Raw genomic sequence first — 286,955 nt, forward strand, 5'->3', positions numbered from 1 at the left:
GCATGGCTGTTTTTTTGTTGGTTTTGACAGAGGGGGTCGGTGTTGTAGTCAGAGTTAAAATTAGAGGAGTTGCTTTTCTGTGTGACTTGGAGACATGTCATCTTCTAGAAGCGATGGGGAGTCTGTCAGTCACAGCCATGGTGTGTTTTAATCATCTCTGTCCCACTTGGAGATGCGCTGACGGTTAGAGTGAGGGTTCCCTCCCCTGGACAATACCAGTATGCTAGAATCTCATACACTCTGATGTCAGGCGTAGCAACCAGTTAAGAAATATGAGATGTTTCTTCCTCGAGTTAATCCTACAAATTCAATGGGGGAATCAAGCGACGTCTGGTGAATTTGAAGACATATCACAAGTGCGTTTGAAGGTTTTTGTGATCTTTCAAACAATGTGACAGCTTGAAGGAGATTGGCAACAAAATAGCAGGAGTTTGTCACTATAATAAGAGAGTGAGGCTGATAGAATAATCAAAACCCACGACATCTTAGAAGCTTAATGAGCGAGGGCTCCCCCCAAGCGAGCAATAATAACAGTGTTTTGTAATTCTATAGCCCTTTTAATAATACTCCAAGGGATTTTAAGTAGACATTTCTTTGTAAAGCAAAGTAGGTTAGGCTGCAAATTATATTTTCCATAATGTGATGTAGAAAGTGAGTCTTTACAGTACAACGCGATGAGAGGGAGCGTGCGTCCAAAAAGTGAGAAAACAGAGCCTCGGTGTCAGGCTGTGGATTCTGTTAACACTCGGCCACTACACTCCATCCATCCAGCACACCCTCCTTTAACCCTAGCCGCTGTCTGTGCATGCTCCTTGCAGATCTCTCCAGAGATATGGCCTCTCATTTCTGAGAGCATCCTCTGACAGTCTTAATGGACAAGTAGTCTCTCTACAAGACCAGGAGAGCTCTTGCTGCAAAGACCACTCTGGGCATGTCTGGGATAAGTACTGTTTTCTCCTCCACTGTCTCAGACCAGCCAAGGCTGCGTTTATGGGCAGAAATTAAACAGAGCCGCCGGACGGCAGCGATCAACGGAGAGGGAAAGGAGTGGAGATTCTTTTGTGATGCTTTACTCATCTGTGGACAAATAAGTAACTGAAAGAAAAACTAGAAATAACATGACTGTAATTATTAGGCAGAATTATTTAGTGAGATAAATGTAGAAGTTCTGAAATGTAACTCTTAATATCTCCTGTAATTGCAACTGGAGCAAGCATTTTTTGCTCACTCAAGTGGCATTCACCACCAAATTGAGCTTTAAACAGAAGTACTTAGAAAAATATTCCTTTAAGCCCCTAAGCAATTAGTCCAACTGCCCGCCTTTGTCCACCTACCCATTGTGTTCTTTGTAGAAACCATTCTCTTATACCTCCATTTACTTCATCCTTTGAGACGCCATTGGAAATCCAGGGCTCCGAGTTGAACCCACAGTTGGTTTAAGTGTAATGAAATGTATGTCATGTCTCCGGCTCTCTCCCTCTGGCTTCCCCTCACCCCTGGCCCCCTGAAAGCACTGCCTTTGACAGGAAGGCCTCTGTGGCTTCTTCTGCAGTGATCTTTAGCCCCTTCAGGTCCCATTGACTATTTCAGGACATCCCTGCGATTTGAGGGTGGACTCAACCGTTCCCGCACGCTTCAGAGCGTAGACTAGGAAGAAAATAGACAGAGAGATGGATTTGAAGCCTCGTACGACTAAAACAGGCCTCTGGGAAATCCTACCCTGATGCCTGGTCATACTGAAAAAAGAAACCGTGATCGTCTTGATAATATTTTACTGTAGTCTTATTGAAAAACACCAAGTAGACAATGCTTATTATGCATGCTGTGCATATGTGCTCTTTTACTCTGCAGTTTGCCGATTTCCTGTTATGTCTCGTCCGCCCTATATTGCTCACATAATAGAAACTATGGCAACAGAAGTCAGGTGCGGTTTCTGCAAAGGACTCAAGCTGAGCCATTCCAGATGATGCACATTTAAATTTGAACATATATTGACTCCTGTTCCTGGTATCTGTTTATTCATCGTACGTTCAATCTTTATGCAGATGATGGCGCACAAGTCATGCATGGACCACTTAGCTTGCATCCATGTGTGTGTGTGCTTATGAGGCAATGTATGCGGTTCACCTGAAGCCTTTCTGATGTACGACTGTGTGTATGTGGGTGTGTGTGTGTTTGTTCCCATGTGTACATCTGTGCGTGGATGTGTGTCCGTGCATGGATATCTCAGCTTGGAGAGAGTGTGCATGTCCACTATATTAGACAGAGCGTGTGAGGGGTGCCTCAGCATGTGCGTACTGCTGTCTGTTCAGAGCTCTCGGCGCCAGCAGGGTGCGCCATTCCAATTTACCCATCAGCCAGGGATGTGGGGGGTAGAGGCGCGGGGCACCGCTGTCGGAGATTTCACATTCGAGGGACGAGATTACCAGTCAGAGGACCCCTGTGTGGAGGTGATGAGGGAGGGAGACTGTAGGGGCGAAGTGCGGGGGAGTTGGGACTGGAGAGAGCAGGGGGAGGGCGGCACATCTCAACGCCACCCTGGAATCCGTGGGTTCTCCGTTTTCTGGGGAGCGTAGCTGCCAAGCTGCACATCTGTTTGACACCAGGCACTGTGGTACGGCAGAGCGGGGCTGTCTGTCCTGATTCACATCTCTTCAGTCTCTGGCTTTGTGGAGGATCTGGACAACGGCTAAAGCTGTCTTGTTAGAGATTTGTTTTAAAAAAGTGTCGTGCTGGATTTAGATTTAAAGAGCTGGAAAAGCAAAAAGCAGAATTCCTATTTTTTAAACCATGATTTTCTTTCGTAAACTTTTTTTTTTCTAGAAAATAACTGTGCATCTGAACTCATTGCATATAATCATGGAAATGTAAAACTCACTCACTCACTCAGCCTGTGTTTGAGTGTTGGCCAAGTCCGCTCCGGCTGCTCCAGAGGCCCTGAAGCCTGTTGGGGAGACGGGACATTCCAAACAGTATAACTCATTCTTTACACCCTTTCTGCTGCCATTAGTTAATTATATGCAGGTGTTTTCCTTCCTCGTTTTTTTCTGCTGTAGATCTAATAAAAATGTAACCATAAGTATATAAAGCCAGATAGAGACAGAAAAAGGAAGGGGAAACGGTGTGGAGGAAGTGGCTGAATGTGCTGTGTGAAGCAAATTATTGCCCCCATGTAGATTCATCAGTTCTCCCTGCTGGATTAAGGAAGGGCCTTTCTAATGAAGTTCGCCCCGTCAAAATGAAGGGACTAATTCTGATTTAGCTGAGGTAATGAACTTCCCCTCTCCTAGTGAGAGCAGCACCATGGGGCGAGGAGAGAGGGGTGGTTGTGTAGTGAAGGGGGGGCGGGGGCAAAGGAGAGTGGCAACGAGAGGGAGAGGGAGAGAGGTAAGACAGAGACGAGACAGGAGAGAGACATGAGGCGAGGATGGAGAGAAAGGGAATCTAGGTGGAGAGTGAGAAAAAAATTATGCAAAACGCCTGTCTCGTATTTGCTGAGATGTATTAAATTTCCAGTGCGGGTGCCTGTGTTATATAAAATTATGCTAATGTCTCATGGCCCGCTGCGAATGGCGGCTTGCTGGTCCTGAGCATGCGTGGCTGGCCGCTACACGGAGCGCGCTCAGTGGGACTCAGCTTTTCTATTAAGGAAAACCTCTAGACACCTGATGATGAATTCTCTCTCACCAAATGTTCCCCCTTTTTTGTGTCGAAAATATGAGCGCTTTTCTAAATGACTTTGGAGAGCCCGGCGTGGCACTCGGCGGCCTGCGTCGAGCAGGGGGGAAGGGGGTACGGGAGGGGGGGGTCCCTCTGCAGCAGGCTAAGGGAGTCAATTAAGGCAAGCACTGATAATTATAAGCCGGCAGAACGCAGGGGCTGGCTAATTGTACAGTGTTCCATGCCGTGAGCTCAGCCGAGGGGCCTCTCGGCAACGCTCTCTTTCCCAGCTCCTTTGTGTGGACCGCGGACCCCATAGAGCCACATACCTCAGCCTGACAATACCACAGCAAGGCCAGCGAAGAAGCCGGGCATGTGCCCGTAATTAACTTTTTACATTCAGGCCACTCACTCTTTTGAGACGTGAAAAAGATTCCAGAGATTCACACCTCATTTCGTCTCTCCTTTCACTCACAGAAAGTTCTTTTTTCTTCCTGTGTTATCGTTTCCTTGCTTGTTTGTTATCTTTTAACTCACTTTCACAGCATCTTTCATTAAACACAAGAGTCTTAGAAAGTCAGGGCGTAGCCACTTGACCTTTATTTCCTTCTTTGAAGAAAAAAAACACAGCAGTTTAGAATAGACATGTAAAGAGTAAATTAGAGCATTTCAGTGCAGAATGGTGTTTGTGTGACTGGCGCTCCCATGCAATCCATCTCAGCAGCCTGCACTGTTTGTCCCCACCGGACCTCCATACCTGCCTGCAGCTGCAGCGCCTACACATCATTCGTTAACAAGTATTCGGCTCTTGCCTTTGTTGTTGTGGTTTTCTCCACTCTCTTTTTTCCCTCTGCCTCTGTGACCTACACACTGTTCATTTGACCGAGTTTTAGCCACAGAGTGCTTCGGCTGTTAGGATAGCAGGTAATGCTCAGACAGAATATCCTTCAAAGAATTCTGTAGCACTAAATCCTGCCTAAATACCAGCTTTATCAGGTGTCACCAGCAAGTCTCCCACTTCCCTGGGTGGGATTGCTGGATGAGATATAACATTTAATATAGCATTAAATCAGGAATCATGCTCAAATCATACAGTCTTGGGTAGTTTATCATATCAGGCCTTTCTGGTACGCATCTGTTTCTCACTCATAGGTGGTTTGAGTCACTTTTCTACTTTTCTACTTTGATGAAACTTATGATTGTAGGATTGAAAAAAATCAAACTTATTTGTGAATCTTCATAAATCAGATGTAAGGGACAACAGGGATGTGAAAGGACATTTATAGAAAGTAAATTCTCTTTGAAATCGCAGCACTGTTTGCTGCTGCTGGGCCAAAAATGACAGACAATGTTCAATTTAAGCAGTGCTCCAAAAACCATGAAGCACAGCATGTCTTTTAAAAAAACAATAAAGATACGTTTTGTTTTTCTTTTGTATCGGTTAAACATTTAGCCTGAGGTTTCTGAATTAAAACTGATCATAACAACACTTTGTGTGTCTCCTCACGTCTCTAATATCAATTCTCCAGCAGTCACTTTAAAAAGATTCTTTATTTGCTGCTCCAGAATAAAAAAAAAACCTGAGTAATGCTAAACACATGCACATGGGCTTTTGGCAAATAACTCAAGTGGAAAAGTCTGCTCAGTGTGTTTGTTTTACGGAGAAGAAGTGTCCTTATGCTTTTGTGCCCCATGTTTTGTGAACTCCAAAAGGTGTTCTAGTCGACTAAACCTTTTGTAACATTCATTCAAGCGTTACGCATGTTTATCTCGACACAAAAACCTGTCAGTTGGTGTTTCTCTACCTCTGGCCCAGTAGCCAGGGGAGCTGTGAGGCGGTTAATGTAGGCGCTGAGTGGCTGATCCTAGCATGAGCCTAGCCCTGCTCTGATTAGCACCTCCAACGAGCTGCCATGCATCAGAGGTGACACTCTCCCAGAGACATGTTCCCCCAGAATCCTTTGCTCTTGCTGTGCGAGGGCGTCACCACTACTGACATGTCGCAGCCAACAATCTTGCCTCAAACCCTCTTAGTCTCTCCGGAGGTTGGAAAACAGCATCAGGCATGCACAGAAACCCAGGACCCTGACATGGGGGCTTTGGTACCTCTCTTAGCTTTTCTTTCACTTCTCACTTTGCTGTTTCAGGCACAGAGTGTGTCTCTCACATGCCCACTTCCCTACAGGCAAACTGGAGAAAGCTTCTCTTTTCATGCTGTGGTAGTTTTCCAATCTCTTTGATTTTATTAGCCAGCACTCGACCACATTTCCATCAATGTTCGTGTAATACATTAACTCTTTGATAGAATGGGGTGAAATTTCCGAGGTGCCGTGATTAAATCTTGTTCTTCAATTTTTTACATTTTTCACTTCGTTCTCTCTGTCCTTCTCAAACTGGGGAGGCAGGAAATAGATATTAGTAATGTTCCCCCCAGGCGCCAGTTCTCCAATCAGCTTTGGTCCAGGGGGAGTCCATCCCTTTGCGCTCCCACCTACCACCTTCCCACCCCCCATCAGCAGCATTCTCCAGGCCTTAATGGGCCTCGTAGTACTTCAGAAATGAGTTTGTTCCTTATAAGCAGTGCTTCTACCTCAAGAGAGCACACCACACAGAGGTGGAGTCAATTTGTATTCACCCATAATTCCCTGGGCCTTAATCACTCTGATTTTCCCCCCATTATCTGTTAATGGATAGTTCCCGCGGAGAGAAGAGAGAAGTAAACCCACCTACTGTTTACAGGCCTGAAGCTGTCTACTCTGCTACCATCCACAATCCCGCAGTGGGTTGTATATACAGCAGTGAGTCCGCTGAAAAACCAAATCTGCTCACTTTATTAGCATACAACTCCAACATCAGGCTGGATGTAAGGAAACAGATGCTCGATGGAAGGCAAACTCTTGCTAAAGGGTGAAATTTCTCATAAACAATATAACTTGAAGCAGGTTTTCAGGTTTTATTGCTTTGTTTAGCAGTTTAGAAGCTGCATCAACCTGCTAGTTTGACCGGACAAGCCATGATGACTCTCAGCGTTACCTGGTGCATTTCCAAAATAACACATTCCTCCTCGCTAAATATTCTCAATTTGTACTCCGGCTTGTTTACTCGTTACTTTCAGCATAAGAAGTGCTTTGATTGATGTCCTTAATAACATTTGTTTGTAGTGTGCTGCTTAGGCGACACAAGCAGCATGAGTCCCTTAAAGAGTGAGCTTCAGAGAACCATTCACTTTGCCCCCGGAGAGGAGTGTAAATCTAAGTATCAGATTTTTCTCTTCCAAAGCCAAATGCTAAAAGTGATCCTGAATTCCCCTCCAATTCAAACAGCTCCTCAGCAGAATTGTTTAAGTGGAGTAAGGGGCAGTGGTGGGGGGTGATGGAATAAGCTTAGGGAGAGTTTTTAATTAAGAAATGCCCTGTGTTATACTTAACTACACACTATTATCAGAAAGCCAGGCTGCCTTTAGTTACTTCAGTTTCAGTCTTTGCTCACCGTCAGTGCGTTTACACTCTAAGCAAACTTAAGACGTCTCAATCAAATTGGCTGACACCTTTAGCGCTGCTTTAAATATGTAGAATTCAGTGTGCTGCAGCTTTGTCGTGGTTACGTAAAGAGTTCACAAACCTAAGCAAACCAGACCTGTAAGCCCCAGTGTCCCAAACAACCTTCAACAGCACATGAACTCCAGCCCGGATAAAAAAGTAAACAGCAAGGAGAAATAAAGACCATTCTTTTTGAGAGTAGTTTTTTCCTCTCCCTCTCCTGTCCTCCACATGGGAGAGATATTAGGCGTTTGTGTTTTAAGGAGCTGTGAAATACATAAACCATGAGCCACAGGAACGCAAGGCCCTGTGGATATGCAGATGGGCTTACTTTGCTGGTGTCAGGGATGCTTAGAGGGGAGCAGGCACAGGAGCAGTTCTCATCTAAAGGATTTTCTTAGGAGTGCAGAGGGACAGGGTGGTGGCAGCGGAGAACACTCAGGAGACTCAGGAGACTCAGAAACTCTGAGTCGTAGGAGGGAAAGAGGGAGAGACACAGAGAGCTGAGGAGACAGGGAGAGGGAGAGAGGGCTGACAGTCCCCTGTGGCCCTGTAACTATATCCAGAGTCTGTTCAGTGCATAGAGAGGGGGTGGGGGCTCACACAGGGACGCGCTGATTGGGCAGCCCTGGAGAAGGGCTGGGGGAATGACAGGAAGTGACCTCAGCCCAATGAGGCAGCTATAGGGGCGAGCAAGCTGACTTCCTCCCTTGGCTCTCACTAAGAAACAGGCTGCCAGCCTGATTCAACCCCTGTTACACCGCTGAGCACAAACCCAACCCTCCACAGGCTGCATTACAGCCCCAGTACATAGCACCATTAACCCATGATGGACTCTTAGTCAAACCTTTAATGCTCTATTACCACTGTTGTGATTTCTTTCTGTACTTATTAAGTTATATCTACACCATTTCTGGGGTTCTATGAAGTCAAATCAAGTCTTAGTTTACTACCCAGCAGTGTTTAAACACATATACACAGTAAAAATGAACAATGTACACAGACAACAATATGTTAAAATTAGTGCTGAGCAAGTTAACGCGTTATTTTCGCGTTAACCCGTCAATCTATTAACGCCGTTGAATATTTTATTGCACATTGGTGCATGTTGCTCACATGCTTTTATTTTGTAAATGTCTGTTGCTGACCACAGTGGAACCGGAAGTGAAATTGGCGGAAAAACACGATGAGTAATCAAAACAAGCATGGAGAAGAGGGGAAACACCACAAGACTTAAAGGAGCTCGCCGCTTAGTGTATCAGTCCGCGCGCACGGCGTGCCAGATATAAACAAACGTAGGTAGTCTGCCAGGACGAAGAGACACGATGAGAACTAGAGCCTCATTTAGCGGTGTTTTTGTGTGAAAGTAACGCGCTCTAAATAAAACGTGAATACAGACCGATATCAGAGTTTTTTGGTGGGAGTCCGTTTATTTGTGTTTTTAATCAAGTAAAAATTGGCCCCATCTGAGTGCAGAGGAAACCAGCAGAGGAGCAGGGAGGGGGTGTTTGGTGTGAGCGTCCTGGGCTTCTGCTGCACAAAAACACTGCTGTAGGGGTAATTTCTGCCCTAAACCTTGTGATAGGACCCAACTTGTTCCATCCCGGAGTATCACTTTAATGCCCTGACAGTGGCAATAAGCTTTAATTTTGTATTTACATTTTGTAAATATATGTGATTCAACTATTACTGTATAACAAGTACTGATTTAGTGTTTGCATGACAGATGTTATGGCACTTTCACAATGCGATTAATTATGATTAATCAGGAAAATCATGCGATTAATTACAATTAAAAGTTTTAATCGTTGCACAGCCCTAATTAAAATGATAGAGTACTGTATGGTCTAACCCTCTAGATATGTAACAGTTGTCCTCAAAAGAAAATTTGTCTTGGATGCGACTGAATGATTCACCCCTGGTCTAGTAAACGATACAACACGACACAATGTGATACAATTCAATGCTATATGAAAGGGTACAGTACAATACGGTATGATAACATAAGATACGGTACTGTACCGTCCCATATGGTACGATAGGATACGATATAGTACATTATGAAATGTATAACATGACGCCATATTAAATGATACGATACAAAAGTAAAAGAAATATTACGAGAAGATACATTACGATACTCTACGAGAAAATAAGATTCCAGAAAATACGAGCTGTTACGATACAAGCTGATATGATGTAATACAGTAAGATATGACAGAGTATAGATAATGCTATCATGATATACTTGAAATGAAAAATGTCACGGTATTCTTCTATATATTTAATTGTCCTCATTGAAACAATTATAAACACATATGATATATTTATTAAGCAGCTGACACAATAGAACAATTCACTCCTATTCTAGCAAAGTCTGAGAAAAGCTTTGTAAGCCCTTTTTGGGAATGTAAGAAATTTTAGCCCTATAGTAAAATGGCTCTAAGTCTTTGTTACGTTTTTGTCTTTTAAATCACTTGCAGGCTGATGACAGACCACCACGTTGTAATTTTTAACTCACTAGGTTTTGTAACCTTAAAAAATAGCAGAATACACTTCCCATATTCTCATATTTGTAGCATGGTGTATGAAAATCTCATTGCTATTTGTTCCCTTGATGCACCTGCTCACAGATACAAACACGCACATACACGCACACAAGGTCAGTCAGGCAGGTGCATAGCTATCTGCATAATGAAGCAGACCAGGTCTCCAAAGGGACAGCGTTGTGCACTGGGGTCAAACGAGGGCTGCCCATATGGCAGAAGAACAGATCTGTGAACCCTGCAGCAAGCTTGACCTCAGTGTACACTCTCACACACATAAGTAAACCGAGCGACGGTGATCAAAGAGGGCAGTGATCTTCTTGCATGGCTGCGTGGATGCGCCTGTGCCACCTCCACCCTCCTGTCTCTCTGCTGCTACACTGAGACGCACATGCAGTCTGCAGAATAACTCATCTTTCAAATGCATTATTGCAGAAGCCCCCAACAGCTCATTCCCCTCTTTTAGCTTTCATGAACTGCTTTACCTTTTAACGAGACAGCCATGAGGACAGAACGTTGTGCTGATGTTTTTGCTCTGTGCTGTAGACACCTCTATATGTGATATACTATCCCATATGTTTATGTTATTGAGGAAAGATTGTAAAAGAACATGTGGTAATGTGTTACAGTAAAGTTCTACATGTACACACTCCTACTGTTTCTTTTGGCAGTGCATGAGATGTTTCCATTCCTTGCTCCTCCTGGAAATTTCAGGGGTCATTGGGTTGTCAGAACCAGTCAGATCAGTTTCGTGCAAAAACTTAAAATACTTCATTTTCTATCAACACTTAGCAGTTTGAAAATAAACATTTAACCAAAATATTTGATGGACGAACCTTTTCCATCACATTCATATCTTTGTTAACTTCATATTTAGAAAATAGCTCCTGTCATTTCAGAGGCGCTTCTAGTAAATGTCTTGTTCACCATGGGTTACTATTGTTTTGTATGGCGCTATCTACAGCAGACATTTTTTGATTTTCCTAAAAGATCTTTAATAAATCCTCTGCTGTGAGCCCAGAAGACTGAGGTTAGCTGCATTGTCTATCTGTGCCTTCACTACCTGGTATCTCTGTGCTGGGCACTGGGCTGTAGAGACCTAGGGATAAACTCTAAGATGAGTCCCCAGTGTATCCACCACATCCCCCTTTGCAGTCGCTGGCCCAGTGTCAGGGTTGGCAGGAGTTTGATAGAGCACTAGTCCAGCCCCATGGCAGAGCATACAGGCCTTTTATTGACGCACAGGAGATGGGCAGTTCTCTGAAAGTCTGAGTCAGCAGATAGTGAGCATGCAGGTTCTCAGTCTGAGGGACATTTATTTCAGCTATTAGTGCCTTAAATGAGGTGGCCTAATGGACATTCAGGGGATTCTAATGCCAAACATATAAACCATGAGTCTGTCGTGCCTTGTACTATGGCGACTGGTAACAGAGTTGTTTTGTTATTCTCAATAAACCAGTGGTTGCAAATAATTTGATACTTTCACATGAAAGATCTAAAACTGGATTTCAGATTTTTCCTTTGTCCTTGCAGTAATAACTAGAAAAGCACTCAGAGAGCGTATTGTGATTGTCGTGCATCACTTTAGTCCTACTTTAATGTTATACTCCCTTTCAGCAGACTGTCTGCAAGTTTGTAAAATACTTTGTTTCCTGACAGTGTTGAAAATTTTGAAGATCCAGTACATGTTTCATATCTGGATATTTTTATCCAGAATATTGCCAGAATCTGGATTGTACTTTTACATTTGTCAGAAATTAGCGTGACCTTATCTTGCGTTGTTTTGCAAACCAATCCGACCATTTATGGTGGAGTTATACACACATATGTTGAAAATGTCCCTATCTCACAATGATAAAGAATCCTTAAAAAAATCCTGCATCCAGATGGTGATCCAGATCACCTCAAAAATTTTATCACTTCTTCCTTATCCCATTTTGAAGATTTCCTGAACATTTCATCAAGATCTGTTTGTTAGTTTTTAAGTTATGTTGTTCACATACGGAAGAACTCTCCCAAAAACATAACCTCCTTGGCGGAGTTAAGAAAGAAAATAACCTTCTGCCCTTCCTGAGTGTGACTATTCTGCTTTCTCTGAAACATTCTGACTCAGCTCCAGGAGAATGACTGTTTCCGTCATTAAGACATCCTTCAAATCATTTTTAATTTGCAGACGCCAAAAAGAAGTTATTTTGCATGTAAGCTAATCAAAAAGATGAAGCCCACCATGTTCAAAGTGCAAGGCTTCGTCTGAGCGATTAGGAACCCGGCTGGTCATCTAATTTATGCCTGATGAGAGCAGATCACACGTTATATTATTTCCTGTCTGAGTCATGGAAATCACCAGCAGGAGTCTTTGCCACAAATTTGTTAAATTTGAACCTCATTTGAAAAAAAAGAAAATAAATTTTAAAAAAGGCAGGATGAGACATTCATGCTCAGTTTACTCTTCTTCTCATGTTTTTTTTTGTCTGTCTTTTTATGCTTTTTCTTCACAGAAGAAGGACTGAACCATGAATGCAAACTCTGTAGTCAGTCGTTCGACTCACCAGCGAAGCTTCAATGCCACCTCATCGAGCACAGCTTCGAGGGCATGGGAGGAACCTTCAAATGTCCGGTCTGCTTTACAGGTGTGTATTCTCTGCATGTGTTTGTGTATCATGGATTCACAACCAATCAGATGGTTAGAAATATAATTAATATGGTCAGGCTGGGTTTTTTTTTTATTCTAACTTTCAGAGACATTTACATTCTCAATATGCAAAGCTTTGCATTTCCTCGCTCCTTTTTTTCTAATCTGAAAAGCCAAATGGGTTCTAAATTAGTTGGGAAAGGTCAAGCAAGCAGGTCAGCTAAAGCTGAGAGCAGTTTGCTGCATGTGGCTTTTTTATTTAGTCAAATTGCCTCCAAATCAAGGCCAGAGAAGTGTCACGAGGTGAGAAGGGGGGAAAAGGAAAGAGAGCAGGGGGGAAGACGGTGTGAGCTGAGGGGAGATGGGGGATGGAGGAGTGGGGAAAAAGAAGAGGAGATGTGCTAATTGTGGATGGCAGTGGTGCTGATAGCTGTAATGATCTCATCTGTCTCTGTGCGTGGAGGTGGAAGGACCGGACTCCTCCTGAGAGGATAGCGCCCTCCTTCAGTGTCAACAGGGTTAACTATCTCTATAATGAAATCTGCAAAGTCGTTAACTTCAGCTCTTCACTCTTTCTCCCTTCTCAGCTCTTTACTCTTCCTCACACTTTTTGGGTCCTTAGCTCATTTCCTTCTTTTGTGCTTTCTGGACCCCCCTCATCCACCCATCACCAAAATACTAAATTTTCTCTCCTCCAGTTATAGCATCTATTAGTATCATTAGCTCTCATTTCCCATTATGCGTAAATTTCCCTTCTCACATATTTTACATCTTCATCCACCTCAGTGTCTTATCCTCCCCTCTCTCCCTCTCCTCTTCCCTACCTCTACTTCTCACTGCTGTTGTGGCCTTATCTCTCTTTTAGCAGAAGCCTATTGATATATCCCCACCTCGAATCCCCCCTCCGCACCTCACAGGGGTCTGAGCATTTAATATACAGAGCATGCCTCCTTCATCTGAGCCTTCATTTTCCACCGCCGGCTTTGACAGACAGGTCCCCCCTCTCCCTCCGCGTCCATATCGATCACGGCGCATGAGAGAGAGGGATGCTGGGAGGGGAGAGGAAGATGAGGAGGGGGGAGGAGGGAGAGACAGAGTGCACCCTCAGGACAGTGGTCTCAGAGCAGACAGACAGATGGGCGAAGGCCTATAGTTGCGGTGGGGAAGTCAGGCCGTGTGGAGAGTATGGATGGACTGAAAGGCCTCCCTCTGTTGGGGATGCAGGGGACAGGCAGACTGAAGGAAGAGGAGGAACTTTAGCTGACAGCTGTCCTTGAATATATTTCTTCAAGTTTAGTCTGGCAAAAAGTAGAGGAAAGAGGCTGCTTTGACACATCACACAGAGTATGTATTGTTAGTCTGCTAAGTTTTCTTTATATGCACAATTTTACAAACATTAATTCTACGACATATGTATAGATTTGAAGTAGCTAGGGAAAAACTGCAGTGATACAAACGCTCAAACATGTACACAACCAGCTTCTAAGACAGTAAGCATGTCGAAAGAAATTTGTTTCATATCCACATATAGAAAGAACATACAATATTAAATGCTTCAAAAATCCACTTTTTTAAGATAGACCAATATGTTTTTTTCAGCGCTGATACCAGTATTTGGAGCTGATATTCATTGGCAGTAAAAGTGAAAATATTAGCATCAAAATGTTGAATAATACAAACCTAAGCACTTAATTTCATTCAAATACCTTGAAGCATATGTTTGTTAAACTGCTTCCAGGCTCAGCAGCATGCCTTATAAAGTTAAATGAAAACTTAAAAGAAAATAAATAGCACCCTAAAGTTTTCTAAAATGAGTAAAATTTTCCAAAAGTGGCTCTGCATTTGTGGACAATGCTACAGACAGAGTGGTTACTAGACAGAGAAGCATGCCTGCATCAGGGCCAGAATAACCCAGTGCCAGATTAAAAAAAAAACAAAACAATGTCAATATGCCTCAAAACGTTAAACATGGGTGCCAGCGATCGGCGCCGGCTGTAATCATCTGTCCCTTCTTTTTTGTTGCAATCACTACAACTTTAAAATGATTCTCTTTTAATTTTCTTGTTGATACAACACTTGTCAAAAATAACTTTATAGAGTTGATATAGAGTTATTCATTTTATTTGCGCCGTCTAACAACATCTTTATCATAGGGTCAGCTCGATGCGGCCAATTAGTGGTAAATAAAGTTTTAATTCATAGAGCTGTGGTAAAATTATGTCAGAAAATTTTATTAATTTAACAATTTAGCAGTCATGGCTAGGGATGGATACCTTTTATATATGAAACGATGTGGTACCAATTCCTGGTGCTTGGCAATTGGTACTGGTACTCAACGGTACCAGTTTTTGGTACTTTTTTGTGTTTATGTGGTGAAATTTTTCAATTTGTTTAATAATAAAATCTGATTTCTTTTCAATTTAGCAGATTTATTCTTAGATATATAACCTTGCAATGCTGTGTTCATGTCCAGCATGGAAAATCACCTACTCTTTCACTCCCTCACAGTCACAAGGGTGCATTTAGGTACCTAAACATGGTACCTTTTAATTTTAAGTGTTGCCTGGTACTTTAGGCAGAATTCGGTAGATACCTATAAAAGTACCTAATTCGGTACCCGTCCCTAGTCATGGCAGTTTCCCATACATTTATACTGTATGGATCATTATGCATCATCTTGTGAAATGCAATATGTTCCTGAGCCTTCCTGAGCACGAGTGAAAAGGCTTGTATTGTATTTTGTATTGTCCAGATCAGTGCTTGAGTACACGTCCTATTTCAGGGAGTAGAGTGGACTCTTTAGAGCTTAGTTTCCACAAGTTACATAGTTTCTCTGTATCTTTGCCTCTGTAAATAAAATAAACTGATAAGCACAATTCATAGACCTCTTGATTTGAAATATAACAATTGTGAATGTTAAAGTGAATCTTCTAACAGACCAGTTGCCAGTAATAGTATCAGCTGGTTTACTGATTTCACTTGACAAACAATGTTACTCTTTGTTTAGAAGATCATCCCCATTCGATGCCCATTTTTTAGTTTAATCCAACCCTCATCCAACTAAAACTCAGTGGGAGGCAGAGAGTGATTGTCATTCTTTAACACACCTGATTATCCTCAATCCACCCCCGAAGGAAACAGAAAGAGGACAAATCACACCGCAAAACAGACCGCAGGAAAGTATGGGGAAAAGTAAGTTGTGTAGACGGTAGATAAGGGGAGACAAAATAGAGGAGAAAAGGAGACAAAACTTGGAGGAAGCTGAGAAGGTTGCAACTGGCAAGTTTGGATGTGAGATGAAAGCGGGGAAGAGAATGAGGAAAGGAGAAGTGTGTAGGGGAGGGGAGGGTAAATGGAGAGAGGTCCATAAGCCCCTGGATGATGAGAGAGAGGCTGACTCTCCCAGGACAGATTTGACAGGTTTCAGAAGTTGGGGAGCCTGCAGCTAGAAGTGTCTGCCTGCACCCTTAGGAGCTGTAGTGAGGGCTGGTGTGGAAATTGTGATTGGGAATATGTGCTTAAGACAAACAAAACAGAAGAAAGTGTTCCTGATGAAAGTTGTGCGTGCCTGTGTGTGTGTATGTGTGTATACACTTTTTTTTACTTATGTCACAGCATGAAGTGCAAACTTGAAAAACTACAGGATGCTCTGCTTTCAAACTCAAAACTGTGTGACAAAAACTGTAGTTTAATTGGCTTTTTGTTTAGTTGCTGCCCACGTTCTGTTGGTGCATGATGTTACAATTATGACACCCTTCTTTGAGAAAAAAAAAAAAACGACAAAGGCTTTGCTTTAACTCAAAATTAGTAGTTATCAACTTTACACAGCTGACTTGTTTGTGTAGCCTCAGAACTCTTGGATCAGCCTCTGCATTGTGAACTCTTGGATTAAGCAGAAACGAACACATGTAGGCTAGACGAATAAATAAATGAAAAGGAGAAAGGGGGGAAAAGGATAAACTTTTTTTTTCTCTCTGCACAAACAGCTTAGTATTGGTGCAGTGCAGCCTGCAGAGAGCACCACCCTGCCAAAATAAAGATGAGCTGGGGCCTGTAGTAAAGGAGACGTCTGCCATGGGCGGCCCCTGAGATCTAATCAGAGGGCTTAATATCCCCCACAGCGAGGAGACCTTGGCCCCTCAGCCCCCTCAGCCCTGACACCCCTGACGCCCAACCCGGCTCAGCGCTCTGTTCAGCTCTGCTCTGCGCCGGCTCCACAGCCAACAAACTCCACAAAGTTCTCCCTCTCTATTTCTCTCCCTCCCTTATTCTCTCTCTCATTCTCAGCAGGGAGAGACACAATGGCCAGCCACTGATCCTGTTTGGATGTGGTTTTGGATTATTTCTTCCCTGGTTCTCTCTGTCCTCATTTTAACCCTCTAGGAAGACATGCCTCTGTCCCTTCTCTGAATGGGCATCGCGACGGCATATTTTATATGTGACTCAAGCTGCCAAATACCAATACAACCCCCCTCGTCGCCTGCCTCAGCTTGTCCCTTTATGACATGTTGCATGCTAATTCGGAGAATTGTTGTGTTGACAAAGAAAGAGTCCTAACTTTTACCATTCGTCAGATTGTTTCTGGACTTAATATGAGAAAACTGCCCTGTCTTTTTTTTCTATTGTCATAAATAGAGCCCAACCGATTATGCCTGTCACAGATTAATCAACATCGGCCAAAATGTGGCTGATTATAAAAGTTTTTCTGATTCTGTCGTTCCTGCTTCTGAGTGTTGGGCTGCACGCTGCCCGAGCGCCCCGCCCCTCCATCCACCATAAGATGTAATGTAATGTAAGATGTTTAAACGTCGCAAAAGTGCGTTTTTGTGAGATAAACAGAGATAAATGCTACTGTTAATTCACACGTCCACCATTATCTAATGTAAGACTATAGAATAACATTTTAATGTCGTGTAAGTTGCTCTTTGTGTGTTTATAGTTTGATGTTTTTTTCACTTCCTGTGTTTAAAGTTTGACTTATTTATCTATTATTGTGTTTACAGCTTGTTTTTATTTATCATTGGTAAACACTACAGTTCTTATGTTGACAGTTTTATCATTTAAGTTCCTTGTTTTGATTTAACAGTGTCCTGTCTCTGTCTTAAATCATATGGGTATTAAAATGATTTGTGATCATATACAGTATATATCCTGTGTATATCAATGAATTTATTATATATATCAGCCGATATACTGGATATCGGCTTTTTTTGCCCCCCAGTATCAGTATCGGCATCGGCCCCAAAAATCCCATATCGGTCGGGCTCTAGTCATAAATATAACACAAGTCCTTTAAAATGTGGACATCAAACTCCAAAAATTAGCTAAAAAGTGATGAAGCTTTATGTTAATCAGGGCTGTAAATAAATGCATCACTTATTGAATGTGTATCATACTAGAACTGGACCTGATGTCCATGTACATGCAGCGAGAAACAGCTAACTTGACATCTCAGTTGTGGCTGCCCCTATTGTACAGTATTTGAAGGCCCCCCAAGTCTCGAATCCATTTTTATTTTTGCTGTATTGACTTTTTCCTCCTCTAGCCAAAGACATAATGAAGGCTTCCTGCAGCTGCTGTGACCTGCTTCTGTACAGTATATGCAGACAGAACACAGCTAAAGAAAAAAGGCCATTGTTTATCTGCACATTTCTTCTGTCCGAGCATGTGCTCCCCACAAAGAAAATTGTCATCTTTTCTGGAGCATAACAGAGGCACAAATGTGCATGATCGCCCAGGCCCTGACCTTGAGCGTAAATGTTTTGTAACAGACTGTAAAATGCAGTCATTTATCTGCAGCCATGTTTGTCTTCATATTGTCGTGGCCATTAGTCTCAGAAATGGGCCATGGAGTTGCTGTTTGTTCATTAGAGGAGGTTTGTTCATTTCTGGTTAACACGCTGCCATGTTCCACAGACAGCTGTCACCCAGGCATTAGCAGTCTGAGAGCATCGCCACACTGTGTCTGCTTTGAATCCAAACTTTTATTTCCCAGGTCAGGAGTGTGACATTCAATGAAGCCGAGTGTGTCTCAAGTGAACGCAGCTCAATAATTAATAACCGCTCTCCCAGGTGAGCTCAAATTGGGACGTGGTAATGTTGCAGAGCCCCGCCACGGGGCAGCAGCGACCCCAAAGCCATCTTCAACAGACACCTCACCTTTTGTGGCTGTGCTTTTTTTCCCCCCTCTCTCCTTCTCTCCTCGTGGCCCCACGGTGCATGCATTAGAAGAAAAGTTATTTTGAGCTGTAAGAAATTCAAATGAAGCCCCCACATGCTAACTTTTCCAGAGCATCCAGACCTTTGAGATTAGACAGCCATCCTTAAAGCACAAGGGTCTGGGATAACAAACGGCATGTTTGAAGTGCTCCTTGGAGAACGCAGCTGACACACACACTTACACACATCCAAGCAACACACACACACACACACACATACTCAAGACTCACAAACCTGCATCCCCCTTAGCTTCTCCAGTATGGACTATGGCTTAATTAAAGCACAAATGTACAGTATATGTTGTAAGTGGCAGTGAGTTGTGTGTGTTTATATGATGGTGAATGTAGCCTGAGTCTGCATGAATAAGTAGTGCAACACCATGAATATTTATATTGTCAATATAATTAGCTATGTAGACTAATGGAGGCCATGTTTTGCACTTGAAGCCATGCCAATTTTGTTGTGGTTGTTTATTTTCCGGCTTGTTGTCCCCACAGTAGTGCTAAATAAAGAGCATCATTATTCCCAAAACATTATGCATTCGCTAGCTCCGGTGCCATGAATATGACCACTCTAGTTTCACAGTTAACATCTAAATTGTTCCCTTTTTTCGTTTCAATTATATTTCTCATCACAATGTTTTTTGCTATTGTTGACTGTGCATTCATTTGTTTGTAATTAAGTCATTTTCCTTGCCATTTGACATAGTCTGTCTTTAATTTTTATTCAGGCAGACACAATTACGATGCTGCCTTTGTTCCCTTAATGCAGACAACAGGGCCCTACTCTAATTTACCACAGTCAACAATGTGAAGCAAAGCATGGCAGCAGCTCACTGTGGAGATTCTTCAAACTGAATATGCTCTTTACTTAGAAAGTCTTTAAATTTGCACTAATTCCTTAAATCTCTTCTCTGTCCTTGTGTCCCCTCTTTGTGAGCAGTGTTCGTCCAGGCCAATAAGCTCCAGCAGCACATCTTCTCCGCCCACGGCCAGGAGGATAAGATCTACGACTGCTCGCAGTGCCCGCAGAAGTTCTTCTTCCAGACAGAGTTACAGGTGAGCCTCAGGCCGGTAGGAAGCGAAAAGTGGCCACCAGCAGAAAGAGCGTCCGCTAATCACACATGACAGCTTAACAAACACTAAACACCGCTCGCCGCTCTCCGGCTGTCCCCTCGATCCCGGCTGGGACGAGAGACTCAGAAGGAATTATTTCAGTCCGTTTCCAAAACTCATTTGTGATGTGCAGATATGATTTGATTTGCTTATTAGACCAGCGGAGCACTAAAATATCTGGAATTAGAGGATTAGTGGAATGCTCGTTTTTGAAGAGGTAATTACATACAGTGCAGAGGCAAAACACGGTTGAGTCAATATGCCTGCATCTCCCCTCCTAATCACAGAGGAGGCCTCATGGCTAAATATGAGCTTTGTCCTCTGGGAGACCATATCTGCCCTTCAACAAAGTTAGTAGTTGGACTTATGAACTCGCAATGCTAGAGAGATAATCCATTTTCTAGCAATCTTTTCCCCTGCTCCTTGGAGAACCTGAAAAAATGAAACAGACCTTATTATATTATTTCACTGTGGTGGTGTTTTCAAGCAGCTCTGTTTTGTTTGGGGGATTCTCCACCATACACATGGCACACTTCTCATATCCAGATCTTTTTTCTATTTCCTTTTGAAACTGAATCATTAAAATATGAGTTGCCTATATCCAGTGTGTTCACACCCATCACTGAAGCTTGTGTTAATTTGCCTTAAAGCGCAAAGGAAAGCCAAAAGCTTCTGCTTATATCCTTCAAGTACATCTATCTGAAACTTGGATTAGCAGCTCTGTGTATTAGCAAGTAGCCAGAGGAAGTATCCAGGGCTTGGCCGCCCATTGATCGGCTCCGATTTTCATATTGAGATTCAGGTTGTAAACACAGAGGCGTGTGTCTGCCAGGAGGAAGGTGAATGTGATCATTATCTGCTGGTCATTTGAGCTGCGCAGCCATGAATAAAACAAGTCCTGATCCACTAACATGCATTTCCACCACGGAGAAGGTTATTAAACAAGCCTCGTGCTCCACCTAACTACCTGCGTGGAGTCTTTTCATTCACATCAAGGCCCCCTGTTTATCACTTTTTCATCTCTCAGCAGTACCTCTGTTTTCTATATAGGAACAAATTTGAAGATGTCTGTAAACAATCTCAAATAACCGGGGGATGTTTTCCTACTTTTTTGTTTGACATTTTTGGGAATGAAGTGATCTCCACCTCCTGGAGGTTTCGTTTCATGCATGATTATATTGTTTTACCCTCTGTGTGAAGGGAACATGAAAGACCTGTGGTACTTTGTTGTGAAACAGAGGGTTATGAAAGAGGAGCAGAGGTGAGCTCATGGGATTAGACGATCGTTACTCTCACCCTGTGCCATGCTCCAAACCATGTGAGTGCATGCTGGCACACATATGGAGAACATATAGATGCATGCTAGCAGACTTTATTTAGACGACTGCTGTCAGAGTTTATTTACACTCTGATCAGCACAAATGTTTCTAAAGTATCAGGTTTTCTTTGAAGTATTGATACTGAGTGCCTTCCTCGCTGTCTCTAGTTAAAGTCCTCAACAAACAGTGCAGGTTGGAGTCTTGTTTTCACTTGTGTTTTTGTTTGCGGTTGCCATTTCCCATGCATCACACTTCAAAATGTCTCACTGACACGGGGCAGTGGTTTGTCAGTCTGTCTGAAGTGGAGCTGTCTTCCAGCAGTGAGAGAAGTGGAGGCGCTCTCCCTGTCTCACTGGCAGCTTCTTGAGTTTGGAGTTTCTCCCTCTTTCTCCCTGACACTCTGGCCCACTCGCAGGCTGCCTGGGCTCCTCATCTCTCACAGTAGTCAGAGGGGTCAAAGGGCCAGTGCAAGCTGGGAGAAGGGAGCGTCAGAGAGGGAGAGCTGCCACGGCAGGTAAAGGGAAGCAGGAACGATATTTTATTAATTTGCTGCTGAGATCCTGAAACAGACCAAAGGCTGTGACAGGCATCCAGTGCACCGCTCCACATCCTCCCCCACCGCCTCCCCCCGTGAACTCTACCCTGCGAGGGGCTAGCCAATTTTCGCCAGCCTGTCGAGGTGGATGATGGGAGAGCATCCGTCTAATCAGCCCTCTCAGGACCCCCCGCCCAGCCGCCCCCCTCAGACCGACCAGATTGACTGACTCCTGGGCCTGTGTGCCCCAGAATCCAGATTCCTAAGGAGAATAATCTCTCTCACTCCCTCTGTTTTTCTTCTTTCTCTTTATTTCACTCACAAAAAAATAAACAGTGAGTTGCATAGACCACCATCCCCCTCCAAACTTTCCAGGGGACTCCCCTTCACTATCTCACACACTCACACAGCCCCCACCCTGCACATCTCTCTCCCTCACCCCATTAAAATATGGAGCAACGTGTAGATATTTCATGAGGTGCTGATGGGGAGGGCAAGTAGGCTGGCTGTTCAGCTTCCCACTGACCCTCAGATGCTGCCCACCCCTTAAGCAACAAGGACACGTGGCTCCTCATCTTCACTCCACCCTCTACCTCAAATAAGAGCCACTGTCTTTGTATAGCAGCCGTCCCTTTATAAAGAATCTCTTCGGGTCTAGCAGAGGCCACAAACTTGATAATAAACGTCCTCCTCCCTTTGCGTTAGCTTCAGATACAGTAGCTTTTCACATCAGGGAAAGAACTGAGCGACTGACAATGCTGCGAGGCTGGATTAATTAGCCAGATTCATTAACTGATGGATGTGCAGCATTAGCCGCAGCTTAAATCTGACATTTCTCTGAGTGCACTTTCATTTGTGAAGAAACGGACAAGTTCAGCTCTTCCAGCGACGTTCAGGACTGCAATCTGAGCCGCCTCTCCCAAGGTTCCCAGTTCCTCCAAAGACGAGACAGTAAGACAGAGTTACACAACAGAGAAGATGACATTTCCGTGCTTTAGATTCTTTGTTCTTTTTGAGCTTGACTACCGTTCTTCCCCCCTTCATCATCACATTTTCATCAGTGGCATGAGATTGTAAGCCACGTGTTAAGTTAGGGAGAAGAGGAAGGACCCGGGTGCGGTACGACTTCTCCCTCTCCTCAGACGCCCGCAGGACACATACCTTAATTGGAGTGTCTTTTAAAAGGATTCCTTCAAAGACAATCTGAGGCTCCCTGGCCTTAATGAGTGCTGAAAGTGACATGAGAGCACATCTGCATCATGTTCTACTTCCACACACAAATGAGATTCTCCTCTCCCCATGTGATAGCCATTATTGCCAAGCTGTGACCAATTCTGCTGTTTTAATTAAGCATATTTATAGGCTTCACGGTCACCAGGTGTAAACAGCAATGCGTGTCACATCGCCTGGCCAAGACGGAAAATAGGAGGGGAAGTGAGAGATGGACAGTAGAGAGGAAGGGGAAAAACTTTATTTCATGATATTAAAGTGAAAATATTTTGTTGATTCTGTGAATGATAGCTCTTAAAAACAAGGTTTAAGGCCTTTCTTCTTCAGCTCTTTACATAAAGCCTCAGAAATGTCGCCTCTCAGTCTGAAGCACAGACTCACAGAGACTTTTTATCCCCCAGAAGTTTAACTTTCTATTTTTTTTTCATGAATTTTAAAACATGCCCCCAAACCGCCCTAACTGCCCCGCGTCCCAAAAGTGTCGCACAAAAGCAAAGCTTCATGTGTTTATCCCTAAGCGGCTCTCAAACACCCCATTTTCCTTGAATATCTTGATCTGCCAAGTGTGACAGCTCGTCATGCTTTTGAAAGTTGTATATGTTGTTTTTTTTTTCCCTTTTATTTGACAACTTGTTTTCTTCTTCATCACCCCAGGTGCTCAGAATTCTGTCACCATTTCAAAAAGTTGCACTACAAAATAAAAGAACAAGGAATTAGGAAAAAAAACGCAGCTGCTTGTGAGGCGCCATCATTAATATTTAAGCTTTTTTATAATTATGTACAACACTGTACACACACACTGTAAACGGGGACATAAACACCTTTAGATGAGTAGAGATGTAACACAATAGTGGTGTTCTAGTTTTGTAGGTGGATCAGAATTAGACAGCATGACAGACCTAATGATCCTGGGAGGATTTTCTCTTTCTCAGAGCATGTGTGTGTGCGTGTGTGTGTGTGTATACATCTGTGTGCGTGCTGTATGTATTTGTCTTTGTGTCTGTCTCTCACAGGGTCTGATATGTGCATGCAAACACATTGTCTGGAGGGAGACATGACAAAAACTCCCAGAAGCCTTTGAGCTGTTCTTTTTTTTCTTTTTCCTGTGTTGCACCACTGGGGAAAGTTAAATCCAAACAAAGAGGAGACGCTCGGTGCACTGTGCTAGAATCCATCACCGGATCTCTCCCTCAAACACCCCGCCTTTACTTTTCTTCGTCGACTCTTTCGACAACTTTGATAAACACCAGTTTAAAATCTGCTTCTCAGGAAATTCACTACAGGTTTAATTTGCTGCCTGTGGTGATTTGATTTTCAAGTACGCTATCATGTTGTTGATGTTAACAAAATGCAGCAGAGGCCAAAATAAACAGCATTAGAATGATTATTCCCCCTTGAATTTCTTTTTTCACACTTCGCAACACAAAAGTAAATTAACTCTTCGCTTCTTAAAAGGGATTTTGAACGGCATTGGTCAATTAAAAGCTCATTTTCTTGTTTCTCTTCTTTTTTTTTCTGGGGGAAAGAAGAAAAGAAGAGAGAGCACATCAGCTCTTTGCCTCCAAGTGTTAAAAAAAAAAAATGCGGGAGAAAATTTAGTCCTCAAAAATCTCCACGTTTGTGAAGTGGCATATCAAGCAGCACAGGAAAGAGAGGAGGAGGAGGAGGGAGAGGAGAGGAAGGGGAGGGTGCTGTGTAGCATCCCTAGTCAAAGTCTGTCCCCGACTGAAGTGGTTAAATGTGAGAGTAATTGTGTTTTGTTTCTGGGACTGACATGTGGAACCCCATGGACCCCATCTCCCTCCCAGTGACAGGCAGAGATCCTCCCCCCTCGCTCTGTCTAATTAGAGGATGTAGCCCAGGGCTCATGTCCCAGGAAGACCCATCCCCCTCCCAAGATGGCTCCCCTAAGAAAGCCCTTAATTGGGTTCTTTAGTCATAGTCTTCATTTTGGCTGGAAAGGCATCTGTGTGTTGCTATCACCTCAGAATACAGTTTGTATCGCTCTCTTGTGTTGTGTTTTTTTTTTCTTCCTCCCTCTCGCTGGCCCTCTCTCTTTCTCTCCCTCTACCCGTCTCCCACTCTCTCCTCACTTAATGAGGCCCCATAATAACACAGCAGTTGTGCAGTTGTTTTGCTACCTCAGTCAAACAGCGGGATCACTGCATAGTGTGTTTCTAGTACCATTCACTTGTCTACTTAGACAGGGTAATGAGTATCATTTGGAGCTACAAAGCACCGGCCCACAAAAAGGGTGGTCCGTCATCTCTGGTTACACCTCAGAAACATTTGCTGGGGGTAGTTAGACATCTAATCAAAGCATTTCAAGCCCTATGGATTGATTATGTATTTTTACTAGCGTTCAGTGAGGAAATGACCGCACACAAAATGACACATGGAAGATATTGAAATCCATCGCCGTCGTCCACTCCACCCTGGCCTGGTGGTGTAAGCGTATGACCACGACTCCCAGGGCACCTCGCTTCAAACAAGATGGTCTGTTACCAAGGAGACCAGGCCCGGTTGTGGCACAACAGTGTTTGGGGTCAACCCTCCCCACGGCCCGATAAGTGATGACTGTGGAGAATGCCAACTGCTGTATTATTTATTTATTTGATTGTGTTCTTCATTGGCTAAACTAGCCAGCAGTAAGCCTGGCCCGAGGTCAGAGCAGGGAAGGATTACTCCCTCAGTGGACCGGTCAGCAGCAGGGAATGCACAAAGGGAGGACTGAGTCAATACTGGACCGAGTTCAACACACCATTAGACATCAAGGCACAATGCAGCACTCTTGTCTTTCTGCAGTGCAGTTTGAAATGAAAAGAAAACACCTTCAGTGGTAGGGCTTTCTCAAAATTACCCCACTAATTGGGTCATTGGTTGAGGCCCAGTGTTCATCCTTCAATCCTAACACAAACATTAAATTACCGTAAATAACCAAGTGTGCTCATTTCTCAAAGTAACCCGGCAGTATTTCCTAGCCTGGAAGAAAGACCGCAGGTTCTTTGTTTTAGTATCATTTGATGACGTTCTCTTGTGCGTTAATTAAATTCCTGAGTGATGACTACGGGTGTGCGTAGGTCTCAGTGGTTTTGCACGCACTCCCTGTGCTCCAGATGCAGCTATACACACTTACTGTATGTGAGCCATGCAGGGTAGAAGAGGAACTCGACACACACTTGTAAGACTTTTAATCAGAGCTCAGGCAGAGATGTTTACAGTTTTGGCTGCTGCTTCAAAAAATTTTTTATTATAGATCAACTAAATAATCAAAAGTAGCCACAGGGTCTTAAAGATGTGACTGTAATTAAACCATTTCCTTAATGAGTAATCTTTGGTGTAAGTAAAAGTATCTTGATTCACAAAAGAAACGTGTGACTTTACTCAAAGTCTAGTTTGACAATGAGCGCAAAACTCAGAATATGTACAGTGTGGTTGATATTTCCATGCACTTAAGTTAGTTTTAGTTCATTAGGAAGACTATTTAGTAGTGCTGTCAGGCAATTAAAAAAATAAATCTAATTAATTACAGGATTTGTAATTAATTAATCTAATTAATCGCATTTTAATCTCATATCTACTTAAGGTCCCAAAATAAAGAATTTGAATTCCAGGACATTAAAATTTCATTTAAAGATATTAAAAAACATTTAAAAATAAGGTGGGAATATATACAACACATTTTAGGTACCCTGATGCATAAGGAACACATGAAAAAAGTTTTATGGTTCTATCTTTACAAAATCTACACAGTCCTGCACCTAAGATAAGCTGATTTGATTTTTACGATGTTTTTTGCTTCTGTTCACATTTTTACTTAATGTGGACTCAATTTTCACTGCAATATGAACTTCTATACTTCTATGAGGTCAGGAGAACCAAAGCTAAAGGCTAAAAACTGTGAGTAACTATGTACAAAACACTTAATTCAAGTCTTGGATCAAAGGAGAGTGAAGTATTTTCAGTTTTACATGCTCTGAACACAAACTGTTGCTCATTGGTGCAGAGCAGCCCCAAGCTGAAACATGACACCAGGAAGATGGAAGCAAATTTTCAAAGAATTCTTTAGATTTAAATACAAGATATTTATTGATCATTCAGGGCTTGTTTAATGCAGTAAAGAGTGTAGAATTATCTGTTTTTTACAGAATTGAGCTAGAGCAAACGGTTGATTTTCTGTAGATTTTCAAAAAGGATGTGTGAATAAACGAGATGTGGACGGCAGTCCCCTTAAAAGCGCTCTCTCTTCCACCCGGTTTAAAGCATGTTGCTGACGTCATGTGTGATACATTCAGGGACCGTCGGAAAATTGAAAATCTGACGAGAACACCACTTTTTCCAAGTAGGACATTTGGTTTGTAAATGCTAGACATTTGAAACTAAGTGCGTCTTTGAACGCCTCACAGGTCTGGGATACAGATTAATCTGCGTTCATTTCTATAACACGTTTATTTGCGGTGTAATTAATTAATCTAATTAACGCGTTAAAATGACAGCCGTACTATTTAGTTATGGAAGTCTTACAGATTGCAAACTAAAAATGAAAAGTTAGAAATAAGTGTGCAGTAATCTGGTAGTTTTCACAGCTGCACAGTTTGCTTTCTTTTTTCAATTTTCTCTAAACCGTAAAAGTTGTGGCCGTTTTTTGGCTCGTCTTTTTCAGATTTAGTCACTGTTCTTCCATTCAATATGATTTAGTGTTAACAGCTCTTTAACTTTTAACAGCTGAATCATGAGACGGCTTCTCTTCAGCTCACTGCTCGGCTCTGCTCTCGTTTTGAATGCACACCTCTTTGTTTGTTTGAGAAGCCTTGAAAAGGCAGTGGCTTTTAAAAGTCGTTATTGCTCTCTCAGCTCTCTAACCACTCGATAAAGCCCGGGTTTAATGTAACACGCCGCATAACACCAGGTAGAGGAGCAGACACGATGTATTTAACATGTGCTCCGCAGGTATTAACATTATGCTAATCAAACGTTGTTAGCGTCGTGATTAAGCTTTACATGCTCGCTCTGTGATGTCGGACAATGAGAGGATTGTCTTTAATACAGCCGGATCAGATGAAAGAGAGAAGAAAGAGTGTGTGTCTGCTGGTCCACTGGCCTTCCTCTGCAGAGCTGATGTAAGAGATGCACCTCTGTTGCCTCACTGGAGACCGGCTACTATCGATGGAGACCAGAGCAATGGGGAACGACATAAAGAATGATTAGTTAATAAATCAACTCCCCAGCCTACTTGCACTTTCCAGCTCTCTGCTCTTCCCCAATTGCTCCCCATTTTTTCTCACCCCTCTCCCTCTGCCTCTCTCTGCTGCAGCGTTAAATTCCTAAGACATGTTGCACCTGTTTGCATGGGTACACAAGACCCCCGCCGGATGTTCCCCCTCCTCTTCCACCACCCCTGAGGGCGTTGCAGTGGGGTGATGTAATCAGATGAAAGCTATGGTTTAACGGTGGCACAGAGAGAAAAAGGAGAGGAGGAAGAGGCTCGCTCCGAGCCAGTGCAGCCAGTCTTCATAAGGGAGAAGCGGGTGCGCATTATTGATCAGAGCAAAATTTAATTTAGTGGGGAATTGACTGCTATGGTTTACCTGAACACTGCTGCTAACTGGGCCCTGCAGCAGGCCTGTGTGGCCAGCAGGTGGTTGAAAGGATCGAGGAGGAGATTAAGGGTTGGAAAGAAGGGAAGGAAATGGATGATAAGGGGAATGGCAGAGTTTCAGGGGGAATAGGAGGCATGAAAGGAGAGTGAGCAAAGGATGAGAGCTAAAAGGCTTAATGGAGGGCATCTAATCCTAAATTGCAGCGATTCTGGTGTCACACCATTAGTGACATCCTTGTTTCCATGGACATTTTGGGTCATTTTCTTGTGTAAGTCGTGAATTACGTTTAAAATCTAATTTGACATCAGTGGTTGGAAACCGTAGGTGTTAACTTTTAAAGTGTTTGTGCAGAGGTACTTTAAAAACTCGACAAGGATGAAGATTGGAAAGTGAATTTTCAGCCCCCCTCCTTTTTTTTTTCTCCCGTACTCACACACAGAACAGTTTGCAGCTTCTCTGCGGAGTTAAGTATCCACAGAGATAAAGGTATCAGTTTCATTTTCTTTTAAGGTTTTTTTTCCCTCCACTTTTCCTCTATTTTCCCTTTAGTCTGCATGGCTGCCACAGCCACTGAAGTCGTTTAACACCGTCCTTGAGAAAGCCCTCAGTGAGAAAACTCCTGGCATGTTTAAGGAAAAGGTAGAATGCAGTGTGTGTCAGACAGAGCTGGGACATGCAGTGGGGGGAGCCGTTCCCCAGAGGGGTTATTTTCCCCTCTAATAGCTGTTACGAGCCCTACATTATATCCAAGGAGCTACGTTCCTTTGGGGTCCACACACTCTCATGCACACACACACACACACGTATTCACACACCTAGACGCACAAAGGCATGCACACTCAGTTGAGCACAAATTTTCTCTCTCTGTTTCCCTCTCTTTTTCACACACACACACACACACACACACGCACTCAGTCCTAGCCGCTTTGCTCTCCTCGTGTCAATATCCTGCCATTTGAAGTCACGTACTGCAGGGGCTTCTGGGAGTCGCCGAGGAGCCAGGCTGACGGGTAATGGGCCGCATTCATTAATAAGGTTGCCGTGCTCCTGTCCCTCCTCAGCAACGCCAAGGATGTCTTCACCGGGGGGTAGGGGGGGGTTGGCGGAGTGTGAGGAGGAGGGGAGAGGAGGTAAGGTGGGGGGAGAGAGAGCGTCCCGTAGGGAGTCTCCTCCCAGACTCACTTAAAGGAGCTTTATTTCAGCTAGAGAGGAGAGAGGGAAGCAGAGGAGCTGTCCGGGGCCACCTCTTTTAAAGAAGAGGGAGAGTGTGGGGCCCAGGCAAGCCGAGCTAACCCTTACAGGGGTCACACTGCTGCTCCCCGTCAAACAGCATATTACCCCACCTGTCGGGAAGTAATCGCCCCAGCTGAAAGGAAAGCTGTCGAGGTGTTTAAATGCTTTATATGGAGGCAGCTGAAAGGGTAAAGAGGGAAGGAATGAATGCGAGGGGGGCTAATAGTCGTATCCCGTGCTAGCCTGAGGGATTCTTCACCGCCAGGACTGAAGGTGACTGCTTCGGTAAACCTTCTCACTGAGGTTGCACTAATCATTTTCACTCCTCGGTGTTATATTTTAAAAGCTAGTTAAGCCGTATAAACGCCATTTCACATACTTGAGCACTTATTCTGCGCCCGTGTGTGCAGTGAGGTGTGTGTGTATTTGTGCATGCATGCGTGCCGATGTCTCTGTGACAGGTGTGTCTAGTCCATGCCAGTTTAGAGAGTCCAAGGCCGTGTTTTAAACAGAGCGCAGCAAGTGGGGCATGTAGTTTGCATTAAAGGGATTAGCAGTCACTTCAAAAGATGACCTGGATTCAGCCCACCAGGGACACCAGTTACACACCCCCTGGTCCACGCTCCCTTTAAAGAACCTGGCACAGCTGCCCCACTACAACCACTCTCAGTGGTCTGTGTGTGTGTGTGTCTGCATAAATTGGGGGGATACAGGCGAATAGAGATACTGTCGGCTTGTTATCCTGTCAAAATAAAAGGTGCATTATAACATGTCTGCAGCCGTGCGGAGGATCAAATCACCTCATAACTTTTTTTTTTCTTTTTACCGGCACTGCACATTCAATACATGTAACCTCTGTGTACACACAGCTCTCAGGATGATATTCCATCAGGTGTGTCGCTACCTTGTTATGGATTTGTTTCCATGGACACAGGCTTTTGATCAGGAGGCTGGATTTCTTAGGATTGGGAATCTTATCTGTCAGTGGTCTTGTGCCTTTGTGTTAGACCAGGACTTAACTATGCTTAATCCCAAAGCCAACCACTATTGATCCACACACAGATTTGACTTCTGCACAAGTTAATTGGACCTAGATAACAGGGAAAACTAATAATCACAGCGTTCAAATGTCAAGATAATCAAAAGATGGTTCTTGCTGATCATTACGTTCCAAACGGTTTTTAAAGCTGTATAACGTCGGAGTCCTCAGTGCGTCAGATGAAGGCTGTTTCATTGTTCTTTTTCAACAAAAGCGAAGCGAAATGAAAGATGTTCTTGTTGTATGTGATCATAACGTCTCGCCTGTTTTTCTTTTTGTGTCCTTGCAGAACCACACGTTGACTCAGCACAGCAGCTAACATGGCAAAGATCACGACGCGGAGAATAATGTCTGACCACCAATTACCGTCAGCCCAGTTTCCCACTGACTGCCTTGCACTGAACTTTCGATTCAGTTACACCACAAGGAACCACACCACAGCGAGAAAAAAGAAAAACCAAGGCTAAGAAAACAAAAGAAAGAGGGGGGGGGAGAACAAAAAAGAACCCTCTCACTTCTTTACCAACAATTATTTCAAAAAGAAAAAAGCCAACTTGTTTGTACATAGAATTCTTCATGTGTTGCTTAACCACAGCTATATTGCAATCTTATACAGTATTTGCCAATGTACAGTTGAAAATGTTTGTCCAAAAAAAAAGAGAAGGGTGTTTAAAAAAAAAAGATCAATGACATTGTCAATCAGACCAGATGGGACTCAAGCAGTTGTGTGAAGGAGAAACAGGGTGCCACCGAGAGCGACGGAGGCTGTAGGAACCCGTCAGGAGGACTCTTAATCAGCACCCCCTCCTACCGCGCAGTATGTCACTCTGTGTCCTGACATGGTCAATCATTACAGGACAGCAAAGCTCGATTCACCAGCATCGTGTCCGTGTGTCCGTCCTAACATGGCTGCCAGAGGACCAGCTGAGAACGGCGGTGCGGCTGATCTGCGCTGGAGTTCAGACGAGAGGCGCAGAGGGGAGGAAAAAAAAAAAGAAGAGGAAAAACAACAGAGAGAACAGAAAAACAGGACAGGATGCTGATATATGCAAACGCAGTGACACAGATTTGGAAAAGGCTAGTTCCTCTGGTTGGCTCATGAACAGAGGCGTGGAGCTCCCATGTGGCTCTCAGAGCATGGGGAAAATTCTCCGGCCCACTGACTCAACCTGTACATTACTGTTGTTAATGTTTACTGCTTGTCAAAGCCTGGAGATTACTGGAATTTTTTATGTTCTGTTATCTCTATGTATTGTTTTTTCACACGGTGGGAGAGTAAATCCAGTTGGATTTGGGCTCATGAGGACTGGGTAATTTCAGTCTTTCTTGGGATTGAAATCACAGTTTAAAATGAAAAAAAAAAACCTGCATCCCTGGCTCTCCTGGAGAGTGCCCAAAGTTCCTCCTCTTGTTTCTTTGCAGTGTCCCATTGCTCTCCGCTTAAGCTGGAAGCCATTGTGGCATCATACAAAACTTTGAAAATCCATTCTGTTCTGTAAATGTTTTGCATTCATTGAACCTGAGATGCACTTTTGTATAAAATCTTTAATGTTTTGACATTTTGATTGAGAATTGTTCGTATACAGTTTACAGGAAACCACCATCTCCTGCAGCAAAAGGACAGTTATCTCTGATGTTATTAAAATGTATTGTACAAATATGGAGCTCTGTTTTTAGCAGAACTCATTTTTTTGTGTTGCACATGTGATGGAAATATTAAAAAACTGTATGAGGAATTGGCTCCACTGTCCTTTCTTTATTTTTCTAGCACTGCATGTGTGTGTGTTGTACAATTAACCCATCAGACAGGACCTATGACAGCATAAACACGATCATCATCAAAGGCTTACACTGCTTTTTTTTCCTCCTATTGTATCAAATTGCATCCTATTTTCTCACTCCCTCGTGACTCTCGCTAACAAACATCTGAGCATCTTAAGGGAGGTCTGTGTTATTAATGACTCCATTACCCATCACCCTGTGCGGTCCCATTCCACACACCCATGCGCGAGGTCTATTTAGGGAGCCTCCAGCTCTCCAGGAGACGGAGGGAAAGATTCTTCTGCCTTTGCGGAGAGGGACGAAACCCGTGAAACAACATCTGTCTGTCCCGGTGAAAGATTCATCAATCCTGACACACGAGCAGCAAAACATTTGTCTAAGTTTTCAGTTTTATTTTGAAAGGGTTCAGCGCTTCAGTTTATAGTAAGGGAACTACTGACAAATGAATGAAGATGCACAGATGATAGTAAAGAAATGCCACATTCACTGCCATACAGTGTTTGAACACAAGGGAGATCATTCATAGAAACAATCTCCTTCCTTTAAATGCAGTTTGATGCATAACAATGTCCCTCTAGATGATAAACTGAATGTTTTCAATCAAAGCACAGGATCAAACACACATCTACAGGCTTTCATTTCACTTCCATAACAGGGATTATGTCAGGAATGGACAGGCCTTTAACAGTGACAAATTTCCAAAACGGGGACATAACCCCTAGTCCAAATCCAAGATGGTACAGCCCAACATTAACTGTCATACTGAATGCAAGCTGGGCATCCATTAAACAACTTTGCTAGCATCTCCCCGTGCCAGGCACTTTTAATAAGCTTCAAGGGCATTTGAACGGGTCCAGAACTTTGCGTTGCCAGAGATGGACTGGCCCACATCATCCATTACATTAAATTGGGTGGCGGCCTCCAGCTCATATTTATGATTTAATTAAATTCACTTGTGAGGCGTATCAGAAGCACTGCGGCCTCTCTTTTAACGCCAGCCTAAGCAGCACAACACACATTCACACACACATGCTGCTACACACGAGTGCATACACAAGCACTGCGTTTCTGACACTCGCCCAAGTGTGAGACTTTGTGGGCGCATTGGCAGGGGCATTCTCAGGGGCTCATTTAAAGCGTTATAATTACTCAGCCCCCAAGTATTCTTCCATCAGAAAGCAGCAGAATGGATGGCTTGTTCAGAGATAACTTAGCCTAGCTGATCCTCTGCGGTGTCATCGCATGAACATAACCTCAATGCGAGTGGTGCTCATTCTGCTAAGAGCCCAGCCAGTGCTTTGTGAAACAGGGCGGCCGAGCCAGATGTTTGGGAGTTGCTGAAACGCCATTGTTCTTGTCCAGGATGTGTGTGAACTGGCATTTTGTTTTTTTCATTTGACAAACTAATACCCACAGTCCTCCAGAGGGAAAGTGGCAGCCTGTGTTAAGACTTTATTAAAGAATTATGAGATCCTCCTGAACCTGTGCAGTATGTTGCACAAAATGTGCCATTTTCTCCGGTAAGAACAACCCAGCACAAATGTAAGTATGCATTCAGAGCCCAGTCCCTCGTGCTCCAGTGTCCTTGCTATAACTCTTCTTTGGTGCAAAAATTTAGTTTGGTGGAAACTCCACATTGTTAGGTTGCGCATTCCTCCTCCTGAAGGGGACCTCAGAGACCTCTTATGGCATTCAATATGTGCGCCCAAGCGTGAGATCCAGATCCATTTGGCCGGCAGATCCACTGGGACTGTCTGGGGTAACCCAATCTCTCACACGGGCACTCCACATCCAGAGAGCCATCTTTTCACTTCACAACTGTGTCAGCAAAATGGATGCCTCAGCATCAGTGTGTGGCCCTAACACACTGTTTATGATTGAACACAAAGGCCTTTTCATGTGTATCCAGTGTTTTCTTTTATATACCTTTTACGTGTCTAAGAAAAAATCCCATTGGAGTGGTGAAAATAAAACTTTTGTGAAAGCTTGTTTAAATTTCTCTCCTGAGATAATATCTACTTCAGAGACATTTATCCATCCATGACAGCAAAGATAGTTGACTGGTAATTATCTTGACAGCAAAACCAACTCCATCCTACACTTTTGACTACAAAGTAACAGAATTGAAACCAACAATATAAAAAGAAAGAAGAAGATTTGTAGCGTTCATTTACAGGGCCTACTTAAGAGTTTTAACCCTACTTGGACTTTATCATATAACGCTGCTGTCTGACAGTCACATACTCAAGACTGGACTATTTTTTGATACTTCTCTAGAAGAAACCTTATTAAAAGCCATTTAATTTGCAGTTTAAACGTGACAATGTATGGAACAATGACAGGAGATTTTTTCTTCTTTTTTTGACACTTTCCAAAGGTAGGTTAAAAAAAACATAATCTTTTATTGTTTTATCTATGTTTAAAACTTTATGTGCTGCTATAGGATTGCATGGGATTTGACATAATCGTATCATAATGTCTAGTCAGGTCATATTTTATTGGAATTTGTGGTTGGATCATACTGCACTGTATCATATAAGACAGTACTGTAATGTTTTGTGATGTAGTAAATTCATACTGTATCAGTTTAAACTGTACATTATTGTCACATTTTGCCCTGTCTTATCCTTTTGTATCATATCATAATGTAAAATTTTATTTTGTCACATTTCATAACATATTGTATTGTATCTCATTATAGCATATCGTGGCATATTGTATCATAAGGTATCTTAAACTACTGTACAATATCATACTGTTCTGTTTCTCATCATAACATATCATAATATATCATAACATGTCCTAACGTATCATAACATATCATAATATATTGTTACATATCATAAAAATTTTGTAACATGTAACATATTGTAACATATTGTTACATATAATAACAAATCGTAACAGTAACATGTCGTAACATATTGCTACATACTGTAACGTATCATGACATATAGCATATCATGACATACCACAAGGTATCATAATAAATAATTATGTACTGTTACATATCATAAAATATCATAAAACATCATAAAATATCGTAACATATCGTGACATATCGTAACATGTCGTAACATGTCGTAACATATCGTTACAAATTGTAACATATTGTTACATATAATAACAAATTGTTACATATTGTAACATGTTGTAATATATTGTTACATACAGTAACGCATCATAACATATAACATATTGTAACATACCATAATGTATCGTAAAATATTGTTACTTATCGTAATGTATCATAACATATCCTTGATGATGATGATGATGATGATGATGATGATGATGATGATGATGACAGCTTTGTTTGTCATTGCACATTTTTCAGAGCAACAAAATTACATTTCAGTTACATCTCGTCTAACAACATACAGTGGCAGACAGGGGGGGAGAACAAGAGTGGAAGAACTGGGGGGCAGCAGGATGTGCAGCGCCCTCACTCAGATGAGAAAAGGAAATACAAGGGCCGAAGAAAGGAGAAAAAAGAGCCAATTCCTGACTATGCTCTCTAAGACAAGGGCATAGTTTGAGATTAGGAAAAAAACACATTTGTATCGTAACATATCATGACGTATTATGATATATCGTAACATATCGTAACACATTGTAACTAATCATTTTGTTTCATCTGGTACTGCATTGCATGGTATCAGATTGTGTCCTTTCATATTCTATTTTATCACAACCTTGTGTTGTTCCATAACATATTCATTGCAGTGTAAAGTAATTATTTTATACATGTATTAGTTAATTCAATTTTATAATTAGCAACTGGTTGGCTCCTTCAATAGTAAATATTGAACAAGTTTTAAACCACTACTTTTCAGAGACAATAATACCAGATACTTCTGGTATATATTGCACACAGTGGGCAAAAAAAGCTGGATACACTCAGGCGAGTCACTGGTCTATCACCAAGCTCACACACACTCACACACACTCATACACACAGAGACAAACAAACACACACGCCTCTGCAGCCCCTCCTAATGATCCCCCCTGTCTCCTGAACTGGGAGAGCTGAAGGTGAGTCTCCCCCTCCAGTCATCTCTCCCTCTGCCTCACCAAGACAAACACTTGAAATAGACACCAGGTTCTTTTTTTTCTGTCTTTCTTTTTTTCCTGCATGGGACAGGGGAGGATTTTCAAAAATGTATTAAACAGCAAGCAATAAAAAATAGACCAGGTGGGGTCAAATTCCCAGCAAAGTCTCCAGGCTCCACACAGGCAGTGTGGCCGGTGATGTGATGATGATATGAGGACAAGGAAAGGAGTCTAACAAGAGGAGAGAAGAGGGGAAGAAAGTATCAATAATGCAACGTACAGCATATACAGCTGACAGTAAAAATGGAAAACACACCGCCTGAGAGAGAGGAATACACGTCCAAATTCTGGGCTGTGTGGCTTGTAAGTAAGTGTCAGAGCAAGAGTGAAATGTTTAAAAAATGATGCATTCAGTGTCAGCTTTTGGGGGTGTGTGCATGTGTGTGCGAGAGACCATTACATTACATTACACTTAGCTTTGCACTATGCAATAAGGTTAGACACAGCTCAAAAACTGCAGAAAAATCATGAAAGTTTGCAGAAAAATCAATCTATTTCTGCTCAATTACGTGCATCCGAAGGCTCTTTCCTTGTTTCCTAATGAGCTAAAAATCTCTGCATGTAATTCTGAGGCGGATGTGAAATAATCTTTGCACACTGACATCTGCTGTGTGTTTATTTAATGAACATGTTGCAGACAAACATTGGAATGTGTTTCAAAAAATGTGGAGAATGAGGCCAAAGTGGAGCACAAAAAAGAAAAACGCTTTCTTTTTATTCTATTTTATTTTTGTTGACTTTTGTTGAATTTATTTTGAGGTTTTTCGAAATGTCAGTTAAAGAGATTTTGTCAGTTTATTATTTCCTCTTTGGTGATGAACCAAAAAATGCTCTATAATGGAGCCTCTCGGGAGAACAAGGCCCACATTCTCCCTGAGTTTTCTGCTTTCTCCTTTCTTCTTTTTCTAAATTCTATCCCTCTCTTTTTTTAATTTTAAGCCCTATCTCTCCTCCAGCTCCCCCACCCCCTTTTTGCATCTCTTGTATTGTAAACAGCTCACAAAAGCATGACAAGGTCTCCGTTCATGTTCCCCCTGCCTCCCTCTCTGTTCTCCCAGCTATTTGTTATTGTCTCCCCGCTATCTATCGTGTGTGTTTGTCTCTATCACGCCTTCTTTATTCTGTTTTTCCTCTGCGTCAGAAAAGCAAAAGTTAATTAAATATGGAACGAGATGGAGCAGCATCTCTTTAAACCATCATGTCATTAAAATGGCATCCCTGGGAGATCAGCTTAAAAGGAGTCGGAGAACAATGTCTTCTCCGTCAGATATTTATGGGTCTGGTTATGTAAACATGCTCCCTTTATTCTCTATGTATATTTCATGTAATTATCACTTTTTGTAGCGCTTCTCCCCTGAGACCACAAGAGGCAAGAAGTTACTGGGGGAATGTCATTAGAAGAGACTATTGTTACAGTGCTACTGCGACACTGCGCCAGGAAAGAGGCATCATACCCGATCTGGTGAACTCTTTTATCTATATTTGACTTCATCATCTAAAAATCATCAATGTCTTGATACAGTGTGTGTCTGCAGCTGAGACTGAATACCACGGCTTGCTCCCTGCAGTTGGCCATCTTTATTAAAGCCAAAGCAGACAAAGTATTTACCCCCTCGCTGCCATGACGTGACTTTGAAACCAGGAAATTCAAAGTTTTAAAATGCCCCTCCGAAGCCCATCCATGTATCAAATCTTTATCGAAGCTAAAGATCCACATTGTGCTGGCTTTCCTCTGCAGCAGAGGCCAGTGACGGATGCATGAAGGCCTGGGTGCCAGCTGATGAAAGCTTCTAATTAAGAGGGCTGGAGAGCCAGAGGGGGGCCTTATGAAACAGGGGCACCTGGGTTTCACCAGAGGGGGCTGGGTATCCATCGCAACTCATCTGTGTTGCACTATACAGTCCGCTCCGGTGCTGTGCCATGTAGCACTCTTTCAATCAGGCATAACATGGAACCAAACAAAGCTCTCCTCCCATGTGCCCTCTTGCTGCTTGTTCGCTGCCATGGGGGGAGATGTTACTGCATGACGTGATGAAACTGTAGGTGTCATGGTGCATTCAAGTGCTCTGATATAAATGCATGTAACAGGGTAATGTGCATTTAATTTTAAAAATTGCTGGGTTTTTTTTGTTTTGTTTTTTTTGTTGTTGTTGTTGTAAATCCACAAAAAGAATCAGGTAAAAGTTAAAAATCTAACTCAATAAACCACATCCACATGTCTATTATTTTCCCTGACATTACACTAGTGTTCTGATGTTAAAATATTCTTATTATCTAAACCCACAGTGTTCTCATATTCAAGCTGTACAAGTTTGATTCAAAACTACTATCAAAAGCTCTGTAATCAAACACTGACTGAAAGAATGAGTAGTAAAATTAAAAACATGATGAGGCCATTTTTCAAGTTAAAACAAAAAGTGATGACTTATGTGCAACTGACAAGCTAACGTCAACATTCACTACTTTCAAGCTAACCCTAACCCTAACTACTACAAGATACTAGAAGAAAGGAGAAAATTGAATCAACAAGAAATTAGCCACCTATAAGCGCTCTTTTGGGTCTCAATACTCTTAGCTAGACAGTAGCAATGTTAAGGTTAGCTGTTACAAGCTAATGCTAATGCTTTCTCTGAAATGTGGATTTATAACTGTTTTTTCTCTTGTTATAATTGTTCTTTCAGCAGCAAAGCGTGAAATTTATAACAATTTCTTAGAGCCCTTCGCTAAAACTGTTGATAGACCCCCGCATCATGACTTTGTTACAGCGTCTGAGCTACTCTAACCTCTGCGTGGTGTCAGAGGAAAATGGTTACTGTGAAAGTATGCTACAAGTGTTGTAACAGGCACAGTCGGCATCCCAAAAAATATCACATCCCACTAAACATCGCTAAGGGGAAAAAATAAACCACTTGCCACACTGCAAGAGAGCTTCTGTGTGTCCTTTTGTACAACAAATAAACTTAAAAATCTGAATCTTGAGTTTTATTTACCTGACCGGAGCACAGCTGCAGAGTGGAACACTGTGGCTGAGCTTTGTCGCCTGTGGGATCCAAACTCCAAACGTGTAGTCCACTCAGCACTTCAGAAACTTCAGAGTTGGATTAAGAGTTGTGAACCATTTGCTATGTTTTGCTAAGGGGGTAGGTTTTGATGCTAATTCTTGAGAGGCAGTTCTGTGCAAGACATCATCAATTAAAAAATAAAAATAAAAATTGTTGCTTGAAATTAATCAAAAAACAAAATGCTAGTGTATTAAATGTTGACAAAACTATGTTAAGTTCAAATCATTCTATCCATAGCAAATGTGATCGTCTCTTATGCAGTGTTCTTATTTGAGCTTGTTGGCATTACTGTCTGAGTTTAAAATCTATGCTGGCAGCAATGCAGGCTGAGAGAAGTATGCTTTCTATGTATCAATTTCTACACATTTTCTTTAATTCTCTGTTCAACTCTCCTATAGCCCAGTCAGCTGCTATTTATTAGGCTAACTTTTGAACAAATCCATTCCCTTTGTTCGATATTTCTGTGTACATTTATTTTTAACCCCAACTTTTTTCTAAAGTTTGTTGAAACATGTATTTACTCAAACTGGCCCAGAAAATATAGATTTTTGAAGGGACTCCTGCAAGCTTAAAGTTATGCTAACCAAGCTAACAGAAGAGTTGTGTAACAGCTTGAGTGGGCTGTAGAATTAACATAAAGACTGTTTCACTGTGTGTTTACCCTGATAAACCATGTTGAACTTTAAAGAGGTCCCAGTGTCATGGTGTCAAAAAAAGAAGAAGCAAAATTTCACAGTGTGAGCAGATCCAGTCAAATACACAAAGTGTTAAAAATGTTCACACATCCTCCAGACCTGGACTCCCTCATGTGTAACTTAATGTCTTCTCTGTCTCAGTCTTCTTTGATGTAGGGTCAAAATGTCTTGAAGTAATCTAACTAGCCCTGACTTTAGGGACAATATGAGGTCTGCCATGAGTTCTGTCATTACTGCTTTACTCACCACAGACAGATCCAGCTCCCGACCACAACTGAACCTGCCATATTGCTATCCAACCTGACCCCACAGACGCAGTAAACCTAAGTGAACCACAGTTTCCAAAGTCGACAGCAATAACCACTGCAGAATTGCTTTTAATCAACGTCTGAAATGAGGGTGACTTGAAGCGTCGCCCCATGCTGATTAAATGTAATTGTTTAATTGCCAAGTGCTGGGAACCCATCCTAAGAGGATTCCAATGGAATTATTTAATCTCTAGTCAGGAAGTACACTGCAGGAAAAAAAAAAAGCAGAAGGAGGGAAAAACGGAAGAACGGAAAAGGCAAAAACTAAAGCAGAAATAGTCTGGGTTATTTTCTTTTGGAGTGTGTCCCTCATGAAATATTAACAGTGGTTTACATGCAGCTAGCTGAGAAAGAGAGCAGCCTACGCAGGGAGAAAACATACACTAAGTGATGCTACAACTTCAAAAGAGGTCACAATTTTGACCTGAATGTGCAGACTAAAGTGGTTTGGCCCTGTTTGGCAGTTCACTTTCATATTCTACCTTAATCTTATTTTTAAAAGAAGAAAAAAGAAGAAAAAGAAGAAAAATCAGTAGGATACTGCTCAGTCTAGCAAAAATGTCACTCTCCTTTCTTTTTTGCTGACTGGTTTCATTACACATCTGTGTTCTGTTTTGTGTGAGGTTTCACCTTGTTTAAAAACAAGAAATTTCACCATTAAGTCATCCTATCAAAGTGCTAAAATGGAGCCAATAAGACTTAAACTATTTAGATACTCTCATGGGGAAGTTATAAAGGCTTTCTCCTCCGTCTGATCACTGACTGGGTCTCTGCTAATGGAGCTCTATAAACTTTGAGGGCACAGGTGGCGTCCATTCAGGGTCACAGCTTTTAGATACATTGCTCAGGGTCAGAGTCACTGAAACCTCTCGTTAACACACTAATTGGGATTTTAAGGAAACTTGCTTTTTTCTATGAACACATGATTAAAAAATCAAAACTGATTTTTTCTTCTTAGTGCTGCCCCTCCTCGACCAATCTGAGCCACAGTGATCAGTCAGTTAGCCAATCAGTTTGGCATACGTGCCATTAATCCATCAACAAAGCAGTAGCAGTAGCTCTCCTGTTTTAACTGCATACAGTGCATGCGCTCCTCACGGTGATACAGCTCGCGTTGTCGCATTTAGATACACAGGGAGTAAACGCAGGCCTGCCATCCTGCTGATAAATGCAGTTCTGTTGCCCCATGGGAAATGTGTCTGCATCCCTCTGGTCAGGCCTGTTTTCCTGTCCTCCCCCACCAACAACAACACACCACGGGCAGAGAGAAAGAGGGAAGAGGGGGGGAGCACAGGCCTGTTCCCTGCAGCTGTGCCCTTATTCCAGCACCTGACCAGGAGCCCAGATGTGCACACAGGCAACAGCAACAATTTGAGCAATGTAGGTCCCCTGTGAGACCCAGGCACCTGCAAATGTAGCCCCTTCTATGTAACATGACAATGTAATTACAGGTTTAATAAGTCTTCATCTGGAAGGAACTCATTTAATCTATCAAATCAAACATTACCAGACTGAGAACAATACTAATATGTCATTGCACTCTCAGCATTTCATCCGCAGATCAAACAAAAGTCACTCAGCACTTGGCAATGACCCACTTAGATGTCAAATTGACATTTTAAATGCAACAAAGAACTTAGCACATTTATTTTTATACTGTGCGTTAGGTTCCTCACCCATTAACAGCATTATGTTTCTTTCTTTCTTTCTTTTTTTTTAGTTTCCTCCACTTAAACAAACACATAAATGAATTATTTATCTTTCATTCATACCTTAACTTTCTTGCAAACCAAGAGAAACAGACTAAATCCCTTAAAATACTTCTGCACTGCTACCATAACAGCCCTTAAAACATGCAATAAGTCACCAAACATATAGTATGTACGCACACACTGTAACTATTTAAGTTTTGTGGTTACAAAATATATTTTTCGACAAAACTCTGACTCACTGTGACGATGTAATATCTCCATTTAATCTCATTTGTTCAGCTTACTTTTCTCTGTTACAGTCCGAGTTCTGGTGCAAAAATATGTCATGTGTTAAACACAATCAATGCAAACACAATCCATAATATAAAAAACACTTCACGGAAACCAGGGCCAATCTCACAAATTGACTCCAGTTAAGGATGAAACGAAGTTCAGTGCCACACACACAGGAAGCTGTGAAGGTTAATGGTGACATCTAGTGGTGCATTTCTTTACATACACTCACCGATCACAGAAAAACAAATGTTTCAGTATCGTTTCAAAACAGGTTACTTTCCAAATGAGCACTAAAATAAGCAAAATTGTATATAATATTATAACAGTCAGATGAAAAAAGTTTTTTTTTACTTTAAAGAAATAATAAACAGTCAGTACTCATCTGTTGTATAAATGGGTGCTCTTAAAAAAACAGATTGTTTTACTAACGTTATAAGCAATGGGACTTGTTTTTTTATCAATTTACTTCAAAAAATGTCAAAAATTGTAAACTTTGTTACAGCAAATGCTGAAATTGATCTGTTTACAATTTAACTTGCAAGCTAAAAAACATGCAGACGTGTACATCACTTATTAGCTGCTTTTGATCTAAGCACTACCCATAGAAGACAAATAAAAGTGATAAAGCATCAGTTTTTGCAGTTCACATGACAACACCCACATAATTGGACAATTTTTCATTGAGTTAAATACTTCGTTTTACAGTAATAATACAGATACATACAGTCCACAATCAGCATATCTTATTAAATGTTATGTTGTATGCACAGTATTTATAGACAGGTTGGAAGAAATAGTTCAGTCTGATTTTTTTTCTGTTTTGTCTCAGACTAGTTAAACAAAAAAGCATAACTAAACTTTTATCAAGTGTGCAAAAAAAAATCACTAAAATCTATAATATACAACTTAGTTAAGATATTCTGATTCCTTCCGTTATACACATGAAAACAAGATTTACAAAGATGAAATCATGCTGTGCAGTAATAACCTTATTTATCCAAATACTGAGCTGCTGAACAAAACACTACTTTCTGTAGCTTCAATGAAAAACTCTTGTGCAATGTTTGTCTTTAAAATCTAAAACTGTGAATTTCATGCCCGAGATTTTGAGTCCCATCCATAGTTGTGGTCTACATCTGTTGTCCTCACTGACCAGCACGAAGCACACATGATGCAGGAGTTGTTCGCTTCCTCCGACACAGGATCTTTCTGAAGGCTCTGCGAAAGCTGCTGTGGCAAAGCGGGTACAAGAATGGGTTAATGGCAGAGTTGAGCCACAGGAGCCAGAAGGTGACCTCGTACCAGTGATGCTGGATGCACCGCCCTCTGCAGGCAGCACGGATGATCATCAGTAGGGTGTATGGTGCCCAGCAGATGGCAAACACACACACTATGACAGCCAGGGACTTAGCAATTTTCTTATCCCTGGACAGACGGCTGGGCTGGGCCGCCCTGCTGGTCGAGGGATCGAGCTTACCCGAGCTGGGAAAGGAGGTCTGAGAGTGGATGGAGCCTCTTACAGCCAGTTTCATCCCAAAGCCCATGTTGTGGGACAGAGGGACACCTTCCCCCTGGGCAGAGGCTGCTTCGCTCAGTTGAAGTTGGAGCTTGGCCTCCCTGCTGTGGAGCCTCCTCCTGCGTATGCTGAGGTAAATGCTGAGGTTGAAGAATGCCACAGAGATGAAAGGAGAAAAAAACTCCAGCATGGAGGCACTCAGCAGGAAGTACCAAGAGTAATAGAACTCGGCAAAGCACTCATCCTTTGGCACGCGGCTCCTGCCCACCACTAGCTCCCAGAATATGATGGCTGGGCCATACAGGACAAAGGCCAGCACCCAGACAGCAATCATCTTGATTATGGCTCGATGAGTCATGCTCTGCCTGGCACGGTAACTCACCTGCAGTAAATGTAGGCATAAGTCAGAAAATATACTTAGACCAACACTGCTAGTGAAGGGTCAAGCAATTTTATGCACAATTACTACATGCAACCATTACTGAAGATATATCTAGAGGGCAAAAAGGCTTTTCCTCCTTAAGTACGCTATGTTTAGCTTTATAAAAGGTAGACAGAGTTCATTTAATTGCACTGGGTATTGAGATTTCTTTTTATTTCTTTCCTTAAGTAAAAGTGCAATCACATTTTATATAGTTGTTAAACACTGAGCAGTCGGACATATTGTTCTCTTACATTTTTATATAGAATTAAAAGATTGCAGCTATTAATGTGCAGGAAGAACAACCTATGCAAGTTTTATTATTTCTCCTAAACACAGATGTTTGGTTTGTGATGCATTTAACTGCATTCAGTATTTTATAAAAGAGTTGGTTTGAATGAAAATCATCATGTGCCATGTATTATACACACTTTGTTGTATGTTGGTATGTTTTAGATTTTAAATATTCATTGGTGAAATAACTCAGGTGTCAGCTGGAATGTAAAATGAACATAAAGAAGAAGAAGAAACCAATAAAGATATTTGGTTTTTATGCAACATCAGTTTCTTAAAGTTGCTGTTTTGATGAAGATGGAGCACAGCCTTCAGTTAGAGAACAATACGGTGGCTAGTAGGTCTAGTCCAAAAAGCCACAACTAGAATGCAAAAGCCACAACTCAACAGAAGTTAAGAAGACAGTTATTGTAAAAGACACAGAAAAGCTGTGAAAGTAGGTGAATGACTGCTTTCTGTTTTTGCCATTATGATAATATAGCCCGGGCTGCACGGTGGCGCAACGGTAAGCGCTGTGGCCTCACAGCAAAAAGGTCACCAGTTTGATTCCCAGCTTGGCCTGTGGGCCTTTCTGTGTGGAGTTTGCATGTTCTCCCCCCTCCCACAGTCTAAAAACATGATCATCAGGTTAATTTAACACTCTAAATTGCCCATAGGTTTAAATGTGTACGTGAAAAGTTGTGTCTGTCTGTGTCAGCCCCTGTACTGGCGACCAGTCCCCCGCCTCTCGCCCAACGACAGCTGGGATAGGCTCCAGCCACCCGCAACCCTGAACAGGATAAGCAGTTCGGACCTTGAATGAATGAATAAATATAGCTATAATGCCAACTTTATGACATCACTGATTCATAAAGCTAAAAATAAGATGACTACTGGTAAATGAAGAAATATAAATACTATGAAGGTTATCACAAGGTGACACCCATACAAAGCTATATTCATCATAGAAGTTGAAAAAGAAAATAATTTACTTACTTTCACAAGTTTTCTGTGGCTGTACTTCCACTGTGTTGTGGCATTTGAAAATTGACTGACACCTACTGGCCACCATAGAACATAGATTCAAACAAACCCTTTTACACAGTTGTTCAGTGAAAGCCTTCAAACCCAGGGACAACAATTAGCCCATTACTGTGTTAAAAATTTTTTTTGCAAAAGATAGATAGATAGATAGATAGATAGATAGATAGATAGATAGATAGATAGATAGATAGATAGATAGATAGATAGATAGATAGATAGATAGATAAAAAGTGCTTCTACTCAAGGGAATGTTATCTCTCGACAAACTCATGACTCAGTTTACCTTGATATTCAGAGATAACATACTGAGTTAAATACCCTCTCAATCACTGACCAGTTAGCATATGGTTAATGTGCTAACTTGTCATCTTAAAACCAATGTGACACCATCTCCTCTTTTAAAGCATAAACTTTGTCCTGTTGCTGTCAACACTGCTTTGTGTTTGAATGTTCAGAGGGAAATGCTTTTAGTAAAAAGCTTTGTGGCTGCTGGTGGCCTGTTTGGCTCTGATTGATCTCTCCAGGTTGGAAGGACGATGGTACAGAGGAGGATCTCAATGATCAAAGCTGGCTAATTAAAGACGAGGCCCTCTCTCTCTCTCTCTGGTGTTATTTGTATTCAGCGCTCTGATGTTAAGTGTTTGCTCGTGAAAGGAAACAGAACACTCTCTTTGTCTACCATGCCAAACCTCATCCCACCTTTGAGTTAATACACAAGAGCGTAGAATACAGTCAGCAGGCTAATACACAGAAAAGCCCCAACAAAAGGCTCAATGGGGCGAACGGTTGAAGACGCTTGGAGATGCAAACTGCTTTATCAAGCCAAGACAGGCAGAAAATAGTATATCGACTTTGCCAAAACTGTGCAATTGTATTTCAGAGTAGTAAAGCAGTGTAGCTGACATGTGGACTTACATGAAATTATCTGTGTCTGCTGAAGTGTAAAATTAAGTATTGTGTGTTGTTCATCTCAAAACTGAAATCTGAACAGTCTTGTGTTGATTTCTGCATGTTTTCTGAAGCCTAGTCTGTCCCAAAGTCAAAAATGTGACTTCTTTCTATCCTCATCATGGGGTAGGGCTATAATTAGGGGTGGCACTGGGCCTGAACGGGTCAGGAAGGATTAACCTCTGCAGATGGGCACTTTTGGGAGGATGAGGAGACACTGCCCCTAACAATGACCAAGGAGACTCACCAGTCAGAAATTAACCACATATCACTAGCTATGGACACTGGAATGACTGGAGAAATGGGTATTTAGCTTCAACCTTTTTTAACATCCAACACTCATTTTCCTCTTATGTCAAGCCAAAGTCCAGAGCCCAAATGGCAGAAATTAAAATCAATTACAATGTTGTATTCCAAAGTTAAATCTAAAAATGTCTGGAGTACTAATTGTGCCAAGAAAAATGCTTCTGTCCTTATTGGTCAGCAACTAAAAGGGGGATGTAAACAGAATCAATCAGCATTGATATTCCCCACTTTTTGGGCCACACCACTGTGCTATAATGGTTAATACTATGATGAGTGAGGGAGAAGTTCAAATGTTGGCAAACATATCTTTACACTGCATCCCACACATTCAAGTATGTGGGATTGTCAGAAGGCTTAGCTTGCAACTCGTCAGATGTCCTCTCTATTTTTGGTTTAAAAAAGGCTACTTGCAACTTTAGCTTATGAGTCAACATGAAAAATGACATTATTTTTAGTACAGTCACTTGATTGTCTTGACATCTTAGCTCATTATCCCCATGCGAGTAGGAGACAAAATGGTCTGAGTTAAAATAAGGGGAAATTAATATCAACAAGTTTTGAATCAAGTAAACTATTTTGTCCATCCATAACAAATTTAAGATTCTTGCACAAATACATGAGACATGTTTGCACAGTACTGTAACAACAGTTATTATTCACTAAGATTGTGTGTGCATAACAGATGTGAAGTGCAGAATGATCCACTCACAGCTCTGGTGACTGACAGGAAGCGGTCATAGCTGATGAGAACAATATTGAAGACAGACGCAGAACAAAGCAGGTAGTCCATGACCAGCCATAATTTGCACAGTCCTCTGCCCAGTGTCCACCTTCCTGTGAGGATGTATGGAATGTAGACAGGGATGCAAAAAGCACCTGGGAAAACAGTTTGGGGAAAGAAAGAAGACTTTTAGGTGTATACAGGACAGCAAAACAATTTCAGAGTCCTGTTTTTGCTTATATTTACTAAAGATAGATGCAACAGTCATTCATAGCACTACATTACATGATGTTGTTGCACACATCCAATCATGTAAGGGTGGATTGTACACAGATATAAATTTAAAGGGAAAGCTTGTTGACCCTTATACTTTTAATAGTAATATCAAAATATCCTGTAAGCAATTAATGAAGCCTCAGTGATGATGAAATGGCTTTTTGAACTTAAAGGAAAGAACAAAGTGTGACAACTGAGATGTGAAAAAACAGTGTATGGTGGAATAACTAGTAGCCTCTTGGAAATTGAAAGGCAGAGAAAAAAGTCTTCTGCATTAAGCACTAAAACAGCTGAAGCCATAAATACAAACATTTACTATGGTTTTTATTTTTAACTCTGTATTCTGTCATTGGACTACACTAGAAAGGCTCAGGCTGGACTTACCTACAAGAAAATCTGATATTGCCAGATTCAGGAAGTAATAATTGCACTGTTTTCTCAAACTCTTATCCACTTTAAAGGCCAGAATAACCAGCGCGTTTCCCAGAACAATCACTACAACCAAAGTCACCATCATCACCATCAAAACGACAAACATAGGTCCTGAGGAGACGAAGCTGTGCTGGACTCTGGATGAGGGATTGTCGAAATAGTACCGGCTGAAGTTGGAGTCACTTTCTTTCCCCGACATTGTGCTAATGTGAGAGGGACGATACTGCAGTTAAATCCTCAAAATAACCCGGAACTTGAGGCAACGCAGCAGCAACAGGTAACCAACCGAGCAGACAGCATCCAGCACCCCATACATGCTCTGAACGCGGCGCTTTCCTGCTGAAAGAGAGAACAATGTCACGGGGAGTCCAGGAGAGAGCGCACGACGATCTCCAAAAAACGCAGGCTGCATGGGCACTGGACTAGTGAGGCATTGACAGAAATTAAAAGCCTCACTGTGCAGGGTAACTCCTGCAAAAGACTAGCTTTGTTACACGTCGTAAGTCCCAGATACTATATGAATTATAGTCTGTCAGTGACGAGGCTCTCACGACTAGTTCCATGCACAGATAAGTTCTAAGGTCTTTACTTGGATGTCCATACAACAATTTGGAAAAGTCCACTGTGAAGCAAGATGGTTATATATTTTAATTATATGGATCATTACTTGGATTAGTAGGTCTACGGAGTCAAAACAGGGACAATAATAGGCTACCACGCGCAAAATAACGTCTCACGAGCGGTGTACATGATTTCACACGTGCGGTATTTGACTACCACGCGCTATTTTGACTCCATATAGGTCAACCTGGTTGTGGTGGTCTGCATTAGCAGCTGACGTCAGTTCTTCGAAACCACTTGGGGTCTAAAATCAAACCCTCATGTAGAGGCTTATACACCGCCCCTTAGCAGAAAAGACAAAGAAATATGCACCTGCACGCTACAAGGCGACATAAACTACGCATCATGCATGCTAGGCATGCCCTCAGGTCGCCTAGAATACATGTTATGGACAGAGACTTTGTTGACAGGGCATGCTCGAGGCACTGCACAAGCAAGTGTTTAATTAAAATAACCTTGAAGCTATAAACTCTATCACTTTTTAAACGTTCAATTTGACTTCTCCCACGCTTTTTGAAAAAGCATATCATCATTTCCGATGTCTTGTTTTAAAAGTTTTAATCAATACTTAAGGTATTTTTTTTTATCAATATATAGTCATGATCATGTTTCGAAAAGATAATTTTTCTCCCACCATCACCTGCCAGGTCTGATATGTCATGCTTTGCCATTTAAAAAAATCTTGAACTTTTCATGCAAGTTAGGAAATGGAGGGATGGTTTTAATAGGTCTTATTGTTTAAATCAACATCGCAGACTAGAATGATGAAACTTACCCTAAACCCATCCAAACCCATTGGCCACCTTCTTGCCTCTCAAAGGTACATTTTTCATTTTCTGTAGTAGCCAAGGTTGTTAGATGATCAGTACAGCATATTTAAACAAGACTTCTTTTATCAGTGCTAGTATTATTATCCATGGACCAACTAGAGATCTGAGGAGCGAGTATGTGGTTGGAGTTGAGAGAGAATATCCAAGAATGGATAGTAGATAGCTTTTCCCATCCGACAGATTTCTTTTTTGTTTTTGATTATCTACACGCCTTGCAATAACCTTTTCACACCAAGAAGATGATGAAAGTTTACTTTTTCTTAACCTCTGTATTAAAGATGCTATGAGGAGGATCTGTTTTGATTGGACTGCCTTGCCACCTTCTCATGTGCACTGTTGTGAAGATGTGACTTTCAACAATATGTGTGCTTGTTTTGGAAAGAATGTTCTTTGTTCAAGACAACTTTTTACCAAATACAGCATGTTGATGTGAGGTATTTTTCAGTACAGTTACATAGCACTGTTGTTTGAAATTTGACAACAAACAAATGTAAGTTTGTACTGTTGGTATGCCAGTAGCTGGCTATATGTAGCAGTCCGGTGCTGCAATGCAACTGTAGGCTAACGTGACAACAAACAAACTTTGTTGGTTTGTACTTAAGTTAAGTAGCCGTCCATATGTAGCACAACTGGCAGCCTGGTGTTGTGAGACATGTCCTGGTTATGTCCTGCCAGTCATCTACCAACCAGAGCTGACGTAATCTCATTCTTCATTTTATTGACAGACTCAAGTTTGAACAGACCACCAACTGAATTGGTGGTAAATGTGTTCTTCTCAAGGCAAAAACTTTCATTGTACTGAACTTGCTTATATAAAAATCTATTTTTAAAAAAAGAAGCTGTTTAATTCATCATATGGTGAACTTCCTATTGACATGTTGGGAGCATTACGTGTCTAGTTAGCACAACACTCTTTCATAGTTGTTTTGTTTCTATCAGAGTTATTCCTTAACCTCTTGTGCTATGATTGGCTAGTGTATGTACTTTAAATACACATTAAAGTGTCCTGTTTGTATCCTATATAGAAGTACATCCTTGTTATCGATACAATGTTTCAAAACTTTACCAAACATGAGCACTTTCATGATTTTTGTTCCCCTGTGGAAAAAGTAGTAATTCATATTTATTAGCTGTTCTATTCTTGTTCGTTTCACGTTAGCCTTTGTGCTCATGATTCCCTTATTAAATCTTTACATTGTGCCGGGCCTTATGTCAACTAGTCTGCTGCAGTTATCTTAGCTTAGCAGTTAGTTAACGTTTCCCAAGAAAACTCAGATTCAAGTTTTACTGAAGAACTGACTTCATAAAGAAATGTACATTACTCTCTCTCAGGAGATTCATATTCAGTACATTCAAAATGGCATAAATCACCTTATTTACCAAGATAATAAAATAGCGCAAGCTTGATACTTACGTATATGGAAACTGCATTGATATGCTAGCAGTTAGCGTACATCAATATAACTTCAGCCTCAGAATAGAATATTAACTTTTATCACAGAAACCTATCACATCAACTCTTTGTAAAAAAAAAAAATACTTAGAATTTCAAAATATCAAAAGCTAACGGTTAATTGAAAGGCTGAATGGCTGACTTCATAACTACAGAAAGCTTCCAAACAACTTAAACCATTGCTATAACCACTTTGAGACACTAGATGGCCTACTTGAATTATAATATATTACAACACAGTACATCAACGTCACATTGTGTGCAGTTTTTACCTGTTTCTGTTTAATTATGCCCAGAAATATCCAGACTCAGGGACCAATTACATTTTATTCACTTACAGTATAAACTCAATTAAATGTTGTTGACACAGAAAACCTGTAAAGCTACTTTTTGTACCAAGAACATTCACAACAGGGATTGATAAGGGAATCGATAAAGAATCAGATCAATAAGCAGAATCGATAAGGGCATCGGTATTGACAAAATCTTATCAATTTCCATCCCTAATGTTGACTCAATGTAAGTCAAACAAAATCCGAAGCACATTTCGTTTTTTATAGTGTTATCAAGTTAGGTTCATTTACCAGTTTACACAACTAACACTAAACGTCGATTACAATCAATTCTTGTGTTGTTTTGGGGAAAGCTGATAGTTGTATGTGTATAACATCTTTCTGGACACACAACAGAGTAAGCTGGAAGCCTCATTTGCATTCTGTTACTTCCCTGTCATCCCCACAGCTGTGGTCCTACGAAAATGAGAAACACTACAGAACAGCAGAAGTGACTGAAGAAGCCTGACTTGAATTACTACAAATTTACCCTCAAATGGAACCACCACCTTCTCACTTTGCAGTAGGGAAGTGCTGAAGGGCTCTTTTTTATGATGCTCATTGTTTTGTTGTGCATGAAGGAAGTGTTAATAAAAGCTTCTGGATGTAGAATCTGACCAATGGTTGATCATACTTGTGTCATATGGAGCTTCCCATTAGTGAAGACCACCAATGTCTCCCTTAATTTGACCAATGGGAGGTTGAGCAAAGGACCGTCTCAACCTCAGATCCAATTTCTACATGTTGATTACAGTTTATATATATATAGCTATCACAGACCATATATATATATATATATATATATATATATATATATATATATATATATCCATATAAACATGGATGGCACACCTGGTATTCTAAGTGAGGCTGAACTTTCTAAAGCCACTGATTTGTCTCCAGTAAAGGTAAACATCTGCTTAGGGTAAGAAGAAGAAGTTTGGAAACTTAGCACCAGTTTAACTCAGCTGAACTTAATGTTTGCTCCTGACATTTGTTTTTACTTACATCAGATTAATATCATATCATAACCAATTATCACATAACTGTCATATATAATGTGAAGCTCAATGCTGGTATTAAATCATTGATTTAAAGTTCATTCCCTTTAAGTGTTCTCGAAAACAAAGAGTGGAACAATAAGATACTTGGAGCAGCATCTCCACAGGTGTATGTTGTTAAATCTCATTATGCATTGCATGTGTAAAATATGTTAAACTGCTGCATACATATTGAACATTATGCAAGGAAAGTGTGTCAGGGAAGCAATCAATTTGGCAGGTGCAAGTGCAACGAGTCATCTGGAAATGGAGGGCCCTCAGAAACAAAGCAGAGCCACCGAGGGTACAAACAAACTCTAGTGTTGCCGATTACACCGAGCCCTGCTGTGGCTCTCCATTACTCCAGCATTCAAGTGTTTGTGTTTTTGTGCTGGGCTGGAGTACTGGTAATATCATACTGTAACAGCGTGCCTATCCATAGTAATCATTGCTAAAATTAAAATGAGATTAAGCATGGTGCACTCATTAATTATGTATAAATAGTGCCATATATTTGAACAAATTGAAAGGCAATCTCAGTGTAAATCTCTTCGGTTGTGAAGGGAAAAATAAAAAAATCTATTTAAAAGTAGGAGACATACTCATCAGAGAGACCAATCAACATGATGAGCATGTTTTTGGACTGTGAAGTGAGGACGATGAGAGGGAACTTACACATGCACAAGGAGAACTTGAAGACTCCTGCCCAGCCTGGGATTTGGACCATGAACCTTCTTGTTGTGAGACAACAATGCTTACCACTGCACAGTAATGCCGCCTGAATGCAAAACACAAGAAAAATATTTTTTTAACTTCAGAAAGCATTCAAAATGGGACTTGATGTGTGTTTTCAACAATAACCCATTGAGGAAACTACGAAAGACATGTGTGATCCATAGACTGTAAAAAAAAATGGACGTCCACTTGTTCGGCTCGAAGTGAGGTCTCCACAAAAACTGCTCCCCCTGGTGGCTAGCTGCAGTATAGGTTAAAAAATCTGGCTTTCCAGCCATTCCAGATGGGCTGTGGTCAAACTGAAAAAAATTAATGCACCTCGTCGAAATGTTTCTAACATCTGATTGTTGTGGTGATTTGAAGATTTCATTTGGCTGTCTTGTATTCAAGTCCTCTTTTCCCTGAAAAGTTTTGTTTTCATTGGTTATACGAAGTTAAAAACGAGGTTTTGCGTAACGTTTAACGATGATTGACAGCTGCAGTTCTTGTGCATCTTTTTCAGGGATTGTAAAATATGTCAGGGGGTAGAGTCAAGAAGTGATTAGACTCTCAAAAGAAAAAAATATATATATGATTTTTGTCACCCAGCTCCACTCAGATTCTCCCAGAATCCCCCATTGTCTCTAATGTGCAGACTCAGGCTGCACAACTGCTCAATGGCTGTGCCTGTGACTGAGGTATTTTGGCTTCAAAACTGTACAATGATAAATGGCAAAACCACGCTGTCCACTCTATATACAGTCTATGGTGTGACTGTATTTTTAAAAGATCTTAAAGGAATAGTCACAGATTTTTTCAAAAAAAAAAAAAAAAAAACTAAAACTAAACTCAACCATTAGGATTCAGGGCTGCAGCTGCATGCTGCTGACAAATGGTCATTTGATCATAGCAACATTTTTAGAGATAGTGTCAGTCTCCACATCACATCACATGGGAGCGGTAGTACTTAACATAATAAATGCTGATCGCTAATGAGAAAGCTGAACTCACATTTGGATGGTTTCACAGACTCTCAGTCTGTTTGGCAGGGCTGCCTTTGAGATGAAGGGTGCTGGCATTTACCTCCTGCTCCACATCCACACAGGCTCAATGAAATGCTGTGGGTGTGCCTCGTCATCACACAATTTTGACTTGTTCCATTTTTTTTAACTCCTTTCGAAAACTATAATCTGACTAATCTGTGCATCCCTGTTTCCCACCCTTTATGTCTCTTTTCATTGAGTATTTCATGATACTAAAAACCTAAATACACGTATTATCAGTGATCAAAGAGAACTCTAAATTACCCCTATGCACCATATTCAGGCTTTGAGAATATAAGAAAAAGTAATTGACACATTTTTAGCTAATGTAGTGAAACCTGGCAAAATCTCTAAAAACACAGATTATGCAAATTGGTATGTTCCCATAATTAACTACATGCTTTAATTTGCTTTTGAATACTCTACAGCTGTTGTTATATGAATATGAATCAAAACTGTGATATTTCCCTTTATTTTCCAGCCAAAGATGAGAAGACCAATAAAAAGTGATTTGTCCAGGAGAGTAGCATGACATCTCCTGATGTACTGTACATGTATCAAATCTGAGCAACTATCAGTGACGGCATTTTCCCAAACTGACTTTAACAGGATTCCTACAGCTCAAGGCAAGTTCAATTTAAGACTTTTTAAGACTTTTTAATGACGTTGGAAATCAAATTTAAAAACAAGTCCACAACGAACCACAATTGAAACAAACAAAACTAACAAACAAAAACACCACATGAATTACCTGGGTTAGAGGCAATTTTAACCCAATGTTTATTTTACATAAAACATCACTTTTGACCTTTTTTTAACCCAATTTTTACAACTTTATGCCTTTTTTGCCCCCATCCACTGTCACAACCATTTTTGGAATTTTTACAGTTTTTTAAAATTTAATTTCAAAATTAATTCTCAATTTTGCTGCCATATTCAATTTTCCTAGGCCACTTTTGGATTTTTTTTGCCAATTTTTCCTAATTTTTTTCTCTCTCCAGGCACTCTAAGTAGAACCAAGACACGTGTCTGCTTTAAAAGTTCCTGGTGCAACCACATCACCGTTTTCTTAGTTCCGCTGTTGTGATTACACGATGTTGCCACGAGAGTAATTCAGGAAATTATTTAGTAAAATAGATAAATGTTACTTAATTTTTTTTTTTTTACTTCAAACTAACATAAATGTAACCAATGTGTTCAAATTTTTAAGACTTTTGAAATTTGGATTTAAGACTTTTTAATGCCAATTCAGGCCTTATTTTTAGAATTATGAATTCAATGCCTTTTAAGACTTTTCAAGGATCCGCAGGAACCCTGTTTAAGGAACTTTTTCCTGCCAGCCTCCTACTAAAAATTTCTGCATGATGTGAGGGGTTAGCTGATGGGAGATGCAGCAGGAAATAGTCTTAAAAAATTCACTGTGAACAAAAAAATATATTGTATCACACAAAGGAGAAACATGTGTCAGAATGAATAAAGCACAAGGCTGAAGAAAGACAATCATTTCTCAAGACAAGAACTGCAAAGACGTCTGCACCTCTGTCTCTGGATGAGGTATGAGCCCAAATCCAAATGTGAATTTTAGAACGTGTTGTATAATGTGTTGGATACACGTATGTTTTGTTGTGAAATACACTTTTCCAGCAATTAAAAAAAGACAGTTGTGTGCTTAATTGATGCAGCATGGGCTTGTAGCTCCTGTCATATTTCTCTTCTCCTTCTCACTGGATTCTTTCACATAGGCTGCATACAGTATATCAAACAAAGTTAAGAATCTGCTGTTTTATGGGGAAGTATTTTCTTTACTTAATTAAAAAAAGAAGTAGTTAGTAACTTAATTTAGATAATACTATTGAAGTAATAAACCAGATAATGTGGACTTCATCTCTCGACACCCAGGCAAAGGGCTGCACACTGAGGTGTAGCAGTCAACTGTCCTGCAGAAAGCATTAAAAGTTTCTCCTCTTTCTTAGCTATTCATATTTTTTTTTGTTTAATCTTTATTTTTCAAATAAGCAAAGCAATTTAGTGCATTTTAAATGTTGCTGCTGTTCCTTTCTCAAGTCCTTCTTAAAATGCCACAAGAACATGTCTGACAAACAGCATGTTGCTCATCTCTTTGTGTAATAATCCTACACTGGTCTAAGACTGACACCAGGAGGAGAATACTTACCAGACTGGATGGTCAGCCAAAACATGCATTCAAACTTTTTCGGAGGGCAATTTTCTAATATAATTCCTGACAGAATTTTATTTTACAAGAACACCTGCAACATCATGGGAAAACATTGAAACCATAAATGTCTGACACTGGAAAAAGCTTTGAAGTGGTAATTGTATGCCTCAGGTAAGAAGAGAAATGTTCGACATTCACTGCACCCAAACCTGAATATTTGAAATTCTAAGTTTCCAAAGGGATTAATTTTATGTTTCAGACTCATAATGTATTTTAAAAAGAATTTATCAAACCTGTTTCCTTTGTCTCCGATCACTTAACTTAGCAGTCAAAGAAGCTTCTCCTATTCAGACTGCTCTGTGTAAAGGGACTACATGCTGTACTTCTCTCTACCTTTCACTTCCTCACTGGCTGTCTGTCTCTGTCCCTGCCAGTCCCTAAAATGTCTCAGCTGGGGATTCTATCTTGTGGTTCCTTTTGAAGCAGTGGCCTCTCTTTGCCTCCATTATCTTGTAATTTGTGAGGGATTACGCTCTGGAGCACACACAGTCCACCCTGTTGCTTAAGAAGTGTGACAGCTTACAATAATTGCCATGCTAATTAGCAGGAACTAGCCCAGTGCGCTTCTCTCCCTCACCAGACATGATTTGATGAATATGCTTTGATTAACGTCTCTGTTTCTATAACTTCCATGTCACTTTAATTAAATACATCCTGATGATAACGGGTGACTGATATGTGTTTATCAGTGAAACATAGTGGCTTTTGTTATTAAAGGAAAAAGAAAAACTATGCTTTTAATTCAGTCCCTAAAAGGCTTTCTTAAGGTGTTAAACTAGCGCTATGTGCAGTCATGTCTAGTTAAAGGATAGATCCATTAAAAATCTCTTTATAGTGGTAAAATAAACCATCCTTACAAAAAAAACCCCACCTTTAAGCCATGATAAATTTCTAAACAGACAGAAGCTTAGCCTTCAAGCTGTATGTAGTGCATGACAGTAATTATGAGCAACAGCCAGATAAGAACACTGACTGAAAGGAAGCTGTGAAGTGGCTTTTTCTTTCCTCAGCATGGAGCCACCCACACTGTGTAAACAGGTGAGCGGGCACATTTTCTCTCTAATGGTGTGCATCATTTTGGCAAAACAGTCATGATGGTATCAAATGAAAAAGATGCCTGGGACTGGCATAACAATGACAAACATTGTTTTTTAGCCAATGTTTACTTACTGAGTACCTGTCAATTTTTCATTTTTGTAGAGGTGTTTGTTATCATTTGGGATATCTTCCATTTTTTCCAGGACCTGTGCCCTTTGGTTTGTTTGTGAAAATGTATCCAGCAGTTATTTTTTGGATGCTTTCTGCTCAGACCAATCATATAATATGATGTTCTTTTCAGATAAGACAGAAAGCTTGAGCACTTATTGATTCTTCACAGGAGAAAATCACTTAAAAAAATTGAAAGATGGTTAAACATTTAAATCCATAGAAATAGACAAGTGATAAAGGTTGAAAAAATGTTCAGGGGGTGATAAAAGCTAATGATAGATAACAATAATACACACAAATGTTTCCTATAAATACACAATTTCCTTTGTGAGTAGCTGGCACAGGTCGAAAACTGTAAAAGCATTATAAAAAATACACTGAGTGAGGCATTATAGTTTAGTCTGAACAGTCTGATAATTATGGCATATTTTACTGTTTGTAGTGAAAGCAATATTAAAATTGAAAAAGCAAAATTTGCATAAATATGTTTATCCTGAAGTGAATATGACCTAATAAATAAATGAAGTAAATAACTGAAATGAAGTGATGTTGCATAAAATAGTTACACTGACCACTAAGATTACATAGTTTTATTTATTTATTTATATATATATATATATATATATATATATATATATATATATATATATATATATATATATATATATATATATATATATATATATATATATATATATATATATATATATATATATATATATATATATATATATATATTTTTTTTTTTTTTTTAATTTATTTATTTATTTATTTATTTTTTTATTTTTTTTGTGCCAAAGGTGACAAGTAGCTTATGTTTAAACTCCTTTCCAACGGATGTCTGCTTTACATCAAGACTTCATATGACCCTCTCAGCCAGACATACACACCACAGGGGGTGAAATTTGTTAAAATAGATCCTTCAGTGTCACACTAAGAGCTGACCTTTATTAGGTCAGGAATGTCTGCAGCCACAGACCTTTAAATCAAAAGTTGAGCACAATTAAGAGGAGAGGGTTTAGCGTTTGCCTGTGATTCTTCCTTGCAACGGTCTTCTTGGCAGGAACAGGGGAAACAATTGCTGTTTGTCTGGACATCACAGGGTGGATGAAATACTTCCATCTAGTGCACAATAGAAGGAGTGGACTCTGGTGAGTAATTAGATGACAACCAACAGCATTAGCAACTAAAACACAAATTTTTAACACTATGGTCACGTCTTCATCTGCTGTTTTTAAGCCAACCCCCTTCTTATATTTAGTTTGCCTATCCCATGTGGTCGAAAGTCGTTCAGGTAGGGTGAAATGAGGGAGAGCAGAGTGAGGCGTGATCACCACCTACTGGGGGAATGTTTTGCTCACGTAATCAAAAAGCAGGAATGGCTCATAAGAGATTGGTACTTAAAGTAAATGCAGGGGTCTTCAACGTTTTTCAGACCAACGACCTACTAACTGAAAGAGATACGGAGTGGGGACATTCTTATACACACACACACACACACACACACACACATATATATATATATATATATATATATATATATATATATATATATATATATATATATATATATATATATATATGTGTGTGTGTGTGTGTGTGTGTGTGTGTGTGTGTGTGTGTGTGTGTGTGTGTGTGTGTGTGTGTGTGTGTGTGTCTGTGTTTTACAGGTCCCAGGAATAGGACCTCAATTAACAAAACGAATCCTGCGAAACAGGTAAAACTCAGGTAGGAGGAAGACACAGGACGCTCCAATGGTTGTCAAGATGAGTACGAGCTATATCCTCGTCACTTACATCACTCCCCTGGCCTCTGCTCCTTCTAATTCACATGTGAAAAACAGATGTAACATCCTGTTTAAGTGGTTTTTTATCAACTTGAATCCCTGTTGTGTGTATGAGTTAATTAAATGTATGATTATATATATATATATATATATATATATATATATATATATATATATATATATATATACACACACACACACACACTATACTATACTACAATACTGTTGTTGCACAATAATGAATGATTTTTCATGTTATTAACTATGTTTATGCTTTTCATGTAATTTAATGACCAGAGAAATAATTGAACCCCCATGACTTTTGCTACAATAGAGAAAATGTGAGAACTGGCTAATGAACGTGTAGTTTTAGCATTGAGCTTCAAACCCTGTCAGATTTTTTCAGAGGTAGTCTTAAATATTAACTCAGGTGCTTACACCAGTGACCACTTTTCAGTCAGACCATTTGTTTTCAGATGTGGTCACCGTTTGGTTAAGTTAATACCATGTACTACTGCAGTAAAGATCCAGATGCTAGATTTCATCTTTACTTTGGTAAGCTGAGTATTGGTTTCAGTGGAGGGCTTTCGGTGGTCATGCCAGATCAATCGCTCACTCTTCAGTGACATCTTTCGGCTGTGGCTGACATTGCCCAAGGTCACAGCCCCAGTTTTCACTCTAACCAGAACTTTGTCAAACGACAAATAAGTGAGGATATTCCCATTCAGTGTGATGCACTATAATCAGGTTCTTGAATGGACACAGAGATGCCTGTGAGCAGCTGGCATGCCAAAGTGTTACTTCATGTTCAACGCTATTCATGGACCATGTGAGACAGGCTGTTTTGGCTGATCCTTTGACGATCAGGCAAAATTCATCACATGGCACAAGCAAAAGGAAAAGATAAAGAAAATCTTATCAAGAAATCATTAGAAATTCCTGTTTGTGGAATCAGTTGCAGACACTTGTAATGTCAATGTCACAGTTTCGTCATTGTAAAATCTAACAAGAAATACATTTATTTAAAAAAAAAAAAAATCTTAATCTTTTTCTGATTTCTGATTTTGATTTATATATATATATATATATATATATATATATATATATATATATATATATATATATATATATATATATATATATATATGTGTGTGTGTGTGTGTGTGTGTGTGTGTGTGTGTGTATATATATATATATATATATATATATATATATATATATATATATATATATATATATATATATATATATATATATATGTATGTAATATTTATCAGATTTAAGGGCTTGTTTTTTGCTTTGAGGCTGGCTGTGGTCTGGACAGCATCACATGACCCTGTAAAGGTTGACCCATCACAAAAAAAACGACAACAAAACAATATAATAAATAAATAAAACAAAATAAAATAAAATAGATGGAAAATTCTAAATTTTGGAAACTGAGATGTTTATTAACAATTTCATCAAAAAAAGGGAAACTATTAATCACAATTAATCACATTGATGAAACAGAGGTTTTTGAAACTGGTCAATCAACTGGCTGAACTGGTCCAGTGTTTTCCCTCGTAGATTTCGACTGGCCTTGTTCCTCCTTCAGGGAAGAAATTAGTAAGCTCTCAGTAAAATCATGATATCAGAAAATCTATGCAGGAATATTTTAAATGTTTCCTTATGTACCTCTTTGCTTTCCTCCAGAGCCTGCATGATAACTGCAACCACCAAGTTCAACAGCACAAACTGGGCTATGATCACAAAGGTGATGAAGTAGGGCGGGGCGGCCCAGCTCAGGTAGTTTGCACAGCCATCTGGAGGACACTTTCTGAGTGTATCCTAAAGACAACAAAGAGCAAAGTTGAGGGGCTGAAAAAACTTCACAGCTAAGTGAGCACAAACTCCAGGTGGGAACAGAAGTTCACAACCAGAAGAAGCTAGTTTTCAAAAGTAGAACAGAAAGTTTGCAGTGATCCAAATTAGCCTCAGCTTAACTTGGGCGGTTAGACTGAAGCCCTGTTTGTGCTACACCTGGATGCAACTTTTCTGCCTAAGAAGCAGAAAGCAGTTTCCCAAGTATGACTGGTCAGCATATCAAAGGAAATAAAAACAGACAAATAGCTCTTTTCAGATCTGTACCAGCCAAAAGCAAGTGTTAACTTGCTCACAGCTTGACTCAACCCTACCGGAAGGTGACCTATTTTGTGTCACAGACAAAAAAAAAAAAAGCTGCTGCTTCATGCTGTAAATTACATCCACATACAGAATGTTGAAAATCTTTCCCCTGGAAGTCTTCATGTTTGGTTTGAGAAAAAAATATTAGTTTGAAGCTCGTGTATGGTTATGACCGTGTGCATACTTTTAGAATCCCACTCCAGTTATCCCCGGTGCACACTTTGTAGAGCGTGAGCAGGGCAGTTCCAAAGTGCTTGAAGTTGGAATACCGATGTAAACCCTGGCACGGGTCCATCTGGGTGCACTCTGAAACAAAGAAATGAGCACTGATTTCTTTGAATTATAGACTTGTTGATACAGAATATATACTTGTGAGTATGAAGGGCTAAAGTAGAAAGATCTAAAATAAACATAGTACATAAGTTGTGCTGCTAGTTAAGCAACTTCAGCTAGATGTTTATCAAAATGCTTCCCTGGTACTGACCTAGCCTGCCAAACAGCTCCACCCCCAGCGCAGCATAGATAAAAAAGAAAAACACAAGGAGGAAGCAAATGTTTCCGACCTGGAATACAAAAGCATGTTAGATAAATAAAAATAAAAAACACTAAAAAGTCTCAAACAGCAACCAGGGCTTGCTAGCAGGGCTAATGACCCTCTAGCATGCCGAAATCAGAGCCTTATCACTATTATTTCTCTTTTTGTCCACATAAACTGCTGTGAGGTGGTCAGTGAAGCCAAGAACAAAGATAACAAGATATTAAGATGAAAAACAAAATGCTCATGATAACTTCACTGTACGTTAATAATGAAAGACACACACACAAAAAAACATCCCACTGTGTCTGTGTTTACCTGTGAAAGTGTCTTCATGATGGTTTTTAGCAGGACTCTAATGTTCTTGGCTTTCAGCACTAAAGAGACACAGTAGTAATTGTGAAAAACATGGAAACAAATACGTGGAAAAAGTTGCTCGCCAGCATTTCATTTTTTAAAGAGCTGTTAATGTAAACACTAGCAGTTGCAAACAAACCCTGACATGACACTTGTCTCTCAAAGATAGCTTTATATATATATATATATATATATATATATATATATATATATATATATATATATATATATATATATATATATATATTTGTAAACCTTTTTATATTACTTTATTTTTCCAATCAGTCAAAACTCATTATTCATCAAATTAAATTGTCTCAAATAATAATAGTAATGAAAACAGCATAAACAATCAAAACAAAACAAAAAAAAAAACCACAAAAAAAAAACAAAACAAAAAAAAACAACAAAAAACACTGAGGAGGAATTATACATATACATACATAAACGCATTTGATAGATCGGCTTAATTACTGTATACATCTGTTTTAGTCTTAGTCCTTTAGTAGATCATTGTTTTTGTTAATTGGTTATTTCTTTATTAAAGAAAAAGAGAAACCACAAAAAGTCTATTTATTTTAAACTGAAGTTCGTTAGCAAGGACACTCCACTAGCAGTTGCAAACAAACCCTGACATGACATTTGTTGCTCAAAGATAGCTTTATAGTGTGTGTACCTTGTGCCAGACTGAGCACTCGAAACATCCTCAAGATGCTCGGATTAAGAGAAAGCAGGTGTGTAATATTCATCTTGTTGTAGATGACGCTCAGTAAGGAAGCCAAGAGGATGCCAACGTCCAGCAGGTTCAACCTGAACTCACACACACACACACACACACACACACACACACACACACACACACACACACACACACACACACACACACACACACAGGTCCATTTCAAAAACTTACAAGATGCACTAGCTAAGCAAACATTTTACTTGTCCGAGTGTTTTACCTGGATTTCAGAAACCTCTGTGCACCGAAAGCCACAAGTTTAAGCAGGATTTCGACAGAGAAGACGACAATGAACACATAGCTGGAATACTCAATCAGTTGTTTGACGAACTGAAAGAACAGAGACAGCCAAATTTACAAAAAATAATCCACCGTAAAACTCACAGAAAAATGTTACAAATGCCCGATCAAGTTGTAAATGTGTGAACATGGTACCTGAGGCTGATTATAATGTTCGACACCCATCACCATCACATTGAGGAAAAGGACAATGCTCACTAACATGTCCAGGTAGCTGCTGGTGCACAGAGTGTGAATCGCTCGACGCAGTGGGCCGTAATTTGCAAAATAGGGAATCTGCTCAGGCTCTGGAACATCACACAAACACACACACAGGTAGTCAGAGCAACTATGCATCAATGCTGATCAAAGAAGAGCCCACTCAGTGGAAATAAGTCTTATTCAGTAAAGTAGAAGGTTGTTGTCTTTACGGTGAGCATTACCCCATCTTTCATGTTACTACAATTTTGTAGTTCGCTTAAGCCTGGCTCACACTACAGGATTTTAAAAATCTTTAAAGATTCTGAAATCGGGCTGTATCTCACACAGATCATCTTCTCTTAAATCTTAAGCACGCACTAACTACAAGATTTGAAAATACTGACCAGCACACACTAAAGGATTTCACCAAGATTATTTGACCAGAGAGAGTGATGCACCACATGTGCTCAGTTGTTTGATCTGAGGTTTTTAGCGCGCTGGTGGGACAGGAGGAGAGAGAAGCGGAGCTTTCTGCAGCGGTGCCTTTCATCCATTACGTGCACGCAGAGGGACAGAAGTGAAACTGTTGCTGTATCAGCCAATAATGGCATGATCCCACACCCATCACTGATAAAATGACAGTTTGCTACTGAAAACAGCGTTATTGTACAGTGTGTGCCGATAGTTAAATCAGCGTTTTAGACCCAACCCGTTTTTAGAACCGGGCTTTTCTATCCCTGCGGTTTAGAAGTTATTAGGATCGTTTGATTTTTCAATCAGAGGCACAGCTCAGGTCATTCGGCCGCCGGGCACCCTGTAGCTGCTCAAAAAAAAAAAAACAACAGTCTGTGTCTTAGCGAATGTGGCTGCGTCCACGGATTGGCTTCATTTCACGGTTTCAGGAACAGACGGGTGACATCACGGGTGCTTCGTCCATGTTTTATACAGTCTATGGTCACAGTCTGGCGAATGTCCATGGATAATGCAATGATGAGCATAGTGTGACAGTTGTGTGTTTAAATTGCTCTCTGGGTGCTCTCTGTCCTCTTGCTGACCTCTTCTGTCCACTCACTGCTGTTTCACAAACCTGGGTGTCATTTACCATCCATATAAGTGCTGATATTTAGTTTAAAAATGTGTTTTTTTGCTGGTTAACTCATCCCCATCAGTTGACAAACCATTGCACTCCACAGTGCTTCTACACCCAAGTTGCGTGCACATCTGGCGTTGTTGATAAACAAATAATCCCTCTATAAGCAAAACAGTAAAAACCTCTAACTGGAGAAGCTACCCTGCTAATTCGGTTCCAAACCACGTATCACACAATTACTTCCCTTGATATTTTAATACAAAGCTTATTTCAAATAACTTTCTCTGATCTTTAAAAGCCCACATAATCATCTCACAGTTCTTTTACCTCCATGCTGTGGAAGCACTTCTCCTCTCTCCCGTAGTGCTAGTTCATCTGCCCTGTTTTGCTCCTGCTGACACTGATGGAAGGTGTCGACCATCACGCCAATGAACATGTCCAGAAGAAAGAAGCTCATGACCATGAAGGGGATGAAAAAGAAAAGCATCCATTCGTTGTGGTTCCTCACAGGCTGAGAAGGTAGGAAACAAAGGTATTCAGTTTAGACTTTAGAGGAAGAAATAGGTGACACATTTCTTACACTGTGGTCATACGAGAGAAACACAACTTGAGAACTTTGCGCCTCTCTTTGAGGAATGACAGAATCATCTCTGTGATTTTATGTCATAAGTAATTTGTTTGACATTGATTTTCAGACAGGTGGAGGAAATGTTAACCTCAGCCTTCCTCATATCGTTGCTGGGGGAACATTTACAGGAAACACACTAAGGGCGCTTACTTGAATTTGATTTTGACGTAACCGAATTCTGTAGAAGAATAGGTGTAGAAAAACAAGAGATGTGTACATGAAACAAAGGTGGGTTCGTATTAAACTGTTTATTAGTTTCAGTCCCATTTACCACTGTTTTTCTTTTCACATTTTTCTATATTCACTCAAAAACAGCTCGGTTTGACATGTAAGGTTGTATTTTCCGACAGTTCCAATCAGAAAATAGTTGCTTTTTATTTTATACCTCAAGAAACCATTAATCTTTCCTCATTTGTGTTATTACTCAGTGTAACCGCAAAATCAATCCTTTTTTTCCTCTTATGGACAACAAGACTACCTGTATGTCTACTCCAACAGCATCCAACCCATCGTACATGATGTTCACCCAGCCGTCTTTGGAGTACATCACAAACAAGGACATCAGAGCCTGAATTAAAAACAAGGGGAAAGGTCTGTGAAAAGAAGGGCTGGTTGTTGTCTTTTTGAGTTCCAAACAACATAAAATTATACCATCTATCAGCATTATATTTCTTTGTTTCAGTTGTACTTCTAAAGAAGAGTTGACTAATACATCCGTTTTTGTATTTTTTTTCCATCTGTACCTGAGGAAAGCTGTCAAAGTTGAATATCTTTCCTGTCCAACCATAGTTGGCAGCCAGACATTCAGTCTTGGTGGTGATGTTTCTGATGTCACGACCCAGGCAGTGGTGGAACTTCCCTTTAAACAACTGAAGTGTGTTTGACAGATAAACAGAGAAACAGAGGGTGAGTGTGTGTGTGTGGAAGCTATTCCACCTACCATCTTAGAATTATTCTACTTTTCTTGGCAAAACAATTCATTCTTAACAGATGTGCTAAAAAATTAATGTCACAATTGGCCAAGGTCATAAAGAGAGTCACAAGACCACGTGAGAGGGTTTTTTGTTACCTGTACTCCCAGAATGCCAAAGAAGAACAAAAAAGTACAGCAAATAATAAGGATGTTTCCAATGGGTTTGACGGATGCGATGAGAGCTTCCACAGCCAGCTTCAGTCTGGGGGCTCGCTTGATCACCCTGAGACACACACACATACACACACACACACACCAATGTTTTTACGGCACGTGTACGTACAGACACAAACAAATTGTGGGAAATCCATCCATTATTGCACACACAGTGATAAATGATGTACCTCAGTGGACGAAATGTGCGAAACAGACGCAGAACCTTGAGGACCTTCGGCATGTTGCTTTTGCCCTTACTGATCAGAGAGACTGCGATTTGGACCGCGGACATAATCACCAACAAACCATCTATGATGTTCCACAAAGACCGGCAGTAGCTGTTCTTCCCAAAGACCAGACCCAGAGCAACAACCTGGTGTTCAAAGCAACAACATATCAATCTCTGTACAATGTTTCCATTCACTCTCAGCTGAAAGTTTGAGCACAAAGGGCTGAGAAATTATGTTCTCCACAATAACTAAGCCTTCTGCAGATATCAAACTGATGTTCACCTTTAGAAGCATCTCCACCAGGAAAAGAGCAGAGATCACGTAGTTGGAAATATTAAGGATGAACCGCTCCTTAATGGCAAGATGGAATTGAAGTTTAAACTGCATGCCTTATCTATCTCATATTACTGTTATTATAACTATGATCAATATGTTTGTGTCTCACTGTGCTTTGAGGATCTATCCCCGGCCTCTCCACAGCAATGGTCACACAGCTCAGGAAGATTAAGAACAAGACCCCAAAGTCGAACATGAAGTGAGTGATCATGCGTTGGCACATGATACGAAACCTAAACACAAACAAACACTACAATTAGAGCTTTCATCATTCACACAATCAAGGTGCATAAAGAATTAATAAAAATATCATTTTTCATTAAAACCATGTTTGAATTCACCTTTCAAAAGCTGAAATGAAACTGTAGTAGTGTTTCATGAATGTTTTTGCATATTTGTTGCAATGAGAAATGAGACTTAAACCGTTTATCTTTTCAAATTACACCAATCATTAGGCTTGTTTCATTAACACACACTCAAAAATAACAACAACACACTACTTTAACCATGCTTTGAACCTTTTCTTGTAACATGGTCCAATTTGAATATATTCAAAATGAAGCTGTGGTAGATGGATCTTTGAAAATTTGTACAGGCATCAATCAATAACCAATTATATTTACATATCTAAGCACATGGTAATTCATAACTAAAATCCTTCATAACTTAACTAAAATCTAGTTTGAAGCTAGTTCCTCTGCAATCTTGCTCGATCATTAAGGAGATCTCAGGCTGGGATGCAACAACGTGAACATCTCTTACTAAAAGACACCTGCAGCTCTGTCCAATCAAAATCAACCAACTGAGTGAAAGTGAGTTGTTCTGTAGCGTTTAAAACGTACCTGTTCTGAGGCGAAAACACATAGAAAGACCACTCTTCACGGTCTTTGCACCATCGAAAAAAATTCTGGATGAGGTTCAAAGATTCCTTTAAGGGGAAAGAAAGAGCCACAAAAGCCCTGTGTTATTCTGATGCATGAAAAAATGACTCCAAAGGCATTAACACTGATTTTATTTGTGGTAAAGTAGCAACAAGCTTCCCAGGATTGGCATAAACTGATGTTTAAGAACTTTTTGTTGCAAAGAATTTTGTAAACTCTGGTTTAATATTAATTTTGTGCACCAATATTAATATGTGCACCATAATCAGAACTTATAGGTTTCACTTCTACCAATCTTACCTCACTCTCACTAGTGTCTGGCAGCGTAAGGTGTTGGACAGGAGTGGGGTCAGGGACAGAGGATTTGCTGGACTCTGGGTCCTGAAACCACAGGTAACATGAAGTGCAGGAAAGCAGAAATAGCTGAACCTGAACAGGACCTGAAGACACTTACATGTTGGCTGCCGTCAATCTGCCGGGGGTCATTCTTAGAGGGCATGGGATCTGCACTGGAAATTTCCTGAAAGCTCTCATACACCATGCCCACAAGAACATAAAGAAGAACCCTTGTTCCCAACACAACAAGTAGGAAAAAGTAGATCATGGCCCATGGTGAAACAGTGGACATGGCATTGTAAAGCACCAGATTCCAGTCCTCCAGAGTTAGAACCTAGAGTTTAAGATTTCATGATACATCAATCAAGGCACAACTTGTATGGTGTCAGGATACAAAGCCTTTTTATGGAGAGAGCACAAGTTAGCAGGTGGAAATGTACCTGAAACACGGTGACCATGGACCAGTGCAGGGTGTCAAAGTTTTTGCGGTCAGTGATGATGTCTCCATTTTCTGTCATGAAGTTGAATTTCCCACCAAACAGAAGCATACCAAATATACTGTAGAGAAACAAGAACATAATGTCAGCGTTCTTGAAATACAAGCATCTTTTGAGTAACTATCATTGTTGTAGTAGAATATTATTTAGCAGTTCTTGATGTATCAAGAAATAATCAAGTGGTTAGGAGGAGTTTGCGTGATTAACCCTTTACATGCCTGAAAATGAAGATGAAAAACAGCAGTAGCAGGAAGAAAGAAGCCGCCTTTTTGATCGTTTTTTTCAGCACCAGCAGCTGTCTCCTCAGGTAGGGCATGAAGTGTAGAAGCCTCATAAATCGCAGCAAACGCAGTGACCGCAGAGCTGATGCTTTGTTTCCAGTTTTACTAAAGAGCTCCCACAAACTGAGAAAAACAAAAGACAGAAAAAGGTAAGCTATTAAATCAAACTGACTTGAACATCACATCTTTGCCTCTGATGAAAACAAAAGAAAAAGATGAGCCTCATGGAAATTCTTTAAACAATATAGAAGAGCACCATAATAATATAGACACAGTCAAGTCACATGACTGTTCGCAGCTCAGAGGAATCGCTCCTCACCTGGTCATGACGAGGACAAAGTCAAAGATGTTGTTTTTGTCCTTGAAGTACTCGCAGCCGAAAGCCAAAAGTTTTAAGACCATCTCCAGGAAGAATACACCGACCACAAAGGTATTACTGATCCCTATTATGTGTGTCAATGTTTGGGGCTGCAGAAATATAATTATAACACAGAATTTATTTTGAAGGACTGAAGGACTGTCAACAGCCAGGCAAAGCTTTACAGCTTGACTCTTACCACTCATCTCAAGCAGACACTTTTCTCCTCACCTGCTCATGGTGCTCTATAACCGAGGTGATAATATACAGGACCAGAACTGATGAGATGAACCAGTCAAACAGTTTGTTTTTCACAATTCTTGTGAGGAATCTCTTGGTGGGTTTCCAGACCGAACCCTTAAAGAAAGGGGTCATTGATGTGAGCCTGGTTAGTGTTGCAATAGTGCAGCTTGAGACTGTATCACAAAATGTTTCACATTAGTCTCACCATAACACTGCGCCTATCATGACTGCCTCTGGGGTGCACTCTTCTCCTGCACAGACGCCTGTTAAGAGAGAAGGACACAGGTAAATGACCAGGAGTAGACCACAGGGGCGTCATTTTGACTTTCATGTTTGCACACACTATGCACTGACAATGAACTTCTGCATGTTTTATTACTCTAGAAAACATTTTGAAGTTGATAACCTCCTGATATTTTGTTTTTAAACCTAAAGGGACTGTGAGGATTATCTGTTTGTGTTGTGTGTTTGTTCCGGACATGAATGGAGACTTGGGGGGTATTCCACGAAGCTGGCTTAGCTCAAAGCCTGGCTTATTTCGGTTAGCCTCGCTAACTTTAGCGAGAGTTTGGCTCCACAAACGAGGATTAGGGCTAGTGTGGCTTGGTAACCATGGTAAATTAGCCAGCGGGACAAGCCTGGTCCCAGTCAGGCTAACGGTCAGGCTTACCTTAGCTGAAGGTCTTCTCAGAGAAGGTCTGACGGACTTTTGAAAGACGCCTTGTGAACTGCATGAGTCACATTAATTTAGTCTACAACTGTAATGAATGATGTTCTTGTTCGGAAACATAAATTGAGACCTTTTGGTAACTTTTCTGACACCTCCTGCTTAAAACCCAAAAAAGTCAGAAGTATCGTGAGGTCCTGCTTCCACGGTCCGTATTCATACTGAAAATCAAGATCAAGCGAGCTTTTGCCCTTCTGCTCCACAGGAGGTTTCCGTCCTCCCTGAGCTCGCCTCAGGACACCTGCGTGATCCTTTGACAGGTGAACCGCCCCAGTTATACTAGACTGGAATAACCGTGAATCAAGAGATGTCAGATACTAGACTCTCTGTCCCTAATGCAGAGGAAACAGTGGCTGAGTGGTTAGAGAGAAGGACACAGATGCACAGGGATCTATGTTTTACTTTTGGCGTGGGTTCGAACCCACCAGTGGTAACTATTTAAAATTATCTGATTTTCTTTCTTCTGTCACCCTCAAAGTACAGTCAACATATAACAGAATAAAGGCACAAGTTGTCTGATGATATACAAGGTGACAACAGCCACAATTTTCCATAGAAATACCTTTCTTTACCGGCGGTCCATTCTGATCATGATGATAATGTAAAGGTGATTCCAAATGGTAAGATAACTTAGTGTCTTCCTCCTTATTTAAATATAGAGCAATGTATCACTATCATCTCTAACAAAAAATGACATCTTATTCATACATGTTTTTTTCTACTGTTTTAGTCAGTGTTTGAGGAAACATCACCACATGAAGTTTATATATTTGAACGGCTTTAATTTAATTAAGATCAATCTTCTCTGAGCCACAGCAGTGTGAGGAGCTTTAGTGTGAGAAGAAAACAAGGTCATCAAACTCAGCAGAAACAGTCAGCGTTGATTTGACACATAGGCATGATATTGTTGAACCAGCAGCATCTCTGGCTTTATTAACTACCACCGTGATACTATGTGATTTTCACCTTGTAGACATCATAAACTTTGTGACTCATGCAGTTGTCCCCACAGTCTCTTTAAAGATAAAACTTTGTTTGACATTTCATAAAGGATAAGTACTCATGAATGTGAGAACCTTAAACTAGAGGCATGTCAAAAGGGTAATTAAAAACAAATCGTTTTGGCTAAAATGTTATTTTGACATCAATTTCCATCATGTGAAATGCAATCTTAAGCAAGACATCTTTAAGTTCACACATAGGGGTTAATATCAGTCACTTTGAGGCTCACAGGCTTTTAATCCTTGTCTTAGTATAAATAATAAATTTGACCAAGAGAATATGTATGTCAAACCTTAGGAATAATAAAAATTAGGTCAAGTATAATTTCAATACAAAAATTAACTTGTTTAAGGTAAAAATTAGAATGGTTCACATTTACAGAAACTGACCTGTTCATTCTGAAGAACATGTCCGTCGACAAGGACTTCAACTTGTCAAAAAGCTCTGGGATGGTTATGATGCCAGACGGTGGGTCTCGTCTTCTCTTCTCCATGTTCTCCGTAAACTTGGTGGAGACGACCACCCCACACACGTTCATCATCACTAAAGAGCCCATCTGGTAAGGGAGATATAGAGCTACAGTTTAGTGTCATGGTTTTAACCGGAAAAAAAAAAAAAAAAACTATGAATCACTTCAAAAGAAACATAAGATTCCTAGCTAGTTATCCAGTCTGCCTTAGATGAGCTTTAATTTATTTTACCAGAGATTAACAAAGATGTAGTTAAATACTAAGGCTCTGATCCAAAAGCACTGACATGTGACTGCTTACAATTGTGACGACTATAAAGAAAATGCAGTCCCAGTAGGAGTGAGCATCCATCACATAGTACATAATCTCCGACCATCCCTCCATTGTGACAACCTGGGGGCAGAAACAGAGTGTAATAATGTAAATATAACTCCAGTTAAACTCCAACCCTTTCCTTCAAACTGAGCTTCTTTTTTTGAGCTCGTCAAATCTACTCTCACCTGAAATATGGCTACCCATGAGAAGCCAATGTTGTCAAAGCTGATAGATCCCTTATAAGGATTGTTGATCCCGACACGGCAGTCATTGTAATACTGGTTCCAGTTGACACAGCCATCCACAGCAGGTACAGCAGCTGGTGGGTGGGTAGCATCCAATGTGCAAGGCTCTCCGTCCACTCTGTAGGGTGGGATGTGACTGCAGCTCTGCATCCCATCCTTGTTCTCCGGGGAACAGATGAATGAGGACTTTTCACCAAAGTTTGGAATGTAGTACGGGCTCAGGGACACATTGTACTTTCTAAAAAAAAAAAAGAGGATTAAAAAAAAGGATAAATGCTTCAACCCAATTATATAAAAGTTGGTCATGTAAGTTATCCATGACTGTGATTTTTACCGTCAAACCAGAAATGCTAACAAGCAGTAAAGCCATTCTTACACACTCCTGAATTATAAAATACAAACATTGCAAACATTGCAAGGGCAGAACAAGATTTTTCCTCACCCAGAAATGTTCCCTCCCAGAAAGCAGCGGTTGCGCAGCTGACCCGCCCACAGCTGAACTCCCACAACTGAGAAGATGTAATTGATCAGCATGCTGAGGAAGAATACTCTTACAAGCATTGGCAGGGTGTCTATAAGTGCTGCTACCAGGGCTTGCAAACCTATGAAAAAAATAAAAACAAGACAAAGTGTACTCACACATTTTGTTCCAGAGGCTGAATGTAAATAGATAAATAAAACATTACAAGACAAAGACGCTTTGGTGTGCTGAGTAGTCTTGAAAATTACTTACTTTGTATTCTGCAAATCAGGCGCAGCGGCCGGAGAGCCCTGAAGACTGGCCAGCGGAGGCCACAGATGGCCAAGATGTTGTCTATTGTCCTGAGGGAACATTTGCATGTGATCTAATATACATCTTCAATCACAAACATCTCATTGTAAAATGTAGACGTTGTAGACACTGCCATTTATACACGTATAAGAGAGTGGCTGTAGAATACTAACACTCCACTGTTGATGAAGATATCAAACTTGTTCCAGCTGTTCTCAAGATAGTCAACGAAACCAAGCGCCAGTATCCTGATGACCATTTCCAGGATGAAGAAAACAAAGGTAAAACCATCCAAAATCTAGACATACAAATTAGGAATTAATAATCCATATGTTATGACAATCTGACTTCTCTACAACTTCAGTAAATAACCAGCTATATCTCTATTTACTGTTAGTGACACAGAGGGGTTGAGGTTATGCTAACCTCCAGGATCATGCTGGGCTCTTCATTGGGCTTGTACATGCCAAGCGTGATGCAAGAAAGCAGGACCATCAGTATGGACACGATATCCAACCAGGTGGAGAAACTAGTTAAGTTCAAACTGACAGAGACACATCCCTTCTTAAAACTCTGAGAAAATACAAGATGGAATATTACATGCAAGAGGCACCTGTTTTTCTGAATTTCAGGCTTAAAGGCCTGAAGCCTCCTCTTCACAAATTATCATCTGAAGGACAGTGACATCAACACAATGAATATAAAATATATGGAATCAGTTCAAGACACAGTTGGACTTCCAGGAGAATGGCAAAAAGGATATTGACTGTGGGTCACTTGTAAACAACAACTACGAAGTTTTGTGGTTAACTCAACAACAGGAGCCGTGGATCGGTTGGGCTGTTGCTCGTCTTGGGTTTCAATGTTGAGAGCCACCTCCTGCTGCTGCTTTTCCATCTTTCCCTTAGAATTAGCCATGATGGCACTTAAAACATAGATACAAGTCAGGTTCAGATAGGTATGATAATAGGTAAAAGTGAGAGGTAAATTCTAATAGGAGACAAAACATTAAAATATTAAATATGAGTGTTTGGCTGCACTACTCAGTTCGACTGAGAAAAATATCTCAAAATAAAAAGTTAGACAAACATTCCTTGCTGTGCTTTCAAATAAATGATCAAATAACAATACATTAAAAAATATTACTGGCTTCATTAAAGAAGATTTTTAAATGAAAAGCACTAACCAGAGGAAAACTGCTGTAGATAGTTTTCAACTTTGTTTGCCAGTGAAGTTGTCTCGTATGGTTCACAGAGGAAGTACCAACCTGAAGCTGTAACACAAAGTTTAAGTTTCAATGAATTGCTAAAAACAAACATCAGTTTCTCTGGACAACTGGATTTGGAAACATGAATACCACTGTGAAACCAGATGTTTATTTTTGGATGCTGTATTTTCAAAACATAATCAAACAATACTTCCTAGCTCCACCAGGATTTCCAAGGCGACAATATGGACAGTTCACAGTATTACTTGTCCCAGGCCATCATGGTGACATTAATTCGACTGACTTTAACTTGGTCAGGACTAGGTTTTAAGGGAGCTCTGGCTTCAACTTACACCCCTTTGGTTACCTTGAAAATTCATAAATTTTACCTTGAGCTTGTAAATTGTTTCAACTGTTGCAAGTGTACCAAATCAAATTTCTTTCATTAATTCATATTTCAGCGACTTTCCTGCCTTATTCATTCAAAGTATCAACAGCTCCTGCTTCTAGGGTGTCCACTGATATAATCAGTGTCATGTTTATTTGAACGACACCACTTAAAACACAGCCAAGAAGAGAAAGTTGGGGAAAAAAACACGCCAATGCAATTCGGATAAGATTTTTGGAAGAAATATGCTGTTATTATTTATTGTTTTAAAGATTTTATAGACCTCCCCTCTCATCTTGATGCCAGAGTATAAAAATAGTCTTTATTCAAGCACCATAGCATTGTCAAATTCCTGGATGATATTACGCCAAGAGTCACAAGCTGCGTTTCCATTACGCCTTTCTGCAAAATAAAAGTGATTTTTCTGAAGTTATTACAACTAGAATTGCGCAAAACTTGAGTAAAAAGAATATGTAACGTCTGTCCAGACGCTGTACTCATGATGATGCTTATTTAAGTGCATTAGTGTTTTTATTCCCTGGTCAAATTGTTGGCCGTGATCACGCCAACTCAAAACAGGCAGGAACCTAACACTGAATAAATATCATCATCTCCAGCCTGCTCTCCCATTCACACACACCTCCGCCCCTCCCTCCTGCTGCACTCTGACACCTGTTGTTGTGCCATCAAGTGACTGTCTGCGCGCGCAGGCTGCTAAATATTGACCATTTTGCATGCCAAATAGTGATCCAGGCCCCTATTTTGCCACTAATGCTTACTGTACTTTAAAGTGGTCTCATTTTGTTCGACTGAGTAAAATTAGATAGATTGTTGACCAATCGGTGCTTTCCACTCTGGCGCATTTTTATGTGGGAAAAATGCCAGAATTTACCATATTTGCTCACCTAACGTGTCACATTGTTCTTTTATCTGTTAACATGGGCATACTAGCACGTCTATTTGCGTGTTACGTTGGTTTCTTTCAGAGGGAACAGCTGCAGACCGGAGAAACTAAGCGATACAACTTTTACGCGCGCTGCCAGGGTCGTTTAATCAGATTCTTGCAGACAATCACTTTATGGCACAACACCCGCTCACAGCCTTCCTAATCCCTCCACTACTGACGGTCAAAACACAAACATCTGCATCTACACTGAACACATGTCTAAGCTACGCTATCATTGTATGAACGCCAGACTCCAGTTTTGTGGTAGTGGACGCGCACGAGGAGGCGCGTTGTTATGACAACATTACACTGCTCTTTTGCGATAAACTTCAAAATCGAAACTCCTGAAAAAAACATCTCATAAGAGCGTAAAACTTTTTTAAATCGAAATCGGGAAGATTTTTCGAAATTTGGGTGTTTCCATGTTATTTTTTATTGCAGTATTTAGGTTTTGTGCAATTCTAGGTGTAATAGAAACGCATGGGGAGGAAGAGTCCTTCTCGATAGGCTTTACTATGCTCTGTGCGTTTTTCAGCATTTGCTTAGCAAATCTTATAGTCATGTTTGACCGTGCACTTGTCTCTCTTTCAGTGTTTACAGTCATGCAACTCCAAATCCACGCATCCCGGTAACTACCCAAACCTTGACGTCAGCGCAAACTATTACCTAGGCTACTTCTCTGATGCTAGAAACATCTCTAAAACTCCAAATGTCCCATAAATTGCTTCTCTTTTAGTAGTGACGGCCATATCTTTAATACCAGACATCCTTCGAGAGGCTGCTTACACTTCTGATTACAAAGCAGCGCACCGTTTTGTGGAATGCCACTCCAACAAATACTTCAACCAATGAAACGGCGTTTTGAAATTATTCTAAAGCAATATTTTGTGTCATGGAAATGCCCTGAAAACTGTTAATAACACTGAAATAGCCTATATGAAAAAGATCAATGGAGAATGGGATGAGGGCGTCAATAATCATTCGATACTATTTGTTAATTTTCAGTCACTGTCTGTTGTTAATATTTTTTATAACTATGATTGTATTGCTCAGCTAAACTGTGTTTTTTCACTACAGTCGAGTAAGAGAAAAAGAAATTAAATCACAGAGAACGCGTATTCAATAGGGTTTGTTTTGATTCGATTTCTCTATGCTGTATTAGCATACAACAGAGCAGAAACAGTGTACGACACTAAATATTGAAAATAGCTTCATAAAATTAAATAGATAGAAATAAAAATAATCAAAAAAGATCTTTAAATGAAAAGCACTTACCAGAAGAAAACTGCAGAAGCTGGTTTTCAATTTCGTTTGTCTGAAATGTTGTCTTGTGGGGGAAGAACAAACCCGAAGCTGTTAAAAAGAGTTTCTTTAAAACAAGTCTCTCAAGAAAATTTGTTTTAGAAATATGACAACAGATAAGATAAGTTAAAGCTACATGTTTATTTTTGAATCCCAACCTTAATAAGTTGACCGTCAAATATCGCGCTTATTTTCAAACTTAGATAGCCTAACTGTTTATTGGCTGTTAAACTGATTTTACAGTTTTACCACAAGGTGGCGATGGCAGCTCATTACTGAGGCTAATTCACGTTTCAATCAATTTTGAAAACTTAATAAAACAATAGTTCATTTATTAGGGTTTACATTTTATCCAAGATAAAACCTCAATAAATAAAATGAATAAAAACTGCATACATATGAGGGGGCGCTGTTGAGGTGTCAATGGAGTAAGACGTGCGTCAACGAGCTCCTGCCTTACCTATGTAAAAATACAACTTTATCGCGCAATTAATACAAGCTGGGTGCAAATAACTCATTCTTCAACATTATAAATACGCTGCAGCAGGTTTGTGACGGTGTGTGTCATGGCATCAACCGCTAAGCTTCGTAAATTTAAGTACGACGGACACTCGAGCTCAAGGCCTAGCGACGCTGCGACGTTAGCAACTACTAGCCGCGGCGATAAACCATCCTCCCCACGGCCAGAGTCAACAATGGATGTCGTGGACCTGAAAGCGGATATTTTATCCTCACTGAGAGCGGACATTTCGACTGTCATCAGGACGGAGCTAAAGGAAGCGCTTGCTGGAGACTTCGATTTAATCAGAAATGAGTTGAAAGAGGTGAAAGCAGAAATTGTAAATAATACAACGGCTATCCGTTCTGAAGTGGATAAAATGAAAGCCACCATCGCCGACATGGAGACAGGCCTGTCAACTTGTGCAGACGACATAACTACGTTGCAGACGGAAGTCGCCAAACTTAAAACTGAGGTGGCTCAGGTGAGGATGAAGAATGAGGATTTGGAGGGCAGACAGCGGAGAAATAACATTCGTATCGTGGGTGTGAAGGAGGGACCAGGCTCGTGTTCCACCACCTCCGTTTCCAAACTGCTGAGGGAAGCTCTCAACTTGGACAAGGATATCCTGGTAGACCGCTCGCACAGAGGTATGGGACAGAATAAACATGGAAAACCTCGGGTTATCATCGCGAGGCTGCATTATTATCAAGACTGTCTCAATGTACTACGCTGCGCCCGCGAACGAGCCCCGCTCCGATACCAAGGAGAGCGAATCTCCGTTTTTCCCGACTACACCGAAAGTGTTGTTAAAGCCCGGGCTGCGTTCAACAACGTCAGGAACATCCTCCGAGGACGTCGAGATGTCCGCTATGGTATCCTATTCCCAGCTCGACTCCGTATCTCATATAAGGGAGATGACAAGGAATTCCTTAACCCAGATGAGGCAATGACCTACGTGAAACATACCATCACAACTGAGGACGAAAACACAGACTAGCATGATGTACGACTTAAGACCCAGATGACTGACATTTACACCTGTCCCCTCCTTCTGTGTAAAAGGAAGATTCATGGACACCGAAAGTGGACCCAGAAGGTCTAATTTGCATATCCTTTCTGCTATTTTGTCATTCTATTCTTGTACACCTCTGGGTTAGTTATATAAGTATTTTTGTGAGTAAACAGGTCATCTGTAATCCTGCGCGGTTATGCATGTTTGCACCATAACACTGAAATGACTCTTTTAGCTAACGTTAGATTACTTTAAATGCTATACAGTAATGATAATTTTTGCCACTTAGCCTTTTCTTGAAATATGCACAGCTATTTTTAGTTAATTCAACTTATCAACCTCTGTTTATGATTCGGTCTTTGGAAGTGAATGTCTGAGTGACATATGTCGATGGTAGCCATGTCTCTGTCACCTTATGTTTTGTTCACCCATTTGCACTTTTAAACTATTGCACTGACATAGTTGGATGTTCTCTTAACTCATTGCGTGACTTTTAATCTTTAAATTGATCTTGAGGTAAGGTGTGGCAGGAGCTGGTTTGTTTGTTTGTTTGTTAATAACTGCTCCCTACTGCCACTACCTATGTGTGGTTTTTTCTGCAAGGGGTGTTATTGTCTCCATGTTCTTTTCAGGGGACTAGGGTTGGGAACTTACTGGACAAAAGTGATTTACTCGTTCTGTCGGTCGTCTCACTTGCTTCAGCTCATAGTGTCAGCAAATTTGGGATGTGTATATCTTATAGTGTCTATAATGATGATCAATGGCGGGTGTAAGTGATTTAAGAAAGGCTTTAGGTTGTCAAGTTAACTTTGTAAGCTGGAACGTAAAATCTCTAAATCATCCTGTTAAGCGTAAGAGAATAATTATGCATCTTGGCCATCTCAAGACTGATATTGCATATTTGCAGGAGACCCATCTCCGTACTATTGACCAATCTAGACTGAGAGGTGGATGGATTGGGCAAGCATATCATTCTAATTTTAGCTCCAAGGCAAGAGGGACGGCGATTCTAATTAGTAAAAATATACCTTTTGTGATGTCTAGCGTAGATTCTGACTCCATGGGACGATATGTCATTGTGGTTGGTCGGTTGTATGGACTTCCGGTTGTGCTAGCAAATATTTATGCCCCAAATTGGGATGATGCAATGTTCTTTAAGAATTTTTTTTCCAGACTTCCCAATATGGACACACATCATCTTATTTTAGGGGGAGATGCAAACTGCGTGCTTTCCTCATACCTAGACCGTAGCTCCCTAAGGGCAATATCAGAGTCTAAATCAGCACAAGCCATCCAGCTCTTTTTGGAAACATATGGTATGGCAGATGTTTGGCGTTTCCGTAACCCTACAACTAGGGCTTATTCCTTTTTTTCCCCAGTCCATAAGACATTCTCTAGAATAGACTATTTTTTTATTGACAAAAAACTTCTCCCTTTAGTGACCAATTGTGAATATGAGTCTATTGTCATTTCCGACCATGCCCCCCTGACCATGAGAGTTCATTTTCCTGATGCAGATATAGATTATCGTCAATGGAGGCTTAACCCATCACTTCTTTTAGATGAAGCCTTTGTAAACTTTTTTAAATCAGAAATTGATTTTTTTCTTGCTAATAATCAGACTCCTGGTATGTCAGCCTCAACTATATGGGAAGCAATGAAGGCATACTTAAGAGGGCAGGCTATTTCATATTGTGCAGCACAAAGAAAAGCAAATAGCGAACGCCTCAAACAGTTGACAGATGAAATTTTGAAATTAGATACACTGTACAGTATTTCACCAATAGATGATTTACTTAAGCAACGTCTGATACTGAAAATGGAATTCGATCTTCTTTCTACACGCCAAGCAGTAAATCTAATTTTAAAGTCCAAACATAACTCATACGAATACGGGGAGAAAGCAAGTAAAATTTTAGCACATCAATTACGCCAGAAAACTGCCAGTCAATACATATCTGAAATAGAGGACGAACAAGGCCAAACTCATACTGACCCTTCACAGATAAACTCATGCTTTTATAACTTCTATTCTAGCCTTTATACTTCAGAGCCACCAACAGACCATTCAGTATTAGATAAGTTTTTCCACAATCTTGATATTCCGAGGGTACGCCCTGAATTGGCAGCAGAACTAGATGGGGATATTACTATTGAAGAGGTTGTAGAGGCCATTAGGAGCATGCAAAGTGGTAAATCCCCAGGGCCTGATGGCTACCCGTCTGAATTTTTCAAAACATTTTCACACAGCTTAGCTCCTCTCCTTCTCTCAGTTTTTGAGGAATCCCTCTCTTCCAATTGTCTTCCTGCAACTATGCGAGAAGCAATAATTTCACTCATTCTGAAAAAAGACAAAAACCCACGGCAGTGCAGCTCCTACCGTCCAATTTCTCTTCTGAACTCAGATGTAAAGATTCTTGCTAAACTCTTGGCCCGGCGTCTTGAGGTCCTACTTCCTTCAATTATATCAAGTGATCAGACAGGCTTTATGCAGAATCGATACTCTTTTTTCAATATTAGATGCCTCTTAAACATTCTTTATGATCCCACTCCATCTGACATACCAGAGGTTTTACTTTCACTTGATGCAGAGAAGGCTTTCGATAGGGTGGAGTGGGATTATCTATTTTATACCCTTAGAAAATTTGGTTTTGGCTCAAAATTCACATCCTGGATTAAAACCCTTTATTTTTCTCCGGTAGCGGCAGTTCGTACTAACAATAATATTTCCTCCCACTTTCATTTGCAAAGAGGTACAAGACAGGGATGTCCGATGTCTCCGCTCCTTTTTACCATAGCAATTGAACCGCTGGCGCAAGCTATACGTCAGGATTTTATTATCAAAGGGATCATAAAGAGGGGTCAAGAATGTAAAGTGTCACTCTATGCAGATGATCTGCTATTATATTTATCAGACCCTCTGATGAGCCTTCCTCGGCTCTTGGATATTTTGGAGAAATTTGGTGAAATATCTGGTTATAGGATAAATCTTCAAAAAAGTGAATTGATACCAATAAATGGAGCAGCCAGGAATATATCATATAATTCAACCCCTTTTAAAATCAATACAACAAAGTTCAAGTATCTGGGAGTCTGGATAACGCACAACCACAAAGATCTTTATAAAGCTAACTTTCTGCCCCTGATAGAACACTTGAAACAGGACATTAAACGTTGGGATCAACTGCCCCTCTCATTAATGGGGAGGATTAACGCAGTTAAGATGAATATATTGCCTAAGTTCCTTTATCTATTTCAGAGTCTCCCTGTATTCCTTACCAAACATTTCTTTACCTCCATGGATGGTCTTTTATCAGATTTCATATGGAATAAAAAAAAGTCTCGAATACAGAAATCTATACTGCAAAGGCCACGTTCTCAAGGTGGCCTCGCACTCCCCAATTTTCTTTACTATTATTGGGCATCAAATATTAGGGTTCTAGTGTATTGGATGAAAGATCTGAATATTTCTGATGCACCCAGATGGCTAACCTTGGAGACTACATCCTGTAGACACACCTCCCTGCCAGCTCTATTGTGCTCTGAACTCCCTTTGGTCAAACCGCTTTCTTATTTCACTAATAACCCCATTGTGGCACAGTCAGTAAGAATCTGGAACCAGTTTCGTAAATCATTTGCTCTGTATAATCTTTTTATCCTTGCCCCGATAGTCAAAAATCACATGTTTGCCCCATCTTTGTCAGGGGCCTTTAACATCTGGCTTAGTAATGGAATTTCATCTCTCCAGGATCTCTTTATAGACCGTACTTTTGCATCTTTTGAGCAATTAAGAAGTAAATTTGGTATCCCTCAATCTCATTTCTTCAGATATTTACAATTGCGGAGCTTTGTTGCCTTATACATTGATGGTTTTCCCCAATATTCTTCAGCACCCTTGTTAGATTCAATTTTTACACTAAGAACAGACTTAAAACAGGTGATTGGTAAAGTTTATGACCTTCTCAATCATCATAATTCAGCAAATCTGATTGAACTTAAGAACAAGTGGGAAGGGGAACTGAACGAGCAGATCTCAGAAGAAACTTGGTCAAAAATTATACAAAGAATTTACACATCCTCCATCTGCCAAAGACATGTTGCTGTTCAATTTAAAATTGTCCATAGACTCCATTGGTCAAAGGTCAGATTGTCTAAAATCAGGCCAGACCTAGACCCGACATGTGACAGGTGTAAAGAAGCCCCAGCAGGTTTACTCCACATGTTTTGGGCCTGCCCAAGACTTCGTCCATTTTGGAAGTCCATCTTTGATACTCTTTCCAAAATACTAGGAGTGCCAGTAGATCCATCCCCTCTCTCTGCCTTATTTGGTGTCATGCCACAGGGTGTGCATCTAAATAACTCTAAAAATAATATGCTAGCCTTCTGTACTTTGATGGCCAGGCGCCTTATACTGTTCCAGTGGAAAGACCCTCTTCCTCCTAAATATTCTCACTGGATTAAAGAGATTATGAAATACGTCAAGCTTGAGAAGATAAGACACTCTCTTAAAGGGTCTGTTTCACGATTTTATGAAACCTGGAAGCCTTTCTTGATATTTGTTGAGAAGTTAGGAGCAGAGAGCATAATCCCATAATATATTATACATCTTTCTGTGTTAGCCGGTGCTAGTGTAGGATGACTGATTACTATAGTACAATACTTGTCCAGTGGGTGGGTTGATGGGTGGGCTTTTTCTTTTTCTTTTTTTTTTTTTTTTTTTTTTTTTTTTTCTCTCTTTTTGATAGTTGGTATATATGGTTTTCTATATACTTTTTTTTCCTGTTTGTTTTGTAAATTGTAAAACTTTCAATAAATAGACCTTGATTAAAAAAAAAACTGCATACATATGAATTTTTCACAACTTTTTAGACAAAATGACTTCTCCCTTTTTTTAAAAATAACAAAATTACATTGTAAAAGGAAAAGGAAAAGGAGTTTTTATGGACCATTTTACTGAATTAGTTTAAATTCAGAGTTGAAATCTTTGTGAAATTTATGTCTTATTTGAGGGTTTTTTTTTAACCATACTTACATTGCATAGAATAAAAACATTCAACTTTCACATTGTGTTTTCTATTTTTCCCCAAATATCTTTCATCTCCTTAAGTTTGTCTCAACCAAAATAAAGAATTTCATTAGAATAAATAGAATTACATTTTCTGAATGGCATCAGTCACTCCCATCCTTAAACAGCCAGACTTGGACCCAAAAGACCCCAACAACTTCCTGCCCACCTTCAACCTTCTTTTCCACAGTAAAATCCTAGAAAGACCAGTTGCTGCCCAACTCCGCAAGCACTTTTCCAACCGTAAACTCTACGAACCATTCCAATCTGGTTTCAGACCCCACCACACCACTGAAACCACCTTCATCAAAATCACTAACAACCTCCTCATTGCTGCAGACTCTTTCCACATTAGCATCCTAATCCTCCTAGCCCCTTTTGCAGTGTTTGACAGTCTCCCACACCATCCTTCTCAACTGCTTTTGAACACCTTGGTGTCTCCTAGATCTTTCCTGGTTTCAGTCAAACCACAACAGACAACCCTTTGTTACCATCAGTGACTCCTGCTCCTCCCCAGCCCCAGTTAAGGTGTTCCACAAGGCTCTGTCCTTGACCCTCTTTTTTTATCATCTACACGCCCCCCTTAGTGTGACTCTCCACCAACATGGTCTCAGCTTTCATTCTTACGCTGGTAACACCAACTCTACTTCTATTTTTTTTCCATTAAATTGATCCAAAATTGTGTTGATATGAATTTTAAGGGTTATTATTTCAGTAAATAAATTCATCACATATTTTCTGTGTATCTGGGATGCATTTATTGGCAGTCCACCCAAACCACTGAGGATTTGAAGAAAAATGTCATTTTTTTACACATTTTCTGTAAAAAAAAAAAAAAAATGAAGGGAACATACAAACAATGGCCATATTTTTTCTGTATCTTCTGTCTGTGTTATGGACAGAGCAGACCCTTCAATAATTGGAGCTTGGAGTCCAAGCAAAAAGAAAAAACACAAACAAAAAGTTTGGCAGACCACCAGGTTAAACCCATTTTTGAGCCTGTGGCTCCCTGACTATGAGTGAACCTGTGTGCAGTTCAAGAGAGCAGCTGAGTAGCTGAGTGTGTTTCTGACTGAAAGATAACATCTTTGGCCTCGGTGTATCCATCAATGTGTGTTCAAAGACAATTGCATAGTAAAAATTGAAGTATTTGGGAATAGTTATTTGAAAATATAAAAAATGACTAATCAACCAAAAACGTCACAGACCCCCTGCAGTATCTCCACAGACTCCCTGTTGAAGACCACTAAATCAAGATCTTGTGACTCTTGCTGTTATTAGAGGGAGCTATACCAGCTCTTGCTTTAAATGAAGCCTCCTCAGCATTATTTTCTTTACTGCCATTTGCATTTTTTATTTTTGCACAGAATGAAGTAATAAAACAAAACTATAAGCCAACATTTTGTAGTTTAACATTCAGCTGCTAACTCTAAAAGTTTACAACCAAAAATTATTGTGGTACTATTACTATTGTACTACTGCAGAGTGATTCAACACTGAGTTTACGTGAAAGGTAAGAGGATGTGATTCTTGAAACACACTTTGAACTATTCCTATTAATATTCCCATAACCTCAATATTAGGAAACACTGTGTCTTCATCAAATTTTCTAAATGTTTACTGCATGATAAAAGTTTTTAATGACAGAAAGTGTTGTTAAGATGTCTATCAGTGCCCATGCATGCATATTCCATATGTCATACTATTATTATGGCTGTTGTGTTTTTGAAAAAAAGTAGAATTCAACTCTGGATGTGGAGAATATGAGACTCTGGCTAACACAAGCTACTAAGCATGTACCGGACATGAAAAAAGTCTCCAAAGTTCATGTAAATACAATGGTTCAAATAAAGAGATTTATTTTGAGGCAATGTTCTCACCTGGTTTGGCCTCTTTCTCTTTGGTGGTTTATTTTCTGAGGAAATTGGAATAAGACAGAGTTATGCCTTGAATTTGATTCAGCCTGTAGACATTATATGAGCCATACTACACACAATAATGAAGACAAAATCATGTACATTAACCTACCATTACTATCAGGACGAAGAGGAAGAAGAAGAAGGTTGAACAGGCACAGGAAATAGGCCAGAGGTGTTCAGCTGTAGGTCCTCAAGTTGAGGGAAAGTCTCTTTGATGAGTTCATCAGTTTGCAGCAGGTCGAGGAAGGCTTGGCATCTCTTCTCTCCTTTAAACATGATCTTATCCACCAGAGTTGGGTATATAACTACAAGTAATGAACGTTACAAGCAGAGTTGGGTATATACTGTAACTACAAGTAACGAACGTTACAAGTAGTTAAATTACTTTTGATAGGAACGAGTAGTGTAACGGCACTACTCCTCCTAGATTAGTAGTTAAAATAGAGTTACAAATGAAACGCTACGATCGTTACTTTTACATTGACTGCAAATAGAGCAACCAAAATATCACTATTTAAGCGACGTTCCTTTTATTACCACCAGTAGATTGAACGGTGGCCATTTGAGCAACTACTCGCTATCTCTTCCGGGTCAGGGCTGATGGAACTGTCAGTAAAATTGGTTGCCTTATATAAATCTGTGCCCCACTGCCATCACTGCACTCCCTCCCACTGTAAATGCCCCGTACTGCGCATGCGTAGTACTCTCTGGAGAGCTGACTCCTTTCTTTGAGGTAAACAAAGTCTTCCTCAGTTTAGAGGTCACTACAGCCACACAGCGCTGTCTGGAGTGACATAGACTGCAGCAGAGCACTAACTTGGAGCGGACCATGATGGAATATTGGTGAAATACACGAGTTTTTGGACGATCAATGCAGTTTTAGGAGCTGCGCTGTCTATGCCCCGATGGATCCCATTAGACGGATGTCCACTGCACGATTTTGGATCTAAATATCTCCCGAAGCACTGCTTGGATCAGGAAAGCCTTCTGGGTGAGTATTTTGTTCTACTTCATTCTATAAACAATGTAAAAGCTGTATAAACCGAAATTACCCTTTAACAGGGGCATTTACAGTGGGAGGGAGTGCAGTGTTGTCAGTGGGGCACAGATTTAAAAAAGGCAACCAATTTTACTGTGACAGTTCATATGCACATTATTTTGATTTTGTACAGCAGGAGAAGAGCGTGACCGTGAAATGCAAGTTCTGCCCAGGAAATAAGAGGCTGAATACTGCATGGAACACAACCGCGAATCTCTTGAAGCATATAAAGATGTGTCAGGGGGATAAAGTAGTGTAACGAGTGGTGTAACTTCTTCCATAGTAGTGTTACTATTTCCATGGAGTAATCAAGTAGTGTAAGGCACTACTTTTTTCAATAGTAACGAGGGGTAACTTACCTTTGTGAGTGGACCCCAACTCTGCCCTCCACATCTTCTTTGTCAATGCTTTTGAGGTTTTTGTTCTCACTTTTAGTAATCAGTTTCTTTGCATAAACCTTGTTGAGGATCAGTCTGTATTCTGCACATAGAGCATCCTGGATTTCGACTTTATTAGGCCTCAATACATCTTCAGCTTTGACATGGGGTGGTAATGTCTGGCTATGGGGTAGGGTGTTAAGCAGACGAAACCCTGACTGAGAGAAACCCACATTTTGTATAAAAAAAAATAAAAATAATAAAAAAAAAACTCTCGTCGTCTCCCAAAAGCATGTGGCTTGTCCGCAGGAATCAGGCCTTGAGCTCGAGCCTGTCTGTTCAGACAGCTTTTCAAACTGCCGGCTGGTCACGTGACGACCACCAACGGCTGTCAGCTGATTGGCACTATCAAATTTCGGCTGCGTAATGTTGTGTCTCAACTCTGGCTCAAACAGTTGAAAGTCGGCGAAAGTCGAAAAAGTAGAAGTAAAAAGGTTTCACCTGTAAGTCTGCTTGCTCTTCTAGCTAAATACAGTACGACACATTAACATTTACTCTTTTTGTGCTTTTAAAGAGCTGTGGAGCTTCCTTCACGGTTTTATATCAGTCGACCGCACTGATACTACCAGCTAGCTTGACTGAAAATAATGTAAACAATCATCTTCTAACCGGAGACTCAGTTTGTCTGAAGTCTCATTTGGTTCTGTTCATCATCAACATTCCCTTCTGGTTTTCTCGTAAGTAAATAACGGTAAAGTTTCTTTGTTATGGGCAACAGGAGGCAAAGTAAAGATGGATACAGACTCCCCTGAAGACCAGCTGCTACAGTATGCTAAAGAGGGCAATCCCCAAATTCAGGGGCTCCTCCAGTCCAGAGTCGACCAAAACATTTGTCTCAACATCAACTGTAAATGTAAGTGATGACCTGATGTTAACTGGATGAGTTGACTTCAGGTTGAGTGATATGCTATTTGTTTTTCCTGTAGCTAAATCCAAAGCCAGCTCAGGATGGACTGCCCTCCACCTGGCGAGTTATTTTGGACACAGAGATGCTGTAGAAGAGCTACTTAAGGTGAGACCTGCAGATTATATTAGTATATGTGGAGTTTTTGTCAGCAGCTAGTGAGTTTGACTGTCTTGAGTGCTGTCTGTAGGCTGGTGCTGATGCAAATTTACAGAACAATATGGGCGACACACCTCTGCACAAAGCAGCCTACACTGGAAGAAAGGTAAATAACACTGTTTTCAATGTGACATTTGATATTTACTCTCCTCAGCAACTTCATGTTATTGAAAGGCACTGTCAGGGACATTGCAAAAAGATGTAATGTGATGACAAGTGAAGTATTTTTCTGACCCTGTAGGAAATTGTCCTTTTGCTGCTACGGTATGATGCCCATTCCAACATTATCAATGGAACAGCCCAGATCCCTAAAGATGTCACAGAGGATGATGAAATCATTACAATGCTGGAGGGTAAAATGAATGAAATGATGAGCGCTGGCTTCTTGCATCAGCTGCTGGCTTCACTTTATTATGGGTTAGTATTATTTTGTTCTTGGTTTGTGCAGCTGCAGAAAGGAGGGAGATGAGGCGACGAGAGGAGAAGCTTCTGGAAGCAGCCAGAGAGGGAGATATCTCCACTCTGTCTAAGCTGGTTAGAGTCTGACCTTTGAAAAACCTTGGAGTGATGCAAAAATATTAATGACATCAAAATAATGTTAAGGCTCAGTATTTTGGGGATTTAATCTCTGGGAAGAGGCATCAAGTTACAACTAAAGCTGCCCTATATTACCTGTCCTACTGCATGCAATGTCCTAGCAGGGCTTAAAAATGTCCAGAATATAAAAGCATTAGCATTTAATCTGCTTGTTTTTCATATATTTCGTGTCATAAAGTTAGTTAAGATATAATAATTCTGACGGAGATATTAATGCCTGTTTGCTCAATACTTCAAAACAGAATGAGAGTAATGTAACAGAAAAAAAGCATCAAATATATTCTGCAAGAGGTACAAAAGCACCAAAGTATATGCTTGATCATTGAGTGTATGAGAGTTTAACACTGAAAAACAAAGCCTAAAATATGATAGTAGTAGTAGAACATAAGAAATAGTAATTTGAGTACAAGTGAATTGATTGTAGTATTGGCAGTAAAATATTTGGGGTGAAGACCTGAGATAGTTTATTTTGCATTTTGATGTGTATATCAGTTTTTCTATAGTTTGTGTCTGTTTATAACTTTTTTTTTTTTTCAATTGCTCAGCTGAGTGGAGAAGAAGCTCCAGATATTCATTGCAGAGACTCAGTGGGGAATACGCCTTTACACTGTGCAGCCTACAGAGGGCAGAAGCAGTGCATCTTAAAGCTGCTTAAATCTGGAGCCAGCCTCAGTATGAAAAACAACAATGGTATATCACTGAGGGTTACCGTTTTTTTTTTATGATGGTTAGTTTAGTTACAAAAATCAGGGACTCAAAGATTTTTTTTAAGTGTTGCTCTTACTTACACCTGCTTTGAGTGTGATAGATTCATGATTTTTATTTTGTCTGACTTTGTTGCAGAGCAGACAGCATTAGACCTGATTCGCTCGGAGGAACTACGGTTGATTCTGGTTTCCTATCAAGTAAAGGTAAGGTTGAAAGAAAGAGCAGATGTTATTTATTCATTTCAAAGGTATTAAAGCGGCTGTAAGAAGTTTCCAAGTGACCTTGCAAAAGTCTCCCTTCTAGATATACGCCTGCTCATAATCCACACTTTAAAATGAGATCATCTGTGCCATTATTACAGGTTACAGGTTATTTTGAAATACTACTTCTTAGCTTCCCAATGGGATCAAGCAGTACCGCACTGATTTACAGCACGTCTATGTCTCCATGACAACACCACGCCGGCTGATGAAGTTTTTTTAGTGAGAAGAGCAATCTCTGTTTTTCCTTGCTGAAATCAATTTCTGTGATTAATTTTGTAGTGATGGTGGACAAAGGAGTCTAACTGTCAGACAGAAAAAGAACAGAAGAGTAAAAGAACGCTAAACAGGAGAGAGATAGAGCACAAGCTAAAGGCTAAAACAGGGGCTAAACTGTTTGTGATAATGTTCATTCCAACCCATATGCAGCAGTTATACTGCAGTGCTCTGTGCAAACTTGGGAGTTTATCCAGAAAATGAAGAGTGAGGTTATGATAGCTCTGCTTGGTAGATGACTGGCAGGACATAGCTAGCCAGGATTCACTAGCATTACACATTACAGACATGTCTTAGCCCTGGGCTGCCAGCAGCGCTACATATATCTGGCTTCTACAACATTTGCTTGTTGCCACTTTTCAAACCATAGCGCTGCGTAACCATAGATACTTAACCTCACTGCGTTGTATCCGGTAAAAAGTTGTCCTGAACAAAGTAAATTTGCTGTGATCCAACCTTCATTTAATTTAAAAAAAAAAAAAAAAAAACATCTTGCTAAAAGTGACATCTTCACAACAGTGTGTGTGAGACTCTGGGCCAGAAGGTGCAGAGACAGTCCAATTAACAGATCCTACTCATAGTATCTTTTAGTTTTTTTTGTAGCTGCAGAGTGAACAAATGATGAACTGGATTCCAGCTGGTTGAATTGAAATCTTATGCACATAGTGATTTCAGCTTATTTTCTTTTATTAACCGTCATAAGCTGGTATGTTGAGCTCCTTAATCACAGATTGATATTCTGTCACTGGCCTCAAATGCACACAACTGGTATTTCTGTGCATTTTCTTTTTACACATCTCCTGCATGTTCACTTTAAGTCTGGCGTCTGTGGAGTAAAAGCCTTGCAAGTCAGCAGCCCTTACTGTTTGTACAATGTCTGCACATCCTGGCACAGCTTCACTGCAGTGCTTTGCATAGTCAGGGTGAAAAAACTAAACCACTTAGTGTTTAGACAATAATTGAATTAAAAAATGATTTACCATATGAAATTATGAAGAGAAGAGGACAAATGTATAAAGAAAAGTTGACTCTGTTTAATAGGATCTGTTTTTTTAACTAGTCTGATCATTTTTTCTTCCAACAAAGGATGAACACAATGCTGTGCAGAAGATGGAAGGCGCTCTGTGGAAGGTACCACGATGATGAAGTGAATCTCTTCCTACATCTATGACACACATGCATTGATTTCATTTAAAGTTATTCACATTTTCCTGTATAGACTGTGCCCTTTATTCAACTGAAATTGTATTGATATATAGAAAAGAAACTATTAGAGACTCCTGTGTTTTAGATTCAGATATTACAGTGTAATGTGTGCATTTATGGGTTTTATTTTGTATTTAAGCAAGAACATTTCATATAGTGTGCTTTCTTCCCCATCTTGGCTTATACATTTATAGGATTAACGTACTGTTTTGTCACTTTCTGTTAACATCATGTGTCTGACAGAGTTCACGCTTTCTGGGATGGCGATCACACTGGGTGGTTATCGAGGATGGAACCCTCTCCTGGTACCCTAGACAGTGAGATAACTTTTTATGTAGGCTGTTTTCCATCATTTTTAAAATAATCTATATCTTGTTTGCATGATATTTCCTCCTTATATAAGTGCTGTTACAGAAGGAGACAAGCAAAGAAGTTCATCCACTTTTAAAAACTGCTTTGTACAATTTAACAGTTACAATGCGAGTGTTTTTTTCTTTGTGGTTTCTCTCTCTGTGTATTTCTCCAGAGCTGATGCACTGGCTGGTGTTAGAAAACAGGGCTGCAAATCTCTGGCACAGTCCTACTGCATGGTAGGTAGTGGACACTAAATGCTCATTGTATTCAATTAAACCTTGACAAATAAACCATGGTGTTCAGTCACTGCTGTTGATGTTTAGGTTGCTATCCTTTTGTACTTTTAACATGGTGGCATCTTTGACATTTCAAGCAGTGAGCAAGTAATTTAATTCTGTCATTCCAGGTCAAGCCATGGGATCACTGCTTCTTCATGCTCAGGTGCTTTGATGACACTCTACATTATTTTAAAGTTTCCTCGAAGACCGATTCAATGGCAACAAGAAAAGTGAGATGAGATTCACCTTTTTTGCCCTCGCTGTACCCCTGCCTACCTGAACAACCTGTCTTAAGAGTGTTCAGCACTGTAAATGTCACTGGTGGTGATATCTGTCTTCTCAGAGATGGTTGGATGCTTTTGAGGCACATTCATCCTACAGCACTGGCCACAGCACCCATGAAACTATTATCGATGACTCAGAGAGTGATGGTGGCAGCTCAGTGAGGAACCTGTCACAAGCTCTTCAGGTGAAATTAAACTCAAGCATCTTTTAATAAGGTCTATTATTAGCTGACAGAAAGTTTGGAGTGCTATCCATTGAAGAAGTCTCCGGTTTGTTAGTGCCTCTCTTGTCCTGTGCTCTTGCAGGCAGCCAGCACTTTCCAGCAGAAACTGGAGAGTGAAGTGTCCATATTTCTGTCGATGATGAAGAACGAGGAAGCCAGTGGTAAGAGTCTTGAAGTTAGATGCATATTCATAAAGTCAGCCTGGTGTCCATTTTTATGTGCACTTTTTTATAGTTGTGGTAAAAGTATTATGACATAAATTGTCGGACCATAGACAAGAAAAAAGATCGGATTATTTCAGCAATTGTTTGATAAGGTTCTCAACATGTGCAATGTGTAAAAAAATGTTGCATGGAGGCGTGGATTCAATATATATTTTTACAAGCAAAACTGACTCAAAAAGGTGTAACCTTCACATTTTAAGCTAATAATTTCCATGGGGGACACACAGAATTGACAGATTTTTCTCTCACTAGTTTTGGTTCTCCTTTTCATTGCAGGTGCACTCAACTAATTGCCTTTCATACCTATTTTTAGACTTTGTGGATAAGAATTCTTTGAATGACTTTTTGCATTTGATTGTCCAATTTATAATTTATGAAGCACAGAATTAGCCAGGAGAATAATCCCTGTTTTTGAATAAGCAGGGATTTTCAGACGTCTGCGCTGACTGTGTTTTGTTTGTCTTTAAAAAGAATTGGCTGCACCTCTTCTGCTAAAAGCCAAAGAGACCAGTGAGCTCTCCAGAGATACCTATGCTGCACTCCATCAGTGCCTTGAACTGCTCACAAAGCAAGAGGAGGTGAGGAAACATCTTCATCCGTATAATCAGGCCTGAGTTGGCAAGGTTTTAGTAAACCAATCAAAATCGCCTTTATAACACAGGAGACACAGAAACATGTCTGAACTGTAAAACTACAAAAGTCTATTCCTTCATGTTGATGTTTATCCCAAAACAGAAAATATTTTTAAGGAGAATTCATTATTTTTTTTTATGATGTTCTGTTTCGCTACTGACCTTTTTTACCGACTGCAACCCACTAAACATGTACCCATCTAAATCTCATTGACTCTCATAGTCTTGGCCATGTGCTGTGCTCCTATTGGCCCAAAAATTACATGGAATAATTTCAAAAATCTTAAGCTCCTCCCCGTTACGTTAGCTCTTTCATACAATTTCAGTTTGAAGTGTGTGTGTGTGTGCCCTGTGTCCGTGTGTCCACCAGTCTCAGTGGCTGTCTCAGTGTCCTTGGGGAAAGCGATGGAACAGAGCAGTAATCACTGGCAATGTCTGTAGGAAGGACACAGGCGAGATCCCCTTTTATGCTTAGGTCTGCATCCAGCCTGCAGATCAGCACAGAGACACACACACACACACACACACACACACACACACACACACATTAACACAGACAAGCTCTGACTTGGATCCACACATTGCTGCTTTGGGCAAAGGCTGTGCATTGAGCGAGGGAACTGAAGCGCGTGCATATTCACAGGCTCAGCTGGAGATACATGTATTCAGCCTCACACAGTGAAAACACACGCTCGCAGGCACACTTCCACATGCCACAGCATCTGAGAACAGGAGGGAGAGGAGACGCTGACAGCACTCTCATCCAGTATCTGCACAGGTACAAAACAAACACTTGTTTTTGTGTCTTATAGTTTGTTTTTTATCATTATCTGAACAGCTGGACGTGTTTGCAGTGGGCTTTCCCTGATGACTATTATGTTTGAAGTTTGGCAGAATGGATTTATTCTGTTTGTGGGGGTTGTTGATTTGAGGGCTAGTCTGAAGCATGGGCAAAAGCTGTTCATCATTATGCAGGGGCTATACATTTGGATTCTGTGATGTGAGCTGACAGTGACATTTGGCTTGTTTAAAGTCCTACTGCACGCCTCTTTGCTCAGTTCAGATTTTTTAGGGATTGTGCTGTAGTAGAGACTGATGCTGTGTTTACCGGTTTGTGATTACAGTGTGATATGTGCTTGAAATCACTTTTTAAAACACTTGGCAAAGCAGCAGTTTTCATTTATCCAACGATGTATTTAATAGAGCCCGACCGATTAACTGGTCTGGCCGATTAATCGGGCCGATTATGCCTGTCACCGATTAATTGAAATCTGCCAAAATGTAGCCGATTATAAAAAATTTTGCTCCACGGAGATTCTGTCTCTCCTGTTCTGTGTGTCTGTGTGTTGGGCTGCACACTGCCCAAGTGCCTGGCGCCTCCGTCCACCATTATCTAATGTAAGACTATAAAACGACGTTTTAACATCGTGTAAGTTGCTCATTGTGTGTTTACATTTTTATTTTTTTTATATACTTACTGTTTTAACAGTTTGACTTATTTATTTGAGGTGTTTACAGTTTGACTTCTTTATTTGTTATTGTGTTTACAGCTTGTTCTTATTTATCATTGGTTAACACTACAGTTCTTATGTTGACAGTTTTATAATTAGTTCCTTGTTTTAATTTGATAGTGTTCTGTCTCTGTCTTGAATCATGTGGGTATTATAATAATTTGTGTTGATATACAGTATATATCTCGTGTCTATCAATGAATTTATTACATGTATCAGCTGATATATTGGATATCGGCCAATATATTGGATATCGGCTTTTTTTTGCCCCCAGTATCAGCATCGGCCCCAAAAATCCCATATCGGTCGGGCTCTAGTATTTAAAGATTTCCGCCTCTGCTGGTGAAAAAAAGGTAAAAGTTGGTGAATTGATCTGTACAACTCTCCTTTTAAAACTCAGCCAGATTTATGACTGCAGGGCAAAGCCCACATGCTGCATGTTTACACAGTGATGTGCACCCTGCCAAACCATGTTAGCGTAGTATGAAGTGGCAACAGCTGCTGTCCTGTCACAGAGGATAACCTGGCACTATCATCACAGGGAAGGCTGAACACATTCATTGCAGTATCATCACACAGAAGGTATTTAAAGTGTCATAACAACGGACATTGAATACATCTCTGATAGCAAGAAAGGAAGGTCTCAACAAACATGTTACATCCACTGGTCTTATGCTAAGCTGCTGCTACTACATCTACTAACTGGATTATATTTCATACTCTGCTGAGATTGGCTCTATTAGGAAGCATTAACTCTAATCCCACATTAACATTATAACACCACAGATGCTCCTGTTACTGCTATTAACATCTTTGTCATATTGTGTATTTTATCACCACAGCAGTCATGCATTGTTGTAATTTTCCGTTAACATGGATAAATGGAGGGTAAATGTGGCAGGATTCTTAGGGTTTTCTTGCAGCAATTACAGAGTCACCACTGAACAGAGTGTCAGTGGTGTGACCCATTTCAGCAGAAGCTGCAAAACTAAACCATGCTAGTGAGAGCGCCTCATTATCCAGGACACATGAGGCACAGTGTGACTGGCTGATCACTGCATGTGACATTTAAAGTGAAGAGATTTGTTTGGGCAATTATTTTTTTCCGCACAATCACAACTAGGAAGCATAAAGACAATCCTAGGCAAAAAAAAACAAAAAACTTTGACACACTACAAGCATAACCTGTTGTTCTCAGGCTTCCACACCTGTCAGGATAACAGGTGAAGGCTTACAGCATGAGACCACTTAGTGGTGTCGCACAAAGATAAGCCGATCTGTCAGTTTGTGTCTCTCTATGAGAAGGAGAATAACAGAAAATTATCCTTTTTTTTTCTGCAGTCGTTGATTTTTTCTCTTAGCCTTGCTTGTGAGGTCATGAAAAGTGCTGTTTAACCTTAATTTCATCCATCACAACATGGTAACGTTCACCAGTTACTGCATTCATCTGTTTTAAAAATAACCTTCATTGTTTCTTTGATGGAAATGTAGTGGTTCTGTTCAGGACTACCTGTTAAATCCTTTGCTGCATGTCTTGTCTAAGTCTACCTGAAATATGACACTTTCCAGCTTTAAGAGCACTTTGATGTACAGCCACAGCAGTGTTTTGGATAGATGTTGTAAATCTGCTTCAGAGATTTGTTCTCCCTTTAGCAGAGAGCAGATTTTTAGAACAAAGTAGAAGCTCCCCCTTTGGGGTGTTGGCCAAGGAGAAGCATCCCTCCCAGCCTTCAGCAAGCACTACAGTACAGCACACAGCCTCAGTGGAGCTTAAAATAGCGCTGTTTGTGCTCAGATGGGAGGATGCAGTAAGAGCGGAAGAGCTGGCTGGGATAGTTAGTTACACAACAAAGTGTTCTGTCCCTAGATGGGCTCTTAAGCCAAGTGCCTGGGACAGGCAGCGTTAACGCAGGCTCATATACAGTAAACTCAAGGCTTCACACAAACAGCTTGGAGCCTTGCAAGGACAGCCCTTATTTTGTAGGAAACACATTTTGTTCATCAATTGGGTCTTTTGCCTGTGTCGCACTGGGCTGACTGGAAGCACATCACAGGTCATGTGTTGGCAAGTTGACACAGAGCAAGTAAAACAGCACTAAAACCCTCAAACAAATGGATCAGTTTGGGGAATTTCATCAACATCAACTCGCCTGTTAGCATTTTGCTGTCTGAAAAGAATGATCTGACAATTGGAAGCAAAAACAGGGAGTCTGATGTGTGCCTATAAAGGAAATAACCATCACAGTGGATACTACTGTAATTCTATTTATAGGGAGAACAGAGGGTGCCCTCACAGTATAGCAGGTGTGATGACAGCAAATGTAAGTGTTAGGTTTGTCTTTAACTGCAGGCACCAGAGGGTACATGAGGGAGCAATGTTGTGAGCTTCTGTACATTTACAGATCCTCTTGTATATACAGTAGTAAGATGATCTTGTCAAATACATAAGAATAGAGGTCTCTATGTGCTTTACTTAAATTGCTTTTTTTATTAATTGACTGTTTATAGCAGGGGTGGCCAACCTGCGGCTCGTGAGCCACATGCGGCTCTTTGATCCATTCATTATTGTTATGAGTAGTGGTGTGCCAATCAATGTAAATTATTGATATATTGATGTTGTGATCAGTATTGATCAATACTTGGGTGATGAGATTGATACTTAAGTTTCAGTTTCTTTTCTCGACTTGCACATGTGCTCATAGCTATCTAGATAGATAGATAGATAGATAGATAGATAGATAGATAGATAGATAGATAGATAGATAGATAGATAGATAGATGGATGAAACTTTGTCTCTTCTGCAGTAAAAACAGAAACTTGTCTTAGACATAGCGCCAACTACGAATTGAAGCACGCTTACAAACGCAATAAATGTCGCTTCAAAATTTGGAAGTGTATTGATTTTCATCTTATGTCTTTTCGTTTATGTGCTAGAAGAAGTGTATTTTTGATGTGGCTCTATGTAGTACCTCGTTCATTTTTGTGGCTCTAGGTCTGTGACTGGTTGGCCACCCCTGGTTTATAGATATCAACAACACGCCCCCTAAAACCCTATTCTAAAAAGTGCATTCAAAATACTTGTCAGGGCATGCACAGAAGAATTCAAGCGGCAGGACTGATGTCATACCCTGTACAATGACCCATGCTGCTAGCCCTCAGGGGCACCTCTAAAAGTTTTGGCTTCACTTTAGTGGGGATATTGTGCCTGCCATGTTTTTTATACAGTCTATGAATTTTTATTCAATACATCTGATGTTTTCTTTCTTTTTAAAGCTCTTTTAAGGAACTTTCTCTTCGTGTTTATTTCAACGCTTCCTGTAAATTTCATCAAAACTCCTTATCTTGATTTCTGGATTAGTCTGTACAGGTTTAAATCTCATTTTCAAACAATAGGCATTTACAAGTACGATATAGAAATTGTGGGTCATTTTCTGATGGTCTTGTTTGCTTCCTTTGGTCTTAAAGATTAGTCATTAGGCATTAAAGTCTGTTTTTTAACCTGTTAAAAACTCCTCACAGGAGCTTTGAAGAGCTTGGATAGTATGTGGCATGAATGCTGTTGTTCAGATATGTTGGGATTTGATATAATAAAAAAAGCTTATCAGAGGCGTCAACTCTAAACTTAACGAGTAAAAATCTAGCATGTATTAGATTGGCTTGGAATTATTTATTTGAGTCAAAAGTCTTGGGATATTATTAACCTTTAGCTCTCAGAATCAGAGATGCTGTGATCTACTTTGTGTGGGCTAGACTCGATCAGTGTTTATTAAAAATAGATGGATTTGCAGCCTTGAAGTTTGCTAATGAGAGGAAACATTCCAGCAGAAAGACATGTTTGATGATTCGACACGGTGTATTTTCATGTTTCTTTATGCTAGTTGTGTGTTTGAAGAATTAAGTTATGATCATAAGCATGAGCTGTGACAAATCTTGAGCACATTAGCAGATGTGTGAACAGATGTTTCTTTTTGCATGGCTGTGCACTCTGCTGTTACTTCAGGCACAATGAGAGATAAGGATGAACTTTTATCTTAAAAGGAACACATTGGCTGTGCTATTGCCATCTCAGATTTACAGTGTGATTTATAAGCTCCTCCGCTCTCAGCTGCCTTCCTGAAGGTGACTCTCAGAGTCTTTTGAGATTGTGGAGGCTGTTTTTCATCTTTATGACCAGGGCACTTCCTTTTCTTTAAATTTTTTTTTCCCTAAAGCGCAACTGCTCAGATATGCTTCACTCTGTGAGTTCACAAGTTTCCTTGTTGTGTTATTTTCTTTCTTTCATTGTTTTTTTGTCTTGTCTTAGGTTGGTAGGAGTGTGCAGATTTTATCTTACTCATTTTAAAGTCTGTGGGTTTCTGTTGTATGTATTTTGTGGACTTAGTGAAACACCTACAGCAGCAGCATTAAACAAAAAAGAAACAGTGATCTGGTTTGTCCCACAGTGCCCTGGCTCAGGTTGCTTTAAAAGGACACTCAATCCTGGGCTACAGAGCTCTCGGAGAGTCAGGTGTTCTGTTCCAAGTGAAGGAAACAAGATCTGAAGGCAGGGTTAGAACAATGACCTGCCATCAAGAGCATAAAGAGAAACCCTCTGTGTCCGATTAAAGAGCAAATCAATACCTTCATATCAATCAAACCATCAGTAGATCACAAATCAGCCAGCAGCCCTGGTTAATAAACGAGTGCATATGGTTCTAACCCATCCCTAACTTTTCTCTGGTGTTCACAGGTGTGGATCCTTAAGTTAGAGCAGGAGGAGGAGAAAAACAAAGCCCTCACTGAGGCTCTGCAGACGTTGGCGACTGAGCACCACGAACTCCAGCGGTCCTTGTGTAGAAGCAGGAGGTTGTCTGCGCTCAGTGCCCTCACAGAAGATGACTTCTATGACGCTGTGTCAGGTCAGCAGTCAAAGGGTCAGACCTTGTGTAACTGTGATTACATATCAGTGCAGTACACCCTCACTAGGCCTGGGCGATATATCGATTATATCGATTATATCGATTATATCGAATTTTTCCTTGTGGACGATTTAAAAAATGAAAAATTTGATTTTTTTCTCCCCGCTATTGCGCACCTTTTAAACCGCAGCAAGCGCTGACTCCGCGTGTGTGCAGCATGAATTAACAGTTCACTATCAAAACAACAGAAACCTAAATGTCATGTCAATGTTCTTGTGCGTCTTTGAGACCCAGCACCTTGACGGACACATGTTCCTTATGGTCCGTATCAACAGCCCAAACAGGTTGATATAAACTAGACCTCTCGTCAGTAAACGTTCAAATCCCTTTCCTCCAATACTCTGTTTTCTATCTGTCACTTTTCAGGAGTTTGTTTAGATCTTTGACTGAAACATTTACAAAGCCGAGACCCTTTTATGTTCACCTGCAGATGATTAATGATGTGACTGATGCCCATAAAACCTGCTGCACTTCAAGTTAATACTCTGATCATTTTGAGATTTAGACAGTAAAGAAATATACATTTGTTTTTCTCAGAACACCCTCACTGTACCGAAGAAAATCCCCTCTGATGGTGATTTGGATGGATCATGATTTGTGAAAGTAGACTGTGGGGAGGGAGACGGGACGACGATGGGCGATTGAACAGAGTGGGGCGCTGCTTGGACAGACATGACTGAGAAGTTGTGAAACTTTTACCTGAGGGAAAGCTGAGCCCTGTCTTTCCCTCCAACTCAATCCTCCATTCAGCATAAATCCATCCGCTGACGAGCAGAGCAACATAACGCACAAGCATCGAGGTGCGCTCTGTCAAGCAGGGGCGGACCAGACTTTTTAGCTTGGGGTGCCCCGACCAGGGCACTGACTTATGCAGGGAGGCATGAATTTTATGAGTCCACACTTGAATACGTACCATTTTTTTTAACTTATTTTTTTGTATTAAAATTAAAAGATAAACAGGCTACAGCCTTAGAAAAATAAAAGTAGATGGAAACAAAGTGCTTTTTTTATTTAAATCATTTAAAAGTAGAATATAACTGAATAGTGCTGTAGTGCACTGAAACAGTACAGTACACGCTTTTTCTAGCAGTATTTTTAAATTCAAAATGTACAAAGTGGTGCAGCTTTCAGTGTGGATGTAATAAGTCTGCCTCCTTTAAAACTACAAAGTGAAGTTACTGAAACAGAAGAAAAGCTGAAACTTCAATTCCAAGAGTCAAATTGAGGTTACTTTTGTTAATTTTTTGACAAAATTAAAACAAAACTGGTTTTGAGTTATGTCTTTCATTTGTACCTATTGTTTTCTTCAAGAGGAAAAAAAAATCGTCAATAAATCGAAAATCGAATTTTTTGTGGAAAAAATCGGAGATTTTATTTTGAGGCCATATCGCCCAACCCTAACCCTCACACTGTGTTTCGTCAGGTCATATAGTAGACACAGTAACCTTCAGGTGTTGACATCGTCTTCACATCAGCACTACGTTTTATACATGCTTCTCTGTTGCTTGGGGCTAGTGGGATATAACTACTCTGAAGTTCTTGCTTACTTTTTTTAAAAAACCTTTCGTGATATATTGTGCAAACAAATATGTAAACTTTGCACTTGAGATTTTGCAAAATTTGCATCTTTGTACCTCCTAAATCCTCACCGTGGTGATTATTTACAGCAGGCTTCTGCCTACAGCAACTGTTTGTGCACTTTCTCAGGAATCTTTGCATTATTCATTGATCCACCAGCCAGAAACAACTCTGCCCGCTGACTCTAAAGCGTGCTCGGTATAAATGAGGATTTTCACATGCTGAGACGAGTGCGTAAAACTCATTCACGTGTTCTTGTTTACACACAGGGTGTTTAATGAAGCCGCTCTTTATCTTCCACCAGCTGTTACACAGAGTATACGGTGCAGCCATGCAGCTGCTTTACATTTCCATCAGCACATTATTCAGTTTATAAGTAGTAGTAATAAGAAGCACCCAGATTAGCATACAAAGTCCTCAGTGTACCACACGGTTCAGCTCACCTTTGTGTGTGACAGTGTGTGTAGTGACAGTGCTGCATCCACAGGCACAGAGCAAACAATGTTTGAGGAAATGAAGCCTCAGTGCGGCCTCTCATTGGAACACAATCCTCAGGTGGGGTTTGTCTGGCAGCAGGGCGGGGGAGGTTGGAGAGGAAATCGAGCTCAAGTACTATTTGCGGACAGTGTATTGTTCAGGCTGCAGCTTTCTGAGCCAGCCCCTCAAACCTGTCTGTATGCTTGTGTGTGTCTTGTGTGTATGTACGTGTGTGGTGACTGTCGACCTGGCGTCTTTGGCATGACCTGGCCTCTGCCCCCTGTCGTCGTCGTCCCACAGAGTCGGATTCGGAGCTCTCTGTGAGCGGCTTCCTGTCCGTGGCCAGTCACTCCTTTGAAGAGGACGAGGGGAGAGACGCCCCCCTTCACAGCAGCCTCCGCCATCCCAGCTCGCTCAGGGGGCCTTCCGGAATGTCAGGGGAGGGTAGCCATGGCAACCAACCAGCCCAGTGCAACGGAGTCGAGAAGCACAGGTGGGACACGCTCCAGTTATGATGTCATGCTTGTTTATTGGCTAAAATGATGACAAAGAGATGAGTGAAAATGTGAAGAGAGTAGATCAGTGCTCTGCTGAAAACCTGCACAATCGTTAGTTTGACTTTACAATCAAAGCTGGATGCAGGAATCATTTTAAAAAACACCTTACATATGTCTTTTGATCATGTGTGTATAAAGACAGGTTTCAGACTAAAATCAGCAATCGGCTGGCAGATAGAGGAGTCAGTGTAATAGGATGCTACCTTTCCACTCCACTCTGTTTTTGTAGTCAGGTGTCTTTTTTGTTTGAGCACCCAGTCCACTCCACAGAGAATAGCCTGCTTTGTTTTCCCCTGTCAGATCCAACTCTCAGAGCGAACAATCAGAGTAGTGCCTGGTGTTTCATCTTTTTTTTTCTTTTATATTATTTTCCTAAAGATTTGACAACTTCTTTTACTCCCATGGAGGCTGACTCTGGCCTGGCCTGTCCCCTTCAATTCAACAAGTGATCCATGAATTATTTAGGATGTGCTGGCTCTGAGTTGGAGTTGGAAAGAGAACTGGCTAGCTCTGCATGCACATATGTTTGTGTGTGTGTGGGTTGTGCATTAAAGATTTATAAGGTGTCTGTTTATCTGGAAGTAGTCCTGTCATTCAAAAATGTGTCTGTCCCTGGTTGCCTGTAGAGGCGCTTTAATTCTAGTTGTATAACATTTGTCTCATTTTCCTTTTTTACTATATCCTGCAATAAATTCAGTCAAAAAGTGACAAATTATTTCAGATATTATTTCATTAAAAGACAGAGCAGTTATTAAAAAAAAAGATTTCTCACTGTAAGCTTAAAAAAAGCATTTTTGTGGCTTAACTGAATTTCAGAATCCTCATACCAGTTGTTACCTCAGTGATCAATACCACATGCTTTGAAATATGAAAAAAAAAACGTGAATTGTTCTCATCCTTTAAATATAAAGGCTAGTGAAACAACTGGGCCAAAAAATAGGCTTGCCATGCGTCACTGCTCTGCTCATCCTACAGATGGAGCAAACCCCCCTCCCCTTACCTCTTTGTTTATTTAGCTGAAGTAATGTCTTTTATTTGTGGTGCTCCATCTGCCTCCAGCCAGCATATCTCAAAAAAACACCAAAAAAAAAAAAAAAAAAAAAAAAACCTCCATAGAGCAGAGAGCTCTGTAAGCACAACTGGAGGATAAACTCAGTCACAACATGGACCTAATTTACTCAAGGCGCACAGGCTGAGATTTAGAATTAGATTAGAAGGAGTGAGAAAGAATATCTACTCTTTTAAATAAAATGCACATATTTAAGTCAAGCTTCAGATTCAGTATGACCAAAAGATGTAGCCTCTTTACAGCACATGTAGATATTCATCTGTTCATGAGTATTGCATGAGACCAGACTGGCTCATTAGCTTACAGGTGTCGGATGACTCTGCTCCAGTATGGTGGTTCAGGCTTCGTTTTCTGCTCTGCAACTTTTATGATACGGGAAGTGATGGACATCCTTTTTGTTTTTGCACTTTTTCCTCATAGTGTTGACACTGCTTCTCTTTCTGTTCATACTTCTGCCACACAGAGCGTGTCTGCCGGCTCCCATGTTCTCCAGAAACGATGTCAGCATCTGGAGTATCCTGAAAAAATGCATCGGCATGGTGAGAGCGGACGGTTCTCCTCAAACAGATCTGCCCTTTATTTGTTGGGCTTTTGTTTAAGAAAGTTCATTAATTATGATAAATGAGTGTTATTGCTTCCTGCTTATCTTATGGTGCCTGTTAGGTGTATAGTCATTAGTTTCAGTTTCTTCCAATCCTGGGGGATCTCAGTCCTCACTCTGCTCCTGCCTGGGTTTAATTACAGTTAATAATGTCTCTTAATGTTTAACTCTCTAATTAAATGTAGTTAATGAGTCATGCATATGCAGTTCAGCTGGCTGACAGAGGTATACAGTCAATATACAGACGCACATGGGGTATCCACAAAGTGAGGTTGTAGTCATGCAGCCATCAAACAGGGACGGTAGCTTGTTTTTTTCTACATCTCGTGATGTTGAGGTTTGGGTGGAATTAAGGCAAAAGTACATGGTCTTAACCTCAAACCATGAGATTTTTGCTTTGCTCTAAATCTTAAAAACATTGAAAATAAGAGCTTGCGTCAAAGATTTTTTTGATTTCAGTGCACAAATATTCAAACTCCACTGCTTTTACAGGTAATGTTTCCCCCCTCTTAATTCTTTGTCCTTTGTTTTTTGCAGGAGCTGTCAAAGATTGCCATGCCTGTGATTTTTAATGAGCCCTTGAGTTTCCTTCAGCGATTAACAGAATACATGGAGCACACCTACCTCATCCACCAAGCCAATGTTACAACAGACTCTGTCGAGAGGATGAAGGTACTGCCATTCAGACTTTACCTGACTAATGAAAATAGACTTCTTGTCTGTCTTTGTCTTGCTCTTAATTAGTAGCTTTCAGTTTGTTTATCATAAGTCTGTGTAGTGTGTTGCAGCGTTTGCTGTGTCAGCTGTAGCATCGCAGTGGGATAGGACTGGGAAACCCTTCAATCCACTACTTGGGGAGACATACGAGCTAATCAGGTGAAACTTCAGTTACAGATGTAATGTGCAAATGTGTTTTATCAGCTTGAAATTTCTGAAGCTTTATGACTTATCCTGTCCTGGGCTTTCCCTGCGTCTCCCTGCTCTCCATCAGAGAGGATTTGGGCTTTCGGTGGGTTTCAGAACAAGTGAGCCACCACCCTCCAGTCAGTGCCTTTCAAGCCGAGGGTCTCAAGGAGGATTTTGTCTTCCATGGCTCCATCTACCCCAAACTCAAGTTTTGGGGGAAGAGCATAGAAGCTGAGCCCAAGGGTGTCATTACACTGGAGCTGCCGAAGTGAGTGCTAAGTCTTCAAACTGCTTAGCAAGTCTGCCTCATTTCATTTAGAGACAGCCTGAAATAATGCAAACTCTGTTCTGCAGATACAATGAAGCCTACACCTGGACAAACCCCACCTGTTGTGTGCACAATATCATCGTGGGACAGCTATGGATCGAGCAGTACGGCAGCGTGGAAGTGATCAATCACAAGTAATAGAAGTTCCTTTCTTTTTGTGTTTGCTTGCCTGTCTATCTGTCTACAAATGCTTTCCTCGCTAATTAGCATGCGCTGGGGCTGAGGTGCATGAACATTCTTCTTTTCTGCACTCCAAGGCGGAGCGTTGTTCTACTTTCAGATTCATCTTATTGATCATGGGAGCAGAACTGGGACACTTGCCATTAGAACAGAAGAGCAGGATAATTAATGTTTGAAAGCCTTTAGCTGAGCTGAAGAACAGTGAAAGAGAATTGGTAAACGGTCTGTCATTCTGTGGCAGGACTGGAGAGAGATGCAGCCTGACTTTCAAACCCTGTGGCCTCTTTGGAAAAGAGCTCCATAAAGTGGAAGGATACATCCTCGATAAAAGGTTCTCTTCCTTTAATTAACAGGGATTTCATTATTCATATGGTATTTAATCTTGCCTAAGAGAAAAGTAAATGTGTTTTACATTTATATATATATATCAGAACAAGGTCATTAAGAGCTTCAGTATAGAGAGAATAATGATGATGCATCAAATATTTAAGACACGAAAAGCTGTTTTATTAACACATTTCTTTGAACACGCAGCAAAAAGAAGCTCTGTGCTATATATGGCAAATGGACAGAATGCCTTTACGCAGTAGACCCTGCTACATTTGAATCCCACAGAAAGACTGACAAGAAGAATCCAGATGATAAAAAAGGCAGTAAACAGGTATTCATTTTACTGCTTTAAAGCTACCAGTTTTCTGTTTCCATGTTTGGTAAAAACCTGAGGGATGTGTCATTTTTACATTCTCTGTGGACCCAGAGCAGTGTGGATGAGGAGCCAGAAGAGATACCTCCACCCGATGCTGAGACGGTCCAGGTCATCCCAGGCAGCGAGCTCATTTGGAAAATTACACCCCGGCCAGAAAACTCAGCCAAGGTTGGAAACAAATGCAGCATGGGGTGATGTTTTTGTCGCTTCTCATTCTTGATCCCTTTGTGACTCCTGAACATTTTCTGGCAATTTTGTCATTTCTGGCAGTTTTATGCATTTTCCACATTTGCAATGCACCTAAATGAGCTGGAGAAAAGCATGGAGGGAGTTATTCCTCCAACAGACAGTCGCCTCAGACCTGACATCCGCGCCATGGAGAATGGAGACATAGGTACTATACCACCTTCATTTAAGTCCCTATTACCAGCTACAGGAGAACAACACTGTAATTTGAAAGTTTCTGTTCATATGTTTTTAGATTTGGCAAGCGCAGAGAAGAAGAGACTTGAGGAAAAACAGAGAATGGCTCGGAAAAATCGCACCAAATCCACAGAGGAATGGAAAACAAGGTCAGTCACTAAGATGTTGTCTATTGCGTCATTGCCCTATTGCGTCTTAGTTTTGCTAACCTCCTCCATGTTGTCTTTTGTTATTTTTTTGTGTCTTATATTAAATGTGAAAAGGAATGCTGCACTTGGCCCAAGGTTTGGTTCAAAGCTCTGCCTTCTTCCTGTTTTCTTTGGTGTGAAGTGCTGCACTAAACTACACTGCCCCCCTCAGGAGAAAATGCACTACTGCAACTTTTCCATTTTATCAAATTCATTTCACACACAAGCACAGTGAAAGATCCTTATGAGCCAAACTAGAGTATATGAACTCGTCTTGTGCTTTTTTGTGTGTTTTTTATTTGTCGGTCTGTTAACCCAAAGTATTATGCAGTATTTGTATGAAATGACTCCTCTCATTGTTCAAACCCCACAGGTGGTTTCAGCAAGGGCCCAACCCTCACAACAAAGCTCAGGACTGGCTCTACTTAAAAGGCTACTGGGACAGGAACTACGCTCATATGCCTGACATCTACTAAAACGTAGAAATACAACTACTACCATGAACATAGGCATCTACTTTGAATACCTTAACACTTAACTTTCTGTACTAGAATTTGTGCTGAAGCACCCTGGCACATGCAACACTGTAAAGGAGTACAAAACAGAGAGTAGCATTTCTGTAACATATTTATCTATTAAGGAATTAACAACATAAACAAAGAAATGTATATTTAACAACAGACCTGTATGAACAATGAAGCACAAAACCTCTCTTTTGCTTATTTATTGTGGTCTTTGACCACTTAAGTATGGTAAAGGCATGTCAGAAATATTAATACAGATGTTAGATAGCTAACGCATCGGTCAGCAGCCTTAGTTTTGTTGTTGGTAGTTTGTCCAGGATTCCCTCTGGTCATGAAAACCTTCAAAAACATTTGTCTAGACCTCAGTTAACTAACAGCTGGCTACAGATATGTGAAGAAAACATCCTGAACACACTGATTAGACTGTTACATCATTTTGACACCATTCTACTTGTGCATGCATACTGCTCTGCTGCGCAAAGTCCTGAGACAAACAGTTCAGAAGATGTGCCTGCCAGCGTCTGAGTGTAAATCTGTATCCAAGAACAGCTGAGATGTGGCATCTGACAAGAATCATGGCTGCCATTAGGACAATAAGAGCTTAAAATCTTAATCAGACCTAAGTTATGTACTGTATAGATGTGTATAGAGATGAACAGTGTTGCACAGAAGTCTACCTGACTCTACATATAAAGTAGCACTTTTTTAGAATCACTGACTCTGCACTTGAAGATGTGTGTGCGTGTGTAAAGGTCTTGCAGTAGTTAAAGAGTTATCACTTATACTCCTAGTGTTGTTGGTCTAGCTTTCACAATAAGAGCATGTCTATCACTATAACTATGCAAGCCTTACCTCTTTTACAATCAAGCACTGAGTATATATTCTCTCTAGCTGGGAATAGCAGATAGAAGTTGTTTTTTTTCTGTTATCACACTTTTGGGTATCAAAACCAAATTTCTAATGTTGCTAAATAAAAGCTTAAAGTTGTTTGAACTCTTGTTGTTTATTGTTGTTGCAGTGAAGACTTTCCACTCAGGGTGATCCTGTTGAATTTACGGATGAATGGTGCTAAAAATGTGTTTTTATATTTGGGTCCTACTTGTTATTCATTGAACGTCCAATCATAAAATTTCTCTCACACATTCTGTCGTGGATTTACAATCTAATTATGCAGACTGTTCTGTTTCACAGCTCATCGGGGGGAACAGAAATAAAACTGTAAATTCAGCACAGCAGTTCCACCTGGCCATGTGAATAAAGATTTATCGTAATGTTTTATAACTTAAATAATAGTACAACAGTCTTGCCATAAATCCTCAATTATATTAAACAAAATGTATTTTTAATGAAGATGATGTTTGAAGTTGTAGTGTCTGTGTTGTTAAAGTATATTGCAGGAAACTCCAAAGTTTCTCTTTTTATCATTGAGGATAAACTTCTCTTATGATTCTTTTTGCTGCATATGAGTAGATACTGTGGGTTAAGAAGTAGATATGATGATAAGAGCTGGTTTCCTGTTGTAATCATGATGTATTCTTAAAAATGTTATCAATCCCAGTAAATAAAACACTATTCCATTTAATAATATTCATTTAATTATCGTAAAACAAATAGTTTACAGCCAAGAGTAACACTGTGCTTCTAGGCCACTCACGAGTGGAACAACATTTTAGCACTATTTAACATTGTATGCAGAACATATTTACACCAATAAAAACATCTTTCTTAAAAAATGAATGCTCTAAAAAAATAAAAATCAAGAATTGATAATCATGGCTATGGAGAAGCAAAGTCTCTACAGTGAAAACAAACACTGACACGGTGGGAACATCAGCCTCTCAGAGGCATCAAAGTCACAGGTCGAGTCTTCCTTTTTGATTGCCTTTACGTTTAATCCTTTAAATGTGCTATCTCACTACCTAACCTTAAATACTGACTCTCTGTGGAAGCAATGTGACTAGTGATTTTCAAAATAAAAGTGTAGTTTTTCATCTTTGTGAGCTGGCATCTAATTTTGAACTGAACTGTGTGAACAATACGAATCTGATCAGATGATTTACAGTGCAGTCAGATATAAGATAAAACATCTCTTGCAAACTCCCAGAGAACACTTACAGTAAATATTGCACACATTTTAAATGATGCAACGGCTCAGAATATAAAAATAAGAATAAATAAAATAGTGTAACATAAGTTTCCAGAATGGTATGTTCTTTTTGTTTTTAAAGACATTTCGTCAAGGCTGTGCTGCAGCCCTCATGGAGGCAAGAGCTGAATGAATACGAACATGGAGTCTGTTCTCAAAGTCATAACCAGCGTAGTCCTCCTGCAGAACACATGAAAAAAAGGCAAAGAGTGAATGCAAGAATATTTCATTTTTCTGTGTGCTCTGCCTGATAAAAGATCTGCGGCTGGAAGATGGATGGATGTGCTCCCTGCCCCAGTCATGCAGCAGTAAAACATGAAACACAAGCAGAGAGCTCCCTCCTCCGCTCCTCCTGTCAGACACTGCTGCATGTGCTCAGACACGCAGGTTGAGATCTCACAGTAACAGAGAGAAAGGGAGACCCGGGCTGCTTCTGAGTCTGCTGCCAATCATTCTACTACAAAGTCAATGCTGCAGCAGCAGACGTCTCCACTGCAGCTCAGTTTGGGTGAGGCTGCACCACGGACCACGCAGACATCTTTAACAGTGGAGAAGCCTGCATGGGAAATTCTTTACTCACAAACGGATTTAAACTGGCAGTTTCTTATTGTTGGAAAAAAGGTGTCAAAAGCATTTCTGGTGGGAAACAGTCTCTCTTTGGAGATTTGGATTCTTCTTTAAACTTGATCTACTGTCACACGATTAGGTAGTGAGTGATTTGTTCCCACACAAACTCAAGGCTTGTCAAAATGGAACAGCAACTGTCTAAACACATCCCCATAATGACTTTTGCTCTAGTAACAGAATATGCCACCAAATACTCGTTTCAACAAAAAAAAACACAACAAAATGGTGATTTACAAAAGTTTTAAGACAATAAAAACTCACAGTACCTTGGCCTGAAGCATTAGCATCCTGCCCTTTCCTGCAGACTGGAAAAAGACAAAATAAAAAATTTAGATGCAAGTTTTCCAGTTAAGTTAAAGGAGGCTCTTTCTGTCTCACACACACACAGGAAAATAACTTGCCTCTGGGGTGTTCAGCAGCACACAGCCCAGTTCATAGCAGGAGTAGGGCTGCACGTAAGAGTTGCTCAGACGACCCACCTCGTCCCTTGCAGCAAGATGGAAATACTGAAACAGAAAAGAACAGCGTTCAGCTAAAGTCAGCCTGATAATTACACTTTGTTTACTGTTCAGCCACAGTTATAAGTGGGAAATGTTCAGCCTCACGTTTCGCAACTACCGTATTGACCTAAATATAGGACAACCCCAATGATAAGACGACCCCCTCTTTTCAAGACCAATCTTCAGAAAAAGACTCTGACCAAATTTACTTTGTAGAAAGAAATATTTTTTTACTGAAATTATGAGAAAATCGTTGTAATTTTATTTAGAGATTATTTTCAGTTTTGATTTTAAATACAATTACTAAGATCTGTGTTTCAAATGTAATTCTGGTGACCGCTCTGGTGATAGGCATGTCTTCGTTAGATTTCTCAACGAACTCACACACCCTTATGTCAGTCTCTTGGGAACGGCCACTTTGAGGACCATGATAAACTTTTCTTTAACAGTTTGCAATTTTCAAACAGTCTTTCAAGAGACTAGCATTACATTCGGTAACTCATATATTTTTTTGTCTACCTGACTAGTTGTTCAACATCTCCGCTGAATTGACCATCATTATCTTAAAATCAGCATTGTAACTCTGCCTCAGTAGTCTGTTAACTTTCCCAACTTTTGGTCCACTTTTCTCCAGACAATTATCGCACCTCTGCGTGTCTCAGCTCCTGTCCATAGCTCCTGTCACTGCGTCTCTGCTGTGACTGACAGATCACTTCAGCCACCATAACATCACTGGCTGGTGCACACTGCCTTTGCTATCATCATGTCAATGGTTAGATCCTGATTATAAGACCTCCCCTCCCTATCAAAATTCAATCAAAATATAAACTTGTCTTATATTCAGATCAGTACAGTAATTCTGGCATTAACTAGAGGGTGCAGGTACAGGGTACGCTGAAATCCTGGGGTTAAATTTAATACCTTATTTAAAAACCTTTCCAAAAGTCCTAAGACCTTATCACGTCTTTAAGCTGCTGTTAGCAACCAATCTTTGACAGTTGTAGTTTGCATTTTAACATAAATTAGATAAGCTGAGAGGGAATATAGCTTGAAGGAACAAATGAAACTAAAGGCAGGCTAATTGACATTCCCATTCCCACAAAAAGTAACAGCAGCTATTCAAGGCCAACTTGAAGAAAAAAAAAAGAATTTTATTTCATCATTGTCAAAATTTAGGACATGTGCTTTAGACAGTGTTATTTGCTTTCTATCAGCGTTACATACGGACGGCTACTAAACTACTGTACAAACTGAGTTTGTCGTCACATTAGCCTATGGCTATGTTGGGCTGCTAGCGCTACGTACAGCCCGCACCTCACAAAATTACAACTTTGCTTGTTGTCACGTCTCAAACAACTGCGCTACGTAACTGTAGCAGTAAATACCTCATCTCATCGTGTTGTATCCAGTAAAAAGTTGATTTGGACAAAGAAAATTTGTTCCAAAACAACTGAGATCAGGGGAAGCCTTCTCTAAATCGTAAGAATCCAAGATCCCAGGTCATCAAAAGTCTGAGAAATTTTCTCAGGAGGCTTGAGAAACTCTTATGATCTAGAGTGAAATATTTTGAGATGCGAAAGCTTTCTCTAGATCCTCACGCTGGTCTGCGACGGGTGTGACGAGCAGAATGATCGTCCAATCACCAGGTGTGGTTATTTTTTAACATTTTTGAACCAGATGGACTATTTCCATGGCGGATATATGTAACTGTCTGTCTGGCGTGTCAGGTTAGTTTGTAACATTCCTTAGGAGGAAAATAAATATTCAAGGATACGTTTGGAGTCAAAGCTTGAATACCAATAAAATTTAGTACCTCATAACATTACTATTAAGACTTTTTAATACTTTTTAAGGGCCTTAATTTTCTCACGACTGATTTATCAACTTTTAATACTTTTTAAGACCCCGCCGACACCCTGAGGTACCTGGATGGCATCTTTGGTTTTGTGGAGACATTTGTTGATAGCACCAAGAAGTAGATTTTTGAGGCCCGCACATGAAGCATCATCGATCCCCTCCAGGACTAAAAGAGGGAAAACAATCTGGTTACACCCACGACTTCAACAAAAACAGCACAAAAATGAAAACGATTGAACATGAGGTACCTTGTGTCATCGTCTCCAGCTTGGCGTTGGAGCAGTTTGCCAGAGCCTTCCACAGATAAAGAATCTCGATCACAGAGAGGATGCAAAGCTCTTTGGACAGACTGGGGCACCTCAGCTTCTCGGCCTGATACAAAGCGTGAACACACATTTATCTTCACCTCGACTTTTACACCAGAGCACAAAACCAGCTGGACACACACTCACCCTCTTCATGGAGAACAGCTCGATCTGATTGTTCTTGCGTTTGAAAAGTCTTTGAACATCTTTGAACACAGCTGCAGCTCCTTCCAGGTCTCCTGTGGCTCCTTGGCACACTACAAAAAACACCAACAAATTAAAATATAGACTAAAAAGACGTAGGAGGAAAATTCCTTAAAGCCTTGTTAGTTTGTTGTACAAACACCACCTCCAGTTAAGTAGGCGTAGTAGCACTGGGACCAACGAGACTCAGTCTTCAGGCGCTCAAAGGCTCTGTAGGCTTCTCCGTAGTTCAGTTCAATCATGCTGCACCAACCTGAAATGTTCAACAGTTTTAAATTAGGACCCAGACGAGTGTTGATGGGATTTTGAAGTTGTAAGGATTAAAAGAAAGTACCTATTTCATAAAGACACACATGCTGAATCTCTCTCTGGTCAGAGGCCAGGTCTAAGGCATCACGAAAGGATGTCAAGGCACTGCTGATCTGACACTGGAAAAGAGGAAAACTGCAACGTGACAAACAGGCTGAGAAAACTTTCACATTTTACCAAGTCAGGAGGCAAAGCAGGGCTAACAAAAACTTATTTTAGCTTGTTTTAACAGGGATATACCTCAAGGCGTTGTACTCTGCCTTTGAAGAACATGAAGAGAGAGGAGTTGGGGTAGGTTGCCTCCCTCTGCTGAAGAATAGATTTGGCCTCCAGCAGGCCCGCCTGTGTGTCTGTACCGTCCAGAGCGAAGAAGGGCTGTACGACCGTGTGGTACCACAAGAGGGCCAAGCTGTAAGGCAGCCACAGAGACTGGGATGAGAGTACACAGTGAACAAAAACCAGTGATCCCATCTGCTGCAAAATTCATCACTCCCAATGAATGATGATTACTTATTGTTGATTGTGTGTCACTCTATTTGTATTTCTTGAAAATCTGGTCACTTTCTTGTGTCTGATTCAAGAGATTATTGATGAGAATCTGTGACGGATTATTGTACAACTGATACTATTTTTTGGAGAAGCTCTGATGTATCTCAAAATGTAGTATCAGCAAGCACGCCCCACACGCAGTGATCTGATAATAGAACTCATTAGGAATCTGTTTATTGGGCCTTCACCAGAAAAATAGCCTCCACAGTAATGATTAAACTGCTTGCCATCACAGCTGCTGTTTCACTGCAGAAAACTGGAATCAGAATACAGATGCACAATCGTACTCACATACTCACGTAGCTAAGGGGGCCTTCATGTCCTTACTTTCACTGGCGTACATGAGCGCTGAGAGGCCTTGGAGGCGGTCGCCGGGGAAGCCCAGCAGGTTGACGATCTTCAGCAGGTGCGGCGGCACCATTGAGATGCAGAGGTGGAAGAGGCCGTAACCAAAGCTGACTGAGCCTTTTAGCCGGTCCAGAGCCTCCGGGCTGATGCCGTCCAGCCTGTGGGACGGACTCGGCCCAGGGGAAGAGGAGCGGCTGTGTGAGGAGTCAGAAGGAGTGGACCGAGATAGAGGAGGTGCTGCTGGCTGCTCAGACGCTCTTCTTCTGCTGCCCTCCTGTAGATGAGTGATGTCGCTGTAGCATTTGTTGTACATCTTCCAAGCTTTACGGAGGATCCAGCCTCCTTTGATGTAAGCTGTGAAAAGTTCAAAGTTCGGGTAAACAAACAACCTAATCACTATTCATTAAAAAACAAGAAGTTCATCATTGTTTTCACACTGATAAATGCAGCATGCCTCTGTAACCAACAAGCAGCAGTGAATTTCTCTTACATGACAGCTCTTGTTTGATGAACGACAGCACAGCTAAGTAAACCTGGCAGTCTGCGATGATGATCTGCCTCTGGAGTCGGTCCACTGCAGCCAGCCCGGACCTCTGAGAGTCCATCTGTCCCCACACACACACACACACACACACACACCTCGCATTTAACAATAGATGTCTCAAAAAAATACATCTGGGAATCAGAAAAGCACTCATAGAGCACAGACCTCCACCAAGCATATTGTGATTGTCACACAACACTTTAGTCTTACTTTAATGTTATACTCCCTTTCAGCAGACTGTCTGCTACAGTTTGGTGTTAGTTGCAGGTTGGATAACTTGTTACCTGACAGTGTTGAAAATTACGATGACCCAGTACATATTTCATATTCCAGGTCTTAGTATCCAGAATATTGCCAGGATCTGGATTGTACTTTTACATCTGTCAGAAATTATGGTGACCTTGTCTTGTGTTGTTTTGCAAAGCAATCCAACCATTTATCTTGGAGTTGTATACACATATGGTGAAAACGGCCCTATCTCACAATGATAAAGAATCCTTTCAAAAGATCAACTCCAAAATTTAATCACTTGTTCTTTATTCCATTTTGAACATTTCCTAAAAATTTCATCAAGTTCTGTTTGTTACTTTTTGAGTTATGTTTTTCACAGACAAAAAAAACTCCCCAAAACATAACCTCCTTGGCAGAGGTAACTAAATGTTAAAAATGTTACTCACACTCCTCTTGATCTTGTTTTTAATGGTTTCAATGACACCTGTGTTTTCACTCTCACACAGTCTCTCTGTAGCTTTAAGGTCCTCAAAGGCCAACTGCATTTTCTCCTCTTCAAACGTCATCATGGCATTCTACAAAAGAAAAAATAACATGGCATAATATAATTGTTTTTCATCCTAAGGCAACCTAAGGTTGCTATCTGATAATCTGATAACCATGACTTCCTCAAGCAGGTTATGTTGTCTTCATACTTATATTGCTCTTCCTTTTTTAATTAACTCCTTAGGACGATGTAAAAAATTGTACAAAATTCAAACAAAGGAATCAATCCGACTTGTTTTGTCCCTTGTTTGTCACCTTACTGAATTTTCTATCTGCTTTCATGCCCCTTAACAAGTCAGGTTTGGTTTTGCAGACGGACAGAATGTCAGCGAAAGCAAAAGAAGAGAGTAAAACTAGCAGTTTAAATCTTCTGTGAGACACTTTCATTATGTTTTCATTGGGCAACCCTAGATAAGAAGATATAATCCTGTTCTTTACAGCAAAACATATCCCTCACCATAATCTTCGACAGGGGGGCAGCAGTTACAGCCAAAAACACTGTCTTGCAATCATGTGTAATTTTCCATGTCAAATGATGGCATTGGTGCTACTTGGGTCCATGTCATAACAAGCTTAAAATTTGCTGATATTAGCGGTTTGAGTCTTATATTTGAGAGGTCAAAGCCAAAGAAGACTACCGGTAATGAAATAAAATGTATAATGCTTGTTCAAACGTAGCCCTCTACGTCTAGGGGCGCGCATGTCTAGTTAACTAAACAACTAAATACTGTCACCCTGCTGGTCAGCAGAAGAATTACTGGTTAGTTAAACATATCTTTATTTTTTTATCACTGCAGGATCAAACTGCTACCCACCACTGTGAAGCTGTGGCTCTGGCTAACGGCTGCTGCCATAATGGTATAATGCTCCACAACCAGGATATAAACGAGCACAGTCAACAGATGGCACCACCTATTTTGATCCAGAAAACAGAGCTGTATGTAATCTGCATTTGGTTAAAGTCATCAGGAGTTATACAGATCTTAACCTGGAGGATAATGGATGGTTTTAGCTTTGCTAATGTTAGCCAACATGACATTGTTTACCTACAGATCCTTTGTTTAGACATGTTCAATAAATTGGAGAAAGTGACTGTATGTATGAAGAGGATACAATTTTACCATCAGATCTCCTTGTAATGTTTTAAACAAAAAATAGATTTTTTATTTAAAACTGGGTTTCATCTGCTGACAAAGACCATGTGACATGATGTAAAAGCAGAGTAACTGCACGCTGTTTCTAGATGATTCTGTCAAGACTGAACCAATAGGCTGGCCTATAGCGTCTATTTCTTCCTCTTCTTTTTGTAAATTGCACTTCACCCTCTCATTGTTTGTATTTAAAGTGTTTTACTTTTTTATTTTATGAAATCTTGCTCATGATCCTATTTGTTTAAAACACAGACTATGTGTAATGTCATAAAAAGATGAACCCAACACCACACGGACATGAAATCATGTGCACGTCACTTGTGTCAGTAAATAATAAGTCTTTCTTGGTGTTAGGCATATACACAAAGGACATTTCTGAAAGCTCAACAGAATAACCATGGTGTGGTTTTAAGTGGAACTGTTAACCACAGCAGTGAAACACACAGCTCTGCAAGTTTGACTCACCAGAAAACTCACAAAACTGGCCCCGAAGCTCATTAAAGGACTGTGGTTCCTGAAACAGGAGAAAGAGAATGAGTATGACTTAAAGGTGTGAAGAGATGACAAATCCAAAGGGTATTTTAAGAAAACAATAGAGCTAATGGGTGACACAGAAACAGGAGGTAGAGCCTGCTATAGGTTAAGAGCTTGACTGATCGACAGGTTGAGTTGAGGCACAGGGTGTTTGTCTCTCACAGGCAGGTTTATTCAGGGCAAACATGTTAATGTTGATGGAATAAATAGCCATGACCACAGGAAACTAAAAACAACGCATATGCATCTCTCACTTCTCTTCATCTGTTCTTTTTTTGCTGAAATAATCAAAGCAGGATGACTCCTAGTGCTAAACGCAATTAGTGGAGGAGGTGACATTTAAGTCCACAGTGGGGGTGAGGACACATGGGGGTTTGCCCTTCTGTGGCATCTAATGTACATCAGTGTTAGAGGAAAGACCTTCAATAGAGAATTCAAGCTATTTTGTCCTTTTAGCAAGGCTGAAGGATATTTAAAAACTCTGCAACTTGGTCTGGTGGGAAGAGGAGGTTGGAGCAAGGGGACGCCAAACCAAGATAGACATAAACAAGCTTGTTTCTACAAAGAAAGCTGATCAAGTGCATCTGTCCAACAGATTTGAGTGGTGGTGATTGTAAAGACACCTGCTAGACCAAGAAGACTGGATCAAAACAAATCTGCGTCAGCGAGCTAGAGACAGCTAGTATGATAGGAATGAAGACCTGTTGAATAATTTAATGGAAACATGGGCTTTCTGACCCCAAACTCAGAAAACAGAAAGGTGTTTGAACTTACTTTATGTTTTATAGGACGTTTGGGTTCATGGGATGACCTGCCTCACAACACTACTTAGAGCTGTTGATGCATTTTCAAGGGGATCTTAGATTTCTATCCAAGTATTTCAAAGTGGATTATGATTATTATTATTATTGGTTTGTGTGTGTCTGTGTGTGTGGGAAGCTGAATATTAAAAGGATAACTAAGATCTTACACTACGTGTTTTTACAACAATGGCAGCTGGACTTATTCAACAGAAATAAGCTTACAACTTCGTTGACTTAGTTTTTACTCTACTCATGTAGGAAAAAAAGGAACAAAAACCAATGTGCAGCTCAATTATCCAGGCAAAAAAAGGTGTTAGATCAAAACTTGGTATCAGTAAATTTAAATTTAAAGAAAGCTGATTAGGATATCCTTAACAACACATAGTTGGCATAAAGTTAAATTGAAGACAGATAAACAAAATGGACTAATGCATTTGTCAAAAAAGTGATCATATTTTGATCATAGTCATTCAACACATAAATTCATTTTTGGGTGTGTAATAGAAGTTAAATTATGGATGAACCATGTTTTGCATGGTTTATATAACTATTAAGTTTTGTTTTTTTGTTGTTTGTAGGTTTGTTTGTTTTTTCTTTTCTTAATGATGTTTAATACAAAGAATCAATACAATACTTAAAATTCAAAAACACAGTGTCTCGTGTAATAAATTCAACCCATTTAGATTTTTTGGAATTTTTTTAACATCATTTTCTTAGTCAAACATACAGTTAATCGATTAATCGAGGAACATAAAGCAGATTAATCTCTTATGAAGCCATAGTTATTTGCAGCCCATCTCGTGATTGTCACAATGTTTTTATTAGCATGTAACCACACATTAAGTGCAGTATATTAACATTAACCACAAGTCACATTGTGCTTGTGGATAATTGCTGGTAGTAGTCAAACTGAATTCCTGCTTGTGACCGGATCATATGCTGCTACACTGGAGCATGACGAGTATGTTTGTAGTTGTGTTTGCTTAATGAATCACGGACAGCGTCGACCACAGTAATTATAAGTACACCTGTCATAACATTCAACACCCCCATAAGTGCGATCATTTGAGACTCCATCACTGCAATGTTAACAGATCAGACACGGAATGACAGCGTACTGTCTCAGACCTGTAAGCCCTGAAGAGATCATCGCTCTCCTTGAATCCATTGTTGAGGAGCATATTGATCCCTTTCAGTGCCAGCTCTGCGTCGTTGATTCGGTCTGCCTTCTCCTCATCCACGCTCCCCGGGGCTGCTCCTGTCGGGTCCGCCATTGAGACACCCGACACCGACAGGGAGAGACTGAAAGCGGTCGGAGGAAAGGGAAGGAGGGAGGGAGGGGACGTGCAGTGTGCCTCTTGAGTTTACTTTAAATCAAAGTAGTCTCAGCCAGTGGCGTAGTTTAGAGAAAAACAGTCGTATCCATCTTCTAAAGCCAGGAAATAAAGACAGGTTTGAAAACCAACGGCTAACAACTTGTGTGTGAGCGCGTTTATCCAGCGGTTGTGTGTGGCGCGTGCTGTTCCGTATTCTGCCGCCTGGCAGCAGACAGGAAATGTGCTTCCTTTACGGACCATCGGAATTACCACTTTCTTTATTAGTTTATCCAAGGTATCATAACTTTAAAATAAAAAAAAAAACAAGTGTGAGCTTATCAACGCTACAAATGTGAAAATCCCATTTAAACCTTTTAATTAACCAACTGGATTGTCCGTTCTTTATTGCCATCATTTTCACGGAAACCGTCACAGTGTCATTGATTTCAAGCGCAGTCCCTCCGTCACGTATCACCACACACCTCATTTTTTAACTGTTATATTAACGGTAGTTACCAGGCTTGTATATAGCTCCAATTCTAATATTCTTACCTACATTTAAGGGTAACAACATTTGGTGCAGCACCTGCTTGAATGACTCTCACTCTTGAATTTATGAAGTCCGTGAAGGTAGCACGAGAGTGGGCGTGGTAACTTCTGCCCGAGTCTTGGGCAAGTCTTGAGGGAGAGTGAAATTCAGGGGTCACTGCAGGAGAACTTTAAAAATAGAAAGACAGGGGACTTCACAAAAACTGTAGCATGGAGTCAAAACTAACCACTTTAATATTTGAATATATAAAATAAAAAAATATTCCCAAAAAGTCCTGCATGCTATGTCAAAACCTCTTTACTCAAGAGTGTATAACTGATTAATTTGTATTTTCAATTGTGCCAAGTCATGTAAATCATATAAATCTAAATCAACAATGTTCTTTAATAGAGTTCCACAAAAAATAAACACAATTTTTAGGCTATCACTTCATAGTCCAACAATTATCAAGTCCCATGCTGTCAGTAATAATTTAGGAGTAATGATGTTAAATATCTTTTTTTATATATATGGATCAAAAACTCCCCGAGCCAATTTCAAAAGGATAAACTTTTATAAACATAAAATTTCTGATTATATTTGCCTTGTCTTTACAGGGGCATAGTCAACAGTTACACCTGAATTTCTACCAAAACACATTTCTTAACTCATACATTGGGAGTTGTTAGCATAAACACCAATTGAAAGACAGTTTCAAGACCTACTTATGGCACTGAGAAACATTTATAGGGATCATTAATCGAACAGATTACAAAAAGGATTACAAATCAGTGGTCACAAAACAGGAATGCATGTAAAATTACGTCCAATCCCCATGCATTTTTTTATATTACATACATTTCCACACAAGTACAAAGCAAAAAGTAAACACTTGCAAGGAGTAATAACTAACCAAATGTCTTTTTTTGTTATTTTATGTTCAGCTTTTTTCATAATGTTGATTACTGGTCCCAAACATAAATTGTGAAAAACAAATTCATAACGTTTGGTTTGATTTTTTTTAAACTAATAGACGCTGTTCAATACATTTTATTATGTGCTAATTTTCTGGAGCAACTAATGTGAACGAAATGTTTTAATGCAAGAAAAAGGAATGCAACATGGAAAATGAGTCCAAAATAACAGTAGTGAAAACTGTTTCAAAGCCTGTGTGAAGAGACAATGTCTAATAAACCAGTTAAAATGTGTAAATATACATGCTGGTCTTCAACATTGATATGAAATCGCTCGACAGCCCCTGAAATGTCATGAGTAATGAGTTGAGCACCATGGGTGTAAACGTAAATATTCTGGCATAAACGTTGAAACAAAAAATAAACTATGTTGATTTCCATTAAAGCACCATCACAAAGGCATCATTTGTTTTCTTAAAGTGCTGGATAGCTCACACTTCAGCCCTGACCAATCACAAGCATATTCAGTAGCATTCAATATGAACAGGCCAACACATCAGAGTGTCAAACTGGTAGAATATGCATTCAACAATCTGTGCCGTAGTACATGAATTAATAAAAAATAATAAATACAGACACGTTTGACCGAGCAGAAATACAATCAACAAGTAATCTCCTGCTCAGATTTCTATCTTACACATGACTTCCAAATACACAGTCTCACACACAAGTGCTCACACACTCCTCATAATATGTACATTCTCACACACAAACACATTCTCCGTCATGGTAACAGATTGCACATGGTTGGCAGTGGACATGGTCCCAGGTTTTGTTGAATAATTGCAATGAATGAGACATAGTCCTTCAGCCAGGACACTCTTTGAGGTTGATTGAACCAAACACAGCAGACATACGGTCAAGAGAGACAGGTTCACTGTTGATCCTAAGGTCCTGGATGCATCCGATGAAGGATGATGAGACAGGGAGCGTTTGGTGCATCAACATCTCTGCAGCAGAAAGGTAACATGGACATTACACATAGATACAGGCATAGTTCCACCTTTTAATATATATTTTTGAGATTATGAACAGATTTTATGCAACAGACTGAATAACAGGGATTTCAAGTCATTTTACCCTAAGTTTATCAAGTTATGTAATATATGTAAACACTTGTGGATCAATTTTAGAATGTTATAACATTTTTCTTGTTATAAGAGTGTTTATATAACCTGAACTTGTACACAAGCTCAGCACATAAGTTTTGCTTAAGATGACCACAGTATCACTGACAGGTTCAAACATTACTGATGCGTCAGTACAGTTAAATACAAGTGGATTCATTTTCAGATGAACAGATCAACACTCACCAGGAATGCCACCCACATACAAGGAGTTTTTGGTCAGAGTTGTCATAGACGATGGTGGTCCAATCTTGTAGTTGTCTACTGTGTCCACATGCAGCTGCACAACATTTTTCCGCTGGATCACTGGAACACACATGGATGGAGAGTTATTGTAAAAGGAAGGAGGAAGTTGTATAATGGCAGCCATGTCAGTTAATCTCAGATGATGTCCTTCAAAATATTTTTTCGTGTGTGTTTTACCTGAAATTTTATGGAACGCTCCATCACATAAGGAGGCTTTTGGCTTCACTGTCACCATGAATTCCCCCTTTCCATTGTTTACTCGTGCAACTACCTATCAGTGGAAATGCATTCAAACACAATGCCTTTCATTTTTTGTACCAAAAAAAAGTGTTGAAACAGTTTACAAGCCAAAAAAAGAATAATGTGGTAAGAAAAAGACAGTGGCTGTATGCCAGGCTTTACCTCCCCTCTGAGCATATACACAGTGAGATAGTGATTCAGTGCAGGCCCCTGCTGACTCCTGCTGGAATCACCAACATGCAGCAGAAGTCCGGTCAGACTCCGTGGACGAATGTTAAACAGAAGTTCAAAGCTGGAGCCCACAACATAGGAGTCATCTGAAACACAGAAAAGATCAAGATTATTATTATTTTCCTGTAATCAACACCTGTGTGTCAGCTGTGTGTATCAAACAATGAGGACTTATCCATTACTAGGCGTCGCCCTGTTGGCTGTGGCTGCCTTTTGCAGTAGCTTTCTCTTCTTCGTCCGTTTCTTGTAATCTTTTCGTCTCTTTTTCGTCATCTTTTTATTTTGGAGTAGATAATCACTTTGTATGGCTCATTTGTTGGTCATGGACACCAAACTTTTTGTGGCTTCAGCGATATTTTTACTACTTTTTCTCCTGTGTTTGTCTGGAGATCCTACATATAACCATCGCTGCAATGTTTACATGTGAACTCAGCTGTTAGCAGCCTGTAGCATGTCAGTGCTAACTGGTGTAAGGCCTGATGTCTTCCCGCAAGGTGAGGAAAAGGAGGTTTGGATGATGTGCTGGTTCTCAAGTGTGAGCTAGGCTAGACAACATGGACCTGTCCTTCCGTCCATCATTATTGAAAACAAAAGATCTATATATAGAGGGCAGAGTAGCATCATGCTATTCACAGACATGGCTAACGGAGCTAACATCAGACACCAACGCCACATTGGAAAAGCTTCACCTGCTGTGAGCAGACAGGATCTAGGAGACAGAGATGGTGCATGACTGAAGAAGCTCAGTCCTGGACCCTGTGGAGGTGGAGGCTGGCTGAACTGGAGAATGATGGACAAGCTGTCATCATCTATTTTTTATGGACCTTTTTGCACTTTCTATACACTTTCTTACTTTTGTTTTCTTGATTGCTGCTGTGACTTCAATTTTGTTGTACTTGTTACAATGACAATAAAGTTCTATTTTATTGTAAAAAAGTTATTTTTAACCACCTTGAACTTTTCTGATATGTTGGTTAAACTAAGTATTAAGTAAAAAAAATAGTTTCAACAGCATGCTCAAAAGGAGACAAATTATGTGGATTCCAGATGGTTCCATCAGAGAGATGTACTTACTGATAATCACATGTGCTCCATTCCCTGAGAAATAAGCTCCTCTTTGTGTCTGTCCCTCGAAGCAGGGACCAGCACCGCTGTTTGTGGTTGGATTCAACATTGGCGCTCCATTCATTTTGAAACCACGGATACAGCCTGAAACACTCTGCTTTGGAAGGGCCTTGGACTGGAAGTATAAACAACACATCAACAACAAGAAAAATCAAACTCTTAAAGAATTAAGAGTTTCAGGAGGGAAAAACAGTTGGTGTGTGTGAACTTGCTGTTGTACCTTTAGCTCTTTGTGGAGGGACTCAGGTGCACTGCCCAGGTACACAGGAGACACAAACTGCTGCATGGAAGTCAACTCACTGTTTGTCAGCTGACCATCCTGAGCTTTGATCCCATCTACTACCAAACGAAACTTCTTTCTCTCCAGGCTGAATATGATCTAGAAGTAGAATATTGAAAAAATAGGAAAACAGCTTGAGTCTATAAGCAGATTTAAAATGTTAAATATGATGGTTGTCTGTATGAATGCACTAACCGAGTGCCATTTTCCATCATTGTACTTCTCCCTATTAAAGATCTCCCTCTGTTTCCCAACAGACAGTCTAATCCTGCCTTTGGACATGTATAGAGCTAGGTGAGAGCGCCCTCCTCTGGTTGCAGCAAAGAACAAGAGGCCTTCAGGGGACCGGGTCCTGATATCCAGAGAGAAGTGAGGTCTGGAGAGGGAAACCCAAAATTTTTAGTGCCTTGATTCTTGAAGTGGCAGACTGCAGTGAGCACATTTTTGGTGTAAATTGTAAAACTGTACGAGGAGGTTAGAGTTTTCTCACCTGGGTTGCAGGACTTGTAGGGGCAGGCTGTAGCTCATGCTGCCAACGGGGCCGCCCAGACGATAGGCATGTTTAACCAGGGCTGGTGGCGCACACTCAGATACACTCTCATTTATCACCGGCATTTTACCATCCTACAGTATAATCATAAACATGAAGCCATTATGATCACAGTCAAACCATTGTTCTCTGAAATGACTGTAGTCTTCACTGGGACTTCAATCTGGCAATAAAAAAGATGGGAGGTTACATCCATGCAAGGTGGTTGTAGCAACAGGGTTCCACATATAGGGGGTGAAATAGATGATTATCTAGACTGAGTATGAATGACTGAACATTTGAGTTGTGAATGAGACCATAAAAGACATTTTTTGTCATTATTATCAAGAAAAAATGAGAATAAAAAAAACCTACTCTCTCAAAGCCACTTCTAAACTCAATGAGTGATAACTTGAGATGTGGAGACCCACTAAACTTTTCAAAATTGCAAAGCCCACAGGTCAAGTTTTATGCTTCATTATATGGAATAAATAATATTTATCAAATTCCATCATCTACTGATGTTATCAACAATGCTGCTGTTTATGGGAGCTAGAAACACAGCAGCATGTCTCTCAAAGAATTGAAATAAAAGCATTTCATTGGTACAGTTGCATAGCTGAGAGCAGCTGAGTGATTATGATGTATCATGGTCTTAATTAATGATGAGTCAGTGTTAATTTTGTAATGCAGCATGAAAATTACAGTTTTGTTAGGACTCAGTTAGATGAGATACAGTTTTTTTACTCCCTCCCATCAAACGGTTGTTTATTGTCTTGGCCTGTTTGGAGCAGTGAAAGTTTCTGAGTTGTGCTTGTTACACTGTTGGGTAAATCATGCAGGAAAGTGGTTTCTCACATGATCAGAGTGAATCGGTCTGGCAAACATGAGAGGAGAGGAGAAAATGTGTTGCAGGGGTGAAAAATAATAAGACTACAAAGATACTTTATACCACAAAAAAACACAAGCTAAGATAAGGGTCTGATTACTTTGAAATATCACATGCCAATACAGTGGTAAGATATTTCATTAAATAATAAATGGAACCCCCTGAATCTTGAATGAGCATCACAAATGTTTTAATTCTGGTCTGTTTCACTGTGAGGACAGTCTACACAGTGGTGGTTAATGCACATGTATGAAGTCATGCAGAGCTTGACAGTTAATGATTCAGTGATGTCTGTTGATCTCATACAGTGTGACGTTCTCAATCAAATTCATAAGAAGTTATTATCATGCAAGATCAACAGTGAGTGAAAAACTATGAGATCATGCTTCTAAATCACACAGTGGTTGGTGAACAGAAAAAGCTTAAATGCCCTTTTTGTTTGACTACATAACTGAACTTGTAGTTTAGTCATTCTCAACCATGATGCTTTCATGGTGGATCAGAGGTTTCATGTGGAGTTTAGAGAGAAGTCTGATAAATTTACGATAGAAACTAGCCTGTAGCCTCAAATTACAAACAAGGTTTAAATGTGTACTTTAAAATAACTCATAGAGCTGTTCTTAGCCTTAAAAGTCAATCAGAAAACCTATAATCACATCCACACAACTTAACAATGCTAGACAATGTGCCAGAAAACATTGAAAATTAAGTAACAATTAACTTTTTTCTGTTTATTTGACGTTAACTCTAAGGTTAGTCAAAGTGAAGCTGCTGTTTCTGTCAATGTGTAAACATGCATGAGTGTAAAAATGTGGATTATGGAGTTATATGAAAGAAAGAAACAAGACGAGCTGATTTTGAAGGTTGTTAGTAGATTTTAAATAAAGTAGACAATGATACAACACATTTTACAATTTTCATAATTATTGTGAATGTTCATGCATCCTTGTTTTATTGAAGTACACTGCAGGTGGATGAGCTCGTAATAACCAATATGACATTGTCACTTGTTCAGATCAATATTAGACATTCTTGTCAGCATCAGCAGGTCTGAAGGCCCCTCTTTTCTTCATCTCTGGAAATATAAGGCGGCAAAACAGAATGTAAACAATGTTAACATGAGAAAACACTAAAACAATAAATAATTTTTCTTCATAAAAAAAAGAGTTATAAAGTGGTTTCAGTAAATAGCATCAAAACATATAGATTATTTTGACTTACTGGTCGTGAGTGGACTCATTCAGCAACTCACCAAGTTCAAAGTGTACATGCTAATGAGATCAGTCTTTACAATTTAAAGAAAAAAGTACAACCCAAGGAGAACATGTTTATTTTTTATCTAAGAGTCTGTCATCTTCTGCTTTTTTTAACAAATATTGGGAGTGCTGGAAAATAATGTTCTCTTATAGGTAAAGTTAGTTTTGTCATGTAAAACAGTCGCTCACCTTCCTAAAAGTGCCATCCAGCATTAGCTGAATAGGAATGTCAGCAGAACAAACATCCAGTAAGACGTCTCCAGTGGATTCAAAGTAGCTGAAATCCTCAGGGCTGAACAGATTTTCTGGCCTGGAAACACAACAGATAAAAAGTATGATGAATCTCAAAGCTTCAGAGGCGTTTATAGGCTGTATCCTGAACCGTGCCATTCAATCTAAGGTCACATTACCTTCTTGTGTAAAGGTTGGACACGCAACCTTCGAACTTCTCTTTTCCCAGGATGACAGTGCCACTTGAGGTGCCACTGATAGTAGTGTCGCCGGTCTGTTCTGTACCCTCATCTTTATCATCAATCATCAACATGGTTCTGTTTGAAAACCAAGAAGACATTTTTTATACAAAAGCTTATGTATCACTACATTTTTTGTTTGTTTTATTCTATCATTGCATGTTCTGAGATATTTGTGTGAATTTCGTACCTTCCTTCTTTCTTGGTTACAGTCAAATAATGCCACTTATCATCGTTGTATTTGTTGTTTGATTTCCAGATTTTGCCATTGAAAATCAAAACCACATGGCCGTCTTGCAATGACAGATTAATGCCATGAGCCTAGAAAACAGAAAAAAGAATTGATTGAAAACTTAAGCTGCAGTCTCATACAAATCCAACCTTAAAGGTCAAGGTTCAAACGTGTGGCAGTGGCAGAGGTTGAGAAAACCCAAAAGAAAGCCAAAGAACAACATATGCTTTCAGAGAAAGTTTAGTAACTGACCGGCTGTTTGTCCTGCAGGATGAGACCCTGGTTCTGGTTGCTCTTAAATCCCAGGGAGATACTGACATCCTCAGCCAGATTGAAGCCTGCGAGGTCAGCTGACAGTGTGCTCCCCAAGCTGAACTCTGCTTTACGGGTAACCTGGACATAAAAACAGACATCACAAATCAGTACGGTCTGGAAGAGGTAAAAGATGCACGTAGTTTTAAGAGCTCTGAGATGAAAGCGTTAACTTCCTACCAGTGGTTTCTTGGGACAACCTTTGCTGACGCCCAATTGCTCCACAGCTGAAACAACATTGCCGTTCTGCTTCACATTCTTCATGCATCCTTTGAACGGCTGGATGGTGATTTTATTTCTGCAAGAGATAAAACAGAAATAAATCATTCAAGAAAAAAAATCAGAATACACAATCATGGCAAGGTAAAGGTGGGAAACCTCATACTTTTCTCTCATGTCTCGCGGAGCCCCACCAAGGTAGTATTCTTTGATTTCATTTACAGGGAATGTGATCGGTGCTTCAAGCTCTATACCCGAACCCTTTCGGACCTTTACATCCACTGGAGTCTTAATGATCATGATGGATTCTTCTCCATTTGTCTGTACACGGGGTAGAAAAGCAACATGCAAGTTAATCAATCAGTACTCATATCAAAATGTTATATGTTGAAGAAAACAGTTACCAGAAACTGAAATATTTACTTACAGGGAAAATTTTGGTGGGCCCTTTTACTGGTTCTTTGAGCAAATTACTGTTTACAACAAACCTGCCCCTCTCAATTGTCACTGTGAAGTATTTGTCCTGTGTAAAAGAGGAAGTAAAGTTATCAGATGTTAGCTAAAATCCACAGAGTTTTGTTAAAGATCCAACAGAATGTGGGATAAAATGTGAAAAAACAAAAAGTAATTTACCTCATTTCCTACGTATAAGAGAAGACCATTTTCTGATCGGGAATTCAGGGTTAAACTGAAATAGAGGACACCTCTTTCTAGTTCAACAACCCCTTTGCTGAACCCAGTGCCTTCGTAGTATTCTGAATCCACTGGAGGTACATATCTGGATGCAGAATACAAACAAGTTAACATGCTGCTACAGAAAAGGCATCACAGTTAAAAAATATCCAGCATAGTTACTTTTAACTGTAATCACAGAAGGTTGTGCCGTACCTCTTGCATGGTGTCTTCAAATTGATCTGCTCTGCGTTCTTGAAGTTATAGAGACTGACCACTTTGTCGTTGAAGGAGGTGAGCTCAATGCAACCCTTGTAGTTGGGGTAACTAAGAGCATCTGGTGGCTGAAGAGATGCAGAGAAGTATTAGGAAAACCATTTCAGTCAAAAACACCAGAAACCAAAGTGCTTCATCAGGGATACTTTCGCAGACATTATAGAAAAACTGTTTTAACAGGATAAAAAGACACAATTTCCCACTATCAAACTCATCTTATTAAATGTATTCTTGTGTTACAATTCCAACTTTGTATCTCTTAAGTTTGTGCTTCTGGTGGTTCTAACAATTAATTTTATCAATGAGGTTTGGATAAACTTAGAAAGAAAGACAGAAAGAAAGAAAGAAAGAAAGAAAGACAGAAAGAAAGAAAGAAAGAAAGAAAGAAAGAAAGAAAGAAAGAAAGAAAGAAAGAAAGAAAGAAAGAAAGAAAGAAAGAAAGAAGTATATAGTTATTACAGCTTCTCAGCCATCATGCTGCTTACAGTAAAGTCCTTGGGATAACCTCCAATATAGAAAACAACATCTTCAGTGGTGAGGTCCAGAAGATTCTCTTTCTGTTGTCCTTGATTGCTGGCCTCGATCTTTGAGTCAGGGTCGGTTGAGGGGCCGTCTCTGGTGAGGATCACCTGTGCATCTTGGTACATTCTGAATGAGTGGAAAAAATATTGATTTAAAAAATGTTCAAACAAAAAAAGAAAAGAAGAAATTGAGGAAGCTTTTTATCACATCTTAACAGTCACAACCATTTAACTACACTGTCAGTTTACCTGTGTAGATCCACTTTGTCAAACTTGGCTGGCTCATCAGAGGACATGGTGATGTAGCTCGACTTCATCTCATACGACACACCATTGAGCTTGTACACAGTGTACAGTACGTTGTTTCTCAGAGCCATCCCAATGTAGTTCTTAGAAGACTAAAAGACATTGCTGATTAGCACCTTGAGCACAGTTTAAATACTTTAACCCTCATAATGAAACATTGTGATCATTGTGAGTAACTTACATCTTTATTTCCGAGGTACATCACAAACATGTCTGCTTTACTGGCCTGTCGGCGCCTCCGCCCATCTCCTCTGCCTTCAGGTCTCTGCAGGGACAGAGTCATGGAGGTGTAAGCCTTAAGGTCCTCCAGGTCCTTTGGTGGACGCAGCTCTACATGGCCTTCACCCGTAAACTTCATCGGGACCGCGACCTGGAAAAGAAACATCAAAAAAGAAAATATAAGCTACAGTCAAAGAAAATGTTTTTGGTTTTTATATGGGCTATAACTTTTTTATCAGAGTGAGACCTCACCCTGTTTGCAGCGTCTCTGGCTTGTTCAATGAGTTCTTTGATCTTGTTGATGTTGTCAGTTATACTGCTGATTGGTGAAAACTGTGAGGTCAGGTTCTCTACCTCGGTGATCTTATCATTCAAGGTTGGGATGGTTTTCAAAAGGTCCTTCACTGTAGGCACATCATAATGTTATGTTACATTACACAACGTAAAAAGTGTGTAACATTTTCAACTTTTAATCTGAACTTTTAAAGAGCAAAACACATTTTTCAGTTATGAAATAAAAATGACATTACCTGTCTTGTCCACATCATCCAACACACCACCCAGGTTGGACCCACCAGTGGGGAGGTTGATCTTGTTAATTTCATCCTTGATGTCGTTCAGTCTGTTCAGAGTGTCACTGTTTGTCTTGTTGGCGTCTGCTGTTGTCCTCTTAGCATCATCAATTATACCAGATATGTCATCTAAAATTTCAGGAAAGACATAATGAAGAAGAAATCATGAGAAAAGTGAACTGTGTGAATAAATTTAGGTACAATCAATGAAACAGTCATGCTAATCCTGTCATATCTTTATGAGCTCTACCTCTCTTGACGTTGTCTAGTTGGTTCTCAACAGCTTGCAGGTCGTTCTGAAGAGCTTTCTTCTTCTTGTCAGCTTCGTCAAGGCGGTTCTTCAGGTCAGTGAGATCACCTGCAACATCTAAAATAAAAAAAAAAACAGCACAAGAATGAGTGACTGACTTCCTGGGTTATCATGAAAAATTGATAGATCAGATGAAGAAACGCACCTTTGAGGTCAGTATCTGCCTCTTTTGCATTTTCCAACAGCCCGTCGCCCACGCGTTTCAAGTTTTTGGCTCTCTCTGTCAGTTTCTTGTTTTTGACATTCTTAAGGAAGAAAAAAAAATTTAATTGAAGCAATTTTTGAAAAGATATTTAGATAGATATTCATCTGCATTTGTAGTCATGTAAAGCATTCCCTAAGGCTTTTACAGAAACTATAATATATCAGTTTAGTGGCTTACGTTCAAAGCGTCGTCTGCTGCATCTTTGGCCTCATTAGCTGCAGCCTCAGCAGCATTGATGGCATCTGCAATGTTCTTGTAGGCATCAATAGCGTCTTTGGCATTACGCACCTCAGGTCGCCCACTTGCATCCTTCACAGCACTAAAAATTTACAACAATAAATAAAATAAACCCAAGATGCACACAAACCTCAAGCTTCAAGTGTTACAAATCTTAAAACCTGAGCACATCTTCTCCATCACAGAATTCAGTTGAGGTCTTGTGTCTTTTTTGTGTGTGCAAAAAACTTACTCCTCAAGGTCCTTTGCTTGTTTGGCCAGTGTTTTAGCGTAGTCTTCAGCCCTCTCAACAAGGGGCTCCTGATTTGCTGCTTTGGCTATTTCATTCACCTTCTTGGTCAGGTCTGTTTTGGCGCCATCCAGCTGTGCTGCTAGCTGTTCGTACTCCTGCACAGCAGAAGAACAGGGGGAAGGGTGCAAGTTATTCAACAGTAGGAAATGCCTTTTATATCACGTTAGAGCACAAATGCAAAAACTCTGATCATTATCTAAGTGGATGACATGTTAGGACCTGATGCCTTCTGTTGTAAGATCAGAGATGAGGGCACTGACTGAAACAACTACAAGAATTTGAATGTATCCTTATAAATGCAGAGGACATGTGCGATAAACGTGTAGTAAACAGATTAAAGAGCTTACTGTTTTGCTGTCCGACAGCGTTTTCACCAAATCTTCTGTTTTCTGCAGCTCATCTTCTGCCAAGTTCATTTGGTCCTCCACAGTCTTCTTCTCCTTTTTTAAGTCCTCGATGCGTTTCTTTAGAGAAAGAGCACATAAATCAATGCAGTACAGCTTTGAGTATTTTCTTACAATTTTTTTTGTTTTGTTTTTACAGCTGGTTAAAACTTCAAACTGTGGATTTACCTGCAGATCTTTAAGTGCCTGAGCACTCAGTCCGTTCTGTGTGTTGGCTTTATTCACCAAGTCCGAAGCCTCCTTTAGAGCCTCATCCAGATCCTTCAGCTTGTCCTCATAACCTTTCAGAAGGTCCCGAATCTTCTCTGCTGCAGCCTCATTCTGGTCGCACTGCTTACTCACATTATCTTTGATGTAGTCGAGCACTAGAGACAGAACAAAACAAATCAGAAAAGAACAGGTTTATGAAAACATCTTAAAATAACTGTTTTTGTTTGTGTGGGGACTCAGCAGAGATATCAAAGAATCATACGTTTCTTAGCCTCCTCTTTTTCTTTGTCTGCAGCTGTCTTCTGTGGAGTGAAGTTCCTTTTCTCCATTTCATCAACCATACGCTGGGCATCCTCCAGCATTTTAGCCAGGTTATCATTAGGCACTGAATCACCGCTGTTGTTTTCCTTAAGTTGGTCCATAAGAGCTTTGATAACAGAAAAAGAAAACCTCAGTTAAAGAAGTTCATAGGCTGAGACTGTCAACAATACAGTCCACAACAGAAAACTCTGGGAGCTTGGATGATGGTGAAAAAATGTCACCATATCATTACTGCTGCTAAATCAGAATTTCCCTTCACCTTTGATTTTCTTCAGCATGCTTTGGATTTCTGAGTCTAGTTCTTTGGCTTTCTTGTGGGTTTTCTCAACCTCTGCCACTGCCTTGTCAGCATCGACAGCCTTTTTATCCGCCTGAATGACATAAATACACATATTTACAATCATTTTTGACATTTCATTGTTGGAAGCAGATGTAAATTGTTTCCCTCTACCTTGTCTTTGAGGGAGCTGATGTCATCTGAGAGAGTACTGGTGTCGTCTTCCAGCTGGGTGACTTTGTTCTTTTCAGAGTTGATGGTGGAGCTGTATTTGTTGACGAGTATCTACAGAAAGAGCAGAAACAGAGATGTTAAAAAGCTGCTTACTTAAACACATCCTCTCTTTTAGTGTGAGGCTGTACAGGTAAGGAATCAACAGGTGATTACCTTGGTGTCTGCAACGGCCTTTTCCAGCTTCTTCAGCCTGTCCTGAGAGGACGAACTTGCAGAGGCGTTGTCCATCTGCACCTTGATCCTCACCAGCTCATCATCCAGCTTCTCCAAATCGTGAATCAAAGTCTGGGCGCAGTTATCACACTCTGTAATGTAGACGAAGAATGGAGTCAGCAAAGGATCACACCTGATTCATTGTCATTTGCATTTTGTGGTGAAAAACAGTCAACTCTTTATAACTCACCTTGACAGTGCTCATCTGTATTTGTGTCTCCTGGCTCCAGCGTGTTCTTGCAAACTGAAGGAACATAAAATTATAAAATTATCAAGGCGAGGACAATGTGTAATGACTATATCTTTACAGCTTCTGTTTTACAAGCCTTTCACATTAAGAGTCCACAAACTAACCTCCAGTCCTGTGGTCACAGTTGTTACCATTGCCATTGCAGTTACAAGGTTTACAACTTCCTGCAATCATCAGAGGGTCTCCATAATAACCAGGCGCACATCTACGAAGAAGAGAAAAGACAAATAAGTGAATTTAACTCACATTTTTCCAAAATTAATCGTTCCCACAGAGTGTCTCAGGATCATTTCTCTCTATAATCACACTTACCTCTCACATCTAGCTCCAGTGTAGCCCACTGAGCATACACACTGAATGTCTCCAAGCATCTCTCTGCATCCCACTGCAAAACTACAAATTGAAAGACACATCATAAGTTATTTCGTTAACTTAATCAGAATACTACACAGAGATTTGATTGTTTTTTCTTACTTGTTCGTAGGCACACTGAATGGGCAGGGGCAAATTTTGCACGTCTTCTGAGCTGCGTTTCCATAATAACCGTCTTTGCAACGGTCACATCGGTCACCGGCTGTGTTGTACTGACAGTTCTGAAATCAGAAAAGTATAAATCAAAACACATGAACAGCTTTTAACAAACAAGCTGCAACCTAAAGCAGGTTTGTAAACACGTGAGAGAGGAGATGAGACCTCAATCAATCAATGAAAGAGTGTTTATGCTCTGTGAAAAGACAAAGTTCACAGCTGATTGTGTCCGTTTGGCTTTGAGCTGCTGGGGTGTGTGTCTGCGGGCTCTGCTCTTACAGGCCCGGTCTTGAGTGTCTTGCATAACAAAAAAAAAAACAAAAGATACGGCTGAGATTTTGAAAAGTGTAAAGTCCCATCCTCCTTTGAAGAAAAACAATGACAGAAAAAGTCCCTCAATGGAAAAACCAGGAACCCATATCGAATAAATATTAAAGCTGTGAGATATTCCCTGAAGATAAGAGGTCTAGACTTTGGCTGAATCCCTGCAGTTAAAAGTGATTGATATGTGTTGAGGGATGAGTGTGTTTCTTACCAGACACCTCCCTGTTTTGTCTTCACACTCATCAGCCAGACCGTTACACTTGCAGGGCACACAGTTGCCAAGGTAAGGCCCACTGTTGTCTCTGTAATAACCTGGAGCACATTTCTGAAAAAGAGAGACACAGAAATAAAAAGGTGAGATCAAACCACCTAAAGTAACTGATACTGGTCAAACTCATTTATTGGGGTACATTACTGTGGGATAACAACTGCATATATATGACAATAACAATGAAACTTAGATTAAGACATTTACTGAATAAATGATCATGCAATAATTCATAAGTTTCTGAAAATTTAAACATATACACATAAAAAAGGACAGGAGTCTGAAATAAGAATTGAGTCGTATAGTTTTGTGATAAGAAATATGGTATGGTATGGTATGGTATGGTATGGTATGGTATGGTATGGTATGGTATGGTATGGTATGGTATGGTATGGTATGGTATGGTATGTTATGGCTTTATCCATCATTTATCCTCAAAGCAAAGAAATTACACCAAGTAATGGTAACTAAATGCCTCATAAATCTCTGACTGCTTCCAGTTGTTATCCTCTTAGGCTACATAATATCCCATTGTTAATCATTTACAAGTTTGTTACACAAGTTCAATAGACAGTTCAGCAGAATCTGTTTTTACTTTGCTTAACCATTAAAGTATCTCCAAAGATTTTACTGCCATTCAAAAAGAAAAGCCTACATTTCTCACCTTCTTGTGTTTGTTTTGTAATATTACAGTTATCACACAGCAATGAGCTTGATCTGGGTTTTGTTTTCTTGAAAAAGTAGTGCCAAAAAGCTAAAGTGTGCCCTTTGCTTTCTGAGATAGCAGCTCAGAACACACATCAGTAAGAGTGAGAGCTGCGTGAAAACGCACAGACTTTTTTTTACCTGAATCTGAGAACCGGCTGCACTGTCCCTCAAAGAGGGATACTGAATCCTCTGTCCACTGCCGTTTGCCGAGGGGTATCGTACATCCTGGGTACCCTGGTCGTTCACTGATGGATACTCTAGCCTCTGAGTTCCCTGATCATGAAGTGAAGGATACAGTATCCTCTGAGCCCATCTGTCGTGATGTCGGGTGAAGCGGGGTCGCTCCCCTCTATGGTAGGCCCTGTGGCCTGCGCAGCTAAGTCCAATCAAAGTCCAACAAAGCAGGGTTTGGAATAAAACCCCTCTATTCCGCCGTTTATCCATGCGCGTATCAAACATTCCTGTCGTTAAGTCTGTGTGAAACAATGCTCTGCTCTCCCCCTGCCTCAGCCTCTTAAACACACACGCTCACAGTCAGAGAGGACACGCCCCACATCCCACCTGAGTCAGTCTACCAGATCAGCATGAGCATACGCAGGGGCACAAGTACACACACGCAAGTGTTTACATGCCCACACACACGCACGTGTACACACACACACACTGCATCACATACGAGAAAGCGCTTGGACACATTTAGACAGTCAGATGTGGGTGCACCCAGAAGCAGGTACACACAGGAATAAATATGCTGTGTGTGTTCTTTACAAGCTGTGGGGTGTGGTGGCGAAGACACACCTTGAAAAGCAGGTAAAAAATGAAAAAGTGTGTTTAAACTTAATCAATCTGTGTCACTATGTGAAAAAAGTGTGTGTTGTCTGTTACTGTTTTTGTGTAAGCTTATGTGACTGAGAGGGAAGTCAGACATCCTCAGACAACAAACTCATACCTGAATCATGCTCCTGAAACACTCAACAGACAGAGCTGGGTGTGTCAGGTGCACACGCACACACACACACACACACACACACTGGAGGTGAACTCACTAAAGTGAACACCCTCAGGTTTATGAGCAACAATGTGTTGCCAACTGCCACACCCCATGTGTTAAGGCGCGGCACCTTGTCATACCACCTCTAGGCACATAAAGTGAACTTCCTCTAAACACTCCCTACCAGACTATGGCTCTCTCTTAAACACACACACACACGCGCACATGCACGGACACACAAACAGGTACATAATCACACCTATGGCGACAGGACTCAGACAAAAAGAAAACATTTCATCCGTTTTCTCTCCACTAATAAACGCTCCCTGTCTCATTAAAAACCACCTCTAAATTAGCGGTTTCTCTATTCACATTTTTAATCAGCTTTCGTGGTCAAAACGGCTGCAATCATGTGTGTACAAATCAGATTTGAGAAGCAAAAACACACTAAGTCAAGTCAGCACCATTCCCAGGATAAAAAGAATCCAAGCAAAGCCTTTCCTTAGCAACGACATCAGGCTTGTTTAGATTACGTTTCTGTAGCCATGCCTGTGATTATAGCTGTAGAATCACTAATATTATGTCTGCGTGATTGTGCATCATATCCCAGCCCTGGGGCTACACAATTTAGCTGCGTAGCTCTCCAGCTGGTATTTTCCAGACCATTCCACCCAAGGATCCTCAGATGATGAATTTTTCCTTTAGGAAAAAAAAAGGGTGTGGGCTTTGGTTTGGGCGTGTTAGGACAACCAAAGATATGAGGTCTTTCCTTGAACATCACATGAAGTGTTTTTCAATTAACACCTTCCTCCAACCAGATTCTTACCTCATCTGTCTCTCAGGTCAATCAAATTATCCTCATATAACCTTTGTTTTTAGGCTGTCTCAACACCTGTGTGGGTTTTAGGGTAATGAATTTTGTTATGACTTAGATTCTTTTCAAGTTTTTGTCCACACCCAAGAGGAGATCTCAAAACATGCTCATCTTTTATCAATGCTGTTTGTTGCTTAAAACAAAACGTTTTTTCTCTATCTGTATGCAAATCGGGACTAACAAAGTTTGAAGTGAAGAATACACAAACATTTTAAATGAATGATTATCCACTTTAAGAACTGAAACCTGAAAAATAACATTTGATAGACTTCTTACCTCACATGAGTCTCCGTTGTACTCAGAGGGACAGGAGCAATCTTCAACAGTGTTTCCAGGACCACCTGTCCCAGTGTCCGTCGCCCCCTCCAGGCCCACCTCTCCCAAGCTGAGTCTCTGGGTCTGAGTAAAGTACAAGGCTCGGATCCTCAGGCCCACAAGACGGGCTAAGACCATCATCAGCTCCTCTCTGGAGACGGGTCGGTTGGTGATGGCATGGCGCCAGTTTCCCTGCAAATGACAGAGCTGTTATTTTCGGATGAAATATTTTACTGCACTCCGTATGTCATTAATAAATATGTGGTTGGCAAAATACTGTAGCTATGGTTGGCTAAACTGTGTTGATTGGCTTGATATGAAACATTCTGGTCCTCTAAGGATGAACCCTTAAGACGTTGGTAACCCCCTGACCTTCTTTCCAGTATTGTTCCTGAAATAGCAAAACTGTAAAGCTCTTAAAACGGCTCAACCAGAAGTACATAGATTCATCACCATCAAATATGTTCATACCGAGTGGTTCATGGTAATCAAAGCCCTGTGGTGCATTAGTCTGAAGGTGAAACAGGGGTTTCCACTTTACCTCCAAGAGCTGGACTCTGCCCTGATACAGCCGGTCAGGTAGGGGGAGTTGTTGAGCGATGTGGATCAGAGTCATATTCTCACCCTAAAATAGATAAATAAATAAGCAGGGATTTTAACAACAAACAAATATGTCTGAGGGGTTTAAGGTTAAAATGACAAATACATAAAATAAGGGAACACACATTCAGCACCACATCCGGTCTCCTGTCCAGGAGAGTCATTCCCTCACTGGGAATCCCAAAAGACTTGGACAGGTAAGTCAGGATACCTCCATAAGATGAAACCTGAACCAAAGGGGAAAAACTCACATTATTTAAAAGTAACATTAGATCAATCAGAATCAAGGTTATAATAGTTAACTGAAACGAAACTATTTAAAACATATTGCAGTTAACTCAAACTAATGAAAACTAAAAAAGAAAACAAAAACAATAAGTAAACTTAAACTGTATCTTGTGTTCACAAAACTAACTGAAACTAACCAAAATTATAGACAGGATGTCCTTAGTTATAGTTTTTGACAATATTAATAGCCTTTAGGATTTAAATTAATCTGACACATTTTCCTAACCAATTTTACAAATTTTAGGCAGTTGTCAGCGCAGTACGGCACCATCATAGTGACGTACTGGGACGTGCTTGTTAACTGCACTGACTGGCTGTGCGCTGTGCTGCAACAAAACGTTGTGGAGCAATGAATTAGAGCATCTGTGATAGTTTAATTTCATGTGAGTCTGACTTTAATTGTTTTTAAGTCTACCTTTATTGTTACAGAGTCCAAACTTCTAATTATTAAAGCTCATATTGTATTGTTTTATATAATTTATGTTTATATTATTTTTATGTAAAATATGTTTATATTTTTTATATTATGTTTATATTATTTTTATGTGTTTAATGCAGCAGCCAACAGTTCAGTATCAGCATTGACTGAGCAGTGAGCACTATGTTGGACTTGAAAATAATCAGTATGACAAAATATTTACTCTGACCTTTTTGAATCCTGCACCCGGAAAATAAGGTATGAAAAAACTAAAACTAAACTAAGACTTAATTAAAACTAAACGAAAACTAAACTTAAACCAAACTAAAACTAAGCTAAAACTAAACTAAAACTAAGCCTTGTTGCAAAAATCAGAACTAAATAAAAACTAGAATGCCCGCTCTAAAACTAATCAAAGCAAGACTATAATGAGAAAAACAATGTCAAAACTAAATAAAACTTAACTATAATGACAAATCCAAAACCATTAAAACCATGATCACAATACAAAGATGAGCTTTGTCCTTAATAAGCCAAAGTGATCATGATGTTAGCTTCCAAGATTTTAGGGTCATTCCAAGTTTACAGCAGACTATTTAGCCAGTAACTGCAAATAGTTCAGAAAATATAACAAAAACAAGTCATAGTCAGATAAACTCGCTGAATGTAGACACAAAACAAAACAAAACAAAATATTTTTGACTGTCCTTCAAATACAAAGGACAACACTGGAAGTATAACAGGTGATAGATTTAGCTTGAGTTTAAAATCTGATATATATTGTCTCTTAGAATTGTAGAAATTCTACATTTAAAGGTGAACACTCTGGGATCTACCCAGTTATATAAGTGAATACAAATGAGGACATAAAGGCTGTGAATTTAAAATTCTAAAATATGCATTCTGTTGATGTTTTTGAGTTTAATTTTTCAATTGAACTTTAAACCTTTAACTATCAAAGTACCTTGTCCATCTAATTTTTATATTTAAATATCATTGACATAACATATATCTACATCCCTGTTGTCATAGTCTTCTCTCTCGTCACAGACTGACCCTATCTCCCAGGTAGGACGCTGGTGCCACCCAGTGTAAAGTCTGAACTTGAGGAGGGAGCTCCTGTACGTCTGCCACCACAGTGTTACTGGCTGTGTTCAGCACAGAGGGAACCTCCTCCTGGTCCGGTCGTTCCAAACGCCAGCCCTGCATCTCAACAAACTAACAAAGGGTTAAATTGTAATATCCCCTTGATCTGTTCTTCATCACTCAGTTCACAAATGATAACTCACTCTTTGAGCTTCTGACTGAGAAAAAGGCAAACGTTCACAAACATGTTTGCTTAAAAACAGAAAGAATTATTTGTATTTTCCTTAGCAACATCTTAACACAGCTCTCATTAGACAAATACTTAGCTCACCACATAACTGCTATCAGCCAGAAAGCCCTGCAGGCATAAAATTTCCAAAGGCTTTTATAGGCATGCAGAGGCAGGAAAAGCCAACACACCTTCCCCCTGCGTTTGCTGGAGCTCTGACACCGGTCAGTCGCACCAAAGCAGAAGCAGCTTGTACAGCCCTGAGGGTTGGAGGGGTCAAAGAAGAAGGTACCTTCCCGACAGGTATCACACTTGACGCCAGCAACATTTTTCTACAATCATGGCGGCAATAGCACAAAGAAAGTCAGAGCACGGCAAGATGAATAAACAGGAAGTGAGAAGTGAGCAAGGGGGGAGTTTTTTTTTTTTTAGGAAAGATACACACCTTACAGAGACACCTTCCTGTGTCTGGATGACATATGTCAGCAGTGACACCACCTTTTTTGCAGTTGCAGGGTAGACAGTCAGGGAAGCGATAATAGCCAGCTGCACAACGGTCACACTGGCGGCCCCCGATCCTCGGCTTGCAGCTAGATTAAACACGCAGACACATTGTTAAATGTAGCTCATAGTGGGAAAACAGCAGAAGAGACAATGAAATCCATCAAATCTATATTGCTCCAATCAAGTTGGCACCTACAGTGAAATGAAGATTTGTGCAAAGAGTGCCAAATTTATTTATGGAGATTTCTTATAAGAATTAGTGAGAAATTTCTACAAATTTTACTCCCTTATACTAAAAGAACTGCTGTCCTGCACCAGAGTATTATTTTATTTGACATAATGCAGCACCGATCCCAAACCCTGGTTATGTAGGTCACGCTTTCTGCTATGTGCTCAGATTAAAGGACAGCACAGGGCATTCTGGGAGACGGCACAACCTTGAAGTGTCTCAGGGGTTCTCCTATATTTTTCCCCAGAAACATCAAAACATAACTTTGATGTTACTTAAGGTATTCTGTATACTTCACTTGAATCAAAGCTGTCATTCAAAATGTGAAATTTTTGACAGAGATTCACTTCACAACAGCTTTTATTTGACATCATGACTAAAGTTGAGGGTTTTTTTATCAGCCAACATTATTTATTGTTATACCAGAGTCATTTGTTGTAGCATCGAAATGAATTAGATGATTTGGTTGTTGGTTTGCTTTTTGTTGATTTCTGGGTTTAAGTTTCTCTATGTTCCAATCTTCTGGAGTTTCTTTATCATTATTTTTTGTGATTCTTGTCTTGTGTTTCCCTTTGTGTTTCCTGGTCACTTTCTTGCTCCCCGTGTTTGGTTTAGTTCTCCTTGTGTTTCCCTCTCATTGCATACCTGCATTGATTACCCCGCCTCCCCCACTTTGATTTCTCAGCTGGCACACTCAAAATGGTCAGAAAGTTGGGTGATGAATGATCGCAGTGTTGGCTATGTAGAGATAGGGGGCAGGAACCATGCACTGTATAAAACATGGGGATAGTCTCTGCAACATCACCTGTCTGTTCCTGATACTGTGAAATAAAGGGAATACAAGCCACATTGGATATGACCCTGGCTTTGAGCTTCCTTTTGACCAGCTACAGGGCGCCTGTCGGTCATGAGAGCTGGGCTGTGTCTCTGATTGGACAATCAAATAATTCTAAAAACTTGCAAACTGCAGAATGCCTACTGCAGTTTGCAGAATGCCTAAATGCCTACTGTACAGTGTGTGCTGATAGTGAAACCTGCACTTCAGACCCAAGCTGATTTTTGAACCAGGCTGTAAATATGCTTTTTAATGCCCAAAAAGTCAGTTTTCTTGGGTGGGGGGGTGGGGGGGTGGATTGGTGTGTACGTGGTTTCAAGTCTTTCTGCAGCCACCTTCAAGCAGATTTTCAATTAACATCAACTTTTAGCACTTCTGCAGATGCTTCATTTTCTAAACCGGATGTTGGCCCTTGGCAGGAAGGGATCAAACCGTGGTTGATGGAGGCTATCAATGAAAAGCAGAAGAACAGCTGTGATCTGTTGTGATATGGGATCGTAGTTTCTGGTAAGTGCAAAGCCACAATGTTGGATTTGGGACGACACTACCCTGTAAGATTTTGTGCCCTGTTCTAGTAAGTGCAGAGTGTACTCGGTGCATTTTATGTAAGTGTACTAGTAAAAGTACGCCATTTGGGACACAGCAGCCACAGACACAATTGCTGTCTTGTGTCTCCTGGATTCTCCATGAGTTTTTGTACATTTTGATTTTGTAAGACTTTTGTATTTATGGATTTCTTTTGAATTTTTTGACTTTTAAGTTTTGAAAATAAATTCTTTTTTGTTAAATCTGCAATTAAGTCCTTCACCTCTTGTTTCCTGCTCCTGCTGATTTATGACAAAACATATATTTTCACTGATAATTTCACAACTAAAAAGATTTTAAAAATTCATCTTTGGAGGTTTGGTCCAGCCATCAGGATAAAGTGAAATGCACATTGAGTTAAAAATCATACTTTTCTAAAAAGTTGCCACTTAGGCTAGTATTATATTGTATACATCAAATCTACTGTTTAATATTGTATAACTTATCTTAATTTCTTGCTATTTTTCAACCCGTACTTATTTGTTTTACGGTTGAGAAGTACAAAATATTTTCAGGTTGATCCTCTACTTGCCACTGATAAATCTCTCTCTTTTAAGCTAGGATGTTTTCTCGTACTTGCACTGTCCAGTGATACGGTCGCAGTCAGGTCCCTCGCTGGCTGTGATGCCGTTCGGAGAACATCCACATCCCTCACAGCCCAGCAGAGGATGATAGCTGAAAGTCTGAGTCTCACACACATCACAGGCTGGTTTGACCGTCTGAGGGGGGCAGATACAGCGGCCGGTCACCTCGTCACACAGCCTACGACCACACTCACAGGCTGCAGGAAAGACGGATGTCATTTTCATAAAGAAATTTCATAAAGACTTCAAAAAAATACACAAGTATTTACTCACGTCTGCAGTAAGGGAAGCCGTAGTATCCTGTAGCACACTTTGTGCACTGTCGACCAATGACATGCTGCCTGCAGGGACACTGTCCTCCAGCTGGATCACAACTGGTTCCAGTGGAGCCAGACTGGTCACAGTCACAGGGCAATGCCCCGTTATTATAGGCTGCGACAAGAGAGCGAGCAGAGGCTTTGCAGAACTCTGATGACGCTCTCGAGCTAAGAGGACAGAAAACAACAGGTATATAAAGACTGATGTGGTTTCATACTCTGTTACAGCAGCTAGAGGGCACTGTTTCCAAAAAGTTCCACAGTAACTTTTATGACAGTGAAATGCCTCAGGGGTGGAGAAACAGAAACAGAAAGTATCAGGATAAGCTTATTTTTATTTACAAGTTTGGTACCTACTCGATATAGAATCCATCCCCTCTGCACCGCAGTATGAAATCTGCAGATTTATCCAGCGGCTTCTCTTTCAAGAGATCAGGGGAGTAACTGCTATCAGGAACCAACAAGATATAATCCTAAAATAAAGACACAAACCATAACACATGATAAGAACACACAGTCTCTTTGGAAACTTCTGTTTCGGTTTGTTTTTCCCTTAAACCGTTTTACAGTATGTTGCAGAGAGAGATAAACAGATTAAGAGAGGATCTGAAGTGTTTAAGCCGTGTTTCACAGCTTGATTTTATCTGGGGAAGGAAAAGTAAACCAAGCGAACAAAAAGAAAAAAGCAGAGTTTGTCGTGTCCCTGTGTTGGAAAGTTTGGAAGTGCAGCTTTTATTAAGCTGTGTGGGACGGCCAGGTAAAGCACAGTCCCTTCATTGTTGTTGTTGGAGATATGGCACAGCAGTGAGGAGAGAGACCTGAGTATGCCAAGTGCCCAACCTGAACAAGTCCAGTGCTCAATGCAGACCTGCAAATAGGGCTGGGGACAGAATTAGGTACTTTTATAGGTATACCAACCAAATTACATCTATAGTACTGATTACCAATCCATGTCAAATCAAAAGGTACCATGTTTAGGTACCTAAAAGCATGCTTGTAACTGTGAGGGAGTGGAAGAGTTGGCAATTTTCCATGCTGGACATAACCACCGCATTGCAAGGTTATATATTGAAGAATAAATGTGCTAAATTGAAAAACTTTGAGATTTTATTTTTAAACAAATTAACTAACATTAATTAACATATGCAAAAGTACAAAAAACTGGTACCGTACTGACACTGATTGCCAGGTAATGAGCATCAGTACCTGGCAATCACTTCAAATGTGAAAGGTACCTTTCCCTACCTGCAAACTTTGTTTTCTAATCCCTCTCTTTTTGTTTTCATTTGTTTTCGTGGGTAAACATAATTGGGACATGGCTTGACTAATCGGATTAACCACTGACCAGAATGAGGGTTTTCCGCTGAGGCACGCTCACAGAGATGGTGGGCTGCCGCCAAGAGTTCTCCTCCAAGTCAAAGGCAATGCGTCCATCAGCGATCACAACCGCCCTGCAGCCGGAGATGGCGGGGCAGAACGATGCATTTACTGAACCTGGGGAAAAGAGTGGAGTCGGTGAGTGACACTGCACGCTCCCAAATGACTCATCCCTACTTCAACACCATGTAGGGGATTCTGTTCTGGGTCTTTGATCGTCTTGTCATGAGCCCAGCTCCCTAATCTGCTCTTAAGGAGGAATCACCCACTTACTGGGGAGGATTTCCTAACACTGCACGAGTAACCACTCATACATCCAGGAGGAGCCAATAAACCCTTAGAATTTATGACATGAGACAGTCTAACATTTCCTCCACACACTCACCCTTCCACTCTCGCCCTGCGTCCACCTTCACCTCCACAGGGAAGGAGGTGTGTTCAGGCTGGTGGTAATGGACCACAACCACATACCTGTCAGGGAGGGGCACCTTTGGTGTGAAAGTGATCTCAGTCTGAGAAAAAAAAGAGAGGAATTGAGAGAAAATGAAAACAGTAGTTTCATTGGATAGATTCAGCAGCACGGCCCAGAAAAGTATTCAGTAGGTATGTGAAGGAGCAAGGTTGGTACCTGTGGGAATTTAAGCAGCACCCCATCACTCTGAGGCTCCCGGTTAGGGTGGGACCCCGTCTGTCGTCTCCGTCTCCAGTCCTCATTTTCTCCTTGTTGTGGAGAAACAAGAGGTGCTGCAGAAAGCTGTCCGTCACGAGCAGCGTACAAAAGGAAGGCTGAGGTCGGCTTCACAAACTGGCTTTGGATGCAGTTACGACTGGAAACATAAAACAGCAACATGGTATTAGGAAATACAGCCTGATAAACTCACCAAGGGCTTTTACAGCAAAAAATTAAGACTTGTTAAGTTGGTGGAAAATGATCTCCAATCATCTTTCTTTCTTTGAAACCTTGAGCTCTCTGTTAAACACACTCTATCCCTGTAGTATGAATAAATACTGACAGTATAAGCTTTATATTTACATAATTCTAAGGAGAGCTTATTCTTATAAGAACGTCCACATCTTTCACAGAGTATATGCTAAAATCCTGAGGTTGATTTCAATACTTTTTTAAGACTTTTTAAAAACCTTTCAAAAAGTTTAAAGACTTTATCATGAATTTGAGTTGTTGTTGGCAACCCATCTTTAATGGTTGTAGTTTGCATTTTTACAGAAATTATGTAGGCTGAGAAGGAATAAAGCTTGAAAGAATTTAATCTATAGCTGGTGTATATACCTCTCAAAATCTTTATTGTTGTATCTTATTGTAACTAGAGTCTTTATGAATATATTTCATTTTTTCATTTTTTTATTTTTGTGTTTTCTGCTGTTAATGCAACAATTTTCCAGTTTGGGATCAATAAAGTAATTCTATCCTATTCTATTCTACTCTATTTTAAAACTTTATTGGCCAAATGTTTAACATCCCAATCAGGGGACAGTCGCAAGAAGGAAATAAATATTCATGGATATTTTTGGAGTCAAAGCTTGAATACCTACAAAATTTAATACATGATAAAACTACAATTAAGACTTTTTAATACTTTTTAAGGCCCTTAATTTCCCAAAACTGATTTATCAACTTTTAATACTTTTTAAGACCCCCTGGACACCCTGATTTATAACTCTCCCTCTCAAATCTGTCCAAGGCTTGTGCCAAACTTCCTCAAATCATCCTGAACTAAAGCCTTGTTTGATGTGTTCTTCTTTTCCAGGTTAGAATCTCAATAAATGTGCGAACATGTCAAAAGTTTCCCTCTGGAAAGCAGTTTTGTTCTTTCAGTCATCACCATTATTACAGTCTTTGGTATTCATCATGATGAAATATTTGAAAATTGAGCTATGAAAGATAATGACATATACTCCCTGCCTTGTCCTGAGGCCTTTGTCTACATTTTTAGCTACTGTAGCCTGAATAAACCTAAATGAGAGGACTTCAAACCAACAGCTGTGAACTCATGTGCAACTGCCCCACCCAACCTGGTCTGTAGGTTCAGAGAGAGTATCAGTTTAGTGAAACAGAGACTCAGAGAAAGGTTTGACCCTGACTTCAGCCTCAGGTAAATGACCTTTCGCTGCTGGAGGAATGCGAGCAATCACACCTGGAGAACAGATGTTTGCTCTGTAACTCAACAACACAACAACCACAATGAACTTGTAGCTTCATCGCTCAAATTGTAGCTTGAGTTCATAGGCGTGACTGTTTTAAGTAAAGGCATTCAGAGGAGTTTATTTAAGGTGACTTACCTGTCTTCAGTGAAACGGCCATGAGTGGAAACACACAGCACCTTAGGGTCCACATACTCCATGGAGAATTCTTCAGCAGGGACTGCGTACACTTTATACTACAAAGAGAAAGAAAAATGTCTTTTAATTTCTTGCTGCTTTGAAGAATTGAGCTGTTCTTCTTTTTGACATTTTCCTCACCAAAAGGAACGACGTAGTGGAAGTTTGTAGGAGAATCTCTGTCTTGTGAGTGAGCTGCAGCACTGACACCTGGTTGCTGCTGTCCACAGCTACACTCCGGCACAAAAAGCTGCAAAGTTGACACAAAAAATGATAAAAAAAAAAACATCATAAATTCATAGCTTTGGTATGCTGCTTTATTTTTTTACAAACTTTAAAGACACAAGAGAACAGAATTTATCACATGTTTGGAAAGAAAAAGTCACATCTGTGGGACTTGCCTGTAGGCACAGCTGTAAATGTTGGCTCTAGCTGGGATCTGTCCATCCGTCTGCCCACTGATGAGTATGTTAACATTCTGTACTGTGTCGACCTCGCTGGCGTACTCCAGGACCAGAGCATAAGGGCCAGGACGAGGCACACGTAGACTGAGTTGAAGCTGCGACTACAGGATCAGACAAAGTCACTTTTAACTATAGGTCTCAATAAATAATATAATAAAAACACTTACCGAATAGCAAATAATAAATACAACAACCAACAAACAAAAAGTTGAGTCAGGTAATCAGCAAACACTATCAATTCAAGGCCAAATCTTCACTTTAAAGATCCTTAAATCCTTAATCACCGTCCTGTTTTCCAGATAACATATTATTACTTAAATTGTGATCATTGCAATATACTTGACCAATTGAATTTAGTAGTCAGGAGATAAGACTCAATATTCTGCATTGGCATATCCAGACTCCCGACCCTACCTGTCTGCCGTTGAGTGCAGCCATCTCAGGGTGATCTGGGGTGGGCCGCCGCACTCGGACCTGCCTCCTCCTGCGCCTACTTCGGCTAGAGAGTACTCCCTGTGAGCCCAGTACCGAGCTGAAGCCGTCCATGGCTACATGCTTATATAACAGACAGCTAAGACAAAGACACACAAGCAAACCAAGAGTCAAAGACCTGGTGCAGAAGATTCATATTAGCTTGTTTATTTTTTTTTTATTATGTCAAATGCATCATATTTTCTGCAAAGATTTAAACTGAAAATTTAACCAGTGATTGAAATATAGAGAAGACAGAAGAATTGGTAGAAATTTACTTTGTATTGCTGTTTGCAGAGGGCAGGTAGGTGCATGGCTCTGTGACCTTTTCTTGCAGCAAAGGAGCCTCATAGTAATCCTTGGGCAGCAGCACCAAGTAGTCCTGTACAACAGGAGAGAGATAAAAAGAGTGATGTACAAAGTGTCGCAGTGGATTCCTCTGCTTTAAAGTTCTCATGCTGGTTTCTCAACTCACCAGTAGGACTCCCTCTGCTCTGATGTGAATGATCCATTTCCCAGCAGTCAAAGCAAAGGGCTCTGCAAAGCCCTCTCCTGGGACAGTGAGGAAGGATGGGGAAGGACTCTGGGGGAATATTACTTCCTTACTTTGCTCTGACCCTGCCAAACAGCAAGCAGAGTGTGCTGTAATGTTACACTGAGAGTGAAGGAAACAGATGTATGGTAGATCATCATCAGCATGACAACAACATGCACCAAGTTATATCACAATGCCTATTAGATTGATATGATATCTAATGATGAAGTGTTACAGCTGATTTGATGTCATACCTGCAGCTCCTCTGTTATTGGTAGCCTTGATGCTACCTGTCACACTGGTGCTGCCCGGGTTAGTGAACCGCAGAACCACACGGAACAAGTGCTGCCTCCCATCTTTTGGGTCAACATGCACTGACACTCTGACCTCACTCTGCAGGGAGGAGAGTGACACACAGCTGACTGAAATGGCACAGGTTAATGAGAACTATGAGGGTGAAATATTAAGAGAACTGTTAGAAATCAGGTGAACAGAAAGCGTTGAGTAAACAGGCGGGTTAATTAACACACAGCAAGCAAAGGTGAAAAGAGTTAAGCACAGCCAGAGGAAGGCACGCCCTGCACTTACAGTCACAGCAAGAATGAAAGCCAGCTTCATCCACCACCAAGATCCTTGCTCTTACTCGTGCTCCTCTTTTTTGTTTAGGCGTGGAGTAGCGCATTACAATTTGGAAAAGGCCACGAAAGCCAAGTGTAAGGGTTAGGATCACCTCCGGCTGGAGAGAGAAAGTGTTAGTTTAAAGAGAGACGGTCTTTACATCAGACCTAATCAAACTGAAGGCTTTGAGCTGAAAGCAAGAGTAACAGTGCAGAAGTAAAGGCAAACAAGTTCAGAGAAGAATGAAAAAGAGAAAGTCCCAAAATCAGACATTTCTTATTGATTCTGTAAATAACAGGATGACAGCATCAGCATATGCAGAAAATGAAAATGTTTTGATTACAAGCCAGTGACCCCCTGCTGTGTGAAAACACCAACAGGCCAATCCAAAAAAAGGACAAAAACAAATCAGGAAATAAATACACACAATTGGTAGAAAGTTACACTACCTATGTACACAAAAATTTCCGCCACAGTTACTGTCATTAGGAATGGGTACCAAATTAGGTACTTTTAAAAGTTTTTGCATCCTGTGACTGTGAAGGAGTGGAAGAGTAGGCAGTTTTCCACACAGGACATGAACACAGCATTGCACGTTCAAGTATTGAGAAATATTCATGTTTAAGATTATATTATTAATCAAATTAAGGCAAATTACCACATAAACACACACACAAAAAAAAAATTGGTAACACTAAGTGTGATGCTGATTGCCAGGTACTGGGCACGGTACCATATCATTTCAAATGTGAAGGAAACCCATCTCTAACCATTATTATCCTGGCTTAGTTTTCAATTTTTTCTGTTTAAATGGATTTGTGTTAAATTCGACCTCTTTTTGTTTGTTTTTTTCAAAAATAGATCAAGTATTTAATTGGTAAAAGATTTTTTTATGCTAAAAGGCATTTGAAAGGACATAAGCCTAAATCCTCACCGTAAACCAGTGTTTCTGTCATTATAGTTAGCACAGCAACATTCCAGTTTTAAAGATCCAGATTCTGCTTTGAAGACTCCTGCACATCTAATTCCATCTAATTTTATGAAACCAATTTCTTCAAGAAACTTTTAAAGAGGAACAGCTAGATTTCCTCTCATGTTGGGACATTTAGAATCTCAACAGATAAATGTGCTGTCCCTCAATTTAATGAAAATAAACATTACTCTTTGTACAAGGATAAAGAAACAAGATTGACGTTTGCTACTATTTCTTTCTGGGACCAGGACGTTTTTATGACAACAGAACATCCAATTCATGCCATGTTGAAGTAAGTGTTTCATCACATTGGATGCGCTTCTTTAACCGGATGAAATACCCCTGTGTTGCACTGTGCAGTTTCAGCATTGTATTTTATTAAAGCTTAGCCAAATATTCATCTTGCTATCATCCAATATGAGTATCCTAAATTTGTTCATGTACTGCATCATAAATGACACAATACCAGGGAGGGACGGCAGGTCCTGGCAGGTGAGTACAAGTTTTGTTGCCGTCTATATTTTCTCTGAGGTTTGATGTTAAAATGTATGGTACCATTAGGTTCTAAAAAGCAGAACCAAAATGTAGTGCTTTATCAAATCCACAAGTCTCAGAAATTTAGAAAAGCACAATCTGGTTTTTACACAAGTAATTTATTGTTTTTCATTTTTTTGAGAAGTTTGTTTTTGATAGATTTCCTAAGGAGTAAGACATCGGTACTGAGGCCTCACCAGCTGATCTCCACTTGTAGATACCAGCTAAAAATCTTTTTATCGTTGGGAAGAGATTTCTAATATGAGTATGTACTAACCTGTGCAGGAGACATTACAGCATAACCTCTCCAGCTGAAATCTGGGAACTCTTCAGGGTTATAACCAAAACGCACAGGTCTGGCATTTGGAGTGGTGCCATCCTCAACCTCATACTTCAGTTGGTGGAGAGAGGGGAAGTAGTAGTTTGGTGCTGGGCTGACAGGGTGAGTACAAATAAAATTAAAACTTTGATACATATATGATACATATATAGCACTCATGAGGCTTAGTCATGTTTAAAACTTTCTCCCGACCTCAGGTTATGATCACATTAAAGACCGCTGGTTCTTACTTGGTGCATTTAAGGCCGACTACATTCTTGCGACACAGACACTGTCCTGACATCTCCTCACACGCAACGTCAAAAGCACCTCCTACATCACACTCACAACCTGTGAGAAAGAGAAAGTCCTGACAGGTTAAAAAAAATCCCTCTTCAAGCCAATAAAAAGAGTGATATCAGGAAGTTCTGTCAAACTTTGACAGAAGCTTTGGCGAGGAAGTTGTCTTACCTTGACAGCCAAGATACTTCTTTTTCTGCAGCAGGAAGTATCCGTCCTTACAGGTGTCACAAGTGTGTCCACATGCATTTGGCTTACAGTGGCACTTTCCACTTTTCTAGACAAGCAGGAGAGTACGAGGAGAATATAAACAGCTTAAACACTGTTTTTCCACAAAGTCTGTCAAATCTCTCTCATATCTGATGTGTAGATGTGTAGCGTTGTGTGTCGACTGAGGAAGTAATGAAATACTCACCTGTTCACACTCGCCAACACCACTCAGGGTCCCTTTCAGATCACACTGACACTCTGGTATGAGACGGGGCAGAAAGAGGGAGGAAAGGTTATGAAAATACAAAGGGGGATCTACAGTGAATAGACCCTGATTACAGGATTTTGTCACTTTCATGGGTGAACACACAGCAGCACAGAAACCCACAATCTTCTGAGATCTGCACATCAAAGGTCCAGAGATTTACTGGCACGGCTTCCTTTCAACCCGGTGAAAAAAACACATCCCCTTAATGTCCGGCCACAGTCAACCAGAGGCATTCTTAGGATATTGAAAGCTCTTTTTTCTCTCGTCTTGTGTCTTCGGGCAGTGTGGTTGTGACAACATTCTTGCTACAGAGCAGAACTGTAACATAAGACAGGTTTCTGGACAAAGCCTGAAGCTGTTCGCTCACCGCCTGGATAATGGAGCCTCCTTATTATTCTCATATTAAGAACTTTCAGGGGATTAAGGGAGATTTATTTTTGACGGGACAAATACCAAGTTATGTGGAATTGTTTTAATGTTCAACGGGCTACTTATTAATGCAACGTCACAGTGTGAAACCTCACAGCTTGACATGTAGCTCAGCACTCAGAGCAGGAATTTGCCTGTTTTTTTTGTTTTCTTCTTCAGGTCCATTTGAGATCCTGATGTGTTGACAGGAGTATGTTGACATATCCTCTGGGAGAGAGGGGCCAAGACCCATATCAGTGCCTTGTCAGACTGCTACTGATGATTTAATACAGTGGGGTCAGCGATCAGAAGTAATGCTCATAAAGAAGAAAACGAGACATGAGCATTTAAGAGCCGAGAGGAGGTCAGCCGAATACATTTCTTGTCATATAAAAGTAGTTATAGCTTCCAGTTTAGATTTACAGTCTCTTACCTGTACACCCACGAGTGTTGTCTGGAGCCAGATTCCAGTAGAGAGGTTTGCACCTGTCACACAGGGTTCCCTCTACATGTGGCCGGCAGCGGCAGGAGCCCTGAAACAACACATGAGGAATGTAAGGATTGGACCAGTGGCTGCAAGTGAAAAATTGCAAATTATTCAAGTAAAATCAGCCAAAAGATGTCCCATACTTTACAACAGTGACTGATTTTTTTGAATGTCTGGAAATCTTGGAATATGTTACGAAACAGAGCTCTGAGAGGACCTTCCAAAAACTCATTGTTTTTTTGTTTTTTTCAAATCGGAAGGAAGTCTCTTTTCCTCGATTCTAATTGCTCTTACATTTGACAGGAAAAACACTTCCTTTTAAAAGTAGCTGTTTGAAGTTTTGGAAACACAGTGGTGCAATCAGTGAGAAAACTGAAGCCACTTCTGCTCAAAAGGCTAGCAGAGACTTGGGCTACTGTAGGCAAATTGTTATTAGGATTGACATACCATTTGAGGATCAGCGAACTCAGTTCCTGCAGGGTTACACGCACTGATGGGGGCTAGACACACAACAAAAACACACAGCCAAAAAATATTGTCATTAAAACAGACAGTCATTTTCAGAGGTTGACTATTGTTTTAAATGCACAGCACATCAACCTTTTAAATTAAGCTTTTTAGCAGGAAAACCGTCAACACATTATGACATTATGTTTTTAAACAAAGTGCATGACTGGTTCCATGTTGAAGGTAGAGTCTGCAGGATTTTCCTAAAAAATAAAAATGTCAACTTTTACAGGAATCATCCTGCTCAACCATCTGGGCGTCTATACTTGTGTGTCAGTGTCTGTGTTTGCCTTAAACTGTCTCCTCAGCCTGTATGTTGATGTTTTGGTTGTATTGGGAAGTTTCTGGGCAAGCGTGGATACATCAGCCAATCACACAAAGTCACAGCACCCGGGCCCTGTTCTACGAAGCAAGTTCAGCCTAGCGAGATAGCCTTGGAGCTACCTCGCTGAACTGAGCGCGGTAGCCGGCGGTCTCACTACACGGTTTGACGACGCTGGTTATCAACCTCATAAGTGGATCCAGCTAGGCAATGAGTGCGTGCACGCATATAAGGCGGAGCCCGCTGCATCTGACCAATCGCGAACATGGAGCAGTCTGGAGCGTCAGAGCAGGCTGGAGAGAGAAGGACCGCATACTTCACACAGGAGGAGCAGGAGGTGATCATGAGGAAGTATGACGGGCTGAAACATGTAATTAACGTTAAAAGCAGCACCGTCGCCGCTGCTAAAGCACGGAAGGAGTGCTGGCAGAAAATTGCTGACAGTCTAAATGCGTAAGTGTAGTGCAGAAAAAATCTTTTGTGCCATTATCATCCTGAAATAGCACTGTTCACCATGCACTTTTACTGTAACATGCAACATACTTCTTAGATGAATTTAGTCATTTGCTTATTCCTAGCGTGTTTAGCCCACTTGAGCCCTACATGAATTCCTGTCACAATTTTAATACGGGCGATAAAATATTGTCATGGAACAGAAGTGTTGGCATTGAAGATCTTATTACGTTAATGAGAGTTCTTCATTCCTTTTAACTACCTGTAGAAAGTGTCATGTACTACCAACCCCTCCCTGGAAAACCGGTACCTTTCATAAAGGTGGTCATACGAAAAAGAGAGTGGGTCGGGCTCCAATGTCCACGGAACCTCTAAGAACGGACAAGCCATTTTTTCGTGAGGGCTCATTGGTCAGTGGGCGGGGTTTTATAGTCCGCGAGTTCAATCTGGAACCTAACCTGCCCCAGAGCAGGTTAGCTGTTCAGCGTACGTTGCCATGGAGACTTGCCTCGCTGAGGAGTGATCCCGTGTCGTAGAACAGGGAATCCGGAACCTATCCTCAAAGCTACCTCGCTAGGCAGTAATCCTGCTTCGTAGAACAGGGCCTTGGTCTGCAAGTGACTTTGTGTGTTGATTGGCGAGTGAATGTAACACAGTGAAACAAAAACACTACCAGTTAGAAGTTACCTGAGCATTGGGGGAACCTGAGTCCAGAGGCACAGCGGTCACACTGTTGACCCACCACACCTGGGAGACACAGACACTGACCAGACAGCTGGTTGCACACATTCCCGTAAGAGCCTTCCTGTGAACACTGGCAAGCTGAAAAACACAGAAGTAATTATAATTTAATTTTTGACATAAAAAAAAAATATCTGAAGGGTTTCTTAGTGTCTCCTGTTTTCTGTCCAAAAATCTGCCTCCCCAGTGGTCTATTCTTGGGAGTATAATTCCCTAAAAGGAAGAAGTTCATATATATCTCGTGTTACAGCTCTCTGTGACATGCTCTAAATAAACCCAAGAGGATGACAATAACAGGTTTTACAGGGTACCATGGGAGAATAAGCATGTTTGCTCTAAACAGTCATGAGAAGAGACATTTTTTCCCTCATATCCCATGAACTCATTAGACACTAAACTCACTCACCAGCACAGTCTGGGTATCCATAGTAGCCTGGCGCACATTCATCACACTTCTGTCCTGTATAGTTGGGAAGGCACACACACTGGCCACTGGGACTGCACACGTTGTCGGAGGCACCAGAGCCATCACAGAGACACACTGAAGGAAGAGGAAGACTTTTTATTATATTTACTCCTTATTTCTAACTAGCATCAAACCACTACAGGTTTTATCACTATGACTCTCTGGTTAGTCTTTTTGATTTACTTATAGTCACATTTTATATTAAAATTGTGGATGAAAGTACACAAATTTCCTATTTGTTATACAGCTTGCCCTAGAAAAAAACTACCTGGTTGTGCTTTTCAGTCTGTGGGGCTGTAATGCTTATTGTCGTGCTCTTTCTTACTCACTCTGGCAGTTCGGGAAAGAGTGGAATCCTGGTCGGCATCGGTCGCATCCCTCCCCCTCCACGCCCTGACGGCACAGGCAGCGTCCTGACGTGTCACACACCTCTCGCACTGTCCCTCTGTAGTCACATCTACACGCTGCACCCAAGAAATGTTTATCACAACAACAAAAGTAAACCACTTAAATCCTTAGTAAGACAGAATCAAATGAGTAAACCTGTTGAACCCTGAAACCTGCTTAAACATGAGGCTGAGCTCTTTCTTTGGACCAAAACAAGGAATGACCAATACTTTCTCCAGCTGGTCTTTTTTCTTGTATTGTGGCACACAGTGGTACGGCTCCCCATGTGAAGACATCTTGCCAAGCCTCGCCTGGTATTGGTATGCGAATAGACTTGGCACTTTGACAGAATAGTCACCAGAGAGACCGCCATCGTTTTCTTTACTGTTAACCATTAAATCTGCTTTTAAAAGGCTGTTCACAAAACTCCTTTTCGGTCAGCTCACAGGATGAGAGATGTGCTCTCCAGACATGCTAAAGAAAGGTCATTGTTTGCTTTCATAATCTGACAAATGATAAGACAGATACAGCTCAGGGCTCAAGGGCTTTGTTTGAGTATAAATACCATATTAATAATAATAAATGCTTTCCCAGTTCGAAGGAAACCAGAGTTTAGAACAGGGGCCACAGCTAATAATAGACTGGTTAGTTCTCACTGAACAGTCCCAACTATCACGAAGGAGCACTTGTACTCAAATCCCCACTGACATACATGATAAGACATTTGGGGTTTAAATATAAAGATCAGCTGCCACAAAGCAGCTTTCTGAAAACACTTAAGTCTTTGGATAATTCTTCTGGACCAAACTACAACATCCTGCTAGCTCTGTTTTCTTCAGACCTACAAAGATAACCTGACCTTTAACCTGTCTGATACACATCAGGCCTTTCTATACTAAAGCCTGCCTCCTTTTCCAAGCATCAAACCAAAAACAACTCAGTTGTGCAATAAAGCTCTTTTTAACAACCCGTGTGTCCCTTCAGGAAATGTGACTCAGAGAAAAAGAGTCAAGGACCTGCCTTTTAAAGAAACTCTCAGAAAGAATATAACTTGATTGTTTTTAGATACAGTACATGTATATAAAAAGAATGAGTTAAAGCAGTTAGCATAGCATTGGTGTGTTAAAACTTTAATCGTAGCACATTATATCACACTTACGCTGACATCTTGGTGAGCCGAAATAACCCGGAGGGCATGTGGGTACTAAAGAGAAGGAAGGAAGACAGAATGGAGACTTGACAATGTAATTTAATTTAAAATGATTGTTTAAATTCATCTGTAGAGAAAAACTTTGACGTAAGAGACTGCCAAACTTTATCATGCAAACTTACCCACAATAGGTCCTGCGGGGGATTTGGTGGTCGTCTGATATACTGGATATGCTGTTTGCAAAGGAGAGACACGAAATTAAGACCCCAACTGATTGGAAACAGTCAGAAAGTGTCACCTTTATTTATGCACAATTGCTTTTGCAACAGACCACAATGCAATTTGAGGCAACTTGATCAGATTATTGCAAAAGGTTAGATGAGACATTAAATGCTGCTCTCACAGCAAATGTAGCTAAAACCTGCAGTAAATCCAACCTTGACTTCAGTTTTCATACAGTTGAATAAATAAGGCATAGTATATCAATGAGGCAGCTTTAGAGGTGTTTGCAGGCAGGGGCGCGGCCAGACCATTTTTCACTCATAGGATCACTTAAGGCACTGCTTTGTGCAGGTGGGGCACAAAGTATCTGTGCACATATACTGCTCTGAATAGCATTTTGAAAGCATTTCAGTTTTCACATATATCTGCTCCAGTTTAAACATTTCCACTTCGTATCATTAAATATTACATTATCACGTTACTTCATTATATTTCTGCACAAATGTTTCCTTGAGATTACTTGTATTTTTACATTTGACTTCCTTTTTATTCTACACTCTTAATTTTTAAATGTTAACCATTTTTATACTAATGTTAACTGTTGTACCGTGGGCCCTTGAGCATTGATGTCTTTTGGTTTTCTATGTTTGTTTCGTAAAGCAACACAACAAAAAGGCTATACATAAATGTTTTCTCCTTCATTCTTTCAGGGCCAAAAAAGTCCAACAGTAGTTATGGTTTGGACTTTGATTTTGCCTCTGACAAAACACGCAACCAACAAGATGTTAGTGGTGGTCAGATTTTATCAGAGCCATTTTTCCTCTGATAACCTCAACACTGGTCTCCACTATCAGGTCAGTTTTTGTACCTTTGGACGGCAGAAATCAAGCTATTAACCCCTTTTTTCAGTTTTTATGCTAGGCTGAAAATAAGCTAAGTCCAAGGCTACTGACTGCAATTCTGTGTCATTATCATTTTAAAAACAAGAGCATCAATCATTCCACTGACCATTAACAAGAAAGCAAACATGTATGTTTCCCAAATATCAAACAGCCCTTCTAGTTATCGCTGGCTTGAATTCCTGAGCTCCAGACATCAGTCTAATAACTGTGACATGTTTAGACCAGTGTAGTGTGTTGGTGTTAACAACTTAAAGATGAGAAACTCAGTCTTATTAATAACACTAAGTCATTAATCTATCTGTTGCTCATAAAATCTTAAACTCAGACAGGTATTTTCATGAATCAGTCCACAGTCAATGTCAGGTTACATGACATGAGAATAACACACCTGGGGCAGATAACCTATTTATTTCTGTTTGTGTATAATGACTGACAACTACCTGTGCTATCATTTAAAACTGAGTAATCCTTAAATGATTCAACAGGTACAATCAAAGGTTCACTGAAGAAGATATTTAGCTGAATTAATGTCATCCTTGCACAAACAAGTGGCTGTAGGTCAGACTTTCCTGACCAAACAGAGAAGTTAAAGGTCCCATATTATGCAAAAATCACTTTGTTAAGTCTTTTAGTGAAATTTGTGGGTCTTTGGCTTTCCTCCCAGCCCACAAAATGTGATATTTAATGACAAAACCTGTACTTAGTAGTGCTTGTGGATGTAAAATCTTGACCTAAAACAAGCTGTTTGGAGTTGGGGGATTTGCTGACATCAGCAATTCCCTTTTTGACCAATCAGGAGCAAGTCTGACCTGATTGGTCCACCAGAGCAGATACCCCGAACCTCCTCCCCACCTACTCCAAAGAGAATGCCAAAGTTGAAAAGCCATCACTGCTTTGTTTTTGGCCGTAAACAGACACATAGTTCCATGCACAAGCTTCCCATAGCGGGAAGCGGTAGTACATGCTGTGTGCTGTGGAGCAGATGTAAGATCTTTTCCTCAGTGTCCCCCCTGTCTCTGTGTTAGCTTCAGAATGCTAACTTTATCTGTGGTTAGCCTGTTGTTTTAGCCTGTAATGTTATGGGAAATGAGCTTTGCTGTTTTCTAAACATTGTGCACTCGGAGCTCGTGGCGCCACTCTCAGTGACGCGGAAGAGCGGGGCGGTATCAGCGGAGGGCCTGGAAACAATGCTGCTGTGCTTGATTAATTGGCTCTTTGGACCAAAACATGTTACTAACATTTCATGAAGACATCAATAATCCATATTAACCTGCGGAAAAGGAGCATAATATGGGACCTTTAAACAAGAATCAGGTCGGTTAAAAAATGTTAAAAAGCTGACCAATGATAAGACAAGTGACCCCTGAGTGTAGGGAAAACAGAATTAAACCGCACAGGGTAACTGTCTTTTCACATCCACTTTAATCCACCCACCCACCAGTTAGATAAAGTCTGCATCCATTAAGAAAGACAAAACTCACGGATGCATTGTGGGTAGTAATAGTGTCCATCAGCACAGCGATCGCAGTTTTCACCAGCCAATTGGGGCTTGCAGATACACCTCCCAGATCCCATTTCACAACCAGCTGTTGTCCTTTCATCACACCTGCAGGCTGAGGTGGCACAGGTATTCAGTTTTATACACAGGCAAATAAGCACGCATACCAACAGATTCAGACAAAGGGAGTTTATACTTTATAAACATAGAAACAAAGCAGAAGTAATAAATCTGAAAGTATAGAAAGCTTACAACCTTACACCATCTCAATACAGTGACCCCAAAGCAAACAATGATTACTCAACCTCATTGTCTCTTGTTCTGTTGCAACAAACGTCTTCCTCTGCCAAGCCGATTTAACTGAGATGGTGGATCTTGTGGTTTACTTCTTTTAAATCTCTAATTCCAGGACTTTCTCAAGTCTAAACAAAACTGGCAGCTGTTTACACACCCAGGAACAGTCCCAGACCATTAAATTAATGTAAACAGAAGCTGAGCCCAGCTGAGCAATAATACAAGCGCTGGTGCCAGGGCTGTTTGTGCAGTGGTGCCATCTAAGTCTGTCTGACACAAGAGAGCCATGCCTGTGCAACATGTTCTGGCTTCACTTGTTTATCATAAATTCTGTTAGTACATTGAGATGATATTCTGTTTCCAAAGTTGGTGAGAGCATTATTCTGGAAATTTGACAGACTGAAGGTTCTACTTTACATCTAAATGTTTGCAGTAGTGTTGCACAGATTTCTAAATACTTGAGCCTTATGGGACATTTTAAATTTTTTATTTCACAGACAAATCAATACGGTTCGCAGAACTTCCACACCATGAAGAGGAAAACTTAATCTATATCTTATCAAACAGAAACACAAAGAACAATGATACAAAGTTTAAAATGTGGCATTATTATGTTAAAGCTACTGTAAGGAACTTTCAATCTGTGTCCCTTTTGGTGACCCCATAAACAAAGATATATCTTACCTATACCTATATCTTTGTCTGATTTTTTTTCTTTATATCAATAATAAAAAATATCGCACTGCTAATCAGGAGAGGGTGACATTGCAAAACTAGCTAATCCCAATTTTTCTATGACAATACCACAATCTTACTTTTATCCCCACTCTCTTTCATGTTTATCTTTTAAGATTGTTTTGCAAACAACTGACCAGTGTTTCTTAAAAATCAGGTCTCGTTAATAAAAAAGAAAGGCTGCTTAGGCCTTTCTTAGCACCTTTCAGAGCAGATTTATTTTGAGTGTGATTAAGCCAACTCACGCCAAGTACAGCTGACATTACACAAGAAAGTTGGCATGATGAAGACCTCAAGTGTTCTCAGTATCAAAGACTTTTTGTTTCAATAAAACATAAACATTTGTTTGAAAGTGTAAACAACATGACACTCAGTGCACTCCTGATAAATCTAAATTATACCCTTACCAAGCTGGCCTATTTACTTAATTTTATTAATGTGCTGGCACTATGTAACTATCCCAGTTAATCCCACTAATCATAAAACACTGAGCTCTGCATCAGAGCACCAGGTCTGTGCATTAAAAACAACACCAACATGCATTTATGTGTTGGCGATGAATCCAATGTGCTCGTACACAATCTATTTGAATTTGTAGATAGGATGATTAAGGATGATTTTATATCATCCTAACCCACACCAATACTGTGAAACATTTTTGCGTAAAAAAATGCATCTTTTAGCATGCTGTTTATCCCTCCCTCTGACGCCTGCCCCCAAGGCTGGAGTTTCAGGTTTCAACAGTTCTGATATGGTAATAATCTTTCTTGTTGCTGATGATCTTGTTCGCCATTTCTGATAATATAGACACAGCTGATTTTATTGAAGTCTGACTCATGAGTAGCTCAAAACTCCTCACACAAGCTTTGAAGAAAAGCAAAAAAGAGCAAATAGAAGTTTCAACTCACGAATGCACCCAGTGTGTGACTCAGGGGGAACTCCATAAGGTCTGTAGAAACCCTCAACACACTTTTCACAGTTTACTCCAGCAGTGTTGTGCTAAAACACGAATAAGACAATGTTAGAGCCATAATCCTGCATAATTAAACATGGATCCTTAAATAATATATGTTATCAAATGAAATACAATCTAATGTTATGAATGCATTTCAGGACACAATATTTGCTCTTGTTTGTCAGTGTAGCTTTTCAGGACACATCAATAAAGCATTTATCGAATCAAAGAAAGAAATACAAAGTTTACTGCTGTACTCCTCAAAAACATGTCGGTGGGTTAAATAATACAGTTTTAAACTCTCCACATAGGACTCAATAAAATATGCACTGACAGCCGACATGGAATTTGTCTTTCTTCTTTATACCCCTCGCCTCCCCTGCAATCACACACACATTCAGGCTTAGGAATTAGTTTAGACTTGAAATGCATTTCATACCTGGCAGTTGATGCACACTCCTCCTCCGTCGTACCTGCCGAAGGTGTCTAAACTTGCTCCCCTCCTTTCCACCTCTGGGTCGTAATAACAGTCAAAGGCATGGGAGAAACACTGGCAGGCTAGAAAGGAAACCCCCGAGACACACACACACACACACAATTTATGCCATATGTCAGCAAATCACCTCCCAAGTCTATATTTAAGTACCTTAAGCTACTAATTCTCCAAAAGGATTCTGGTTGTTGAGCATTAAGAGAAACTATAAAACCTAAACTAAACAAGAGGGCACATCCTCTTCCTGTAAACCACCCTGTCTCTCATTAACGTCCATGAAGGGTGAGGGTACATCACCCCTGCATGAGTGCACTGATTGGATTACAAGTCTTCCTCATCTTTTCCCTCTTTGCTTTTGTGGCTGCTTCAAGGTCATGTTTCATAAGGGGGGAATTCTGTCAACAGTCCAAAGCAATTAGATTCCAGCTGACACGGGCTCTGCTGGCTGGCTGGATGGCTTGCCGATAAGCTGGCATGGGGAACTATCTGGTGAGCTCCTGTGGGCATGGCTAGCTAGCTGGATAACCAGTGAAGTAGATGGCCAAGGTGACGAAAAGCAGTTATCTTGATGCTAGCTGTGCACTAAGCTGTTCATCACACATACCATATGAGGAATGTCCTCTCAGCTCTTCACTCAGGCTCTCTACAACACCATATCAGGGCATCAACAACAGGGTTTGAATATCAGAGGCAAGAGGACACTTCAGCCCTCTCTGGGGGATGTAATTCAAAGGGCCAACAACGTGGGGAGAACCACACTTTGGTTTTGTTTACACATTGATGAAACCCACTGAACATGTGCACTTACGCTGACACTCATTGGGGCTGTCAACAGTCGCGGCACGCCATGGCTTCTGGTTAAAACCGGGGCAGCAGCGGTCACATGACTCTCCACAGGTGTTGTGTTGACACTCACACTGGAGTCTGTGGACAACAGAGTAGACATATGGATGCAGTAATGTTTCAGTTCCTGTCTGAAAGACAAAATCACACTTTTTTGAATTTGCAACAATTGAGTTTCTAACCAGTTGGGGACTGCAGAACATGAAGGCATGTTAACGTCTCATTTGTTTATCTGTTTATAAAAAGTCTGTTGTTTTATCCAGCAAAAAGAAAGAGAAACATGCTTTTATTTGGAGCTATCTTTCAACTGATCTAAAACCTTTCTCCTGATGAGAGATTACACACTGCAGCACTTTGTAAAAATGGTAAACACACTGAAAGTCTTACTGAAAGCTCTGCTTTGGCCTCCTTGGATTCTTTAGCTGCAAGCTAGCTGAACATTTTCTTTGTGATATATTTAAGGAAATGTTCAGGAAACAGATTCTTGTAGTGTTTGGAAACAACATTAACAAAAGTAGAAAAAAGTTCAAGTTTTTTCTGGGATTCAGCCACACAGAATATAGCATCAATAGGTTAAAGCAAAATGTTTCATAGGTACTTTTACAGGTACTGACTGAATACCATCTATAGTACCCAGAACCAATCACGCAAAACCAAATTGTACCATGTTTCTGAATGCATCCTTGTGACTGTAGGACAGTGGAAGAATAGGTGATTCTCCCTGCCCAACGTGAACACAGCATTGCAAGTTTATATATTGAGAAATACATTGAAAAACTTTGAGATTTTATCATTAAACAAATTAGTATTTATTTATACATCAACACACACAAAAGAACTAAAAATTGGAACCACTGGGTACCGATACCAATTGCCAGGTACCGGGCATCAGTACCGTATTGTTTCTATGTGAAAGGTTCCCATCCTTATACATCAATCTTCTGTTTTACCACATATTACTATTGTCACAGTCACTCATCGGAGCAACCAAAGAAACCTATGACTAGAGCTGAAACGATTCCTCGGACGATTCGAGGTACTCGATTACAAAAATTACTCTAGTAATTTTCTCCGCCTCGAGGAATCGTTTGATTTTAAAAAAGATCAAAGAGTGGTATTTCAAATAGAGCTGAGGCCATATTAAGAGAGTTTTCAGACCCATCAAGCTACCTCTTATACAAAATAGCAACTAGCAACAAATCCAGCTTCTTTTCTGGAGTTTGGAGACTAATGGGTCATTCTACGAAACCGGTACCATTTGGGTCCGCAACATTTGATGAGATGTACAAGACATAAAAAATGTGTCAAAGTGTGTTTATAAATTTTGGAGCTACCAAAGCAAGTGCTCTTATTGACATGCTGTATCAGAAAATTCTATTTCTTAAAGAGAAAAAATTTCATTTGAAAAATAACTGCTCTTTAACTAAACAAAAATGTATTTTATCCGATTACTCGATTAATAGATGGGATTTTCAGTAGAATACTCGAATATTAAAATATTCGATAGCTGCAGCCCTACCTATGACCCTGATTCTAATTTTTCAACATGAGATTGATCTCTTTTCTCAGAAACCATTCAGTATAACTACAACCACTAGATGTGCCATTATCTTTGTGGTTTATCTCTGGGGTTGTAGCTTCATTCCTTCAGGATGAACTCATATGAGTACACTGTTATTCACAGATCTCTGATTTTCTGCCATGTTAATCAATAAACAAATGAAACATTATGTGGCTGAAGTTGAACTTCAAGGTTAATGTTTGTGATAATTACAGGGACTGGTTTCAAGTTGTACTAACAGGTGTTGAAAAATGGTTCAAGCACAGACAAGTAACATAGCTTTAAACGAAGGCTGTAACCAACCTGTTGGGGTTATCCTGATCACGTCCTCCTCCACACACCTGAGCATGGCCATGACAAACACACCGTCCACCTACGCTGATGTCTTTAATACTGTAGTAATACTGTCAATGAAAAAATGCATTTTAGAGCCAGGGCGCTTTGATAACTATGGTGGTGTTATCAGCAACAGTAAGTCGGGAGCAGGATAAATCATAGTCCAAGAAGTCAATCCACACGAGACTTTGTCTGGAATCAGAAGTGAGTCATGTACTATTACAAATAGAAACTCAAACCATGATCCTGGATGAGCCAAGGCTGGTTTTATGGTGTGAATCAGTGCATTATAAAAAGATAAGATAAGGGTGAACAGCCGACATCACAAACCTCAACTTGCCAAATGAAGAGTTATTAAGTTGTCTGAGAAAGCATTCCTGGAATCACCTCTTCAAAAGAAAACTTTGTATTAGTTGTCCTGTGTACTGAGCTTTTTTACAAGATGAAAAAATCAACTACTTAAATAAAAAGTAGTAACTAACAAATATTCTTCAGATGTAAGCAAAGGTACCACTTTATACACCTGTGTGAGCTGTCTAGCCCTCTACCAAGTTTCTTTATCAGCTGCATCCTCATGAGGATTGGACATACAGCTCTGACATTTGACTTAACATAGAAAAATGTGTGAGCAGGTCAGCTAAAAGTTAGCAGGAGGGATGGTGCTGAGCTGTAAATTCAGTTCACCCAAATGGAAAACAGGAGTCTGCCAGCATGACACCTGTATGTGAGGTTGACCAGTTTGTGCCTCACCCTGCGGGTGACGGTGGGATCTCTCTGGGCCTTGGAGATCAGGTGACCCAGCAGAGTGCTGGTGCGGAGGAAGCGCAGGCGGATGTTGGTAGCTTTTGTGAAGTCTCTTAGTACCGGGGAGTAGGTGAAGTTTTTGGATCCTGGCCGGCCATTGACCAGGGACACAACAATCTGGAGAACAACAATTAATTTTACAAAAATGTTTTTTTGTTTTTTGTTTTTTGTTTTTTGCGTACAGCACAGCAAGTTCTGTTTATTTTTCTGACAGAGCTGCAGTAATGCCTTACCTCTCCATTTTCCAAAGGAACGATCCGTGAGTACTCCGTTGTGCAGAGCTGGTCATCATCATTGAGTACTCGAATATTGGGCTGCTTTCCAAACTTTTCAATACACTCACGCTTTAAATCTGCAAAAAAAAAAAAAAAAAAAGGAATTTGGAGCGTCTTTAATCTACAACCCCATTCTTTCTTTCTTTTTTTTCATTTAGAAAAAAATGATTCATCCTCATGTAGAGAAAGTACATCAAGTGTGCAATACAAAAGAGAAAAAAATGTCCTTGGCTGTGTTTGTGTAAGAGGAAAAAAGCCTTGAAAAGTGGTCCTGAATAAAAATGAACTTGGCTCAAGTCAAAACAATGGAGAGAGATGAGATTTTGAGTCTGATGATTCAGAGTTGTGTCAGCTGGCAAACTGTGTGCACAGGTCCCTCCTGGGTATTAAACATCATTGATGGCCTTTGCCAAATCAGCAGCTTAGAAGGTTTTATAACTGCAGGTATTGCTGGGATTGTAAAATGTTGCAAAATGATCATTACAGAAGGCAATAAATTTGGTGAATGTCATAATTTCTACCTTCAGACTGTAATTATTCCCAAAACATAAATGTCTGGAAACTATTTTGGCATTCTTCCTATCTTAAATTGGTGAATTGGTTCAGATTAAACATGTGCTAATAAGCACTTTTTAATTCACATCAACAATGAATATTGTTTACAGCAGACAGTGCGACTTGTCATAGCAGGAAAGACATTTCTTTGATTAGTAGGAATAGTAATAATAATGGCTGCTTTCCATTCAGCAGTGCCAGCTCAGGAGCATAACACATCTCTGGCATGGCTGAGTAAGACAATGTTTATGTCATTTATTTCATCCTGCAAAGCTATTTTTATCAAGCACATTTTCTTAAATCATTTTATGCTGTAGCATATAATGAGCCAGTGTACTGAACTTACAAAGGCCAATTTTCAAACAAAGTATGATTTAAAAATAATTCATTTAATCTGATAATCACCCATATCTTTGTTTTGTGATTGACTAGGATTTCATCATTTAGCGCTTGGTGTCTTTGCAACTAAAAATAAGCTTCTCGATAAACACAGAGTTACTTAAAAATAACACTTGGGAAATTCACTCAGAATAAAAAAATACCACACAGCAAAATCACATGAGAACTTACGTGCAAAATATTGCCAGGGGGTGAAGGTTCTTCCGTTGTCTACAGAGCGTTCCAGCACCCAGAGGTCAGGACGAGGTGAATTAGCAAACTTGATGAGGACGTACGCCACGTGGAAGAGCTGCAGAGAAATGGAGAACAGAAATGGCTAAACTTAGGATGTTTTTGGGACATATGAAGGGGATGAGGGGGCTTTCAGAGCCACCCAGGCGTTTTAGTGATTTTCACACTGAGCGAACCATCTCATCCTGATCATATTCAACAGCTGAGTATAATTTGCTGCAGAAAGCAAACCCACATAATGTCCAAGTAGCTCAGCATTAGCATCCCCATGACAAAAATGTCAGCAGTGTGTGAATCCTATAAACTAGAGAGCAAAAAACCACCCATCAGCCACTTGTATTATACAATATGATCATTTTGTGAGGTGGTAGCAAAGCACACATCACAAAACACATCTAAAAACTGAAAGAGCTGCGGGGTGCAATCACTAAAGCAACATGGGGAAAGACTGCTGCACCAGAGACACTCCTTTCACTTTTTCCTTCTTACTCTACTTTTAAAGGAAGGATAAATATCTTTAAGGCAAAAGAGAAGCCTAAAAGACGACATAATGGTGGATGAAGTGATCACTCTGAACAACCAGCTCGTCTCTGTGGTAGAGAATGCAGGGTTTGCTGTCCTTTAGAGCTTTTGCATCAACTGAACATCCTGCTGTTTGAACCTGTAAGGGAACTGTACAGCAAAGTTTGTGGCAACATAAAAAGTGACTGCTGCGACTGCTGTTAGTTTTATGAAAGACTCATTAAGCTCTGACCAGTGGCGATTTTAGGGAGTGGCCTGGGGTGGCCGGTGCCACCCCTGAAAACTCATTGGCCACCCCTTTGGCCACCCCTGATCTGATAGGTAGTTGGCCAAGTTCTTCAACACAAGAAACAAGAGAAATACTGTCAATCAATGGTGATGGCTGACTGACTGATCAAGAGTCAGTTTTACACTTTTAACTACCACAATATGGTCAGACTGAGGCTGCAGAGAGCTGATTTCTGATCAGCGGAGGTTTTTCCAGTGACCAGGCAGGTCTGGGATCAGTAGAGCCTCGAGATGAGCACGCTACATCTCCGTGTCACCCGCAGCTCCGGCTAAACAGGACAGAGACAACATTTATTGTAACTTGATAAAAACAGATTCAGACAATTGAGAGGTATGGTAATTTACAGTGTTGGGCAGCAGCGTCAAATAGCATGGTTAGTAGTTTAACTACACTACCACGTCGTTGTTTACAAAAAGAAAGAACGTCTCAATAGCTTTGCTGATTTTTTGGTCATGTAGCGCAGTAGCGAACGCAAAAGTTACATTAATATTTTAAAATCATTCATATTGATGTGCTTGAAGCGGAGCTTTCTCCTGCAGTCTCATCTCACACTTGTGAGGATCAGACTGCGACGCCATCTCCAAACGCTGCTATGTCTGTGTCAACCAATAGAAGCGGAGGGACTGGTGATGTCGCCACTCAACAATCCCTGCCTGCGACTTCACTGCATACACACACACACGCCCGCTTCAGTTCACTGAGAGATGGCAGAAAAGGAAGGAGAAAAAAAAAAATGGGGAAAAGTAATGTGTTCAGATGCCTACTGTGCCAACCCAAGGGGAAGTTTCGGTGTCCCATCATGGCCACCAAATGTCCTGGATACACCACTGGCTCTGACGTTTGCTTAATTCATTCCTCCTTTTTAAGTTTAGGCATGCAGTCCTGCACAGAGCATTTTTGTTCGGACTCATACAGCCGAGCATTAAGGCCGTAGAGGAGATATTGAAAACACTGTGAATTAAAAAGTCAACAACCCAAATTAAAACAGCAAGTAGCTCTATTTTCTAAAGAAGTACAAGTAACGCTTTAAGACTCTGTAAAAGCAAATACTCAATATTAAAAGTAGGGCTGTCATTTTAACGCGTTAATTAGCTTAATTAATTACACCGTTATAAAAATTTATGCAGATTAATCTGGATCCCAAACCCGCGGGGCCTTCAAAGACGCACTTATTTTTAAATGTCTGGCATTTACAAACCGTGTGTCCAACTTGGAAAAAGAGGTGTTCTCGTCAGATTCTCAAATTTCTGACGGTCCCTGAATGTATCACACGTGACGTCAGCAACATGCTTTAAACCGCAGGGAGGGAAGCAAGAGTGATCTGTGACTGCCATCCACATCGCGTTTATTCACACATCTTTTTGAAAATCTGCAGAAAATCAACCGTTTGCTCTAGCTCAATTCTGTAAAAAAACAAATAATTCTACACTCTTTAATGCATTAAACAAGCCCTGAATGATCGATATATATCCTGTATTTAAATCTAAAGAATTCTTTGAAAATTTGCTTCCATCTTCCTGGTGTCATGTTTCAGCTTGGGGCTCCTCTGCATTAATGAGCAACAGTTTGTGTGTTCAGAGCATGTTAAACTGAGAATACTTCACTTTTCTTTGATCCAAGACTTGAATTACGTGAATAACATAGTTCCTCAGTTTTTAGCCTTTAGCTTTGGTTCTCCTGACCTCATAGAAGTATAGAAGTTCATATTGCAGTGAAAATCGAGTCAACATTGAATAAAAATGTGACAGAAGCAAAAACCGTCCTAAAACTCAAATCAGCTTATCTTAGGTGCAGGAATGCGTAGATTTTGTAAAGATAGAACCATAAAACTTTTTTCATGTGTTCCTTATGCATCAGGGTACCTAAAAATGTGTTGTATACATTCCCAACTTATTTTTAAATGTTTTTTTAGTGTCTTTTTATGTCATTTTAATGTCCTGGAATTCAAATTCTTTATTTTGGGACCTTAAGCAGATATGAGATTAAAATGCGATTAATTAGATTAATTAATTACAAATCCTGTAATTAATTAGATTAATTTTTTTAATCGCCTGACAGCACGAAGCAAAAGACAAACTGGGATCAGGGGCCAAAAAAAACTGATCAGGATACTCCTATTATGGGGCAAAGGTCAAAGGATAAGACAGGAACTTTGGTTACTCACTTCACAGACTATAAGCTGAGTTTGGGCATGGGATTTGACCCCTAAGCTGGACTGTTACAAAAAAAAGTAGCTTGTCATAGTTTTGTTCACTATTCTCTATCAACTACAGCTCTGTCAAAAATCCTATTTTTGTTGTCACATCCTTGTAAAAGACTAGCTCAGAAATAAAGACTTTACTGGGAATTTACCCACTGGACTGAATCCAGGTCTAGACTTCCTGTAGTGTGTTTCTATTCTTGCAGCTTGACTTCTGTGAGGCCAATCAGCAAAATGCAAACAATTCACCATCATTTATCTGCACAGAGTCAATAAAAGCAGTGCAGGTGCAGCTGAGTTAGTGAAAAGACATCAGCGAAGCCCACATCAGCGTGTCTGTTCTCAGAAGTCTCTATCTGCAGCTTCCATCAGGATATACAGTCCATACAAGGGCAGAAAGGGATGCCTGTGATTGTTTCTGCCAACACTGAGCTTTCTGTCAGAGTCGCGACGCTCAGAGCACTGTGCGTTTCCGCCAGAGATCAACAACATCCTCATCAAGGCCTGAAAGCGGGTGACTTCATGTTGATTGAACATTGTACAATGGAGAGGTAATTCGTGATAGTCAAAGCTCTCTTTGTTGTGGTTTGGCACGGCCTTGGTGTGGCTTGGAATTTAAACCCTGAGACACCAAGTTGCACATGACACTCGCAGTGTCAATAAAAGGCCTCACCTCTGCCTGAACACCACACCCCTGTGAGGTTTTCATGAGGCTACAGCCCTCCTGTGCTGACATGTATTCAGAGGAAATGCTGAAGAACAGCAACAGGATACAGCAAGCATTTTGTTAAACATACTCCACATTCTTTCAGGACTGAAGTGATATATAAAACTTTACCTAAAATACAGTCTGCTTTATAAAACAACTCTATAGACTTTCTTCTTCTCTTTGACAGGGATGAAGGCAAGCCCGCACTCGTCTAGCATCCCTCAGCACCTTGATGAAAACCCCTGCAGGCAACTGAAACAGTCAGGTTGCTATCTCTCTGTGCATGAGGCAGGGAGCTAAGCTAACACTCAAATCAAAGCAAAGAAAAACATAAGTGAAGGCCCAGGGGTGGAGTCATTGAGGGTGTCAAAAAGGATCCACTTCTAACGTGATGGATTTCTCTCCTAAACCCAGAAAAACTAATGGCCCCAACTTGAATTAATTCTGACACTGACAGATGGTGAGAAAGGTCAGAGGTCAGCGGGGGCTTGTTCAAACTTGATCTCTGTAAAATGTCAAAAACTGCTAAAACAACAACAAAAACTTCAAGTACAGTCCTGTAATCATGGTTAGGAACAACAATCTGCTTGTTAATAAAATGACTTAAAACAACTCTTCTGGGGTGTGTCTTAAAATTAATCAGAGCCCACTTCCACCCACATGCAACAGGATGTGCAAAAAAAGACAAACGGTGCACGCCAAGCGAGCAAACAAGCTGTGGGCCGTCATCCTGCTAAAAAAAGATCTGCCTGCCTTCCATCAATAATCCGTTTCTGCTGAGGACCAGGAGGAAGTTTAGTTCACACGGACTGCAGTGACGTTCAGGGAGGGCCAGGGGAAGGGAGAGAAAGGAGTGAGATGAGGTGGGGGTAGAGTGGGTAGAAAGGGTAGGGGTGGTTAGAGACATGCTGGCTGGCATGCAGACCCATCTCAGATTCCAAACATAGCGTCACATTCCCCTTCCCTCCTAATGCCCTCCACGCAAGAGCATGCCGCTGCTTTCAGGAACCTGTCATTGACGGTGATGCTCCGTGAAAATCTTCCTTACACTGGTCACAGTGACAGATGAAGATGATGACTACAAAGGCTTCTCCCATTTCCCACTAATTATCTTTTTTTTAAGTAAGCTCTAAATAGCTCTACTTTAGGTAGAATATGACAAAATAGGTCTACCCTGAGGATTGATTAGACATTAGAAAGACAAGAAAACAATAAGATGTCTTATATTCACTTAAATGACCTGGCCTTGTTACATTATTATGTCCTCTCCTTAAATTAAGGTTTAACAATTATACCATTTCAAGACTGGATAACAAGTTTTAATTGGCTACAGAATTTGGTTAAGCATACAGCAGGTGCTTAGAGTGGAGGGGCAAGACGACTATCCCACAACAAGAAAAGCAGCAGCTTCAGGTGGCAGAGGTTTTTTAACCCCAGGACAGTCTGTTACTGCAAATTGGTTTATTCAGATCAGGGGTCACCAAATTTTTTCCTGTCAGGGCCAAACAACTTTTCTCTTCTCTGATGGGGGGGCCAGGGTCAGTTTGTAAAAAAAAAGTGTGACGATCACAAAGGTGTCCAAAGGTCAATGTTTATTGTTTCCCAGAAAGCCACATATAACCAAATACTAATAACCCTTTCTGGGATCTGGCAGGAAAAAAATCAGAAAATAAATTTTTACACTGTTAATGAAAAAAATAATAACTAAGTAACCCTTTCCAGGTTTTTCACAGAAAAATGACCATGAAATATAAACTGTCTTGTAGACACCACTGTTTGCAGCTCTCTCTCATTACCCTCACTGTGAAAACCAGAAAGCAAGCAACCTAGGGAAACCAAGCTAAGTGATACAACACCTACAAGCACAATACATTTCACTACCAGTATGGTTGTATAACGGGATTTTTCTTTTTTTAAGGGAGGGGTTTCAGATAGTGCACAAACTGCAGAAGGGTGGAATAGAAAGTTACATTCTATGCATGTGTATGTCTCTATCATGTGGCCAGACTGAAAAAAAAAACATAATTTGTCTCTGGTATTGCACTGCAAAAACTGAAATCTTATCAAGAATTTTTGTCTTTTTTTAAGTGAAAATTGTCTTATTATACTCGATATGAGCCACTTTCAACTCATCAATCCAGAAAAATGTCTTGTTTCAAGTTATCAGAGTACAAAAATGAGGTTTTAATTGCTTGTAACCAGTAAAAAAATCTGCCAATGGAACAAGAAAAAATTGCTTGAAAATTTCCTTGAGACTAGAACAATGTCTTAATACAAGTAACTTTTCTCTTGTTACATTGGCAGATTTTTTTTACTGGTTACGAGCAATTCAGACCTCATTTTTGTCCTTAAATAACTTTAAACAAGACATTTTTCTGGATTGGTCATGTGAATTTGGCTCATATTGAGTCTAAAAAGGAATTTTCTACTGAAAATAAGACAAAAACACTTGATAAGATTTCAGCTTTTGCAGTGTGTTCAGAGGGCCGGCAAAATGTGGAGGCAGGCCATATCTGGCCCCTGAGCCATAGTTTGGGGACCACTGATTTAGATGAACAATACTGATGATGCCCTGAGTCTTGGTGATTCCTTTACCAGAATTTCATGTTTTAACAACATGAACTGCATTTTGCTCTGGTGAAATGAAGCCAAACTTTGGACTTTTTCAAACTTTCAGACATCCTTACACATCTCACCACCACAATTCAAATCAGTGTAGATCAATATCAATAACTGGTGGAAGTTTGTGCACCAGTTCCTGATTCAAATAAAAAGATTCAGTGTTCCACTGTAGGACACACAAGACTAGTGAGATTCATTCATTCATTTTCCGAACCGCTCATTCTGTTCAGGGTTGCGGGTGGCTGGAGCCTATCCCAGCTGTCACTGGGCGAGAGGCAGGGTACACCCTGGACTAGTCGCCAGTCAATCTCAGGGCTGACACAGACAGACAACCTTTCACGCGCACACTCACACCAACAGAGCATTTAGAGTGTTCAATTATTCTGATGAGCATGTTTTTGGACTGTGGGAGGAAGCTGGAGTTCCCGGAGAGAATGAACCCACGCATGCACGGGGAGAACATGCAAACTCCACACAGAAAACCCACTGACCAAGCTGAGAATCGATCAGGTGACCTTTTGCAGCCCGACTTGGTAGATATTTAATTCAAATGTTTTTGATTTAGTGTTTCCAGAAATGCCGTCACTTGCTGAGAGACAAGGAACCAACCTACACTATAAAATCAGTGCGTCTTAGACAATATGAAAAAGACTTGAGAGAATTTCTTGAGAGAAGACCAACAGAAGTTGTTCCATTAGCAATTCCATTATCAATATTTATCTCATTTTACTGTTTGAAATAGTGTATAATATCATAACTAAGAAAATTAATGTCCAGTCAATGCAACAGCCCAAAACATTAACTAGGACTGGGACGATAGACTTTTCACTCAACTTGATTCTTTTACAATTATTTTTGGGTGCCGACTCGTTTAAATTGTGATTCTTAGATATTTCCAAATTTTGCAAATTTAGGTTTGCTTTTTGAAAACTACGCCATGTAAAGAAATAGAATGATTATGATGGTGTGTACAGACTATATCAGAAGCTGAATTTTTCTCCAAAAATTGCACATTACATGTGAGTCAGTTTTTAGGACTTATTTAGGGGATCTGACATCTCAACTTTTTTCCAACCCCGCTTATAAACAGACTAAAACGAAGGATTTAAATTAAAAAATGATTAATTTTGAACAAAAAAAATCACAATTTAGAATTGTTTAAAAAAATAGGATACTTCTATATATTGATCAACAAACTCAGTCACAAACTGACAAGAGGTATTCACAGACAGGCCTTGTCCTGGCTGAGCTCTCTTTTATTCCAAGCCTGTCCTGCCAGTGTAAACACACACTCTAAACTATGTCCCACACCTACATATTGTTTGCAGGGAGGATGAAATATTGTGTTGGCATGATACACACCAGTACAGGATTCAAGTGGTGCACAGAGACATGAAACAGATTGACAAGCTTGTGGCAAAAACACTTGAGCAGATTCATCCTCTGCCCCTCCCTGAATCCGCAGCCTCGGGCTTTTAACGAGGGTGTCATGCCAGGAGGTTTAGTGCAGGAGGCTGTGACCGGGTGGGTGGGTGTCAGAGGGGTCAGGGGTTGAGCTGTGACAGGTATGGACTGTTTGACACCCTCCCCCTCTGCCTTCTCACCCTATCTCAAATTCCTGACCTTGACCCTGTACAATAGTGTCACATATACACAGTATAATGTATCCAGATCTCCTCCAACCTTCTAATTAACACAACAAACCAATACAGTCAACCAGGTCCCTTAAGAGCAGACACCTTTGTGAGAGTGAAGTGTTAACATTTCCTTTTCAATATACTTGTAACAATGTGTGAATACATCTTGACAAAACACACACAGACACATTCCTGAATATGTTGACCCCTGACTCTTCATGCCAACTGTGTTTGTGTGTGTTATCTCCACACAACATAAGCCTGGAAGCTATCATGTGTCCATGCATGCTTATATGTGTGTCTACGTCTGCATGTCAGCAGATAATAACTCTTACTACAGAGCCCTTTTCAGAGTTGGTGCACATTTATGCCCCTAAGGTCTTTTTTTAGAGATTACACGTCAAATGCAAAATCTGTTGGCATGGTTGGATCCATATTTTGGAGTCAGATTTTGGTTTCTGTAGTATGAGTATCAATGTCTACTGTCTACTTATAAATGGCATCTCTTGATTCAAATTCAAGCTTCACACTGTCTCTTAACACTAACTGAGCCCAGGCCTAATAACAAAGGGTTAGTTAACAGGCACAGATGACAGCTGGCATCTAAAGGCGAGGTGCTGTAAAAATAGAGTTAAACCAGTATAAAAGCTGTGTCTGGTTAAACAGGCAGATAAACCTCATTTGAGCAGCACAATGCATATCCAGCAGGGATATGTGAACATTAACCTGCAAAGAGGACTGAAGGCTGGTGGTGCTAGCTCTACTAATGTTAGCCACATTCAGCATTTTGACTGTTTTCTTACTGTAAAACTTATAGGGTGGGATTTTTGTTTTAACCACTTTTAAGCATGTCTGGGTAAGATTTTTTTTCTTATATTTTACTTTTTTAAAATCCTCACTGTATAAAACATTCAATATCAGGCCAGTTAGTCATGCACCCAAGGCTAATAGGTCTCTAGTGGTCGGCCTTTGTTCAAGTCCGAACTGCAGCCCATTTCCTGAATGTCACTCACCCCTGCTCTCTCCTGTGTCCTGTCCTATCAAAATAAAGGAATAAGTAGCAAAAGCAACATTTTTTTTTTAAAGAAATTCAACATTTTCAGTCTCTTAACTTGCCCTGTAACTAAAAAGAAATTTTATAGGGTAGGCTCATTTTGAACCAGGAGTTTCCATATTAGCTAAAGTTCAAAAATATGCTCCACAACAATAAGGCTTGGAAAAATCCTTTCTAAATAGCAGCTGCATTTTGTCATCTTAACCATCTTGACTACAATGTAGCCAGGGTTGGGTCAAAGTCTGTCTCCTCATCAAAAAGTGTTTCCCTTAGCACTGCCCTCTGCTGATGGGGCAGGTTAGGATTAGGTATCCCAAGTTGTGGTAAAAGTGTTGAAAGGACAATACACTGCCTGGCCAAAAAAAAAAAGTCGCCACCCGGATTTAACTATTAGCAAACATGTATGAGCCTCCTATTCGATAATTACTGCATGGGTGGTCACCTTTAGCTGGCAACAAGTTTTATAACCCCAAATGGTGCAATAAGTGCATTTCTTAAACAACCATGTCAAAAGACACATCCCGTGGTTGTGGAAAAGATGTTAGTCTATTTGAGAAGGTTCAAATCACTGGCATTCATCCAGCAGAGAAAACATCTAAGGAGATTGCAGAAACTACTAAAATTGGGTTAAGAACTGTCCAACGCTTTATTAACAACTGGAAGAATTGTGGGGACCCATCATTTTTGAAGATGAAATATGGCCAGAAAAAAATCCTGAATGATTGTAATCAGCAATCACTTAAATGTTTGGTGAAATCAAATAAAGGAAAAACAACAGTAGAACTCAGGGCTATTTTTAACAGTGCAAGTAAGAGAATTGCCACATACACAATGCAAAGGGAACTCGAGGGATTGGGACTGAACAGCTGTGTAGCCTTGAGAAAACAACTTATCAGGCTAACCAGAAAAAAGGCTTCAGTCTGCTAGGGGGCATAAAGATTAGACTCTGGAGCTATGGAAGAAGGCCATGTGGTCTGATGAGTCCAGATTGACCCTGTTTTAGAGTGATGGGCAATCAGGAAAAGAAGAGAGGCAGATGAAGTGATCACCCATCATGCCTTGTGCCTACTGTCCAAGCCTGTGGGGGCAGTGCTATGATCTGGGGTTGCTGCTGTTGGTCAGGTCTAAGTTCGGCAACAGTCTGTGTTCAAAGAATGAGGTCAGCTGACTACCTGAATATACTGAATGATTCCATCAAAGGATTTTTTCTTCCCTGATGGCACGGCCATATTCCAAGATGACAATGCCAGTACTCACTAGCTCAAATTGTGAAATAGTGGTTCAGGGAGCATGAGACATCATTTTCACACATGGATTGGCCTCTACAGAGTCCAGACCTTAACCCCATTGAGAATCTTTGGGATGTGCTGGAGAAGGCTTTGTGCAGCGGTCAGACTCTACCATCATCAATGAAAGATCTTGGTGAAAATTTAATGCAACACCGGATGGAAAAAAATCTTGTGACATTGCAGAAGCTTATTGAAACAGTGCCACAGCAAATGTGTGCCATGATCAAAGCTGAAGGTGGGCCAACAAAATATCAGAGTGTGTGACCCTTTTTTTGGTGGCAACTTTTTTTTTTTGGCAAGGCACTATACACTTCCACACAAAGCCAGGGGTTCAAACTGAGTAACAACTTATAGGGCCCGTTTACAACTGTTTTAGGGTGAAACGCAAAAGCATTGTTGTGTTTTAGCCTCACGTTTACATGGAAACAGCGTTTTAGCCGAACTAAAATGCAAACTTTTGTAAACAGTACTTTTGTTCCAATCGTTGCAGACTACCATGTTGTGCTTGTGCTGCTCAATCTGCTGAATCTGCTGACTGTCTTTTAACAAAATTTGCTTTTGTTGCTCCACATCTGCACTTAATATTTGCCAATACACCAGATGATCGGCTCAACTCTACTTCAGCGGAGATCTACCAAAAGCGGTTTCTGGACAAAACAGTTATAGCGCCACCTATAGGCCTGGCATGCTTCTACAGCGTTATTAGCCCCTCAGCGTTTCCGTGTTAACACAAAGGTTTTTCTTTTCATTGTGTTTTAGAGTTTTTGGATGAAATCTTGTCCTATAAACAGGGCCTACGTGAACCCCCTGTCTTTCTTGGCTGCTGACATCACAACCATAGTTTTATTTTGCATAGTGATTTAATTAATTTTTTAATACCATAATCCCACAGTATCATGCATATGGACACCCAAATTGTCCTGCACACCCTGAACCCCACCATCTTACCACCTTACACACCCAGCTGAGATCTGCTTTCTACTGTGCTCTCTACTCTACAGTGTAAGTGATAAAAGTTCACACTAATGTCTAAACTGCAGCAGTGCCACTGTATGTACTTACCCACTAACATGCCCATTCTTCATGTTGCAGAGGTGTGGGGCTGTGTTTCTTAGAAAGTTCTCAAAAAAAGGCCAGATAGCGTGACCCCTCTCATTGCTGTGCCTGCCACAATTATAATCTCATTGTGTTGATTAAATGGAGTGTGATGTAAAAGGACTAGTTAGGAATTTCTCACTCCTCAGCTAGGTGCCAAGTCCAAGAAACGCTTTTGTCCTTTAATTTGTAGACTATGTCTTTAACACTCCAATGAACAAGCTTTAAACATCTCTGCAGGAGATGATGAGATGTGACGACACAGTGCCTCCTTTATCTTGTTACAGGAGAGAAGTCATCATATAACATTGTCCTTTTTGGAGGGTGTTTCTAAGGCTTAAACTTGACTTTTCCACGGCTGCATTTTATCCAAAGTGTTGTATTGCCAAAGTTTAGGCAACATATAAAAGGTCCTGATATGGTGTTTGAATTGGGCAAAAAGAGGCTTACAAAATCAGCAGATAAGAGGCTACTAGGGTGGCTGCAGCTTACATATAAACTTACTTACTTTCTTACTTTGCATCTACAGTAACTGAGCCCTGATAAGCTTAAAGGAACTGTGAGGACTTTCTAAGTGATCTTGAAAACATCTCCCTGCTAGATACATGCCTGATCGTTATCCGCACTTTAAAATGAGACTATCAGCACCACTATTTTGAAATGCTGCTTCTTAGCTTCTTGATCAGATCAGACGGGATTGATTTACGCGTCTAAGTCTTAATGATTTTATTGCTATGATATTTTTAACACCACGCCAGCTAACAAATTTTAGTGGTGAGAAGATATATGTGTTTTTCTCTGCTGAAATGATTCCTATGATTAATTTTGTAGGCGTGGTGGACACTGGAGCCTAACTGTCAGACTGAAAAAGGACAGAAGAGCAGAAGAAAGCTGAACAGCAGAGTGATAGTGCACAGGCTAAAGGCTAAAACAGGGACTAAACTGTTTGTGATAATGTTCATTCCAACTCACATGCAGCAGTTATTCTGCAGTGATCTGTTCAAGCTTGCGACTCTATCAATAAAATGAAGAGTGATGTTATGTTAGCTCTGATTGGTAGATGACTGGCAGGAATCCAGATAATTTTTTTAAATGATTTTCATTCACAACCTGTGAAGTACTATCAATGGAAAGGGCAGTTGAATTGTTTAAATCTAGGGCCTTGTGGTATTCCACCAGTGTGACTTTTTTTGCATTTCATTCAGCACATTTTGGTGATTGAAGTTTTAATTTGTATCAGAAGAATCACCACTACCTTCGTTTTATATTTTCAGAATGACTTTAGAGTCAGAGTAGTTTATTTCAATAAAGTTTTTTTTCTATCCCTGTATAATTCTCATCTCATCTAAACCTGACATAATGTTCAGCATGCAGCAAGTGTAAGTTAGCATTAGTAATCCCATTTTCAACAAGAGCAGTCAAGGAGCAAATATTGAACACCTTAATCCCACATAAGTGCACCGCAGAGCAAAGAGGACTAAATCTACACCGAGATCAGAGTCCTGACAGATAGAAGCCGTCTGAGCGCGCTCCTCAGAGTCTGATGTGAGATCACAGGAATGCAATTTAAAGGAGAGGAGGCATCGCCTTCTGTCCGGGCGGATCAGCACTGCCAGACAGAGCATGCTGCAGCCCTCCACTCTGTGACAATGCAATGTACAACTGTTTGTCTTTGTGCAACAGGTGGGTGGGGGGGCGGGGTGAGGGCTAGTCTGGTGTATTTTACTCTGTCTCCATGACAGAATTAGTTATATGGTAACAAAGAGAGGCGGCTAAAAGTTACAAGAGAGCTGTAGGTGTAACAGAGAACACACAGAATACAAGTTTAGACAGGTTAGCAGTCTTTACATTGTACAGGCTTAAGTAGCAGCAGCTCCAACTTTTCTCTTCAACACTCAATTTTCACCTCTTTATGAAATGTAAGCCACAACCAGAACAGAACTGTTCTAAAAAAGTTTTTTTTCCTCCAAAATCTCAATAGTTAAGCCCAAAATAAGGTGATTCCAAACTGCAACACTTGAATAAAATAAGTGTTGAAAGTTTTCATTGAATGCTGAAGGATTATACTCTTTCACCTCTAGAAATGAGCTCCATAAAAGCGTGCATGAAGGTGTAATACTATTCATGATGCAGGCCTATTAAAAGCATCAAGGAAAACTCCTGCTCTCTAACCCTTCCCATTGCATCAGTGTATGCGTCAGTAAAAGTGTGACCACTGATTAGCATGTCCATATATGAATCTGTGACAAGGGCCATGTAAAGGTGAAAAGACCCCACATTAACTCCTTCAAGCTTTCACACACATAGAAGCTCCATATTCAGGCAGAAATGCAGTCAAACAGTGGGGCTGCTATACGGCTAACTAGCATGAAGTGGCTGTTAGTGGGGTAGTAAATATGTGGCGCCTCAGGCAGCCCGGCTAAAGAGAGGCACTTACATCACCACCATCATCACAATAGCACAAGAGGGGGGACATGTAGACAGTCTGGTCTCTAGAGGGGAACAAAATGTATAAATTTATCTTAATAACCATGATAAGTTTAATTTTTACCTGTAAAATTCTTTACATTTTCTCTGAGATACTTCAGGTGACATATCTCATCAACATTGCACATGTTGGCCTCTACATAGGAAGCATGGTTTGGGAAGATGCAGCCATGTTTGATCATTCTGAGTGCATACAATCATGCATGCAAGCATCATGCATGATGGTGTCTGACAGTTTACTCTGTAAGAGGGTAGATGTCCAGGGAAAGCTGAAAGGGAAAGCTGAAGGTTATAGTCCTAGCCTTGTGTGTTTGTGTGTTCCCTGTTTAAGTACTTTCTCACCACCAAATTACACCACCTCTTCATTTCCATCCATTTGTTCATTGAAAGGAGAGGGCTAGGTCACTTTCAGAGGGGTTTAGAAAGAACCAAACCTCTGTGAGAGTCTGTGAGCACAGAAAGGATGTCACACAATACGGCCTCGAAGAGTTCTGACACAAAAGGGGGCGACGGCTGCAAATAAAACATTCAAACCAACTTTGGTGGGACTGGAGGTGGACCCCTGAGAGAGGGGATTAAGTTTCGAGGGAATGTCTCCAAAAATTGAGTTCCTGGAAGCTCTGGGAGACACTGCACTAACCCAAACCAGATCTCTCTCCAATTTTAGTCTGTCAGTGTTCTCGTGCTCGGTTACAATTTCAAGAAATTGAAAGGAATGAAAACCAAATGTTATAATCTCTTGAGCAAAAACTAACCAATAATTTACAATAAACAACAATTATGGTTTGCAATTTGTCCTTTCAGAGCAACAAAACCACTGCATTAAAATCCATCAACAGCACAATAAACACCTGTCATCAACAGCAAAGATCCTCAGCCTTAACTTAAGAGCTAAAATGATGAGACACCAGTCCAGCAACAAATCAGACCTTATACCAGACCAAAAGTATCCAATGTTGATGTTGATTCAGTGCCTGATACCAACTGACCATATGAAGCTCAGTCTCATCAGTTTGGAGACAGACAGCAGTAAGCCTCGCTATGTTTGACTCACATGGTCTACTCAGGGCTCACTCAGGCAGATAAGCACATGTGGTCAGGGCTCCTAAAATACATTCCCCAGAAAAAAAGGAGCGACTGGTAGTCTGATACATGGTGTAAATGTTTACCAGAACAATGGCTTGCCTACTGTGTCCTGAAAATAGTTTAACGAGGGCAAAAGTTCCAGGAAAAGGAGTCTGTGTCTTGGTAAAGAGAGATTCAGAACACATTTATTATAGAACTGACAAGACATGGTTTACTACTAATTGACCTAAAAAGGAACTGTGCTCCTCTATAAAGCGTAAATAGCTAGATAACTTCACAACTCTAAAAGTTAATTAAGTGCACACCCTTTATATCTATACAGAAGCCAAATAAAGATCAGTGAGGTTGTTTTCTGACTCAAAGTCCAATTTTCATGGGTCACAGGTCAAAAGCCAAGAAGTCACAAAAACAGGGAGCAGCTAACCTGCTTGGGCTGGCCTGTCAGAGACAGGGCTTATCCAGAGGAGATTTGTGAGCTGTTGTGCATTTCAAGGAGTAATGCTGTCAGAAGGAGTGCTCAGCCTTCAGACACTTTCATTAAACTGGCACTAAGATTATAACTTAAGATAAACAGCTTCTGTGAAACCAAAAGTGGAAGGCGTCACCTTTGCTAGCATCACTGTGAGGTAGCGCAGCCATGCTAGGAGATAATCACTAAAGTCAGCATGCTAGCACAGCAACAATGCCAATACAAACATGCTGATGATTTGAGGGCGTGTTGATAACCATCACCACAAACTAGAGAGTTGATGGATGGAAATGTCTGTAAAGTATTTGCAAAACTAAACTTTTTGACATGATAAAGTGCGAGGTGTAGCATCAGGAGATCTTCAGTGTAATTACAAAACGTCCTAAGGGTGACATGAAGTTCTGCAACTGCAATTTATGGCAATTCCTCCTATAGCTGTTGACACATTTCTTTATGGCTCAGATATTTCAGAGTCATGAAGGCAATAGAGGTAGGTGGGGGACCTTGAGAGATAGGTTTCACCCTCTGGGGACCATGATTGTCTGCACAAAATCCATTTTCCATTATTCAAGGTGTGTCAACCAGCATATGGTCCACCTTTGCCATCTCCGGAGCAGTGCTGCTAACAGAAGTTATTTTTTGCCAGTTTTGGTCTCATTTATACAAGTCTGATATATTTGCACTAAGTTGACGTGGCTTCAAAAAATCCTCTAAACAGTCGAACCGGAAACATCTCCTTCAAAAAGAAAAAAGAACTCTCTCTTTGAACCTCAGCATATTAATGTAAACATCAACTGTGCCATTATCCAATAGAGCGCTGTACAGAACAGAAAAGCCACCTGCATTGGTCTTGAAAGTAACCACAGACCCATTCAGTGGGGTCTCGCCCACATATTTCAATGAACACATCACTCATCCTGTGGATTTGAATAAAGCCTACAAAGCTTCACATGGAACAGTCAAACAAGTTGACAGCTCCGGTCCTGTCCTTGATAATGCATGAGCTTACATTTGTAAGTTGGGTGGGCAAATTAAACACACTTTTTTAAACCAAAAGAATTCCTGAGAACTGCATTAAATCAAAGTGTATTCATTTTCTGTGAGTCTTTTCACTCAATTTAGGCTTTTCCTTCATTTTACTGAAGCTTTCTTGCAAAATCTGACCAAATGTGAATACTAGTAAACACCCTTACAACTAACAATGCAATGGTGGCAGGTGAGCATTGTTTACAGTCTTGGTGGTTGCATGAGACGCCACCAACAGAAAAATGTGAGCAACAGGTGTTTGTGTTTGTGTGTGGTTTAGGTGTTGGAGCATTGTGTGGTTGGAAGTCACTGTCAGAGATCTGGTCGTGCTCTTTTTAGCACACCATAATGCAATAATGCTGCTTTCCCCGCTTCCAAATAAACTGAGCATTACCACGTATTAAAGTCAGACATCCCTGAAGACCCTGCATGTGTCCATCCTCCTGTGTGTGCCGACTATATTTAGCCATGTAGGATCTCTGCTCTGCCCAGTCTGTCTAAAAACAGAGACAGAAAAGCCGCCACCCATTGTCAGACACAGCGCCCACTGGGAGGCAAATATGCAACACGTGCGATTAGGAGCGACTGTTGCCCTCTCTTTTTGTACTCCGCTCTAAAACTAGTCAAAACCCTCAGCACTCTGGAGACCCAGACCTCCACCTGCACTCTCGAATCTGATTTCACATCCTTCTGATCCCTAATCCCAAGACAGAATTCCTCTCTTTCCTCACAGAGAATAATTCAGTGTGAGGTGCAGTTTTATGGGCAGTGAGCCAAAGTCCTGCCAAAGACACGGGTCGTGATGGAAGCATATTTGTCTGCCAAAGGGGCGTGAATCTGATTCCTGGAGAGCATCCAACTGCAGCACATTAATCACATGATCATCGCTGACTGAGGTGATGAGGCTAAAACTGTAAATAATATCATCCAACAAATTTAGAAATTAGTGAATGAGGCAACACCTGTCTCGCAAGCATACATCACAAAGAAATGAGCAGCAGCAGCAAAAAAAGGTTGAAACATGGAAAAATAATGAGCACGCATTGCAATGTTCAATTTCACTGCAGTTAAAGAGCCAACAAAATAACAACCAAGGCCGAAAACACTTTCTTTCACTCCCCCCTGTAACATCCAGGTGCTACATTTTCCTGTCACCACACAGCAATCATTATTCACAGTGCAGGCAGCAGCAGGTAAACAGCTGTTCACAACACAGTAAGGTATGATAATCTCACCTGTCCAAGGTCCAGGGTAACATTCACCTCGTTGTAAACCAGTCCCCTGGAGAGAGGAGGGCTCTGCCACCATCGCTCTGTCCCATCAATGGCATTGATCACTGGGTGGGCTTTGTTGGGGTCAACGCTGTTGCAGTAGTCACAGAACTGACCCTGAATGGTGTCAGATTGTTGGTATTCAGAGACAAACGCACTCAAATAATCACAGCATTGTAGATTCAGGTATCATAATGGGGATAAAGCATTTATTCATCCTTGTACAAGTATGAAAAATATTGCGCCCAGAAGAAAAACTGAAGTCCTTCCAATGTTAAGGACAAACTGCTGTTCTTACAATACCCATTTACAGTAACTCCTGAGGGGATAACAGCACTTTTGAAAAGTCATTTCCTGAACAAAACTCGATTACAATGAGGTAAAACTATTCCTGGCAGTTGTTCAATTTAGTCATGCTGGGTAGAAACATCAGAGCTTTTACACAGAAAAAGAAAACAGAAAGGAGACTAAATTCAAAAGATGAGGAAGATGAATGCACTAGCGTTACACTGAACAAAAATCACTTCTTGCAATATCTACACGAAAACACATATTCCAAAATACTGTGTATCGTGTTGTTGTATTCTATCTTTGCGAACAGAGCTTTAGAGGAAAACAGCTTCTTACCTGTATGTTCTGAGTCAGATCACCCTCGGTCGGTCCTCCGACCAGCTTACAGTATAAATCATGTCTCGGTCTCCCAGCCTCATCCTGACCGCAGGTTGCTGAGGCAGAGATCCTCGCCCCCTGAGCGAGGTTGAAATACGGAGGACTCAAACTAAAACCTGTGTCCTGTCCATCTGTTTCCCTGAAAAGTATTATTAAAAAAGTTAAGTACAGTGCGAGGAGATGAGCTCCCGTCACCTCCCTCGCCATGTTCCACAGTAAAGATCCCAGTAGATGCTGAGAGCAACCCGCAGCGTGCAGGTCTTGTCATCTATAGATTTCCATAAAATGTATAAGGCTGCACGAGGCGGGCGCGAGGCTCTTTCAAAAGGTCCGCGCGTTAGCTGAAGTCGGTGACAGAGCTCTAAGTTCTTCTTTTTCTTCTTCTTCTGTGCTCCCTTTCCGCCGCATGTTTCTGAACTAACAACGCCAATTCCTGCTTCCTGACCAAACTGTGCGCCACACTGCAGCAGCTATCAGGTGTCAGGCTGTCGACGGTCTGAGCTCGATGCTAATCCTCTGAGAGGGGCCAAAGGTCCCCGATCACAGTTTACACTGCGTCACCTAGCTGTACGTCTGACACTTTACTTTTCACACTTCAAAACTCACCTACCTGTAATTTTAAGCCTTTCTTGCCTGCACATAAAAATTATTTTTAAAAAATCTATGCTGGTGTTTGAGGTTGGGGTTTGTAAATTGATTCTTGCTAAGTCTGCGTATAGCTCTATAGCAGGGGTCTGCAACCTTTACTTACATAGGAGCCATTTTTCCACAGCTCACCTGGACTTAAGTTATTCTGGAGCCACAAAACCCACTTTATCTTCACAATAAAGTCCATAAGGGATATAAAACTCTATGCAAAGTTAAAATCTGGTGAAAAATTGTTTCAACCAGAAGTTTAAGTTTTGTTGTTTTTTTGCCATTTTTTTGCAATTTAGTTTTTTTTAAAGAAATAATTAAAGAAAAAATGAAATAGAAAAAAATTCCAAACATTTCCAAAATTTGAGAAAAATTTTAGAAAATTGCAAAAATTTTAACCTTCTTGAAAGAATGCTTGAATTTGATCACATATATTGATTGTATCACTCAACTCATCATTCTTTGTTGTTTGCTAATGTCTTGCCACATATCGAACATGTATATTAAGCCGGCACATTGGCAGTGAAATGAATCCATCCACACAGAATTATTTTATTTATTTATTTATTTTCTAGTTTTACCTTCTTGTAGATTTTTATATCTTACCAGGGGTGTAAAACTTGAGGTTAAGCATAGGTGCATGGAAAGTTGGTGGGCTGTTGATGTTATAGGTGGTGAAGTAGAGCAGTGGTAGGACCTATTGCAAAATGTGATGCACATTTAGTTTATTAAAATGTTGACACATGATATTATTTAGCATCAATGTATTTAATCATCTGTAAGAAAAATAAGAATCCTTTATTTCAATAATATCTTTTAAAGTTAGAAGGAGCCACTGCAAAGGAGTCAAGGAGCCACATTAGGCTCCAAAGCAGTAGGTTGCAAACCCTTGTAGGTATGATAATAGTTTGATTTAAATGGGAATTATTATACTTTATTTTTTTTCGTTATGTAATTTGAAAAAGTTAAGTTCAACTCCTATTATTAAAATATTGGCCTACTTCCTCAAGCAGGTTACAAACTGCAAACTATACTAAATGAAGAGTTACAGGCACTTACTGTTCTGTAGTGATCATGGGGTGCCCTCTAGTGGAGTGACCAGAAGTTACAGAAGACTGAAGTGAATTTCAGTGAATACTGGTTGGGACTTTAACATGTCACCTGTCTGCCTGTAACAAGAGCTACCATATTGTATTTCAAGAAAAACAGCTCTTTTCTTTCTCCTAGGTTAACGCTCGTTTCGGCTGGTGATGTCTCCCGTCCCTAATCAAGTTGTGTCTTAAGACATTCATGACGTCATTCTATTTTGAGGATCAAAACAATGGCTCAGCAACTTTCATTGTCTCTGTAACTTGTACGACAACTATTAAGCGCCATGACTCACAAGCAGGAGGATCTCAGCATCGTTACCATTCCTCAGACCGGGCTGGCTGCTTTGTGGGACGCATGTGTCAGGCCAGAGGAGGGAGTGACACAGGAACTTGTTTCACAGTGACATACTTATGAGTTGGTAAACGAAACAAGACTGGCGGGCAACACGGCGTGACTTTATTTTGTTTTTAACTCTTACTCCATATGGAGCCGACAAATCTACAGGTAAGGTGAACTTTCTCAAGACTTGACGCTCCGTGTTCGTCTGGGAGTGCATTACTGGCTTTAGCTTCAAACTTGGATTATCGCTGTACCTGACGACTTTCACTTTAACAACCGCATCACTGAGATCACTTTTAGAGTTTTCCAGGTTGGTTTTGTACTTATTCAAAGCTACTATAGGTGTGGGGGTACAAAACTATTACAGAACAAGTAGCTCAGTTTCTGTGCAGTCTTGTTCACTATTTCCATTCGTTCATTTAGCTCCATCACTGACCATAGAAAGTGATTCACATTATCCCTACGAATTCAGTGGCAGTCTAGACCTCATACAAGTAAATGGGAATATATTTCGGTGTAGTTGTCAACGTGTTTTAAATTAGGATTTGTGTAGATTGTGCTTTTGTATGATCTGATATTGTAATGGTCAAAATAGTATGCCATGTACTCTGTGTTCAGTGTACTCTTATAATCCTGCCACTAAACTAGTAGACTGGATTGTACCCAAATTTCAGCAGTGTTTTTGACAATTCATTTGGCTACTGATAGATTTGAACTGACAACATGTGCCTTTATTGCCAGTTGCTTTGGATGTTTCTAAAACTTGTGAATGAATATGTGTTTGTGAAAAGCCTTTAAAGGCCATCTTGGTTAAAGAAAAAAAAACATTTTTGCTCTACTTAGCACAAACTACACGTTTTTTGACACAATGAACAAATCTTCTCATCTTAAAGTTTCTCGGCCGTTCAGCATTACAAGTATTACTTACTGGTACACTTGGCCTTATTTATTATTTCCCACTTTCATTTGCTCAATCTACTATTTTTGTGGTCTAGTTTGCAGAGCTGCTGAACGAAATAAGTAAGTTTTCCAAAAATGAAGTAAATTTAGTTTACAACATGCTTTACATCATTATGAATCAAATTGTTAATTAAGCGCCACTTATTGAAAAAAAAATCCCCTCATAAAATCTTTGTAAGGACTGTAATGGTTGGAACCTTGTGGAGTTGTGTGAACTCAGAAGTTTAGCTCACTGAATTTGAATTTTAAAAATAACATTGATATTTAATGGTTCAATCTTAATTTTAGTATAGCAAAAGCTAAATTTCCTCCATTGAACTGAAGGATAGAGTAACATAAATAAGGCAAGTTTTACTTTTTTTTTTAAAAGACAGCTCACAGAATAACTCAAAAACCCTTCTATAAAAACAAAATATACACATTTTAAAAATCATGATTTAAAGATCCACATATGATACGCTGGGTGAAATGCAAGATGAGTCCAGTATATTTCTTAGTTAAATTGATTTCGGGACCCCCTAAAAAACAATATGCTGCATCTCAAGGGGCTATCCCTCAATAAATTCAATTCAATTTTACTTAAAGGGCAAGCTCATTTTAAAGCACCTAAAAATAGGGCAAATGTCAGCCACAGTTTGCAGTATTGAAAATATACTTACTAATAATATTGCAATAAAAGAAATGAAGGACACTTGATTTGGTTGTAGACATGTTTGTTATTTCTTATTGTGGTTTGAACTAAGGCATGAGGAATGACTGTATTGAAAATATTGTTTCATTCAATGCTCTTACAGAAAGCCATTGCAGTGGCACAGAAGGCCTCTAAGGAAGACGAGGCTGGAAACTATGAGGAGGCTATCCGTTCTTATCAACATGCTGTCAAGTATTTTCTCCACATTGTAAAGCGTAAGTTGCTCAAAACTAAAGCATTGAGTGTCACAATGAAACACTTCATGTTCAGGAACTTGTGACAGCTGTCCCTTACAGTCTGTTGGACTAATGTGGATCTATCTACTCAATTTATGACTTTGTTTTGACTTTTTTGAAAACTTGTGCAGATGGTCTCCAAAGAAAACACATGTTACAGAATGACATAAAGTGAGTGCTTCTGTCATCATCAGGTGAACCCCAGGGTAAAGATGGCAACCAGAAGATCAGAGATAGATGCAAACAATACTTGGACAGAGTGGAGGAACTACAGGATTACCTGGACAAGAAAGAGGTTTTTTTTCAAGAATCAAACCCATGATATTCATTTTTAAAACTATGAAATTATTTTTGTAATAGTATTATCCTGACAACTGCCCTTGCATTGATACGATACATAATGATCAGAATTTGCACACTTTAAACATATTTCAATGCTTTTTAAATCACACATATTGAAATATGTAATGTCATAATGATAATAGTTAATTCATAGTTTGGTGTGGTACATCAGATTTCAAGCGCCCAAGAGAATGTGCCAAATGGGGTCAGGTGTATGGCTAAACGTTAACAACTAACCCAAAAGAACACAAAACAAGCCACATTACCAGTAGAAAACAGAAGTAGTAGAAACACATGAGAGGAGAGAAAAAAATATGGAAAGGATATCAAATCAAATTGATAAGGCAGAAATTGCAAACTCATGAATTTTCACTATGTTGTCAAAAATAACATTTAAATGCATTTTCAGTGTTTAACAAATGCAGGGTAAAGACGAGGGTTCAATTGCATGTAAATTCATCTATTCTATATGTTCTTTTGTTTTTTTTTGTTTTAACAACAACAAAAAAAACACAACAAATTAAGAATCTAAGAGTATAGTCATACATTTTTTATGAAGTGACTCCACACACTCTGGTCTGATCTGTACGTACCTACCCTACGTCTTGACGTCATTGCATTCTGTACACGCAATATCGACTTTTCAATGCGGAAGTTTCCTCCTCGATCCTATTCGGGAGCGATCCCATAAACGAAAACAAGCTTCCAAAAAACAACGAGCGCCACTTTAAACGTCGTTTTTAAAGGCTAAAGTCCAAAGAAGTTTGTATCAAAGTTGTTTACTCAAGACGGCATTACATTCTCTTCGATCTTTGGACAAGTGAGCAGCCCTTATGGCGACCAACAATAATTTACAGGTAAGTTGAGGACCAGCCCAGCGCTGGCTAAACTGGATAGGCTAAATAAGTTGTTTGCTGTCGATGTTAAGAAGAAAACTTTTTGAATTTGCCATGAAAAGTCGACATTCAATGCGTTTTTATTACCTCACTTAGACGCTGTTCCATTTAAACACTGACTTCGGTGTCAGATACTCTAACGTTTCGGAAAATTAGCCGCTAATTAGCATCTTTAGCTAACTTAGCTAACCTCGGCATGAATTTAATGGTGTATGCGCGGTCCACTAAAAGTCCTCCCAAAAGACACACGGTGTACCACATGTTATGTAACATAACGACAAGAATCGTCTGCCATTAATTCGGGACACATGATGATAAGTGTGGCAACATCGACATGCAAGGAGTATGTAATGACGAAGAGGACGTTTAATGGGATTAATGTTGCTAACTCGCTAACTGCTATCAACTGGCTGTTAAATGGATCACCCCAAAATGAAAGCAACTCATAACCGTTACTTTTTATGTCTATTAATGTACGTGACGTATTCCACACATAGCTGTGAAAATTCAACGATCCGTTTCTGTAACTTAAAGGGAAATGAAAGGAAGTACATGAAGAGTCATGTATAGTTCCACTTTGTGCGGAGTGACAACACAGAACAGATCCACCAATCAATGTATACTAATCATGTAGTGGGTTACATTTGATATAGATATAAGAAAGTTTTCTTTGGATTGTTAAATGCACCGTAGTACTGGCTTCTCAAATTCTCGCTGTGTTAACGTTATAACTTAATCCATTTATATCTAAAATTGCTTTTGATCTGTGTATTTAGATACTTATGTGTGCCTCTGAGAAGCCTCCAGCTTCATAGATCCACGGATTTCATTGTTACTTGTATTGGATTTCTTTTTCACTCTCTGGTACAAATGTAAATGTTTAACATATTTTTGTATCTTTGATGTTTCAGAAAGCAATTGATCTTGTCAGCAAGGCAGCTCAGGAGGATAAAGCTCAGAACTATGAGGAGGCTTTGCGTTTGTACCAAGCTGCTGTTCAATACTTCCTCCATGTGGTAAAATGTAAGGCATTAGAAAAAATTTTTTCATCTCATAATCAATTTTTTTGCTACAAAAGGAATTACAATCCGATTATAAATTTTCTTGACTTACTTGTTGTGGCCTTGATCTTGAATGACTTCATATCTCTAAAAATACCATGCAAGTCTTGCAGTCAAATGTCCTTACAGTTGTAATTACAAGAACATGTGCACAAGTCATTTTTAGGCATTTGAGATTTTGCCATTTTAGAGCTAAGGGGAGGATGATTGCTTTTTGGCAACACATTCACAAGCCTGTAATAATTTTTGTGTGATATTTTTGTTCTTTTTACAACAGATGAAGCCCAGGGTGAGAAAGCCAGACAGAGCATTCGGGCCAAATGTGTTGAGTATTTGGACAGAGCAGAGAAGTTGAAGGAATATCTAAAGAAGAAAGAGAAAGCTCCTCCTGCTAAGCCTGTCAAAGAGTCACAGTCTGATGACAAAGGGTGTGTTTATGGGTGGGGCAGTGAGGGTATTTCTGTGCATGTGATGCCATTTAGACTGAGATGGCAAATCAGTATGTAATATACCAGAAAATACATTATTTAAGTTTTTCACTTTTGTGTTCTTCTTTCTAGGAATGAAAGCGATGAAGGTGATGATCCAGAAAAGAAAAAGTTCCAAAATCAACTCTCTGGTTTGTAATTTTACTTTTCTTTACCTCTACTGATTTTTTGAATGTATTTTTGATTTTTTAGAGTAACTTGCATATTTGCAATTTTTTGTTGATTTCTAACTTGCAAAATATCATTACACAAACATCAGTTTGACTCCTCAGTAATTTTCAATGTTTTGTTTTTCAAGGTGCGATTGTCATGGAGAAGCCAAACATCAAATGGAATGATGTTGCTGGCTTAGAGGGGGCCAAGGAGGCGCTCAAAGAAGCTGTTATTCTTCCAATCAAATTTCCCCACCTTTTCACAGGTATCATTCTGTTATTTGCGAAAAGCTTCCTGTTAATATTGTTATTTAGAATAATAGAAGCAAACATGCAGTGGCTAGCATCACAAGTCATGTCAGGGTAGACTGAAACAGCTTTTTGCTGGACTTACAGGAAAGAGAACTCCATGGAGGGGGATCCTGCTCTTTGGACCACCAGGTACAGGAAAGTCCTATCTGGCTAAAGCTGTAGCAACAGAGGCAAACAACTCCACCTTCTTCTCCATCTCTTCTTCTGACCTTGTCTCCAAATGGCTGGGAGAGAGTGAAAAGTAAGTCTCTAATGGCAAGAGTCCCCCCTAAAAATGATCACCATGACTCATTTACTTTCCCTTTTGCTGCGCAGGTTGGTGAAAAATCTTTTTAGCCTTGCAAGGGAACACAAGCCATCTATCATCTTCATTGATGAGATTGACTCCCTGTGTGGATCAAGAAGTGAAAATGAGAGTGAGGCTGCTCGCCGTATTAAAACTGAGTTCCTGGTTCAGATGCAGGGTAAGTCTTTATTCGCTGAATGTTGATTCTCTCTACAAATATTATAATTACTTTAGTAAAATAATAGGGAAGGAAAGAAAGAAAGAAATAGTTATTAGCAAGATCTTCAGCAGTGCATATGTGAAATATGAAGCTGCTATTGGTAGGAGTCTACAAGGAACCTCTGGACTTTTCAGATATATTTCTTATTTATTTGAAAACTACCCAAATGGCAGATGGCTGAATTTACCTAAATCTTTACTTTCTCTGCTCGTTGCTCACTAGCAAAAGAACCCTTTAAATGATCACTGAGCACAGAGTCACATGGTGTGCTACTGCTGCTCTAATCAGACTCAAGCTTTACAACATGTGCAGTCTGTATACACCTATAAACAGATGTAGGGGAAGATATGCTTTCTGACAAAAGGTGTGGGAGAACACCTGCTGTGACGTCACTTGAGGTGCGGCAGGTAGTGCATAAAAGGCTTCACATGAATGTCAGCAGCAATCTTCAAAGGGAATCCCAGTCACTCTTACTTAATATTTGATTTAAGTAAAATAAAATGTTCACTGATCTGCAGATACATGTGTGTTTGTGTGTGTGTTAAATGTTGTTCAGTTTTCAGCTTTGTATGAAAGTGATTTCTTGTTTATTTTGCAGGTGTGGGAAATGACAATGAAGGCATTCTGGTACTTGGGGCAACAAACATCCCATGGACCCTCGACTCAGCCATCAGAAGAAGGTTATTGTTACCACATAGGGATGTTTATTATGTTGTCATTAATGTTTACTTACTGTAAAGTTTTTCTACTCTCAGATTTGAGAAGAGGATCTACATCCCTCTGCCTGAGGAGCACGCCCGCTCCTTCATGTTCAAGCTCCACTTGGGCTCGACTCCCAACAGTCTCTCTGATTCTGACTTTGCCGGTCTGGGGAAGAGGACAGACGGTTACTCTGGAGCTGATATCAGCATCATTGTCAGAGACGCTCTAATGCAGCCTGTTCGAAAGGTCCAGTCAGCCACCCACTTCAAACGGGTACGTTTTAAAAATAACTTTACCTGTTTAATACTTTAGCTTTAAACCATGTAGCCATATAAATATATGATCCTTTTCATGAATTTTGATAAAACCAGGTACGAGGTCCATCAAGGAGTGATCCCAACGTTGTGGTAGATGACCTCTTAACTCCCTGCTCACCTGGCGATCCCAATGCAATTGAAATGACATGGATTGAGGTCCCTGGGGAGAAGTTACTGGAACCTATAGTGTGCATGGTAAGGATATCAAAATACAAGGCAAATTAGAAAATAACCATTTGGACGTCCTATTAATATTGTACAAATTTCTCTCTTTACAGTCTGACATGATGAGGTCTCTGTCCAACACAAAGCCAACAGTAAACGAACAAGATCTGGAGAAGCTGAGAAAATTCACAGAAGACTTTGGACAGGAGGGTTAGGTGGGATGATGGAACCAAACCAAAGCAAAGGAATTCTAATTGTCTCTCTTCATGTTTTATTCTCTTTGTGTCTCATAGTAATCATGCACCAGGCCTGTTGGTTTATCATAACTCAGCAAGACAGTATCCCCGTGTTGCTGATGTGATAGCCATATATATGGCAGAGTGTAGTTCGATGTTCACTGTTGTCCAAAGAAGTGTAAAGACTTTCCAACTGCAGCTGACCTTACAAAAACACCATTATGATATAGGGAATTCATTTTGAATCATGCACTATAGACCAAAGGTATTGATGAGCAGAGTACCCAAGGGACTTAAGGAAACTTATGGCAGACATAAACATCATTTAATGAAAATGAGGCTATTGAAATCAATGTAATTTATTTTAAATTGGGACAAGCTCTTATGTCCTTTTTCCCCAGACAGAATAAACCTCTTTAGGCTAATAAATATCCCTTATATATTTTATACAAAAAACAAGCATTTTGTATTGTATACTGTTCTTTGTGGAATGTTAAAATATTGGGCTCGTAGGAGTGAGCATACCTTCATAGGATTAGCTAAGGTAAAATCTCTAGGTTGATGCCATTCAGTCTTTTAAAACAGACACTCAGGATATGAGCTGCATTAGGTCCTCTTCAGTTTTTTTAAATGTGTTCTTTCCAAATGGCAGTTGCATTTGTTTACTCATTTGTCATTTGAAAATAGAATATGTCTATAAGGGTTGATCACCAATGGTGCCAGACCAGTATAATTCTACAGTTTTTCAAGGACATGATAGCTTTGAATTCTTTCTTTTCTCAGCTCATGGTTTTCCTTAGCAATCTACTATACATAAATGTTTTACTATTATAAGGTTTTGCTGATAACGCTCTATACATACTGCAAAAAATAAAATAAAATAAGCCTTATATGAAGATTTGGTAACATTGCAGATTGTGTACAAACAAATCTGAGGTGTTGAAGTGGAACACTGATGGCACATGCTGAAGAGATAATTTTCTTGTGTACTAAACAACAAAGGAATGTATCTCCAAGCATGAGCTATGCATTGCCACAAGTGGTAGTGTGCATTACGTGCCTTCTAAAATAACGCAGAATTCTTTGTGTTTCTTTCTGAATTGATCATACTGCATATGTATCCCGTGCTTTGCCACTACACCTAAGACATGTATAATATTTGCACATTTCATGTAAGCTCTTTAAGAGATTGTATACAGCTGTATCCTGCTTCTGAGGTGTGAAAACAGTCTTTTTGAGTTATGATTGGGAACATCTTTTACTTTACTGTAAATGTCTATACATATAGCCAACTTTTGAGCCCTTTCTCTGTGAAAAGGTCACTCGTGGATACGATTTTCAGTTATTTTTTCGTTTCTATGATGTAAATAAAAGTTATAGCTACGTAAAGGATACTGGTTTCTTTATTGGTACATTCGTGGCTTGCTGTTAAAATACGAGGTGTTGATGTGTCAATAGGTTTAACGTTTTTGTTGACAGACTTCAACGGTCATCGTATCAGGTAGGTGTGGAGCTAACAGAAACACATTGAAAACGGATACGACGAATGAGGAAGAGGAGTATTGAATCATGGGAGTTGTTGTGAAAGCTCTACGTCCCAGAACGCAAACGCCGTCGAGAGTGTTCTGGGTCAAGAACTACAAGTACCAGGTACGGCCGTTAAGCGTCCGTTTAGAGTGCACAGTTCGATTTGTTTTGGTTTATGCAGACTGTGCTTTGTCACGGGGAGCTAAGGTCCACCGTCGTACTTTGACCTGGCCGATACGCAGCTTTGGTTTTCTGCCAAACTCTGGAACAACCCCACCTCCGCCCCCTCTGTTCAGCCGTCCCCTTTCAGGGCCGTCGTCAGCCTCGTAGCTCCCGTTATCGGACCCCAGACGCCGGCCTACTAGTTAGCAAACAAGCTAACGATTGCCTGATTTTACCCATGTCCTCTGAAGAAGGGTTGAGCTCAACGATCACGGATTGGCTTTTCATCAATTCCTGGTGGCTTCTTCTACCATTCATCATGCTCCTTGTAGTTGCCGCGTTCATTGTTGCCTTTGTGTTGTTGTTATACATGATATCGCCTCTTATAAGTCCCAAACCACTTAAACTGAACGGGGCCCACGTCGTGGTAAGTGCATCAAAGCTCTAACGTAAACTACTTTCACAGCAAGGATGGTAACGGTAGTGTTTGCTAACGTTCACTTTCGACTTCAGGTGTGCAGCTAATGGAATGTTCACATCGACTTTTGTCAGTATTAAAGCTAATCAAGAGTTGAAAAGGGTTACAGATATTTCGAGTTCAGGAGGAATAACGATCCCTAATGTCAGTCTCACGCTGTGACACGCCCATATAATAAGTTATCAGAACGTAAAAGTTTCTCAACCAAATCCATCATCAAGAAATCACGTGCAGCTTTACATTTTGTAGCAATATTAAACTTTCCTTGATTACCTGTTCAGAATTTTTTATGCACTATTTCCCAAAGCTGTGAACTCCACCTCTAGGAAGGCTGTGGTATTTTTTTATGTAGCCTTAGAGAGGTTAATGCCATTAATATGCTTTCATGACATTTTTCACATCCACTGTAAGACATAGTACGTGGAACAGACATACCACACCCCTAAGGGTAATATTGCATCTAATGTAACCTCATAAGTCAGTCTATTAATGCCAGTCTTAATTCTGATAATGTGAACCGTGTGAACGGTCACCTGTCTGTAGCTCAATATTTTGCGGCAATAATGAGCCATGACAGACATATTTAATTTTCCCAACATATTCCTTCTTGATAATGATGTTTTTACCCTTCTGACTTTTCAGGTGACAGGGGGCTCAAGTGGGATTGGTAAAAGCATTGCAGTTGAGTGTTACAAGCAAGGAGCATTCATCACTTTGGTGGCACGGGATGAGGTCGGTGTAAATCGTGTTTATCTAACTTTTTGTTTGAAATGTGCACCAGTGTTGTGCAAAATGCATTTTATTTGGTGCTGAACACCTTGCATGTGTGCACAAGTGTTCACAAGTTTTGATATGTTTTCCTTTATCTAATCTTGAAGACATGACACCCCTGCTCAGCTTTTTATAGTGGATTTGTTATTGTCCGTTTGCTGTAGGCTAAACTGCTTCAAGCAAAGAAAGAAGTGGAGAAATTTGCCATCAATGACAAGCAGGTATGTGTTTAATATCACCTTTTTTTTTCAGTAAACACGGTTATGTATAAAAGTGCACTAGATGGTGTAACTTTTTCTCACTTAGGTGGTTCTCTGCATATCGGTGGATGTTGCCAGTGATTATAGCCAGGTGGAAAGTGTCATAAAACAGGTAAGGTAACCCCAGTAGCAGCAGTGGAACAACTCACCCCTTTAATAATTCAGAGTCGAAGTGATGAAGTGTCTTTTTCCTGTTTTGCAGGCTCAGGAGAAGCTCGGACCTGTTGATATGCTTGTGAACTGTGCTGGAACCTCATTTTCTGGGAAGTTTGAGGACGTGGAGGTTGATCGTTTCAAAGTAGGTACCAAGGAGTGCAACTAAGCGACAGCTTCAGCCTTGATTCATTCAGAAGCTGTTAAGCTTTGACCAGTACTAAAGCAGTTACTTTTACTCAGTAAATTTTATATGTAACACCTGAGTAGTAGTAAAGAGCCAGAATATGAAGGATTTAGTTTTTTGTATCTGCCAAACACACTTCTTACAAATAATTTGACTACCCAGAACCCAGAAAAATAGCCCACTTATTTAGGATCCATACAGTAAATTTACACTGTGACCACAAATTGGTCTCCAGAAATATCTTTGGTCATTATCTCTTTTATACAATAATCTATGTACAGGATTACAAAATGGTAAAGGCTTGCTTCTTAAGTTATTATACATAAACTTGTATCTTATTTCCAACAGAAACTGATGGAAGTGAACTACCTGGGTAGTGTTTACCCTACCCGAGCCGTCATAACTACCATGAAGGAGCGAAGAATGGGGCGCATCATGTTTGTGTCCTCACAAGCAGGCCAGATTGGCCTGTTTGGGTACACTGCCTACTCCCCATCTAAGTTTGCCCTGCGTGGTTTAGCGGAGTCCCTGCAGATGGAGGTGAGTTTATAACTTCAGTTATCATTACTATTATTACTGTTGTTATTATCACCTCCACAGTTCATTAGTTTTAAAATTATGCTTTTACCTTTTAGAACACAGAAATAAGAACATTACTTATTTTACTCATGATGGATTCTAAGGAAAATTTTCCATTCAGACAATCAAGTTTATCCTTTGTTTTCTCATAAATTGTCTTATTTGTCTACCATGACACTTGAGGGATTCCTGTTTCAATATTTTATCATCTTAAAAGAGTGCATGGAATGACTTTGTGCTTAATGGGTGTTGCTGTTCTTCCTCTCCAGATAAAGCCGTACAATATCTATGTGACTGTGGCTTATCCCCCTGACACGGACACCCCAGGATTAGCTGAAGAAAACAAGACAAAGGTAAACCTCTTTGCTGTCTGTAAGAGAAGAGAATTTGCTTCCCCATTTAACCACCTTTGTTCTTTAATCTATCTCTACCAGCCTCTAGAGACAAAGTTAATCTCTGAGACATCTGGAGTTTGCCAACCAGACCAAGTGGCCAAAATCATTGTCAGGGATGCAGTGGTAAGAATCCACCATGCCTTTGATTTATTGTCGTTTTAAACAGTTGAAAACTATTTTGATGATGTTTCATAATTTGTTGTCATTTTTTGTTTGCTTTGTAGCAGGGGAACTTCAACAGCTCCGTAGGACCTGATGGGTACATGCTGTCAGCCCTCACCTGTGGAATGTCACCTGTCACCTCCATCACAGAAGGCCTGCAACAGGTAGAGCTGAGTGCATCACTTTGTCACATCAGTAAAAGTTGTGCAGATTGCAAACTCCAACTGTTCTCTGTACAGATTGTCACCATGGGATTATTTCGAACCATCGCCCTCTTCTACCTGGGCAGTTTCGACAGCATCGTTCGCCGCTGCATGATACAGAGGGAGCAGTCGAAAGCAGCTGATAAGAGGGAGTAACAGCAGCCTTACCTTCCTCACAGCCAAAAGCCCCTCCACCTGCACCTTTACCCAAACCCACCCCCACAGTCCTCCTTCCTGTCCTCCAGCTATAGTGGTGCACAACTGTAGACTGACCGCAGGCAAAGCTTTGAGTGCGTTTTTGATATCAACCTTACAGGTGGGGAAAGAAGAGGGTGGCAGGTGTTTACTCTTTGCTTGTCGAGTGATGTAAATTGTCTTTAGACCTCATGGTTATTTTGATTTGTTCCTCTCAGAGCAATTCAGTGTCTTTGCAGTTTGATGTGTCCACCTGCCTCTTGTTGTGGAAGCAGGTTTACTTTCAGAGAAAGAGGGTAGACTAAACATCCCACAGCCTGGTTTTGTGGTAGAAAGGCTTTGTGTTTAGAGGCCTACCTGCCTTTACGCATAGAGTGCTGAGAGTGTTTTTTGCCCTCACTCACAGAGCAGAGTAGCAGCAGATAGCTTGTCTGACCGGTTGTGCCAAAACATGGCCTGAATTTCCTTCCCACCAGGGGCTGTAGTAAAAACCAGAATGGTAACTCTGAGCTTTTGTCGTATTGTTATATGTATCTCAAAAACTAGGTCCACCTTGAAAGAATGTCACTAAATACAGCCCTTCCTTTCTACCTTTTTCATACCACAAGTCTTTGCAGGCAAAGCACCTTCCTGTTTGACTGAGTAACCTCTGTGTTTGCAACAAGTTGTGTTTTATTGAAATTTGGGTAATTTTGTGTTTTTTGTGTGTGAGAACTAAGACGTGACACAGCAGAACTCTTGGGAAAAAAAAACAGAGCAGGCATGTGTGATGTTTGTATTTGTTACGTTTTGCTGGTGCAAAAAAGCAAAAAACATTTCAAGGAAGTAACAGTATTCCAAAATCTTAGACGCAGTGTTGTGGCAAAGACGTTGAGTGCCCTATGTGCAACGAATGTGTGTGTGTCTGTTTGCGGTGACTGAGCCAATCCTTGGAGAAAAAAGAAGCCATTAGATTTTATCTTCTCTGGAATAAAAACACCAAATTATTTTCTCATTTTCCCATTTGATTCCAGTGAGAATGGAATGCAGGTACTTAGAGTTGAAGCCATGAATTCACAAACATGGTTGGAAGAAAAATGAAGCACAGGTATTTACATTTAAAACCTGTGAATTTGACCAAGTTTGAATACTTGAAAGGATGTGTTTTGCTTTTTACATGCAGTTTTAAGTGTCAATGCACATATTGAGACACCCCAGTCAAGATCCAAGTGGGATTTCTAATGTGTCAGGGGTAATGTAAGTCAGGGCAGGGCGGAACTCGCTGGTTCGAGTCATGTCCCTGTAGGTCTAGTGGGGGCGCTAGAGATTTGTTATACTGAAAGGCCAAAATAAAAGAGAGACTGGTGTGCTTGTGACCTGCAGTCAGGACTTTGTAGCTTAATGACAATATCGATTCCCTCCTGATGTCTGTCAGGCCTTGAAAAGTTATGTGTCTTTTTTTTCTTTTTTCATGAAGAGGGAGGAAAAAATACAGTGTTGACTTTTTGCGAGTCTTCCTTTGGTCCAACAGAAATGGGAGAATGTACTTTAATACAAAGCATACAAATCAGAACATAGGAATATTATTTTTAAACAGCCAATATTTGAATGCCAAAATGTGTTAAGACAATTTGTGTAGATGCAATGCTTTTTTTGACATTTATTTCAGTGTTGCTGCTCCGTTGATTTCATACTTATTTGTCAAAGCTGTGGAGCAGTGTGGGGACCCATTCTAAGCCTTAAGACAAGACTACTGATAAAGCTAATGCTACAAGAATGGACCTTTCCACAGAGAGAAAATGTGGCTTAACCCACATCTTGTTTACCAGTTCATTTAAGTCTTTAAAACTTTTCAGTGTAAAATGCCAGCTGTTCTTGTGTATTTTGTCATTTCTCAGTCTTTGTATGACAAAAAGAAGCCTTACTGAAACCCAAGACATGACAGTGAGAATGGATGACTCTTTGATGATGTTCTCATTTGATATTGGTTAAAGGCATATTCTCCTGCACTCAAGAGCTTTTCTTTATGTTCAGTTTGATTGCTATCAAAAGTTTGCGTTTTTCTTGAGGTAGCAACACATAGTTCATAGAATATGTAGCCCATATAAATTAAGTTTTGTTTGAGCGTTTTGTTGTAATCTTTGAGCTATGCAAATGAAGCCTATGCTTACAATACATTTGAACAAATTGTCAAGATCTAAGTTCTTTCACAGTCACGCTATTTCCCCCTTTTAAATGTTGTCTTAATTGTAATGTACTTAAGCTTTTAAGTAATTAACATGATATAATTCATAATTCATTCATTCCTTCAATTCTTTCTTTCTTTTTAATTTTTTTTTTCTGCCAAAAATCTTAACACCTTCACCTTGTGTGCCATTGAGAGAAAATGTGAGAAGTGGAACGTTTCTTTGTCTTATTTTCTTACATGATATACTAAATAAATACCTGTGGAGAAAATCAAACTCTGGTCTTAAACATCCATCTTCCTTCCTTGAATTGCTTTTGTTGATAAACTTGTATCACAACATATTTTCCATCATACCAAGTTCAATTTAACAGTTCTGTTGTGTACAATATCTTATTCTTCCATGAGAAAACTTTCAGCAGCTCTCAGAATTGTAGATTACTGAATTTAAGACACTTTCTCTGATCTTGGAATAATATGTAAATTAAAATATAGGATGTCAGACAGAATGAGAGAACACTATTAGGTTTGTGCAGCAAGGTTGGCTCTCTATCCACAAGGGGGTTGGCTTGACCACATCACAGAGGACCCTGTACTCCACATGAATCAGCCTAGATCCATGCACGTGTCAGGGTACCCATGGCTGAAGTTCTTCAGATAGTCTAGGAACCGACGCACCGAATGTGCATTCTGAAAAACACAGGCTTCAATGATGATTTCGTGTGCAGTTCTTCGTCGTGCACTTGGAGTCTCCCTGCACAGTCAAAGGAATTACTTTGCGTAGCTGACGTCACAAATACCTCACTGGCGGCGGTGGGCAGGGAGCTACTGCTGAGAAGGATATGAGGAGCAATCGTGGAAGAGGAGTCAGTCCGACCTTGTCTGGCTCACAGTCCTGCGCCTGGTTGTGCGTAAACGCTGCGAAAATAGTTTGCGGCGTTTGAAGCCTCTTCCGGCGCGTACAACTTTGGCCTCCATTCATGCTTTTCATTCGCAACACATCCACGTCAGGAACAGAACGACACTACTCCAACCTCTTCCGCATATTGGATTTCTATGCAAAGAGAAGGCAGCCAATGTCCCCGAAAGGGTTCGGGAAATGAATACTGCAGCTGACTCGGAATCAGTATTTCAGGACTTTGGGTACGTTTTTGTCGCGATCTCAATCTAGAGCTTTTCTTCAACAAACGGCATTTGCTCACTGTGTGGAATTACTCGCTGCATTGCTTCAATCTGAATACAATCGAGTTTTGGATCCGCCTGTGCTGTGCTTTGGACAGTGCACACATTCCCGTCATAATGCATGATATTTAGGGTAATCTGTCACTGTTCAAAGTGCCAAATTAAGCCGTAATGGCGAACGACTGTAATCGCAACATTGTGGAAAAGTACATCAGCCATAAACTCTCTAAGAGGGGCTACGAGTGGGGGTTCGACGATGACCGAGATGAAGATGCTGCTAACAACGGGTCATTAGTTCCCCCTCCGCCGACTCTGGTCCGCCGGTGCCGTGAAGCGAGCTCCGGGCCTGACAGCGAGAGCATCCACTCCACGCGGCACCCCCAGTCCGATCCGCACGCGGCCATCCACAGAGTCCTTCGCGAGGCTGGGGATGAACTTGAGAGACTATACCAGCCGGACTTCACTGAGATGTCTCGGCAGCTGTATCTCACCTCCACCACGGCGCAAAGGAGGTTCGCCGAGGTGATAGATGAACTGTTCCGGGACGGGGTGAACTGGGGCCGGATAATCGCCTTTTTCGAGTTTGGGGGCACTGTGTGCGTGGAGTGTGTGTCCAAGGAAGAGATGACAGCGCAGGTGGACAACATCGCGGAGTGGATGACGGAGTATTTGAATGGACCTCTGAACAGCTGGATAGAAGATAACGGTGGATGGGTAGGTTGGATTCCGTCTGCTTAGCAGCTTTGCAGCTGTGTGCCAGGGGGGCGCAAAAGTCCTCCATTGCACTCGTTGAAAAGGTTTTATCAGCACCTTTGGGCGGAGTACAAATGTATGAATGAAACCAATGCGCGCATTGTAATAAGAGTCAACAGAGTATAACATCTTAACTACAGCAGCAGTTGACCATCAGTATCTTTTACAAGATGTTCGCTTTACGCACGACGAAGCAAACTGTCCAGACAGACGGCCTTAAATTTGGCCTGATCAGATTGGATGTTGTCTGTGGCTATCAAACTCAGCCGACCAATCAGAGTACGTTCTCTGTCGCACACCTCCCGACGCTCTAGATAAGCCCCGCCCCTGTCTTACCGGAGAGCCAGTGGCTGCTGACAGAGTGAGTGGAGGGGACAGTCTGCTGTAAATCCAGAGGGAATTAAAGATTATAAAACTAGTATTTAACGCAGCACACTTGCAGGAACTTAACAGCGGCGTCATCGTTCACCTCTATTTAAAGCTTAGCCCTCAGGTGCTGCAGTGATGTGATTCACCAGGTCATGGTTTTAGAAGCCTGGAGGAGGCCAGACACATGTCAGCAAACAGAAAACTATTGACTTAATGTGTTTTGGCCTATGGGCAATGCTGGGCAGGTATCAGGACTATTGCTTCACATTGATGTGACGTATAAACTTCAGGTACTAATATAAAATGGCATTTTCCCTCTGCCTTTACGTTGGCATGCAAAGATGATTTAATTTTTTTTTTTTAATGGGGAGATTTAAATCTAATTTACACCTCCACTTCCTAAATGCGACTCTGCTTTTCCATAGCTTCCTCTTTCCAGCTATCACACCAGTCTGCTGTAAATTAGCCTATAATTAGCAGAGTCGCCCATAATGAGAGCACAACATTTGAATAGTGAGGTTCCTTTAACCGGAAGCTATCAGAATCAGAGGAGTGTCATCAATGATTCATAGTGAATATTTTATCTCAAAGGGAAGGACCATTTAACATTCCCCTCGAGTCTACCCTGCCCCTGGAGGTGGCAGGTTGTGCCACATATCAAAGGCAGGCAACAGAGGGAGGGCTCTCTAGGAACACAGAGTGCTAATCTGCAGCCTCTGTGTTCGACATGCAGCCCTCTGTGCATTCAGGTTGGGACTCTTTTGTCTGCTTTGTGAGACCTGTGCCTTGTAGTTGGCACATTCTGGGCTGCAGAGATGCCTGCTTGAGGTCTCTGGAGCCTGTGCCAGTAGTCTGTACAATAATGTAGGTCATCATAGTCTGTGTTTCCAGCTGGGCGGATATGACAGTATCTCTGCTCATGTGCATCTACTTTGGAGAGGGAGAAAGAGAGGAGTCTTTTAATCCGGAGGATTATTCGGGATTATTTAAAAGCGTATGTTTCCTCTTTTTGGTGGATTTCTGCCTTTAGCACTAAGGATATATCCAAATTATTTAGGCTCTAATTGAATTCAACTGTAAGTGTATTCAGTACTGGTTTATGGGAGTTTATACATAATGATTTGCATCACCACATCAAGAGATTGGCGTCTGATAACTGATACACAAAAAATTTGAATAACCTTAAGGTGGGGAATTTCCCAAGGTGTGTGTGCGTGTGTGCGTGTGTGTGTGTGTGTGTGTGTGTGTGTGTGTGTGTGAGTGTGTGTGTGTGTGTGTGTGTGTGTGTGAGTGTGTGTGTGTGTGTGTGTGTGTGTGTGTGTGTGTGTGTGTGTGTGTGTTTCAGTTATTACCTGACATTTAGTAACTGACACTGAAGACAGCTTTGTCTGTGCAGTGGGAATTTTGGAAATCAGCTCCTTTTTTTCCTGGACCTCCAGAGAAAATGTTTGAAGTACAGAAAAGTCCACAGCAGAGACCGTTACGCCATGTGATTTGTATCCCCCCTCCCTCCCTCCCTAAGTTGGTAAAGCAAAATTTTTTAAAAAAAATTAGAGGTTATGACCTTGTTGCACTCAATAGAAGCTTCAGCCCAGACAATAGCTGCTACTGTACTGAGTATAATCTGGAAACCAATCGCGTTTAGAGTGAAGGCTGTGAATGGATTTTAATTGGGGATTTACATCCAGTTTGGGGTCAGGCACTTTTTTAGGCCACATAGGTCATAGCTTTTTGTTCATTAAACCCACCATCTGGGGTCAGGAGCACATCTTAAAACTATTAAAGCACTTTTTGTAAGGCTTTAGGTTTTGTATAGAGACTAATGTAGACATTAGAAGAAAAAAAAAAAACTCATATACCCATGTGATCATTGACACAGTCCACCTGTGAATAACAGGGAAAAAATGTTTTAACAAAAATGGGGCCTAATCAACCCACTGACACTTTGGCATGTGAGAGTGGTGTGGAAACAGCTCTCTATCAGCCACCCTCTGCTTCCTGCTGTTTTTCAGACAATTTTAGCACAAAACTGGAGTGCCCACTAATTGTTGTTGAGTCTAGACATCACCTGTGAGTCAAATATACTTTTAGTTAAACAAACTATCTGCCCTTTGGAAATAACAAAGCAGAAACCCAGCTGAGATAGAAATAGCTCCCATCCTGCTCTGATTACTTCCCACACGCCTGGATGTGACTGTCCTTTTCATTGTCCTGGACACTCACCTTTCTCCACCTGTATAAATTCATCCTTTGTGGTGGCAGAAATTGCACTCATCAGGGGACCTCTGCATTTAGGCTGCGGCTTCACCCACACGTGGCAGCGCTCCTGTGTTTATTTACAAGCCTGTGCAGTAAATACTAAGTGATTGAACAAAGTGGCAGACGGCGGCTGACGTGTGAAATTACATGCTTGACCTCAGACATTTGACTGGCTGAGGGGGAGGCACGGAGCAAAATGCCAAAATGTGCACAAAGAGGAAAACACTAGTTTCACAACTTTGGAAAGCTAAATGAAAACATCTTGGATGTTCCAGTTCACAAAAAATATCTCCAAAACTGTTGGATGGATTTCATATGATCTTACGGTTCCCTTTTTTAGTCTCTTTCTGTAGATCACTCATGACTGGCTCTGCACACCAAGACAGCATGACACCACTGAGTTGGTGGTGTCAGTGCTTTTACAATACCATTAGCTAATTGTTTCATCTGGTCCAATATTTGAGTTTAAAGCAAAATACCAGCAAAACAAACGATATAATCATCATTAGCTGTGTGTGATGTGTTAATTTGCAAATGTTGGCATGCAAAATGTCACCTTAAGATAGTTTGATTATGGTGAACAAACATGCTAAACATCATTTAGTATACCAATTGCAGCATTTAGCCTGGCAGCACCACAAGCATAACCCCTTGCTCTCCGTTAGCATAGATTAGCATTTAGCTTTGTACGGCCAGGCATCACATCAGTTTGTTTGGAGAATAACATTAGTGTTTAGCAGAGCCTTTAGCATTTCTGCTAAACATTAGCATTGTTTTTTTCTGTAGCTAGACAGCAGGAAGGGGTTACATCACATTAAAAGGTTTTTCTGGACTTTTAAACAGAAGGATCAGGTGTCTAAGGAATGTTGCTAGCCAGGTAGCCTATTTCTTTGTGTCAAAGTTGTGTGTTTCTGTGTGTGTGTCTGTGTGTTTCAGGACAATGTAAGTTGGCCTGGGTTGGGTCTAACCTGTGGGGGGGATCCCTGAACACAATCTGCTAGTCGACGGGTGGGACCTGCATTTTGCTAAGGTATTGTGGGCATCTGGCTGCGCCCCTCTCCTCCTCCCGTGTTGAGGCTGAGTGGATGTGGGACAGCGAGGAAGTCATTAATCTCCATATAGGTGACATGTCGGCAGAGTAGAGGAGGAAAAAAAACAAAACAAACTCCCTCACCAAGGAGGCACATGCAGCTATTCACAGGAAAGAGATCCCGACGAGATTTCACTTACATCCAATTTGTGTCTCAGATATGCAAATTCAACGAGTGAAACACAATTCAGCACCAAGCGTGTTGGAGTTTAGGAAGTCTTCATGGCTGTTTTTCTCCTTGGCTTTGAACTGTCCTCCAAACAGAAAGAAGCTTGTGTTGACAGTTAGAACAATGGTACGTTTGCGATCTCCAGCTCTTAAAGTGTAATACGTTTTGTAAAGTTGTGACTGATTTATCCTTTATGAGCCACAAATCTTCTCTTTGCTGGTCCGTGTGCTGTCACAGTTGTTTTCTTTTCATTTGCTGATTTGTTGTTGTTAATCAGTCTGGCCCTACAACATGAGACTGTGGGATGAACTTCGCTTTTGTCCCGAGCAATCAGGAGAACAACTGATTACTCATGTAAATAGCATTTAGGGTTTTTCCCTCCCACCCTGTTTTTCAAAACCGAGGAATTACAACATAATTTCACTGCTGGAAAAGTGAAAATTATCTGTTGGACATCTTGACGACAATGTTATCTCTTGATGTGGACTCTTAGTGCTGTAATGGAGACTGTACGGCACAAAGGAGCTCAGTGTGGTGAGAAGCTGCCAAGATTTCCCCCCTGTACTGTACCCCCTTTTGCTGCTCAGGCTGCAGTCGCTCACCATCTGCCACTGTGTTTACTCCCATCAGCCCGGCAACTGTAATCACAGAAACATTTCCTACGGACACAGGCAGCTCAGAGCCCAAACCCCCTGAATCAGCATGGCATGAATACTTTCTTTCAGGACCAGGCCCTCTGAGGTCTTGAGTGTCAGAGATGCTCAAAGGACAAAGACTTTTGTTCTGAGTTTTCAGTCCTGTAAGTGAAAAAAGGGAAGATTTGACCAGCTACTTTAGTGCTGGAGCAATTTCAAAGGAGTGTTGCTGAAAGTGTTATTGTTTGCATCTCTGAAACAATATAGGATTTGTCTTTCGATGCCTGCTTAAGGACATCTTTTCTTTGCTTCTTTTTGTAAACAGTCATCATTTGTTGAAAAGATTCCATCACCACGACTCGTGATTCATAATATTTGAGAGGAAAAAAGCTTAAATATGCAGAGTTGGCAGCAGAAGCTGAACAGAGAATGGAAAGTTTGGGTTTCTCCAGCAGAAGTAGGATATTGAGAGTTTATAGCACATTTAACTTTATCATCACTTGCAAAATCGGGAGTGCATGGATAGAGTCGAGATAAGACAGAAAACAAACTTGTTAAGACAAACTGTGTGAACAAGTTAGTGGATTTGGTTGAGGAGAAACAATGTCAGACTGAGCCAAAACAAAAGTAGGCGAAAGCTCTTGATCTCTTCTTTCACTTTCTCCCTCTTCCTTCATAAAGAAAAGAGAGAATAGGGGAAGGTAGAGTGAACAGCTTAACGTCACAGGAGTAGAGATGGGTAACTTTCACATTTGAAACGATACGGTGCCGATTCCCTGTAACTGGTGATCAGTATCAGTACTCAGCAGCACCAATTTTCGCTGCTTTGTGAGTGTTCATGTGGTAATAATATTAATTTTTTTATTACTAAAATCTGAAAGTTTTTTGTTTAACACATTATATTTTTTATTTAAACTTGCAATGCTGTGTTCATGCCCAGTGTGGAAAATCGCCAACTTAACTGAGGCAGGAGAGGTTTTTTGCACCAGGCTGTAAATATGTTGGACACCCAAGAAACAGCAGATTTTAGCATTTCTGAAATGTCTCATAATTTTAGAGCGGGGGTTGCTGCTTGGCCTCAACTTTTGATATCTATGTGGTTCCCAGATACCTGGCTACATATGGACATGGCTTTAATAAAATACATACCAAGTAAGGTGAAGACTTTTTTATTCCAAGTATTTCTCGTGCTTAAAGGTGTTGTCAGCAGTCTGGGAGAAAACGAGTGGAGAAGTTGTTGATAAATGAATTTAGACCCATTTAGATGATGGAAGTGCATCGTCATGGAAACAACTGTAGAAACTGTGTAGCTGACCAACATGGCGGACGCTGGACTAGCGAATGCTCGAGGGTCAGTTCGCTATAATACGTGATACCATATTTATTGCTTTAAAGTAGTAGTAGTATAGCAAAATATATTATGATATTAAGATATATAAACATTTTCTGATCAAAGACGTGCAATGCCCCACAATAGAAAGGCCCAGGTTGTTGAGCTTGCCTTTGAAAATGACTTGATGGAGCAGGAGAACTGTCCTCAGTAGATTTAGCTGCAACTCTTGCCGGCTCCAGCTGCTTTAAAGGTATTTCTATCTTTAGCTTGCTACTATTGTTTGGGTTTCGTTGTTCTTTGATAACCCTGACTCGTCAGACAACAGTAGCAACAACTCGACTGCCATAATTGATAACATCACAACAGCAGTACATTTTGGCAGATTAGACAATAAGATGAATGTCCAATGGCTGTTTCTGTTATGTGAAGCACCACAAAGCTAATCTTGCTCACCTGTCCAGCAGAAAGACGGCAACGTCCACGTCCGTTTTCAGCTCTGTTAAATCGCAGAGTTCCCTCCACCATCGGAAAGCCACACAATGTTGACCCCGGTCTTCCCTCTCTTATGGTCATAGACCTTCTTTTTCATTTTATGCTCTTCTGTCATTTTTCTTTTGAGCTGTTTTTCGGCCATTGCTACCGTTAGTATCGCACTGCTGTCTTACGCTAACTGCGCACGCCACGCAACATACTACTCCCCCCTCCCCCCTCTGTTTGATCCACGCATGAGTATGATCCGTCCTCTGGGTATGTGGGGGTGTACCCTGTTTTGGTGGCTCGGTCCGAGCCACAGTATTTACCTCTGAAATTCAGAGCTAAGGCTGTGTATTGAAACTGGACTTTTTTTAAACGTGCTGTCAGTGATGATATTGTGTAGATGGAGAGGAGAAATATGGCGATTGTGACAAATAGTGCAGATTAGACGATCGCTGACTGCACCTTTAAGTACCTTATGTCCATTTCAAATTCTTTAACTGGATGAACCACAAAAAAAAGGTAAATTTGAGATGTGTCTGTGGCCACTCTCACACAAAGCTGAGTAAGATACAGCTTTACCTCACTTAATAACAAACACAAGGTTTTGTTGCAGCTGCAAACAGCCCGATGAATAATTTACCTTTTTATTCAGAATTTGAGCTGCAAGTCTTGTATAATCTGACAGGAAAATCAAGTCAATTCTCAAACAGTTGACATGCTGTCAGTTTTAATTATAGAAAAAGGCCAGTTTCATGAAAACTGAGGCATACACTGTCTCTCACAGCTCAGCTCACCCCAAAAAGAGGATTTTTATTCATACTTTGACTGGAGTGTAAGGTCAAACAATCATTTTGATGCGTTGTCAACTCAACATGACACTCCTTTTTGTGTCATGTTTACACCACTTTTAACATTCCGCACATGCCTAGCATTTGGTAAACATGCCAGACATGTGCACCATTTGTTTCAAAAGGTTGTGACTAACTACGTGATAAGGAAAGAAACATGGTTCTGTAACACTGTCTGGAGAATAATTCTGGTGTTCTGTAGATGTTCGCCTGTTTCCACGACCTCGCTGCCCCCTAGAGACCCTCCACCCTGTCCTGTATGCGTATTTCTGGTCCTCCTCTGGAGAGCTGGAGGAATGCCTGCTGGGGAACAGTGACTTTAAATAAATAATAGAGACGACCTGGGTGTTTCTTTCCTGCCTGCCCAGAGAAGGGTGTGTGTGTGTTGATTTGTTGTTTGATGATCACATCAGCTGAGCATGGTTCATTCAGGAAACACTGTAGGCTGTTTGCATTGTGATGTGTGATCTGTGTGTAGTTCCTGCTTGTTGACTTTGAAAGTACTCCTCATATAGGCCTCTGGGAGCCATGTGAGCCACATGATTGGTGGTTGTGAATTCAGCCTTATGATCCAGTCCTTTTTGTCATAATTTTCAAAAAGATAATCACCTCAACTTGCTGTTTTCCTGTTTCACGAGGCACACGTGCCTGCACTGTTTAAAAGCACCACTATCCCAGTCAGAACATACTCTGATGAATAATGTATGGAGCGGATAAACACAGACACTAAATGGATGTCCCTCAAGTACAACCTCATAGGCTGCTCTTCCTTACCTTTTCATTCCTCTCTTCTTTATTCTCATCATCTTTCTCCTTCTTACACAGCCTCACGCTCTACCTCTTCAAAGCAACAAGCTAATGCCCTGGGACCCAGCTTTTAGTGTCAGGTAACACTCCTGATTCCTGAAAAATGCAGGGACATGTGAGAGGGCCTCTAAATATAGAAGTGTTGCCATCATTACTCTTGTGTGGTCCTCTAATTGTCATGTTACTCATAAATCCCTGTCCTGTTTGCCTCTGTGCTATCACAGTTCACATCACAAGCCCACTGTCAATCTGCATGAAAAAAAGCCTAATGAATCATTTGAGATGGGGGATAAAAGAGATTTCTACCTTTCCTGTCATGGTGGGAGCCTGATAATGAGGCGTCTACTGAGACGCTGGTTGACTTTGCCAGTGGGCACGCCCTTGTAAACCGTGCAGAATATCAATATAGGGCAAGGTTAAACAGTTCCTCTCATTGTCTCGCTACTGTAGATATTTTTGGGACAAGCCCCCGACAGGGTTTTAAAGAGATTTCTCAATTAATTTCCAGACCAACAAAAGCCACTGCTGCTTCAAATGCATTTGGGAGTGTCTCCAAAATTGCTTTCTTGTTCACAAAGAGGGAGCCTGTTGCATACATACCATAACCTGAATAGTTGCACAAGGGTGCTGAATTACAAAACAAGACCTTTTTTTGCCTATACCCACTGAAAGTGACAGTTTTCAACTGAGCCTTCAACCACTGAAGAAAACCAGTGTCGAGGTAAACCAGGAGGTTTGTAGAGCAGCTTTGTTTTTCTAATGAAACACTGGGTTAAGTTTGGGATCATTTTGTAATGCTAATGATTTTTTTTCACACTTGTTGTGTCCATAATAATAAGAAAATGAATAATTACCAAATTCAAGGCTACCTTCAGAGAACTTAAAGGCACTGCTTATTCAACATTGCCGTATTGCAATGATGCTAATTGCCATTGGGCTATTTCAACACCTATAAGATGCATAACATTAGCATTAGATAGCAACATTAGCATAGCATGGTGCATATGACATAACAGTAGCTTTTATTGGCTTCCAGGAAAAATCAAGTCTTCTGTATTTGCTCTACTTTTAGCTCTGTTTTGGCCTCCACCAAAGATTGATGGATGGTGCCCCAAGTCATCCTGTTGCTTGCTTTTTGTTCTGGTGGCACCTGGAGCCAGGTTGTCCCATCTTTCCCAAAAAGTACATTTAACTGTTGCACACAGCAGCCACATTTATCAACAGAGCCGTCATTTATACCTCCATAAAGTCTTCAAAAAACTAGTAACAATGAACTTAAAGCTTAAACTTGATTATTTGAATATAAATTAAAACAATAGTATTAATCAGAAGATATCAAACAATATGTTACAGTAACAATACAAGATGGAGGCAGACTTAATAATTGGTAAGTAAAGCACTAAATGTTTTGGCCTCACTTTTGGGGGTCTTGCTTGTCATCTGTCTTTATAGACTCTTAACACACTAAATGCAACACTTTTAACTTGTCTGTTGATTTGCCCTTACCAGTAGGCAAGAAGCCAACACAATGAGCTAAAAGATGCCAAAACATCAAGCAGAATGGTGCAGGGTCATTTCTCTCTCGATGTGTCAAAGTTAAATTAAAAAAAAAAAGAAACAAGAAACAACCGGCATGTTAAAATGTTTGTCTATGTTTTGTGTGAGCTGACCCTTTACTGTTTATAGAGTTCATGTGTACACACAGACAGGCAAACACAGAAGCGGATGTACTGGAGCAAATCAGTTATTTGCAGTCCATGAAATGGCTGTGCACACACACATACACACATATGCATACACATTTATAGTGTGGCACATCAGCGTGTACACACAGAAGCGGATGTGGTGGTGTGAATCAATAATGCTGTGTTGTCACAGGGTGACATGTGAGCCGTGGCAGGGAGCAGATGGCCCCGGGGTGCCTTGCTTCCTGTTAGTCGTGCCATTCAACCTCAACACACACACACACACACACACTGGCACACACAGACAAACACACATACACTTCTATTTCTGCTGGGATTTCCTAGTGCAACTAGCCACAGCACTGGCCATTAACAAACAGCAAGCCATTATTGACTTTTTCCGAAATGCTGAGTATGCCCTCCCAAAAAATAACAACATCCAGATAATGGTAAATAGATTTCTCTGCCTTGTCCAGGGTGGTCTCGGGAAATAATTCTCTGGACCCCTCTGCAGTGTGGGTTTTGTTTTTTGTTTTTTGGCTAGCTGCGCACACAGCCCTCTGGAAATCCGATCTGTTCCAGCGGACACTGAGTGAGGTCAGCCATTGCTTGCATATCACTCTGACTCTGATGTATCGATCGAAAACCTTTGTGATAGTTTGTGTCGGTATCTCTGAGCAAAGACTCAATTAATGCAGTGAACCGGAACACATAAATGTCATGATGTGTGTGAAGGTGATTTATTGAAATTCACAATGAAGGAGAAAGCCTCTTCACAGGAAGACCTTGGCGAGATGTTTTAGCACTTTTATGCTGACGACTTTCAGCTGGTGTGTGATACTGAGAGCTCTCGCCCTTGGTAAAGCTCTCCCAGCGCCACCGTGTTGGCAGTCACCTTTGATGGCGACTGATTGGGTTTGAAGTGCAGAGAAAACGATACGACCCTGGCGTTTGAAGATAAAAGCTCCACCATGGGTACGTTGCCGCAGCTACATTGTGTTTCAGGGCGGCAATCAGGGCTTCACGAAACTCCCTGCCATCATGAACTCTTGATGCCTGCCAAAATCTACAACCAAATTCTGCCAGGGAGCCGACATTTTGGAGGCTGTATATGTGTGTAACCCCTGCTGTTTTCAGAGGACTACGGCTGCACCCTGCTTCTGACAGGGATAGCTTGCCGGCAGGGGCATACCCAGCTTTAACACGGTGTTGTGTTACATCAATTTCACTGGGCTGACTCTGAAGGTGTGCTGCTTTTAATTGGGTGTTGGGTTGTCATTACAACTTCAAATAACGACAGGTTCTTCAAAGAAAACACGGAGTACTGGAAACAGACTCATGACAGTGATTGCTTTTCTTCTCAGGTATTTTATTTCACACTTTTTGGTATTTTTTTGACAATTTTCATGCATATGTCCTCATCCTACGACTTGTACACCAAATTTTTATGACGCCTGGATTCAGTTATGTCAGGCGCCATTTTTTTCTTTATAGAGGAGTGTTAACTGTGACACGTCTAGACAAGTCTCTTGTGGGCAAATTTAACCACCAGACGTTTAATTAACTCTGCAAATTGACCTATAAAGTGCTTCATTTATCTTTCACATTTTGTGGTGAAAAAGCTGTGAATCAAAAGATCCACATAAGTATGCATTTTCTCTCTTTAATCTACATGTATTTGACCTTTGATTATCACAGTGTCAAATTATTAGTCGGCTTTGCAAACTCATTTTCTGATACCATCCACTCCATCATGGGAAGCAACCAGACCCCCTTGACCTTCAATGTTTCCACATTTGAATTAATACCAGCCCAAATTCCTGTACTCCAGGGAGGACATTGCATAGGTTAAAAAAATATTCCTGGATGAAATAAGTGGACTTCACAAGGTGTCTTTGATCAGGAGGTGAGGCTAACAGGGTGTAGGGGAGGGGGAGATTGAAGGCCAAGCAAGCAGAGACAGCTTACAGAGTGAGAAACAGGTGGTCAGGTCCTTCTTTCTGCCACACGGGCTGCAGCGAGGTCGGGACATGCAGGGTAATTGCTGGAAAAGAAAAAAAAAAAACAGAACGGATGGTTGCCAAAGTGTGATCAGGCCACCAGGGTTGAGAGACCAAAGCAAAATGGAGCAAGTAAAGCAACTGGTTTTGATTTTAATTGGAGTTCAAGCTGTTAGAGTTTAAAGTCAGAGGAGCAGGAATGGTTAGCTCACTCTGTAGAAATTTATGGAGCAAAGTTGGCTTAAGTTGCCCGTTAAACTCATCTGACTCAGCCGTCATCTGATTCTCAGCTGATCCATCTGCTGACTTAGAAAGTGGTGGAATCTGGTCATGAAACAATTAGATGGCAGGCAAAACTTAAAGAAAACAAACATCTGCAGCTAAATGCACTCAAACACACGTCTCCTGTATGATCCAGAGAGAGCAGTGTATTTTAAAATTCACTGTACAGCACAGTCAAGGCCACTTTCTCACAGAATACCAATAAAGACATTTTCTGGGGCTATTCCACAGAGAAAAAGCTAAAAGAGAAATCCCCCCTCCTCTATTATGAAACTGCCATGCCTTATTAGCTTTCCACACATTTTCACACCAGACCCTCAGCTTCACAATGGCATACTTATTATCATTCATCAGGTAGTCTGTGCTTGTTTCCTTTTGCTCTATCTGCATACAGACAGGGAAGGTCACACAGCTTCGAGTGAGCCAACCTGCTCCACATAGTTCAAACAATCAAACCTTTTAAAAGCCCAGCATGGCTCTCCAAGGTCTCAGAGTGGCAATGAACTCAGACCAAAGGATCAATAGAAGGGCAGGAATAGCTGCTTGATTGAGCTTTAATTACATCCATCTATCACCAATAGGTATTAAATGCAGTTATCATATTACAAAGTGAAAGTCTGAAGACTTTCTGGGACTCTTTTCAGTCCGCTTGGTTATCTCGAGGCTCATTCCTCCTCATTTCTGGCCCCTCTCAAGCTCACACAGTGCAGTTGTTTGTCTCCGCACATCAATGCATTCCTCTCATTCCTCTCCCCCCTGGATGAAAATCAGCTGGTTGCCTGAGAGAGGTCATTGAACTTTTCCCTAGTGTTCCCAGCACTGAGATGGGAGACAGAGAGAGAGGGGGAAGGAGGACGTCTGAGTTCATTCTTGAGATTGCTTTTAATACGGCCGACAAGCGGCTGTGGCATTAGCTTAGGATTTATGATTCCTCGGCCGGAAGTTCAGCTGTGTAAGAATAAATATTGCCTCCCTTCCCCCCTTGCGTTTTGAATGACCTCATCTTCCACACAGGATAGGGAAGTTTAGTCACACTTTTTTAGTTGTTCTTCCCTTTCTGTTTTTGTCTCTGTGCATGATATAATATGTTCTGGGCTAAAGTGAAGGACTGAGTCAAACTATGTCTGTCTCTCTCTCTGTCTGTGTCTCTCTGTGTCTGTCACTCTTTCTGACCCCAACACAGAAGAGGCTGATGTCTGTCTAACATGAATATGGTTCTGCCCAAGCTAAGCTACTTGTATTAAGACATAATTCTAGTTTTAAGCAAATTTTTGAGGACATATTTCTTATTTCATTGGCAGATTTTTTTTTTTACTTGTTACAGGCAAATCAGACTTCATTTTTGTCTTTAGATAGTTTAAAACAAGACATTTTTCTCAAGTGGTCAGTTAAAAGTGACTCATATCAAGTATAACAAGACAGTTTTGTCTTGTTTTTTAAAATGAGACAAAACCACTAGGTCAGATTTTTGTTTTTTTGCAGAGTGGTGGGTTGAGATGAGAAAATTGTATATTATATATTACCTCATCCTGATGTTGGATTTCTGTCAATAAAATCGGTGTTAACAGGTCTAGACCTGTCAATGTTTTTGCAAAGTGTCCTGGGATAACCTTTGTTATAGTGAGGAAAAAACATAATGTAACTGAAATTTGATATGCTGCAGGAGAGCATTAACTCTCACAAATTTTATAGGTCATTTTGCTTTACAATTAAAATTGTTGCTGAAAAAGAAGCACAGCTGTCAGGAAAAGTAAAACAGGGTGAAATTTAACATTTACCCGTTTAAAACAAGCTGAGATAGAGATTTAAGGGAGAGACAGTACATTTATTATGCAGCCAACTAAAAGCACAAACAAGCTGATGTAACATATGAATTTAAAAATGATGCCAGTAATTTGTCAATGATTCTGAATTTAGCTAAAAATGTTCTCTTGAGTTTCTCTGAAATAATGTTGTGGCTTTTGTACAACTATAGACATAAATGAGGTAAATGTCACAACTTTTTGCTGCTATCACCGCTGCTTAGGCTTGTAGTGAATAAGAACTTTAAGATGCACTGGCCAGTTTTGCTGCTGCTGATGCCTGGATTGCAGGACAGGATCTTGTTCCAGTTTCCCTTTCAGATATAGCTCAGATCTTTTCGCTCCTTGGTCTGCTCTAGATTTAATATGACATTATGTGATCATGTTCTTCCTTGTGCCGCTTTTTCTAATTCGCATTTTTTACAACTTTTGTTCTGTTGTCACTATTGGCTGTATATCTGCCCAGTAGAGACTGTGAGGGATTCTGGGAGAATCTGAGTAGAGCTGGGTGACATAAATAAGAATATTTTTCTTTCTTTCGAGAGTCTGATCACTTCTTCTACCTCCGAGTATATTTTAAAAAAATACACAAGAACGGCGCAGTCAATCACAGTTAAATGTGATGTAAAGCCTTGTTTTTAACCTCTTATAACTAATGAAAACAAAACTTTTCAGAGAACAGAGGACTTGAATACAAGGCAGCCAAATGATATCTTCAAATCACCTCAACAATCGGACGTGAGAAACATTTCTACGGGGTGTATTAATTTTTTACAGTTTGATTACAGCCCATCTGGAATGACTGGAGAGACAGATTTTTTGACCTATACTGCAGCCAGCCACCAGGGGGAGCAGTTTTTGTGGCGTTCTCACCAAGATGACATCCATTTTTTTTTTACAGGCTATAGTTTTCACCAATCGTATAGTATAACACAGCTGAATAATCAAGTGTCATAAACATAGAGTATCAAAATAGAACCTCATTAACACCAGCTTAGACCTCTTAAAGGAATTCAAAGCAGTGCCTCATATCCCTTTGTGGATCTTGTCCTGTAAGTAGCCGGTGGTGTTTGCTAATGAAAGCTCTCATCCTGCTTGATTTTAACAGTCATACACACTCATCTCACTTTTTGCTGCTAAAAATGTATAAAAGCTGCTTTGAAAAGGTGTTAACTTGTCTGTCTACTTTGCTTTTGCAGGTTGTGTAGCTAAATCAGAATTAATTTCAGCCTGTTTCATACCCAGCTAGAATCTCCTTACTGAAGTTTAAGCTCTATGCTGGAGTAATACGCATAAGTACTATCACTGGCAGTAAAAGTCCTCACTCTGACTCTTCATCGTGCCTTCTTCACTCGCCACTTCAAAGGTGTTCCACAGGGAGCCTCACGACAAACAGCTGATTGTTTTCTCTGGCATTATCGGACATCTGAGCCCCTGGATGTACTCTGCCCTGCTCACAGCGTGCCCTGTTCCAGACTGCGGCCTCTCTCATTTACATGGGCAACATGGAGAACACCGCTGAACCTGAAACCTGGCCTCAGTGTGCTCCAATCACGTAAACTGCTCCAATATCTTGTTGCCAAAACTGGGGAGCTTTCATTCTGCCGCCGTCTCCACAAGACATCTCCTGTTGGTGGAAGAGACTATGAGGCGTGCCTGGCTTTGATCTTCTAATACTTTCTGCCTCCCTGACATATTTAATTCTGAGATGGTATTATGCTTGATTTATTTGGCACTGGCTTCTAAATAACAGGGGTTCCATCAAAGGAGAAATTACAACCCCCCTGCTTTTTCTGATCATAAAACTCACCTTTTTGTTACAGTTTCTGCTCACTCCTGGAGCTTTAGGAGTCAGTAAATGGTTCAAAACAAACAGAAATCTCTTAGTTACGGTGTCTAACCAACTGTAGCTCTCCCTCCCCCTGCTCTTTCGCCACGGTTTTAGTATGACTACATGTTTGGCTTGCCTCATGTCTTTCCTAGTAACCAGCACAGAGTCTGTGATTTAACCATACTTGGCTGTACCACAGAGGAACCATGGTCTCAAATCCAGACGGTGATGTCATCCCCACAGCATCTGGCACAGGAAGTGACTTAACCGTAGCTGAACTGTCAAGCTCTTTTACAAAGACTTGCCCAATCTCTTCTGCCTGAAAAAGCAGCTCTTTGAACATCGGGGTTGTGTCATTCTGTTACATGAGAGCATGAAACAAAAGCACATTGACGCAGTGGTATAGCTGAATGCTTCGTTTCAAGTGAAACCAAAACAAAATGACTTCATTTCGAGTTCAGAACAATCAGACTGCACATGAAGGACGCTGCAGATGGTGTTCCCACACATCCCATTCATTACTGAGAGGACAGAAGTCGTTTTCAGCGCGGTCTATTTTCAGCTCCATTGCATCTGAGCCTGTGGTTGTGTGGTCTCAAGGTCTGCAGGGGTCAGTGGATATGACTTTTAAGGCTTGAAGCAGCGTGCCACTCCTGTAACCGGAAATGAGCCTCTCCCATGGGCTCTGTTTGTCACAGGAGAAGCAACAGGCCACCTGGGAATCTGCCAGTTCCCACGCTCTCTATCAGAGGTCTTCATCTGGACCAATCAAGCAGAGCGGTTTGGCTGTGAGGGGGAATCCCACATACTTTTTTCCTTTTGTTTTTAAAATAAGTGTTGTGCTTGTTCTGGCAAACAGAAGTTGGAGTAGTTGGAAATACGAAAGTTCTCCCTCTTGTGGGTAATCATTAACACAAAGTGCAGAGTAAATGTGGAACATGGGTTGGGCTTTTTTGTCCCACTGAGGAGTTCTGCGTGTTTTAAATGCCTCAGAGAGTACTTAAATTTACCAAGTGGCTCTTTATACAAGTGTCCTTAAATCCTTGTGTGCAGGATTTGAACAGAACAACCACAGATGGAGGGTTTCACATGATTAGCTCAACATTTTTTGGCTTTCACACACTTCCGTGGCTTTCTGAAGCCACAAAGACGTCACTGGAACAGTCCATGTAATGTGCGGAGCTTCCTCTGAGACAACACAGAGCTATCAGTCGTCCAAGTGGCTGACATCCTGTCTGTACTGAAAAGCCACTCAAGCCAGGTTTCATGCACTCTAAACACACCGTCCTCCGCAAGTGTGCATGATGACTCAGCGGCCCTTTTTCCTTTCTCCACCACTGCTCTTGCACGTCATTGCTGGCCTTTTAAAACCTGGCAGACTGTCGGAGAAAGGGCTTGTTTTATTAGACTGTGTGGCCCTGAACCAGGAGCATGGAGCTTCTTGATATTTTTAGCAGCACATTAGTTTAGCCGCTTCTGTCCTGTTTGGCTATTGTCCCTTTCTCCTCCTCCTCCTCCTCCTCCTCAGATGAGGGCTGGATGGGCTCCGTGCAGACATCCCCAGATGAGGCAGACATCCTCTTTCAGCTGCATTGTCTCTATTTGGGGAAGCCATTGTGCCACTTTTGGGCAACTGTGTCGGATTGTGGATCGATTGTCTAAGCTGGGATAGGTTTCAAGGTTAAAATCAGAGCGCTGGCTTGTGTTAAAGAATAAAAGGGAGATATTGACTGAGATTTATTGTGAGAGAAAGGATTGTCTCTCAGCGGCTTTCTCTTTGCCTTGATGTCTCTTCACTCTGCATGCAGAAGTGAGTGGTTGTAAGTGATACACTCTGAGCTGCAGTAAGGTGTGTGGAGGGGAGAGCAAGTGAAAGAGGAGCAAACACAGTCTGCATCCATCTACTCTGTAGCTGCAAGGTCACCCTGCGCTTCGTTCCATGGATCAAAGCTGGTCAATAAAAATCAATGAGCTCAACATGAATCAAGTCAGGTCAGTCAAGTTTAGGTAAATACATCAGATATGTTTGCTTGGGAAAAAAGTGTTTGTACTCTAAGAAAAATGGCACAAATTGGACGGTTTAACTCCAGTGGTTCTCCTCCTCCTTCTCCTCCTTGATGGCATAAAAAACAAGTGAAGCGTTATTCATTTCCAAAGAAACCAAAGTCTCTTGTGTAAAGTTACAGTCCTCATTTATCTGCTGCTTCAGACAATGAAAAATGGAGACAATAAAAATACACAGAGTGTCACGAGGAGTGTGGGTGATTTACTGGCGATCACGTTTCTTGTTCCAGTCGAGCAGGCTCACTCCCACGGGAGAGCGCGCTGTTTTGTAAACACACAAATGCTGCCGCCGCTGAAGTAAATTTGAATATTTATGAGCCTTAAGGGTAGGATCCACCACCGTCAAAGATGCTTCTTCCTTTACAGTCTAGTCCCATGAATGTACACTTACAAGTATGAAACCTGAGCTTTCATAAAAAACAAAAACAAAGGGAAAGCAAATTAAAAAGGTTTCCCATTTCCTGTGATTCAGTTCAGGAGTTTAGACACTCATTACACCAAAGTCACTACATTTTCTAGCAATTAGGAGAGAGTCATTTTAATTAGTGGTGAATTTATGAGACTATTTTAAAAGAGAGGTATTTTTAAAGGATGTCAAGTGTCAGTGAAATTTCACTGAAGCTACTTGTGGTTTGACCTATAAAGCTTTAAGGTCTTTTTATCGCCGCTGTGCGCTAAATGTCTCCCAGCAGTTCAGAAGCTCTGATAGCCACTAAAAAAATACATTATGAAATTGAATCAGGACTGCAGGTAGTGGTTGTATTCATTGTTTTATCTGTGTGCTTTTTCCTAGAATGATTGATCAAGAGGTCCAAACAATGTCAGGAGGGAAAACGTTAGCTAAAGCTCCCAGTTAGCATGCTAAAATTCCCAGTTATCGTACTCAAGAAACAGTTTCAATAATTTGTTTGAACTTTATGAACATTTATTCATTTATCTATTTTGCATAAAATATCTTTAAGTTGTAGCTCAGCATTTTGAGAAATTAGAAATATTTACCACCAACTAGGCTGTGAGAAACAAAGCTCCATTTTAAGGGAAAGATAGCCGCACAGTGGCTAATGTTAGCTCTGTACATTAAAGAATGTGTGTAAAAAGCAAGGAGCAACCTCTGGTCTGAAAAATATGAGGCAATAGCATCTGCGTGAGGCTGGCTCCTGAAGTACTAGAAATCATGTACACACCAAGCAAAAAAAAAAGCTGTTTTCACAGGAGCATGGTACAAAAAACGCTCCCCGTTTGAATCGCTAATTTCACTGTCGGCTTACACTGTACAGGGGGGGTGAATTTTTTTCAGTGTTGCCAGATTTGGTTGAGCTATTTCCGCCCAATCACGTTCCAAAACCCACCCACTTCCGCAAAAAAACACCCAAATACACATGAAAACATTTAATATTTTAATAAACGTGGATTTAAATGCATTTACAGTATTAAACATTGAAGCCCAAATGGCAAGTTGTATTATTACAGACAGTGCATGTCACAGAAAATGTGGAAAAAATGCACCTCCTGTATCCCAGTGCCAGGCCCAAGTTGAGCGAGCGGGCTTCTGCCTCAGGCTTCTGTGTCGGCGCACTATGCTAGTTTGTTGATGTGACGTCACGTTGGTATGGCGACATTGATAGCGACTGAATAACTCACTGCAAATAAATGTGTTTTTAACTGAATATAATACGAGTGAATGAAGTATTCTGAATTTTGTATTTGTACTGTTTTTTAAACCATAAAATAACAGTTTGTTGTGCTGTTTCCACAGTATAAAAAATGCCAGATGTTGGCAAAAGCAGCCCAAATATTTTATACCCGCCCAATGCATTTTTCCCCCTCAGATGTAATCAAAAGTAGCTCAATTGGGCAGAAAACCGCCCAACCTGGCAACACTGCTTGGATTGTGAGTTTACCCACTATGAAGCACAGCTCAGCTCATGTGACTGATGGGCGCCCAATGGCTGTTGGAGACTACGTCCATCAATTATACAGTGGTAATAAGCTAGCATAGCTGTGTGTCATAGTTACAAACAGTGCCTTTAACATTCAGTTATTTAAACATTATAACAATAACTGCTGGAGTCTCTGGCCATCTGATGAACCAGCTACATGTGGTAGAATAAAGTCTGACATTCAAAACTCTAATTTGTTAGCATCACACAGAGCCAGGATAGCACTCTCCCTCTAATTCAGGTACTTGTGCCCAGCTAAGCTAAGCTAAGCTATCTAGAATATTGTCTTGTTAGTAAATAAAACATTTAAGAAGATGAAATTGAAGAAACAACAAGTGGAAACAGGATGATTTGCTATATTATAGTATGCTATAACTGATGTTTGATTTAATGGTCTTATCGTTGGAGTGGGATGTGAGTTTCTACTTGGCTGTGTTTTCCAGATTTGTTGCCTCTCGACCAGTTTGCTGTAACTCAGAGGTGGGGTTGTTGTTTCCGGGGGTTGCATTATCTCCTCAGTGTAGTGAAGGGCTCTGTGTCCTCAGCTCCAAGCTGTTGGGCAGTGCTGACACACAGGGATTCACCAGATAATGAGAAAGCCAACAAACTCCTCCGTCATCTCATTTTTGCCAGACATGTCGATGAATGACACTCCAGAGGCTCGATCGAGCCTGACCTTGCTTCCAGACAGAAGCTTAACTGTCCTCTCACCTATTGTGTCTGGAGCGGATTTTTTTTTTCTTCATCTGCGTCTGCATTAAATCCTGATCGATTGTGGAGGACATTAGTGCCATCCTTGCATTTTTCTTACTCCCATTACTCCCCCCTCAGCTTGCGAAATGAGAGTTTTGTTTGACTTTAATTGGCTGCATAGAAGTCGGCAAGATGCTCATTAGGAAATGAAAGAGGGGCGGCAGCAGCAGTGTATGCAATATTATCAGTGCGTTACCATGTGAGTGTTTAGGAAATAAACAGAGCGTAGGGGGAGGCTTGGTTCAGAGGTGAATATAACAGTGGAGCCACAAAAGACACTTTAATTACAAGTTGAACTTTAACCCACATCCCTTTCTCTCAGTCTCAGTCTGCCCGCAATTACCCACAGAGGCGTCCCAAAACAGAGATGACGACCTAATCATTTTCACTGTTTTGGCAAAAAGCGCAGCTTGGGGTTTTAACAAACTAGCCAAGCGCAGAAAATGACTCATTATCTCCCACACAACTTGAGGTATCATTCCCAATTGTATGGGGATACCCAAAGGAACAAGCAAAATTTGGTATTTCCTGTTGCCCTTAAGAAAGCGTAAGGCCAGCCAAGGAAGACGACACTGAAGTATCTCTGAGCTAAAAACCCAGAGGTCCAAATCATGTGAAAAAAAAAAACAAAAAAAAACAAAGCACAGGGGTCGAAGACAGTCTCTCTCCCGCTGGTGGGAAAAGCAAATCATGTGTGAAGCTTCCAGCCTGGGTAACCATGACACTCAGGCAGAAAGTTGCCACCCCATGGTTGAGTGCTGGATCCTCTCAAGTCCTCACTGTTCTGTCTTTACTCTGTGTGTGTGTGTCTCTCAGGGATTCATTGTGTGCAGTAAAAATGAAGGAAAGGGAGTGTGTAAACCCGGCTAGGCATTTTCCCACTGGATTCTTAGCTTGTGTAGGGCGGCTGTGACCTTTAAAAAGCCATTGATCCAAAGACTGAATACTGTAGAGAACTGCTGCCTGGACTTTATTTCCCAGATGCACACCTGCTGCTGATGGCAGGTGGTTTGCTTCAGGCAATGAGATGAGTTTTTGAGGATTATAGAGTCTTTTGTTGATGTGATGAATTGTCCTTTCCTCCCCCTGTCAACCTTCAGTGTCCTCTCTTGCCAGTTGCTTTTTTATTATTATTTTTCCTTTTTCATAATAAAAACCAATAGAAAAAAGGAGAAGAGGTAGAAAGAGGACAGTAGAGGTAAATAAAGAGGTTTGTTTTTCACAGTTCTCACATGGTAGTGGCAACACTTCTTGCTAACGTGTGGGTGAAAAAGTTTCCTGTGCTGAAGTGGAGCATGCCTCAGTCTCATGATATCCACCTGACACCCTCCCTCCCTTCCTCCCTCCTCTGTCTCCGCTTCCCGGCTCTCCCCTGGGTCACTCTGGAGTTATTACCGTCCGTGCTCTTGTGGGATTCTTTTAAACATCCATCACCGCTCTTACAAACCTCTTACTGTAATTGGCCTGCTTTTGTTTCAGACTTAAATAGATGATAATCTATGCCGACTGTCTGGGACATATTGAGGACACGCATCATGAGTTTGCCATTTTGAGGAGCCCTGCTAGTGGTCAGTCACATGTACTTGCTATTGGACACGGTGACTGGTTTTAGTTGTTGCCTCAGCAAGATGTGATTTTCCTGAAGTAGGTGGAAAAAAATATTTGGAATGTGTTTTTGCCAACTAGCATATCCCCATCAGATGGAGGTCTGAGCACGAAGCAGGTTCTCTGACTAATGGATCTCAGATCCTGAAAAGAGTCTGAAAGGTATCCTCAGTGAAAAGCAGGGTCTGTGTGGAGTACTCTAGATAAAACTAAAGCGAACTACAACAAAACATTTAGCCATGCAAGCAACATGTCAGTGTCAGTGGTCCAAACGTAAATATATTTAAAACTTAAGAGACTTTAAGTATTCATGCTCCCAATTAGACATGTTCCCACCAGAAACACCTTGAAGTAATATTGATTATTTCTCCTCTTTAATATCTCAAACTTCAACACATGGATTAGAAACAAACAACTTGGGTGTAGATGTTTGTTTCCAGTGGATAAACCCCAACAACTTTGATTATCCCTGACTTTTTCTGGAAAATCTAACCCAATATCACGACTTTTTTTTTGTCATCCTGTTGTAATATTTCATTGTTTGACATGTTGTTGACCCAAAACTTAGAAAAATGGTGTTCCTCGGGATAAACCAGCATGTTTTTTTTCCTTTTTCTTTTTTCCTTTTTTTCTTACATGTTTCTCTTTTTAGCATCTTCACATGCCCAACATCTGTAGATGGAGTAGAAAATCGTGATCTGGTTCTATGAATGCTATAAAACTTACGTTTGGATTGTGAGACCTTCATTTATTTCTAGTCTCTGTTATTCTGCTAATTGGCAGATGCTAGCATGCTAACGGTCTTGACTATGTTGGTAAACATGTTAAATCATATAAAAACTATTTAATGATAGATCTTCCAGGGCTTTATATGCTTTGGTGGCCAGTGTCCATGTTAGCCCACCAGTGTAGTTGTACAGTGTCAAGAGTTCAGTCTCAGAGCTGCTAGCATGACTGTAGACTTGTTTTAGGGAAGGCTAATTAAAAACGCTCGGCTGCAAACAAAGGAAATGCCATGTGGTTTGAGATATTGCTGGCTTATTTAAGAGCACACTGTGTTTAGACACCAGAGGGCTTAAACTGGGAAGAAACTGCTGATCCTTCCTCCTCTGTGTCACCAGCTAACCCCCCAGCCTCAGGAATGCAACAGGACGGAAAGGGAGGAGAGGGGAAAAGGAAATACTTTTGTCTCCCCACAGCACTTCAGAGTGGATGTCTCCCCCTTTTTTTTTAGTCCTCATCGGGGCTTTTGTTTGATGAGCAGAAACTGTGAATTAAAATGTGACACTTTTGAAAACGAGCGTGATGATGACCCAGTTCTTCCTCAAGGTCGATTTAAACATGTGTATCCCAGTTAGAATTACACACAACATAATTACTGTAGGTAAACTGAATCAAGACAGATTAAAATAGAACGATAATACTCTCCTGCGGGAGCTGACACAGTAATGTTATAGTGAATTAAACTTAACAATTCACCATTGTTCATGGATAGGTCATGTTTCGGTTCAAAACAGACGCATCAAAGAGATCAAATGTTGCTCTTAACAACACTGTTACTAATAAGGTTAGCTTAAAGACGTGTTATTCAAAGGAAACCACAGACATATCCATCATTAAACCTCACTAACATACAATCTTCCTTCTATTCTTGTTCAGTTCCAGATAATCAAATTGTGCACGTGTGTGTAAAAGCAAGCGTGTGGGAAAACGACAAGCTTAGCACCATGACTTCCTGTCCAGCTGTTCCTGCTGTCACTGCTCATGAGCAGATGTCTGTGTTTCCTCGTCTAAGACGCACAACTGGGGTATTTGCTCAACAGAATCTAACATACATGGTTAATCTGTAACAGACCTGTTTTCAAACTCCTGTTAGCAGCAGCAAAAAAAAAAAAAAAAAACCAAGCCCCCTCCAAGTCACATTAATATATTTATGCCCGAGTGCTGCAACCCTTGTCCACAGGCTGAAAAATGAAAACCACCAAAATCTGTCGACATGCAGTTGTGAATAGTGATTCCCCTGTTTGTTCAGTGTGAGTGTGTGTGAGTGAGTTTCAGTGTAAGAAGGTGTGATAGATGAAAGACATTAACAGATCTTCTTGTGGAGTGAGAGTGTAATAACACTCTATTTCCACCCATATTTGGTGATGGTCAGGGGATTTTGAATTTAAAGGGTCAGTTCACACAAATATTTGAAAAAGATGTTCTCTCGCTCACACAAATGGGAATTCAGCAGAGGAGTGCCTTACAAGATCTCAATAGTTTCAAGATGTTTCGCTTATTAAAATAAACTCTTTTGTTTTTTAAGCTTTACATCTTCTGTCATAGCAACTCCACCTCTCTTGTTTACCTGCAGACTCCATTCATCAGATAACTAACTGAGGCAAGAATGCAAACATAGGTAAACACATTCTTTGACAGCTCAACTAACTGTCTTCCTCTCTCTGTGTCTCTCTCAGGATGCCTTTGTGGAGCTGTACGACAGACAGGGTGACTCCGTCTTTAGCTGCTCCTGGCCCTCCATTAAGACGGTGTTTGGCCTGGCAGCGCTTGGGGCAGCCAGCCTTACCATCGGAGCGTACCTTACACAGAAGTGAACAAGCCCCTTCTCTTTTTTTTTCTACAAGCAAGACTTTATTCCGCATCGTCCTCTTTTTACTCATGCCTCCTGTTTCTTCTTTTAAAACAAAAAACGCCCCTGACCCCTCAGAGACAACCTCCAGACTCTTCCGAATCTGGCTCTCTTCAAAGCCCTCTCATAAAAACTCCCTCTTTCTCGCCCCTTCACGTCAAAACAGACACAAATCAAAAACAACTGGAGCAGCCAGATGCAAGGCCTGAACTGAGCAAAGGACGTCCTGGAAAAGAGGCAGCTTAGATGTAATCGCACTAAGCTGAGGAGAGAGGAGGATTTATTTTTTGTTCTGCCTGCTTCTGTACTAGTTATAGCATGAATGTTGAGTGTTAGCTTAGACGTTGCATGTGTCACAGCTCATGCGGGACCTCTATTTTGGAGGCCTTGATGATGGAGGGGGGGTTAGGGACAATGACAGCCCACACAGGGGAAGCGACCAAGGCCCCGCCCCTGCTTGTTAGGGTGAAGAACCCTGTTTGAACTGTGACTGACTCCAGTTACCCACTCCACCCCACCCCTGCAGCCGTCCTTCAAAGGACTTCCTCCACCGAGCAGAACAGCTGCTCAGAATGTATAATGGAAACTGCTCGCTACAACCGGCGAGTTTGTGTGTCTACTGCTTCAGACAGCTCCAGTGAACTCTGAACACACTGCACCATTATACACACCCTGCCTGGACTTAAATATGGAGAGGAAGAGCAAGTGGAAGACTGTGGTTTGGCAGAAAGCCCTTTGGCTTTTACTTTGGTGTTAACTTTTGCAGCAAAACCCCAAATTATGGTATTACTGCAGAAAAAGAGGAGAATTTTCCAGGAGTGATACAGAAGCTGTGCTGCAGAGAAACGTCAACTATCAATGCATAAACTCGAATGAGTCGAGTACAGCGCACATTAAGCAAGCATACAGATTATATTCTGCATCTGAAGTAAGAAGTAAACCCAAGCAACAAATTTCAAAGTGCATTCCTCGAGGAAAGTGACATGAACGACTAAAAGCATCCTCTCTAAAAGCATCATCATGCATCTCTAAAAACTCTCACTTGGTTTCTATTTTCTACCTCTGCTGCAGCTTTATTCATTTTTAACTTGGTCCATTCACAGTTGGATTGTTCGGGCTCACTGAGGGTTGTCAGCATGGATCCTCCGGGCCACACAGTGACTCTGTAATGCAAGAATCCACTCAAACAAAGACGCGTGTTGACGTGGACTGAGAAGACCTCGCCTGGACTCTGCAGCAGGGTTTCATTTTTTTTTAGGACAGAAGCCAGTGTGTCCCGTGTGCTGGAACCTGAGATGTCCCTCTTCTCCCTGCATCCCGTCATTGATTCACTCCTCTCAGCCTGTTCTATCGATGTTTGTCTTGTGTTACAGTTGGATAGAAATTTAGGAAACGCTCAGACTCCAAAATATTTGTTGTCTACAGTACTTAGCGAGTTGGACAAGTAGTTATCTTTCTTTCTTTCTTTCTTTCTTTCTTTCTTTCTTTCTTTCTTTCTTTCTTTCTTTCTTTCTTTCTTTCTTTCTTTCTTTCTTTCTGTCATTAAAATCTTCAACTTTGTTATTGCATGGATGAAAGATGCAGTCTGTCACATATAGATAATCACTGTGGGTAATCCTATTTATAAGAGAATAGGCTAGAAGATAAAAAAAAAACAGTGACAAAGTTGCATTTCTATTTATTGAGAGGTACAAGATCACAGATTTTTTAACAGTACTTTGATGAAACTTTCTTTTTTCTGTTCTACAGAACCACACTGTAACTTCATTTTCTTCCTGGCTGCTACTATAACAAGAAAAATGTTTAAAAAGTGAATTTATGTGTCGTATTCACATTGGCTTAAGGCTGCTATACTGTCCATTTTTAACTTTTTCTTACAGCTTAAACTGCCACAGATTTACAGTATAGATCTAGAGAGCTGGAAACCAAAGTTAACTTGTATTAATCTTTAATTTAAAAAAAGAAATGGTAGCTTAACAAGAATACATGTTGCTTTACTTGGCTGAGTCTGTTCAGCGAGGGTTTTGCCTAGTGTTACTGTAATATATCAGCTTAACGTTGTGCTCCATGATAACACAGTGCTTCTCTGTAAAACGTCAACCTGCCAGATTTAAACCTTGTCTCAGTTATCACCATAAACCAACCTAAAATCATGATAACAGCCCAGTGTGTGCTGGCCGTAGTGATGCGTGTGTGTGTGTGCGTGTGTGTGAGAGAGAGGAAAACAGTCTAACAGCAATATACTGTAATTTTTATATTCTCTGTGCATATATGAATGTAGACACTATGGTTGCTGTACTGTTCCATGTCAATAATCACAATCCTGTAGCACTTAAAAAAAAAGTGAATTGTGTTTCTGTTGTTTACTGCTATATCCACGATAAGCTAGCGGGATCATATTGTTCCTAATAAACCAGATTTCTCAAACAGCTGCAGTCTGAGTTCATGTTGTGTCTGCTTCTTTATCGATTCACAGCTTGCTCTCCGAGTGTGTCAGCAAGACAGAAAGAGAATACGAGATGTTACGCTGAAGAGAAGTGGATCAACAGTGTTTTCTTTTTTTTTTTTTTTTTTTTTTTTGGGGTGATTATTTGATTTCTATCTGCAGCTGTGAACTGTAAAAGTGTAAATACGAGCCCGCTTGTGTCAAAGTGACAGTCTCCTTGGAAAGGAGCAGCAAGCCGCACCCCATCAGACATCAAAGCTGTCCCCAAACACTTGCACTTGTCAGCCTCCCTTCTCTGCTCCGTACGCTGCTTAACACGAGTGCAAAAACCCCAAGATGCCCTGCGGCCAGGTTTTTTTTTTTTTTTTAATACACCCCCTGCTTCTGTTCTGATCACACTTGTCTTCAAAGGCTGCAGCACTTGTGTGCTGCTCACTGGAATTTGTGAAAAGCATGATGCAGTAAAACTAATGTTGAAAGAGATGAGTGGGTGAGGGAAAATGAGGGGAGAGGAGCAGGAGAAAGTGTGTGTCTTTGTGTGTGTGTGTGTGTGTGTGTGTCTATATATATATATATATATATATATATCCCTGAGGAGACCAACAGCGTAGGGAAGTTCATTTGGGCTGGAGCCTCCACGCAATCCCTCCTCTCCCACTCGCCATGCATATAAAATGCATGACACGCTCTGAAGAGGAATTTTAAATCAAGCCCTAGACTTTCAAAAGAGAGTCCAGTGTGGGTGTGGATGTTCAATGTGTGTGTGTGTGTGTGTATAAGAAAGAGATGGGCAGTGAGGAGAAGAGGAAGGGGGAGGATGGCGAAGCCCTCCTGCCTCTTCTGCTTTAGGGCTACAAGGTGTAGAGGAGGCTTTCCCAACGCCGGGTATCACAGGGGAGATTGGGAGATCAAAGCAGATTGTCTGGAGTAAAGTCTGGTCCAGTTTCAGGCCTCATTTGGAAGTCCATCAGATCCTTCTCACAGTACCTTAGCCTCATTTAGAAGCAACCTCAGCTGCATTGAAAACTTCCTGCTGAAATTTGCCATTTCCTGGAGAGAGATCAAAAAAGCAGTGTGTGTAAAAATCATTAATGTCTTAAAGGAATGTAAACCTTCAATGAGGAAAGGTCATTTCTGAGCTCACCAACATGGGACCAACAGCAGGAGCCGAGTTTGGTTCTAGTTCTGAATTTGTGCTACAGTGTCACCTTGTGGCTGCAGGGTTTAAATATTATTGAACGTGTTAAATGTTATTTGGACTTCAACGGGGAGGAATGACTGCTGATTTAACTCATCTTCAGCTGTGGAGGACCAACCAGCAGCAGCTGTAGCCGAAGCTGAAATAAAAACCAGCCTTTTCCCTGGCACAAGGCTGCCAATCCCAGCACTAAAATATCCTGAGGGCAGCCTGCCATGAAGAGAAAAAGCTCCAGGCCCGAAAGCTCAACAGCTTACCGCTCTAATGATAACTATTCAGCCTTCTGCGGTTCACAATATTCCTCACAGGAATGTCTTATTAAATAAGGTCGTATGATGGGCAAGCTGAGATCCAGTGCAGCATAGCAACCAGGGGGGAAGAGGACATGGAAAGGGCACTTACAAATCCAAACATGTCTGTGTGCGAATATCAGGACAAGCAGCAGGATGTTTGGTAAATAAAGACAAAATTCATCCTGTCTGATTTAAAACAACACTCTGTGCATATAACATGAAGCTGTTTAAGAGCATTCTGGGGGGCTTCTTTTTCAGTGTGTAGGAGGTAAAGATGCAAAACTGGAAAAGTGTTACTACACTTCAGGTTCTCTATCTTGATTGTTTGTTTACATCATGTTTGGCCAAGACAGAGATACAGACATATGTTTGTTTAAATTGATTAATTATCACCCAGTTGATAAGTGACAAGTCTAATAACAACTGAATGTTGATTAATTCCCAACAGTCACATATGTTGTGTCCTGCAATCCTTCATAAAAATGAAAAAGTTGTGTCATTTGCTTTATTATGACCACCCATTCACTTCACATGATGTCTTTCTCAATGAGTCCTGTTGCGCACTTACTGTTGTTTTCACATTTGACTAATTTGGTTTTTGTTTTTGTAATGAATTATTTGAGCCATAAAATTTCAGTAATTCTATACAGAAGAGATGGCCTCACAAGATAATGTCTCAAACTGTCTGATAGTAAGAACCCTAATATGAAGTATACAATGACGTGGATCAAAGAAAAACTGTTTTTACAATAATTACAGGAGAATTTTGCAGCAGAAATTCTAAATGTGAAGAAATATGGATTTTTTTCTAGAACCCTGCTGCTTGAGTCCTCGCTAAGACCGAGAAAGTGGATGACAACAGTCCAGTTCTAAGGTCTTTACACTGGCTCCCTGTTTGTCAGAGGATAGATGTTAAAATACAAATGCAAAGCACTGAATGGATCAGGGACAAAATATATCAGTGATCGTCTAAATTAGTACAAACCATCAAGGCCACTCAGGTCATCTAGGTCAGGTCTGCCTTCAGTCCACAGAGTCAGAACTGAACATGAAGAGGCGGCATTCAGCTTCTGTGCTCCAAATATCTGGAATAAACTGCCAGAGAATATCAGGTCTGCTAATGCTTATGTCTAAAAATCTGTTTTAACCTTCCTTTTAAGCCATTTTCTTTTAATTTATTGTATTTTTTGCTCTTTAACTGTTTTCTTTTAATACGTTTTCAAATCTGTATCTCTGTAAGGCATTATGAATTGCCTTCCTGTCAAAATGTGCTACATAATTAAACTGGCCTTGACATGATGAGGACTCAAAGTTCTTGTAAACCACCAAATGCTATCACAGATATTTGTAGATTGTGTATAAACTGTATGTCTTTAAATTCACACATTTAGTTTGAACGACCTGAAACTGTGGTGCCTCTGCTCTCCATTTACCCAAGTCAACTGTTAAAGTTACCATTCTGTTTTTATTGATCTGTTTCTGCTGCCTTGAGTTTTAGGGTCAGTACCACATTTGACAAACCTGCTGAGAATAAAGCAATATAGCTCCTAGCTCCTTTGACCATTTAAAAACCAAATAACAACAAGGTGAAAATTAAGTGCAAATAAAAACTTAACAAAGCTCTAAAGTACATTCAGTGTCCATTTATTTTTCTGCAGCCAGAAAAATAGAAAAAGTAAAACAAAGAACATTCATACTGCTGAAGTGTAGTTTCTCATGCTTGCACATTTACAGTACATGTTGATCTGATACAAAGTCTCTCTGAACCGGACATATTGCCACAATATATTTACAAAAATAACAATAAAACTGCAGTCTCTTTAAACATGTTGACACATTCATAAAAATAAAGCTTTATGTGACACGTATCCTGAAAAAAAAATCGGTCAAAGATGTCTATTTACAGTCAAAGATGGAGATGAGTCCTGTCAAGCTACAGCTGAAGTATCTGCATGGATTTGGATGTTTCTGAGTGCCTGAGGTTTCAAAGCAACAGAAATAAATGTTAAAAAAAATTGCAACCAATCTTCGAAAAATGACCATTTTGGAGGTGTTACAGTTACAAATTTGCATCCTGCAATGACAAAAAAATCACTGCTCACAAAAGGTCCTTGGCTTTGAGTATAAATATTTTAAATGTCTTTGCCTCTGATCTCTGTTTACCCAGATTTTAGATCTTTAGTAAGATTTTTTTTAATTCAATTTGAGCAACAGGCATTCTCAATCCTTAGAATTTTTTTGCAACCTTCTCCATTTTACATTGACATCTCAGCAGTATCTAAAATAAATCAAATAAATGCACTCATCTGACATTAAAAGGTCCATAAGACGGGCTCAACTCTTAAGGAAAGGAAAATAAAAGGCACAAATTAAGATTGAGCATCAATCCACCTGTATTGGCACTTCAAACTGAATTTTTGTATTTTGCAAACAGTCATAAAACAGCCTTTTGTTGGTGACATGTGCAAACCAAAATTAAGTTGCATATGTATGCGTTTGTCTTTCTTCATCAGATACTGAGAGTTCACCATGAGACCAATGAAATTTAAGTGATGACAGCAGCGTGATCCTCACACCCCAATGTATCCCCCTTTCCCACCTTAGGTGACCGTTCTGCATCTGTGTGTGTGTGTGTGTGTGTGTTTGTGTTTGTGTGTCTATGTGTATGTGTGTGTGTATTTGATCAGTGTTCAAACAAATAAAAATAGGATTAATTCCGATATATCAATCCTCAGTGCAGGAACTCCACTTCATTCAGCTGTCTAGCTCTTTGGTTTCTAAGCCTCTATAGTGCATCAGTTGCAGGCATCTCTGGGACTTTTGGACCGGCTCTGCTCTGCTCAGCCTCATGCTCCCTACCTCAACCTTCAGACTTAGTTACTTCCACCAAATCTCCACTTCCACAGTGACTTCCTTCCTCTCACTCAGGCAAGTTCTCCTCCTTACAGGCATCTGCAGAGAAGAAGAAGAAAAAGGAAGCTCAAGTTAGAAGAAACACACGAGCAGCACTTCTGCTGTTTTCCCTGGAGTACACGTGATGATAAAACTGAAATTCTGTTCCAGGTTGTCGACATTTAGACTTCTAAAGTTACATTACAGCCAGTTTCTAATTGTATGTTCTACCAAAAAATTTCCAAATTAATATTTTAATGATTTGACACTGCACAACTCTCAGAGCGGACACAACAAGCAGGAAAAAAGTCAATAAAAGCGAGAGTAAGCAAAATCTGCCCTCATGTAGACATGTCCAACTAAACTGAGCTTCCTGTTTTTGAAAACATGATTTATGATTCTTTTTGAAGCTGTGAATCTCATCCTCATTGGACACTGAAACAGCAGCAGGAGCAGCAGCAGACTGGTTAGTTAAATAAAAGTGAGGTTATGTTATTCTCAAGGATTGAGTGGGTTATAAACATTTGAAAGCACTGAACCTTTGCTTTTTAAGAGGAGTTGGTGCTTGTGTTTTCTCCACTGACTTGACAGAGTTAAAGCCCAAAACACACACACACACACACACACACACACATACACCATCTCCAACACTGAAATCATGTTAATTATGCAAACACCTGTTTTTTGCTTCCAAGCGTATCATACAAACATATTCACATCAAAGTCAAGTGTTGCTACTGGCAAAATGCAGAAACATCGACTGAAAGCCAAACATACTGTTACCGAGCAGAATTTACAAATTATTAAGTGTCAGCTTGGAACAGGTTTAGGTGTAGTTGCTGTTCAAACCAAATATTTCTGATTTAAAACACTGGTGATAAATTCACCAAACAGCAAACCACAGCTTTTAAATAAAACAACCTCTACCTGTTTCAGGGGACAGGTATGACTTCTACAGATGAGGCAATCTCAGAGCTCATCAGAGAACACCTCCTCTTCGAGTACGTTGTAGATGCCTCTAATGAAGCTAACTTTATTCAGATTGAGCAAAAAAAGGGCAAAGCTCCTCCTGCTTTTAGGGCACTGAGCAGAATTTAAATTTGTCTGAATTTGTTTTAAAACGAAAATAAGATCTGCACCAGTTTTGAACTGACTGAAAAATGTTTTTGTCTCGCTCTTCTATTTTTTTCAAGGGGGGGTAGAAGTTATAATTGACCACAAAAAAGACATCAGAGGTCTGGTTGCTGTTGCCTTTGTGCAATGAATGACGTCAACCGTTATCAAATTGTCTGGACCGCCCAGTTATAACACTCTTTTTGGCAAGAAATTCACAGCACATCAATAACAGTTTTGGAATTAACATCCCTTTTAATTGCAACACAATCTAAATGGGTGAATTTTTCCGCAATGGTTGGGATATAAGTGATAATTGGTACAAATTCTTTTGGCAGCAAGAAAAAAAAAGCTGTTACTTGGTAATGGATGAAACCTGGTCCCCCAAATATTGATGACAATATCAAGTTTATATTCTGGAGATGCTACCGTTCTCTCTCAAGGTTCAGGAGGAATCATTTTACAAAATCTGGTCCAAATGGACAGAATATGTTGAAACTGTGAGGATGGATTTTATCACGGTGAAGGAGTGAAGATAAGATTTGTTTTTACTTTTTCAATGTTTTGCAATCTCTTCTACATTTGAAATGGAATCTTCCCATTTTTGTTATATCTCTTAAGTTGCTTGAAAAAACTTTGAAGAGCTAAATTGTTGGAAAAATAAAGTATGTTTTGCCTACTATACTTTAATTCTGCAGTAGAACAAATGCTGATAGTAAAATTGTTGTTTCTCAAGGTTTATTTTACAGCAGCAGTGTGAATCCTGTCTTCACAAAGATGTAATGACAACGTATTTCATTCGTGCACTTTGTACTGTGTGCTGCTAACGGAAAGATCAGAGATCTTGTAAAGAGTGAAGTGTTTTAAATAGTGCTGTCAGGCGATTAAAAAATTTATCTTATTAATTACAGGATTTGTAATTAATTAATCTAATTAATTGCATTTTAATCTCATGCCTGCTTAAGGCCCTGAAATAAAGAATTGGAATTTTTGGACATTACAAAATTGTAGTGCATTACCAATAAAATGAAGACAAGAAGAGAAGATTAGTAAATCAAATTTTTTTTAAACTGGCAAATATTAACAAGTCAATACGATTACAATCGTTTACTGCACTGATAGAAGTAAATGATGTTTTTCAGGGGCAGCAGGGTCTGGAGGAGCTTGTCAATCAAAACCATGACAAAATCTTATTAAGTGTTTTTGTCTTACTTATAGTAAAAAATGGTCTTAGTATATTCCATATGAGCCACATTCAACTTATCAGGCCAGAAAAATGTCTTGTTTCAAGTTGTTTAAAACCGAAATAAGGCCTAAATTGCTTGTAACAAATATTAAAAAAATCAGCAAAAGGAACAGAAGAAATTGCCAGAAAATTTGCTTGAAACAAGAATAATTTCTGTACACAAGTAACTTTTCTCTTGTTCCATTGGCAGATTTTTTAAACTTGTTACAAGCAATTCAGACCTCATTTTTGTTGTGAAACAACTTAAAAAAATATATTTTCTGAACCATTCTGATGAAGGTGGCTCATTTTAAGTCTTAAAATAACAAAACAACAAAATAACTGGATAAGATTTCAGTTTTTTGCAGTGTGGACAGACTTAAGGGGGAAAAACTAAATTCCAACCAACACTTCTTGAACTACAGCCTGATAAGATCTACTACAGTCATGTTTCCACTGATGTGCTGTTTGGGTTAATTTACCCTCTGATGTTAAAGGGAGACAGATGAAGGAGTCGTTTGCCATGAGAATTAGCACAGACCTGAAGCTGGTTTTTGATTCATTCAGTTTGATTTCATTTTTTTCACCCTCAGCTCATGCTGTTGAGCCCACAAACACATATTAGTATCCATCCCCCTGCATCCATTAAACTTCAAAGCTGCAGAGTGTTTTTTAAGATTCAGATTCATTCTTATTCCTAACAACTCTCACAGCGCTTCATGCTTTCCTCTCTATTATTTGGTGCATCCCAACACAGATCAACAAATAAGTGTATGAACTAGTAAATCCACAACCTTTCCCATGGATCATTTCTGGATCTACCCAGTATGAGAACATTTAGAGGTGACTAAAGAGTGATGATACCAGAGCAGAACAATTATTCGACTTTCAATCATAACCATTGTATATGGGAAATATTTGAAGGCCAACTCCATCCTCTTAAAATTAAGCTGGTAAAATTTATGGTTCATTATTGTTCTCTGGTTGTTTGGTTTAATCTTCAACCTGCTTCCCATGAGTTCCCCTCTCCATCCTCACACACCTTTGAAACAGCAGCTTCTTCTACCCTGCTTTTTCACCTTAAAGTGTCATTGCTATGACATTAGGGAAAAACCTGTTGCTCAAAACTCACAGATTTCACATATATGACCTTTTTTACCATCAAATGGTATTTGTTTTTTTTAGATGACCTATATAAAATTTATTCATCAGTAGCTATATCTCAGCACCCAGTAGAACCACATTTATGTAAATATTGTATAAAATAGTTTATTGTTATGCTCTGGGAACAATGCAATTTCATTAGTGCCAATCAAGCTTTCTTGATCTTGAATTTTGTCTGCAGCGTAGACATCGCTCATCATGCAGACAACACTACACACACTGTAAAAAGTTCAATCGCAACTCCTTCATCACTACAGGTGAGCCACTTGTTGAACAGATTAGTTGTTGATGACGTTGCATTAGGGATGGGTACCTTTCATATTTGAAACGATACGGTACCGATGCCCGGTTCCCTGGCAATCGGTACCAGTACTCAACGGTACCAAGTTTCGGTACTTTTTTGTGTTTATGTGGTAAAAAATATCAATTTGTTTAATGATGAAAAATAAAAAAAACAATTTAACAAACCTTGCAATGCTGTGTATATGTTCAGCATGGAAAATCTCCTACTCTTCCACTCCCTCACAGTCACAAGGATGCATTTAGGTACCTAAACATGGTACCTTTTGGTTTTACATGAATCGATACCCGGTACTTTTGACAGATTTCGGTCGGTACCTATGAAAGTACCTATTTCGGTCCCCACCCCTACGTTGCATATTTAGTGAGGGTGCAGAGAAACATCCCCAGTAGCAGGCGTGAGGAGCGTGAGCAGCAGAGGGACAAAGTGAGCACACAGAGAGAAGCTGCTCTCTCAGCTGCAAAGTGAAGCAGTGAGTGACCCACAGTATTAATTCAATTTTGAATTTACCAATCATGAGCATAATGGTAAATTTATTTCACTGCCATGAATGCTAAAGGCAGCATCTTCTTTGACAACGACTTCTTATATATTTTTAAAGGGCATTCAGCTTTTAATGCCTTTAAATAAAAAGCATAGAGTGGGAAACAGGGTGAGAGTAGGGAATCATATGTGTTCAACAGGCCACAGGCTGGATATTTCTGTTTGAGTATGGATGTTTGTTTCAAAAGTTTCAGGTACGGCTGCACAAGATACTGTTTTAGTATAGTTATCGCGATATATGCTTGTGCAATACTCACACTGCAAGGTTATGTGATATATTGGATATGTTGTGCTTGGGCTAGAAATGTTTCATTGATTCATATCTCTGGCAAAACAGTCAAGCCTACAAAGGCAAAATGTGGGAAGACAAATTTGTGTCTGCTCATATTTGATAAATATCCCTGTATTGTTATTTGGTCACAGAGGGAAACTTAAAAGATAGAATCTCTGTACAGGAGCATGTTATTGAAATGTTTGACCTGATGTGAGAAGAATCACTTGCAGGAAATGTGATAGATCAATATCAATGATTAACAAATATTAGCACGATTAAGAATCTTTGCTAATATGAATATAATTTACAGAGGCAGAGAGAGACAGAGGCATTTAGGTGAGAGTCTGTCATCATTTTAGGGAAAATTAAGCTGAGGAGAGTGAAGTAAACTTTAGAAAACATTGTAAGATATATCCCAGGAAACTAAAATACCGCAGTATAAATTTTTCTAATATTGCGCAGCCTTAGTTTAGGGCCATTTCAGGCCAAAAATTTAAGGGTGGATGTTTTTGTCCAAGCTCAGCATTGGCATTAGTTAAGAAGCAGGATGCTGTTTTTCAAATCAACTTTGAAAGGTCAAAAAACTGTCCCTGAACTTCAGAAATAATCATGATTGATAGTTGTGAACTCAATATTATATCAATTAATTGTAAGTGTTATCTGGAGCATAATCACACGTATTGAAGATACTCCACTATACAATCTTATCTCTGCGATGATGAAACTTTGCTAATATCTGTTTACACCATAAGGCTGCTTTCTGATTTAAGTGCAGGTGTGTTTGGAGTAAGTTTCGGTGCACCAGTGGGAGCACATTTATGATTTATTTGTAGTCAGCAAACAGGTGCAGTCTGTGATCCTGACACAAAATCCCCAGCATACAGCTGCACACAGAGACACACAGGACGTCAGGGCTTCATGCCTCCGCACAGCCAGCTACAGGCCACAAACAGGCTAGATCAAACCAGTGTGTTTCCTACCCGGGACAGGGTTAGAGGGCGGGATGGGGAGAGAGCTCAGGGTCCAGGACAGAAGGGGAGTTGGAGTTATTAATGCTGAGCATCTATACCTGCAGGGCTGAGGACTAGGGCCTGGAGGATGTCTGACAGGGAGACGATGCCCTCGATGCTGGAGCGCTCGTCCACCACCACCAGCCGATGAACCTGGCATTAAACCCACACACAGAAACAAACACACCCGGGTACACGTAAACATATACACTTTTCAAATTCTTTTTAACATAATATTAGCATAAATCTGCTTTTCTCACTTCAGCTTTGACTATTCTGTCCACAATGGTCTCCATCGTTTCCATTTTGTGGCACTTCATGACTCCTTCAAAGTACTGAGAGCGGTGCTTCAGAGCCTGCGTTACTGTGATGTCCAGGTTGTTGTATGTCTTCTCAGCAGCCAGGTTCTGCACAAAAACACATAAAAATACATCATATAAGATAAAAACATAAATACACCTGAAGAGCAGATTAGTCTCTGATACCGATTGTGTGCTTTTCTTAAAAAAAATTGTTGAAATTTTAACTTACGATCACATCAAACTTGGAGTAAATATCCACAACTTTGCCTGTAAGACAACATAAAAACTGAGTGAGTGATTTCAGCATTCTTTTGTTTGACTTCATCAACACTGACATTTGTGCTCTTACCAGACTCGTCAACCACCGGCAGGGCAGACACTCGTCTCTCCACGAAGATGTTGAGTGCTTTGATGATGGGTGTGTCTGGGTGGATGAAAGCAATGTCATTGTACGTACCGATGCCCAGCTCTCCAAGAGTCTGCTTCATGAAAGCTGGCTTTGGCATTTCACACATCTGGAGGACACAAACACACAGTGCGGCAGGGACACACAGCCAGGTCACAATCAATCAAAGTGATTTCATGAATATGATGTCACACTTGATTTGTCTCCTACATGACCACCAGGGGGCAGCAAAGAAGGGAAAGTGAGGAAGAGACCCCACCATTAGTGATGATGATCATCATCTACAAAGCAGATTAAGATGCTTGCTCGGACAGTGACTGCAGCGGACTCACAAAAAGCTGGAGGAACTTGAGGATCCTCTTGTGTGTGAGGATGTAAAGTGCATTTCCCGTGACGGGGTCAATGACAGGCAGGCGGTGAATTTTGTTTTTGATGAGGGTGTACACTGCATCAAAAAGGCTGAAACAAAGCAGATAACTGAGTTACATTAAGCCCAATAACAGAGTGTTTTTATTCTCTCAAAGATTAACATGAGTACAGCAAACACTTATTACAATACCTTGCATCAGGTGATATGTTGACTAGAGGTTTGAATGTTGCTTGAAGGTAAACCTCTATAGTAAAAAAAATATATTTAAGTTTAATACATTTGCTGTATATAAAAAAAACAGAGTCTTCTTTTGGGCATCCCACAGAAATATAAAAGTTTGATCATGTTACTAACCTCTCCACGTCTCAAGCTTATGCTCCTCTAATTCATAAATTTGCACCTGTAAAATTCAAAAAGAAGTCAATTTAAGAGAAATCATAAAGAGCAGCAAGTGTTATGCAAACATTTGGTGTTAATATGTTAATGAGACCTACCATAGGTGACTTATAGTATCTGTGTAGAATGATGATGAAATCTGTGATTGTCAGCATTCCTGCAAAAAACAAACAAACAAAAAATGGCCTTAAATAACTGGAACTTGTTCACAGCGCACAGTGGTATGTCTGCAGGCTCTGTGCAGTCGAGCAGAAGAGACAGTACTAACATGGGCGGGGTCCAAATAACACATCACAGACTCCCCCTCTGTTTCAACCTCGCACAAACTGAGCATTCATTATTCATCACAGGCTGCGTCTCCATAAACTCCACGCAGGAAAAAAAATCAGCACAATAAAGCCACTTCACCACAGATAGTCTTTTTTAACACAGCGACTGCAGTAATCTGTTTGCTTTGTTAGATGTTTTCTCCAGACTCTCTGAGCTGCGGTCAATACGGAGGAGCCACTGCTGTGTTTAATGGTTTATGACAGCTGTAATGACTTCTGCTCAATATGGCGTCACACACCACTATCCATGAGCAGAGGCTCTGTTACGCAGAGCTCTGCAAATTCATTCATCAACACTGGGGACTTTCACCACCTTTGTCAAAAGATGTGGTTGAAAATACGAAGATTGGAGTTTCATCTTTTCATCTTTCTTACTTGCAGATCTCAAGACTATTATCTACTTCAGGTTTTCTTCTGGGGTGGTATTCAACTTAAAACTTGAGAAAAAAGTGAGGGGAAGCCCTCATTGCCCCTGTGTTGATCTTTTATTAAGTGGAATCCAGGTTTCTGTCGCTGTATGATTCTTAACTAGGATTTCACAAGCTTTGATTATCTGCAGGATAAAAATCCACAAATATCAAGAAGAAGAGATAAAATGCAATCAATAAACTTATCTGCAAATGTCAGAAAACATTTAAGCTTTTATTGATCCTTTTTAGAAAAAACATCTGCTCACAAGTGCTTCCAAGAGTCCATTGACATAATAATACAACTTGAGCTCAATTCTCACCTCTGAGGTCTGACTCTACTGACGGTAAACATTAACTAGTGGAAGTCTTAACTTTACTTGAAGCACTAAAAGCTGTTGAATCATCAAATATCAAACTCAAACTGATATGAGGCAAAGACATAGAAATCACACACAGAAAAGAGGACACGTTAAATGTAAAAAAATAATATTTCACAATATTAGCAGACATTTTTAAGTACAGTGGTGCCTTGACTTACGAGTTTAATTCATTCCATGACGAAGCTGGCAACTCAAATTACTCTTATATCACACCAATTTCCCCCCTCAAAATGAACTGAAATGCCATTAATCTGTTTCAGACCCCGAAAAACAGCTTTTTTTTAACAGGTTTTTAAATACAAAAAAGGTACTTATAATTACGAAAAATTGCATAAAAACAATACGACATACATACAGACCCTTTCAGCGTTTTTCGAAAATGAGTTAGGCAAGTGTCATTAAATAATGTACACAACTTTTTCTGGGTGTTTCTTTTGAAAAAAGTCTGAAAATTTTTCAAAATGACTGAAAAACACAAATGTGAGCATAACACAGATGCTTCCACTGCGAGATAACTGCTTGAAGTGTATGACACAGAAAGCTGGGTGGTTGTTGGGTTGTTCACTGTAGCGTTCGCTGCATCATTGGTGGGGTGTCTAAAGCTGGCTAACCTGAATTCTAGCTCTCAACTCAAAGTATAAAACTGGCCAAGATTTGGCTGATATCTTGAAAAAGAGTTTTACTGGGACACTCTCAGGTCAAGGTACCACTGTACGGGATTGGAAGTCAATGAAACTTTTTGATTTGCTTACCCACAAAGCTTTGCTTCTCGGTGTCCCATAGTGGAGCAGCTCTCACACCATTTGCAACCAAGGCAAAGAACGCTTTCTTAACCTGTCAAACAAAAAGCAAAACCCATTCTGATGATCCATCAATTCACTCTGCCATTACTGTATCAGGGTGGGACATTCACTCTGAAGTGACAGCAAACATATCTATAGCACAAAAGGTCAAATGAATCAAAAAGTGTTTTTTGCAGTCGTACGCTATCTTTTTAATAGATTTATTTATTTTACTAATAATTACTATAGGAAACAACTTTGGCTCTCATTATTTCTTCTTATCTTTTGAAAGACTGCTCAGCAAATAAAACTTTCTTCAGATTATGAGCCACTGGTTAGACCAAACAAGTGTTTTGTTATGTTTTGACTAGGGATGGATACCCTTCACTTTTGAAATGATACGGTACCGATTCCCGGTCCCTGGCAATCAGTATCAGTACTCAACAGTACCAATTTTTGGTACTTTTGTGTGTTTATGAGGCAAAAAATATAAGTTTGTTTAATAATAAAATGTATATTCTTTTCAATTTAACATATTCATTCTTGGATATATAAACTTGCAATGCTGCGTTCACGTCAGGCATGGAAAATCTCCTACTCTTCCACTCCCTCACAGTCACAAGGATGCGTTTAGGTACCTAAAAATGGTACCTTTTGACTTAACGTGAATCGGTATCCGGCACTTTTGAAATTCGGTCGGTACCTATAAAAGTACCTAATTCAGTACCCATTCCTAGTTTTGACCTCATTCAACTTGAAAGGAAAGTTTTGTTTACTTTTCTAGGTGAAGTATGATAGTCAGTTTTCATCTGTTGACCATTTTTTCTTTTAGGTTTTTAATGAGTAGGAGACAACCTGCTGAAGTCTTTGAAAGGCACTGTGTCACCCTGAAAGTTTTCCTTCTTTTAATGTTTGTGTGTTTGAGATAAGGACTCTTAACTCTGAGTTTTAGTGGACATAGAGGTTGAAGATCTACACATCAAAGAGTTCAAAACTCCACAGGATTACAGTTTAACAGCTTTATGACAATTTCACCAACCATCTCTTAGAAATGGCTCTGGGGCAAATCCACTTTCTTATTTCATTGAACATTAACTTGACGTTTAGTGTTTTGTTTTAGCTCTGGAGACAAGTGACCCTCATATCATTTTAAAGATTAAGCTTAAGGTGAAAAACTCTCTAAAGTACTAACCTGGAGTGCTGTGTCGAACACAACCAGCTTGGAACTTGTTGGGACAATGTCGTAGCACTTGTGGGATTTCATAAAGCGCAAGTAAATATCACTCTCTGGTTCAGCAGCTGTAAGAACACAAACGCATGAGAGGAAAAAACTGAGGAGGAAGAACTCTCACAGGGAATATATAATGAGAGGCTGGAAACACTCTCTTACAGGTCTAAACAGCCATTACAGGTCTGAACCACTTACAACCACTTTACTGCTCCATCACAATGATAATTAAGGTCTGCTTTGAGCAGCAACAAGCACAGGAACAGAAGAAAAACAGAGACAGCAAAGACCTGCAGGAACCCAGGACCTTCACAGACCATGTAGTTTGATGATTACAGTAATACAATTCTCTAATGTGTAAGGAAAATTAATTAGCCAATTCATTATACATAGCTGTCTGTACTTTTTCATAAATTACATTTTTAACAAAAACAGACACAAATCTCTTTTATCTTAAGTTGAAGTGTTGCTTCAGAGGAAAGGCATCTGTATAAATGTTGAAAAGGGGCCTGTTGAGTCCCTTCGTGAAAATAGCCTTTAAATATCAACACAATATCACATGAAAACTGTATTTTTTAGATTCAGTGGTGAAAATTATTTTTTTATGCCTTGGGAGTAAAGATAGCTTTTTGTATTTAATATTTGACAGTTTGTGGAAGGCTGGGTCTTGTACAGCCCAGACGCTGCGTAATAGGACGCACTGCGAATAGTCTTAATAAAACACCTTTAATCTGACATTTGTCGCGTGCTCAGATCATCCAATCACCTACTAATAAGCAGAGCACCCATCATATCCTGATATAACCTTTAATTCATGACACGAACTGCGTTGAAGGTGGTCAAAAAGAGACGCAGACACTTACCATCCTCATCTAGTTCAAGTTTCTCCAGCATGCCTTCGAATAAACCGTAGACCTGTGGGACACAAAGCACAAGTTTGTCGCAAAAAAACGTCACAGTCCCTCGCAGCAACAACAGGCAGCGCGCGACAAAACTTTGCTGTTAATTGAGTGAAGAGCAGCACGAGCAGCAGGAAGGTGAAGCGACTTCACCAGCGGCCCCGGCAGACCGCGAACACAACGAGTGCACCACAGCGCCAAAACTACGAGACGTCGACTGACATCAGAGTATAACCGGCTTCAAACAGCTCGCCCAGGCACGTCCGTTGTGTACACTCCACTGACGCAATGAAAACCATGTTCTCCTGAGCTGAAAATTCAGCGTCACTTTATTATTAGACGACACACACCCCTTCCAAGTCGCAGTGGAACAGTCCTGATCCATTTGCTGCAGTAAACAGTCACTACATCGGCGCGTAGCCACAACAAGCCCCGCCACAATAACCCAGCTGAATTCATTGTTAAAGTTACACACTGTGGGACACTTACCGCCGGTGTACACAGGCACGTGAAGCCGTGGAGAAAATTCAGGAAGCTCCACGCACTGTGGACACACCCCTCCATGCAAGGCAACCTGGTTGCTTCACCATATTAGGAAATCCCTTGGCGTTGCTTAGCAGCAAGAAGCTGGGGATGCCTTGTCACGTCTTCCAAGTTATTTTCTCCTGACAAAGCCAGCATCACTTTTTTTGACAGTGCATAAAAGGCAGCATAATGAGATGCATATTTTCTCATTTGCATCTGGCGCTCCACATGGGCCAGCTTGAAATTTGCTGTGTCATGCCGGGGATATTTGCATCCTCATCATGTGCATGTTGATTTAAGATTCCCCATAGTCCATAATTTGCAAGACTATCCACAACAAGCCACTGCAGCAGGATGAGAAAGCCTGCATACCTGCTCTGGGATACTAAACAGTCCCCACCGTCGCCCTGCAATGGTGACACAGCATTTCTTTTGCCAAAATGCTCCTGCACTGTCATAAATCTTTCCCTGCCGCCGCATCACAGTGCACACACAGCTCACAGTGTTACAACAAACTCCACAGATGCAGAATAACAGAACTCCATTAACGTAATTGCCTCTGGAATTGAATCAGGCCGAACATTAACTACAGAATCAGACCAGTTTGTGCACCTCCCTCAGGATGATGGAGGTTGGGTTGGAGAGGCTGACAGGCACTGATTCATCCCACCTCAACCACAACCATGAGTCCTTGAGTGTTAACCATGCTGGTGATGAAATATTGATTGAGCCTCTCTAGCTAGAATCCACGATCACTCACAGCAGACAGGTCAAGACAGCCCTTCATATGATTATTTATTGAATTGGCAAAGAAGTATCCTCAATAAAACCCATCATGACAACCTCTCAGACAAAATGCCTGACTGATTTGCCTGTTTAATTCTCTTCTGCTGCTGCAAACACCTTTGTTGACACACATCATGTTTCACTGTTATGTCTACAATCAGAGGGATTTGCATCATCCTTGCATACTGTTTACCTTCTGCAAAGTGAATGCTTATGACACAGAGGAAAGAAGCATATGACTCAGAGACTGAGGCATAAATGTGCTGTTTTTTTAACATCATATGATTCATGAAGGATTTTTAAAATAAGAATTTGCAGGGAGTATGAGGTGGCTTAGTGTTAGGAGTTAGAGGAGCTTTTCTGAATTTTTATTGCAAGTGTACGGTTTCTATTCTGTTTCTGAGTAAAACTAATAAATATGACCAGGTTGAGCCAGTGCTTGACTGTTAGTGTCTTTTAAACAAATATAGTTAACATGAAATGGGAAATTTGTAATTCAAAACAAGCATGCAAAACAAAACATTTCACTGACTTTTCTGTAGCCTTTAGACACTGCAGTATACCACACTCGACAGCTCTTTACCATGAATATTTTTACAATGCGACTCACTTGTTGTGAGGTAGAGTAAGATGGCACAGGACTCGAGGAAGGGATTGGGGGTTTAGCAGAGGGGAGGCTGAGCCGCTGTCCCGTATCTGGAGGTGTGGAGAGTGAGCGGGATCGAGAGCTGGGCTCCAGGCGCTCAGTGCTGGGCTTGATGGGTGCAGCCTCCTGGGTGAAAACAGGCTGGCTGGATGACTGGGTTGGCGTGGTGGGTGCTGTGAAGAGTCCCGAAGCTGCAAGGAGATAAAAAAAAAAGGTCTTCAGAAGATACATGACCTTATCTCTTGTTTCTTTATTGATTCCTCGGTGGCACTGATATGCTGTGTGGATTGACATCAATGATAGAGTCTGTTGGCAAAAATCAGGTGCTACAATCGTGACTGCTGCAGATAGTATCACTGTTCTCCCATGCTAGACTTGGGTACAAAGAAGCAATTCAGATACCAGAGATTAAGTGTCAAGATAACTAAACATCATTGAAAGCCTTGGATATCAAACTGTACAACACTATAAAAATGGAAACACAAGCTGAGAAGTGTCAACATTGGAAAGCTGCCGCTAATTTTTAGATAACCCATTCTAATTCAACATGAGGCTGTATTTTCCTCCAGTGTTGTCTTACAAGTTTCTGTTTTTTAGTAGGGATGTTCGATAACACTTTTTATGCAGACCAATACCAGTACGAGTACTCCTTCTTGTGTAATCACCGATACCGAGTACTAATACTACTAGCACTTTTGATACATCAAATTTCAATTAACAGTGACAGATCATTTGATCAAAGGCAGCACATTCACTCTGCCATTAAGCCCAAATAAAACACAAACAACTCTCTCTGAGTTTAGAATTTTTTTTTTAATCAATATTAAAAACATATATATTACAATTGCACAATAAAACTAGCAACTGTCAGAGTTTAAGTATTTTTTAAAGTAAACTAAAGTGCAAAATAAAAATGTTTAACTGTTAACTCTTCCTGGTTCATTCATATTGTCTGAAAAGGACCTGGAGCACATTTGGAGGACTTGCTCGATGTAAGATTTTTTTGTCTAGAGTATCTGCTGCTAGTATCTGCAGCCTTCTCGACTACCAATACCTTGAAAAAAGGCTGGTATTGGTCCGATACCGATACCTGGTATCAGTATCTGGCCATCTCTAGTTTTTAGGCAGTGAAATAAACAGGATACGTTAATTTTCTTACACCTGGCACACAGTAAAACTGTCATTACAACCAAAATTGATGTATTAACGCTGTTGGTATGGCTAATCGTCCTACATCGTCCAACATCCAGTTTAATTTTCCAGAAGAGACACCCCTTTGTGGATGTACGGAGCCTTTAACTTTGGTCAGAGTCACACTCACACTGTCCTGATGACATGCCTCTTAAAAAGGCATGTGTTGGTTTTGAAGCAAATGAATGGAGATAACATGTCCATAACGTGTAACATGAGTGAATCCTTGGTTTGTCCTGCCAGTGCCCGTTTACCAACTTTAACCTCTTCATTTTATTGATGCACTCTAAAGTTTGAACAAACCACTGCAGAATAACTGCTACATGTGGGTTGGAATAAAAATGATCACAAACAGCCTAGCCCGTGTTTTAGACTTTAGCTCAGGCTCTGTAACTCTTTTCTTGCTACAAAATTAATCACAGAATTAGAAATTGTTTTCAGCAGAGGAAAACACAGAGCTCTCCTCTCACAACTAAACTTTGTCAGCCGGCGTGGTGTTGTCCAAGACTTTGACATGCCAAAAATCAATCCTGTCCTGCTTGACCCAGAGAAGCTGAGAAAAAGCATAAAGAAATAACCTATATTAGTGCTGATAATCTCCTGTTTTATTTCTGTTGGTTTGGCCCTAGAAAATCCTTCATAAGAGTAATTAGCTGTGTTTATTCTAATTTTGCTTAAAAAAGAAATGTGATAAGAAATTGATCAAATTACACAGCCAATACTTGCAGCTTTAACTGTTTCAGTGGCATAATACTCCACAAACTCTCAGCTGATGAAATCTGCATCACTCTTAACAAAAGATCTTTTGAATCAAAGTGAATGCCCTGAAGAGAAGTCAACACTGGATTAAAACTGGAAAAGGAAACACTCTGAATGAGTCCTGACATGGATTTCAGGCTCCTCTCTCTAGACAAACCAGGCTGATTACAACATGAGCAGCTGAATCAAACACAACCTCAGTCTAACAGTCAGCTGTCTGTGACGCAGCTCCTCACATGCTCTCCCACATCATCGCACATCACAAACTTACGCAGGGTGACATGCGACACTCATGTGGGCCTTCTCCACCCAGCTGACATACTTCTGAGGCCAGACAATGAAAGACATGAATGATCTGGGCCAAAATGTTCATCACGAGACGTTGAGATGACTTTTATCACATATCAAAATGTCCAATGCTGACAGAATCACTAAAGCAAAGTATGTTACACAAGAAACAGCTGCAGCAGATCAAATCACTCCACTCTTTGTCCTGAATTTGACCTAAGTCAAAAAATCTCATAACTTGAACGTTTGAATATGTTTTGTGTGTTGAGGGATTACTATTGTCGGAGAGTCTGAGTGCGCTCCTCACTATCTCTTGACATTTAGTTGGCATGCACCGGCCCTCTTTTGGCGCAGCCTGCTTCCGCTGTGTGGCCTTATTTTAGCCACGCTGTTGTGGCACATTCCACAGGAGGAGATAACAGCGGGGCTGGGAGCCCTCTCCTCAGCTCGGTTTAATGCAGGGCAGATACACACCAACAAGGAGACAGGGAATAAATGCTTTGCTGTAATAAGTCCAGTCCATCAAATTTGGCACGTAATAGTTCGTAATGAAACAATTTACACTCGAGATGAAATGATTTGGGAGACTTGATTAGTAAAATGTACATGCTGATTCATCTAAAGAGTCTCATGTAATCCTTTAACTACAAAAGGCCAGTGCTCAATTTGCTTTTTGCCTCCTGTGGCAAAACCAGAAAATTTAGCTGAGCATTCACTACTGAAATAAACACACATGGCCACATGACCAATCAGGATTTAACAGTTCAATGACATTTTACCACTGTGCAAAACAGGAAATAACCAATTAATTGATGAGCACAATAACTTCAAAAGGCTGCCTGAGTATTCATGGCAACAACAACTTGCTGTCTCACTAAAAACTCTCTAAACTGGTCCTGAACCAGTCATCTCTCAATGCAAACTGTGTGACAGGGGAGTGGCTTTTAGGATTTTACAGTGACAAACTGAAACCAGCTTTATCTTGCTTGTTTCTCAAAGTTGCTTACCCAAGCTTTAAATTAAGCCCTTTTTGACTTTTGAGCCTTAGATTAGTCCATTAATCAATAAATTAGTCCATGTAAAAAGGCCCACTCAGCAACTCTTCTCAAACTTCATTGTTGATTTGGGGTCACTTTCAGAGTGAAATCATCTCCTAGCCTTCTCTTGCTCAGCTCAAACTAAATGATAGATAGATTCACTTCAGATTATATAATTGTAGTTTATAAAATCTTAACGGATGGGCTTTTAAACAAAGGATTTTGATATATTTCTTAAATAAGTTCATGAAAATAAATTTCAGCAGCATAACTTTTGGTCTCTTCCGAAAAAAATGTAGGACTTGCAGTTTCTGAGGCTAACAAAAGTAATCACACTTTTCAAACTTTACTTTCATGTTCTTGATTTCAGAAACATTAGTCCACAGGTTAAAGAACATCATATTAGTAATCTACTGCAATGTTGTGTTGCAATTTACAGCATTCTCTGTTAACATAACACCCATAAAAGCAGATCCTGTCAGTCTGGGCCCCCCGGTGAACCGCCAGGTTGGTTTCTCTCTGGGAGCAACCTGAGCCGCTTAGGTTAAAGTTAAAGCAGCAGGACACGATGGTTGCACTGCTACAGATTTCTCTGGCAGGCTTTGTAACATTAATCACTAATGAGAGAGTACTGTAAATGAGTGGCTGTCAAGCTGCAACCTGCAAGGCTGAAAAATGAAGTCAACCCCAACATGCCAGAAACTGCAGTTCCTCCTGTACAGTTAGCTCCCATTGACTTTCATATGAAAATCTTCACAGGAGACACAAACACTTTTACAGTCTAGTCCAAATTCTGCTTTTGCTTGCTTAAGCCCTTTCATTACAGCTAAAAGATGTTTTTTTTTAATCATAACTCAATAGTTTATTTGATCATTGCTAAGTTATGTGTAAAGAGAATTGCAGTAATCAAGACGGGAGGATATAAACATGAGATTTTGCAGATCTTTGGGTGACATTATGAACTTAACATTTTTATATATATTTTTAAAAAATGACATCAAGGTTAATGGCTCAAGGTTTTACACAAATTGACAGATTACACAGATTAAAAATTATGAAATCTGATGGGGGAAGAAAATAATTTCTGTTTTATAGTTTGTTTTAAAAAGTTGTATGACAGCCATGATCTAATTTTTTGTTGGCTGTCCTATTTAATTGGAAAGTAAAGTTATGCATCATCAGCATAGCAGTAAAAATGGATGTTCTGATTACACATGATATTACTGAGGGTGAGCATGTAAATGGAAAAAGGAGCTGAACCCAGAACTGAACCCTGAGGGACCCCGCGATAGATATTCTGTTGAAGAAAGTAAATCAGACAATAAGACAATAAGAATGGATGAAATTCAGTTTACTGCTGCTGATTGGATATCTGTTCTCTTGCCCATATTTTGCCACTTTTAACTTCATAAAAGGCAAAAGAGAAAAAGACAAGATGGCAACTTCCAGAATACCAAAAGCACCAGCTTCAGTATGGTAATCAGCAAATCAAGAGGGTATGTCACAAAAGCTGCATCCTCTTCTTTTTACAGCCTGTAGGTGGAACTGCTACACTGATCCCAAAGCAAATATTTATCACTCTGTTCCCAAAACATAAATTAATAAATTGGGCTCAGTAATAGAACATAAACTTTGTGTGTATTACTGCCTTAGTGATACACTGCAGCCCTACAGTGTTAACTAGTCCACTAAACTCACCTAGGTGTGCAAACGGCACTGTAGCAAAACATTTTAACAAGCACACACAATTCAAACTGACACACTAAGCGTTGCTGGGAGGCACTAATTGGCCACTACTGAATATTTTTCACATACATGTTATCCTCTATGAGCTTGTATGTAACAGTCTGAACAGCACTGGTTCACCTCCAGAAGCAGCATCGTTTTCACATTTTCTGCCTTTGTAGTAAGACATTACATCATATGCAGCCACACACGAACGTTCATCAATATGACAAGGCCCTGCTCCTCTAATCCACTCCTCCCACATCTGTCCAGGCTTTAAATCAGGAGCTGTGATGATTGAAGTAGCACTTAAACGTAACACTGTGTGCGCCAGAGCTCACTCATCAAGCATTATGAGCTTACACGTTTACAGTAACTGCGCTAAGTCTGAACAGGGGTATGCACTTTCTGTTTGAAATCAGTCTTATCTGAGTTATTGCTGAACAAGTTGGGGTTCATGATTATAAGGTAGAAAATTAAAGCGTAAAACAATAAAACTCAGCCTGATCTGTTTCCTGTTAGTTTAAATAAAGCTTTCCAAATAGAGCAGCTATATTTAAAGACTACCTTGGGAAATAGGACAGAAATAAAGACACAGAAGGTAGACTGAGAAACTATTAATCGCTTTACCATAGTAACAGCAGTGCATACACTTTTTTTTTTTTAATAAACGAAAGAAGACAGGTATTAATAAAACAGTGTGCTAAGTAATTCAGGCCCATGTCTTTGAATACAGCAGAGCTAACCTCTCACCCCAGGTCAGCTTCTACACATAGTTGTACCACTTTAGTCTATGTCCTGTCACTGTGCGCAGAGGAGCTGCATGCATTTGTGAAACCAGAGACGGCCATGTAAGCAGCACCGAGACTATATGGAGCACCTAAGGCCACAACCAACAGTATGTAAACGACATAAGTTCAGCAGAGATGTTCTGAGGCCTTTTGATTGCAGTATCCTTAAAGCAGAAAGAAGGTGTTAATGTATGATTCTGAGCAAGCTGCAGGGGCACAGACTAATGTTGCAGGTGAAGGGGATGACACATTACCAGACAGACATGACGCTTCGGACTGATGCCTCCCTCCTAGCCCATCTTGCTCCTTCCGTTTCTTGCTCCTTCTCAGGCTGCCAAACCTCTTCATGAAACGCAGCGGGTGACGGGTTCAAAGTTAAATATGACCGGGACCATCCACATTACGTTGAGGACTCAGAGATGGCTCAAAAACGGGTGCAGAGTGAAAATTACTCCATCTGTTTGACGAGGATAGTTGTACAGAAATAAAAGTGGAAAGTATCTCAAGGTGGTCGTCTCACAGATCTTTAAAGTGTTACGTTTTATAAACGGTTCAGTCCATTGTTAGGAGAGAGATGATCCTGTTTTGATTAAAGGAACTGAATGATGGATATGTTGATAGCTTTCCAGCTAAATCTGCAGGACAAACCTGACTTCCTCTACTTCGTGAAGTTGAGAGTTCCACTTTTTATTCCAGGATCCAGCAGCAATAAGTAGAGAAAATGCAGCAAGGCTAAGCTCGCATATCCAGGTTATAAAAAAAAAAACGAACAAACTCCAGAGTCAGCAGTAAGCGGGACACTGTAAAGAATCGGATCTGTGCCGACTCTTTAACAAAGACACGAACAGTGTGGAAGCTGTAAATTCCACGCAGCTCCAGCTGAGAATTGTCCCCCACGCATGTGATGTAAATAACAACTGATGCCGGAGCTCCCTGTACACCGTGTCAGGGCTGTAAAGTGTCAGGTGCAGCTGTGGGTGGTGTCTCTTTATTATAGCACTCATGTCAGCAGCCTGTAAAAGGGGACCAGTGCATGAAAGAAAGAGCAGTAATTGGCTGAGGCAGCACATTGTCCCGCCTTCTTTCAAAGCCCTCCTTCTGGACACAGTACGAGCCAGTGGAGGCACATCTGTCACACTCTGTCTTCACACACTCAGAATCAAAAAGATCTGAGACAGAAACTTCCTCATTTTGACGCATTCTGGGTGTAAAGTGCAGCTTTAAATCAGATGAGAGGGACTGTGGTTCTGTTACGTAGCTTGGCGTCCTGCAGCTGTGTCACTTGTGCAGTGGGTTGGCTTTTAGGGGGCTGACATTTAAGACTGCTGAGGCCAGCCCCCGTCAGATGACAGTGGGGGGACATCCCATGTTCAGTCAGCTGATCAAAAAGCTTCCATTCAACACCAGCAGCCTCTCCTTCTCTGAACAGATGGCTCACTCACTATTTGCTGCTCACATTAGCCACAGAGTGTCCTGCACAGATCTCAATTAACATGTTATGCAAGTGTTCCACTCTGCTCAGTGGGTCAATGGCTAATATGTGCAAGGAGATGAAACATCAGTGATGAAACTGTGAACTCAGACTTCCTTTGATGCTCGCTGAGATAAAGTTTTTATTATCCTAAAAGAATAAATTCACTTATTTTGTGTCTCAGGTTGCTGGGTTACAGAGCCGTGGGGATTTTACAACACATCGGAGCGTCTGAGGTCTGAAGCTCTTACTAAGCTTAGCTTCACCTTTCAATATAAATTCTGCCTGCCCTTGTAAGGCTGGGCTTTATGAATTTGGAAAGTCATATCTGCCTGGTTCCTTTATTTACTGACAACATACAGCACACAGTGGCAACGGAGAGAGCAAGAGAGAGAAGGGGGGGAAATCTCTGCATGGCTGTACGAGGAGCTCCTGAGAGTCTGGTCACTTCCAGATAAGGGTATGAAAGTGCTGCAGGAGCCTTCGGCAGCGAGAGACTGACAATGTGCAGGCAGCAGGAAAACACATATTTAGATTAGACAAGGATCAGAAGACATACTGATCATATTTGATGCAAAAATGGATGTAAATGCTCAGCAGTATAAAGTCACTGTGTGGATTTTATGCAAACAAATAAAAATCTAATGTGAAGGATTTTTCAACTTTATACAGGAAAAGTTTGTTTACTATATTTTTCTGGTCAAAGAAGCTCAGAATATAAAAGGGGTTTAAAAATTGTAAAGTAATTACGCTTTAGTTTGAGAAGGAGAGCAGGATAAGTCTAGGACTTCAGCACACTCTTGTGGCCAAATTTTGTGCTTACAAAAACATCAGCACTGGCCAGTGAGGCATTGTATGTTTTTCACCGGCACACTTTGTCTTTTTCATCATCAACCGCAGACAATTTAAAGCCACATCATTGGTCTGAAAGCGAGCTGAGAGTGGACACAGCGTCTCAACCAAGTCAGATTTCAGATATCATAAACAGCGGGCAAAAGATGTCTGCAGCAGCCTGTACATTCTGCTGTGTTTTAATTTAGTTACAGTCAAAAACAATCTCCTGAGGAAACAGAGCAGGCTGACTCTTAAAGTCTGGCCCTGGCAGAGCTGTTCCACCATCCGCTGCCAGGCTGACCCTCTGCACGGAAAACAGAAGAATGGGTTTATAGAAAAGCCAAAAACATATGAGTCATCTTCGGGTTGTTTGATACAGCTTCCAGGGGAGCTGTTTCCACGTAAAACAGGCGTCCTTTTTTTTTTTGTTATGTAATAATCTGCCATCTGAGTACATGAAGACATGGAAGCTGAAAATCTGCCCAGGTCTGTTCTGCACAAAACAAGGCCTTGTTAAACTTCCAGTTATTTGTGCATACCAGTATCACCATCATGACTTTAATGGCTTTTAATCCTGACATGGTAAATGATCTATGACTGGTTTCCCGCTTCTGGGATGCCAAACTCGTAACCTAATCTAGGGAAATGTCTTTGAAATGGGGGGCTCAATGCTAGGAATTAGAGGCACGACAAAAACAACTCTTTGATCAAGCCCTGTACACAAATAATTTCCCTTTTCTCCATAAGAGCATGACTGATAATGAAGGAGCACCCACTCTGTAATCTAGTGATCCTGTTTGTGTGATAAGGCTGACAACATTACCCCCAAAAGAGCAGACTTTCCTTTTTAAACAATGAGGAAATCAAGCCTTCTACTTCCTCTTTGGCGACAATGCTCCGTGTGAGTCACTTAGAAAATGCAGAGCGACCTGTTTTGATGTCAGTGCCATCACAAGCAAGAAAATACCTGATAGGCATAATCAGATACAGTTCACTGTATGAGGGTTTACGTCACACCGTGAGATAACACACTCTCATTTATCATGTCTTACTTCCTTTAACCATCTTCCTCCAAGCTGATGCAAAACCCTTCTTATTTGCAATTTTCAAGCAGTTTAAAACTGTTTCCTGTCTGAGTGTTTGCTATAACAGCTCAGCATTGATCATGAGGGACTCGGTGCAGTGGTATAATCTCTACTCACCTCTTTTTGATCTGGAGAAGATTTTGATGCTCCCAGTGGTGGAGCTGGATGAGGAGCGGAAAATACCACTGAAGCTCAGGCGGCGAGGGGATTTTGGAGAGGAGCTCTGATGGGAAGGGTAGGGAAAGATACTCCTGGGTGAACCTGAGCTGGGCTTTATTTGGATTGGAGCCGAATGGGGACACTCGGGCAGCAGAACTGGAGTCCTGGCAGACACAGATTCTGTGGGGCTGGCTGAGCGGATGCGACGCTCGCCCTAAAGAAAGACAAGAACACACCTTGTGTCATATTCAAATGGTGAGCATTTCCTATGATATCCCAATCCAAGTGGGATGCTCCCATTATTTATTTATGTGCTACGCACAAAATAAATAAGAGGTGTTAAACAAATATCATATATATATTTCATACCATGTACGAGCAATTACACTACAAATAATGGTAAAAAAATAATAGAAGCAAATCTTACAATATTCAAAAGAAAAGCAACATATTTGCTTGCAGCTAGCAACAGAAATGCCTTCAACAACGACATGATTCATGTTTTTGTTTTTGCTTTTTATTTTTTTAACAAGAAGTTATGGTCTAACTTAATGTTAAATTAAATTTACTCATTCCAACTGAACCTTTTAAAACTCAGAAACAGTCAATTTTGCTTAAAGTAGATGTATTAAATTTCTAGGTGGCTAAATGCTAACATTAACTGTTGTTCAACCATAGCTGATAAATGGTCAAATAAGTTGTTTTAAATGTTCTTTGAGGAGGATCTGTCTAAATTAGGCTGCATCACCACCTGGTGGCCCTGAGTCGCATGCACACTGTCATGAAGACGTCACTTTTATCAAGCCCTGTGTTTGTTTTGGAATAAATGGAAATTGGATCAAAATAAAATTTTCTTTGTTCAAGATAACTTTGTACTGGATACAACACAATGAGTTAAGCTATTTATCAACAGTTATGTAGGGCTGTTGTTTAAAACATGACAACAAGCAAATGTTGCGAGTTTGTACCATAGTTAAGTAGCCAGCTATGCAACTGGCAGCCCAGTGCTCTAACGTATCTGTAGGCTAACATGACGACAAGCAAACTTTGTCAGTTGGTAGTTTAGTAGCCGGCTATGTTTAGCACCACAGGTAGCCTAGTGCTCTGAGACATGTCTATAATGTAATGTGAGTGAATCCTTGTTATGTCCTGCCAGTCATCTACCAAGCAGAGCTAAAGTAACTTCACTTTTCATTTTACTAATAGACCCTAAAGTTTGAACAGACCACTGCAGAATAACTGCTGCATGTGGGTTGGACTTGGCATCAACACAAACAGCTTAGCCTGTGTTTTAGCCTTTAGCCTGTGTGTTATCACGTTGTCGTCTGGCTTTATTCTGCTCTTCTGTCCTTTTTCTGTCTGACAGACCCTGTGTCCACCATCACTACAGAATTAATTTATTTAAAAAAATTCTGCACCAGAATTTCTCACCACTGAACTTCGTCAGCCGGCGTGGTGTTGTCAGAGACTTCAACGTGCCATAATTCAATCCAGTTCTGCCCAACCCGATCAGGAAGCTAAGAAGTAGCACTTCAAAACAATCTATATTGATGCTGATAATGTAATTTTAAAGTGTAAATTACAATCTGGTATATATCTAGAAGGGAGACTTTTTCAAGCTCACTTGGAAACTCTTCATAGCCCCTTTAACTTGATTTCCCTCTGAATTATCACTGTAAGTTACTGCGTTAATTTATGAGCCATCTGGAAGCAGTGAATTGATTATTTGTCAAGTAGGCTGAATTTGTGGTATGACCAGAAGTCCCTCGGATCAGCATTATTACAACATTTAAGCTTCTCCTGAAGGCCTCTGCTGAGACAGTTGAGAGGTTACTTCTGCTTATTTCATATGTGAAACTCTGTTTTGTTTACTTGGCCATGTTGTAACACTTAATAGCATCTCATAAAAAGGATTATAAGAGTGTCATGTGCAAAGTGCAATAACTCAAATGTCCAATTATCTGTGTGTCGGACAAATCAAAGCAGTAAAAGCTACAGAAAAACAAACATCATTGATCACTTGACTTTTTAACCAGAGGGTTATCTTCAGACTTGTCTTGAAAAACAATCCTTTGTTGACTTCTTTATGAAACCCTGTGCAAATCAAATACTGCTCCACTTCCTCCTCTTTAGGTGATAGTCTAATGCTGCACAGTGTGGTCAAAGGTCACCTTATCGGCCTTACCCTTGGCATACGTCAGTAACTGCACCCTCACATCCAAACACTGGTAACAGTATTTTTCATTATGACTTTCTGCGTTTATCAGTCTGTCTTTGCAAGGTCAGAATCATGAAAACAGAGTGAGGAATCCTTCACCATGCAGACACCAAAACAAAACACGAGAGACTGCAGTCAGTCAATCTAGCTGGAGACAGCAACAGCCTCCTCCCACCACTGCCTGCCGCCGCTCTGGATGGGCCAACAACAAAATCTATTAACCATTTGTGGGCTCTGATACAGCAAAGTGCTATGACTCGGCTCGGAGGTTGTATTTACAGGAAACAGTAAAATGTTACATGAGTGTTGTGGTAACATTATTGGCAGAAAAAAAGCACAACAGTACTGTTTCTGCTGCTACTGCACAGTGGAGAAAACACTGCTGATCTGTGGGAAAGAAAATTCAACAATGTGACAAATCACACCAAAGATGGAAGGAATGTACGCTCTGGATTCCACGACAGAGGTTGATGGTGATGTTTGCTTAAGGCTGGCTTTTCTGCGTTCACACATTTCAGTTTAAACCAATCCTGTTACAAATCTGGAGCAGTGAGAGCACACACCCTTTTTTTCTGTTTGGCAACAACTCTCACTCTGTCATTGAGCAAGAGCTAGTCAAGGCAAGCTAGCAGGAGATAAATCAACTCTATGAAAGCACCAGGGAATGCAGGGTTTTAATCAACAATGCACAAGTATTACCAGGGTTTACTTTAATATATAATGATAAAAGAATTGGAACAGACGGTAGAAAAAGGCTGCCTTCTTTTGGAAAAATCAATTTCCTGTACACGCTCCTGCTATGCCTGGATGCAGTGGGCGTAATGTTACTGTGTACTTGTAAGGGGCTGGCAGCATGGAAAAGACAGCCTTGTGGAAGAACTTTTTCTCAAAAATCTGTGTGTTCAAAGCCAAACAAACGAGAGCCAAAGAGACAAGATAAATTGCGGCGTAGTGGGAAAAAAAGCAGGCTTAAGAAAATAAACAACTGGCGAATACCGACACAAATATTTATGAAAATCATTACTGTACCATCTGAGCGCCACTTTTAGTCGAGCCACTCGTCTCCGCTTGCGGGGAAGTAAACGCACCAAAGTCCTGCACACAAAGGAGATCTGAGTGTCAAGAATAAAACAAAAAACAAACAAATAAACCAGCATGTCATTACAGATATTACAAGAGCTCTGTAAGCCAGTACATACTCACTGATTCTTTAACACAAACTGAGCATTTTTTTGCTATTTTAAAAGTGAAAAATTCCTGGTTTGGCCTTTAATGATTCAGCACAAAGAAAAAAGAAGAAAAACATGTTTGGCCACCATGAACACTTTTGCAAAGCATATGCAACACATCTTCACAACATGGGTTGGGTTTACATTCCTTTTTAAAGGGATGAGACAGAAGGACAGTTTACTCACACCAGTATAATACAAGAGGCCATGTAAACCTCTTGCAATGTGGTTTGTCCACAAAACTGGAGTAGAAAGGAGTGGGGCTCACGCCAAAGAGGGAAGCCTCAACATGCAGAACTTGAGTGTTGACCTCTGGTGAAAGGATTTTTCTAATCTACATGTTGATCTGATGCATGCCATACAGGAATAAACATGCCTGTGAGCTATATTTTGGGTTTAAAAGTGTTGGGAAGCCAGAATAACATTTTGTAAAGCACGGTGATACAGACTACAAACACCATAATCGATCATCTGTATAAAAACACCAGATCCTTGCCGTAAAGTGATACTACTTGCAGGGTGTTGTCTACAGTGGCAGCACGTTAAAAGGTTATGGATGGAAAAACTTATGATATTTAAGAATGATCATTTTCAAACTTCAATTTTAAAAATTGAGCTCACGCAACGGTTTGATAAACATTGGAACCGCTTCACAGTGAAACAGCTAAAAGTCGTGACACCGAGACAGCTGTCAATCATGCTGCTAAACGTCGCGTGCACAAATGCTCAGACATTGCCAAAAGTTCAGATCCTAATTTTACGACAGTTCAACAAAAGCTGTTTTAAAGCTCACAGCAAGAAGCCAAATTAGTTGACACTTCACCGACTCACTGGCATGTTAATCCGCAGACTTCTCCTCTTCTTTGGCATTTTCTTTGAACTCTCCTTATTCGACTCCGTCACCGTGCTTCCCATGCTTTTTTCTTCAAAGGAGCAAAACAAATAAAACGTGTGATAATAATCTGACAGCAGACCATCAACAGTCTCCACCTTCACTTCAGCTGCCCTGTCTGACCAATACTACGGCTGCACTGAGGCGCTGCCCGTCCACCAGGAAGTAGGCTCGGCCGTCAATAGAGGCACGGCACGCATCTCCAAATGAGTGTCGATGTTTACAGGTGTTATGGCTCAAATTGTGCCGCAGCAGAAACGTGTCCTTTGTGTTTTCGCCCCGGTTTATCGCCAGATGAAAAACGTAACAGTACCTCATCTGTCGTTTGTTGGTGGCACGGTTAAATATCCCCGTTTAAGGCCCACACAATCCAAAATCCACTTTTCAATTTGCTAATAATTAAGTGGCTAGAACAACACATTCATTTCGTCGCTTAGTCTTGTATGGCTGGAAATTTCACATGTTCACGTATCATTTCTAAAGCACGCAGCCTTATCCTCTTACATTTTCCTTCCCCTTTAACGGTAGTTAAATAAAAATAATTAAAACAAAACAAACAAAAAAAACAAGACAAGAAAAGGCAAGTTGGAGGACACACCGCAAGGCGACCATGCTTTAGAAAGGAAGTAAATTTCACCAAAACACCAGATAGACTCAAATATTTGTAGCTCCACCAACAGATGTCAGTACGACTCAGATTTTGACTGGTTTGATGGTTCAAAATAAAAGACGATGTTGTCTGGTGAATTGAGATAGTTACAATAAAATGAGCATATTTTGGAAAGATGAATCCCAGGAACTGTTAAAGACATGACAGATACAAGAAAGACTGAAACCCAGCCTGTTTTCTAAACTAAAGAAATAATGACTGAATGCTTTGCAATTTAAAACAGAAAGGAGCTGCATTTCCATCACTGGCTGTATAATTTGGGGTTAAAACAGATACATTTCTGTGCCTAGTTAGTGACAATAACCACATCAGATGAACATGCATAGAAGCTAGAAATGGATGCAACTTTAATTAGTGTTTGCAGGTGAATATTGATTTGATTGATATGATTTATTTATTTCGGTCAATTCAACCATAGATAAATAAAAATAAATACAGAAGGAAGAAAAATACAAAAGCAACGCAAACAGAAAATAATCAAATCATCGAAACAGGGACCGACCAAAAAGGTGTAGGCTGAAGCAAATATATATATATATATATATATATATATATATATATATATATATATATATATATATATATATATATATATATATATATATATATATATATATATTCTCTCTCTCGTTTGTACATAGAAACAATATAATACCTTCAATATGAGTACCTAAATAGATTTGTTTAGTTTACATCTATCTACACATACATACATCTATAAACGCATATACACATATTTATATATAAATATATGAAACTAGACTTATGTATATAAATGTACACAAGGACAATGTAATACATTCAGTGTGAGATGGACATACTATAAATATATAATTTTTGATTGCATCTATATAACACATATATACATCTACACAAGCATATAAACAAACATATATAAATACATACATATGAATCTATAAATATACACTTTCATATTATCAGATATATACTCTCCATATCAGACAGTCAGTATGAGATAAAAATTATTATTTGTCTGATATGGAGAGTATATATCTGATAATACGAAAGTATATATATATATATATATATATATATATATATATATATATATATATATATATATATATATATATATATATATATATATATATATATATATATATATATATATACATATATATATATAAATATATGTGTGTGTGTGTGTGTGTGTGTGTGTATGTATAGAAATGTGTATTTGTTTATATAAACATGTAAGAATTGAACTATGAACACTTTACTTATATATAAATATAATTATTCTATATATTTAAACTGTACAATGATATGGCGATGTAACAGGATTATCCTGTGTATGATTGAAACATTGATGTGATGGTGGTAAGTGGGCTCATTTGCATTGCCCCTTATACTAAACGCTATGGTGGTGGCCCATTGGTGAGAATTCCAATATGTTGCAGTTTACGGTTCAAATCAAGACCATGTGAAGCTGAGGTTAACCTTTATAACTACCAACATTAACTGTATATTAACCTTCCAAAAAGTAAGAACTTTACAGTCAGCACCACAGTGGTGTGGCAGTAATGGATGCTGGATTGTAGGGGAGTGTGCCTATAGGGCCCACAGCCCTGTGTTCCCACATTTCTAAGATCTTTTTTCAAATTTTGGTTTTGTTTGTCAGACCGGAAATAAAATCAAGGTTTCAGTATCTGAAAACTCTGCTTCAGCTGAAACCCTTTTTGAGCAGTCTATTTTGTTTTTTCTTAATTATTGTGAATTTGACAATTTCTACTACTGCTGATTGAAATAGAATTACTCGTTCATTCATTTACTATAAAGTGCCTCCAAAAAAATCTTATGGGAGTATGTGGTTTAAATTGAAGGAAAAGGAAGGAACATGAGACCTAATTTTAAAAATGTCCTAGAAATGTGGAAATATAGGGCTCACCCCCTCATAGAGGAGTCATATATTGGAGGCTGGTGCTGACTGAGTAAGTTGATGCATGTGTTGGTTGGGTCAGGACAGAGGATGGACAGAGAGGTGAATAAAAGGTAAAGACAGAATCCTCCCTATCCTGAAACAAGTAAAAAGAAATAGTGAAAGAGTGATTGGTTAATTCACAGGATCTTAAATTATTTCCAAGTTATTCACAATAGCTGCTTGACAGAATGAGCTCCTTACCTGCCTGGAGAAGTTACTTCACAGATAGAGCTACTTCACAGGGAAAATTACCTCACAGACTGAGCGGCCGTATATTACAGGCTGATACTCCTGAAAGAATGACCAACCTTACCTGAGAGGATGAGCCACGACAAGTTCGATGTCCTGGAGTAAACTGCCTCACAAGAAAAGAGTTAACAATGCTACAAACACAGCACCTGAAAATAAGTTACCTTAACCAATTTAGAGGGAGTAAACTAGGTCGGAATAACGTACCTGAGAAACAACCAATATCAATCCTGTCGTACTCCTGAGATTACCATACTGCAGGAATATAAAATATTCAGCCAAAGAAACAAATAACTGACAAGTTGTTAACATGTAAAATAGTTTATTTTTGTAAATGTTTCTAAATTCAATTCCACAAACTCCAAACCTCATACTCTGTACACTTCAAAAGGCATTTTCAGAAAAAAAGGGGGAAAAAAAAGAAAGAACGAAAGAAAGAAAATAATCTGACTACACGACCAAGAAATGTTGCACAAACACACTGGCAGGATGATGTAATATACAAGAGAAGAAAAATATCCAAGAAACAATTTTGTTACAACCATTCATTGAGAAAAATATATACAATTGAGTCTTCGGAAAGTTAAAAAAATACATGCCATATACATTACAAGTTCTAAGACTGTCTCCAAAATTTTACAGTCAACTTGAAATTGTGCACGCAAAAACTCTTCCGTTTCTAAGCATGTGACTTGTGAAGTGTCAGTATAAGAAATATTTCTGATTAAGAAGAATGCCATTTCTGTCCATAAAAGTAGAGCAACCTACAGTTCCAGATAGGAGTTTGACATACGATTCTTTCTGTCACATACTGGTTCGTCTAACTCCACAGTTTCGTTAGACATTTGCACCTGTTTTTTTTAAAAGCAATGTAAAAACAAATACAAGTAAATACATGTTGGTGTTCCTATTTCATGTTACAAAGTTAAAAAGTTTTTTTTGGGTTTCAAAACCTAATTCACAGTTCTTTAAAATCAAACCTGATTACAGCAAACAGATCACACTGTTCTCTTACTATGTAAAGAGTCTTTTTTTGTTATTTGATTCTGTAACCGATAACTTGTTACATTAGTCAACAAAAATATTTCTTTTTTGAGTGGTCAAAGCATGTGTAAGTCACAAAACACTACGCTACAATACCTTACTTTTAATACAACAAAAATACTTTGTGAATTATTGTGGTTATATTACAAATTCTGTACAGAATAATCATAATATATACTCTCAAACTGAAATAACGTCCATCTTAAATAAATTTCAATGACAAACAAAACAAAACAATTTAAAAACACCCAAACATCAAGAAGGTTAAGGTAGTATTTGGTCAGTTATTCCTATAGTTTCTTTATGTACATTTATACAAAAGTAACAGCATGTCTTCCTCAATCTTCAAAACAATAGCAATCTAGCCTTCTTTGACTCAATCTCATCATTTTGAGAATAAAGTTCATTCATTCAGTAATAAATACAAAACCTCTCGAAGTCCACACAAATCACATGACAGAGACCTATGATAAAACTGACTCATGGAATCAAGTATTTTAAGTTTTTGTGTGTTTGTTTTTTTCTGTTTTCTCATTTTTTTAGTGCAAGTTAAAATTCCCTTCGCAGTATTCATTGCTGTACATTCCTCATTCAGTGATGTCTACATTTAGTCATATGGTATACATTAACAGTATGAAACAAAAGGGCCTGCCCTTAGTAAGCAATAAGGCCGCACCCTGCACAGTGCTTACTCATTCGCTGGTGGCTTCCTCACCCCGTGTACACCAAACACACAGACACATACAGACAGACTGAGGCATCTCATCCAACAGAGCCTCTCACATAATATGGCACAAGTCACATCCTGCTACTGTGTTAGATTTCCCTTCCTCCACCCTTTGTGTTCTCCGTCATCTTCATTAACTAACATGTAAACTAACATGTAAATTCATTCATCTCCTCTAATGGTTCAGGCCTGCTGTTCATTCATAAAACGACTTTAGTGTGAAGCCTATTTTCTCACTGTGCAGAGATTACAGCATTCACTCTCACTTAAGCAAGAAATGCATTTAGATTTTTCACTTTTGTTTGCTTCAGTTAACCCACTTCCTGCATTCAGGAGCTCCACAGTGGCAAGCGATCTTGTGTTGACCCTCCACACTGTCAAACTGGTAGTCGAAACAGAGCTGGAAAACAAGAAGGGAGGCATCAGTCTCTATGCTTCACAGAAGAACATTAGACATGTGAGAGTGTTACTACTTTTCCCCAAAAAGGTTGGGAGGCTGAGTAAAAAAGCATCAGAAAACAGTGTGATTATTTGTGAAGTGTTGAAACTACATATTATGAACAACAAACACAAAAGCCATACCAAATATCACAGCTAAGATTTGGCATTTTGGGAAAATTATACAGTAATCTTTAATTTGATGCCTGCAACACACTCCAAAATTTTGGACAGAAGCAATGTGACTGAAAAATCATGAATATATGAAAAAAAAAGTGTAGAACATCCAACAATTAATGATCAATCAACTGGAAACAGGTTGGTGACTGGATATGAAAAGAGCCTCCCACTGAGGGAAGAGGCTCACCACTGTGATTGGCTGCCTTGGCCAATTGTGAAAATCACATGAGATGGTTTCTCAAGGTACGTACAAAGACGGGGAATTTAAGGTTCAAGGAACATTAAAGATTCAGAGGGTCTCAGTTTATACTTGTGCAAAAGACTTAAAGGTAGAGTCTGCAGGATTTTTGTAAAAAATATGATGTCAACTTTTACAGGAATAAACCTGCTTAACAGCCACTTTTGGGCATGTGTGTCAGTGTCTGTGTCTGTGTCTGCCTTGAACCCTCTCCTCTGCGTGTATGCTGATGTTTTGGTTGTATCAGGACGTTTCTGGGTAGAGGGGAGACGTGGTTACACCAGCCAGTTACTGAACGCCAGATGTGCAAGTGACTTTGCACATTAATTAGCGAGTGGATTAAGCTATCCTGAGCGGCTATGGTAGTGGACATAGCACAGAGGAAGAAAAACACAACCAAAGTGGAGTTAAATGGCAAACAGATAAACGAGGGTTAAGCTTTTTTTTGGTACATTGTCTTTGTTCTATTTTTAAACTGGATATGAGGTCTCAGCAGTTTGCAAAGTGTCCCCTGTTTCTGTTTCCATCTCACACAGCCTCCTAACTTTATTTTGGAATTGCGTGGTTATGAGCCCTATTAGTGAAAAGATATCCACCTCCTCTCCTTTTTCAACTCTGCGAAGGCAGCTGATGATGATTTTGTAACCCCGTTCAAATGTGACCACCTCAGCAACACAGTTGGGGGCGCAAGAGTGGTTGATATACCTGAAAAAACATGAAAGAAATCACGTTATGTGTAACAGGTCATAAAACTTTCCGTGCATGAAAAAGAAAGACATCTGAAAGTGAATAGTTTGTAATTAATTTTTTTTCTAAAAAAAAAAGACATATTTTTCTAAAGATGCTTTCCATTTCAGCAAAAAAGCTAAAAAAACTGACAGCTGTCTGCAACTGGAATACAGGAAAAGAACCAGTAGAAATAAGGTGAAAAGACTGTGTATACATCTAAGGTTATTTATTTCAGAACATGACACTTATCTCATCCTACCTTGCTAGCCCTCCACTGCGGGTGGCATCAACAACATGTTCGCTGTCAATGCGGAACATAAAGATTGCTCGGTTCTGTCCAGAAACAAGAAAGATTAAACTTGGAGGTTATGTTTTCAAAAAACACAAAACAAAACTTTGAACAAAAAAGATCTGAACAAAAACAGATGCCTACCTGAGATCTATACATCTTCTCCTTGCTGACGGCAACCTCATTGCGGAGGATTGTTCCATTGTATTCGATTACCATTGTCTGTTTTTCCATGTCTTTAGCAGCAAACAGCCCCAGGCCCTGTGAATACATTACACAAACAGGTTTTCACTCTATCCACAGGAATCAATTTAATCTGGCAAAACTGAAGAAAGTGGGTTGTTAGACACTGACCTGGATGCGGGAGCGGGCCAGATATACATTGGCTCTCCACTCACTCTTCATCCAGCGGTACTGAGAAGACCTGGGGTGCACCACTGGAGGCTTGCTATGGGCAGTGCCTCCCTCTCCTTGGGCCACATTCTGGTTAGACCTGGCGCTGCTGCTGGACACAACCTGTGGCTGTGGCCTTTATTTGGAAATGGAAAGAATTAAACAACTACAAAGAAAAGTTTTGTGTTGAGATGACATACCAAAGAGTGAAGTTACCTTATCACCAGAGAGGTGAAGGGAGAGCAGGTTCTTGGCTGAGCGCGGGCACTGCCAGCTGGATTGAATATGAGCGGCAGCTCCACAAGAGTGTTACGTCCGTAACGGAAGGAGTATAGTTTGCAAGCCTCAACTCCTGGGAGCTGGAATCAATGAGTTAAGATGTATGTTAATACCCAACTTTTAAAGATCGTTAGAGCATTTCTGCCTCAAATTGGGGGAAGCATTTTAAAAGTACAAACCGATTCAGTGATCTTAGCGACTGCAGGAACTGTGAGTCCAAACAAGTCCTCCCCTTTCAGGTACACAGGGAAGAGCTTCAGAGTTGTTGATTCGCTTCTTGTCTCAGCAACAGGACCTAGAACTTTATCCCAGACTCCTGAACAAAGCAGGACAAGCACACATGTAGGTATAAAAATAAAAACTGAAAGACTGGGGTACATGAAAATTATTCTTAGGGCAAAATCCACCAAAACAAACCTTTGGCAGAGGCATCAGTCAGGACCAGGTCTTGGTAGCCCTGCTCAATGACTCTGATGGAAAATTCCGGCAGTCCATCTCTCTCCTCAACAGAACAAATGTATCGGCAGCGTCGGTTGCCATGACGCATGCTCCAGTAAATGCGGCAAGCCTCATACCCAACTGGATAGATGGCTGTTGGGGAATGAAAAGCTGCCATTTGTTGCGGGGTGAGTTGGCCTATGGCGTGTGACACCAGGCTGCCCACACGAAAGGTGTAGCCTAACTCTGGCTGCTGGACAGCTGTTGCAATCTGACGCACTTCATCTCTTTGAACGTAGACACGTCTAAAGACAGCAAAGCAGCGCAGTTCATGCTCCAGGGCTTGTCCAGCTGTTCCCCGGGGTCTGTGAGCGTGACAAAGCATGGTCTTATCTTTGAAGAAAGTACAGTGAGCTTGCAGAGCGCAGGTGAAATGGTAGACGTTGGTGCAGCGCAGGCGATGGCAGCCGCTGGTGGCTCCGGTCTGCTGGCAGTAGGCACAGCGTACTGTTTGGCCACGCCGCAGTGCAAGCTCCACATTGATGAGAGCACCGGCCTGTGTCTCGTACACCTCCGTTGACCAAAGGGCACAGTTTAGGTGAACCCAGACATCCAGATCTAAATTGAGAAGCCTAGCAGGGCCATCAGTGAGCCCATCTCCAAACTGGTGGCAGAAACAGCACCTTCTGTGGTCCCGGAGTGAGGCGGGAGGTCGCAGGGAGGCTCCGAGCTTCCTCAGGAGGTCATCGATTTTATCCTCATCTGGAAGTTGGGAGTTTGCCCTTGGCGGCACAACCACCTGGATAGTCCACTTCCTCCAGCGGAGTCCTTTCTGTCTCTTTCCCTGATGCCAGCCGTCATGTGACCTTTGCCGGGCCTTAAGCTTCACTGTCACTTTGATTGCATCAGACTTTGTCTCACTCTTGGAAGTCTCGCCTGCTGTGGGGAAGGGGATGGGAGGAGTGGAGGGAGGAGACTGTTTGGGCTGAAGCTGGGCCAGGCAGTGAACATCCAGTGATGACATGTTGTTACTGTACTGGTGCTGAGCTTTAGACAGGCTCTCTGTCTGCACAGATGCTGGGAGAATAGACATTGATTCCTGTAAAGAAGACACACGAACCTTGAGATCCAGCGAAAAGTTAAACACACTGACAGCAGGTTATTAATCTTTTTAGGTTAATCGTATTCTTTCTACGTGTGTTTCAGCAGTTCAAACCTTAGACTCTGACGAGGATCTGGATTGCAGAGATGCTGACGAGCAGTAGAGGAGGAAGCAGCTGTGACTGCAGAAGACCAGCTCTTCTTCAGATTTCAAACGGCCTTCAGATTCCTAATGAGGGAAATCAGTTGCTTTAACTGGCTGAATAAGGAATGAGGGCTTAAGTCTGACCAATATGAACTGCTTAAGCTTAACCGACATTCAAAGAAGTTATCAAATAAACATTAAAAACATGCAATATTCAAAAAACCTAAATACTCTCAAAACTGTAGTCATGGGGGTCTGCTGCTTAACCCACTAATTGATGCGAGGGATAACGCCTGATGAGGTGTCCATTATCAGACATAAATGGATGACGTGGAGGTATGAACTGTCCGACACAAAGCGTCTCTCATGACGCGTTGCCAAGGTAACTGCCTCTGGCCACAGAACCTGCAGCTCGGCTGCTGCAGCTGTTATATTAGGCCTAATCAGTAGAGGGGAGTGAAATGTTTGCTTAACGTTACGATATGTGATACAAAGTATCATTTCAGAGGGCAAGTGCACCTCTTACCGCCTGTGTGTGTCCAGAGGATGATGCAAATTTTCGTTCACAGGATCGAAGTCCACAGATAGTTTACTAAATTGTTTTTATTGCAAGAAATATTATCCACCACTCACTCTGATCATTAAATGTGTATCAAGTAAGTAAGTCTATTCAAAGTCATTTTTATAAATTTTATCATCTATTCACTCTGTATCAAGCAAGTAAGGTAAGCAAGACATAAAGACAGGTGATGAACTACTAAAAAATCAAATGCAACATTGCTGTTGATTGCAAAATTTGAAAGGGAAACTAGCAAGTCCATCATAGTGTCATTTTTCTGTTACCACAGTTACCAACTAGCTTTTGCTAGAATGCATTTTGCCAAACTCTAAAGTCTACACACTTCCCTCTTTCATTCAGAAGATTTATGCTTTAAAGTTTGGTACCTTCATATGGGCAGGGAGATCTTTGATGGATTTTTGCACTCCATTACCCAGGACCACCACCTTGCAGTGGCAGCACCAGTGAGGTTTACATCCAGGGCTTGCAGGGGTCTTCTGGTCATGGCCTCGAGCCAGAGTTGCACCTGAATGAAAAAGAAATAGAAATGCTTGACATTCATGACATCCTAATTACAAGCTGTGTATTTCAGTGCTACTACAAGTACTTTTTTGTCTCCTCACCTGGGCTGTTAGGATGGAACCGGAAATGATGCGCCTGCTGCTGTTGCATCATCTCCTGCGGTACACCTGGCCTCATCATCTGTCCTGGGCGACCGTGAAGCCCTGCATTATCTCCTTGTCCGTGGAAGAGCATGAGAGGACGAGGCTCCATGCCGTGGAGACCCATCCTTGGACCGCTGAGTATGGATAAGGACCCTCTGTCTGGGGTGCTGCTGACCTCATAGCTACTGGGGATCTTCACAGAGAGAAGGTCTGAAATGGCTGCTACTACACCTGTGATGTTCTAGACAAGACAGAAAGAGAAGATGTGACTCTCCAGAATATTTTCCACAGTGTTAAATATTTGATATGCAGTCAGCATTAACAACCCTGCATTTTATAAGAAATATTTTAAAGGTAAAAGTTGACGTACAAATACCAGCTTTTGTTTTGCAAAACTTTTTAAGCATTATGGACCAACATTATTCAATTTAAGATGCAAAAAATTTGCTGAATTTTTGTGAAACAACAGTAAACGTAAACAATTCTTACCTCTGCAGCAGCTGGTCTCAGTGTGATAGCTACAGATACAAGTCCCTGTTTGGAGTCATTAGACATTGGGCTGAAGGGAGCGCCAAAGAACATCCCTGAAGGCTCTGTTTTAATGTCCCGCAGTTTGATTTCTGTCCCTGCAAAAATAAGAAAAAGAAGAAGTTGTTAGTACGGCTGTGTGTTTGATACACAAAAGCATAAAGGTCTGATTGTGACCACTGAGTTATAGCTGTTTTTTTACCTTTTCCATCAGGAGCTGGAAGCATGGGGAGGACAGGAGATAGGCAGGGGGACAGGGGCTCTTCCTTCACCAGAGACAGGTCCGGGTAGCGGCTGATCTCCATACCGACCACGCTTTCAGGAGACGAGGATGGAACAAAACTATCAGGGGTGTCTCTGTCCTTACAAGGCTCCTGTCCTCTGTTGCTGTTAATTATCAAGAAGAGAGAGACATCTTTCAAGAACTTGTAGCTGAAGATGGTTTTAAAACATGATCACAGAAAAATTAACACCAGCAATGATGATAGCTGCCAATGTGCTACCAGCCTCCAAGAGACAGAGACAAACAGGGCTACCTGAGCTCCTCCTGGTTGTTGTGAGGAGGGGTGGGGAGAGAGGCTGGAACATCAACAGTTTTTGGTCCCTGTGCGATGGCTCGGGCTAGAAGATCTTCCTCACTCCTAAACGGGACATGTAGCGGCTTGGGGACCAGGCCTTTAGACACTGTTTAAAGAGGAGCACGACATCAACACAAATGTAATCACATTGTATAGTTTCATTTCATTTTACTGTAATATGCAAGACCACAACAGTGTAATGTATGGAATGAATATCCTATCTTTAATCAATAGCATTATCATCAGACAATATCATGAAATCTGAGCATGAAATCAATAAAATACTGCTCTCAAATCAATTAAAAATGCTCATGATTAAAGATAGCATATTCATTCCATAGTAATGGTCGAACAACAGCAACTGAAGTAAGAAATCTTTTCTACACCTACCCATAGCAGCAGCTTTGCTAGCCAGCTCCTCTGTTGTGGCAAATCCATTTATCATTTTCTGTCGGTTCACAGGTGGTGGGGTGGGAGGAAGCGACGCTGGTGGTGTCGGAGGATTACTGAGGTTACTCTGCTGTAGGAACCAGAAACAAAGTCACCACAGGATACAATACACAGACTTAATTCACATCAACTGTCTGCCCAGTATCATTCATTTAGGTGGGGTAATCAGATCTCACCTTGTAGGCCAGTTGGGAGTAATAGTCAGAGACTCCATCCAGTGAGGCACTGCCAAAGGTGCCGGACAGGAGGTTCTCTCCGTTGAGCTGGCCGCTGCCGTAGGGAGCAAAATGGGCAAAGTTGACTCCAATCAGAGGCTCCATTAGGGGCAGCAGGGAGAGCTGCTGCAGCAGAAGAAGAAAATAACAGGATCAGTGGAGGGATTGGGGGAGGGAAACAGAACGTTAAGCCATTGCAGTGGTTCTCCAACAAAATGGCATCAATAAGATCAGTGTATAGAAAGTACTAATAAAAAAAGAAAAAGAAAGAAATCTAAGCCCACATGTTATGGACAGAGCATACTTATATTTTCTATTAAATAATAATTTGAAATATTTCTCGTGTCACTTATTGATTTTTTTTTTTTTTGAGTCTGTTGAGCCATTTATGGTTGTATACAAGTCTCAGACCAGAGAGAAAAGCCTCATCGACAGAAACTTAAAATGAGTAGGTGGATGGCAATCAAAGAGGAATTCCCCAGAAGAGCAGCAGAGACTCATAATACAGCCAAAACTGTTTTTTAGCTCAGAATATTAATGACATGACTTGACAAAACACCACAGATATAATTCAAACATGAGCATTCCTCCCTTCTTTTAAGTGTTGTTCCTCCAATCAAAATGAGGCTGAAATAAATACAATTGCTTCCTCCAGTATTTGACACTTTGGCCTTGAGTCTACAGTGATTCTTGAAAGAATAGTCCATGTCTATTCACAAGGTGTTAAAATCATCCTACCTGTTTGATTTGGTTCATTACACTGTCAGGACCAGAGTGCATCAGCTGCCTCTCATCCCCTTCCTTCTTCCTCTTTTTGTATCGAGAGGCAGGTCTCTCCCCTTTTGGTGCCCTCTTGTTCCTCCCTTTCTTCTTCTCCTGTTCGGGGAGCAAAGGTCCAGGAAAGTCTGGGATGCCATCTGAGTATGCCTGGAGAGGATGAAAAAGATGATGAAAATAAAGGCACCAAACACCTTCAGATGGAGCAGCTTCGTGGCTAACGAATGAGATGTTTTCAAACAAAAAACTATGACTCATCTAAAAACTGACAGCTATGACTCATACCAATTCAACTGTGACGCACCTCTCATCTGAAACACTTTGCCTGTCTATGACTCACTATGTTGATCACCCCCTACGCGCTCTTACTGTATGACTAACAAAAAGACTGACCCCGTTGCTGTCCATGGAGCTTTGCCTCAGCAGGGATTTGCAGTCTGCGGCCTCTTCCTCCTCTGAGCGAAGGCTCTCCACCGACCTCTGCTGGGTCATGCCATGTGGAGGTGTGCTCTTGTTCTTCAGGAGGTGTTTCAGTAATTCGTTGCCAGCCTCCCCCTTATTTGGACTTTGCCCTACAGGGAACGGAGATGTGCTCTCTTTATTACCCTCCTCCTTCACAGAGCTCATTCCTGACCCGATGTTTCCTTCTCGGGGCCCGTGACACTCGCTGGCATCCATCTGCTCCAGCTTTATGTTGTTGAGGATCTGGTCATGTTCCTGTGCCTGCACTCTTGCCGAGTCTGAGGAGAGACTTTGTTGTCCAGACTGACCTCCAGAAAGCTGCCTCTCCAGCTCTGAGTGGCTGGGTGTGGAAGATCCCAGTAAGGGGGACCTCGACAAGTCCTGGTCGCCAAAAAGATGTGTGTTTCTGGTTGGCGTTGAGGAAGTGTCTGACACACAAGGCGTGAGAGGAGCTGTGAGGTCTGAGTGTGGAGTTGAAGGTGTCTTTACTGAATCTGCATCATCGTCTTTCTTCTTTTTGCGGTTTCTCTTCTTCTTTCCTTTCTCGTCTGGGATGATGTTGGAGTAGAGCTGGATTAGAGACTGGCCTGAGCCGGGGAAGTTAGAGGGCAGAGGTGTGGCTGAGTCACCTCCAAATGGTGGACCCTCTACCTGCATCTGAAGCCCTATTCCCGGTCCACTGAACTGACGAGGTCTTGGTTGACCCTGGGGGAAATTTGGCGCTTGCAGAGCTAGATTATCAGGCCCAAAGCCAGGCCCCATGTCACGGGGCATCATTCCGTTGCCCATCATGGCTCTCCTATCCCCATGCATAAATCCCCCAGGCGGGGAGCCCATGCCAGGCTGCATGCCCTGCTGCTGGGGGAACATTGGTCCGAGCTGCTGCTGTTGTTGCAGAGGAGGCCTCTGGGGCTGCATGAAGTCTTGCGGCAGCTCTGAGTTGAAAAATGGCATTTGAGTGAGAGGTGCCATGTTCCCATCTTGGCCCATCATTCCTTGTTGCTCCATTTCCAAGCGGTGTTTCAGAGCTCTCTGCCGTTCCACCTCCTGCATTAACTGCACCCGCTGCCTCTCCTGCTGCTCCCGAAGGCGCTCCCTCCTCTCCCTCTCCTGGAAGCCTTCACTGAACGGGTTGTTATCATCAAACTTCACACCGCTTCCCCCTTGCATGGGTTTTACACTGCCTGATGGAGCTGCTGGTGCCTGGGGGTCCACGGGCATTTGGGGGTGCTGGGGTATGTTTCCCATTGGCATCTGATGAGGTTGGCCTGGTACCTGCTGGGGCATTATGGGTGGAAGTCCTGGTCCACCCATAGGCATTGGAGTACCAGGATGCCAACCTGGCGGTGGGTTCGGCAAACACTGAGGTGCATTTGGTTGGTTGGGATGTATCGGCATCTGCATCATGGGGTTCATAGGAGGTTGACCCATTGGTGGTCCACCTGGGACCATTGGAGGTCCACTGGGAACCATACCAGGTGGACCTGGCACTGGGTGCATCCCGGGCATCAAGGGTGTCACATTGTTTTGCTGCTGTTTCACCCGGTACTCCTCTATAAGTTCAGCATGTTCCTTCTGCTGCTTGCGGATCTAAACAAAACACACGACAAATTCATAAAAACCTGATTGAGGTTCTCTTTGAAAATTACAAAGATGCTTTATCACATTTTCAACACATACATGAGGACACAGGTTTACCCAAGAGAGGAAACGAGTGTTTTGTCTTTTAAACAGTTACTGAAGAATTTAGTTTGAAGCAGGAGTTGGAAAGTCAAGAGCAATTTCTTTTCCCACACATCTTTTTTTTTTTCAGGAAGTCATGCCAGTAGTTGACAGGCACAGCGTAGAGACAAGCTTGTGTGTTTTCAGGTCTTCATCTTGCTAAAATAATTCTTTATAAGTCTGCTTGGGTAAAAAATAACTACAATAAAAACCCTATAATTGTTTATAAAACATTTTGTCTTAATGATAATTAATATCACTTATCAAACACAAAGAGGTGCACAACCACTTTTGATAAAAAGAAATTATCTTTAAAGGTTAGCATTAATATAAGCCAGTCAAGATGATAAATAGAGAAAACTATGTGTTGAATTCATCTAGTCTCTATCCCTTACAAATGTCTATGTATAATTTTCTTTGGTTAATCAGTGCAGCAGAAATTCTCAAGTTCTGCTCGTTAGATCAGGGAAAGGTATCTGGGCAGGTATTGTGAACAGAAGGGCTGAAATAGAATTTGCCAGAGAAGCTTGACAGGTCGAACATTTACCTGCTCCAGTTGTTTCTGCACTACACCCTGCTGCTCTGTGACATGTTTGAGCTGCTCGGCGTCCTCCTCAGGGAACTCCCTCCCCGCCTTCTTTGCTGTTCTCTGTTTGGCAGACAGGGCTTTCTTAGACTTCCTGTGAGCTCCGATCTTCTCTTCCAGAAACTTCTGCTGCATTTGAAGTAGTTGCTGAGTCTCCTGGAGCCACTCCTCGTACTGAGCCCTCTGAGCATTGTCTGGGAGAAGAAAAAGGCTCTTTTGTTAGCAAACTTGACAGCATGAAAAACAAACATCTTCACATTTCTACGCTTGACAGAACTTCAAGTCAAAAAGTTGAAGATTCATGCACATTTTTTTTAAAACTTACTGACAAATCCTGGTCCAAAGTTTGGTGGATTTGGTCTTGAAACTTGTGTCAATTTGCCATCCTGAAAGCAAGGTTGACAAGAGTGTTGTTTCACCTCCTTTTATTTGTAACTTAGCTGATTTTTATTGATCACAAAGTTTTAAAACAGACTTATACAGAGCAGAATTACAATTCTCTTACCTGTCCAACAACTTGTGGTTGAAGTGGTGTGCTTTCTGGACAAGGCGGTACAGGGCCAGGAGGAAATCTGTATCAGAACAAATGCATTATTGTGTGCCAGTTAGTCATTTCATCTGACGGTCTCTTTAGTTCTATGTGGCTGCTCAAAATCTCAGTGTTTTACCTGTTCATGACCATTGGAGTCATCCCCATGTTGTTCTGAACCATGACTTTGTTGATGCCTTTAAGGGCAACCATCTTGGCTTTCATGATGGGGTCAGTGATGGCATCAAAATCTACAAAAATTAAAAATAAAGTAAAAACATAATCACTCTGACGAGAAATCTTAATTTTAGCAGTGCAATGACAACACCAAGCGATAGCCTAAGTCATTTACCAATGTTAGGAAAGAAGGAGTCACTGGAGCGCTGCCTTATCATGGCTTGCATCTGCCTCTGTTGCTGTTGCTCCTGTCTCTCCTGGTCCAAGAGGTCCTGGAGTAGAAGTGGCTGCTCCTCGAGCAGAAGAGGACGATGCTGGCCATGCTGACTCATCATCTGGTTCAGTGTGTTTTGCTGGGCCTGAGTAAGACTGCTCTGGTCCAGTCCAGGAGTGAGTCCCACCTGGTCTGGCCCAAAGCCAGTCAGAGAGGCTTCTCCTGCAGTGGAGGTGTCAGGTATTGAGTGAGACATTGCAAGTCCGGGGTTATGCTGAGCGTCAGGGACCGAGTTCTGCTGGGGCATGAGGTTCCCTCCTGGATTGACAGGTTCGCTGATTGGATTTAATGACTGCTCCTCAGGCTGCTGTTTAATGAGTAAACTGGAGAGGACTGGGGTGGAGTCAGACAACACTCCCTGCTGGTTTGAGGTCAAGGTGTTTCCAGTGGCTTGTTGGTCTGCAACCTCTGGGGGCTTCTGACAGTCCTTGACCTCTGTTTTAATTTCCTTTCCATGTGCCAAAGAGGCAGAGTCCTGGCTCCCAGAGGCTTCAAGTTTAATCTCAGTTGAAGACTTCTTACCTGAGGCCTCTGTCTTTGCCAATGTGGATGCTGAACTGGATGCAACTTCGGCCTCAGTTCCTGTGCTTGAATTTTTGCTTACGTCTGCGGTGTCGCTATGATCCTCCATAGGATCACTGAGATCTAGATCCTCGTTGATGTCGTTTAGGTCGGGGTCTGTATAGGCAATGATGTCAAATTTCCCTGATGTTAGAAAGTCATCGAGGTGTAGATCATTTGTTTCTAGATCCAATTCTTTCCCATCTTCAGGGTCCAAATTTAGGTTTTCCAAGTCTGCATCCACCAAGTCTTTTACTTCCACGTCCTCAAGATCTTTAACTGCTGATTCTTCTGCATCCAGTTTCTCTTCCACAGCTTCTGCTGCCCCTGAGACTGTCTCGTTCTGCCCAGCAGAGGGTGCAGTCAGGACAATTGACGTTGCCATGTTCTGGGTCTCAGATGAAGCAGGCTGGCTCATAGATCTCATTAAAGGGGATTGTTTAAGCGAGTGGTTTCCTGATATTTGGACGTGCTGATGAAGATTATCCATGCTGGATGATAACTGTACATGTCCAGTCTGGGCAGCCATGGGGTCCACCATCCTGAGCCCCTGATTTACAGGAAACCTGGAATCGGATGCTCCTGCAAACCCCGGAAGCCTTTGACCCTGTAAGTTGGGATCCATATTGCCTCCTTGCATAGCACCTGGAGGAAATGGCATGCGTGGCCTGTTTTCAGCAGCAGCTCTGTGTCGCAGCTCAATGAAAGGCTGGCCCATGATGTTGTGCTGCTGCACTGGCATACCACGTGGAGGGAAGTGTTGGGGCATCCCCATAGGGTTACCTCCCATACTCTTGGCCATTTCAGCAGACATAGATCGTCTCATTTGAGGAGGAACATCCTGCATTGGTTGCTGCCCACGGGGAAAGAACTCTTGGGCCCCATGAGGTCCTAGAACTCCGGGTGGAAAAGCAAACCTAAAAACAGACAAAAATATCCATTAGTATAGAGATGAGGCTTTCCTGGGTTTGTGCAGTGCTGCTACATTTTCAAAATTCATCTGAAATGTTTTGTTAAAAAAATGTATGATTAAAAACCCAAACCTTGGTCCCTGATGTCTCAAATTAGGGTCTCCAAGATGTGGGCCCCGAGGGATTTGTCCTTCATTAGGGAAAGGGACACGCTGATCTCCTGGAAAAGGTCCAGGAAACCTCATCGGCCCTCTCATGGGTCCTTGTCCAGGGTATGGTGGAGGAGGCCGGTTAAACATTTCCCCTGGATGCCCAGGGGCCTCTTGGAGCCACGGTCGGGGTGCTCCTAAGGGTATGTTACCAGAAGGATCCTGAGGGCCCCTCTCCTGTCGAATGGCACTCCTCTGTTGCTGCTGCTTGAGGATTAATTCTCTTATTCGTTGTCGCTACAAAACACAACAGGCATACACAAGTTTTAACCTTTAAAAACTGAATGTAGGTAGGCAGTGGTTACTGAACAGTGGTACCTTAATTTTAGCTTCCCAGAGACTGTCAGACAATTATGGCCTTTTTTTTTTAAACTCTACGGCACTGTAAAGCAAAGAAATTCAAAGGTCCTTTTTTTTACGTTGATGCAATTTTTAAACTTTAAATCCAACAAATCCTTCAATACCTGTATTTTTCATGTTCTGATACTCAAATTAACCATTTATAAAGGTTCGAGTGAAGGTTAGATCATGGAAGCTTATGATATTCCAATCGTGTTATGATATGCTATATATTCAAATTCAAAATTAGTGATATTAAACAAAAATATTTTTCAGTCCAGACAGTAATCTTTATAATTTGTGTCTGTTAAGAAATCCATTAGGTACTGTCTATCCTATTATGAGGAAGCTCCATAGTGAAGCATGACGAAACAACCTTTATCTTGGCAGCTGGCTGCATGGAGTCTACCTGTTTGTGTTCAATTCAGACGACTGATGACTATTTCTGATTTATTCATCCATCTATTAGATTTTTGGGGTTTAATTCCTTTTGTTTAGTATGTATGTTGTATTCCGGACGGATTCAGCATTTTATCTATGACTATTTTGGTATATACTCGAAGCATGTTATGTTTATGTGAGGTGGGTTATAATGACCAAACTCAAAAGGTTAACACATGATCTAAAAAAAAGCTGACAAACATAAATCAAAAACTTGTAAAAATGAAATTCAGTTACCTGTCTAAGTCTTTCTTCAGTCTCAGCCAGAGCAACACCCTGAGCCTCAGAGGAAGCACTGGGCATTTGTGGGTCGTGAGGGACTACGCCATTGTTGCCCATAACTGACTGATCTTTGAGTTCAATTTTCTCTGTAGATGCTGGATGAGGGGTCATGGGGGCTTGTTCAAAGGGGTCATGGCCAGGGGTCTGACTGGGTCTTCTGGACGGTGACTGAGTAAATCCATCCTCGGACACACCAGATGGTTTTGGTGTTTGTGAGCCTGGATGAGGAAAGTTCTCCTGAAGCCTGCTTTGAGGTGGGGAGAAAGGATCTTGGCCTCCCATTGGTCCAGGCCTTGGGGTTCCTGGAGGCTGAGAGTATGGATCATTGAGCATTTGCCTAGGGGCCCCAGGCTGGGAAAACATGTCGCTGCTCCCTGACCTTAATGTTCCAGGTGTACTAGTAAATGGTTCTATTGGCCCCCTCTGGCTGCCTGGTGACTTGGAGAACCTTTCTCCCACTGAGGGCCTTGGAGTACCAGGTGGTTGAGCATAAGGATCCACTGAGTGGGAAGGTGACATCCTCTGCCCAGGGTGTGACTGATGAACAAACTGGTTCATCCCGCCAGGTCGTGGATTTGAAGGAGCTTGTGAATAAGGGTCTGAGGATGGACTGGGTGTGCTTGAGGGCTGACCATAATTGTCGTGTGGACGTGGAGTGCCTGGAGGTCTGGCGTAGGGCTCAAAAAATGGGCGAGGCTGATTACCTGGTTCATTGATGGAGCGCTGGTTACCTGTTGGCTGTGAGAAAGGATCTGGCTTGTTGGGGCCAGAAGGCTGGGCAAAGGGGTCGTACGTGAAGTGGTCAGGCCTCGGAGTGGAAGGTGCATGAGCGTAAGGATTTCTTGACATTTGGTTCATGGGCCCTGGCTGGACAAATGTGTGCCCCTGAGTGTGATGCTGGCCCATTCTAGGAGGACTGGTGAAGTTGTCTTTCCCTGATGGCCTTGGGGTGTGTGGAGGCTGAGCATAGGGGTCGTTCTGGTGATTCTGGGAGAATCTGTCAGACTGATGTGGCCCTGGTCGGTTGAAAGGGTCCTGAGCCTGAGGAGGGGGCATGGGGGTTTTGAACAAGGGGACCGAGCCAGACTCGTTACTTCCTGGGATTGGGGCGAGTAAAGGTCTTGAGTAAGGGTCAGACAAGATCATTCTGTTCTGAGCCATGCGCTGATAGGCCTCATTTCTTATCATGGGTCTTGAGTATGGGTCCCTGCCTGGAGATCCCATTGGGGGCCTTCCCTGAGCAGCCTGACTCACTCTGGGGGGTCCCATGGGCTTAAGGAAAGGGTCCATTTCCCCAGTTGGCCTTGGGGTGTCAGGAGGTTTGGCATATGGGTCATTCATGGATGTTGGGGAGCCAAAAGATTCATGAGCAGGAGAGGGCCTCCCTCTGTCCTGCTGATCCACCAAGGAGTTGGGGGATTTTCCAGATTCTGTAGCCATTCTGCGACACATATTTGGCCCAAGGGTTGGTGGTCTTGGGGTCCCAACCATCTTGGCGTATGGGTCCCATGGAGAAGACGGTCTGGAGCCAGAGGACCCAGGTGAGAATACTTGGGGAGACTGGGGTTGTGAGGAAGGGCCAGATGGAGGGGGAGGAGGGGGTCTCAGGAACACATCCTCTGGAGTACACGAAGTGGGTGTCCCTGGGAGTTGCGGCCTTGCAAAGCCCTCTTTAGAATTGACTTGCTGCATGGGAGACAAGCTGCCGTTGCTGGGCTGTGAGGCTGGGCTCTGGTTGCCACTGTTGTTGCCATCTCCATCAGAAAGGCTGTTGCCCTGTTGTTGTTGCTGCTGCTGCTGAAGTTGCTCGTTCTTTACTTGCTCCAATTTCTGAGTGGCTTCAATTTTGGCTTGTTGTTTGCTCTTCTGCCTCATTTGCTGTTGAAAGGACACAGAAGTGAGAAATGGGGTTAAATATCAAAAGGGGTGTGGAATATATCAGTCTCATGGGCCAAATATAAACAGGACCTACTAACCACCAATGTCATCAGGGTTAATGTGGAGGACAGTGCAGTTGTTTAGGGAGCTTTACTAAACCACTTCTTAGCTGTCTTATTATAAAGTGGACCTGCCGCTGCATTCCCTGACTTCATTGCATACACTCTTACCTGTCTAAACTTCCACTCTTGTTCATGCTCTGACTCTTTTGGTTTCAAAGGGTCTTTAAACAGCAGTTCTGTGTCTAGTGGTATGTTGGGATCAAACACCTCAGGAGGCTGTTGCTGTGGATGATGCCTCTTCACCGTCTCATTCGACATCTGGACTTTGTTGATTCGCAGGGCTGCTCGGTTATCTCTTGCCTTTTGCTAAACAGCAAAACAATCACGGGTGCAGAACATGAAGAAAACAGGCATTAGTATATTAAACACTACTGCAGGAAAAGACCATCTCTTAAAGTCTCTTTTTGATTCAATATCTTAATATGATACAAGTCAGGTACAATATTTCCAGGTTATGTGTGTGTATCAAAAAATGAACTCCCAGTTAGTTTTATGTGGGCTGTGTATGAACACTGATTTCCTTTCAGACTGAAAATTCAAGGACTGATATTGGGAAAAAGTTTCCCATTTGACTGAAAATGTTTTCACAATAAGAGCTGACTATTTATGAGGCTTGAGTACTTTGATAACCTATAAGAGTGGTATGGCTAGAAAAACATACTCCATGGTCTTGACATGTAGTCATACTGTCATACTATCATTATGTTACTGGGAGACAGGGATCTTTCTAGTTGCCTGGCCATAGCTTGGTTGGATATCAAAAAAAGGCCATCACAGCAAAGTTTTTTCAGCTAACAGATAGCAAAACTCCCTGAAACCAATGAAACAGGGAACACTGTAATCAAAGCTGGGTTTTTGAGACTTGCCTCTGCTAGAAAAATCTACTTCTCATGATCTTAATTACTGGAACCATGGTGAATTCTAACTGAGCAGGGAGTCTCGTCTCAATTAATTCAACTGGATGACAGAATGGCTGGATTTCAAATCTCACTTTAAATTAACAGGGTGTGATCAAGTCTACACCTGTGCAACTGGTGGTGATAGTGTGATTACTGCTGGAGATCAAAGTGATTGGGACTCTGAAATACAATGAAAAAAAAAGGTGCATTACACAGTGTTAGTGATCTTACCACATATGGGGCCCTGTCTTGCGAACTAGCTTTCCTCCAAAGTTTTGCTATCTGCTTTACCCTTGTAGACCAGTCTGTTGAAAGAAAGAGAGAAGTTGTCATGCCAACAGTCTTAACAGCATACACAAGGTATTTTTGTACTGTGTGACTGACAGAGTGCAGTGGGTACACCCAAACAAATACCCAGAGAAAATTCAAAATGACAGGAAAGAAGCCTGAAGAACTCAACAGAGAGGGAATAGACGTTAAAGCTTTAGAACCTTTTACCAACCTGGGTATTCTTCCTTGAGATTTGGAAAATTGACATTGGTATATAGGACAGGCGCTACAGTGGCGAGCTCTCCAAGTGTCTCCTCTTTCTCCCACTTGAGTGTACTCCTTTGGGCATTCGACATGGCTTCGGTCTCCCCCTCCGGCAGAGATCCAGGGGGTGCAGGGCCAGGGCCATGGGCAGAAGAGGGCCACTGACCAACTGCCTCTCGTGGCATCTGATTGAACTTTCTTTCTCTGCAACAAAAACAAAAAAACAGCTGAGCATTCTAGTCCAGCTAATTCTTGTTTCAGCTGTGGAATAATCTAACAGTTAAAGAACAGAGGTAGTGCATTACCTTGGATTGTCAGTGAAAGGCATACGGTTGAGGGGGGAGAAATTTTCTGGGATGCAAGGACCTGCTCCTGGATTTGTTGGGAAGCGTTGGTTTGGTCCCATCATACCGTTGATCATTGGCATTCTTGGAAACATTGGATTCCCTGTGCACACAAGAAGTTGATAAAACACTCAACACCATCATAGTTTACCAAACACAGGTGAAACTTCTCCAAATACAGAGTGCAATAAAATATACCTGCATTGGGATGAGGCATGCTAGTGCCAGCTGCTGTAGGAAGGGGCCCGAGACCCTGGGGGTGAGGCACCTGTGGTGGGGGAGGTGGATGGCTTGTGCTGGGGCTTAGCACTGCTGTGAAGAGATCTTCTACATCTTTGCCCTCCAGTTCTGTAACATATCAGAGTAATAAATATTGTGTGTGCTGATAAAATCTATTACGGTAAGATTAATAACCTTCCTTTATCTTATCAGCTGCTACAGATATGGTGATGCAATATGTTGTCCACCTTAATAAACGGAAATTAAAGGATGACCAATACAAAATAGAGGTTATTAAATTTACTTTAGAATACAACTGATTTTCTTAGAGACTTGTGTAGATTATCTCATTGAAATGTAAAAAAAAGCCTGGAGAACTCAGTGCCACATTCATAAGTATAAGATAAAAAAAGATCACGTTTCACTGTTTCTTACAAGAAAGGTTTAAACCACAAACCTGGGATTTTGTACAGTTTGCTGAGAATCGATTCTGGAAAAAAAAAGAAAGGAAGATATTGTTAATGACGGTTTATGTGTTTCTGTTTCTTAAGTGTTATTCTGTCCATGTTTAAGCCTTTATTCAGAGAGATGTGGAAGTGGAAAGGGCAGGAACAGGGTGAGATTTGGAACTGACAAGCGGGAAAGAGGCTAAAGGTTTGATTACCACCCAGGCCATCATGTGATGCAAGACCTAACCGCTAAGCCATACCTCCACCCCCATGAGATGAATTTAAACCAACTATCAAATAACTAAAAGTGTCTAGATCTTAAGTCTTCCAAACTGACCATCAGTGACCATCTTGTCCAGCTCTGGGCTGAGTATGCCGTCCAGAGGCTCTTCTGGAAGTGTTCGAGGTGTCCTTCGGCCGGCCTGAGACTGAGGCGCCACTGGGGAACCGTCTGTCAGAGGCCCAATGTCTAGACCAGCTGTAGAAACACACACAGGCATACAAAAACAAATCACAACAAGCATGTGCAACCACAGAGACCCACAGCAACCAACAAATATCCGCACGAGAAGATTATCATTGATATAAACTTGAGGTAGGAACATGTTTATTGTTTTATCAGCCTGTGGAAAGCAATCACAGCAGATTAAGTGGTATACAATTACAGCTCTCCTGGGTTCCAAAGGGGTTCAGGGATTATACAAGTCACTCACTTTCAGAAAGGTACACAAAGACTTCAGTGTTTTGCTGGAAAGTATTGCTAAAGCTATTTTTTGTTCTTTATTAAATGCCCTAAGCACTACTGTAGGTTTCACTGCTGCCTTTTGTAACTGTTGATCAGATCCATGAAAACATCTATAATCATTGATTACCACACTGTGGGCAGATTAAACTGAATTTATACAAGAGCGCCATATAACTAGACAAATACTGCTACTGTTCTCTAAATTGCCTTTATTTTCCATTCCTTTTGAACTTCTGTCAAAACAAGGCCAAAGGATGGTTTTAACCTTTAGTTGGCCATCTGTGTCCAAATGAAATATTATTTGCCCATAGGACATTAAACGAACAACGTAAGCACTGACGTGAGGGCCATGTATTGGAGTGATTTTTGTTTTACAGCCACTGTACTGAGAACAGACAACATTCATAGTAGTAAGTGGACAGACATTTGCCAAGGCTTCCTTTCTTCCACTTGATTTTTACTTCTCATTTATACCAAGATGGCTTTGCTACATTGTTTCATTGCCATCTCACAAACATCTTTGATCCAGGTGTAGTAAATGAGCTCCCTTGTTTATGAAGAATAACTTTCACACTTTGAAAAAGTCAGATTAACACAGGCTACCACAAAAAGGAGTGAATACTGTGCAGGAGTTTAGGTAAGCAGTAAAAAGCAAGTTATGAGTGTTAAAACAACCGCAAATAGATGAGAAGCTAAGTTAGAGCAGCTTCAATACATGCAGACTCATAGAGACACACACTGTTAGAGAGGAAGAATGCACTAAAGCAGTGGATTAGTAGGCCATAGCACCCTTACCAAAAGGAGGAGGTGAGCTGTCAACCTGGAAGGAGCAAAAATCAAGACCTACAAGAACCCAAAACCAGATCAAATGAGTGAAAAACAGTGATGAGAGCACAAGCACACCACGCT

The 286,955-nt window shown here is 40.6% G+C and overlaps 11 protein-coding genes and 1 long non-coding RNA gene across 29 annotated transcripts in view; 5 read left to right on the forward strand and 7 right to left on the reverse strand.

Moving 5' to 3' along the window:
• LOC141804132 (zinc finger protein 521-like) overlaps positions 1-31,160 on the forward strand; it is a 96,159-nt gene extending 64,999 nt beyond the window's left edge. For all 5 annotated transcript variants that reach the window (XM_074688421.1, XM_074688420.1, XM_074688422.1 and 2 more), the window contains 3 exons: positions 12,244-12,375; positions 19,539-19,654; positions 30,957-31,160. In XM_074688421.1, the coding sequence (XP_074544522.1) occupies positions 12,244-12,375; positions 19,539-19,654; positions 30,957-30,986 (278 nt within the window). In that variant the 3' untranslated portion in view covers positions 30,987-31,160. The remainder of the gene's footprint in view (positions 1-12,243; positions 12,376-19,538; positions 19,655-30,956) is intronic.
• Positions 31,161-42,624: 11,464 nt separating this feature from the next.
• On the reverse strand, positions 42,625-49,297 carry LOC141804474 (histamine H3 receptor-like). 2 transcript variants are annotated; one of them, XM_074688916.1, is made up of 5 exons: positions 49,220-49,297; positions 48,839-48,891; positions 48,505-48,755; positions 47,833-47,999; positions 42,625-44,513 (listed from the first exon to the last, which is right to left on the reverse strand). In XM_074688916.1, the coding sequence occupies exons 2-5, from the start codon at positions 48,862-48,864 to the stop codon at positions 43,761-43,763; spliced, it is 1,197 nt and encodes a 398-aa protein (XP_074545017.1). In that variant the 5' UTR covers positions 48,865-48,891; positions 49,220-49,297; the 3' UTR covers positions 42,625-43,760. The 2 variants fall into 2 exon arrangements, with proteins under 2 accessions (XP_074545017.1, XP_074545018.1); XM_074688917.1 differs by having other exon boundaries at positions 48,505-48,888; positions 49,220-49,238.
• A 12,047-nt stretch (positions 49,298-61,344) lies between these two features.
• On the reverse strand, positions 61,345-69,908 carry LOC141804250 (voltage-dependent T-type calcium channel subunit alpha-1H-like). The gene is made up of 21 exons (XM_074688591.1): positions 69,821-69,908; positions 69,439-69,624; positions 69,164-69,281; positions 68,842-69,057; positions 68,688-68,768; positions 68,349-68,434; positions 67,616-67,739; positions 67,453-67,521; positions 67,129-67,313; positions 66,881-67,007; positions 66,555-66,680; positions 66,290-66,379; positions 65,511-65,694; positions 64,049-64,200; positions 63,834-63,943; positions 63,551-63,684; positions 62,836-62,894; positions 62,467-62,545; positions 62,167-62,288; positions 61,494-61,646; positions 61,345-61,407 (listed from the first exon to the last, which is right to left on the reverse strand). The coding sequence occupies exons 1-21, from the start codon at positions 69,901-69,903 to the stop codon at positions 61,345-61,347; spliced, it is 2,547 nt and encodes an 848-aa protein (XP_074544692.1). The 5' UTR covers positions 69,904-69,908.
• A 4,505-nt stretch (positions 69,909-74,413) lies between these two features.
• On the reverse strand, positions 74,414-77,506 carry LOC141804193 (uncharacterized). Its single transcript, XR_012599632.1, has 3 exons — positions 77,450-77,506; positions 74,820-74,906; positions 74,414-74,558 (listed from the first exon to the last, which is right to left on the reverse strand). It is a non-coding gene; the product is annotated as an uncharacterized LOC141804193 (long non-coding RNA).
• A 10,260-nt stretch (positions 77,507-87,766) lies between these two features.
• LOC141804500 (oxysterol-binding protein-related protein 1-like) lies at positions 87,767-108,905 on the forward strand. Of its 2 annotated transcripts, XM_074688959.1 has the most exons (29): positions 87,767-87,893; positions 88,169-88,303; positions 88,377-88,462; positions 88,545-88,619; positions 88,755-88,866; positions 88,962-89,047; positions 89,656-89,800; positions 89,954-90,021; positions 91,441-91,485; positions 91,804-91,877; positions 92,087-92,150; positions 92,321-92,422; positions 92,536-92,661; positions 92,783-92,861; positions 93,396-93,502; positions 99,798-99,966; positions 102,382-102,574; positions 104,171-104,246; positions 104,846-104,980; positions 105,087-105,184; positions 105,300-105,482; positions 105,569-105,676; positions 105,964-106,053; positions 106,257-106,383; positions 106,480-106,596; positions 106,699-106,822; positions 106,910-107,000; positions 107,115-107,135; positions 107,413-108,905. In XM_074688959.1, the coding sequence occupies exons 2-29, from the start codon at positions 88,183-88,185 to the stop codon at positions 107,513-107,515; spliced, it is 2,925 nt and encodes a 974-aa protein (XP_074545060.1). In that variant the 5' UTR covers positions 87,767-87,893; positions 88,169-88,182; the 3' UTR covers positions 107,516-108,905. The 2 variants fall into 2 exon arrangements, with proteins under 2 accessions (XP_074545060.1, XP_074545061.1); XM_074688960.1 differs by lacking the exon at positions 107,115-107,135 and having other exon boundaries at positions 87,768-87,893; positions 107,413-108,901.
• A 425-nt stretch (positions 108,906-109,330) lies between these two features.
• Positions 109,331-119,779, reverse strand: LOC141804501 (tetratricopeptide repeat protein 39C-like). Its single transcript, XM_074688961.1, has 14 exons — positions 119,346-119,779; positions 117,346-117,394; positions 115,630-115,758; positions 114,899-115,013; positions 114,360-114,762; positions 113,752-113,920; positions 113,537-113,630; positions 113,348-113,455; positions 113,146-113,255; positions 112,942-113,065; positions 112,762-112,859; positions 110,738-110,842; positions 110,603-110,641; positions 109,331-109,889 (listed from the first exon to the last, which is right to left on the reverse strand). The coding sequence occupies exons 1-14, from the start codon at positions 119,489-119,491 to the stop codon at positions 109,800-109,802; spliced, it is 1,779 nt and encodes a 592-aa protein (XP_074545062.1). The 5' UTR covers positions 119,492-119,779; the 3' UTR covers positions 109,331-109,799.
• Positions 119,780-121,843: 2,064 nt separating this feature from the next.
• On the reverse strand, positions 121,844-185,750 carry LOC141804502 (laminin subunit alpha-3-like). Its single transcript, XM_074688962.1, has 77 exons — positions 185,208-185,750; positions 184,545-184,697; positions 166,765-166,882; positions 165,598-165,716; positions 165,311-165,481; positions 164,528-164,628; positions 162,629-162,744; positions 161,767-161,885; positions 161,281-161,371; positions 159,327-159,458; positions 156,904-156,954; positions 156,731-156,775; positions 155,514-155,648; positions 155,125-155,259; positions 154,665-154,799; positions 153,143-153,195; positions 152,642-152,741; positions 151,738-151,790; positions 151,494-151,599; positions 151,274-151,373; positions 150,981-151,137; positions 149,167-149,314; positions 148,519-148,661; positions 148,322-148,425; positions 147,987-148,143; positions 147,510-147,673; positions 147,250-147,358; positions 147,070-147,167; positions 145,400-145,598; positions 145,157-145,283; positions 144,740-144,888; positions 143,752-143,867; positions 143,351-143,562; positions 143,070-143,274; positions 140,786-140,930; positions 140,532-140,672; positions 140,082-140,243; positions 138,445-138,546; positions 138,261-138,344; positions 137,681-137,911; positions 134,775-134,888; positions 134,186-134,304; positions 134,024-134,104; positions 133,816-133,916; positions 133,652-133,705; positions 133,402-133,553; positions 133,189-133,299; positions 132,997-133,108; positions 132,679-132,843; positions 132,375-132,571; positions 132,150-132,266; positions 131,743-131,897; positions 131,451-131,592; positions 131,214-131,313; positions 131,009-131,125; positions 130,717-130,887; positions 130,439-130,590; positions 130,149-130,337; positions 129,911-130,059; positions 129,626-129,788; positions 129,081-129,208; positions 128,826-128,970; positions 128,620-128,715; positions 128,359-128,513; positions 128,154-128,271; positions 127,914-128,054; positions 127,620-127,750; positions 127,370-127,507; positions 127,149-127,269; positions 124,776-124,909; positions 124,481-124,661; positions 124,226-124,384; positions 123,955-124,120; positions 122,812-122,966; positions 122,587-122,680; positions 122,350-122,469; positions 121,844-121,986 (listed from the first exon to the last, which is right to left on the reverse strand). The coding sequence occupies exons 1-77, from the start codon at positions 185,454-185,456 to the stop codon at positions 121,844-121,846; spliced, it is 10,221 nt and encodes a 3,406-aa protein (XP_074545063.1). The 5' UTR covers positions 185,457-185,750.
• A 1,349-nt stretch (positions 185,751-187,099) lies between these two features.
• On the forward strand, positions 187,100-195,726 carry vps4b (vacuolar protein sorting 4 homolog B). 2 transcript variants are annotated; one of them, XM_074689437.1, is made up of 13 exons: positions 187,100-187,481; positions 189,071-189,182; positions 189,398-189,498; positions 191,353-191,464; positions 191,780-191,930; positions 192,063-192,121; positions 192,289-192,408; positions 192,539-192,695; positions 192,770-192,918; positions 193,559-193,640; positions 193,716-193,935; positions 194,034-194,174; positions 194,258-195,726. In XM_074689437.1, the coding sequence occupies exons 1-13, from the start codon at positions 187,461-187,463 to the stop codon at positions 194,357-194,359; spliced, it is 1,527 nt and encodes a 508-aa protein (XP_074545538.1). In that variant the 5' UTR covers positions 187,100-187,460; the 3' UTR covers positions 194,360-195,726. The 2 variants fall into 2 exon arrangements, with proteins under 2 accessions (XP_074545538.1, XP_074545539.1); XM_074689438.1 differs by lacking the exons at positions 187,100-187,481; positions 189,071-189,182; positions 189,398-189,498 and adding an exon at positions 190,172-190,402 and having other exon boundaries at positions 194,258-195,724.
• A 231-nt stretch (positions 195,727-195,957) lies between these two features.
• On the forward strand, positions 195,958-201,878 carry kdsr (3-ketodihydrosphingosine reductase). Its single transcript, XM_074688312.1, has 10 exons — positions 195,958-196,496; positions 197,190-197,279; positions 197,483-197,539; positions 197,625-197,690; positions 197,781-197,876; positions 198,267-198,458; positions 198,767-198,850; positions 198,932-199,015; positions 199,117-199,218; positions 199,294-201,878. The coding sequence occupies exons 1-10, from the start codon at positions 196,308-196,310 to the stop codon at positions 199,411-199,413; spliced, it is 1,080 nt and encodes a 359-aa protein (XP_074544413.1). The 5' UTR covers positions 195,958-196,307; the 3' UTR covers positions 199,414-201,878.
• A 528-nt stretch (positions 201,879-202,406) lies between these two features.
• On the forward strand, positions 202,407-230,554 carry bcl2b (BCL2 apoptosis regulator b). The gene is made up of 2 exons (XM_074688313.1): positions 202,407-203,512; positions 227,960-230,554. Exons 1-2 carry the CDS (start codon positions 202,970-202,972, stop codon positions 228,095-228,097), a joined length of 681 nt encoding a protein of 226 aa, XP_074544414.1. The 5' UTR covers positions 202,407-202,969; the 3' UTR covers positions 228,098-230,554.
• Positions 230,555-234,745: 4,191 nt separating this feature from the next.
• Positions 234,746-261,949, reverse strand: LOC141804001 (5'-AMP-activated protein kinase subunit gamma-2-like). 4 transcript variants are annotated; one of them, XM_074688177.1, is made up of 16 exons: positions 261,669-261,949; positions 260,638-260,703; positions 257,349-257,604; positions 248,015-248,241; positions 246,058-246,109; positions 245,159-245,265; positions 243,937-244,018; positions 242,164-242,222; positions 242,024-242,069; positions 241,859-241,913; positions 241,632-241,758; positions 241,243-241,408; positions 241,123-241,160; positions 240,852-240,998; positions 240,651-240,744; positions 234,746-235,021 (listed from the first exon to the last, which is right to left on the reverse strand). In XM_074688177.1, exons 1-16 carry the CDS (start codon positions 261,750-261,752, stop codon positions 234,990-234,992), a joined length of 1,638 nt encoding a protein of 545 aa, XP_074544278.1. In that variant the 5' UTR covers positions 261,753-261,949; the 3' UTR covers positions 234,746-234,989. The 4 variants fall into 4 exon arrangements, with proteins under 4 accessions (XP_074544278.1, XP_074544279.1, XP_074544280.1 ...); XM_074688178.1 differs by lacking the exons at positions 257,349-257,604; positions 260,638-260,703; positions 261,669-261,949 and adding an exon at positions 254,096-254,490; XM_074688179.1 differs by lacking the exons at positions 248,015-248,241; positions 257,349-257,604; positions 260,638-260,703; positions 261,669-261,949 and adding an exon at positions 246,583-246,712.
• Positions 261,950-264,916: 2,967 nt separating this feature from the next.
• The window catches only part of kmt2cb (lysine (K)-specific methyltransferase 2Cb), a 65,300-nt gene continuing 43,261 nt past the window's right edge, over positions 264,917-286,955 (reverse strand). For 3 of the 8 annotated variants that reach the window (XM_074689166.1, XM_074689169.1, XM_074689163.1), the window contains 33 exons: positions 286,842-286,889; positions 285,639-285,779; positions 285,310-285,342; positions 284,832-284,981; positions 284,595-284,736; positions 284,258-284,493; positions 283,987-284,060; positions 282,965-283,162; positions 280,812-282,734; positions 279,718-280,031; positions 278,015-279,591; positions 277,802-277,913; positions 277,639-277,705; positions 277,459-277,519; positions 277,095-277,327; positions 274,757-276,415; positions 274,325-274,513; positions 273,548-273,712; positions 273,312-273,441; positions 272,880-273,027; positions 272,546-272,730; positions 272,305-272,441; positions 271,774-272,056; positions 271,537-271,676; positions 270,562-270,675; positions 269,325-270,444; positions 269,087-269,223; positions 268,845-268,987; positions 268,590-268,764; positions 268,380-268,496; positions 268,206-268,279; positions 267,814-267,922; positions 264,918-266,761 (listed from right to left, as the gene is read on the reverse strand). In XM_074689166.1, coding sequence (XP_074545267.1) covers positions 266,669-266,761; positions 267,814-267,922; positions 268,206-268,279; positions 268,380-268,496; positions 268,590-268,764; positions 268,845-268,987; positions 269,087-269,223; positions 269,325-270,444; positions 270,562-270,675; positions 271,537-271,676; positions 271,774-272,056; positions 272,305-272,441; positions 272,546-272,730; positions 272,880-273,027; positions 273,312-273,441; positions 273,548-273,712; positions 274,325-274,513; positions 274,757-276,415; positions 277,095-277,327; positions 277,459-277,519; positions 277,639-277,705; positions 277,802-277,913; positions 278,015-279,591; positions 279,718-280,031; positions 280,812-282,734; positions 282,965-283,162; positions 283,987-284,060; positions 284,258-284,493; positions 284,595-284,736; positions 284,832-284,981; positions 285,310-285,342; positions 285,639-285,779; positions 286,842-286,889 — 10,427 coding nt within the window. In that variant the 3' untranslated portion in view covers positions 264,918-266,668. Of the gene's footprint in view, positions 266,762-267,813; positions 267,923-268,205; positions 268,280-268,379; positions 268,497-268,589; positions 268,765-268,844; positions 268,988-269,086; positions 269,224-269,324; positions 270,445-270,561; positions 270,676-271,536; positions 271,677-271,773; positions 272,057-272,304; positions 272,442-272,545; positions 272,731-272,879; positions 273,028-273,311; positions 273,442-273,547; positions 273,713-274,324; positions 274,514-274,756; positions 276,416-277,094; positions 277,328-277,458; positions 277,520-277,638; positions 277,706-277,801; positions 277,914-278,014; positions 279,592-279,717; positions 280,032-280,811; positions 282,735-282,964; positions 283,163-283,986; positions 284,061-284,257; positions 284,494-284,594; positions 284,737-284,831; positions 284,982-285,309; positions 285,343-285,638; positions 285,780-286,841; positions 286,890-286,955 lie in introns of all 8 variants that reach the window. The other 5 variants (XM_074689170.1, XM_074689167.1, XM_074689165.1 and 2 more) reach the window with 4 other exon arrangements.

The sequence above is a fragment of the Halichoeres trimaculatus genome, unplaced genomic scaffold (assembly GCF_033239565.1).
Source record: "Halichoeres trimaculatus isolate MK-OKI-2021-1 unplaced genomic scaffold, fHalTri1.1 fHalTri1_scaffold_15, whole genome shotgun sequence".
In the NCBI taxonomy this organism is placed as follows: domain Eukaryota; kingdom Metazoa; phylum Chordata; class Actinopteri; order Labriformes; family Labridae; genus Halichoeres; species Halichoeres trimaculatus.

Coding starts and splice junctions, on each gene's coding strand:
- vps4b (XM_074689437.1), top strand. CDS start 187,461: ATGGAGCCGACAAATCTACAG. Junction 193,936..194,033: donor CAGCCACCCACTTCAAACGG/GTACGTTTTAAA, acceptor TGATAAAACCAG/GTACGAGGTCCATCAAGGAG. Junction 194,175..194,257: donor TGGAACCTATAGTGTGCATG/GTAAGGATATCA, acceptor CTCTCTTTACAG/TCTGACATGATGAGGTCTCT.
- LOC141804001 (XM_074688177.1), bottom strand. CDS start 261,752: ATGGGAAGCACGGTGACGGAGTCGAATAAGGAGAGTTCAAAGAAAATG. Junction 246,110..248,014: donor CTTACTCTACCTCACAACAA/GTGAGTCGCATT, acceptor TGTGTCCCACAG/GTCTACGGTTTATTCGAAGG. Junction 235,022..240,650: donor CCTAGTCCTCAGCCCTGCAG/GTATAGATGCTC, acceptor TCTTCTCTGCAG/ATGCCTGTAAGGAGGAGAAC.
- LOC141804502 (XM_074688962.1), bottom strand. CDS start 185,456: ATGGCGAGGGAGGTGACGGGAGCTCATCTCCTCGCACTGTACTTAACT. Junction 147,359..147,509: donor ATTTACAGCTGTGCCTACAG/GCAAGTCCCACA, acceptor TCAACTTTGCAG/CTTTTTGTGCCGGAGTGTAG. Junction 133,300..133,401: donor AGGCCGTTGCAGACACCAAG/GTAATCACCTGT, acceptor CTCTTTCTGTAG/ATACTCGTCAACAAATACAG.
- kdsr (XM_074688312.1), top strand. CDS start 196,308: ATGTCCTCTGAAGAAGGGTTGAGCTCAACGATCACGGATTGGCTTTTC. Junction 197,280..197,482: donor CTTTGGTGGCACGGGATGAG/GTCGGTGTAAAT, acceptor CGTTTGCTGTAG/GCTAAACTGCTTCAAGCAAA. Junction 197,877..198,266: donor TGGAGGTTGATCGTTTCAAA/GTAGGTACCAAG, acceptor TATTTCCAACAG/AAACTGATGGAAGTGAACTA.
- LOC141804501 (XM_074688961.1), bottom strand. CDS start 119,491: ATGGCGGACCCGACAGGAGCAGCCCCGGGGAGCGTGGATGAGGAGAAG. Junction 113,921..114,359: donor ATGAAGGCCCCCTTAGCTAC/GTGAGTATGTGA, acceptor GCTGCCTTACAG/CTTGGCCCTCTTGTGGTACC. Junction 110,843..112,761: donor AAACCAAAGATGCCATCCAG/GTACCTCAGGGT, acceptor TTTCTGTTTCAG/TATTTCCATCTTGCTGCAAG.
- LOC141804474 (XM_074688916.1), bottom strand. CDS start 48,864: ATGGGGTGCTGGATGCTGTCTGCTCG. Junction 48,756..48,838: donor TGCTGGATGCTGTCTGCTCG/GTTGGTTACCTG, acceptor CTCTCACATTAG/CACAATGTCGGGGAAAGAAA. Junction 48,000..48,504: donor AATATCAGATTTTCTTGTAG/GTAAGTCCAGCC, acceptor CTGTTTTCCCAG/GTGCTTTTTGCATCCCTGTC.
- LOC141804500 (XM_074688959.1), top strand. CDS start 88,183: ATGGATACAGACTCCCCTGAAGACCAGCTGCTACAGTATGCTAAAGAG. Junction 90,022..91,440: donor TGGTTTCCTATCAAGTAAAG/GTAAGGTTGAAA, acceptor CTTCCAACAAAG/GATGAACACAATGCTGTGCA. Junction 92,662..92,782: donor ACCTGTCACAAGCTCTTCAG/GTGAAATTAAAC, acceptor GTGCTCTTGCAG/GCAGCCAGCACTTTCCAGCA.
- bcl2b (XM_074688313.1), top strand. CDS start 202,970: ATGGCGAACGACTGTAATCGCAACATTGTGGAAAAGTACATCAGCCAT. Junction 203,513..227,959: donor TAGAAGATAACGGTGGATGG/GTAGGTTGGATT, acceptor TGTCTCTCTCAG/GATGCCTTTGTGGAGCTGTA.
- LOC141804250 (XM_074688591.1), bottom strand. CDS start 69,903: ATGGTCTTAAAACTTTTGGCTTTCGGCTGCGAGTACTTCAAGGACAAA. Junction 63,685..63,833: donor CAGAGGTTTCTGAAATCCAG/GTAAAACACTCG, acceptor GTGTGAGTTCAG/GTTGAACCTGCTGGACGTTG. Junction 62,546..62,835: donor TCATGAAGACACTTTCACAG/GTAAACACAGAC, acceptor TTTGTATTCCAG/GTCGGAAACATTTGCTTCCT.